Source organism: Myotis nattereri (assembly GCF_964212035.1).
Source record: "Myotis nattereri genome assembly, chromosome: 4".
Lineage (NCBI taxonomy): Eukaryota > Metazoa > Chordata > Mammalia > Chiroptera > Vespertilionidae > Myotis > Myotis nattereri.
In genome coordinates, this window is record NC_138079.1 from 12633687 (window position 1) to 12922044 (window position 288358).

At 42.3% G+C, this 288358-nt stretch overlaps 4 protein-coding genes across 6 annotated transcripts in view; 2 read left to right on the top strand and 2 right to left on the bottom strand.

The window, feature by feature from the left end:
* Nucleotides 1-36658: 36658 nt before the first annotated feature.
* ATPSCKMT (ATP synthase c subunit lysine N-methyltransferase) lies at nucleotides 36659-158300 on the bottom strand. 2 transcript variants are annotated; one of them, XM_081089419.1, is made up of 5 exons: nucleotides 158270-158289; nucleotides 153115-153404; nucleotides 151824-151961; nucleotides 150601-150651; nucleotides 36659-37040 (listed from the first exon to the last, which is right to left on the bottom strand). In XM_081089419.1, exons 1-5 carry the CDS (start codon nucleotides 158286-158288, stop codon nucleotides 36993-36995), a joined length of 546 nt encoding a protein of 181 aa, XP_080945545.1. In that variant the 5' UTR covers nucleotide 158289; the 3' UTR covers nucleotides 36659-36992. The 2 variants fall into 2 exon arrangements, with proteins under 2 accessions (XP_080945545.1, XP_080945544.1); XM_081089418.1 differs by lacking the exon at nucleotides 36659-37040 and adding an exon at nucleotides 142880-143103 and having other exon boundaries at nucleotides 158270-158300.
* Nucleotides 158301-158648: 348 nt separating this feature from the next.
* Nucleotides 158649-174132, top strand: CCT5 (chaperonin containing TCP1 subunit 5). The gene is made up of 11 exons (XM_081089420.1): nucleotides 158649-158825; nucleotides 161764-161824; nucleotides 164408-164572; nucleotides 165724-165922; nucleotides 167855-168047; nucleotides 168130-168279; nucleotides 170429-170548; nucleotides 171194-171379; nucleotides 171979-172116; nucleotides 172640-172820; nucleotides 173777-174132. Exons 1-11 carry the CDS (start codon nucleotides 158721-158723, stop codon nucleotides 173902-173904), a joined length of 1626 nt encoding a protein of 541 aa, XP_080945546.1. The 5' UTR covers nucleotides 158649-158720; the 3' UTR covers nucleotides 173905-174132.
* Nucleotides 174133-178887: 4755 nt separating this feature from the next.
* CMBL (carboxymethylenebutenolidase homolog) lies at nucleotides 178888-212454 on the bottom strand. Of its 2 annotated transcripts, none has more exons than XM_081089935.1 (6): nucleotides 212214-212454; nucleotides 186338-186571; nucleotides 183271-183378; nucleotides 182355-182497; nucleotides 180479-180570; nucleotides 178888-179820 (listed from the first exon to the last, which is right to left on the bottom strand). In XM_081089935.1, exons 2-6 carry the CDS (start codon nucleotides 186550-186552, stop codon nucleotides 179641-179643), a joined length of 738 nt encoding a protein of 245 aa, XP_080946061.1. In that variant the 5' UTR covers nucleotides 186553-186571; nucleotides 212214-212454; the 3' UTR covers nucleotides 178888-179640. The 2 variants fall into 2 exon arrangements, with proteins under 2 accessions (XP_080946061.1, XP_080946060.1); XM_081089934.1 differs by lacking the exon at nucleotides 212214-212454 and adding an exon at nucleotides 193496-193823.
* An 8791-nt stretch (nucleotides 212455-221245) lies between these two features.
* Nucleotides 221246-288358, top strand: part of MARCHF6 (membrane associated ring-CH-type finger 6) — a 71204-nt gene continuing 4091 nt past the window's right edge. The window contains exons 1-23 of the mRNA XM_081088710.1: nucleotides 221246-221355; nucleotides 238984-239080; nucleotides 239874-239947; nucleotides 243188-243331; nucleotides 247717-247789; nucleotides 249080-249248; nucleotides 252170-252359; nucleotides 254277-254338; nucleotides 255123-255155; nucleotides 256988-257039; nucleotides 264894-264952; nucleotides 266486-266566; nucleotides 266815-266883; nucleotides 266963-267037; nucleotides 268329-268463; nucleotides 270213-270332; nucleotides 271062-271162; nucleotides 272658-272795; nucleotides 273804-274008; nucleotides 276524-276593; nucleotides 280389-280570; nucleotides 282701-282835; nucleotides 285123-285212. Coding sequence (XP_080944836.1) covers nucleotides 221337-221355; nucleotides 238984-239080; nucleotides 239874-239947; nucleotides 243188-243331; nucleotides 247717-247789; nucleotides 249080-249248; nucleotides 252170-252359; nucleotides 254277-254338; nucleotides 255123-255155; nucleotides 256988-257039; nucleotides 264894-264952; nucleotides 266486-266566; nucleotides 266815-266883; nucleotides 266963-267037; nucleotides 268329-268463; nucleotides 270213-270332; nucleotides 271062-271162; nucleotides 272658-272795; nucleotides 273804-274008; nucleotides 276524-276593; nucleotides 280389-280570; nucleotides 282701-282835; nucleotides 285123-285212 — 2373 coding nt within the window. The 5' untranslated portion in view covers nucleotides 221246-221336. The remainder of the gene's footprint in view (nucleotides 221356-238983; nucleotides 239081-239873; nucleotides 239948-243187; nucleotides 243332-247716; nucleotides 247790-249079; nucleotides 249249-252169; nucleotides 252360-254276; nucleotides 254339-255122; nucleotides 255156-256987; nucleotides 257040-264893; nucleotides 264953-266485; nucleotides 266567-266814; nucleotides 266884-266962; nucleotides 267038-268328; nucleotides 268464-270212; nucleotides 270333-271061; nucleotides 271163-272657; nucleotides 272796-273803; nucleotides 274009-276523; nucleotides 276594-280388; nucleotides 280571-282700; nucleotides 282836-285122; nucleotides 285213-288358) is intronic.

A 288358-nucleotide genomic window follows, 5' to 3' on the forward strand; every position in this document is an offset into this window, starting at 1 on the left:
ATGTGTGTCACAAACCTTTAAAATGTGTTTTTCCTAGAACTGCGCTTCTAGAAATCGATCCTAAGGAAATATCAGAAAAGTGCAGAAGGACATATGTCAAGGATATTCATTGCAGTGGGGTTTACTATAGCAAAAAGGAAAAAGTTCTGAAAGCAACCTAAATGTCCAGCCATAGGTGATCAGTAAATAAATCATGATACAGCTGTATAATGGAAAACCACTGGAGTCGTTAAAGATGAGCCTAAAGGAATGCATCTGTGCAAAGGGGAAATGTTTATTACATGTTTTAAGTGAATGTTTGTTTTAGTTTTCTATCCCTGCTGTAACAAATTAGGACAAACTTAGTGGCTTAAAGCAGCACAAATGTATTGGCTTGTAGTTCTGAAGGTCAGAAGTTAAAATGGGTCTCACTGGGCTCAAATCAAAGATATCAGCAGGGCTGTGTTCCTTCTGGAAGCCCCAGGGTAGGTAGGTAGGTAGTTAGTTCGTTAGTTAGTTAGTTAGTTTTTGACACCTTGTCCAGCTTAGAAGTCATCTGCATTCCTTGGCTTATGGTCACGTGCTCCACCTTCAAAGCCAGGAGTATAGCATCTTCAAATCTCTCTGTGACTTTGACCCCTCCTTCTGTCATTACTTCTCTGACTCTGACCCTCCTGCCTCCCTCTTATAAGGCCCCTTGTAATAACCTTGGGCTCACCTGGATAATCCAGGATCATCTTCCATGCCAAGACCCTTACCCTAATCACACCTGTAAAGTTCCTTTCCCCATATAAGGTGACATATTCACATGTTCCAGGGATGAGGACATGGACATCTTTGGAGGGCCATTAGTCTGCATGCCACAAAATATCAATTTGCAAAGTGAAAACATACATAGGTAAGTGTGATTCCATTTTTCTGTGTGTTTTTTAAAGTACATATATATTAGCCATTGAGAAATTTTAACAAAAGAATGATGAGATTTTACATATGTACACAGGTGCACACACCCAAACACATGAGCTCACCACTTGGTTGTTAAATTGAAAGTACCCTGAAGTCCACTTGCCTGTCCCAATTGCCTGAAGCCCTTCTGATCTGACCTGCCGCCTCCCCTTGCACACTGGCTCTTCCTGCCTCCTCTGTGCCCTTTCAGCAGCTCCACTTCCCTGAGCTGCCACTGCCTACACTGAAACCTGAGAAATTCCACCAGGGCCCCAGGGGTGGCAGCTCCTCTCTGGGGTCTTGCTCTCTTCAGCACAGACTGCTCTCCTCTCAGATCCCACAAAACCATCTGAGGATTCCTTCAACTGCACCGCCTTGGGAGGGCAGGGCCCTGGCCTCCCTTTTCAGGATTCCACCAACGACTATGCCCCACCGCTTCCCAGGGCAGATGTTCTGATCTTTAAGGAGAGGAACTCTACTGGGATTGATTGGTGCCCTGAATCTTCTTCCTCATTGTCCTGACATCAATTCTCTGACACCAACTGGGTATCCTGTGATTCTATCCAATTCTGACACCTACTTCCCAGGGTGGCAGCCTCCACAGGTTAAAGGCCAAGTCCACCACAAGACCAGTCCCACTTTAGAAACAAGCAGCAAGTCTTGGGGGGTGCGGGGTGGTCATATGTACTTCCGAACAATTGGCTATTAATTCGGGGGTTCCTGGGACTCCCTCAAGTTCGATTATTCACTAGAACAAGTCAAGAAACTCACTGAGAACACTGCACTTACTAATACGGTTTACAGTTTTGTCATACAGGACATAACTCAGGAACAGCCAGATGTCAGGGATGTACAGGGAGAGGTCTGGGAGGGCCCAGACACAGAGCTCCCATGCCCTCTCCCCATGGAATCAGGGCAGATCACATCAATGTGCTCACCAAAATGGAAGCTCCTCCAACTTTGGGTTTCCAGAGTTTTATTGGCGTCTCATTATGTCATTGGCCACATGACTGTGCTATCTCCAGACCCTCTCTCCTCCTAGACCCCTGGTCTTTCTGGTACAGCCATCCCCTCTCTGATATTTCAGGGCCCACCTTTTGTTACTTCACTGGCATAAATTCAGGTATGGTTGAAAAGGGGTCGTTGTGAATAACAAAAGATACTCCTATCACTCAGGAAATTCCAAGGGTTTTGAAGTCCTGCACTAGAAACTGGGGACCTGACCAGGTGGCTTCTTTATTATACCACATTCAGTTTTTACAGCTCAAAGTTGGGAAAACACCCATCCACCTGCTTTTCTCTACTCACTGTTCTCAGCACCCATTTCCTGAGGGATTGACTGCAGAATGGCATAGATGCTCCAAAGGAGAATGGATAATGGAAGAGAAGAAACACACACAGTTCAGATTTACTCACATCATGCTGCCACCCAAGCATAAACTAGCTATATGTTCTTGGTTCCTGACCTTTCAAGCTCATGAGAGCTCCCCCTGGCGCAGTGATGACACATCTTAGATTTTGATTTATTTTTCTAGTGAGTCCCTGCAATATGGTGGGCACTAAGCAAGGCTCTAACATCGACAGGACATAGCAGACACAGTTCTGGGGTCTGGGGAGCTTATAGCTTAGCAGGTGAGAGGGACACCAAGCAATGAAGCAGTTAATTATGTCATCACGATGATGCAAGGAAAGAAAAGTACTGGATGCTGTGAGAGCAGATGGATGGGAGACCCAAACAGACTGCAGGGTTGAGAAAGGCTGAACGGGCAGCTAGCTACAGTCATCATCCACATCCCTCTCACTTTCTGAACAGGAACACCACCTCCAGGTGCATCTCATGCCTACTTCTCACTAATGAACATGCATGAACTGAATCATGGTGGCACATTACTGCAAACCACAGGCAACTTTACAACACCACTTACCAGCTGCACATCAGCCAATCCAAGCAGGGGAATTCTCACAGTGAGAGCTAAAACACGAGTAGGTGTCAGCAAGGTAAGAGTTTAGCGGGTAAAAATGGGAGGAAGATGATCCAAGAAGAGGAAATAATGCATGCAAGCTCTGAATTGGAGAGCCTTGGTTCAAGGAACTAAATGAGGGGTTTTATGAAGTACAGAGAAAAAGAGAGAAAGAGGATGAAGCTATAGGAGTAAACTGGGGCCAGCAATGGGGACCCTGTGGGTCAAAATTTTAGATTTTAACTTATGAAAAAGGGGAAGGGGCCATTACAGGGATTAATTGGGGACAACACAATCAAATTTATGCATTAAAAACTACTCTGTCTCATGTTGAGAATTGATTGAATGGAGATCAGAGGAATTTGGGGAAGCAACTTTGATTCCTGTTTCTATACAGTTCATATAAGATATGATTGTAACTTCACCCAAAGTGGTGATATGGAATTAGAGATAAATGGATGTATTAGGAAGCATAATCAATAGATCTAAGTAGTTGATTGACTGCTTAACTTTCTGGCTTGAGCTACTTAATGGTGCTTTGAACTAGTAAATAATAGTGAAAGATCCAATTAGGGGGCAGAAGGGTTGGAGAAAGATCAGGGTAGGGCATAAATGTACTTTTCCTAATATAGTCACAATTTCAAATACTCTATTCTCTTGTCTCCTTAAACTCTCAACATCTCTCAGAAAAATCTGCTACTTTGGTAAACAAACCACATTTCCAGATTTCCTTCGGTACAAAAGTATCCCCAAGTTTTCTTTTAACATACCAAGAACCTTTGGGATCCAAATATATGTTTACCAAATATGTAAGATATCCCCTGCCCCCTTACGTTTGAGAAGTGATATTAAACACTTTCCTAAAGCTTACATTCATTGCAAAATTTAGTAAATGACCATAATAAACACAAATAATCTATTTCTTTTAGGCAAAAATAAAAATTTTTTGGAAATCTCAACCTGGAGACAATTCTATCTTGGCAAAGACTAGATCCCTCAGAGACAATTATTACCACCTCCACCCCCACCCCACTCCATTTTCTATGTACAACCTTGATTAAATAATGGGAAACACTTGGATATAATGAGTCTTCTGCAATTGTCAACAGCCAAAGAACTTTACCCCTAGGTCCCTCCTACAACATGGCAGGTTGCCCTGCTGCACAGTGATTAATTCAGGGATATGGAGGTAATCTACAATCAAGTTCCAACAGACACATCTTAGTACTGCTTGTCATAACCAGAAAGGATGAAGCATACTGAAGTGGTTACTAACCAATTTTCATAATCAGAAAGCATTGTGCTATATTGGCCAAAACATTAGTCATGGGATTAGAATCCATCTTTTCTTGAATAGTCTAATCCTCTTAAAAATAGTTCAAAGTAATCAGGTTAGATTCACTGTAAATTTTCATAAACCCATCAGTCTTATGAAGGAGTTTCAGAAAAGGAAAGATCAAACAGTTTCTAAACTCCTTGATGCTGATGAAACATGGGGCAAAATAATGTCTTATGAAGCACTTACATAATTGATCTAAGCTAAAATATCCTAATAGAGGTAATGCATTTGCCATCACAAGTGGATTTGTTTTCTATAGTCTTCCATTGTGAAACAAATTCTGAGTGCTGGTTTTCTACAAAATGTGACAGTAACAGGGGGACATGGGGAAATATCTTCAATTTAAAATAGAAGCTCTTTTAGCAATGCTACTTAAGTATAAGATGACTAAACAGAGTGGCTGATTGTTTGTGACTGGTGAGCATAGTACCCATCTTCACGAGGAATGCCATCTTCACGAGCAAACTCAGTTCAAGCTTTTTAATGCATCCAGTTTGCTTTAGCAACTTCATTAAATCCACTCTCACTTCAAGTCTCCTAAGTCCCTTTTTACCATATTACCAAGGCCCAACACCACCTTTCTGCAGTTTGCTTGAGAAGCCAAGAATAGGGTTACAAAGGCACTCCTGTATGTTTCCACTTAAATTTAGTTCTTCTTTGAATCTATGTCATCCTGGAGCCTTAGTTTATGACCATACTATCCACAATCAATCCAGATTCATAACATCAAAAAATTGTAATAATCACCTCTAGCTTTATTCAAGTCACTGATAAAAATGTTGAAGGTTATAGTTTCTGGAAAAAAAATGTCCTTTTTCAGGTTCAAATTAACATATAATGGTATTGTTACCCAACTGGTTATTCTTCGATAGGTGTCCTTGCATTCATCCCAAAGTTTCCTAAAGTCTTCTCTGAAGCTGAACATACACACAAACACAGCAATGCATGGCTCATGAACTTACACTGGATGCAGGTGCTCACACAGGTTCTGATTCAAAATCCTCCACTGACTAACAACTCCGCAGACTTCACCCCACCTAAGCATGGGCTCTTGTGACTTCCCCTTCTTTGCCATGTATGCAGGAAAAGTCAATCGCCCTCTCAAAAGTGAAGAGCTACCTTCCAACATAATTGCATTCAAAATTCTTTCACAGTATTTTTTCAGAGTATTGGCATGATGGTTAATTTTATATCAACTTGGCCAGGCTCTGGTACCCAGATATGTGATCAAATATTACTTTGGATGTTTCTGTGAAGGTATTTTTGGGTGAAATTTACATTTAAATTGGTAAACTTTGAGTAAAGCAGATGGCCGCATCCAATCAGTTGGAAGCCTTAAAAGAATAAAAAATTGATCTCCCAAAACAAGAGGAATTCTGCCAGTAGACAGCCTTCAGACTGACCTGTAATATCAGCTCTTCCCCAGCAGTATCACAGTCTTTGAACTGCAACATTGGCTCTTTCCTGGCTCTCCAGCCTAATGGCCTTCAGGCTTGAACTACAGATTTTGGACTTGCCAATACATGCACATGAGCACACATACACACACACACACACACACACACACACACATCCTGGCCAACCCTGACTGATAAAAGTGCAAAAATTTCCTAATACAGTGCACAAAAACAAATGTATACCCATGGTTCATTCAGATTCATTATTAATGATATCTAATAGCCTTTTTATTCTCTTTAAGTGGCTCATGTCCACTGTTCCTTGGACTTCTCCTTTCAGGATCTATTTCACCTTATTTGTCCTTGAAGTCTTGGGTGAAGGAAAGTATATAAACATCTCACCTCAGCAATCCAGTTTTCTATTCTTCAGAAGATATGTACTGAATCATAGGTCAAACATACAGCCACTCTCTGGTGCAGAAGTCACAAGAACATTAATAACTCCTAGTGGAATTATGAGTCAGGCTTACTGACCAAAAAATTACATCAGGTAGAGAGGGAAGCCAGATTGAGAGTGATAGGAACTAGACTCACTCAGAGCAAGAGAATCCTGTGCTCAACCCCTGTGGGGCAGGAGACAGTCGTGCCGGATGTAGGCACCCCCAGCAACAGCCACTCTTCACTCATACACTGTGGCTATAACAATGATTTTTTAAACAACAAATGCTTTCTTAGGAAAGGTCTTGGTCTAATAAGATGCCACCATAAAGTAACAAAACCACAAAAGATCAGAGAAATACAGAATGAGAGATTACGCTGTGTAACACAGCCAACATGTCTTCCCATTTCAATTACTTGGGGCAATAGGAGACAGACAGAATATGGGTAATAAAAAGCCAACAGCAATCCAGAAATCTAATTTTAGAAAATGGTTCAAAGTCTCCCCATAATTTCCTTTACAAGAAGGATTGACAAGCGTTGCACTTGCAGAGAAGAAAGCTACAGAAACTGCCTGAGAAGACCAATTAGAACCCAGTCTCCCAGGAGAAAGGAGCCCGGGAAGTGATGTGGCCCTCCACTGTGCCAGCTACCCAGAGGTTTCCAGGGATTGGCTCCATCTGTCCTTGAGAGACTGATCTATAAATGACAGTGATGGTTTCTTAATTCACAACAAAAGAATTCTCTACTCACCATGATCCTTACCTCTCTGGTCAGTACATTCTCTCCTCTTTGCAAACTCCCACATGGACAGTCAACTATAAACAACAGATTGTTTGATGAGCATGTAGTCAGGACAAGAGAAGATGGGATAATTTAACGGATCGTGACGTCAAGTTGTAGGTATATAAAGAAACCTTTCAAAGAGACCAAAACATGGCTCTGCTACTCAGGACAACTTGCTCCTACAAACCGTGAAATTCATGCACCAAAATCGTCCTGCTCTCCACCTTTCATTCTCTGGCCCCATGTTGATGATCTCCATACCCTGAAAGAGAGAGCATATATTTTGTTGACCCTCCCCCCTTAGCCACACAAACTTACAGATACCTGAGTATTTTCTCTGCCTGTAGAATAAACCCCAAACTTCCTAACACAGCATGCAAGTTGTGTTAGGGCCTCACAAATTGGCCCTAGCTTATCGTTCCAGTCTCAACTCCATTCTCTCTCTACTTTCAATTCTAGTCATAGCAGACAATCTATTCCTTCTTAGATACTTCCGCCTCACTTTGAGAATGAAAGAAAATGTGATTTCAATTTGCACCTGCAAGCTGATAAGGGTTGGACCCAGTAACAATTTCAAAGCAGTTGTTTTTTATGAAGATGCTTTGTTGTACTTTTCCAATCATGAAGGTGAGCTCCAACCACCAGCTTGTAGAAGAGGATACTCATCATTTCTTAGTTCCACGTTCTCCTGGTTATGAAACACATTCTTATTCTGAGGTGGGGAGGTAGATTGGGGGGAAGGGGGGACAGAGGGGGGACCTGGGGAGTGTGGTACACACTGAACTAGTGCCAATGGTAGAGACTATAACTTTTCTCTTGACTTCCTGTAACCTTGCCAATTTAGGAACTTAAAGTGAGAACTGTGTATGTGAACACAGGTTATATTGAAAGGTATGGTAGGATAGAAATGGACAATGTTACAGAACTGTAACCTTTTGCTGGCAGTTTTCCTATAACCAATGAAAAGTTACTTCTTTAAAATTTTTAAAGCCTTAAATTTAATTGACAAAATTTAATGAATATGTGTAAGAGCAGCACAAACACTTGGAATTATTACCCAGAACAACTCGTACTTATCAATTTGTACAGAAAGACCAGCTCCCTCGAAACTACTCATTAAAGCTGAGAACTGGACTTTTAGTCATAATTATTTCTGGGAGACCAATCCTAGATGTCACTGGCTAATTAGGCTAATTGGAAGAAAAAAAATTGCACAAGATGTTCCTTCAATATATACATTAACTTGTTTTTATTTTCAGCTAAGGCTTTTATACCTAATTGTATTGATTTGTAGCTCCAAACAAATGAAAAATCATAAGGAAGAAAACATTTATAAAAGGAAATTCTAAAAGAAAAGAAAGATAAGGAAGAAGAAAAAGGTCAAAAGCGCTATAAAACCTAAAATATTGTTCTTTTGACAACCTGTTTTAAGATACTACAATCACTTGAAACTCACTACAAATATCATCTCAAACACTCTCAGGAACTGAGAACTGCATGTCCCAAATAATTGTCAACATGACATAGAGCTTTTGCTCTGCTATAAGGCAGCTCCCAGCTGACAAATGGGTTGTGCTCAAAAAGTTCTTTTGAAGTTAATTGTTCAGAACTCAGGCCAGCTCACAAAATAAAATTAACCCTAAACGTCCCCTGTTTTCATTTCCTTGGATGACAACAAAAAAACCACAAACTTAGTCTCCCAGTTCTGCAGATCGAGAGCCCAAGATCAAGGTGTCGGCAGGGTTGGTTCTATTGAGGCTGTGAGGGGCTCTTGTTCCAGACTTTTATCCTAGTTTCTGGCAGTTTACTGACAATCTTTTGCAGTTGATCTCTGCCTCCATCTTCACATGGGGTTCTCCATGGGTGTCCTAACTTCCCTTTTAATAGGACAACACTCATAGACTGTGACTTCCTCTTAACTAATCGCATTTACAAACTTATCTGCAGATAAAGTCACAGTCTGAGGGATTGGTATTCAACACATGAATCTGGAGGTGGCATAATTCAGCCCACAACACTCCCAAAGTGCCCTCTGAGTAGCATTGCCAATAGCACTGCTTCTCTCTAAGTTCATCTCCCCTTCAGTGGATGTTCATGGAAGTCAGTTGATGGTGAGGACAGTCTTGCCCACTTTGCCCACTTTCCAAATGGATTTCTCCAACTCTTTATTGCATCTAACCTTTCTCTCTTGCTGCAGTTAAGTCAAGCCCTGGGGAATAAGATGAAGGGTTGGTGCCCCCTCATTGCCCTGGTAGGACTTGGTCTTCCCAATCCATCTCCTCCAGGCAGTGTGTCCCATACAGGATATACAGATGCCTTAGTGGAGCTAGTCAGAGCAAACAGACTGTTCCCTACTTTCACCCTGGGGACATCTGGCTGCCTTCTGCTGGCCTTCCCTCCAGTCCATATGAACAGATTTGGTAAGTCCCCACTGCAGCTCTTGGGTCTACACTGATCTCCAGTGGAAAGGGTAAAGGAAACAAGATCAAAGACCACTGTGTCAATACATGCTACCTCATATGTCGGTCAACATTCTAAGTGAAGAATTAAAAATACAGAAGTTTCCAAGAGAATGTTTTCTTTTTTCCTCGCCTTCTCTACAACTGAGTTCTAATAGTTGTTTTGCTTGCACATATTTTTTCCAAGTAATTAAAAATGATGGCATAGAATGAAAATGGCCTAGAATCTCCGTGACAGAGAGGGTGCTTGCGTCTCTTGCTTAGTAAATGCTATCAGTTTCCTGGCGCTGCAGAAACCCAATTTACTAAAACCAGCAGAAAGCATTTATGTGATAAACCTACTGTACCATTTTCCCTTGGAAACATTTGTAAACTGCTCTATCAGGGATGGAGAATTTCTATTAAAAATATATCAACACCCTCATAAAGGCCATTTTCCCCTTGCAATTTATTCTGAGTAATAACATCTAAGCCACAAATTTGTTGACAATCAATTTTTGCTTCTTCTTGCAATTAGGTTGAAGAGTATCTGTTTCTTAAGGACAAAGGGTTCAAACACAAAATCACATCCCATGACCAGGTGCGATGCCACTGCACCTGTGGGGCTTCCTCTCTCGTGGTGCCACAGAGCTCCATACCAGCCATTGGCCCTGACCTGAGCCATGGCCAGGGCTCACTGTCCCAGTTGCATTACAATTCCTACACTGGTTTAATGGACTCCAAATCTGAGTAATATAAATAATGAACCTCAACCACATCATGAGAACTGTCTCCTGGATGTACATGTGTGAGAGAGTCACTTAGAAGCCGACGAGGGGCACCCTCTTGGCCACATTTGAAAGGCATGAGTGGGTGGTTTGAAGTAAAGAAAGCCCATGATTTGGATACCTGAGGCTGTTTCCCACCTCATTCTGGAAGGTTGCAGGGGTGGGCAGTTGTAATTATACTTTTTATCCTCCCACTTTTCCTTCCCCCCAACTTTCTCCAGTAACATAACCCTTTATGGGGAACTCTTTCCAATAGATGTATTTGAAACTGACCTCTCTCCCTGCTGTAGGGGAGGCGACATGACTCAGGCTTGGTCCATCTGAGAAACACAAGCCCCTGGCCATAGGGATTATTTCAGGGACAGATGCACACCTGGGACAGGAAAGGCAGCTCCCTTCCCCTACAGGGACTTTGCTGGAATTGTGTGAAAGGAGACACTCTCCATGGATTGCTAGATTCATCTCCAGGAAGACAGCAGCCCAGGTAGGCAGCCTAGGTAAGCCAGCAGCCTTCTCTGCCACCACATGCAGACCCCGCCTGAGAAGGAGGCAGCTCAGAGGCAAGCAGATTCAAAAGTTGGAGAGACAACATCCTGATGTCACTACCTTGGCCCCTCAAACCTATGGACCCCTGGACTTCCCTGATATAGGAAACCTATGTTAAAGTCATTTGAGTTGCATTTCCATCACTTACAGCCAAAAATATCCTAATAGAGACATGGAGTAGAAGCATAGCTTGTACCTAGGCACAAGAATACTCTTGTTTCTTCTACTCACAACATTTCTGACACCAAATATGGGGGTTTCACCCACCAAGCAATTCTGATACTAATTACTGGGAGTTAACACAATCCCATAGGTTGAGGGGTCAGAACACACAACTGCCCACTTCAGACACCAATATTTGCCCAGGTATTTCTGACAGACTGACTAACTATAAATGAAAGGGTCCCATGATCCCCTTCTTGGGTTCAATCGTTTGCTAGAACAGATCACAGAACTCAGGAGATCACTTTATTTATAAAGGACACAATAGAACAGCCAATGGAAGAGATGTGCGGGGTAAGACATGAAGGGGAGACAGGGAAGGGACGGCTGTACCCTCTCCAGGTGCACCACCCTCCCAGCACCTCCATGAGTTCACCAACCCAGAGGTTCAATCATGCAGCCATGATTTTAATCAAAGCATAGCCATAGGGAGTAGGGCTGAAAGTCCTAATCACAGGGTTGGCTCCTCTGGCAACGAGCCCCCATTCTCCAGGGTCACTTTATTAGCAAAAACTCAAGAGTGGATGAAGGGCTTTACTATAAGTAACAGATGACCCTCTCACCCCTACTGGGAAATCCCAAGGGTTTTAGGAGCTCTGTGCCAAGAACCAGGGACAAAGACCAAATATATATTTCTTACGCTGTCACAATATCACATAGGCATATCTTGTTTTATTTTTTTCAAGATGATACCTTTTAGAGCTTGGGTTGTCAGCTAAACTTTAATGCATGTGGTAAGTAAAAAAAAGATTTTATTTTTTTTCATATTTTGTTTATTTTTGTCTTGTTTTATTGGTGTTCTAAGAATGTTACAGAACACCGAGACAAGGAACAATTGAACACAAATTGTCTTAAAAGGCATTTTATAACCAAGTGTTACAGAGGTGAGCGTTCCCAGCAATGGTGTTGGTTACAGGACCATGTGCTCTTGTCTGGACATTTCTGTCCTTGGCACACAATGGCCTTCTCTGCTGTTGTCACCTGAGAGCCTGAAATCCCCGGAAAATCAAGAAGATGTTGACTCATCACCAGCACCTGACCTGTCCAGAGTAGGAACATGCCCCCTTCTCTCCCCCCACCACCAGAAGAACAGCAGTCCCCAACACATGAACCATGCTTGTGGGTTAACTGAAGGCTGGTTTCTCACAATACTGCTATTAATAAGATAATTGTTACATTTCTCTCTCTGACATGAATAATTTATTTGTGACAACTCTCCCTGAAATCTCATAAGAAAATACAACAACCCTTTCCATTTTATTTTAAGAAAGTTTTAGAAGTTTTGTTGTTAGTTTGGGGTTTTTTTAGAAGCAGCAAAAAATAAAGAGGAATCAAGTGTAGTGGGATATATTCATTTAACAAATGTGGATTCAGGGTCTCTTTCAGATGGCCCTGCCTGGAACCCCTTGGTGTCAGCACTCATTGAGCAACCTTGAATCCCTGTCTTTAATGAAGACCCCTTACCTCCCTTATCACCTGGAGATGGGCTCACTCGGAATACCTGGTGCAGATGCTGGTCCCCATGAGATCCCCAGCCAATGAACTGATATTCTCAAGGCTGGGATGGGGTGGGGTCCTACGACTCCCTCCCTCTCACCTATAGACTATGAGCAGAAGGGGAAATTGACACAAGGGACTGATGGCCAGAAGAGGATTCAGGGCATCAGCTCCTCACTGGGCCAGGGCTGCCCCAGAAAACAGGATGAGAGAACATGGCGTGATCTGAGGGTGCAATGAGGCTTTTCCCTCTCCATTCTAGGCCTTGAGACTCACCCACCCAGAGGGCTGCAGGCCCACAGGCCCACCCCAGACTCCCATCACTGCACAGGGGCAGAGCAAAAACAACAGACAGCACCTCCTCCTACGAGGCCCTGAGCAGTAGTGTTACTGATTGGAAACAAGAAGTAGGAGAAGTGGTAGCAGACCCTGCACCAGAGCCAGGAAATTTTCCCATACAAGCAGAGCCCTGAAGCCATGGCCCCACCCAATAGCACAGTCACAGACAATGGCTCTCCAGCTTCCCCATGGCTTAGGTAAGTTCATACATCAAATTGTCTGATTATAGAGACTCTATTCAAATTGCTTGACATGGCTATAACATTTTATTAAACACTAGAGGCCCGGTGCACAAAATTAGTGCACTGGGGGGTGGGGTCCCTCAGCCCAATCTGTGCCGTCTCACAGTCCAGGAGCCCTGTGATCTATCGGCCCACAGAGGGAGGCCCCACCCACCCACCATAGCGCCACAGGCCAGGTAGCCTGGGCCTTCTTCTGGGGGGGCGATCATGGGGTGATGGCTGGGGCCCCACCCGCCTTGGCTGGCCTGGCACCAGTGGGTGTTATAGCATGGTCATTCGGAGAGTTGTTCTGCTGTTTGACTGTTGGGTCAATTTGCATATTATGCTTTTATTATTATAGATAATATGCAAATACTGTTGTGTGTTCTACAAAGCTGAATAGAGACCCTGCCCTAGGGGTGCCTACAGTAAAACTCTGTCTTCTTTTTATTTCCCTTAGCTGAAATTAAGTGCATGGCCTAGAGAAACATAATTCTTTTTTTTTAATCCTCACCTGAGTATATGTTTTTTCATTGATTTGAAAGATAGAAGGAGAGAGAGAGAAACATCGATTGGTTGCCTCTCATATGCGCCCCTACCTGGGATCAAACTGCAACCTTTTGGTATACAGGATGATGCTCCAACCAACTGGGCCATCCAGCCAAGAGGAGAAACATAGTTCTTGAGAGTTACCATAATTTATCCATCTGGAGGTGATATTTTCACCTCCAAATGAAGAGTATAAAAAGAGTATTTCTTTACAATTAAGTAGAGCTGCATCAAATGATGGCAGATATGAGTCCACTTTCTCTAGAAAATTTTAAAGGAAGTCTTAATGAATGGCCACCAACTGGAACTAAAACTTGATTGATCAGTTATGGTGAGAAATAGGAATAAAGTAAGAGTACAGCACAAAAGTTCATGCCAAGAAGAAACCTAAAACTATTGACAAAAAGATAGGAAATGTAAAACATTTTCAATCAATACTGATTTGAGCATATGAATAAATATTTGGCTAATGCATTTTACCCGTTGTAATTTCGTTTTGAACTGCCATAAGATGCCATAAGACCACTGGGAATAAATTGGGGGGAAAGAGCCTAAATCAAAAAAAAATCATTTTTATGGCATTTGCACTGGAATTATTTCTAGAATAATGCAGTTTTACAGCTATAATTCAAACCAGGTTTTAGTCTATTGGTTTAACTGCAGCATATCTAAAATTTAGAAGTTTTTATAGCCCTCAATCCCACATAATGGTGGTTAAAAACCTTAGAGAAAATTCAATTATTGTAGAGAAGAGTTTTGTTCCTTTTTTTTCTTAAAGATGGACTTCATATGGAGACCTGCTTCCACATGTCTCACCCCACGTCTGTAAAAATGTAGTGGATCTAATCCAGAAGCACTATAGAGGGACATGCAGATTATTAAATATGTCTTATGAACATAGGAAAGAATTTTATTCTCTAAGAGACCAATTTTTGCTCAGGTAAAATATATCCTGATGCTGGCATAACTTTAAATATATCACATGACAAAGCAATTGCACAAATTTCTATAAGTACACGTGGCATCAGAAAGAATCCAGAAAGGCCTCCATAATGCTGAGGGCTAGAGGTCTCATGTTTCATCTTAAACTAGAAAAGAGAAAGTGCACTAGGTCTTTAAGGTGCTGGCACATCAGCTACCTGGCAGCTGTTTTGAGGGGCACCTGCTGCCCTAGGTGCACAGCTGATGCAGCGATAATGTAGTGCCCTTTTGTCTTCCTCTCCACCCACTGACTTAATTAAAGCCTTTTCTCCAAGCCATAACTTTCTCTTGAAGAGGGGCACAGTAGGAAATGGAGTGGATGGTGGGGTAAAGGGTGGAGTTCAAATTTAGACTTCAAATTTAGACAATACTTAATCCAAATCTCTCAGTTGGGTCCAAAAAAAATGAGGTCCAAAAAAATTAAGAGGCTTGCCCAAGATCAGAGAGCTAATTCTTGGTAACCTACCTAGAACCCAGCCTCCTGATTCCTGGTCTGTGGCAGCTTCTCCTACAAGGGGCCTCTCTCCTGGGAGTGATGACCCCTTATCACACCCATTTCTCCTCCAGGTCATAGATGTCTGTGAGTGGCTGAACTGGCAGGACTCACAAGAGGACCTGGCCATCATTTCTGAAGGTGGATCATGGGCTCGTGGGCTGCATTTGCACTCCGCTGTGGAGGAGATTTTTATTTGCAGATTCTGTTGAGAAGCAGGTTCAAGTGTGTTACATTTATTAATGTCTGTCTTGAGGCCTCTGCACACAGTGCTTTATCAATACACATGCATTATGCATCGCACCTGGTGTGTGACCTGGTGTGTCAAGAACCACGGGCTGCAGCAGCTCAGCAGATAGTTTCAGTGTTTGTGAACCTCCCAGACAATGACCTGTAGCCTTCAATTGCAGTCTTCCCATTCCTACAGTGTGACAGTACTAAATGGATTATTTCAAAACCAAATATTTAGGGAAGGATATATAAAATATACAACAGATTTGTTTAACCTATTAACAAAGTCAACTTCCTTCTTGGAGTTAGGATTTGGAGCACAAGGAATATACATTTATGCATATTAGTGTGTTGCCAAAAGCCTTGATTTCTTTCAAAACCATGAAGATTCCATTACCCTTGGCAAATTTTAGAAATTGTCTTTAAGGGAATCACTTGTTTGCAACTCTATCGAATGATGCTCTATCTTGTCTCTGTGTCTGTGTCTGTGTGTGTGTGTGTGTGTGTGTGTGTGTGTGTGTGTGTGGTGTGTAGTGTCTTTGTGTGTTTTGATTTAGTCTTATAGCTTCTCATATTCACTAATTATTTTTATTAGCTTAGTTTCATAAGTATTTAAAGAGATTTATAAAGTAAGTCAAATCTATTTTTATTTAAGTGGTGCTTTGTTTTTTCAGAACTAAATAATGGTTTTTTAAACTTACACTAGAAATTAGTATTAACAGTATAAATACAGAAATTGTATTAATAGTATAAAGGGGAGAGTAATAATAACAGAAATTTGTTTGCATTCCACTAAAATCATTATGTAAAATGAACTCTATCCCACCACCCATCTCTAGCAGAATACTATGAGCTAGACTAGAGCAATAGGACAGAGCTACCAATGATCCTGTGAGACTTCCACTGGCTTTGTCTTCTCCCCGCCCACCCGCCTCACCATAGTGGTAGTTTCCTTTCAGAATCTAAGAGCTGCCCTGTGGAATGATAATGGTGGCTGCTAGATGCAGATCCAGTTGCTATTACAGTCACTCTCACTCATGGCTACAGAATTGGGGCCTTGCTTCTCTACTTCTAGACAGCATTCTTTCTCCGTGGTCAGAAAATTTTGTCTGTGATGGCTCAGTATCTCAGATACATGGATCTGAAAAGGATAAATGAGCTTTTGAGTTCCTTGGTTCCCCTTTTTATACCCTTGATAGCATTTATTTCTAGTTCCTGGGATCAAGAAACTGATGAATTAACTTTATCAAATTGCTGGTGCTACAAAATGTATGGGAACCTGGCAATGGTGGGAACCTAATGACTATCCTATCAGGCTAGTCATCCCAGGAGGAGAGACTTTCATAAAGACAATATTAGGCATCAAACTTTGTCTTCTCTTTTGACTCCTAATCAGAAAGGGCTAAAACTTTGCCCACTGGACACAGTGCATGATGATTCAAGCTATACATTTTTTAAATATATTTTTATTGATTTCAGAGAGGAAAGGAGAAGGAGAGAGAGATAGAAACATCAATGATGAGAGAGAATCATTGATTGGCTGCCTCCTGCATGCCCCCCACTGAGGACTGAGCCCGGAACCCTCTCATGTGCCCTTGACTGAGTCGAACCCAGGACCCTTCAGTCTGCAGATCGATGCTCTATCCACTGAGCCAAACCGGCCAGGGCTCAAGCTATACATTTTTATTAATTATCTGCTGAGTACTATTGCTTCTCCAGAAGCCTGACCTAAAATTATTAAGAATAATATACACCATCATGAAATAGCACTGATGTCTGCTAAGTATTTGTTTAGGACATTTCCAAGATTTCGGGAAAAAATCTGCACCTTTATGATGAAGGCCCTTTAGGAGTCTTTTCCAGAAAAATATTTTCTCATTCTTAAGTGGCTGCCAGCACCCAGCTCTTTTCTCATTTTCCCTGTTGGAGACTTTAGGATGGGAAGAAGAATACTTCTATATCCTTGACAAAAACAGTTCTGAGAGTGAGTTGACTGAGACAGGTTGTAATTTCATACCATTGCTAAGGAGTCGCTAAGCAAATATTACAAACATAAAGGGGAAAACACTCATTCCCCTTCCAACAAAGGAAAACAAAAAGTTAGCTCCCTGTATGCGAGAAATAAAAGGAAGGCAGAATTATCCTCCCCATGCTTGTTTTCTAATAGGGTTTGCCTTTTTTGGTTTGGTTTCATTTCATTTTGTTTCAGATGAAAAAAAAAAAGGGGGGGGCGGAGTTCTGGTTAGAGGGAGGGCAAGGAGTACACTGAGTCCTGTCTTCCTTTGATAATGTTGTAGGCAGAGGCACAGGCCCACGGGAGCCTCTCAGGTAGGTAGGTAGGTGTGTGTGTGTGTAGGGGTGGGTGGGAGAGGGGCCACAATGGCCTGATCCTCATGCAAAGCCAAAGCAAGGAACCCTCTTAGGTTTTATAGTGAGAAGAAAAAGCAGTTTTCTCTCTGAACAGCAATACAAAATGAAAGACCTCTTACGTGTCCTTGAGGTCCTACCTGTGAAGATACAAAGATGTAAGAGATCCGGCCCCTACCTGCAGGAAACTACCATCCACTGGGACACACATAAGTTATTCCACACAGGAAAGCTAGGCAGTGACAGAGGCCAATACCCTCCACTACATGGCCATTGCCAAGTCACAGTCCTCTCACGGAGAATGCTTATCTTAACAGTAGAATAGCCAAAGAGTGTAGAGCCTGGAGACTTTGGGTTTCAAGTGTGTTTCAATAATATGGTTCTCACGTTGGAGAGCCCTGTGCTTCCATATTGTAGGCCACTAGCTGGGAAAATCTACCTTAAAGATTAACTATAACCGTTCCTTATCCTTAGTTGATCTCATACTATTTACCCAGCTGGCTTCTAACACTGAAGATCAAATTGATTTCCAAGCCTGAAGAGAAAATTCCTTTTGAACACTCTGGATTCTTACCTTGAGCTTCCCAAGTCAGATACTTAAGTTTCAGAAACACTTGGGGGGATGTTGAGATATTTCCATGTCTTCAAAGACCTTCTGGCAACTGGCTGTCCCCCTTCTGGCCACTTGATATTTTTCTCCACTGCAATCACAAGTGGGCCACTCCCATGGTAGACAAAACAACTAATTGAAAGGATAGCTTTCATTTGCCCCTTAGGAAAGTTCTAGAATTCACCAAATTCCATCAGTTCAATAAGAAGAAAAAAAAGCATATGTCATTACATAAATGAATCACCTCACAAAAACATGATACAGATGGACTATATTTCTCTGATAAATTTCCCCATCGTCTTACATTTTTCAAAGTTGAGAGAAGCCTTCATTAAATTTCTTCCCTTGTTCATTTAATTTGACCTGAAATTTAAATGCCATGGTTTTCTTAGGAACCATTGCATCCTGAAAGTTTTATGGCCAGTTTCCAACTACAAACTCAAGCTTATCTGTGAACATTGTCTTAAAATGGTATTGAAGTAGAACTTAGAAACTGAGGTCCTAGTGTTTTTATAATAAGGACTTATTAGCAAAGAAATGAAAAAGATAAGGAAATAAAGTTTTGAATGTGAAACTGAGTACACTGTTTCATATAAACCAGACCTTTGAAATGTGTTATGTAAGTAGCTGAGCATGCTGGTGTCTCTTGAAATTTGCTGAGAATAAATTTGAAATCACATTTCCATGGAAATAATTGCCTATCGTCCAGAGCAATGGTTCCTAGCTTTTTCAAAGATCCCTTTTGAATACCAAAAAATTTAGTGAGAACTCCTACATAATTGGAAAAATGCACAATATCCACAGAGAGAGAGAGCCACACATCCTTGCATTAATTCTGCAGTCCCCCAGGAGTCTGGGTCCTACCAGCTGGCTTCCATAGATGCTGTGTTGGAAAGCCACAAAATTACACAGAAAGGGCTGCTCTGTGCAAACATCTCAGGCGTGCTCACTGCTCCCATTAACACTTCACTATGTCTATGGTAGATCTGCCTGTAGCAGAAAACAAATGTTCTCCATTTTTTCTTTCAATTTTAATAAGTAGTTGTATTGATGTTTTACACCTCCTAAAGTTGCCTTTCTAGTATTCTCTAATTAAATCAAAAAACTGTTCACCACTTCTCAAGCACAGGGTGGCATTGTGAGGACCCAAAGAATTCATGAAGGACCTTTCTATATGCAAATAATAAATGTGATAACTTATCATTCTCACCATCGAATGATTATCCACATAAATCTTAACTGTGCCACTGAGAGCTGCGTTAAATCATCCTGCCGGTCCATTGCATTGTGGGTGATAAGCCAGGACTTCACATATTTAACCCGCTGCACTTTCACAGGAAATACACACCCCCATGAGTCTGCAAGAATCTCTGAAAGAAATCCAGGCCAAAAATGAACCACACCAACCCTCACCCTGCTCATGGGCATAAGAATGCAAAGTCACACTGCTTCCCGATTTCACAAAAGTTACCTCCACAATGAACGTTGGTCCTTTTGAGAAGAATTTTCTAATTTCCACACTCTCTAGGAGACCTTCCCCGTGATGGATAAGAAATTCTGTATGCTCTTGTTTAGAAAGTCATCTTTCCCAGCCTCTGGCCTGCCTCACAATCTATATGTTTTACATGTGCCTTTAGGTCACAGAATCTTAGACATTATTTGGGTGGCATAAATTCAGGGGATTCATAACCTTGGATGGGAGGGAAAATTACATCTTCATTTTCACTAACCTCTAACAGAAATTTAGCATTCCCTTCAAATGTGAGTGCAGGCAACAAACCATAGTCTCAGAGACTTTATGCCCAAGAGGAATCACAGGTATTTTCATATCACATTAAGGTTGTGCAGATATCTCAAAATATTTACTCTCATCACTATTTCAAAATTCAGGTAGCTGTTAGACTTGCCATGAGAGGCTTGAGCTTGCTTTTAATATGGTAATAAAGAAGGCTGCCTATTGCTAAGTCACCAATTATACGTGTGTGTGTGTGTGTGTGTGTGTGTATTTGGTAATTATATTTTAACAAAATTGGTTTTCTTTATAATCCTATGTATTTTATTTTATGCATTAAAAATGTGATTTGAAGAAATGGTCCACAATTCTCTTTAATATGCCACACACGGACAAATAACATGTATAAGGTACTCATTAACTAAAGTACCAAGCACTGTGTTAAGTGCTTTCCATATGTTAATTATCACAATGACCCTAATTACCCTCATTTTACTAATGGGGAAACTGAGCCTGAGAGTGTTAAGGGACTTTCAAGGTAATGTAAGTGCTAGAGCCAAGATTTAAATCAGGCAGTCAGACTCCTCTTAGCACCTTGATATCTACCTGTCTAGCCAGCTACCACCAGGCAGCATAGAGGCTGATGAGACTACTCCACATCATACTAAGCAGAGGTAATGAACAAAGCTTTAGTTTCCTCATCTTGTAAAGCAAGGACAGAAAAGACCTACCTTGAAGGGTTGAAAATTAAATTACATGTATAGTGTGAAGTGTGTCCACTGCATAAATTCCTAAAAATGGTAGTTTCTTAATTTTTCAGTTATTTTTATGAAGGTAGACACAAAATATGGACAAAGATAAAGCAGATGGTGAAAAACAATCTTTTGGGAGTCAGGAAATGAGCAGAAAACCATGGTCCAAGTGGAATAGAGGTCAAGCAATCCAAGTGACATTTGCAGTGACTTACCGAACACCTCCACCCCCATACGATTTAAAAGTATACCAATTGCCTCTTTTTCCCAAAAACTTGCCCCTGCTCATATATTTCCTTACCTGGCAAAAGTTGCTACATTCAACTTCTTGCACCATCTTTCTTGCCCCACTCATCAAATCTCACCCACAAACCCTGCCTACCTACCTCAGAAATATCTCTTACAATTCCAAATATAACTCAAGTATTGAATTTAATCCTTCTCAAAACTAGCACCAGATGACCAAAGAAAATCTATATCAATGCTAAAAAGTTGGAAATATTGAAAATAACATTCAAATGATATTCAAAAATTTTCCACACACTGTAGTGAAGTGAGACAGGCTAAAGAATAGGCTCCTCTGTCCCACAATGGCTAAATGCAAAGGGAACCCACCCGGGAAAAGTAGAAACAGGGGCAGGGAGACCCAGCTAAGCCCCACCAGCAACTCCCGGCTTGGAGAGCATAAGGGATATATGTATGTTTGCCTACCTCACTTCCTTCTTTGGGGGAACTTTACTCCCTCCACAGGAACCCCCAAATGTAGAACCTGCCACACCATAACCAGAGAGTTGAGTGTGTGACCAAATTTGGTCAAACAAACTTTCCTGGGAATTTAACCTTGAAAGAGACATGCAGGAAAAGAGAGTTTGACTTAAACCATAGGATTGATAGCCACACCCTAGAGAGGTAGTCCAGCTCTTATTTCTAAGATCTGCAGAACTGAAACACATCCTGTCCTGCCTGGGCCCGGTGGCTCTGTCTTCCACTGATTCTATAAAATATTCCAGTGTTTCTTGTATTGCTATGCTTCAAAACATATACATACACTACATATGTGCTTTTACATGGACCAATATTTCATAATCAAGGTTAAAGAATAAAAGAGCAGGACAGAGAACCAAGATGGTGGCATAGGTAAACACCGGAGAATGCTGCCTCGCACAACCACTTCAAAAATACAACTAAAAGATGGAACGAACATCACCCAGAACCACAGGAAGGCTGGCTGAGGGGAAATTCTTCAACTAGAAGGAAAGAAAACAGCATACCGAGACTCAGAGGAGGCACAGTGCAGAAAATACAAAGGTGCGGAGGTGCGCGCGGAGTGGGCTGGCGGCTGAGGGCATGGTTGTCGTTTTCAATCGGGAGGGAGTCTCAGGCTCTGAGCTCCAGTTCTGGGCAAGTCTCTAGGGACCCAGACTCAAACGGGAGAAGCGGGACTGTCTGGCATTGGTCGTAACTCGAGGGCAGCTTTCTCTCCGAGGTTTGCAGCAGTTGCTGGGACTCTGAGAGGCAGAGCCTCTGGGGACAGGACTGAGAGCAGCCATAACTGCTCCCTCCGCCCGCCCTGTAGATCTCCTGGGACCCGCCTTGCCCAAGCCCTGCACAGAGGCATTTGCCGGATAGCCTCAGGCAAAGGCTAGATTAGCACCTCCCCAGAGGACAGAAGTTTTCCCACTGCAGACACAGCTGATTCTCACAGTCAGTTGGCCTGGAGGTCAAATCCCCCACAGTAATACCAACAACAATCAAGGCTTAACTACAACAAGACTGCGCACAAAGACCACTAGGGGGTGCACCAAGAAAGCATAAAAAATGCAGAGACAAAGAAACAGGACAAAATTGTCAATGGAGGATATAGAGTTCAGAACCACACTTTTAAGGTCTTTCAATAATTTTCTAAAAACTGCCGATAAACTTAATGAGATCTACAAGAAAACTAGTGAGACCCTCGATGTTGTGATAAAGAACCAACTATAAATTAAGCATACACTGACTGAAATAAAGAATGTTATACAGACTCCCAACAGCAGACCAGAGGAGCACAAGAATCAAGTCAAACATTTGAAATGCGAAGAAGCAAAAAACACCCAACCGGAAAAGCAAAATGAAAAAAGAATCCAAAAATATGAAGATAGTGTAAGGAGCCTCTGGGACAGCTTCAAGCGTACCAACATCTGAATTATAGGGGTGCCAGAAGATGAGAGAGAGCAAGATATGGAAAACCTATTTGAAGAAATAATGACACAAAACTTCCCCCACCTGGTGAAAGAAATAGACTTACAACTCCAGGAAGTGCAGAGAACCCCAAACAAAAAGAATCCAAAGAGGACCACACCAAGACACATCATAATTAAAATGCCAAGAGCAAAAGACAAAGAGAGAATCTTAAAAGCAGCAAGAGAAAGAAACTCAGTTACCTACAAGGGAATACCCATACAACTGTCAGCTGATTTCTCAACAGAAACTTTGCATGCCAGAAGAGAGTGGCAAGAAATATTCAAAGTGATGAAGAGCAAGATCCTACAACCAAGATTACTTTATCTAGCAAAGCTATCATTCAGAAGTGAAGGCCAGATAAAGAGCTTCACAGATAAGGAAAAGCTAAAGGAGTTCATCACCACCAAACCAGTATTATATGAAATGCTTTAAGAAGAGGAAGAAGAAGAAAAAGGTAAAGATACAAATTATGAACGACAAATATGCATCTATCAACAAGTGAATCCAAGAAACAAGTGAATAAATAATCTGATGAACAGAATGAACTGGTGATTATAATAGAATCAGGGACATAGAAAGGGAATGGACTGACTATTCTTGGGGGGGGGGGGAAGGGGTGTGGGAGATGGGGGAAGAGACTGGACAAAAATCGTGCACCTATGGATGAGGACAGTGGGTGGGGAGTGACGGTGGAGGGTGGGGTGGGAACTGGGAGGAGGGGAGTTACGGGGGGAACAAATGTAATAATCTGAACAATAAAGATTTAATTTAAAAAAAAAGAATAAAAGAGCAAAAACAAAAGGGAATTCCTAAAAAATGTTTGTTTAAAGGCAGTGGGGTAGGACTTACTGCAGACTCAAATGAGAGGGATTAAGTATGTGCTAATTCTGCTAAGGAAAATAGAAAACATTAAAATGACTTGAGAGTTAAAGAAGTGTAAAATCGACCCAAATGGAGTGGATCAGTGGTTGAGCATCGACCTATGAACCAGGAGGTCATAGTTGGATTCCCAGTCAGGGCACATGCCCGGGTTGTAGGCTCAATCCCCAGTGTGGAACGTGCAAGAGGCAGCCAATCAATGATTCTCTCTCATCATTGATGTTTCTATCTCTCTTTCCCTCTCTCTTCCTCTTTGAAATCAATAAAAAAAAATATATTTTTTAAAAAGTGTAAAGTCTAACCAAGTTGGAAAGGAAGTTAATGACCACAATCTCAGTAAGGCTGGGGGCTTTGCTCAACTCACAGTTAATAATTGGTTAGAGTTAATTCAAACCCTTAGGACATTGGCTGTAAGACCATCCCATTAGAAGGGTGTGGTCTATAGGAGTTTCTAAAGTCCCCGGATGGATGACTATAAAAAGGCTCCATTTGTCCATCTGGAGCACAAGAAGACCTGAGCATCCAGAGCATGGATCCCAGGCAAAATTTCCTCAAAGAGAAGCAATATTTTTCTACTTAGATGGGGAACCCAACATACCTGGAACAGTATATCACTCAGCTCAGGCTGTCATAAGAAAATATCATAGGCTAGGTGTCGTAAACAACTGAAATTTATTTCTCACAGTTCTGGGGGGTGAAAGTCCAGGATCAAGCAGCCAACATCTGATTCTTGTGAAGTCCCCCTTCCTGTCTCACAGACAGTGCCCTCTCACTGCACCCTCACATGGACAGAGAGAGGAAGGAAGCTCTCAGCTGCCTCTTCTTACAAGGGCACCATTCCCATTATAGGGGCCCCACCCTTGTGATCCCATCTAAACCTAGTCATGTCCCAAGGCCTCACCTCCTAACACAATCACACTTCAATTAGAATGTCAATATATGAATTTGGGAGGTGGAGACATAACTCGATACATTAGCAAATGCTGAAACTACATTTTTGGTAGCATTTAACCCTTGGAACGTGTTAACATGTTATCATCTATTTTAAACTACTTTCACATATAAACATACAATGCATGATATGTTGGTTGAAGTTACATGTTAGGTACAGGCAGTGGCCTCATGGAGAACACCAGCCTGTGGTCAGCATTCTCACCAGCAAATCCACACACCAAGACATCTACAGCAAGAGCCGCAGCCACCCAAATCTCCACCAAGTCTGGCCTGTGGATAATGTCATCTCTCCCTCAATGAACCTTCTGTGCAATGTGGTCAGATCACCCACAAGATGGAGAACTAGGATGTCACTGGGCTCACAGACTTGCTAAGGAGTTTGTTTAATAACATCTGTAGTGGGGAGGGGAGGAGGACACAGTCTGGTTTGAGACTGCTTTCTCTATGACCTGCTTGAGCCATCACCATGCACCTCAAAGAACCCAAGAGTTTCTGACAATTGAATAGCCCACTTCCCAGCAGAAAGTTAGAATATCCATGCTTGTATGTTATACTGAGGAGCAACCTGTATGTGCTTGGTATTTGAATTGTTTTTGGATAATTTGGTCTATCAGAATGAGCGGATTAGCTTGGTGATTTCCTTTAAATGTGTGATTTATTTAGTCTTGGGATTTTAAGCTGAAAAGTTTAAGAGAATTTGGCTAGATTTGTAAACAGCATTGGGATGCTTAAGATAACTTGAGATTTACTATAACCATAAGTTTAATTTATCACATTAGCTATGGAGGAGAAATCAAATATATCATATTTATAAATGCAGTAAAAATGTTTAAAGGAATTTAATTAACCAAGTTGTAAGTGGGGCTGATTATTTAAGGCAGTTTTGTCTGTTCAACTGGAAAAAGCACCGTTAAATAGGATTGTTAAAATTCACTGGATTTATTTAAAAATAAGATTTATAATTGGGGCTTATAGACTTAAGAGAAACAATACTTTTACATTTTTTATTTGAATACATTGAATATTAATATAAAATCTCAAATAGAGATGTCATTCCTTTTAGGAGGAAAAAAAGCCACCTTAAAGACCAAAATAACTTAGATCAACAAATCAGAACTTATGACTCATTATTAAGTGAGATATTGTTCCCACAGAAGGAATCAACTTTCTAGGAATTATGTTGTCCAACTTTTTGATTATGCAACCCAAACAGTAAAACACTCTTGAGAATGTGTCTCTGATCTCTGCATATTTATTGCCACAACAAGGAGGGCACTGCAAGGCACTGCCTGGCTGCCCAGTAGCTGGGAGTGCTGTGGGCAGACAGCCCTTGGTGGTCAGTCTCTTCAGGGTGGCCTCAGCTGCACAGAGCTGCCTGGCTGACTGGACACCTCTCCTCAGAACAGCCCCCATGAAGAGACTTTCCCATGAAGGTGAATAAAGCCCTGGCCAGCTCTGGACAACTCTGAGGGGTCATCCTCGTCCCCGAGCTCCACATGGAGTCAGCTGAGGCCATCACTCAGTCTGCGTCACAGCTTGACCCGTCCCTCTGCCCGATCCTGCTTCCTCTCACATAGCCCAATGCCCAGGACTCTTCCAAATAAACATCCTGCAGGCTCAGCTCCTTCACAGAGTCTGCTTCCGGGAAGGCCAACCCGTAACACAAACTGTGTGCACAAGCCCCTCAGTCACTTTGTTAATCACAAGACAAATTTAATATCCTTGTGATTTTAATACAGGAAACAGGAGTGAGAACAGAATACTGGTGGGCCATAAAGAATGGACAATTGAGAGATTACTTACTATATGGTCTGTAACTTACAGGAAGATACTTCGTTAGAGGCTAGCTAGAGAATATGCTGTATTTCACTCTAAGACATTTTTGTCACATATTACCGTCTCTGACTTTGCTCCTGACCAGGCGGCAGTCCTTTCGTCATGGTCATTGCCTGAGCAATTTTTGGTCATTAGCACAGGGGGTGTTAGAAATATCTTTTTTATTAGTGAAGGGCATGATTTCAAGTTCTGTGAATTGGCTAGAAATATTTCCCAGACACCCCTGCCCAGGCATGAGCTGAGTACAAGAGTCTGGGCACCATGCTTATGACCCCACTAAGTCTTGCATTCCACGAAGTTGCTAAGGATTCCGGTTGTGTAGTCGTGACCTTCAGAGAGCCTAAGGACAGAAAACTGGGCCTTCCCTCAGCTTCCAGGACAGGCTTTGTGCTCCTTGCTAAACAGAGCTTGTTTGCTGCCTAAATTCATTCTGAGACTTGCTTTCATTGTCAGCACTTGGTAATGAGGTTGGAGGATGGGAACTGGAATCTTCACCCACCTCTGCTCTTAGGACGCAACCTACACCCACAGGAAGCAACAGACAACTGTGAAGACCCAACTGACCGTCTGCAGCTGGGAACCCATCCAGTTCCTGACCTCCCTTCAGCATCTTCACCCTCCCAAATCAAAGCCACTCCTAGCCACCCAGGGTGTACTCATTCAAGAACCACAACCCAAGTCATGAATCATCATAACGGTGAAAATCTCTCTCCTTGGCATAAATATATGACTAAAATAATACTGGCATAGGTTCAACTTTTGGAAATTCATTAAATTTTGCTCCAGGTAATTAGTTTATCTATTCTCTGAAAATGGCCCCAAACTTATCCATTTGGAGTCTCTATTACTAACATATAATGGTTGCTAAGCAACATCATGCATTGTTATTCCTTCCTCTAATTTAAAATTCTCAATTCGTTGTAAAGGTCTTCAGAGAGACGTTATTGTTCAGGATGGGCCAAGTACCATTTTTCACTGTAGCCCATTCAATTTAGAAAAGAAATTACAGTGTGCTGTTTAATCAACATAAAATGATTTGTATACAACATTTAACATCTTCTTGCAATGTAGCTGTCTTCTTTTACTAATCAGATCTACTTAATTTATTTTCACCTTTCCCAAGGAGATTTCCTTTCTCCTTCCATCCTTGCTCTTTCTTGTGTTCCCTCAACTTTCAAGCCAATTTATAGATACCCTTTAGCATGAGAACTGGGAGAACTGGAAAGAAAGACTTGAACACAGAAGATACACTCACATCATCCTGTAATTAGTCATCATGGGAAAGGAGCTTCAGTCTAATAGATCACTTTCCCAAAATTCCAACTTCATCAGAAAGAAGACACATTTAGCATAGAACTTTTCTGATATGAATGCTACAAAGCTAATCAATTATTTGTTCTAATAATAGTGTGGCTTAGCTTCAAGTGTTTGAGGAGAGTGTTGCTGAGGTGTCCTCTCAAAGGACAAAACGTCACATTTTTCCACTCACCCAACAATATTTCTTGATTTAAGATTAACTTTGTGGCAAAACTCATTGGAAAGGAAATACATTTTCACAAAACAGGCAATGGCATTTCTGCACAGGGACCCCCTCACTATATATTGAGTGTATTCACACATTGAGGGGATCAAAATAGATTAAAATAAATTCTCGCTTATCACTATTGCTTGGAATCTGGAGCAATCTAGAATAAAAACTCACACATTTAGGTTAATGGAAGAAAAAAAACTATAAAAGCAAATAAATGGGTGAAAATAAGTGGAATATTTTAAAGGAAATGTAATTTTGTTACTATAACAATATGGAGAAAATTTGATTTTCATAACAGTAAACACTTCTGGGACAGAAAAGATTGATTTTTGTTGGCTTAAAACCTTATTAAGCCTCTTGGGTGTGTGTGTGTGTGTGTGTGTGTGTGTGTGTGTGTGTGTGTTGAGAGAAAAATCCCCAGAGCGTATGTTCAAGTTACAAAAGAATAGATAGTCAATAAGTTACTGGGGTGGGGGTCAGCATATTTTTTGCTTTAGGCATTTGTTTTCATTATGGAGGCTGTGATGTTAGGGGCTCAGAGTATGGGCAGCCTGGAGGAAGAGCCCAGCCATCTACGAAAGGGTTTTAGCGAGGTTGGCTGTGGGTGTGGGGCCAGCACTCTATCCATAGAGAGGAAGTGTGGGTGCTGGTTAAGTGCGCACATTGGAACCAAAAACACCTGCATCCCAATCTCGGCTGTGCTGTATTTTAACCCTATGACTGTAGACTGGTCACACTTATCCTTCTGTGCCACAGGATTCCCATCTATTAAATGGGGATAGCAATACCTCAACATGTTGTTGTGAGCATTAAAGAGTTAATTCACAACAGAGCAGGCTTCCTGGGCTTCTTACCAGAGCAGTCACAAGGGCCTCATTGCTTAGAAGGCCCTACACTTGGTTTAATGCTCTGTTGTCATTATCTTGAAATAACTAATCATTTTTAAACAAAGGAGCCCAGTATTTTCATTTTGATCTGGGCCCCACAAATTCTGTAGCACTGACCCCTCATCAGTGCTAGCTGTTATCTCTATTGCTCTTCTCCTAAGCATACAATTTTAGGAAAATTCTCAGGATTCAAACATGAGTGAAGTTGGTATTTGGGGAAGGGAGAAGGAGGGACAGGGAGTTGATAGAGGAGTCAGCGTGGTGCCCAAAGTACTAATTCCTGCAGTATCCTGCCAACAGGGCAGGATGAGAACACAGGCTTCCCAGGAATATTCAGTTTATTTTATTTGGAGTTATTTCACTTTCAAGTTTGAATAGAACGTATATAGGCTGATATATAATGCTAATCAAAATGTCAGACATAAAAAGTTAAGAACCATATGATTTCACTGATATGTGGACTATAAAAATGAAAGCAACAAATGAACAAACAAGAAAAACAAGAACTCATAGACACAGACCACAGTATGGTGGTTACTAGAGAGAAGGGGGGTTGGGGTGTAGCAAAAGGTAAAGGGCAGCAAGTATATGGTGACTGAAGAAAATTTGACTGAGTGGTGGGCACACAATCAATATACAGATGATGTGCCATAGAACTGTACACATGAAACCTATGTAATCTTATTAACCAATGTCACCAAAAAATTTTTAATTAAAAAAAATAAACTATATAGGCTGATAAACGTACATTGATAGAGGTCTTTAAGAATCTAATTTAGTGAAGAACTGATAATACATGTGCAAGACGTCATTTGAAGGTGCATTATCTTTTTCAGTATTTTGAAGAACACTCTCCCAAAATTATTTGAATAGATTGAATATTAATATAAAATCTCAAATAGAGATGTCATTCCTTTTAGAAGGAAAAAAAGCCACCTTACAGACCAAAATAACTTAGATCAACAAATCAGAACTTATGACTCATTATTAAGTGAGATATTGTTCCCACAGAACAATATCTCACTGGGCCCCTGATGACTATGTGAGCACAGCTATCCACCTAACATGTTGGATATGAAGTATGAATGAAATAAACTCTGGTATTAAGTCACTAAGGTGTTAGGGTTGTTTCTTACTGCAGCAAAACCCAGCCTATCCCAACTAATACACTCAATCCATTTAATTACATTCCAGGTTTATCAAACTCAGACATAAAGCCAACCAAAAAGGCTTGCAGATGGCCTTTGACATATAGAGCTACCTTTAAGAATTAACAAGATTTCTAGTTTTCTCATAAGTGAGGAAGAGACAATACCATGCACTTTAAGATTACGGAAACTTAATTCAAAGAGAGTTGAATGTACAATAGCACTGGAGACTCTGCCAATTAATTTGGGACTGGAGGAACAAGGCTACCTAGGCACACTTTCTGTTTCTGTGGAGGGAAGTTTCCAGACAAGGTAGCATGGGCTCATTTGGTCATCATTCTCAGGGTCCAAGGCAAGATTACAATGTAGGCTCAAATGCTTTATGTCTAAATAGGTAAACATTATTCATGAAACCAACGAACTTTTAAATAAATTATTTTCTATGCTACTACTTTCTCAAATAAACCTTCAAATGACCTTGACAGGCCAATTCAAGTTTAAAATGTCTTTAATTTCTCAAAGTTCCTCATGTGTATGTGTGTGGACATCCCTGCCCTCACATCTACATCCCAACCTCTCCTTATTCTTGTAACCAAAATACAATCACCCTCAGGGCCTCGGGACATATGCACCAGGGGGTGGGCCACTCTCCACAGGACAAACCTGAGGAAGAGAGCAGTACAGGCCGGGAAAGGAGGGTCAAGGCTGTTTAAACAAAGAATTCCAGGGCCTTGATACCCAGTATGAGATCTACAAAGTGGTGGAAGGGTTAAAAGTGGCCACTACCCTTTTTTCCACATACTCCCTAACTGGTGCAAAGGGAAATGGCTGGAATGGGATTCAAGAAGGGGCTCTCAAAGCATGGGTTAAACATCACCCCTGAAATCTTGGTTACCCTTTGAGTCTGTGATGTCAAGTGTCAACTTAAATAAAATTGAACTCCATCTTCCTCCTACCACACAGCCACAAGTTTCAAATTATTATGACCTTCTGTATAAAGAAATCCAAATGATCCAGAGTCAATTTCATATCCCCAATGCCCTTCTCTAGTTCCTGTCCAACTGCCCCAGGCAGCAATCTCCCATTCCCACCCCTACCCCCGCCCACCAGCTCTGGTCCCTCAGGTTCCCACAAAGATTTCAGACTAGCTAGGCATGTACTCCCTATGATAAAATCTCAGCACCTTCTCTGGGAACAAATGAGTTAATTTATATTGCTGTGCTACAAAGATAAAAATATTGGAAATGTATCTATTATAAATATGAAGGTCACCATAAAAGAGAGAAAGAGAGAGAGATGTCATCATAGTAAATGGAGCCCATGAGTATTCTAAATATAGCCTTCGTCAGGACTTGTACTCATAGTCCAGGGACCTTTTAGAAAATAATTTTTCTCATGTTGCCCTTTGTATCTGACAAATATTGATTTGAGTTGTGTTTTGAATAACAATGAAATTAATGCTTCAGATAGGACTTTATTCTTAAAGTTAAACTAGTTAACACCTCAGAATGTTGAAAACACATTGGACTCACAATTCTGAGGTTGGGTCCTGCTGCTTTAGTAGCCATGTAAGTCTGGGGCAAACTCCCCAGCCTGTCTCTCTCTCCCCCACATTGTAAAGAATCATAGAAATTTGGGAATAAGAGATTTGGAAACCTCTTAGATAATCAAGTTCAATCCCCAAATTTCACATTTGGGAAAACTGGAAACTTGGAGCTGTTACATACTGTACCCAACATCACATTGATCACTGCAGAAAGGTTCAATGCAAACCGCTGTAGCTGGTGTGGGTGTGGTCACCTCTAGCGCCCATCTAGTTCTGAAAGTCAGTACTTTATGAGAAGATCAAACCATTTGATAAACTAGTATTTCAAATAGCACAATCATAGTTCTCGCTAAACGTTACAAAAAAAAATGATTTTGTGAAAAAAATCAAATATTTTCTATTAATTAGGCAATGAATAGATTAATAATTAGAATACTAATAAGAAAAAAAAACAGCTCTGGCTAGTGTGGCTCAGTTGGTTGGGTGCCTCATGCATCTAGAGCAGTGATGGCGAACCTTTTGAGCTCGGCGTGTCAGAATTTTGAAAAACCCTAACTCTGGTGCCATGTCACATATAGAAATCTTTTGATCTTTGCAACCATAGTAAAACAAAGATTTATATTTTTGATATTTATTTTATATATGTAAATGCCATGTAACAAAGAAAAATCAACCAAAAAAAATGAGTTTGTGTGTCACCTCTGACACACGTGTCATAGGTTCGCCATCACTGATCTAGAGGTTGATGGTTCAATTCCTGGTCAGGGCAACTGCCCTGGTTTCAGAACTTGATCCCCAGTAGGGGACATGCAAGAGGAAGCCAATCAATGTTACTCTCTCACACCAATGTTTCTCTGTTCTCCCTTCCTCTCTCTCTAAAAATCAATACACTATTCTAAAAAAGAAAAGAAAAAACTGAGACAACCAAAGAGAGAGCATGGAGAATTGGGTTCTGAGCCCTGCCCCAGAAGATTGCATAGTGGGCCAGGTTCCCCTGCAAGGGAGTGGAACTGAGAGGGGACTTAGTCTCACTGAAGCACTTAGGCTTTCTAGCTTGTGGTATTGAGAATCAGAAACTTGGATCTGCATAGCAGGTTCCTGGACCCACAGCTCATTGACAGCCTCTGTGCCATCCAGCTACAATTATGAGAAAGAGAATTTGATTGCTCACTCATTGGCCAACCGGGTTACCTCACCTTGGCCCAATCAGCAATATCCAGGGTATAGGGTCACTGAATTTAAAAAATAAAAAGGCTACCTAGGCACACTTTCTGTTTCTGTGGAGGGAAGTTTCCAGACAAGGTAGCATGGGCTCATTTGGTAGTCGGAACATGTCTGGCAGACACATATCCAAAACTAGGTAGTTGCCTAGGCAGGATTCTCTAGCAAACCAGTGATATTGTGGAAGGCTAGTCAGTATTCCAGTAAGGAGGGAGGCGTCCCTAAACACGAGCTGGTGCTGAAATGTGCAGATCACTGATGCTCCCTCTACATCAATCCCTGGTGGATATTACTAGCCATCACAATATCTTATTCTCTGCCCACTCTGGCCAGTGGAAGACTGCACATCTCAGGCCCTTGCATTTGAGGGCTGAGGAACCATAAGATTAACTTCTGGCCAATGAGTTGACTGAGGTAGCAAAGAGTCCCAGTCTCTCTTCCCCTGCTGTGGCCACCTAGAAGTCCATGTGTTCCAGATGGTCCAACCAAAAAATGGTGTAGCCTACATCATCCTGGGCCCCTGATGACTATGTGAGCACAGCCATCCACCTAACATGTTGGATATGAAGTATGAATGAAATAAACTCTGGTATTAAGTCACTAAGGTGTTAGGGTTGTTTCTTACTGCAGCAAAACCCAGCCTATCCCAACTAATACACTCAATCCATTTAATTACATTCCAGGTTTACCAAACTCAGACATAAAGCCAACCAAAAAGGCTTGCAGATGGCCTTTGACATATAGAGCTACCTTTAAGAATTAACAAGATTTCTAGTTCTCTCATAAGTGAGGAAGAGACAATACCATGCACTTTAAGATTATGGAAACTTAATTCAAAGAGAGTTGAATGTACAATAGCACTGGAGACTCTGCCAATTAATTTGGGACTGGAGGAACAAACCATGACTAATCAACCCAGAGCATGCAAGACCACTGCCTTGAACCTTCACAACGAGAAACATCATCACAGATCAATGGTCCGTGCAGCCCAGTAATTTGTCTCAGACAATGACACAAAATTGTGCCCCCACTTTTCTGCCCTAAACTGCATATTGTTGTAACCTAATTTCCTATAATTTTGTTTCCTGTCACTTTTTACCCTCAAACAACCTTATAATGGTGATAATTAGGAGCATTAGAGCAGACAGAAGTTTGTAAGGGGAAATTAGATCTGGTCAGTGTGTTGCCCTACCCAGTTAAGGTAATTACCTTGAAATTCAAATGCCGCAGCCAAAGTTCAGAGCATCCTATTCACAGCCAAGTCACGCCTAGTCATTGCCCATTGTGTTGCCCATTACTAATAAGTGTCATTATAGAAACAAACAAGCTGCCTCATCAGGCAAGGCAGGATTAAAAGGATGGGCTCTCTTTAATTCAAGTCCACACAAAACAAGACAGCCCACACACTTAGAACCCAACAGCTGTCTCAGTTTCACTGCTATCCTTGACCTTGGGGATTCTCCTTGAAACTCTCTATTCTTTTGTCCCAGAAACAGCACTGGTTCATTGTTCTCCGACTGTTGGGACCACTCCTTTTTGGTATCCTTAGTGGACCTGACTCCCCTACTTACCTTAATTGTTGGCATTCCTTGAGGGTCCATTCTCAGCCCACTGCTTTTCTTGTTGTATATGCTCTCCTTGACTGATCTTATGTACCTTCAAATACCAAACACAGACAATGATATCCAATCCCCTTCCCTGAACTCCCAACTCATAGACCTTCTGCCCCTGTCCACCTGGATATTCCATAGACACTGCCACATGTGCAAACTACGCTTGTCACTCTCTCCCAAACTCCTTCCTTGTTGATGTTCTCTATTTTGTACAGATGATGCAGTGGGTTGAATGGTATCCCCCCTCCCCCAAATATATGTCCATCTTGAACATCAGAATACAACCTTGTTTGGAATAAGGTCTTGGCAGATGTAGCTAAGTTAAGGACCTCAAGATGAGATCATCCTGAATTCAGAGGTAATCCCATCCTCTTTCCATCACTGATTAGCAACCTCAACTCCATCGGTAACTGTCATTCTCCTTTTCCATGTACCATATTTGCAGGTACCAGGGATTAGGACATGGGCATCTTGGGGGAGAGGACTATTATTCTGCCCACCGTGCGTGATCTGGATAAGGCACTGATGGGAGGTCTGAGGGGGAAGTCAGTCAGAATCAGTCAGTTCGGCAATTGCTGGCAGAACTCCAAATACCAGGAGGAAGTTTAAGAATCTAGAATGGCCTTCCAAGAGCAAAGCAGGGTGGCAGGCTCGGGAGACCCATGTTAACAGGTACATTATCATAGCAAAAGTGGAGGCCTAGGAATAAGCCAGGGGCCTGTCAGTGAGAGTAAGAGTGGAAACTCGGCCTCAAGAACAAGGTAAAGGACGTTTCCGGTGACTGGTGCAGGACCAGCGCATCACTGCCAACAAAGGTGACAGAATGTGGAGTCATCTGGGATTCTCAGGGGTCCTCAAGTCCCCCAACTTTGTAGTAAGGCAGATCACATCCTAAAGTTAGAAGGTGAGAGTTTTTTAGGAAACAGCCAGGGCATTCTGGTTAAAAGCCCCATATCCAGAAAGGCAGAACACTGTTGGAGTGTGAAATAACCAACAGGACAACAGGAGGAGGAGTGCGATTCAGGACGCTGACTGAGCCAGATGAGGAGATGAGCCAGTACCCCAGGGGCACAGGGAGAAGCCAGGAACAGATGGCAGCCGCTCAGCTGCCTCTCCGGCTTTGCTGAGTGAGCCTGCAGGCTGCCAGCCAAAGCCAGGAGGGTCCAGAAAATAGAGGGAAACTTTAGAGGGGAAAATAGAGGGAAACTATTGGGAGTGGCGGACAGAGAAGAATATGGACAGGGATCACAGTCATCCAATGGGAATTTGATTGCACTTCTGCTGTGCAGACAGTGAGATGAATGATCTCCGCTGACTCCCCAGAAAACCTGAAGCCAAAATGCCTTTCCCGTTAATGCATGCTCCAATCAGATTGGGCGGATGGGGGACAGGGGGGGTGGAGGCACACTTGAAAACATCAAGTCCTGCTTCAAGGTGGGCTTGATTGAAAACAGTCACCCCACAGGTGCTGTGTCACCAAGAAAGACAGAGTAAGGAATACGTAGGTCTTGGCATCAGAATTCTCACCTGCAGAAGTCAAATCAGCACAGGACATGAAAAGGAGCTCTTCCCAAGTTGGTTTCTTCTTTCTCTTAGATTCTATTTGATTTCCTAGGAGACCTGAGGGCATTGCTTTGTTTAAGATGCGGAAAGCCCAGCGGCCTGTGTTGTAATTACTTTTAGCCTTCGGCAGAAAAGCACCTTTGTCTTATTTCTCAAAAGTCAAAGGCAATCGATACATCCTACACTTTCTACCTCCTCTGGCTGATCGGAAGGTCAACTGGCAAGAAACTCACCACCATGGGGAGGGTGGAAATCCTTCGGACTACAGAAAGAGCAAACCCCATGCTGCCTTCCTCTGAGAAGTTATGAAAGGTAACCCAAGGGTACTGGCCAAGCTGGCAATGAGGTTCCAGGTTAACCTGGAAACGCAGGAGCTAGGACCCAGACGTGACTCACACACACACATTTCTGAGTTAGTAAATGCCTTTTCCTAGCCTGGGGCCCCACTATTAAAATGAATATATTAATTGGATCACAGCCAGCCCTTTTAACCAATAGTTTCCGATTTGCACTTTAATAAACTCCTGTCACGGTGACTAGTTAATGAAAATTAGAGCATTAAGACCCGACTCAAACATCACTCTCCCTCCCGCCCCTTCTCCCCCCCCCCACAGCCTCCCAAGGCTAGTTATCGACAGCCAACTTTACACGTCAAGCCTTTTATTTCAGAAAGCACATAGTTTGCCATGCAAGAGTTATTACTACAAAATGATTTTAAGTCTGATTAAAAGTTATGGCCCTGGTTAAGTCCAACATGGTATATACTATTTCCATATTACTGCTTCCGCAGAAAGTCGCAGCGCCTAGGTGTCCCCATCCAATAAAAGAGTGGTCCAGTGCAGAGAGATTTGAAAGCAGAACAGGTCACTGAGTGGCTTTGACACTTGTGAACAAACTGTCATTTTTGTGCAATCACCAGGTTTTAAAAAAAAAAAAAAAAGGTAGATGGAGCAGAAGGAGGTCACACGTGAGCATTAATTTCAAGAAATCGAACACAGGCTTTCATCTTGATTCAGTTGCCACTCCTCCTGTTTGGAGAAGAAAAACGTCAGGTCCAGAACCAACGGGAGCCCACAGCGTCCCCAGGCAAGTCTTCAAGGCACTATTTGGTGGGAAAGCCACCCCTGGGGGATCACTACCCAGTGCCCAGGTAGCATCGTATTCGTCCCCAACTGTTACCCCAAAACAGGGAAAAGGCAAGCTGGACACACCTCCCCAATGGTGTGCTTGGGACCCCAGTTAATTTAGGCCCACAGATTAGGCCCACAGGGATCTGTGCTAAAATTTTTCAGGTGACCGACTATGGTAATGCTGATGCGACTTAATAGGCTGATGAATTACCGCCTTCCACCTTGTCCAAAAGCCCTTCATCTCCCGTTCATCGTCTGCCTGATCTGGCCCCGGCCTCCCTAGCTAGCTTTATTTTTAGTAAACACCGATCTTCCAGCTGTCCTCCCACAAATGTCCACTCTTTGGCACGAGCCACTTTCCTAGAGGTCCATCCCTCACTGCACACCTCGCATTCTCCCCACTCCGTTCTCGGGATTACCAGGATGAGGCTGGGAGCTGCAGTTTGCAGGCTCTGCATCGGGAGACAGGCTCAGGCTCCGGCTCCAAATCGATTACCCTTGGGCAAGCAGGCCCCTCATGTCCCAGCTGCACTACGAGGCCAGGAGGGCAGGGGTGGAGACCAATTTAGGGAGTTAAGGGTGAGACAAGCATTTTTAATGAATTGGAATTGAAAGTATCTGAAATCATTGCAGGATCCTTAGTGAATACCATTTCCTCAAGCTTTTCCCCCAGTTGATACAACACCCACCCACACACACTTGCAGGATCACAATGTCAGTACAGGCCTCAAGGTGGGTTGTTCTTACAAAAAAATTGGAAAACAATGATCTAACCCAAAGGTCTCAAATCAGGTTTGATCTCACACTCCATCCTTGACAAAATTATTAAAAATTGAATTATATATATATATATATAGCATATTTATAAACATATTATTACATTTATGTATTTATTAGTTATATGCCTGTACTATCGTACTGTACATGATGTACTTTATAAACATATCCAGAAATAGTAATGAAAGCTTTTGTAAAACAATAAACAGAAATGTTACTTCTCATACTCCTGCCTGTCTCCACTCTGATAACCCTGGGTGTGTGTGGAGACCCTGCCCCCTCCGGCAGAGGTGACAGATCCTCCCCACGCCCTCACCTTTCAGAATTCCTCCTGTTCTCCACTATCACAAAATTAGCACTTAGAATATATGGTTCCTGCCCACACGTCCTTCAAAATCTGGTGAGGAAACTGACCAGATTTAACGGCAATGTAACACAGGATGAAAAGTGTTAGGCACAATGTGAGCAAGCATGGTGGCATCAGAGGAGAGGGCTAAGGAAGACGTCACCAAGACAGTGATGAGTGAGCTGGCGGCGGGGGGGTCACGCCAGGCTGCAAGGAGGAGGAATGACTCTAGACAGCAGAAGACAGCCTGTGTGGCTCTTCCTGCCCTTCACCATCACCTGGCACCTATTCCCTGAATTCTGCTCCCAGCGTCCGACTCAGAAGACCTGGGACAGGGCGGGCCCATCTTTTGCACACACTCCCGTCCCTTCCTTCTGGACCCCTGCAACAGGAGGGCAACAAGGCAGAAAGAGGCTTCTGTGGAGCGGCAGCATTGGCTAAAAGTGGGTTTAGAAACCCAAGATCTTCAGTGCATGGGATAGCCTACGTATAGGAGCCAGCAGGTGCAGGTCAGTCATGCAAAAGGAAAGCTTTTTACATTGATACACTCAAGTGGGAAAAGGCTTCACGACCCAGATACCCTTTGTAGAAAATGTTTGTTAATTGTTCCTCCATCCACCAACCATGCCTCCTGTCTCCCCCTTTTGGGAAATCTCCTCTCACACCTTCTGGGGTTCTCATGAGGCTCCAGGATGGAGGAGGGGACCGGTGCCTCAGGGAATCAGCAGCCTATTGCCTCCTCAAGCTACAGCAATGCTGGGGGTGGGAATCCACACAGAAAGTCAGAACTAAAGGTGAACAAGGTTCCTCGGCTGGAATTGCTCCTGGAGGGAGGCATTCTGTTTCCTTCCCCATCCCCCGCAACCTGGGATGAAGGGAGACTCTGGCTGGGAGGCCACTCAGTGCCTGGGGTGGGGGAGGGGCCTTTCTGGGACAGAATTCACACAGAAGAGGTAGAGCTGGAGGTAGAGCTTGTACCTGGAGAGGGCAGTGAGGACATTGGAACAAGTCTAGGAACCCAGTCCACCTTTTCCATTATATAAAAACAACGCTTCCCATTTTGCTTCCGCCAGTGAGAGTAGCACGTTTTGTTACTTGCAGAGACAACGGTACAACTGACAACCTCGTGCACATCCTAGACACACTATAAGGTTATTGCAGGCTCCTAGCTCCTCTAATGCCTATGCATGGGGTAGGCAATTGGCCAAGTTTTGTTAAGTAGACAGTTCTTTTCCAAAGCAGAAAGATACAAGTAACAACAGAAATTTTTATTTTTTCACAGAGCAATTGTGGACAGATGTCATACATCCTACATGCGCACATGTCAAAATAAAGCCACTTTCTTAAACATCTAAAAGAGAAATTATAAAGCATAAATGGCCAAAATGTATGTGATGTTGTAACACAATATGTATGATACATTCCAGTTATAAGATATTCCCCTTTTCCTTAATAATCTGATTATAGACTTTTTTGAGAATCTCTTTCAAAACCCAAGTGTGAAATCAAGATTAAAAGATCAATGAAATTGAGTTAAGTTCAGTTAAACATGCACCCATTCAACATAGTCAACTAGCAGAGGCAGCATGCCTCTATCCACCATGCCCCACATCAGGCTTAGGTCCATGAACCAGATGCGAGATACCTTACAAACTATGATGAATCCAGATCGATAACAAGAATAAGAGTGAAGTACAGTGGGTCCTCACTTAACATCATCAAAAGGTTCTTGGAAACTGTGGCTTTAAGCAAAACTATGTAAATTAAAATAAATTCTACCGTAGTCTAATTGATGTAAACAGGAGTTAAGTTCCTACAGCATGTTTCTGTTCACAAAACATTACCAACCTTCTAAATAAAGACCCAAAACACTTCTAATGTTAAACACTGAAAAATTAAAAAGTGAGCTATACATACATTTAAGAAAGATTAGTTTTTAAAAAGTAAGAGAATGATTTTCCAACCTGCTCATTCCAGTTCAGGGTCGCAGGTGACCAGAGCTGAGTGCCAGCAGCTTAGGGCACAAGGTGAAACGCACCCTGGAGAGGATGCCGTTCTGTCACAGGGCCACTCACCCCCACACTAACTCACTCAGACTGGGACAATGGAGATACCAGTTTACCTCATGTGGGCATATTTGGGATGTGGGAGGAAAACAGGGTCCTGGAGAAGCCCACACAGACGAGAGGGGGACATGAAAACTCCACACAGACAGTGCCTCCAGACAGAAATCAATTTTTTTCTCATCAATGTTATAATGAAACTAGAGGCCCGGTGCACAACATTTGTGCACTGGGGTGGTGGGAAGAGGTCCCTCAGCCCGGCCTGCGCCCTCTCATAGTCCGGGACCCCTTGGGAATGTTCGACTGCTGGTGTAGGCCTGCTCCCCACAGTCGGACATCCCCTGAGGCAGCGGTTCTCAACCTGTGGGTCATGACCCCTTCGGGGGTAGAATAACCCTTTCACAGGGGTCACCTAAGACCATTGGAAAACATATATAATTACATATTGTTTTGTGATTAATCACTATGCTTTAATTATGTTCAATTTGTAACAATGAAAATACAACCTGCATATCAGATATTTACATTACCATTCATAACAGTAATAAAATTACAGTTATGAAGTAGCAACGAAAATAATTTTATGGTTGGGGGTTACACAACATGAGGAACTGTATTAAAGTGTTGCGGCATTAGGAAGGTTGAGAACCACTGCCCTGAGGGGTCCTTAGCACTGCTGCAGAGGCAGGAGAGGTTCCCGCCACTGCTACTGTGCTGGCCAGCTGTAAGCCCAGCTTCTGGCTGAGCAGCACTCCCCTTGTGGGAGCACACTGACCACCAGGGGGCAGCTCCTGCATTGAGCATCTGCCCCTGATGGTCAGTGCGCATCATAGTGATCAGTTGGTCTGCCATTCAGTCAATTTGCATATTAGGGTTTTATTATATAGAATAACATTGACCAAAACAATAGTATTGGAGGACCCCCTCTACACCAAACTGTTCCAGGTGGTTTGTAGAAAGGAATTCTGTCCTATCTGTGAAATTAGCCTTCAAGTCCTTCAAGATCCTTTCCAACCTAAATTTTAATTACTATTAGAACTGTTTCTACTTTTTTGTAAGTTTTATAAAACTAAGGAAAATTATAACTAAAATGAATAAAAGTAAGAAACTCCTGATCTTGTCTAGGGGCAATTGTTATATTAGGATTCTTTGGTTGCAATTGACAGAAACCCACTTAGAAAAGTCTGGGGGGAAAGAGGAAGGCCCATTGGCTCACATTAAGCACATCGTCCTTGCCAAAGGTGGGGAGCGATGGAGCCAGGAACTCAAACAGTTTGAGGACTCTCTTTCCATCTTGTTCTCCACAAGTGGACTTTATTCTCTCAGAGAGCTGAGTCCTGAGGTTGAAAGCAGAGCTGCCAGCTACTCTGGACTCACATCTTCACAGTTTTGTGGCCAGAAAGAGAAAGACTGCATTTCCAGTCCAAGTCTCCTAGGGAAGAACATTGGCCAGCTTCGGTCAAATATAGGATGACCAACCACTCCATTTGCCTAGGACTGAGAAGGTTCCCTGGGACATGGAACTTTCAGTTTTGAAACTGGAAAAGTCTGAACAGACTAGAAAAGGTATAACCCTAGTTAAATACCACCTATCAACCAATTATTGTAGCTGGCAAGGTGAGTTACTAACACTAATTTAACTCAAGTGCCTACACTTTAATGGATCACCATTGCAGGGAGTTGGGACCCACACAGGACCCATACAAACCTGATGGTGAGATGAAAGAGTGACTTTCATCAAGAAGGGATGTCTCAGAAATGACCGCTAAAAGGTTACTGTAAGTTCGACAGCTGCCCCAATCTATTTCTATTATACATACTAATAATTTAGTTAAGTGATCCCTGAAACCATTCCAATTAAATAGGCTTACCTTGGAATTTCAATTATCTAAACTCACTAAAATGAGTCTTATTCCATTGTTGCTTCAATGTAACAAATGCTATCCTAGTGTAGGAGAAACTAAGATGGCGGCATAGGTAAACACCGGGAAATTGCTGCCTCCCACAACAACTTCAAAAATACAACGAAAAGACAAAATGGACATCATCCAGAAATACAGGAAGGCTGGCTGAGTGGAAATTCTACAACTAGAAGGAAAGAAAAGCACACTGAGAGCCAGAGGAGCTGCGGAAGTAAAGTGCAAAGGTACAGAGGCTCGCTCACGCAGAAAGGGGCTGGCACCTGAGGACGTGGCTGTCTTTTTGAATCGGGAGGGAGTCACAGCTCCCGACTGCTCTGAACTCCAGTTCCGGGAAGTCTCTGGGGACCCAGGACTCATACGGGGAGAAACTGGACTGTCTGGCAGCAGGCAGAACTCTGAACTTGAGGGCGGCTCTCCCTCAGAGGTGCTTGCAGCAATTATCAGGACACTGAAATGTGCAGCCCCTTAGGGCAGGGCTGAGGATCCTCCATAGCTGCTTGCTCCACCCTTTGATTCCTGAGACCCCACCTCACCCAGGTTGCGGCAGAGGCTTTTGCATATGAATGCCCTGGCCCTATGCAACCTGAAAATTACCTAACAAATTGCAGCTGGGCCAGACAAACCCAGAACTTCCAAGAGAAGGCCCAAGGCCCCACAGCAGCTTGCATTGCTTCACAGCTGGGCCTTATCAGGGCACCTCCAAACTCCAAAAAAGGAAGGGGAATCTGCAGTTCCCTTCATAGCTCCTGCTGGGTAACCTCAGGCAGAAGCTAAATTAGCACCTCCTTAGATCCAAGAGCCAGTGTACCCAGTTGTCAGAGGGGGACCATCCGGATTACAACTCCTCAGATCCATAAGGGACACACTCAGGGGGCAGACTCAGTGAGCACCAAAGCCCCACTGAAGCAAGTTTTTCCCCAGAAGGGTATCTTCAGCACAGAAGTTCTCCCACTGCAGACACAGCTGATTCTCACGGACAATTGGCCGGAGGTCAATTCCTCCCAGTGATACCTACAACAATCAAGGCATAACTACAACAAGACTGTGCACAAAGCCCACAAGGAGGTGCACGAAGAGTGTCCACCTCAGGTAACTGGGGAGGCTGAGCCACTGGGCCCTACAGGACACCTAGCACACAAAACCACTCTACCAACACAGGGAAGCATAAAAAATGCGGAGACAAAGAAACAGGTCACAAATGACAGAAATGGAGGAAAGCAAACGACTGGATATAGAGTTCAAAACCACGTTTATAAGGTTTTTCAAGAATTTTATGGAAACCGCCGATAAACTTAGTGAGACCCTGGAGGATATGAAAAAAGACCAACTAGAAATTAAGCATACACTGACTGAAATAAAGAATAATATACAGAGATCCAACAGCAGACAAGAGGATCCCAAGAATCAAGTCAAAGATTTGAAATACAAAGAAATAAAAAATACCCAACCGAAAAAGAAAAAAGAAAAAAGATTCCAAAAATATGAAGATAGCGTAAGGAGCCTCTGGGACAACTTCAAGCGAACCAACATCAGAATTATAGGGGTACCAGAAGAAGAGAGAGGGCAAGATATTGAAAACCTATTTGAAGAAATAATGACAGAAAACGTCCCCTACCTGGTGAAAGAAATAGACTTACAAGTCCAGGAAGCACAGAGAACCCCAAACAAAAGGAATCCAAAGAGGACCACACCGAGACACATCATAATTAAAATGCCAAGAGCAAAAGACAAAGAGAGAATCTTAAAAGCAGCAAGAGAAAGACAGTCAGTTACCTACAAGGGAGTACCCATATGACTGTCAGCTGATTTCTCAACAGAAACCATGCAGGCCAGAAGAGAGTGGCAAGAAATATTCAAAGTGATGAACAGCAAGAACCTACAACCAAGATTACTTTATCCAGCAAAGCTATAATTCAGAATAGAGGGTCAGATAAAGAGCTTCACAGATAAGAAAAAGCTAAAGGAGTTCATCACCACCAAACCAGCATTATATGAAATGCTGAAAGGTATTCTTTAAGAAGAGGAAGAAGAAAAAGGAACTCTTACCATTTGCCACAGCATGGATGGAACTGGAGAGCGGATAAATACCACATGATCTCACTCATTTGTGGAATATAATGAACAACATAAACTGATGAACAAGGACTGATCCAGAGACGGAGAGGCATTGATTGGACTGTCGGGCCTTGGAGGGAAGATAGGGGAGGGTGGGGGTAAAGGGGAAAGATCAACCAAAGGACTTATATGCAAGCATATAGGCCTAACCAATGGACACGGACAACGGGGGGGTGAGGGCATGACGGGGGGGGGGGGGGAGCGTGGGGTAGGGGGTAACGTGGGGATAAGGACACATATGTAATATCTTAATCAATAAAAAATATATTTAAAAAAATGCTATCCTAGTGAACCGAAATACTTAATATACAGCCTAAACCACTTCCAGATCCAAGAAACCTAATTCATTTCTTAGAAACTATCCCAGCAAGTACTACATTCATCACTTGTCATGTCTTCAAAACTACTATACTCTGTCAAAACATAACCCAGGGTTTGACGTGAAGCAGTCTGAAGCATTTATAACAATGTAATGTATGCATGCTGTCAAATTGCACATTTCACCTTCTAGCAATTTTCTTTTCTTGAGAACTTAGTTTCCCCTCCATGTGCTTTAGAATTGCTTAAATTCTTTAGCTCATTCTTTTCAGGAAATGGAATTAATATTTAAAAGTAGGAACAGTGTAATTTCAAGAATGTCTCCGTAATAACCAGAGTACCCAAAACATAAATTATCCTATCTTTTTGGTAGTCTGGTTTTCTTTACCAAGTCACGCAATCAAGACAAGCTGGAGAGAAGAAAAGGGGTGAACTATATATTAAATCTCCCAGGAAGACTTGGGTTTGTTGAACCAAGATGCAAAGACAACAAATGCAAACACACATGGACATTTCTAGGCTGCCTGCAGTTGCCTGTGCTTTTAAGAAAATAGATTCAGTAACACACGTGCAAAATAGCATAATATAAAGAAACACCCTGAGTTCTGAAGGCACAACTGTCCCACTCTTAGAATTTCTGCTCACTACCTTTGTCTCGGCTGCACAAACCACTTGAGTTTTCCAACTTGGAGGTGGTCACTCTGGGACCAATGTGGTCTCTAGGGACATCCTGACCGCTCTAGCACAAAGGACCTCTTTTTTTTCCTTAAATCAATTGATTCAAGTTTGATATTTCTCCAAAGGATCTTTAACAGAAAAATAAGAGTAAATAAATCAGTTGAAAATAGAAAAGAATAGACGTGGATATGTTTGCAGAGCAAGGATGCTTTGTTCTGAGATTACTAAAATAAGACAGGTCTTATTCCCTCCTGAGCAAAAGCAGGACCTCCTGTCATCAACTCTAGATGACTCGGAAAGTGAGCAAACTATTCACATGCTCATAAGAGACCCAAGTTCCACATGTCCCCTCATCCCAACTAATCAGGCTCCCAGCACCTTTGCAAAAATTGCACATCACCAAGTGTAATAGAAGCTGGAAGAGATGTTGGGAAAAAGTACATCCTGGAGCATGGACAGGAAGGTTTAGAAGAAATGGAAAGTCTTGGAAAGGAAGCCAAGGGGAGATACAGATGGTGCTCAGCATAAAGGAAGATCCCATGAAAGGGATCAGGGAGAACAGAAGAGGGACCCTCCAGCTGTGTAGAGGTGAGCACCCTCTGAGTCCACAGGCCCTGCTGCCCTAACTATGACTTTGCCCCCCAGTTAATAAACTATGGAGGACACCTTGAGCCATGAAATATACTTCCTAATTCTAAAACGACTAATTTTTTTGAGTCCTTGAAATTGAAAGTAAACTGAAACAGAACCAAAATGCAGAGAAAGGATTTATCACAAGTGAATTTGCAGCATAGCATTCTGAAGCCACATCCTTCAAGATTTAATTTAAGGACAAAAGAAATGACATATCAAAGTTAAACTTTACTTAGTACATTTATAGTGTATATTAATATGTGTACACTTATCTTAAGTTTGTTTATTTTGTGTTGTATGACCAGCAATTTTTTTCAGGTTTTCTTTTGTTTTGATAATGTAAGTAACTATGGTAATGATTGTTATAGGTTGAATAGCAGCCCTCCAAAATATAGCCACAACTTAATCCATGGAACTATGAAGGTTACCTTAACTGGAAAAAAATATATTTTGCAGAGATTATCAAGTTAAGGATCTTGAGATGGGAGATTAGCCTGAATTATCCAAGTGGGCCCAAAATATGTACTCACATGGATCCTTATAAGAGTGAGGCAGCAGGGGCTGGGGAGGGGGGGGGGCTTGGGGGGGGGGATTTGAAGGACATCTATAATACTGTCAACAATAAAATAAAATAAAATCAGGATAAAAATCTCTAAAATCAGTATTTATCTTATAATTAATGGCAATTCATATGTAAATTGGTTGGTCCAGTTTTTCAATGGAACATAAAATGCATCATACAATGACTGATTACCTTGGTTTATTTTTAATATATTTTTTATTGATTTCAGAGTGGAAGGGAGAGGGAGAGAGAGATAGAAACATCAATGATGAGAATCATTGATTGTTTGCCTCCTGCACACCCCCTACTGGAGATCCCGTAACCTGGCATGTGAACTTGACTGGAATGGAATCTGGGACCCTTCAGTCTGCAGGCCAACGCTCTATCCACTGAGCCAAATAGGCTAGGGCTGGATTACCTTAGTTTTAATAAAATAGACAACATACTTTATAGTTTTGAGCATTGACATGGCTTAGAGGCCCCCACTATCCGCATTTGTGACAATTTGAGCAACAAAAAAAAAGAGTATTGATTATAGTAGGTTGAAACACAATGAATCAGACACAGACAAAAGGGGGTGAGGGATGGGGGGATAGGGGAGCAATGGAGAGATAAGGACACATATGTAATACCTTAATCAATAAAGAAATTTAAAAAAGAAACACAATGAATCAATAAAAATAAATGAGTCCATAATGATACTAAGAAAGAGAGAGATCAAGAAAAATTCCTTATGTCACAATCTGTGGTAACTTACTTTGAAAATTGGTAATTAAAATGAAAGAAGGAAGCTTTTATCAATGCTTCCCAGCAAAATGGCATTTCAGAGCAGTCAATCCTCTGGAGGACTAAGGAAAGCTCTGCTTTACAGAGGAATGTCGGGTAACACTGAGAAGGAATAATAGAATAGGAAAGGCAGCATTTGCAAGCCCCCATGAAGCCATTGGCCCAAGGGAGGATGTTCAAATGATATTAAAACCACTGGGTATATGATTGATGGAAATTAGACAGTCAGATAATGTCAAAGTAGCCCCACACAGATTACTTACTAATTTCATGGACAAAAATTAATAATCTTACCATGGAGGAATCAAACTGTTGTATCATAACCTAGTGGCCAAACTCCCCAATGCTATTATGAGATATTATGTGCCCCATTGCAATATGAGGTCTACAATATCACCTACAATCATTTCTAATTTAAAATATCTATAAAATGAATTCATTAATCCTATAGAACTACCTGTAATTAAAAGGAAATAGAAGGGAGATGGGACCAAGTTAAATAACACCATGAGAGAGAAGTGGACATCTTGCAGGAAAGCTGGCCTGACCAGCTCAAAAAGTCAAGGCCATGAAAACAAACATGGAACTGGGCCTGAGGCTCAGGGATTCAACATCCAGATTCAGTGGGTGGTCCTGAGTTGGGGCCAGATTTGAGCAAACCAACTACAGTGGATATTTGGGAGACAATCAGAGAAACTTGAGTAAGGACTGGATATAAGATAAAATAAAAGTGTATGGACATGGAAAGAGGCAATTACTAACTGAAAAAAGCACCTCACTCCTTGGCATGGGTAGTATGATCTTATTTTAGAATAAGATCCATAGATATATCATATATTACACACACACATGTGCACATGCACACACACAAATGGAACAATATACCCTAAGGTATACAATAAAAGTGATCATCTCTGAATGATCTGAATAAGGTATTTTTATTTTCTTTTTCTTATTTATATGTATCTTCTAACTTCCTAAGATGCTCATTTACTGCATTGGTAATAATAAAAATCATATTTTAAATTAGAAAATAAAATCCACGCAGGACTTCTATTTTGGATACCCTGACCAACTCTCCCACTAACACAACTAAAAATGCTGGATAAACATAAAGACATCTTTTAAACATATTAATGAAATTACTAAAAAAAGAAAGAAAGAAAGAACTAAAGGCAAGAAGAAAGAGGAGGAGGAGGAAGAGGAGGAGGCATAAGAGAGGAGGAGAAGGGCCAGAGGAGACACTAAAATGAGACACTAAAAGAATTTAAAATGAATGTAGATTAGTAATGAGGGAAAATGGAATGAGGGAGAGAAAAGTAGGGAAAAGGGGAGAAACAAAAACCAAGAACAAAAGTGTATGGTAGATATTAACCCAAATATATGTTATGGAAATAATATAAGTGGAGTAAATATTCCAGTTTAAAGACAAAGATGGTCAAGTTGGATTAAAGCATCCAACTGCATATAGTTTACAAATGGCAACTTCATAATGCAAAGATACAGGAAGGTTCAAAAGAAAAGGATAGGAGATAGTTCAGAAAAATAGTAAGAAAGGAGAGTTGGTGTCACTGTATTAGGCATTTTATAGGTTAGGTGGATGATAGCTAATAGGTAGATCGATAGATACACATGCACAAATGTATATAGTACTGGATATGTAAACCTTAAGGCAAAAAATATTTTCTAAATATGGAGTTAAAGTAATAGTTTTAATTTGCCAGAAATACATAATAATTTGAAACTTGTATATGACTCATAAGAGACTCAAAATAGATAAAACCAAAATGACAGAACTATGGGAGAAAAATTCAAATCAACAATCATATACTCCTTTTAACAGTTGATAGATCAAATGGATATATAATTAACACTATAACCAATAAGATTTAGGGTATCATTTATTTAAGGCACTGCCACAAAAATAGAAAATGCATGTTCTTCTGAAGCATACACAAAAACATTTATAGCATTAACAATATATTGGACTACAAAGCAAATATGAACACATTTTAAAGGATTTGGATTGTACAGACCACTCTTCAATTGTTAGAAATTAACAATAGAAAAATGAAAAAATATTTCCTTTGTATAACCATGTAGTTGTGATTAATTTGGTTATACCAAAATAATGTGTTTGGGAGGAGGATTCTAACAGATGAATATGAGTGAAAAACCACCAACGGTCCAGTGACAAAAGAAATGTTTGCATCTGTGCGTAAGGGGTTAATTTGGACTTAACTGGATCGTTTCTATTTTGGGATGTGGGAAACCACGTATTCCTAAGCAATTCACAGGGTTTTCTGGTTCAACCCTGTGCTTTCCCAAGCCAAAACGTTCCTTCCCACGGTCCAGCGAGATAAAATACTTAGCACAGCTGACTTTTTAAAACGCCCTTGTGAGTTAGTTCTTTACTAGGACAAATAGGAAAAAATCACTAAATTTAGGTCTTTTTACTACATACTCAGGAACAAATCTAAGTACCAGCACCAGGAAAACACACAAGTTGGGCACATGGACTAAAACCATGTCTAAAACCATGCTAAAAGGAGGGAATTTGTAGCCAAACTATAATGTAACTTACTGATAAAGACTAACAAACTGCTCTATGGCAATTTTATATTTGACGTGATATTTAGTTCTCTTGGCTTTTATTTGAAAGACATTCTGGAGCTTAGAAAAGATGAGTATGAATTTAATGAGCAGTAATGGGAAAATTCCAAAATGCCATTTGAATGCAGAAGTGCTGCTGGAACCCTGTGGTTTAAAGACAAAGATGGTCAAATCTTTGTCTTTAAAGATTTAAAGTCAGACCCTTCGGGTTGTAACTAGACCCTTCCAGTTGTAACTAGAACTACGAATCATCATCCTAGACATGAGTTTTTTGGTCTGTTTCTATAGATTTATACAACGCTATAAGAGAAATGGTGAGCTCAGAGATCTCATCTACCTTCAACGATTTCATCTCCTGGTGAAGAGAGGTCAGAATCCCAGGCAATTATTAAAAGACTCCATGGTAGAATATTGAAGAAAAGAAAGGTGCACACCAAAGAAGACGTGAGAAGGTGACAAAAAAGGAATGGAAGGAATAGTGAATTTCAAAGTGATTTCAAGTGAAGCTGTTTATGTGGCTCATTGCTAGAACCAGACTACAAGTTAATCAGTGAATAATTAAGACTGAAAAGTCTTTTTGTTCCCAGTCTTATCTGAGCTACTTAGTTCATGAACAAAAGCAAAGGCGGAGTCAAGTCTTAAGGCTGTGCTCTCCCATTGTTTACACATCATGGTGCACAGGGAATGGTTATATGTCTGGCACACCTGGGGAGGCCACTGACCACCTGCACCAGCTGGGCCTGCCCTCCAGCCCAGGCCCTGCCCTTCACACACCCATGAGGAGATCAATATTGAGGCCACATATTGAGAAGCTTGACCTTAGGGCCCCAAATGTATAGCTGTGGGGCTCATGGAGACACCAGGCTCGTGCAATGTGTTTTGGGCCCAGCATTAAAATAAATAAATAAATATTTAAAAAATCTATGGTGATATTGTTATAAATTCCAAAAGATATGATGTGTTTATCATTTATACTATTATTTTATTATATGGAGGAAGACAGGGTGAACAAGGGAATTTTCAATACACATTAACAGGCAATTCAAAAAAGAAACATTAAAAAGCCAATAAGCATATGAAAAATGTGTCTAACCTCGTGAGGCATCAAAGAAATACACATTAGAACAAGAACAAGACAATTTTCCTATACACTAGGTAGGATTATTTAAATGATAACATACAATGAATTTTAGACCAACCATGGTGGGCGTATGACCTTTCTAAAGGAAAGGTTGGCATTATATAGCCAAAGGTTTTAAAAATTCACATTTTATTTTCAATGACAGTACTTATTATTTACTCCAATTCTTCTACATGCTTTTTGTATGTAAAAGATAATTCTTCCTGGTAAGTGCCAGAGCTGGGATTGGAACTCAGATCCCACAGCTCCAAAAATCAGGGACCTGCCAGATTCTCAGCCTCCCTCAAGAAGACAAATGGGTCCACAGAACTGCCAATAGAGACTTCAGATAAGGAACTTTCATTCAATGGGAAAATGGAATAGAAAATACTTTCATGGTAAATATTTGACCTGCAGAACACTCGAACCCAGATCATTCCCAGGCAAGTGAGGCAGTACATGGAGCATTTAAAAACCCAAGCACAGACAACTCAGACTATAGGAACACATTACCAATTCACATCAAAATCATGTACTTAGAAAGGTTATCTTTTTTTTACTTTTATTGAATTTATTGGTCAATAAAATTATTTAGGATTCAGGTATACAATTCTATATTACATCATCTGTATATTATATTGTGTGTTCACCACCCCAAGTCAAGTCTCCTCCCATCACCATTTATTGCCCCTTTACCCTCTTCTTCCTTTCCCCACTCCTTTTCCCTCTGGTAATCACCAAAGAGGGTTTTTTTGTGGGTTTTTTTTTTTTGTTTTTTTGCTTAATTCCTTCACCTTTTTCACCCAGCCCCCAAAGCCCTCTCCCCTCTGATAGCTGTCAGTCTGTTCTCTATATCTATGAATCTGTTTCTATTTTATTTTGCTCATTAGATTCCACATATAAGTGAAATCATATGGTACTTGTCTTCCTCTGACTGGCTTGTTTCACTTAGCATAATACTCTAGGAAGATTATCTTAACAAAAATTTCCTGACACTCACATGAATAAATGCATGCACACATCTGAATCGATTTAAGGATGCTTTCTCTAGAACTCTTTGCTAAAAAGAGTTTTAACTTGAGACACAAAGCATAAATTACTTTGCAGGCTCAAGCTTAAGCAATTTAGCATTATTTTGAAAGCCCTTGTCATGAAGGCAAACAGAAAACAAGCAGGGCTTTGCAGTATCTCAGCTTCCCGCTCCAGTTGGATGGACCCACTACTGTGGGATTTTACGAGGTGAGTTGCAAAGGTGGACAAGACAACTCCAATGTGAGCTGTCGTCTCAGAAATAATACATTTCGAAGTCAAGAGCCAGGCAAGTGGCAATGCTAATCAAGCAAGTGACAGCATTAATCTCCTTTGGCTCAGCTCAGAATGCGATATGCCACAGGTGACCCTGAGTCCTTCCCTCCCCTTCTCAAGCCATTAACCGAACATCACATTTCTTTCTGCTGCCAACACTGCGCCAACAGCAGCACAATTCCAGTGGGGGGAAGAACACACGTGATGAGAACAGCTTATTAACTCCATCTGGGAATGTCTGTGCTCATCTATGGCTAGTTCTAAGGTGGTCTCTTAATTGGCCAAAAGTCATGACGACATAGCCCGCACCCAATTATCCTACACACATTATAGGAGGCTGAACAGTTAAAAACATTAGGACGGAAACTTAAATTGTATGTTACAATGATCACAGAGAGGCTTATGCCAAAAGAAATTTCAGGAAGTGATTTAAATATGAATGAATTGTAAGAAAAATACACATGTTGCTCTTCTGTTGCAGTATCTCAACTATGGCAAGGTGCCACAAATGAACTAGAACTGAAGTGTGACAAGGTATCATATCTCTTGAAACCTGAACAAGCTCTGCCCTGATGGGATGTTTTAAAGAACAAACCAGATATGAATGTAAAAAGCAGTCTCCATAAACAAGAGTCCTATAGAGAACCTAGCAAACCCAAACCCAAGGGCTGTCATCATCCGTAAGAATGGGAAAATGTCCCTCAACTCTAATTTCCATCCCTTCAAGTTCCAAATGCCCCTAAATGTAAAGGCCAAAAGGCTGGCAATCTTCCTTTTAAAAGTTCTTTACTGTGTCATGCATATTCCCATGTGCCCTTCGATCCAGTTCATAAGAATCCAGTTTTTTCCCTGTGTTGTTTCCTTTGATGCTTTTACGGAGAACAGGAATGATGGTACAGAGAACATCAGCTTCACTTCTTCTCCAGCCCCGGCTCTTGTGAAGCACGGAGCCTGAATCCTCACTGCTCATTTTCCAGACCGGAAATGCATCCTCAATTCTCTTCTCCTCCCTGGAGCACATGTTTCTCAGGATGGTGCAGTGCTCTCCCCTCTGAATTCCAGGTTCTAGCAGAAGTCTCTGGGTCTATTCCCTTTGGGGAAGGGAGTTAGGGAGGAAATTACCTGGAACATACTCTCCCACACTCCTCCACTGTGAATAACTCCATGAGGCCACTGAACGCCCGGCCCAGGGTCAGAAAGCCAATCAGCAGGCTGGCAAGTGACCAGAGACAGAATCTCGGACACAAGGGACTTGGGAAAGATGCATAGTTCAAAAAGAACAGTAAGATGCAACTTAGAGTTGGAAATGTGTGGCTCAAAATATAACACCTGCTGTTTTCATAATACTTGCTATAAAATATAATTAACGTTTGACAAGATTTTCTGGCCTGTGAAACTATGATGTGAGATTTTAAAGGTTGAATATTGAATAATCCCCCAAAAGAGAGTTGGAATGGCCTAATAAGTGGAAGACAGGGGGAAGACCAGCATGCCTATGTCAGGGTGGGGATGGCCTTCCCTAGGCTCCTGGTAAGTGTATCCTGCAAGAAAACCCGAAGTACTCAAAGTAACATAGTAAGTCGCTCCTCTTAAAACTAAAGAGGCTAAGGAGAACATGAATTAAATAGCATTTCAATTAATACCTATGAGTAAAAGGGGTGATAAAATTGAATTATGACTGAATTATCATTATATTATTTATATATTAGTAACTTAAACTACTTTCACTTAAAAGTTTTCATTTCTAAGAATCACACTTTATATTAATTTGTGCCTAAGTGACTAAACGACCGAATGACTGAATGACCAGTTGACTGGTTGCTATGACGTGCACTGACCACCAGGGGGAAGACGCTCAATGCAGGAGCTGCCCCCTGGTGGTCAGTGCGCTCCCACAGCGGGAGTGCCGCTCAGCTGACTTACGGGCGCCAGATGCAGGCAGCAGAGGGGCTGGGATGAGCAGGAGTGGTGTGACGCCCAGTCCAGGCTCCTCCCTGGCAACCTGCTGCTTCGTGCACTACAGCAGCCCTCGGTGGATGACAGACTGCTAGTTTAGCGCCCCCCCCCCCTACCCCCCTCAAGGGTCCTGGATTGCGAGAGAGCTCAGGCCAGGCTGAGGGACCCCACCGGTGTATGAATCTGTGCATGGGGCCTCTAGTATAGATATATATTCACTGTTAAAGAGTAACCAGCTGATGTACTGTGTGTGAAGTTCTGTGTTCCACTTGAGATGTATCTGATGAAAAAAGGGTTCAACTGTATTTTAATAAAGTTAATTCACACAACTGGTGCTAATGATTGCTTTTGAGAGACTGAACATCTAAGCAGACAATGAGCAGATCATACACAGAAGTAGGTTTACAGTTGTGAGTATGCCAAACACAGAGCTTATTTTTGTACTGTTATTTATTAATCATTGCATTTTTATCCATATGAACAACTGTAAATCTATTTTGCCCTACCCTGTGTATAAAAGTAGAACTCTGACCCACAACTTGTAGCAACCAGCCCAGGAAACCAACCCATTATCTCTGCAATCAGCCCCAGAAGCCAGCCTACTCTCCATAAGTCAGACTTCTGGGAAGTCAGACCAGTGTCCCTAGTGGCAATCCAGGAAGCTAAACAATCACTTCTGTAGCAATTGGCCAAAAATGTTCAGGGCTTGATTAATTACTGATAGCGTCCCTAATTTTGCCTCCACTTCCACCTTGGGGACAACCAGAGAAAGCCAAATGTGCACCCCAATCAATCACATAGGACGCTCCGCTCCTAGTGAGTCCTCCTCCAGCTTCCTGGGCCAGCAGCCTCCCCTGTTCTCAGTGTAAAGCTTCCCCACCCGTCCGCCTGCCAGGAGTCTCTGCCAAACACAAACGAAAGGGCTGACTCCCTTGTAGCAAGTAAAGAGCACACAGGCTGTGCTCGCTCTCATTCGGATGGTATTCATATATCTCCACACTTTTATGGGCATTTCTGAAAAGAATTCTTATAAAAACAAGCAAGCCAGTGAAGCAAGGAAGGAGAGCGGGAGGTGACGTGTCACTCCAGCACCTGGACGTAAGAATCTTGTGTGGCGTCTTTTCTGCCACCTCATCTGAAAGGAAGACTTGAGTCTAAATCCATCCTGCACATGGTTATGTTTCTGAGGCCTTTTGTAAAGCAGTATTTCCACAGTATATAGATCTTATGGTCGAAACGAGAGTACTTTTCAACACACTTCCAAATGATACAATGAAAGATTTATAAAAGAAAGCTGGGCCAACAGAGAGCTCCCAAGTTGTCACAAAAATGAGAAATAGAAGAGTAGAGAAGACACCCTTACTCTACTTAGCTTATGGATTTCTTTTAAGCAATCTTGTAAGAGAAAATGAAAGTAATAATCTGGTGAAAGAAATAAAAAGAAAAGCCAGAAGCCAGATGTCAACAGCTCCACTTCTCACTGAATCTCGAGCCAGGTGTCTTCAGGCCCAGCTGTGGGGTTTTGATCTCTGCCCAGTAGATGCCCTGAGGTGACAGCACCCCCAGGAATGGAGGAATCATGAAACACTGGGGGGAAAGTGCTAAAGAAACAAAACCAAACTGATTTTCCTTCCCACCGGTTTCCTACTGGTGGAAGAAATATGTACACGAGTACAGGGAAACTCAGGCTCAGAAATTCGTGAAGCAAACAAAAAGCCCCTCAGAGCCCTTGTCAGTTTGGCTCAGTGGATAGAGCATCAGCCTGTGGACCGAAGGATCCCAGGTTGGATTCCGGTCAAGGGCATGTACCTCAGTTGCAGGCTCCTCCCCGACCGGGCCCTGGTGAGGGCTCATGCAGGAAGCAACCAATCGATGTGTTTCTCTCACATCAATATTTCTCTTTTCTTTCCCTCTCTCTTCCACTCTCTTTAAAAATCAATGGGAAAATATCTTTAGGTGAGGATTTAAAAAAACAAAAAAAAGCCCCTCAGAAGGGAAATTACAAAGAAGCTCGCACACTGTAGACCTTTGTGCCCCCTAAATCAGTTATCCCAGGAACACAAGTAGGTAAAAGCCAAGCACAGTTCCCACCGATATTCCGTGGGATCCAGTTCTGCTGAGAAGCGTGCTTTTCACTGCGCACCTCAAGCCTGTCTGCAATGATTACCTGAGAAGCAGAAAGGTGGCGTTTTAAGTTTCAGTGACACATTAATGAACAGGGCAATACTCTGGACAGATTTAGAGAAAGATCCACCACGTGAAGCCAAGACAGAACTCCTCCGATCCAAACGCCAGCCGCCTAACTGGTCTTGGCAGCCGCGGCGAGTGTCAGGGCTGCACTTCAGAGAGGCACATCCCCCGCAGGCCCCTCACAGACACCTAAGGTCACTACTTTGATTGTCCCTGGCAGGCGCTTGGCAGGCATCTCCTCTCAGAAGGTTCATGCCTTTGTCTTGGAGTCCAGAGTTAATAGGCTCCCTTAATTGCAGTCTCGGTTATAACTAGGTCTACCTTTTTCAAGCAATGCCTTCTTCCAGCTTAGTAACTCATCTCCCGGTTTGAGATGGAATAATGTCAAAGTGCAAAAATTCCAAGTACAAAGCTAGAACATGAAAGGAACTAGTTTTCCCGTGGAGTAGGATATTTATGGTGGTGAACATGTCCCCAGATGCATTCTATGGCATCTTTGGCCAATCCCCAGAGTGAGAGGAGAGGTGGGTGCTGGGCTCCTGGGTGGCTCTCCGAGGCCCCTGCCGGCTCCTCATGGTGGACGGGTCTCCTGCAGACCAGAAGGCTTGAGCAGTAACTAAGCTCAGGGTCTCCATTAGGGGTTGAATTGTTCCTCAAAAAATCATATGAGGCCCCACTGCTTCAAACTGTGATCTTACTTGGATCATTATAAATAGTCAAGATGATGTCATTAGGATGGGCCCTAACCCAACATGACTGGTGTCCTTATAAAATAGGGAAGTGGACACAGAGGCATGCGCACAGGGAGAACATGTGTGAAGATGAAGGCAGGCAGAGAAAGACAGCTGCTGCATGAAATCACTTGTCAATTTCTTTTTAGGTCAAACACAGAAAAGCGGTTGCCAGGGCTGGAGGGTGGAGGCAACAGGGAAAGGCTGGTTAAAAGATACAAACCTTACATTATAAGATGAGTAAGGTTTGAGGATCTAATGTATAATATGGTGACTATAGGTGGTAATACTGTATTGTATAATTGAATTTGCTAAGAACTTAAATGTTTTCACACACAAAAAAAAAAGTGATAGGTGTATAAATTATCTCAATGGGGGAATTCTTCCACAATGTATATCAAATGACCACATTGAAAAACTTTAAATATCCTACAATTTTACTTGCCAATTATACCTCAGTAAAGCTGCAAAAAGGACATAAACATTAAAAATTAAAGCAGAGTCCCTAGCCGGTTTGGCTGAGTGGATAGAGCATCAGCCCGCAGACTGAAGGATCCCGGATTCAATTCCAGCCAAGGGCACAGGCCCGGGTTGCAGGCTCAATCCCCAGTAGGGGGCATGCAGGAGGCAGACAATCAATGATTCTCTCGCATCACTGATGTTTCTATCTCTCCCATCCTCTCTGAAATCAATAAAGAAATATATTTTTCTAAAATTAAAGCAGAGGATGCATCTACTAGCTGAGGAACACCCAAGATTTCAAGCAAACCCCAGAAGCCAGGGGAGGGCGTGGAACACATTCTCCTTCATCTAGTTGGGAGGAGCCAGCTCTGCTGACACTCTGACCTCAGACTTCTGGCCTCCAAAACTCTAAGATGATGTCAGATAAAGAGCTTTACGGATAAGAAAAAGCTAAAGGAGTTCATCACCACCAAACCAGCATTATATGAAATGCTGAAAGGTATTCTTTAAGATGAGGAAGAAGAAAAAGGAACTCTTACCATTTGCCACAGCATGGATGGAACTGGAGAGCGGATAAATACCACATGATCTCACTCATTTGTGGAATATAATGAACAACATAAACTGATGAACAAGGACTGATCCAGAGACGGAGAGGCATTGATTGGACTGTCGGGCCTTGGAGGGAAGGTAGGGGAGGGTGGGGGTAAGGGGAAAGGATCAACCAAAGGACTTATATGCAAGCATATAGGCCTAACCAATGGACACGGACAACGGGGGGGTGAGGGCATGAGGGGGGGGGGGTAGAGGGTAACATGGGGACAAGGACACATATGTAATATCTTAATCAATAAAAAATATATTTAAAAAAAAACTCTAAGATGATACATTTCTGTTGTTTACACCTCCCAGTTTGTGGTACTTTTTTATATCAGCTCCAGGAACAAACACAGTCACCTTCTGTCATTCTTGTAAACATCACCTCAACTCCCAATAACCAGCCACACCACCTTCAGTACAAACCCTTGACCTGGTGTGAACACTGGGACTTTTCTTAAATTTCCAGCACATTCTTCTTTGGTCTACTCTGTCAACCCACCAGCTCTTCTTATATTCTGAAATCCCTCATTCCATATTCTAAAGCATTAACTTATATTCCAGTGAAGGTACTATCTAGTCACTGGAATGTAAAAAAAAAAAAAAACAAGTGATCCTGGACTATGATAGTTTCTTGACTTAACGGCATAGGTTGGAAAGCATTCCAATTAAGAAATCAAAAGGAAGAGCGGCAGAGAACAAGGAGGTGAAATTGAGCTGCCATCTGTTGATGGTTGTTCTAAAATCCAAGACGGTGGTTCTCAAAGTGTGGTCCCCCCCCACCCAGTGGCATCACCAGCAAATTCTCAGGCCTCCCCCAGACCTATTAAATCCAAGGGGGGGCAGCTAGTTCCTGTGTTGGAATAAGACTTCTAGGTGCTTCTGATGCCCACTGAAGTGTAAGAACCACTCTTATACTCAAAGCCAAATTCAGTTAGGAGTGACTGCACAGGAGCACTGTGTTGAGAAGGGTGCTGAAGCAGACTCTGAGCTCCAGTTTGAAAATAAGGAAAATCTCTTGGACAGGAAAGAGAAGGGGATGGCAGCTGGCAAGGCACCTAACTGCCACCCCATGAGTCTCCGGCTCGTAAACCATCACCACTCTGTCTTTCTTCACATCTATGATTCAAAATAGAAAATGTCCCAAATTTCTGAGGTGACTTGGACCCTACGTAGACTGATATAAAAATGAAAAGGAGAAATAAAAAAGCTGGTTTTCAGTTCTGAGACAAAACTCGAAATGTAAGGACTTGGCAGCAATGCTCTTTCTTCTACTGAATATTTATTTCCCCTTTTCTCTTCATGCCTTGCTTCTCTTTCAGGATGGCATTGTTTTGGTGATGGAATAAAAAAAATGGAGCGTGCGTCCCCTAATTCAGGGAAGCAAGTGATATACAAAATCTAAACTTATAAGGTAATTAAATTGGGAAAGTTATTGTCTGTACCGCATGTACAGGATAACGGATTCTCTTCATTTTTGAAAGGATTTACGAAAGAGTTCTTCAGAAGATTGTGTTCCTCTGAGCAATTTCATATCTGACTTGATTCATTTTAAAAATCGCCTACTGCTTCCTGTTGCCTTCCTGCCTGAACTCCTGGGGATCGGGGCTGCAGCCTGAGTACAGCCCACTGTCTCCCCGCTTCACTCCCTGCCCACGCCAGCTCCTCCCCATCCCAGGGTCCCACAGAGGCGCTCACCCTTAGTCCTAACGCCTCTCCTGCTGCCATGGATACCTTGCCTTCCTCCACACCGTGGTAACATCCTCCCTTCCTTTGGGCCCTGATGTGGCCCCTTTGCCTCCCAGCAGCCTCCCTTCCCCAACCTCTTCTCTGAACTTCCAGCTTCCCATGTCTGCCTTTACTTGCCCTAAAGTCCCATACTTTGTGCTATTCCACCGTTCCCTGGCCACTCCCGGGGAGAAGCATGTCCATCATGTCTCCCACAGCAGCACTATAGCATTTAGTAGATTCATTGCATGAAAGAATTCCTTGCTAGGAGACTGCAGCAAGTCAGTCTCTCTGCTATTGCTTCCACTATGGTTGCACGCATATCATGGGCTCCCATTAGAATGACTGGGTTTCTTACCTCTTCAGGGTCATTCTCAGCCTCAGGGAAGCACTCAGAGAGATATGGCTGCCAGATAATCTATGTGAACAGCTGGGGAGGCTGTGCGACATGTATAGACTGGAAAACTAGGAAATCTGATTTCTGTCACTCAGCGGCCCCTAATGAAGTGTGTGGCCTGGGGCACTGTGTTTCTGGCCTGCGCTTTGGCCATTGGATCTCTCTTGACATGCTGAAGAGTAATTCACCTGAGGACCAGATAAAGCGGCTTAGAGCATCAGCCAGCCTCAGCGTCCTCTGAAGAGTGCTATTAATCCTTTGCCCTGTCCTCCAAAGATATTCCTCTGATCCTTATATTTTCTAGTACAAATGGCAGGAAGCATCTTTATCTTATTTATAGCTCTAAATAAATTGGTATGAGCAACGACCAAATGTATTAATTTTATTTCCCAAGAAATATACCCCCAGAAAATGTCAAGGAAATGATCTTTGAAAAATGCACCTCCGAATGCAATATAAAATATTTAAAGGAATGATTATTCTACAGGCTCTTGTAAAAGTGAAGTCAGTGCTTTTAAAGGTAGAAAATGGACACGAGTTAAGAAAAACCCGCAAAGCCCCAGGGTTCTTCTTGATTTCCCTTTTACTTTCAGCATTGGGCCTTGAGTGAACGACCTCTAACAACTTAGATATTCAAAAACTGATGAGCAGTACTTAACAAAGTAAAACTCAAAGATGGTGAGAACTAAGCCAATTGTCAATGACTTGAATATTCACGACTATATCTGGGGCTTCCTAATGAGGTATCTCTTCAGGAGACTTTCAACGGGTTCTTCCCATCAACTAACCTTCCCCGAATCCTCCACAACTTAAGGAGGAGTTCCGTGTTAGCCTGTGGTAGTCAAACTAGCAAATCATGTGCTTAGCAAAAGGAACTCCAAAACAGAACATTATTATTTAGATCTCACCAGCAATCCATTCGATTGGCTGGGGAGTGACTACTCACACAGATGGACTCATTTAATACAACCCTGTAAGGCAGGTACAACTGTATCCCCATCCTAAGATAAAGAAACAGAAGCACAGAGAAGTCAAATAACTTGCTCAACAGCCACACAGGGTTTTGACCATTTAACAGGCTCAGAAGTCCATGCCACAGGGGGACACAGGCAACGATGTCACAGTCACACGTGCCGATTTCCAAATCCCATATCCTGAGCAGCAGCAGTACAGAGCAGAACATGTATATCGGTCTATTTCTGGGAAAATGCACCTCCCCTGTATGGATTGCTCTGAAAACAATCTTGAAAAAAAGAGCTTAGTTAGAGCTAAACGATGCTCGATGCCACACAGGAAAACCCAGAATTATTGGTGTGGCCTAACATTATAGGTTTTCGTGTTCATGGGGTCGAGTGTGGGTCGGCACTTCCCCATCCTATAGCAGTATATGCCATCTAAAACATGTCCAGCAAGGTTGGCCACAGTCAGGGGAGAGAAGACGAGTTGGGGCATGGGATGGTTTCATCAGTTCTGCCCACCTCCTCCCAGCCCCATGGCCTGTCTGCCTGCAGGGAAGTAAGTGGGAGCAGTCTCTTCCCTGGAAAGTAAGCAGCGCTGGATGTGATTCATTCGGACCGGCATGAAGCCCATGCCCCCAGCCAGCCGCCCTGCTTCCCATCCCCATTCACGCACCTGAACCCCCACAGAGATTCCTCCCTTGTAAGATTACAGGCTGCTTGGAATTCATGACACTCCAGGACTCTACACACCCCCTGGAAGGGATGCTATGTGGTTTTATCATTAATGCCATTTCAAGGTACTAGCATGTGGGAAGCAATTATGAAAATCTAGAAATCATTCCTGGCAAAAGGTCAAGTTTCGGGAGTCATAGGTGGGTAACGAAAGCCAAGAAGAGGCAGAATGAGAACAAAAATGAATATGAGCCCACATCAGAGTCAAGACAGAGAATGAGCTGATAAACTTGCAGTGGGGATAGACAGCCTTGTGAGTGCAGGGCAAGCCGGGTCTGGTAAAGAAGCATGAAGGGTCTGGAAGCACTGGGGAGATGGGGTTGCCTGGAGCATCACTAATGAGAATGCAATGCAGGGAGAAGGGGGTGTCTCTCACTGGGCCTCAGTTATGTGAGTTCAGCTCTAACTTCTCTGAATCCCAGCTCACTGAGCCTTGTCAGCCAGATCCACTCCTGTCTGAACTGGCCTCCATGAATTTGGCCCTTTGTTAGCCAAATGGAAAAAAATAATAGTAATCTGCCAGACCTTTTCTTTTAGCTGGTTCCTGAGTTGCTGGTTCTGTGCTGGGCCCCCAGTCCTGGCATCATCCACAACCCAACATGAGAGTGAGGTTTATCTTTTCCTTTTTCTTCTTTTAATTGCCTATTGTACAGTCCTTAAACTTGACCTTTCAAAAGATTTCCTTTCCTCAGTCTGTGATCTTGAATTTTTCTTAAGCCTCTTCAAGAAAGTGGTCTGCTTCCTGTTCTGCCTACTTACTGTAGATATTGAATAAAGCCTTGATTCTCAGCATGAGAACATTTATCCCAACAAATCGCGTTTTGAAAAAGGTTAAAGCAATTGAAAGAAGCCTTTTCCTTGATATCAAAGCTATAAACTTAGATGCTTTTTAAGCCAAAAGAAACCCACTATTAAAAAAAAAAAAAAAAAAGGCATTTCCTGAAAAGAAAAATGCCTGCTGCTTTTTGTGGCCCCGAAAATTATTAGTTCATGAGGTGACTCTCCCCATGAATAAACTCAATATGGATGGGGAAATAAATCATTTGACTGTCTACATTTCTCCTTTGTGACAGTCATCTTGTTGAAAAAGACCATTCTTTTTTATGCTAATGGAAGTGTCTGGCTAGATAAGACTTACATGTTATCCAAAATATATAGAAAGCTTCATCTCTTCAGTGCATTTTATTCTCTTTAGCCAATAATTTTCTGCAGAAGTGCTACAAAAATAGGTTACAGTATCCACATCTGCCTTCAGAGATATGACTATTGAGAAACCTTACTTGAGTTCACCTTCAAATGACCTTAACATTATCTTGGATTTTTCACTTCTTCATATGCTGTACCAATGAACTACCATCCATGCAGGGATGGCTATGACTTAACAACCACCTGTCCCAGGTTTATCATCTTTTTTCCAAGACTATATGCTCCAAACAAGCTATGTTACCTTTTTGTTTGGGAAATATGTCCATCAGACCTATATCCAGGTCTGGTATCAATCAGAATACTTTGGTATGATACCAGCCAGCAACCATTCTAAAGTGTCAGTGCCCATGCCATACCAGTTGTTAAATAGCTTGAGTAACTGCCCCATACCCCTCACTTCAGCTCATCCATCACCCATTTCCATAGAGGCTCTCTGCTCCCCTCTTCTTGCTCTGCTCCAGTCTGACTTCCATCTGCTATGGTCCATTTGAATTACATTTGTCAAAGATTATTCTGGATGTGTCAGTGAGGGTATTACTAAATGAGATTACCATTCGAATTGGTAGACTGACTATAGCAGATTGTCCTTCCTACTGTGGGTGGGTCTCATCCAATCAGTGGAAGATCTGAATAGAGGTAAAAGGCTGACCTTCCCTCAAATTAGGGAAGAAATCCTGCCACTTACCTGCCTTCAAGCTGGGACATTAGTCTGTTCCTGCCTCCAGACTCAAACTGAAATATCTGCTTTCACTGTGTCTTGAGCTTGCCAGCCTTCTGACTGAAACTTCACCATTGGCTCTCCTGAGCCTCCAGTTTACCAACTGCAGATCTTGGAACTTGTCAGCCTCCATAATCATGTGAGCCAATTCCTTATAACAAATCTCTTACTATATATACATACATTCTATTGGTTCTGTTTCTCCTAAGAACCCTGGCTAATGCAGTGCTATTGTACATGCTCTGTAAAGAAGAATTAAAACATTGCAGAATAATCTCCCCATCTGGAATTCATTACACTCTCATTTTCTAAAAATTCAACAAAGTCAACTGATCCATGAGCGGCTTGCTATGGGGTTCAGTGGTCACTCCCTTGGAATGCTGCTTTGTCTGATGCCTCAGGTCTGTAGACCTCCTGGCACATTCAGCACATAATCAGAGCTCATGGGGCCAACTTGCCCTTGACCCTCTGTAATGACACTTGACTTCTCTTAAATCCTAGATGCTTCTATGCTCTTTAAATAAATGATGATGATAATTAATATCAGCCTAAAAAACGAGGGTTAAAAATGAACCATTGATATTAAATATTTAGCAAATGCTATGTACGAAATGTAACTGTATTATTAGAGGAGTCCTGCCTTAAAATAAACACAATATGCCATTTCCTATGGTTAGAAAAACACTATTCTGTTTAGAAAATCACCCCATGTATACATGTAGTAAAAACGAATAGTAAAAAAATTGCCTCTTTCCCTCATTTATGTGCTCATGCTCAAATATACAATAAACAGGTAAGTCAAACAGAAGCCTTTTTTATGAGTCCAAACACATGGTCACTATAAGAAAAATGGGCCAAGAATTAAGTCCAAGAGAAAGTATTGAGATTAAAACAGAAAGCTCTCCTGCTAGGCAATGGGAGGATAGAAGTGGAAGAAAATAAAGAATGGGGCAGGATAAAAAACAAACAAACAAACAAACAAACCTCAGAACTCAAGGGACGCCAGCTGTTGTGGCTCAGTGGTTAAGCGTCAACCTATGAACCAGGAGGTCATGGTTCGATTTTCTGTCAGAGCTCATACCCAGGTTTCGGGTTTATTCCCCAATGTGGGGCATGCTGGAGGCAGCCAATCAATGATTCTCTCCCATCATTATTGTTTCTATCTTTCTCTCCCTTCCTCTCTGAAATCAATAAAAATATATATTTTTTTTAAAAAGAGGCAAATGGCAAGCTTGTGCTACAACACATTCCTACCCCCATTCATACATTTATATCCATGGTGAGTATTACTAGAGTAGTGGTTGCAATATAAAGCCTATGTAGAAATGGACACATAAAATCACAGGTCCCTAGGACCAAATGGTGATGATTGGCCATGGTTGGAACTAAAAAAATCTTTGACCAGTAAAAGAACTATTTTCTCCAATGCAACACGGAGGCCCACAAGTTCAGAAGCCAACAAATTGCCATTGCTGCCTGGGGATCACCTGTGTAAAACACCCACCCCTTCCCAGGGCTTCAACCCAAAACATCTGAGTGTCACAGATGTCATTAGCACCAGTCATTTCCCCCAGCCTGGTCCATCCCCAATAAGGTTACAATTCACTTTTGTGTCAAAATTTCCAAATGTCTTTTTCTTTTGTCCATTAACTATAAATGGAATGCTTGCCCCAGGTAAGATCCTGTGCACTCAAGGTATTTTAGTGCCAAAGATTTGACCCAAATCCCCAAAGACATTCCTCCATAGTAGAGATCCTAATAAGTTTTGATTGAGTGGATAATATTTGACAACAACCTGAAACTTGCCCATATCAATACCTCCATCACTGACAGCAAGAGACACATAGAAAGACAAGCGGGATTCATCTTGAATGACATATGGCAAAGATAGTGCATGGTCTGAAATTCCTCCTAGAGCCAGAGTGCTGTAAATTGTAAAGGAGCAGCCAAAGCCCTTTGGGCTTATTTTTCAAAATAAACATATAAAAGGCCCAGTCAGCATTGATGTTAGAAAAGACTAAAGATACTTAAACCTAAAGAAGAGCCTAATACAGCCTATTTTCCCTAAAATCTCCCATTTTTTTACCCATCTACACATTGTAGGTGGGTATGCAAATTTTCTAAAGCCATTTCTGTCTTTTCTCTCTAAGCTTTCAATTATATCACCCACAACACCAAATAGAGAGGAAATTTTAAGCAAATTTCTTAAATTCATGTAAAATAAATTTAGACCCAAAGGACTTACATGTTATCCAAAATATATAGAAATATGGATAATATTTGCAACTTAAGAATACATTAGGAGAACCAAGATGGTGGCATAGGCAAACACCTGTACTAGCCGACTCCCACAAACACATCAAAATTACTGCTGGAATACAGAACAGCCATCATCCAGAACTGCTGGAAAGCTGGCTGAATGGGAGTCCTACAACTAGAGAAGTAAAGAACAAAGCACAGTGGGACTGGTAGGAGGGAAGGAGGTGTGGAATGGCTGGTCCGACACCCATGTGTGCCACTTTTTTAATCAGGAGGGAAATCTTCTCTGCGGAGGCCACCCTGGGGAGCAACTGGTCCCAGCCCCACACCAGACCCCCCAGCCCAGGGTCTTAGAGCTGGGAAAAGAAGTCCCATAACTACAGGCTATAAAAACCTGTATGGATTGGGGCTCAGTGACACAGGCTGCTGGAGACCCAGCCGTTCCTCTTAAAAGGCCAACACATGAACTGAACTTACAAAGTCCTGCTTCCTCTGAGCTCCAGCACGAGGGTAAGTCTCTGGGGGACCCAGACACATACAAGGAGGAATTGGATTGTCTGGCATCAGGAAAGGAATGCGGGGGCGGCTTTCTCCCAGACAGAGATGCTCAAAGGGGTCATTGTTCCTAAGCTGGGACCTCCCAGGCATGGGGCTGACTGGTAGCCATTTCTGTTTGCTCCACCCTGGTGATTCCCTGAGACCCCACTTCACCCAATTTACAACTCCACTGAAGCTGTGTGCAGCAGCTTTTGCATAGCCTGTCCTTGCTCAGACTAAAATCTCTCAAACAAGCTGCAGCTGGGTCAGGAAGCCCCAACCCTATCGATAAAAGGCCCAAGACCCAGCACTAGCACCAACCTGCCTTGCTTCACATCTGGGCCTCATCTGGGCACTTCCAAACGAGATACATAGAGAAGGAATCTGCAGATCTCTCTGTAGCTCCTGCTGGTTGGCCCCAGGCAGTGGCTCACTTTGGACCTCCCTGGAGACCCAAGAGCCATTGTACCCAGTGGTCACTGTCAGACCATACCAGATTACAACTCTATACATCCATAAGCGCCACATTCAAGGGGCAGACTCAGTGAGCACCAAAGCCCCACTGAAGCAAGTCCTGCTCCATAGGTGTGTCTCCTGCACAGAAGCTCTCCCACTGTAGTCACACCTGGTCCTCACAGACAATTGGCCTCGAGGTCAATTCCTCCCAGTGACACCAATAGCAATCAAGTCTCAACTACATTGAGACTGTGCATATAGCCCACAAAGGGGTGCACCTAGAATTCCCGGATCAGGTGACTGGGGCAGTTGAGCCACTGGGCCCTATAGGACACCTTCTACACAAGGCCACTCTACCAACTCAAGGAGACATAGAAGCTCTACCCAATACATAGAAACAAACACAGGGAAGCAGCCAAAATGCAGAGACAAAGAAACATATCACAAATGAAAGAAATGGAAGAAAGTGAAATACTGGATATAAAGTTCAAAACCACGGTTATAAAGCTACTCAGGAATCTTCTAGAAACCTCCAAGGGACTTAGTGAGACTCTCAAGGATCTTAGTGATGATGCCAAAAAAAAAAAAAAATGGAAAAGGACCAGTCAGAAATTAAGCACACACTGGCTGAAATAAAGACTAATATACAGGGATTCAACAGTAGACTAGAGGACCCCAAGAATCAAATCAATGATTTAACATATGAGGAAGCAAAAAACACCCAACCAGAAAAGCAACAAGAAGAAAGAATCCAAAAATATGAAGATAGTGTAAGGACAACTCTGGGACAACTTCAAGTGTACCGACATCCACATTATGCAGGTGCCAGAAGAAGAGAGCAAGATATTGAAAACCTATTTGAAGAAATAATGACAGAAAAGTTTCCCTACCTGGTGAAATAAATAGACTTACAAGTCCAGGAAGCACAGAGAGTCCCAAACAAGAGGAACCCAAAGAGGACCACACCAAGACACATCATAATTAAAATGCCAAGGGCTAAAGACAAAGAGAGAATCTTAAAAGCAGCAAGAGAAAAGAAGTTAATTACCTACAATGGAGTTCCCATACAACTGTTAGCTGATTTCTCAACAGAAACTATGCAGGCCAGAAGGGAGTAACAAGAAATATTCAAAGTGATGAACAGCAAGGACCTACAACCAAGATAACTCTACCCAGCAAAGCTATCATTTAGAATTGAAGGTCAGATAAAGAGCTTCACAAACAAGAAAAAGCTAAAGGAGTTCATCACCACCAAACCAGTATTATATGAAAGGTTGAAGGGTTTTCTTTAAGAGAGGAAGAACAAGAAAAAGATAAAAAAATATGAACAACAAAATGGCAACAAACACGTACCTATCAACAATTGAATCTAAATATCAAATTAAACGAATTAGCAATCTAATGAACAGAATAAACTGGTGAATAAAATAGAATCAGAGCCATGGAAATGGAACAGACTGACAATTCTCAGAAGGAAGGGGGGGTGGGGCAGGAAGAGATTAAACAAAGATTTTATATGCATATATGCATTACCTATGGACACAGACAACAGGGTGGCCAAGGCCTGGGGTGGAGTGGGAACCGGGTGGAGAGGGCTATAGGTGTGGGGAGCCGGGGGGGGGGGGGGGGAACATCTGTAATAATCTCAAATAATGAAGATTTTTTTTAAAAAATACACACACATTAGATAGATGAGTGACATGGGTTTTTATCCCAACTTGTCCACTAAGGAGCTGTAGGCCTTGAGAAAGTCATTTCACCTCTAAGCCTTTGATTCCATTCTTGTAAAATGGGGTGCTATTCATGCACTAATGGCCCAGTTCTTTACCCCTCTTGTAGCCTCACCTTTTGCCAAGTAACTCGGTAATTCTCTCCCACTCTGATTCTAGACTCAGCCATGTGAACACAACTCAGTCCAAGGGAATACTCAGACAGTACAAGTATACACTAACAAATCCACACATTCCTGTCCCGAAGGAAACAAGTTACTAGGTTTAAATGCATTTTTAAAAACATGCAATTACTTACCAAACACATACTAAGTGTCTACCTGTGTCAAGCACTGTACACAATACAGAGGACTCAGTAATGAGCAAAACAGACATAGTCCCACCCTCTCAAATGTTACAGTCTGGTGGAATGGGAGTCTGCTCACCATCCAACTACTGAATGAGGAGGGAGGGGGACGGAAAGATGAAGTGATGATCATCCCCAAAATCTAGATCTTTCAAGTCTAGAATACAGTCATCATTTTACTCAGCCTATGTCATTCCACTTATTCCTCCCAAATTACTCTCCAGAATAGCTGCCCCAATCTACAGATTCACCCACACAACACAAAGAGTTCCCCACATTTAAGTCAATATTTGATATTTCCTAACTCTAGTTTTTGACATTTGGGTGGATCTGGATTTAATGCATTCCTCTGATTACTAATGAAATTGAGCATATCTCTCCATATGCTTACAAGTATTTTGCTTTCCCCTTTGCCATATTTCTATTGGTTTCCTGCCTTTTCCTATTGACTTACAGATGTTCCTTAAGTACTCTAGAAACTAATCATTCTTTGGTTGTGTGTCTTACAAATAACTCTCACCGTTTATAAATGCTGGCTATGGTCCCCAGGTATATGCTCATTGCTAGCCTCGATACTCCCCACCCTGAGGGGATGTTACACATGCCTGACCCATTGATAACAAGCTTGGCCATGTGACTTCTTCTGGCCAATAAATGTGAGCAGATGTGATATGTGACCTTTTCAAGCAGAAGTTTAGATTCATTGCTTAAACCACCATGTAATTTTAGGCAACTACGTTAGGGGCTGCAGGTATCGGAAAAGAGCAGACCCACAGTCAGCTCATAGTCACCCAAGCAGAAATAAACCTTTGTTACTGTAAGACACAAGTTTAATTGTTTGATTTTGGTTTTGGTTTTTATGGTAGAAGAGCTGAACAATTCAAAGACTGACACCAGAAGTGAGATGCCACCATAATAAAACACAAAATTTGTGCATGGTCCTTAGGATAGAGTGGCAAGTGGCAAGAAAACTGACAGTAAAGGACATTTAAAGGGGTTTTATGAAACAGAGAAGCATTAATAAAGCTATCACTTGTGATAACCTAGAAGGTAGAGAGTATAACTAACGAACTTGTGATTTTAGCAAAGTGGGAAAGCAAGTGTTGATAACATTGGGTATTTGATAATGGCTGTTTTTGACAAGGCACAATAAGAAGGAAATGAGCTCACAGAAGAAATAGCCATTTTGCAAGCAGAATTGAAAGAGAGTTTGGAGAGGCCATAAATTCCAGAATTTGCAGCTTAGAAAATAGAACTGTTTCTCATCACCAGCCATTAAAAGATAAAACTGAGAAGCCTTGAGCTACAGTGCTCAGTTAAGATGCACTCTTGGGGCAAATATGAAATCAGGTAGCCTGGTCAGTCCATTGTTAAAACTCCAATGGAGTATAAAAGAGGAGAGATCAAGTGTAGTAAGGGAACTAACACTTCACCCATCAGAGGAAGATGTACATAGAATGCCTAAAATCAGTTTAGAAATATGGAGGTGTAATTACTTTTTATTGCTGTGTAACAAATAACAACAAACTTAGTTGCCTACCAGTAAACCAACACACACTATCTCACAGTTTCCATGAGTCAGGTATACTGGCATGGGTTAGCTGAGCCCTCTGATCTGGTCATATCAGATTAAACCCAGGTATTATTTCCTCTGAGGCTTGGGGTCTTCTTCCAAACTCACTGGTTATTGTCCGAATTCAGTTATTTGTGGTTGTAGGACTGAGAACCTCAGCTCCAAGACCCAGTGTAGATTTAAGGTACTCTCATCTCTCTCTCTCTCTCTCTCTCTCTCTCTCTCAACTGTGTAAGGAAGTTATATGTTAATTACCTTGACTGTAGTAAATCATTTCACCATATATATGTATATCAAGTAAACATGTTGTACACCTTATATAGAAACAAAAATATATAAATTTTAAAAAGCAAAACAATGTGGTTAAAATAGATACATGGGAAGATTTTTCTCTGGACAAAGAAAGTTAGTTTATATTGATGAAAGCTACATCAAACATAATTTTTATCATAAACTGTGTCAGAAAAGGAAAAAGAAAGTGTTTCATTTTATTTTAAGAAGCTTGAACCACCTAAAATCAAGACGTGATCAAGATAATTGAAAACTAATTGCACAAGTATAGATGCAAAAATCCTAGCATATCAAATCTAGAAATACATCAAAATAATAACATGCCCAAACACAGATAGTTTGTAATAGGAATGTATAGATGGTTTATCACGAGAAATAAATTCTGGACATAAATTCATTATATTAATAGCCTAAGGGAGGAAAACTATTCTTCTCAATAGATGTTAGATGTAAAATCTTTTCTTATTTAAAAAAATCAGAAAAATAGGAATAGACCAATACTTCTTTAACATTTTAGATATCTTTTTTTTAACCAACAGTGTGATGTTTACTGTTAAAATATTAGAGTGGCATTTCTCAAATTGTGCTTTATAGACTATCAACCTCAGAAAATAAAAATTCTTTCTCTACTGTTGAAAGAATTCCATATTTCAACAAACACAGAAAATAATACAAGACATATCCCCACTTGGGAGATTCAAAATATACCTTACTGTATTAAATCTAGAAGAGTAGCAGAAATAGCAAATAAATTCTGAAAAAGTAGATACACAAAGCAGGTTATAAATATTCAGTATTAAAATATTGTGGTAATAGTAACTGAAAGAACAGACATAATAAAGCATTCCAAAAAGAGTAAATAAACTATTGCAGCATACGGTAAATATGCCATTTCAAAACAAATAACAAAGATCAGATTATTCGATAAAAGATACTGGGACAACTAGGAAAATATCTATCAGACCTCAACCTCATCTTTTACAAAAAGAAAATGCCTGAGGGCTTAGTTTTATGTCAAAAATAAAATCATAAAGGTTAAGAAAATATAGATGAACTTTAAGTGTGGACATGTAAGTCTATATCTCTCACCTTCCACTCCTAGAAATCATAAAAGCAACAAGAAGCTTTACCAAAACAACACAGAAACTCCATTCTCAGTGAAATTCGGAAAAAAGTGTAATCAATGGACTTTGAAGTTCATGTAAAGATTGACAAATGCAGCTGAAACTGAGCAGAACCACATGGAAGGAAGTAAAAAGAAAAACATACAGGGTTGAGAGAAGACACAGTGTTGCCAGGAATCACAAAATGCCCCCAGGAGGCACCTCCTATACCTGGTGGGTCCCTTGTAAACAGTGGTAGTTGTGAGAGGTGGGAGAGAGGCAGAGCCAGGAACAAAAGCCCTCCTTGATGGTGTCTGGCTGAAAGAAGCAGAGTAGGGTTGACATTACAAATTACACAAAAAGCCATGTTTCCAAGAAGTAGTCTGTCTTTGAAAAGCTGTCTTAGCCCCAATGTACCTCATCCCCACACAGGAACTACTTACCAGGTGGTCAAGGAAAATATGATCATTCAATGATGAATAATGAAAAAGGAGTCAGTGCAGCATTAATACAAAGATGACCTAGGAGATTATGGGAGAAAGAGAAACACGATGTGTCATAGATGAGGAAGGCTCACCAGGAAAAAACAGCACAGAGCAAGTAAAAACAATTAACTATTTCCCCATGAATTTTAGAATATGCAATTTGACCATTATCTCTATAAAGATGAGAAACACAGGATTCTAGGAAAGTTATAATCATTCAACAGAGCTGGTCTAAGAATAAATGAATACATATTGAAAGGATTGGAAATGAGTCTGATACTCTAGAAACTCACTAAGAAACATAAAGAATAATGAGAAAAATAAACTTTCTAAAACAAAATTAAAGGAAAGTGGTTGTGTGGGGTTTTTTTAATTATAGAGAAAAATGATAGATCTGGAAGACAAGTAAAGGGGATTCAACATACATGTAACTGGAGTCCCTGAAGAAACCCAAAGCAATGTAACTAAGAAAATATTTAATGACATAATTCATGAAATAAAAAAAGAAGAATGCAATACTGTGTACCAGGGGGGAAAGTTGCCATGAAATGACTAACATCAAGACTTAATCATAGCAAAGTTCCTGGACTTTAAAAAAAGAAAACATTTCCAGACAAAGAAATCAATCGTGTTTCAGATTTATCCACCATTAGACACCAAAGATAATGGAACAGCCTTTATAAAGTTTGCATGGTAAAAGTACAACCTGTCCTTCAAGTATAAAGGGTGCATTTGTGTTTAATTGAAAGAAATCAGGGTGTATTTTTACCAGGAGTCCTTGAGAAAGCTAGTAAAGGACAAACTTCAGCCAACCAAAAGATAACTCGGAAAACCACATGGCAAAGAACCTAGCAGTGAGCATCAGATATATGTAATGTAATATAAGACCAAAACAAATGTGTGGACTAGGGTCACAGAGCAGAAGTAGATGTATTCGCCATGACAATTCAGAAATGATATAAAAACAAACGTTGGCAGAAGAAAGGGACGAGAAAGTACAAGGCAGAGTAAGTTCACCAACTGCCTCATTTTTTAAAACCAAGAAGCAAAGGTCATTACAGCCAACACAGAGGGTGGTAGAAGTATAAACGTAGCTGCCTTGCAAGGATAAATACTATGACAGATGGGTATTACTGACTAACACTGGGTGTCAGGAGAGAGAAAGGGCACACACTGACTTTATCATTATTTTACTGAGAGGAACAATGTACACTGTGTAATAAATAGAAGGCTACGGGTGTTAATTTTATAAAAGTAACCATTAGAATAAAAGCACAAACTTTCCTAAACTTCGGGAAGATTTTCGAAGAAACAGTCCACCTGGTGGATGACTTTATATAAATGCATAAAATTAGAAACATAATGTAAAATAATATTAAGAGCAAAGCCACCAATAATAGAGGTAAATGCGCTTAACTGATCTATGATTAACAGGAGGGAACAGAAAAGGGAGGGAGGCGGGTGAGGGAAAGGTCAATGGCAAAGCAAAAACCACCTCTAAGCTGCACACACGAGCCATTCCAAAAACAAAATATTTCATAAAGGCTTTTCAGTCTTTATGAATAAAAGGCTTTCTAAACTCAAGTACCAAAAAAAAGGCAAGGGTTGTGACCACACAAGACAGACTGCAGACCACAAAGCATTTTTTAAAAAGACAAAAATGGGCACTTATATTCGGCTAAATGGTATAATTCCACAAAAGAGATACAACAGTTCTGAATTTCTGTGCCCTCCCTCTGCCCTTGATACATAAAGTGGACCAAAAATAAATTACAGAAAGACCTACACAGCATAATTAATAAAGTAGGCCTGGTTTATATATACACGCACACACATATGCCAAGAGTCACACACACTCACACACACACACCCTGAAAGAAAATATCTTCAGTTCAAGTGCTCGTGAAAGTGTCATAAAAATTGAACGCGGTGAGGCCAAAAGCAAATCTCCAGAAAGTAAAACAGGGCAGAAAAGTTTCCATGATCACACTGCCATAAAACTAGAAACTGAAACTGAAATCAAAACACAAAAAGGCCGGGGGGGGGGGGGGGGGCGGGGGGGGGGATGCCCTTAAATTATCCTTGAGTGAAAGAGAATAAACAAACAGAAATACAAAATGTCTAAGAAACAATAATGAAATGGTTACAGCAAGAACCCATAGGAAAAAGCTAAGCAAAGCTCAGCAGAAAACGTTTCCATTCTATTGATTAAAAAGAGAAGAAACACAGAGAATAAATGGAAATAAATGAATTAAGCTTCCAACTCATAAAACTGGGCAAGCACAAAGTAAACTCAAGGAAAGATACATGAAGAATTATAAGAAAAAGCAGAATTTAATAAGTTCACAGACAGAAAAAAAAACATTGAAAAATAAATCTGAAAGCTGGTTTTGCTCAAAGAAGGGTTTCTTTTGCGGAGTAACTTTTGACGGTAGTGGCTGGAGTTAAATGTCTGCACAATGTTAAATGGCCATGCAGAGTAGGAAGGGGGAAGAACATTTCAAATAGAAGGACTTGACTATTTATAAAAGTAAAAAAGAGAATTTCCCAAGGAAGAACCAGCATGGGTCAGAAAGACAAAGAGAGGAATGATTTGCTTTGGATAATAAAGTGGAGGAGCTTTGTAGAGACCCTGAAATGAGGGGATAGGGTTCTGAAGAAGAAAGAAAGCAGGAGACAAGAAAAGAGAAGGGAGGGAGGGAGGGAGGGAGGGAGGAAGGGAAGGAAGGAGGGAGGGAGGGAGGGAGGGAGGGAGGGAGGGAGGGAGGGAGGAAGGGAAGGAAGGAGGGAGGGAGGGAGGGAGGGAGGGAGGGAGGGAGGGAGGGAGGGAGGGAGGAAGGGAGGAAGGGAAGGAAGGAGGGAGGGAGGGGGGAGAAATAATAACATAACTGAGGAAGGTTAAGCCTCTGGGTGTGCCACTGTCATCTACATTTTGCACCCACTTTGTTGCCTGCTTGCTCTTTAGTCTTGGAGCACACCCTTTAGTAACCCCTTAACACAGGAAAGTAAATTATGTTCTGGCATGTCTGAAAATGTCTCTAAGTGTCCCTCAACCTTGACGGATATTTTCAGCATAGAATTCTAGTGTAATTCTAGTGTGAAATCACTTTCCCCCTGGATTTTCAAGGTATATTGTCCTATATGTCTTCATAACCTGCATTGATCAATTAAAAAATAAAGGATCAATGTTCACTAAAATGGATAGCTCTCCAAGGAACAATGTCGAATGAAAACTACAAGTCTAGGAGAAATTCATAAGGTGTGATACCTTTTATATCAAAAGAATCTAGAAGAGGATCTACCAGTGGCTCTCCTGGGGGCATAGGAGGGGCACTGGGATTGTGGGGGTCTAGTTTGTGTATTGCTTATGTATTTTTCAATTTATCTTATAAATACAACTTCCCCACTAATCCAAAAAAAGTTTGAATAAAAATTTTCTCTCACCAGAAACACAGTAAGTACACAATTCTATTTTCCTACAGCTTACCACGTTTATCACTTTTTTATTTAACTTTTTAATACAACTGGAATTGATTTAGTCATATGGTATGACTTGACATCCCACAATATTTTTTCCTATTACCTTACCGATTGTTCCCCCACCATTCATCGTATATTCTTTGCCGTCTCTACCAATTTAAAGTGCCTCCTGGAGGCATATATCCAGTTGAAAAATATGTGGTAGAGAACTCAGGTTTCCAGCCTGGTGATCATTCCACTACATCACCGAACAGTTTTTAAATTACTTTAGTTTTAGACGTTGTCTTTTTCTCAATTTTTAAAGTGTTTCACATTTCTAACTCACCATTTTGTTCTTGGATTTGACTCTAGTTAGATTTTATTCTCTGTTTGGGGGATCTTTTTCCAGGACATGGACAAGGGATGGAAGGAACATTGGGGTTCATTCATTTATTCATTCAGCAAACATTTCTTCAGCCCTCACTATGCCCCAGCTATCCTTCCCAGTGCTGGGGATATTAGGAGATGAGGGCAAAGACCTCCGTCTTACTTTTAAGTTTTGCCTTTTATTTCAAGCTATGTAGCCTTTTCTCCAAGTCTTTGCAGATTACTTATTCACTCCACCCACCCTATAACCACCATTCCATTGGCCAGTAGCTGACATTTCCTGCTCGTTGGTTTGGGATAATTGGTAGCTTTGACATTTATTAACTTTCCATTGGTTTTCTCCATTGTCCCAAAAAGCAACTTGCACCCAGAACTTGCAGAGACCAAAGCCTGCCCTGCTCCCATCATGGGAATGAATTTCACTGTGTAGAAGTGAGGGTACAAGCTGCTGGCACCTGAATGCTCAGCCTTTTTACCTCTGCCTCCGCTAAAAACAAAAGGGATCACCCACGAGATCTATTGTGCAGTTCGGGGGGCACTTGGAAACCTTTTCCAGGTACTTCTAATTTATTATACAAACTCCAGGGCTCCCGTACCACGTGGTTTCATGGAACTCTCTGTGGTGTTCTGGATCTATAAACCAATGAATAGATATTACATCTAACCACAGGAATCGTCTCCTCTGTGGTGAGTGTAGCATGGGCAACGGTCTTCGTTTAATAAGCCATTTAGATGCAGTAAGTGGCAGAAGGAAGGAGAGACACTCTTCATTGTAGGTTAACTGTTGCTTAGATGAACGAGGGCTAGGCTCGAGGGAAACTAAAGCACGAGGGTGTTTTGTGTTTGGATCCATGATAAATCTAAAAACACAAAGAACTGTATGTGGTCATCACCCTTTTTGAGAAGCAGGTGATCATTTTCCTTGACTTTGACTGTACAGTATACATTACTGCCTTACTAATGGATAGTGTTTGATACCAGGGTGCAGATTTTCTTCATAAAGATAATGATTTTGAACCTGAAGCAGCCCTCAAGAAGAGATCTTCCCAAGTAGGGTACCACCCTAGTGGCGTTTGGTAGCCATTTGCATAGAATACACCCAAAGCTGGAAAGGGCCCAGTGAAAAGGAGCTGCCCTCTTCAGCAGGCCCCCCGAATACCAAGCCGGCCCCCGAATACCAAGCCAGAAGGACAACCCAGGAAAGCAGAGGCTGCCTGGCATCTGCCTGATGTCCATCGTAACTCTTCACTGAAGGAGTGACACTTGGTACAGCCCTCACAGGGGAGTTTGTACATAAACTGTTTCAATCTTCCTTTTGAATCCAGATAATGAAACATCTGTGGTGAGAGAGAAGAGGGGAGGGAGAGAAGTGTGTGGGTTTCTCGACCTGATGTAACAAGAATTGGATGTTTAAATGTATTATTTAGAGTTCCACAGTTAAACGAAAGTGAGGTAGGGAAGGGGAGGCGGGGGAGGGTGTGGGCTGAATCCTCATCTCTCTCAGCAAGAAGCCTGTACAGCATTTGGAGCTGATAAAGCAAGAGGGAGCCCAGTAAGTGCTTTGTTTAGAGACTGGGAGATGACCCCCCGAAGACTGAAACACAGAAACGCTTCAAAGCAGTTTTGTTTGAGGAACTGACTGGGGTGAGTAGGGCAGAGCAAGGCACTGCTACTTTCATTTCATGCCCTTGGTATTATTTGGTTTCCTAATCCTATGCATACAATACTTTTTTATATACAAAAGGAGGGGGAGAGAGAGAGAGAGAGAGAGAGAGAGAGAGAGAGAGAGAGAGAGAGAGAGAGAGAGAGAGAGAGAAGGGATGAAAAAGAGGGAGAAAAGAAGGGAGGTAGGAAGGGGAAGAAAGGAGAAGAGGACATAGACTCCACCTCTTGGTAGAAGAGCCTGTGGGATGAGAGATATTATGGGGACCCATCTTTGGACAATACAATCTGCCATAAGACCTCCTCACAGGTCCCACATCCTCTCCTCCATCCTTGGGGATACAGAAACCTCGAAATCCTGGTGACTTGATCATACAAAGTAATTCACTGCTCCCTTTGCCTCTCCTGGCCAGGCCCTGGGAGACTCCCCCTTCGCACCAGAGCATTTCTCCTAGTAGCCAACACTGTTCACAGCCTGCAGGGCTTGAATCTAGGAATTACCGTGAAATACCCAGTCAAAGGATATCATCCATAAGATTGATTTTGAGCTACTCAGGCACAGAGAATTTGTTTCACCATAAGTTATGGCAGCCACATCTGCAAAACTGAACTAATACTTTACCCATAGTCAGGGGGCAAAAATATTTAGTGAGTGAATGGATAAATAAATGAATCAATCAAATATGGACTATCAGCCAAAACATGGAAATAATCTCATTACTAAGAACTGAGTGTTTTAATGTTATTCATTAAATAGATTCTGTCTGTATTTGTGATATATGTGTGCTTAAAATCCATGCAGAAAATGAGGATTTTAATTACAAAATGCTGAAATCATTAATAATTTAAAGATCATCATTCAGCATCCCTTTCTAAGTAACCAAGTCTGCTAAGTCCTAGACAAATCAGACAAGTACAAGGGCACAATCAAAGGGAAAGGAAAAAGGGGCCTAAGCCCAACCAACCAGAATGTATGAAGAGCACGGATGCTGTGGGAGAAGGGGAAGAACTGGGGGTCTCATGGGGACTATGACTCCCGGGTGATCCCAGTCTCTGCTGAGAGACCACGGCCCTCCCCAACATACAACCACCCCCATCTAGACAACCTCCCCCAGTGGCAAGGGCAGCCGAATTCTCCACCTTGATTCCTTTGTAGACTTTGCCTCCACCACCAGAGCAGCACCTCTCCTCAAGTTCCATCCACTAACTCAAACCCACCCTTGAGGACCCAGGCAAATGCCAATTCCCCCAAGAAGCAAAAGGGTACCATCACCCAGCCCAGTATTGATTCCGCCTTTTCTGTGCTCCTCCATTCTCTGTACTGTCTCTGCTACTATACTTCTCATAGTCTCTTATCTCTAAACAATCACAAAAGCCCAACATTCAGGATGCTTTGTGTCCTTGCCGGCTCCATTTCATCCACTCAGCAGTCCCATGAGGCACTGTGACTGTGTAGACTGTCATTTCACAGAACTGAGGCCAGAAAGTGAGTGGCTTGCTCCAGCCCATACAACCAATGCTTGAAATACAGACGAATTCTGGGGCACCCACTGGTCAGTGTGATGACCAATCATGAGGTCACCTGGAGTGAGGGGCGATGGCCTCAATAGGGAGGTCATAGTGGCACCTCCATGTCAGGACCAGTGGTGCATTATAGTTACAGCTGCCCGGTTACAGAGATGTGCAGATGATATGCCTTTAAATAGCAGAATATATAAAGAAATAAAGGGCCACAGATACCTTCTACTACTTCACAGAGATCCTTTAGTGAAGGCAAGATACTTACAACAGGAGTCAAATACAAAGAAGTTAGTTACACTTTACTTGCACCAAAACAATTAGTTTTCCATATTGGCTTGGCTTTTTTTAAGACAATTAATGGGCATTCAGTTATCCAAATACTTAAAAAATAAAAGACACACTCCATCTGTCCCTTCTAAGTAAAGTATATTTTAATCTGAGTATAAAAGAGAGTTGTTATATGCAGAGAGCTTCTGAATACAGGTATACAGAAATGTTTTCATTATTACATGACTTGGTGCCCGAAACAAGATAGATAAGATGGTATCTATTAAAACAGAACTCCAACCTTAGTCAAGGTTACTCTGCGAGCATGACAGAGTGGGACCAAGCAAGCCCCTTCCGTATTTTGTCTAAGCACAGACGTGTCTGCACACTTAAAACAGAATGTTCAAATCAGTTTAAAAGATTACAATGAATCTTTTCAATGGATTTTTATTCCATATATTTTAAATTGCATAACTGGTGGATGGAGTCTTTAAAATGAGTTTAAGTTTTATCAAATACATAAACTCAATTTCTGGAATTTATCATAAAATGGGATTTTTATGAATCTTTGCCAAACTTATCCATTAACATCTTAGACATAACTTTTCCTTCTTCCTATGATTTAATGATAAAAAGGTGTTCTTCAACTACAAGTAAAAACAGATAAAAAAGCTGGCTATATTATGTATTGAAAATAAATATGCCAAGATCAAAATTTATAAAAGTCATTGACAAATCTGAAGAAGTTAGACTTAAGAACAGAAACTCTAATGTTAATATTTGCAAAAAAACCTCGTATGTATATATAAACTTTTATTCCTTTTTCCTAGAAATATATTAATGGAATTTTTTAAGTATAAATCTGTAGCTTTTTCATTTTTTACTATAACATTTTTCATTTTTTTAAAACACTGTACTGAAAATTATTATATAGATAAAGTACAATAAAGAAAAATTTTCACTGTCACAAAAATGAGTTTCATGGTTTAGTAAGCACAGCCACTTTGTTGTACATATATTTGTGAAGTCTCAGCTAAGACAATATTAAAACAAGCTGAACTTAGAATCAAGCCTTCCGATAACCATATCACAATAGATTAATGAGATTTTTTAATAAAGCCTATTTTATCATATTGCTATCATTAAAATTTCTTCATATATTTTAATGACAGCAAAAAGAAAAGGCACAGAAAAGTTTAGTACTGTTATAAATAAAGAGAAATAAGTTATTTTAAACTATTGTATATTTTATCTATAGATCATTTTTAATTTCTACTTTCATATATATTTTTTATTATTTTTTAATTTTCATATACTTTACATATGTGTATTGTCAATGCCCTCCAGCCAAAAGCCACCAGAAATACACTTGTCATCGGACAAGTTTTGTTGGTTACGCATTGTGATGAGGGAAACCACCCGCAATGGGGAAATGAGAGGGGTGTGTCTGTTAAAGGGTGTTAGAAAGGACCTGTTATAGGATTTGTGCTTTGACTTGGTGATTTGGAGGAGGATCTAAAGGAGAGGTTCACTGTAGATTGGATGCTGTCAGGAAAGGGCAAGTCTATAGTTGGGCACCTCCATATATCTTATCTATGGGGAAGGCAACTAGACAAAGTTGTAATTGGTAAACTATCAACCACTTATTCTGACTGAGAAGGGCTGTTAGGTATTCTGTGGGTGGCACAGTGATCTTGTCTTTGTCTGTGCTTAGACATCATAAGGAAAGGGGCTTGCTTGGTCTCACTCTATCCTGCTCTCAGAGTAACCTTGACTGAGGTTGGTGTTCTGTGAGATTGTGTCCAACAGGAGAACAGCACACTTGGCTGAGTGCCACGCCACTTCCGGATGTCAGCATTGCTCTGCTTGCTTTCCTGGTATATTAACTCCATACTGTATATTAGTACAACAGTTCATGTTGGCGACTATAAAAAATAAATATACATATATTGCAGGTGCAGGCTCAACATATTTTTACTCGTGGGATACTTGATCAAAAATATTTGGAGACTAGCTTCACCAAATCTTGTTGAGAAATAACTATTTCTTGATTATCTTACCTAATAATAGACAAACATGTAAATTGACTGTCCCTCCGATATGCTCACCAGCCAATCAGGAGAGTATGCAAATTAACCCAACAAAGATGGTGGTTAATTTTCATACATAGGCGCCCAGCACCCTGGGTCCTAGGAACATCATCGGCACCCAGGTCACCCCTAGGTAGGCCCCATGTGGGCCCTGAGCAGTGTAGTAAGGGCCTGAGCCAGGGGGTTCCTGAGCAGGGGTGGAGCCAGCCATCAGAGCTGTGGGGGGCCCTGCACAAGCCTAAAGCCTTGGCCAGAGGCATTAGGCCTTGGCAGGGCAGAGCCAGCAATTGGAGGGGTCTGGGGGTCTCCTACCCAGGCCTGACACCTCTGGCCAAGGCATCAGGCCTGGGTGAGGGGCTGATCCGGTGATCTGAGGGTTCTGGGGGTCCCCTGCCCAGGCCTGATGCCTCGGCCAGAGGTGTCAGGCCTGGGCAAGGGGCCGATATGGCAATTTATGGGGGTCGATGCCTCTGGCTGAGGTGTCAGGCCTGGGCGGGGGGCCAAGCGGGCAATCAGTGTGAACTACAGAGGAAACACCTTTTCTGACCGCTCATTGGCTAAGCTCCCTGTATGCCACTGGTAATATTCTTAGTAACTTGGATAATAAGAATCCAAAAAGGTGATCTAGGGTTTTTCACCACACTCCTGGCGAAAAAAATGAAAGTCTGCTGCTGGAGGGCTAAAAAATGTCATATCCTGCCCTAGTCGGTTTGGCTCAATGGATAATGCCTCAGCCTGCCGACCGCAGGGTCTGGGTTCAATTCTGACCAAGGGCATGTACCTAGGTTGCAGGCTCCTCCCTGGTTGGGGCCCAGGTCAGGGCTCATGCAGGAGGCAACCAATCAAAGTGTTCCTCTCACTTTGATGCTTCTCTCTGTCTTTCCCTTTCTCTTCCACATTCTCTAAAAATCAATGGAAACATATCCTCAGGTGAGAATAAAAAAAAATAATAAAGAAATGTCATATCCTATGAAAGACACATCTTGAAAATGCCTAAAGAAAGTTGTCATTTTTCATAGTGAAGGGACTGGAGTCCATGTTGATAAAAAAAAACCTTGGTGGCTGCAGTGACTGGCAGTGGCTGCAGCAGCGGGGTGCTGGGGCTGGTGCCTTCCCCTGATCAGCCCAGTCGCCTCCCACAAAAGGAGGCCAGACTATGGCTTAGGCCCACTCCCCAAAGGGAGCAGGGAGCGGGCCTAAGCCATCACTAGGACATCCTCTGAGAGCTCCCAGTATGTGAGAGGGAACAGGCTGGGCTGAGGGACCCCCCCACCCCCAATGCACGAATTTCATGCACCAGGCCCCTAGTATATAAATAAGATACATTGGGCACTTACTCAACTTCATAATTTACATGACTTTATAGAAACCACTCTATTGAAATATAATTTACATACTATTGAGGTCATCATTCAAAGTGAACAAGTTTTCTACTTGCTCTTGGGTCAGTTTTGATTATTTATATTATCTTAGGAAGTTTTTTATATCAGCCACGTTCTTAATGTATTAGTACAGAGATATTCAACTCTTTTATAATTTTTAAAGGTCAAATGTATCTATAGCTATAGATCTTTTTTTGCTTTCCTCACAATATTTACTTATGCTTAATTTCTTTTTTCTTGATTATACATGCCAAAAGCTTGTCAACTTTATTAATCATTTCAAAGAACTTGCTTTTGGCTTTGTTGACTCTACTGGATTTCTGGATTTCACTTTCATTAATTTCTGCTCTTATCTTATTTCTGTCCTTCCACTTCCTTTGAATTTGGTTTGTTGTTCTTTTTTATTGTTTCTTACATTGAAAGCTCAACTACTTTCTTTTCAATCTTTCTTGTTTTTTAATAAATGCAATTCTGGCTCTAACTTTCACTTGGCTTTATCTCACAACTTTATATGTAGAACTTCTATAGTCATTTGTTTTTAAGTACTGTTAGTTCCATTTTTATTTTCTTATTGAAACATAAATTATTTAAAGGTATTATTAATTTCTCAATGTATGTGGGGAATATTCTGCCCCCTTTTTGTTGGTGGTTACTGTTTGTGGTGCATTGCACCCAAATAAGGACTCGATGACTTCAACCTTGGGAAATTACAAATATTTCCTTGTTGCCTAGGACATGATTAATTTTAAATATGTAATATTTTCTTACATATTTAAAAAGAACAACAATACTGAGTTGAACTTAGTTAGTTAACCTCTTCAAATCTTTGATGTTCTTTTTCATTATTCTCTCACTTGATCTGTCTGTCCATTTTTGAGAATTATATTTGATTCCTGTGGCTGCCATAACAAATTACTACAAACTTAGTAGCTTAAAGCAATAGATATTTATTCTATCACAGTTCTGGAGGCCAAAAGTCCAAAATCAAGGTGTCAGCAGGTCTACTCACCTTCCTGAGACCCTGGAGGATGCCTCTTCTAGGTCCTGCTGAATGCCCACATTCCTTGTCTTGAGACCGTATCACTCCAACTGCTTTCCATCTTCTTACCACCTTCTCCTCTGTGTATCTCAGCTCCCTCTGCTTCTCTCGACACTTGTGATGACATTGAGGGCCCACCTGGATAATCCAGGGTGATCTCATCTCCAGATTCCTAACTTAATTACACCTGCAAAGACTCTTTTTCCAAATAAGGCCATACTTAGTGTTTCCAGGAATGAGGACATGAACATATCCTTAGAGCCACCATTCAATCCACTACAGCAAGGGTGTGTTAAAAATCTCCTCAATTCTGGGTTTGTCAATTTCTCTTTATCATTCAAAGAAATCTTGCTGTAAATATTTCAAAGCTATGGTATTAGATGTATGCATTTTCAAAACTGTTATATCTCCTTAGTGCATTTTTACTTTCTATGAATATAAAATATCTGTCTCTGCCCTCCTTGATATGTTTCATCTTCAGTTCTAACTTACCTGTATGAACGTTGCTACATTATCTTTTTAAATTAGTTTTTAAACTTTCAGAGTCATTTTGTTTCAGCCTGATTTTATTTCATTTTTATACCATCACATCTAATAAATTTGGGCTTATCTCTGTCATTAAAACATTCTTTTTTCTCTTTACCCTGCTTTCTCTAGTATCTCTCAACCCTCTGTTCCTGAAATTTGACTTCTATTTACTCCTCTGCACAGCTGAAACTACAGCCTCAGGTGTTTTCAAGTTCAATTACAATTTCCAGGGTAGGTTTGGGTTATAGGAAAAATGCCATCGCTCCCCAAAGGGCACACATCATGTTTCTTGCAAGCATAGGTTCTGAGAGCTCTGTGAGTAACCAGTTACATTGTCATTTTGCCAGAACCACCATTACTTCTGGCCCCAACAATGAAACTTCTTGCTCGATAAGGTATTTCAAGTGAATTCACTATCTTAAAATTCATCTGTTCTCTTATTGAAAATAATAAAGAATTTAAAAGAATCCTGAAGACACAGCCAAAGAACCCACAGTGAGGGCAGCTGTGGAAGGTGCTCGGTCATAAGGGCAGCAAATGAAAGCTGAACAAACCCTGTCCTTTGAAACTGTTTTATCATCTACTGCCTCTTTTTAAACCAGGCTGTGGCAGAGTTGATTCTGAAAAGGACAGAGTCACATAAGGGGACCAGTGTGCTCAGAGAGAGCAGGGCCATGGAGGCCACGCTTGTGCATTTCTTCCCCACAGCAAGTATTCTTGGCTCCATTCAGCTGCAGCTGCTGAGCTGGTAAAATCCAAGGAAAGAAGGAACCCAGTGAATAAAGAAGACAGAAATGAAAGAAGAAAGCTCGGCCAAGAGGATCTCCTGATAAGGCAGAGGCATTAGAGAGAAAAGGAATTTGTAACCCGGAGAATACACTTAGCTGGGCTTTCTCACATGTCTACTATCTGAGTTAAAATCATCTGGGTTCAAATAAAAGAATGCTCTGTCCCAGTCATTATTCATGTGTGTTTTTTAAGGCGCAAATTCCAGCATAGGCAATTTTGGGGAGAACTGAACTATTTATTTACTGGAGTCTTGCTTATGACTGTTTTATCCAGGCAAGCAGAAAAAGATCCAACGCGCCCAGAAGCCGGGCTGCCTTCCTTCTGCGTGATTCTGAAGGGGGCTCTGCCTGACCCAAAATGAGTGCCGGTTATAAAATCTTGGCAAGGCCAAGGGCAGAGGCAGCGCCGCTGGGTGAGGGAAGCCATAAACTAGACAGAAAGACATCCTGGCCCCGTGCTTTCTCAGAACATCCCCTCGGGCCTGGGGTTTAAATCACATTATAAACCAGTTTCCACATCTGTAAATAGGTCACTGGGCATCCACGAATTCAGCACTGCGGGGAGGAAAACCTGCAAGGTGATTTAAGAACCAGCACAGGAAGTGCTGGGTTGGGACATAGTATCCCTCACCCGGACCCAGGGGCAGAGCCTCTGCCCACAGGGGATGCGGTGATTAAGGGCTGCAAGGAAGAGGACTCTTAGACAGCTCAGGATTTGTCAAGGTTCCCAGTTATCTGGGAAAACCTAGTGGACTGTCGATGGAATAACTCAAGGAGGCTGTCTGCAAACCTAGAGATGGACATTTTTACAAAGTGACAGAAAATATAGTGGAAATAGCTTATAGTTGTGTTTTCCTGGGTCAGAGCTAAGCCCTGGAGGATCAGGAATGGATACTCCCTGCACCAATGGACCACTCTTCTCACCCCAGCCCTGGGTTGTGGTGTGCGAAGGTGTGGTCGGTGTTGAGAAGGGAGTTCATATCCTATAAATGCGGTGATGAGTATCTACAGAGTTCAAGATATGGTTAGAAAGTGTGTTATTCTACCCATCCTATGTAATAAAAGCCTAATATGCTAAGTGTCCAAACGTTGGATGTTTGACTAGTCACTATGATGTGCACTGACCACCATGGGCAGATGCTCCAACCAGTAGGTTAGCTTGCTGCTGGGTCTGGACAAGATGGGCCAGACACGCCCTGGAGCCCTCCTGTGGTCCCTCCGCAGCCCCGATTGTGCATCGGTGGGGTCCCTCGGCCTGGCCTGCACCCTCTCACAATCCGGGACACCTTGGGGGATGTCGGGTTTCGGCCTGATCCCACAGGCCAGGCTGAGGGATGCCACCAGTGCACAAATCCATGCACCGGGCCTCTAGTATGCTATAAAATCAGGACATTCAACATGACCAGAAACATATGATCATTCACATTTTACTGCATTCTCTGGGTCAGACTTGCATTTGTGGCCACTAATGAGGAAGCATAGTAACCACCTTTGAGAGAGACCCTGGAAATCAGTGTGGATGGATAGACAGATGAATGGGTGGATGGGTTATGCACTGTAATAATATAACCAGGCTTCGGCAAACAGACTGGGGAACTGCAGAGGCAAGATGAGCTATATTGTTTCAGTACAAACAGGTTTCAAAAACTCGTGGAGTTATGAGTGAGAAGGTGGGAGCTGTGGAATTATCGGGGAATGGCGTCTTTGTCAATAAAGATAATGAAGAGATGGTTCCTAAACCTGAACAGGAAGAGATGGTGGCACCTGAAAAGAAAGAAGAACTTCACCTGCATTGATTAAAGAATAAATAAGTACATACATATCTCTTAGCACCCATCACTCTGAATCTTCATTGATAAATCATTGATAAATGCTTCAATGGGCCCATACATTTTATAACACATTTTTCAATCAAATTGTTAATATGGACAGGGGCCTCACAAAAGAATATTTACCCATTCTTCTGCACAACCTATGGGAGGCCCTGGTGAGTACCACAGTAAATACTGGTTGAGGAGGATAAGGAAAAAGAAAGTTATGGGCTGAAACATGAGAGTTAGGAGAAGCCAAGAATGTACATCGAAGGAAAAGGGAGAATGAGACATTAGGAATGAGATGGTAAAAATAAATAAATAAATAAATGATGGTATGCTTTGCATTTCAGAATAGTTATGTTGTCCTCGTGTTTCATATTCTGGATAGGAGAAAAGAAAATCAATTCTATTCTTGTCAGAAAATAAATACATTGAGATTTAGAAAGTATACTCATGGCTGGGACATTTTCTTTTCTAATAATATACCACTAACTTAGCCAACACAACCAATAGAGACATTAATATAGGTTTAAACAAGTGTATCACCTAGGCAGATCCCTAAATTTCTTTAATTTTACATTAGAATATAAAATCGCTCATTCTAATGGGTTAGTAAATGCATAGTCCTTCAGAAGTCCCATTGACAAAAATACCACAAATGCAGAGGGAAATATACTGTTATTTCTGCTCTAGCTGTTTCTCCACTTTCTAATAACAATAATGAACTTGAAGCATCGTATTTGCATACAGATAGGTCTAGATTCCTGTTTTGCTGAGGCTATACAGTTAAGCATGTCACTGATGTGCACTTCCCAGCCTCAAAACACAATTTAAGGACCACTTTATGGAGAGTCGAATTACAGTAATGTGCTTAAGCATTAGGGCTGTGGCTTTTCCAAAAATCGTTGGTGACAAAGGCAAAGTTCTATGGCACATAAGTCAATCACAAAGTTCTGAGCTGTTACAGCTCACTGATTGTGGTTGTTCTTTAAATTCCTTAATGTCCCAATCCATGCAATATTGCCACCCATTCAATTTCCCAAGCCTTGACTCTGTCCCTTCCTTCTACTTCTGTTCATGCTCTCTTATTTATAAAGGACTGCAGGGCCATGCACAGCACCAAGAATCAGTGCAGCCCTGGCCGGTTTTGCTCAGTGGACAGAGTATTGGCCTGAGGACTGAAGGGTCCCCGGTTCGATTCTGGTCAAGGACACATGCCCGGTTGGGGTCATGCAGGAGGCACCCAATCAATGATTCTCTCTCATCACTGATATTTCTATCTCTTTCTCCTTCTCCCTTCATCTCTGAAATCAATAAAAATATATTTTTTAAAAAAGAATCAGTGCAAATACAGTCTTGCACAGGCCCTACCTTCTAGCAGTTCAAAGTCTCCTAGGCCGACAAGAAGACAAAAAGGTGCAATACAACATGAATATTGGTGTGTTCCAATTGCCATGAAAACACAGAGAAAGGAACATTTGCCACTGCCCATTCAAACCAAGCCTTTGTGAATATACTTTAACAAGCAAAGAAATGGCGAAAAACAGCATCCCCAATAGATGTGAAAGCACAAAGATGGATTTAAAACAAAACAAACACACAAATGCACAACTTTCTCTGGAAATAGGGGCATGGTGGCAGGTGATATGGCTGGCTGACCATAAGACAGGAGAAGGGGCTGGGAAGTGAAGGGCAGATGACGAACATCCTTTCACATTAAGCAGGACTCCATCCTACAGGCAACTGAGGGCCACCAAAGGGGTTATATTGGTTTTGATGCTTGCTTGGTTGTTGGTGTTCTTATTGTTGTTTCTTTGCATAGCAGGAAGAAATAATAACAGGTGTACTCTGTAGAGAGGCAGTGTGGAGGAGGATGGTGATAGGATAGAAAAAAGAGCACACAGAGGCAAGGAGACTAGCTAACGGGCTATTGCTGTACTTCTGGACAAACCCCAAGTTTAGAGAGAATTCAATGGCAGGGAGGGCAGAGATCAGTGGAAGACTTTGAGTGATATTTACCAAGAGGATTCACCAAGGGTTTGGTGTCCACGTGGATGTGAGGAAGAAGAGAGTGACAAATGGCCACTTATATGTGGAATCTCATGGACAAAAAAGATCCAGAGACATTGAAGCATACAACAGACTGACATATTTCAGAGGGAAGTGGAGGGGAGAGGTGGCAGGAAGAGATTAACCAATGAACTTATATGCATATATGCATAGACCAAGGAGAGACAATAGTGCAGGGTAAGAGTGGGGTGAAGTGGGTCAATGGGGAGGGGGACTGCTATAATAATTTCAACAATAAAGATAAAATTTTTAAAAAGGCATGCTGAATACAATGGGGTATCTATAAGGGAAGGTGGCTTAGCCACCAGGAAGGCCCACAGGAGGCATTTACCTTGGGGATTTCTCCCTGGTCTGGGCCTGGCTTCTGGCTGGGCACCACAGATGCTCCATCTGTGCAGCATGTCAGAGGGTGTGGAGCTGAGATGCTGACTCATGCTAACAAAGCAATTCTGTAGAGAGGCGGTGTGGAGGGTGATTGTGAAAGAATAGAAAAGAAAGCAAAGAGCCCTAGCAGGTTTGGCTCAGTGGATAGAGTGTCAGCCTGTGGGCCCCTGGTTTGATTCCCGTTAAGGGCATGTGCCTGGGTTGTGGGCCAATCCCCAGTGAGGGGCATATAGAGAGGCAGCCAATCAATGATTCTCCCTCGTCATTGATGTTTCTATCTCTCTCTCTCACTTTCCCTTCTTCTCTGAAATCAATAAAAATATATTTTTTAAAAAAGAAAGAAAAGAGAGCAAACAGAGACAAAACTTACCAATTGTAAGAAATACAAATCTCCTGTTTAGAGTGGTCATTGCATTCTGTCTATAAGAAAACTGGGGAGAGGTTACCTGGTAAACAGGAAGTCAGCCCCCATGAGCTACGTGGTCTCCTGGGTAATATATACAGGCTGGTGGTTCAGTATGCCACACAGCCTGCAAGTCACACCATCCTGCCCTTCTACCTGGGCATACCTGAGGAGGCACGGTGAGCATTTGTCTTGCTATCAACTTTCCCTTTGTCCCCCTCCTGATGAGATCTCTATTCTCTCTCTGCTAAATCATACTCCCTAAATCTCATCTTCTCATTCCCGTCTCAAGAATCTTCCAAGCTCCCTAATACCAACAAAATGGAGCTCAAATGCTCTCGTGAGACTATCTGGGATCGGGCTATATGCCACCTTTCCAGACCCACCTCCTTCTGCACTGTCACATACACTTGATTCTTTACAGAAAACAGGCTTGCAACTTTGTCTCCTGCTCTCTCTGTAAGCCCTGAGTCCTCATTTCCGTGTACTAGTGATGACAGTTCACATCCGTTGAGCACCTTCTCTGCTCCAGATATTAAGATCTGAATACCTACATGTCCACCTAATCCTCATCTAGTGGATCTAATACTCAACACTAGGAAGCTGATACCATCAGCGGACCCATTTTACAGATAGGGAAACAGAGGTTTGAGGAATAAAGAAACTTTTCCAATGCCAAATAGCTATCAAGCAATGCTGCAGGTCTTTGAACCTAGCCCCAAGCCTGGAGTTTATATTCTCAAAGATTCTGCCTTCCCAAGGCACTTGCATGGTCTGTACTACAGATGTTTGTTAATATGTAAATAGTTTACATTTGTACTAAGAGAAAACATGGATTAGGATCTGAAAGCAAGACCCTAAAATAAATTTTTATTATTATAAAAACCAGACATTTTCCTTTATAGTAAAATTAGATCTTCGATATTGCTTGTCTAATTTTAAAACCCTTGTTTAATTTATTTTATGCCCCTCTCCTTGGAGATATAAGATGGCATTGCTTTTCAAACATTCTGTCTTTCAGACTGCTTCTCCTCCAGACCCCAAATTAGTCTGCATTGATTTTAATACAAAGCGATCCTCAGCTGTTGTATAGCATTGTATAGGAGTTAAATGTCTCCACTCCAAGTGTTCTTCTTGAGTGTACAAGTTGACTCTACCACAAAATTTCTGGGTGAACTTAGGCAAGTTAATTAACCTCTCTGACACATTTCTGCATCCATACTAACCATCCACCCTTCATTGGTGAGGTAGACAGATGACCAGGGTATGGAATGGCACAGAGTAGACAATACCAGCCATTACTAGTTTATACTATGTCCTAGAGACATTGGGAGAACATTCTATTTGTATTTACAATGAGATGTGAGGCTGTCTTTACTCAATTCTAGCTAAGAAACTCTTGGGGAAATTGTTGGAAAATAAATGAAATAAAAGCTCATGCTTGCTTGGACAGATGGCCCCTTTCTGTTCTCCACTGTGGCTCTCTGGGAGGAAGGTCTCCATTGTGCATCTGTGCCATTATAGCAGCATTGACTCATTGCTAAAAGAGAGGAAAGCTCAGAACTCTAAATTCTGAATCTTTCAGACAGTCCCACCATTTTCCAAACATCATGAAATATTTTAAAATCAATAAAAAATGGATCTGGCAGCAAAAGGCGATCATTCATACATTACCTGAAAACAATAAGGTGAAATACATGTCCCATTCACCTTTCAGGATTGTATGCATTACAGGTGAGGATTTATTTTTAGCTGACTTTCCTCTCTTTCTCTCTTTTTGCTCCAACTGTTAGTTGCAGAGGGTCAGAGAGAGTTCAGTGGTATAGAGAAAGTACTAACTGCTGAATGGCTCTGTCAGGTTCCTGTATTTAAGGAGACGGAATTGCATATTACAAGAAAATGATTGTTCAGCTACCTTTTCATTAACAATTTGTCTAAAAGGAGACAGACTTAACTGCTTCTATTGAAGTTGGGAAGCAACAAATTGAGTGTGTTCCATAAGGATTATGTCATACTTCAAGCATATGGTGAGCTCCAGACTCAAGATACCGCATTTGGAAATGGCGGTGGGTCCACTGTTGTTTGGTGGCTACTTAATTGAATAGCTATAAATACTACTAAAAAAGAGGGGGGACTGGTATTATCTGAACAAGAACCTCAAGTGAAATACTGCAATGATTTCTTTTTATATATGTGTTTGGTCAGTCTCTGACACATTAAAGAAATATTTATTTGGGGGTCCTATACTGAAGGCTGTCAAGGAAACATCAGTTACAAAATGTTGCTCAGGTGAGTTCCAGTAATGGGTTTCCATGTGAGAGCACAGAGAAGACATCCAAAGGTGAGGTGAGGAAACTTCTGGATGAGCCCAGGGTTCATGGAGAAGGAGGCTTCACCAAGGTTCATGCTTGCTTCTACATCTGTCCATAGAAAGTCCAGTCCTTCCCCATCATCACCCCATAATGTTCTACCTTTTTAACACACCAAATGATAGCATTAACTTGCATTGTCATAACCTACATGGCAAACAAGTCCACAACAGGTAATAGCCCAAAAACTTCAACCATGGATTCAAGGGGTCCAGAATTATTCCATTCTGTCTGGGAGACATATGTCCACCAGGAAATCCACTGTTGCTCAGTCATGAAGTATTATTCATTAATTCTCATTGTATATAAGGATCATGTGCTCAATGCCAAAATAGCTATGCTATTCTCCTTTCTAATAGAAAGAGATCACTCATTACTGTGAAGGGAAAAACATATACTGAAAAATACCTAATTCTTCATAGAACAAAGGAAAACCATGAGGCCACACTGGGCAGAACTGACCCCAAGTGTCAGCTGTGGGAGAAGCAGATCGTTGCTAAGAGAATGAAGAGGTGGTTTTCTAACCAATGTTTAAAGGTGGTATATTGATATGGCCATTGCGGAGATCATAAAGAAAGATACTAGAGCAGCTGTTCTCAACCCCTTTTCATAACAAATATTTTATAACTACCTCTTCACTATCTTGAAATAAAATTCAAATAAAATGTAAGTTAAAGCAAAACCCATTAGTATAATGGGCAACTATAAAAATAAAAGAAAATGCCCTAACCGGTTTGGCTCAGTGGATAGAGCATTGGCCTACAGACTGAAGGGTCCCAGGTTCGATTCCGGTCAAGGGCATGTACCTTGGTTGCGGGCACATCCCCAGTGGGGGGTGTGCAGGAGGCAGCTGATCAATGTTTCTCTCTCATCAATGTTTCTAACTCTCTATTCCCTCTCCTTTCTTCTCTGTAAAAAATCAATAAAATATATTTTTTTAAAAGAAAATAACAAGTTGATGAGGATGTAGAGAAGTTGGAAACCCTGAGCTCTGTTTGTGGGAATGTAAAATAGTGTGGAAAACAGTATGGAGGTTCCTCAAAAAAATATAAATAGAACTACCAGCAATTCCACTTCTGGGTATTTAACCAAAGGAATTGAAAGCAGGGTCTCTAAGAGATATCTGAGATTGAGGTCCTATGGCAAACGGGTATCCCCATGCTCATCACAGTATTATTTACAATAGCCAAAAGGTAGAAACAACCCAAGTGCCCATCAACAGATGAATAGATTGACAAAATGTGGTCTATACATATAATGGAATCTGGCTCAACTTAAAAGAAAAAGAAATCCAGTCACATGCTACAACTTAGATAACCCTTGAAGATATTATGCTAAGTGAAATAAACCACTCACAGAAAGACAAGTTCTGTACAATTCCACTTGTATGAGGCATCTAAAGTAGTCAAATTTATAGAAACAGAAACTAGAATGGTGGTTGCCAGGGATTGAGATAAGGTAAGAATAGGGAGTTGTTTAATGGATATAGAGTTTCAGATTTGTAAAATGGAAAAGTTCTGGAAATCTGCTTCACTACGATGTGAATATATACTTAACACTTCTTATTGTACACTTTAAAATTGTTAAAATGGTGGCTCGGTTGATTATAGTACACCAAAAGGCTGCGAGTTCAATTTCTGATCAGGGCACATCTACCTAGGTTTTGGGATCAATCCCCAGTCAGTGCGTGTATGGGAGGCAACCAACCAATGTTTCTCTATCACAGTCTCTCTCTCTCTCTCTCTCTCTCTCTCTCTCTCTCTCTCTCTCTCTCTCAATCTCTCTCTCTCTCAAACCTATAAAAACATATCCTTGGGTAAGGATTTTTAAAATGAAGAAAAACAAAAAGATATATATGTATCTTCTAACACAAACATAATTTAAAAAATAATCAACACAATGCCCTAACTGTAGTAAAAGGGGGAAAATAAATTTGTAATAAAACAGACATATATTGCAACACAGAAATGCTCAGAGAAGGCAACACTAGAGGATGCAATACAGTAGTCAGATGCTTATTGCTGTCCCTAGAAGAACATGACAGCCACAGAGGCAGATGGACAGAGGTGGCCTACCCTGGTAAGTCAACCAGAAGGCACTTCCCAACTCTCAGTAAAGTTCCAAGCAAAATGATTTACATGGTGACTGACTTCCTGAAAAATTTAAGGTACATGAAAACAGAATCTTTTCACCCACATGAAAGTCCAATGGGGCATTTGAAAGGCTGTCAGGACACTGGGCAATTCTTCAATGGGCAGTGCTGCCCCACCCATTGCTCCAGGCCATGCTCATTAAATGCTAGCAGAGCCCCCTGGTCATTGTCACAACCAAGCATGCCCCCTCCAATATCCATTATGTAGCACCCCAGGTAAATCACCTCTAGAGGATGCAGCGAGCACTGCCCAACTAAACCATGAGACCCTAAGAAATAAATCAAAGGGCTGGGCTCTTATTTGGAGTTCTGTCCCCTGTCGAGCAAACAGCTCAGGCCTCACCTACCAGACACTTGCCACAGTTCTCCAAACAAACAAACAAAGAGTTTCTTCTTGATAAAGCCAACTTAGGACAACATTTGGACTTCATGGTTTTAATTTCTTTGACACTCAATGTATGTCCTGCCCACATACATGTCCCTGAAATAGAGTTTTATTTTACTTAAGACTCTTAATCCTATGCCTGGAGCCGCCCATTCTATTTGGCACTGATCCTGGATTGAAGGCTAATGTCCATGCATTTTCACTTTGTGACTGGCATCTTTATTCTGCTGTGCTGAACTGTGCAACTGCCTGGAGGCTGAACAGAACTGTCACAGCTACAATGTCACAGCTACACAGCAACACCGGCCCACAGCACTGACTAGTGCTTAGAGGAAACAGAGACAAAGGGCCTAATGAGGAGTTGTCAAGGAGAAAATAATAGTCTAAGCGCCAATCAGACATTGGTTAAAATCTTAACCACACGCCCTATGCATAAGGAGAGGGACAATGGCCTCCCTTCCAGAGCTAAGACCGCATAGGAAGGATTTTAGAGGTTCCTATGCCAGCCTGTTCTCCCTGCACTCACGCATTCAACATACATTTACTGAGCACCAACAGTGTGCTGCTACTAACGCTAAGCACTTATTACTAAGATGAGACCCAGTCCCTACACCTAAGCAGCTCCAATTCAGGGTTCTGACTGCTGTGACAGAGGTGAATGCCACGTCATCGAGGGAAGAACAGAGAGGCGTTGACAGCAGTCAGTGAAAACTCCCCCAAAACAAAATGCCTGAGATCCTGAAATGATTGGGGCAAATGAGTTTCATATGCCTGGATGACCAACGACATTAAAAACTGTGGGCAAGTTTTGTGTCTAGACAGAGCTGAGCCTAGGAACTGTTAGCTGATATGCAATTTTCTACTTAGCAGGCAGGTACGCAGAATTCAATTTGGGGGTGATCTGTATTCTCTTCAGTTTCCACAATAGCATTCAAATGCAGGCAGGGACAGGGGAATTTATCTTCCTGCAAATTCACTCCCTAGGGGTCCGCTGGCTCTCAGCGGGTCTCAGTGCTAGGGAGGTGGTGGCAGAACAGACAACAGCAAGAAATTACAGGCACAATCGCCCTGCAGGAGCCGCTGGCTTCTGCCTGCTCCTGTAATTGCAGACCCAAAACCAATGCCTGGGAAGGAATAACTAGCCTGAAAAAAAAACATGCTTCTCCAGCTACCCATGGAGTTGGTCTTGCTCTAATCTACAGCAAAAATCTTCTCTAAAATATTTCCTTCAGCGAAAGCTTTTTACTATTTCATCGCATTCTATCGTTTCTAAAATTTGGAATGTGCTTTGCAGTTAAATTGTACATTTTAAATGGTAGGATTTTGTTTTCCGACTCACACACAAAAATCCTGTTATTAACTTGAGAATGTGTTTTACAATTAGTGATACCTTAGAATCCATGATTTAAAACATATGTCTATGAGACAACTAGAAACATAAAGCTGAGAGGCTAAGTGTTGCTTCACACACACAACTATGTCATCAAATATCTTTTGCTCGAATCTGAGCAACCCAGCAGTTCACCTTTTGGAATCCCCGGGGAGAGAGCCTTCTGGTAAGACCTACTTCACACCAAGCCCCTGCCAGCTAAGTCCTCTGGCCAAGCTCTCCTCAGGCAGCATGAACCAGCCTGTCATCAGTCTTAGGCGACAACTCAGAGACCAAGCTGAGACACAGGGGTGGAGTCAAACCCCTGAGCTCAGTCAGTGTCCAAGAACGGTGTGGCCCTGGCTTCTGAAGGGGCCAGAAGGGGTCGTGAATTAGGTCGGTGAAGGCTCGTGTTTGCCCCAGCATCCCTCCGGTGCTGCAGAAAGCTGGGCAGCCAAGCTTCGTGGACATCCAGGGAAAATGGCATGTTTCTTGAAATCAGTGACTGACAATGCTGCTTAAAGAGCAGGAACCCAGAGAACAAGTGTGATGGTGACCTGGTCCTGGGATAGAGCTCATTGGTGGGGAATCAGACAGGACGTGGTGGGATCACCTTGAACCTTTCAACCTCATGTTCACTCATCCTTCATGTTATTTAATCTCTTGGGCCCCAAAGTGGCTCACTAAGAAAGAATTGATAACAATGAACTATAGACACTTATTTTTAAAGTCTTCATCCAAGAACTAGATAGATTTTTTTTTTCTAACCCATCTAGGATTTCCATGATAAGCAGACTTACCTGGAACAAGGTTCGGAGAGCTTTAGGAAGTGCTGCAAACATTATCACTAGCGACAGACATAGGTAGTGAAAACTCCCCCAAAATAAAATGCCTGAGATCCTGAAATGATTGGAGACTTGAGAGCAGAGTCTGGGTGAATCCACTTAAGGAACCATCAGTAGCCAGAGCAGTGACACGGGAGAACCCAAAAGCATCCAGTCTCCGCGGGAGCTTGTTTGGGCAGGCATCTGTCTACACACCTACAGGAGCGAACTCCCCAGGTGGGAAATGCGAAGGGCAGCAAAACACAGACACTCTTGGGAAATGCAGTTTCACTGAAAACACACACACACACAGAAAAAGCCGAAGGAAAACAGAAGGCTAACGTGAGAGTCTGAAAAAAATGCATTGGTTCTCTGTTGTTTTGGGAAGTAAAAATTTGGGAGACAAAAATTCTCGACATTAAGTTTTACAAAGTTAGCGTACCATGGCAATATGAAAATATAAAAACCGCCACATGTGAGCACACCTGTGCATATTCATAGGAAAAGGTAGGGTTCCAGAATAATGAAAAGGCAGTAGCTTAGGTAGATGCTCCAAGGTCCTAGAGAATATGAGCTCCACAAGATGGAAGGACCCTGGGGTTGAAGGTCACCCACCAACGAGCAACCCCCAGTTGGGCCATCCCGAGAGTGAGAAACAGAAGCCTGTGTTCAGCCCCCCTACTTACAAGTGTCCATATTCAGCCACTAGCGTGACCTAGCGAACACGCAGCTCTGTCTCTATTAATACACAATCTTAATGACGTGTCCTAAGTTCTCTGAGCCTCAGGGTCCACATCTGATCTGTAAAATGAAACTAATAATCCTTCTTTACAGGTGTGTTGTAATTACATTGGCAAGGGGATGGAAATATAGACCTGACCCATTATAAGTCTTCAATAAAGGGTTGTGTTTATTTGCTTTTCTCCAAGGAATAGAGATTAATAGCCAGGAACTGCAATGAGGTCAATAAAATTTAACAGCATCACTAATAACTAGAAACAGATACAGGGGGGAAATAAAAGGGTTTAAGTATGGTTCTGTTGCATGTAACAGGAGGCATTGTTTTCCAGCTTAGAGCTCTTTTCCTTTGAACTGTTCTCAGTGTTAGGGCAATTTGGAACTGTACAGTGCAAGATGTGAGGTAGAAAAACAATTCTTGAGCCCTATTCCTCCTCTGCCTTTGGTTCACATGCTGATCTTATCCCATCAAACTGAGCACATCCTGAGAGTGCAGGCAGGAACTTTGTGGAAGGAAGGAACTTGAGTGGAAGCAATGAGTACCACTTCCAGGACTGGCCCTTGAAACATTGCATGTATGCCTCCACATTCTTTCTCCTCTTCCTGCCAATAACACAGTGGCCTTGAAAGCCATATGTTGGGAAGTGCAGAGTCACTGTCTGCCGAAATCCCTGAATGACCACATGGAGCAGAGCCACTAACCAAACTGAAGGGCTCCCCTGAGAAATGAAACAAAACTTTGACATGTGCAGCTTCTCTAGTGTGAGGTCTCTTCGTTACAGCAGCTAGTGTTACCATATCATACACAGACTAACCCATCTTTGTATTCCCAGTTCTACAACCGAGTGTGGCTGTGTTATTAATTGAATAAATCAAGTGCAACATCTACACCTGTGAAGCAGAGCTGCCCAGACTTGCTACCAGTTTAGGAAAAACAAAATAAAATATATACTCTTTATTATTAAGAAAAAGCATCATAGCCGAAACCGGTTTGGCTCAGTGGATAGAGCGTCGGCCTGCGGACTGAAGGACCCCAGGTTCGATTCCGGTCAGGGGCATGTGCCTGGGTTGCGGTGGGGGATGTGCAGAAGGCGGCTGGTCGATGTTTCTCTCTCATCGATGTTTCTGACTCTCTGTCTCTCTCCCTTCCTCTCTGTAAAAAATCAATAAAATATATTTAAAAAAAAAAAAGAAAGAAAAAGCATCATAAAGAAGTGAAAACACTGAAGTCCAACCAACTGTAGAGTACATGCAATCTAGAAAATATCCTCATACAAAGTAGACCACCGCGATTTCTCCCCTCAGCATTATTTCCCTTTAATCAAGGTACATAATTCCAGAAATCTTTACAAATCTCCCCTCCACCACTCAGTTCTAACTCATCCCCATTCAAGGTTTGTGCCTGACTGGCCAAAGTCAAATAGATTATTCCACATCCATAGCCATGGAGATTGATTTTTGGATGGTTTTGGGAGCTGGTCCAGACCACAAAGTCTAGCCAGGGTATCAAAACTGACTAGAATTGAAAGCATTCATCCAGTCCACTTCAGTATACTACTGAGACAGCAAACAGTGCCAAAAATATTCCTGAGTTTTTGGTTGCATGCATAAGAACAAGACACCCTGTGCATTCTTGATGTCCCATCCTAGAGGGATGTCAAAGTGGAGGACAATTTGGTCCTTCTAGTTTCCTCCCTGATGAGGTCTCCACTGAGCCCACCCATCAGAGATGGGAAGGAGATGGCTACAAGGGCCAGCAAGCTGTCTGACTTCTCCAATGAGTGCATAATTTAAATGATGCACTGGAGTCCAGAGTGGGTGAGGCCTTCTCCATGTGCCTCTTACCAAGTGCTATCATAACCAGTTTAACTCTAGGTGTGACCTAAGCTACTCAATCAGTAGAACTGGGGAAGAGGGAGCAGGGAGACAGAAATGCCCACAGGGGATTCTGACAACAACCCACTCTAGGTGAGCTCCAGGGATAAAAAGCAAAATGTTACCTCCCTAATTCTGTGCTTTATACTTTTGGTTTTCTCTGATAATAGGAAATAATGCCTGTTCATTATGAATTTTTAAAATTAAGTAAAAAGTCAGTGAAGTAGAAAGTGAAAAGCCTCCAAAATCTGCCCATACCAAAAACAAACAAAAAACAAGTAATAGATAGATGTATATCTTATAGAGCTTTCTTTATCTATAAAATATGTGATTTTTCTAATCAACCACTTAGCCACACTATCATTGTGCTTTAATCTTCTAGCAGTTATATGGGCTTATAATCTATTGAAAATGCAAATTAATTATTAGAATACATTTAAGGGTGGGTTGATTTTTTTTTATAATAAAAATGTTCTGGCTTCTGAAATTTCCTGGTTTTTGATGTGTGTATTTTTTTTCTTTTCTACCTACCTCCACCTGGAGCAAAATTCTCCCTGCTCTACACATAGTTTCCTAACTTCCCTTGGGTCAAAGCATACTCAGAAAATCGCTGAGGGAAGAGCAGCTGAAATGATGAAACCACTCTCAGCAGGAGAGCATCCAATCTAACACACACAACGAGCAAGACAGCTTTCTTCTGTGTGGTTGGTATTTATTTTTCTACTTCAGGTCATTTATCTGATCATATTTTCCTTTTCATTTGCAGTCAGCATATGAAAGAAGTTTGGGCTTCATAATTTAAGGAGCTTGAATTTTGGCATAACTATATTAGCCAAGATATTCTTGGGTTGAATCTTTCCCATAGCAATAAATATGGGGTGGGGGGAGGAAGAGGAATAAAAGTAGCCCAGCCAGGCTCAGTGGTTGAGTGTCGGTCGATCCATGCACCAAGACGTCACAGGTTTGATTTCCTGTTAGGGCACATGCCCCAGTTGCGGCTCCGTCCTCAGTAGGGGGCGTGCAGGAGGTAGCCGATCAATGTTTCTCTCATAGATGTTTCTATCTCTCTCTCCCTCTCCCATTCCCTCTCTCTAGAAATCAATAAAAACATATTTTTTAAAATCCTATATAATATAAGCCTAATATGCTAAGTATCTGGTCAGCCGGTCAGCCATTCAACCAATCAAAGCATAATATGCTAATGACATGCTAAGACCACTCAACTGCTCGCTATGATGTGCACTGACCACCAGGGGGCAGACAATCGACCGGTCAACAAGTCGCTATGATGTGCACTGACCACCATGGGGCAGATGCTCCAACTGGTAGGTTAGCTCGCTGCTGGGGTCTGGCCAATCGGGACTGAGTGAGACAAGCTGGACACGCCCTGGAGCATTCCCGCGGTCCTTTCCTGGCTGGCCAATCTCCCACATCCTTCCCCAGCCTTGATCGTGCACCAGTGGGGTCCCTTGGCCTGGCCTGTGCCCTCTCGCAATCTGGGACCCCTCGGGGGATGTCAGAGAGCCAGTTTTGGCCCAATCCCGCAGGCCAGTCCAAGGGACTCCACTGGTGCACAAATTCGTGCACCAGGCCTCTTGTAAATAAATAAATAAAAGTAAAGTGTTGCAGCATATTGTTTCTCATTCCATACTATTCCTGGTTTAACATATGACTTTTATGTCTTTAACATTTTTATCTTTGTGCAAATAGATGGAAAAACAGCTAATGTGGTACAAAATATAACTGTGAAATAAAAGCTCTAGGTAAAGAAATAAGAGGGAATAATCAGCTACAAAAATACCTCCCACGTTGAATAAAATAGTTAAGGTTTTAGTTGAACTATCAATTCTGAATATAATCACAGCCCAGTAGTTAGCAGATCACTCAGAAATGGATATTTTTAGTGTTCTGCTTTTCAAATTACAATGTGGAACTTTCGGCAATAAAGGGCAGTTTGTAGAAGTGAAAGTCATAAAATGGAGAATGTAAGACATCTAGCATGAACACAGGGAGTAGAGGGGAGGAGGAGTGGGGAGCATTAAATGGGAAGGCTGTCCCTACAACATTAGGAACAGCAGTGTCTCTGATCTGAAAGTGAACCATAAGGGGAGGTTAGATGAGTTGACTTTAAAAATAGAGTAAGTACTCTGAAATAAATCTGAGAAGAACATTATAGATGATGTCTGCTAAAATTAAAATCAGGGTTGCTAAATGGGAATTATCAATAGCCCATTGCTATGACAACAACTGTAACTTCAGGACTATTCACACTACCACAGAAAAGGTGATTGAAGCCCAGCTGGCATGGCTCAGTGGTTGAGCATTGACCTATGAACCAGGAGGTCACGGTTCGATTCCTGGTCAGGGCACATGCCCAAGTTGTGGGCTTGATCCCCAGTGTGGGGCGTGCAGGAGGCAGCAGATCAATGATTCTCTCTCATCATTGATGTTTTTCTCTCTCTCTCTCCTTCTCCCTTCCTCTCTGAAATCAATAAGAATACATTTTTTAAAATATATTTTATGGATTTTTTACAGCAATGAAGGGAGAGGGATAGAGAGTTAGAAACATCGATAAGAGAGGAACATCGATCAGCTGCCTCCTACATACCCCTCACTGGGATATGCCCGCAACCAAGGTACATGCCCTTGACTGGAATCGAACCCGGGACCCTTTGGTCCGCAGGCCAACACTCTATCCACTGAGCCAAACGGGTCAGGGCAAGAATACATTTTTAAAGTGATTAAATTCTCAAAGAAAAGTTCATAGAGTGATTATTTACTTAAATTTGATAAACATCATGTCTAAATGGCAATTCCTATGTTCCAAACCAAAAATCACAAAGCTGAGCTCAACACATCTCCCAACACAAACGGGGAGGTGGGGGGAGGGAAGAGGTGTTGGACCTCAGTGCACTGAGGACAGCTGAAGGTCCTGAGGGATCCTGAGCTGCAATCCTAACTTCCAAGGTGCTAAACAAACCTACCACTTGCTCCAGAAGGAAATACCACCTCTATCTACCAAGGCCCTTTGGTCTACAATCACCCTTAAAAAGATGGCCCAGAACTGTGGCCATCAGTGCCTCCTACAAGACATTCAGAAATACAAATGGTCATTCCAGTGACACAGACTTCTCTCCAAGAGGATCAGATTTCAGAAGGCAGTGGGGTAATAGCATTGAAGTGATTAAAAAAATAATAATAGCCTAGAATTGTGACACCTCAAGAGCAAGGGCAAAATAAAAATATTCTCAGATACATGTGACATCCATGATGGACTATGCAAATTCTGGGATATAATCATAAAAGAAATGAAATTTATGAACATCCACTTTCATCTCATTTTTGCTTTAAAACTACTAGTGGACAAGTTCCTCCTCTACGGCTGGATAAAGCTCAGTGCCATAAATGTACTGGTCACTGTTAGATTAAATATACTGTTAGAACCCTAAATCACAAAAGATCAATTCTGCATTTTATTTATTTTTTAAAATATATTTTTATTGATTTTTTTGCAGAGAGGAAGGGAGAGGGATAGAGAGATAGAAACATCGATAAGAGAGAAACACCAATCAGCTGCTTCCTGCACGCCCCCAACTGGGGATCGAGTCCGCAACCAAGGTACATGGAATTGAACCGGAATTGAACCTGGGGCCCTTCAGTCCGCGGGCTGATGCCCTATCCACTGAGCCAAACCAGTTAGGGCCAAGTCTGCATTTTAAATATCCATGCCCAAAGAAGCATCAAAATTCAAACCTTGATTCCAAGCTGAGGTTTCTCTACTTCCCCTGGTCAGGCTGTTGCACGTAAAGTACCGGCAGTCAGGAGAGGAGCTGCCATAGCCTCTCCTCTCTTCCCCCGCCTGTGCTTCTACTTCTGCTTGTGAGAGCCAGCTTCCGACCCCTACGGGTCAAGCAGGAGGGAAGAGAGGCAAGGAGAGCAGGAAAGCTCTTACTGACTAGTATGGGACGTGAGCTAGCATCAGTGCTCTAGGAATTCAAAAGTGTTTACGTCTGACTTTTTTAAATGTTTCTATTGATTTTAGAGAGAAAGGAAGGGAGAGGGGGAGAGAGAGAGAGAGAGAGAAACATAGATTGGCTGCTCCTATATATCCCCTACTGGGTAGGGATTGAGCTCGTAACCTGGGCATGTGCCCTGACCAGAATCAACCAGTGACCTCTTGGTGCATGGGATGATGCTCAACCAACTGAGCCACACCAGCCAGACACTTTATACCTGACTCTTTATCTCATGATGTATTGTGAACTGAATGTTTGTTTCCCCCGACACACATCACAAAAAAAAAAAAAATCATATGTTGAAATCCTAACCCCCAATGAGATGGGGCTTTTGGGAAGTGACTTGGTCATGAGGGATGAGTGCCATGAGAGAATAAAATAAGAAGATGTGAATCAGATTGTTGGAAGAAAAGTTCATAAACTCCAGTAAAAAGACAGGGACATCCCAGGAAAAGTGCCGGCACAATAGCAATATCTGCAGACAGTGACACGTGAAGGCTCCCAGTGAAATGGCCACATTCCTGCACATTCACCACACGGTCAACCAGCCCCATTAATGCACCAAGTCCTGATCACTTTTTTAATGCTCCACCTTTAAAAATGAACCACAGCCAAGGATCTCTAGACATATGAGAAAAGCCCCTCATCTGTACATAACCAATAACCACAAAATCTAAAGAGTGAAAATTAGGCAAGAAAAAGAAATAAAAGGCATCCAAGTCAGAAAGGAGGAGATAGCTGCACCCCCATGTTTATTGCAGCATTATTTACAATCGCCAATAATATAAAAACAACCTAACACACAACACACACACACACACACACACACACACACACACACACATATGGTTAATAGAGGCTTTAAAGTTTATTAATATAATGGAATGTTATTCAGCCATAGAAAAAGAAAGAAATCCTGCCATTTCCAACAATATTGTATATGGTGAATGGAAGGATGGTCAGACCTTGGAGGCATTACATTAAGTGAAGTAAGTCAGACAGAGAGACAAATGCCATTTGATTTCACTTATATATGGAATCTAATAAAGGCAAGCTCATAGAAACAGGAATACAATGATGGCTGTCAGCTGAGGGTAGGAGAAATGGGGAGATGTTGACCAAAGGACACAAATTTCCATTTATAAGGTGAATAGGTTCTGGGGATTTAATATAATCAACTATCGTTGATATTATATCATTGATAAAAGAATAAATCTTAAATGTTCTCACCACAAAAATAGGTAATTATGTGAGGTGATAGAGTGCTAATTAACACTATGGTGGTAATCATTTTGCAACATGAAAGTGTATCAAATTATCACACTATACACCTTAAACTTATGCAATGTTTCATGTCACTTATACCTCAATAAAGCTGGGGGAAACCTACAAAATCTCAGTAGTTTACCAAAACAAACACCTAAGGGTTATCTGAGAGGTTTAACCTTGTGGAGAGTTGGAATAAAAGTTGGGAGGAAAAGAGTTGGTTGAGAGTGTGGAAAGATCATGTCAAAGAGGTAAAGAAAGACCGAAATGAGAGAAGAAAAAATAATTTCTAATAGAAGGAACCAAAAAAATGCACTGAACAGTGCCTCTGAAGTACTGTAATATTCTGCAATACATTTTATCATAGAGAATTTTTCACACTCTTGTGATTTTCATAACTGCTCTGAGCTGAAATGCTTCGGATTTAAGTAAGCTTCGGTTTTGACAAACATGGAGTGGATCATACATGGATCTCAGCCAGGAGTCTTTAAACTTTGCTCTATGGGACCCTAGAGGAAGGAGGGTGGGGGTGTAGGAAGAAGAGGGGTGCAGCAGTTGAGGCATCTCTGCTTCCACAGTGTGGATTTATTTTATATTTTACCTCCTGGAATTCTGCAAATGATTTAATATGAACCAAGTTCAAAAGCCACATACCCAAGTGCTATGTTGGTGCCAGGCTGTCAGGAGAAACAGGAGCCACTTTGGGACACCTCCAAAGTTCATGGGCAGGTGCGATACAAGATACCAAGAGCCTCAAGGAGACAGGCTCACGAATTCACAAATTCTCGGAGGATAAGCAAATGCAAATTTGGAGCAAAGGTCCCGGTTGCAGGCTTGGCTCTTTCATTTCTCTCAATAATAACTCTGCCGCTTTAATTACAGGTTGTGGATGGTTATAGCAAGGAAGAGAGCAGAAAGGTTAGAAAGGTGCCTGTAGAGAGATGGAGGGCGGCAACCTATACAAAACTTTATCCAAATGTGCTCCTTGTACCTGGGCTTCCAATATTTCATCACCGACCCTAAAGATGCAAGCATGGAACTGGAGGCCAATGAAGTGTTCTATCCCAGTCTCCACAGCTATCCCTCTCCGCGGTATTCCAGGCAGGAACAACTACTTAATTTGCAGGACCAGTGCAAAATGAAAATGCAAGTTTCCTTATTCAAAAACTAGTAAGAATTTGACGACAGCAAGAGTAGAGCATTAACCAAGCACAGAGCCCTCCGAATCCAGGTACCTTGTACTGAGATCCAGGGGGCATGGCCCTGCAGCCAGCCCTCATTCCAGGCCAGAGGAAGACCCTACTAGTGAAGGGGAGAGTGATAGTCTGCTAAAAAAGTGCCAAGAGCAGTGGTTCTCAACCTTCTGGCCCTTTAAATACAGTTCCTCATGTTGTGACCCAACCATAAAATTATTTTCATTGCTACTTCATAACTGTAATGTTGCTACTGTTGTGAATCGTAATGTAAATATCTTATATGTAGGATGGTCTTAGGCGACCCCAATGAAAGGATCGTTCGACCGCCAAAGGGGTCACGACCCACAGGTTGAGAACCATTGGCCTAGAGACTGAGCCGCCTCCCTTTTATATGAATATGGTCAATCCTAGAACTTTGGTTTTCTTATCAAATAATTGCACAAAAATAGCAAGTAAATGTGAAGAATAAAAGTAACTAAAAGAAGCCACCTTTTCTCCTCCCATATTTCAGAAAAATAATCAAATCTCTGCTGCCTGCGCCCTACGGAGAACGTGCAGGGCAAGAGGAACAAAGTGGCCCAGCCTTTAGCTGTGAACCTTCCCTCTTACGAAAGCCACAGTCTCCCTTTAAAGGAATGCCAGGCACCTGTGAGAAACAGGCAGGTATTCTGGGAGGCGGAGGGTTTCTCCCCAAAGAAGTTCCTAAAATCCATGTAGGCTGTTGCCTGCTTAGACTAAAATGAAGGTCACTAGTTCACAACTACTTCTTTGTACATCCCCAAGGCTAGGTACATGTTTAACGATAACGGCACAGTGTACACATGAACATGAATCTTCGCCCTTTGCTCACAACCAATAGCAGAGAAGCCCTTTTGTTGATGCTGGGTCACAGGGGCCCAACTTCGCAGTGGCGGGAGCTCCAGTTCTGGGGTCAGAGAGATTCCCCTCTAGCCCAGTTCTACCGTTTTCAATCCTGTGACCTGAGCGAGTTGGTGGATTTTGTTGAGCCTCAGTTTCCTGACCTATAAAATGGGGATAAGAGCAGGTGAGGATTAAATGAAATGGTCCATGTAGAACTCACCCACAGCCCGGCACATCGGAAACAACTCACAAGGGCACTCCTTCTGATGTCGAGTTCTCAGGGTCGACTCGGGAGCAGAAGTCAAACACCAAGTATCCGGGGCCCTGGGGATGCTCCGTTCTGGCTCCAGGGGCTCTACTGAGAGTCCTGACTTGAAATTTGCCCCTGGTCCTCAGCCTCGCACCCAGCCCTAAAAAATGTTCAACAGGCTCTAGGCTCAGGCTGGACCTATGACAGCCTCGGCTCAGGCTCCCCTGCTCTGTCCTCTGCGGCTCCAGTCCTCCACCAGGCCAGACTTCCCAAAACACAACGCTGTTTCTTATCGCCTGGGCCTGGTATTGAGGGACTTCCATAGCAGACTCCCCTGTATTCCGGTGGGCCAACCTTACTTCTTCCTCTACTCCACATCCTCAACCTCCCTTCCACAGGCTGGTCACGCTCCCTGCTGCGAGCACACCAGGCGCTCCTGCCTCCAGCACTGCCCCACCGGGAAAGCCCTCCCCAGTCCTCTGCCTGCCCATCCGGACCCAGGACTGCTTGAACCAATGGGAGGCACGCTTGGAAATCATAACTTCTAGAAAGCATTGGAAAGAATGTAATTTAACCTAGAGCCCTCCGCTTTCCTTTAATTCATGTGGAAACTATTAAGTTGGATACCTAATACACTTCGTCATAACAAAATAAATTACAAAGAGATCAAAGATTTAAAATTTTAAAAACCTATCTATATTGTTGAGGAAAACTTGGACAAATTCCCTTATGTTCTCAAAGTAAGGAAGGCCCTTTTATGCATGACACGAAATTCAGAAGCTATAAATAAAAGATTTTTTATATCTGAATAAAGAGTATTAAAATTTTCTGTATGGCAAAAAACATAGCAGTACTGATATATGCTTGCAGCACTATGGCAAAGGGCTCCTATAAATCAATAAGAAAAAGTACAGCCACATAATATAAAATGGGCAAAGGACATAAACAGGCAGGTCATGGAGGGAATGGCTTTTAAAACTATGAAAAATACCCAATATCATCATTTGAAAATACAAATTACAAACTACAATTGAATATTATTTTCCATTATTAGTTTAGCAAAGATAAAATTTTTATGTGATCGTTGTGTTGGCAAAAGTATAAGGAGAGAGGCATTCTTATAAATACCCTTTTATCCTCATGGCTGGAGATGTAAACTGGTACAGCCTCTTTGAGCAGCAATTAAGCAGCAGTCAATTAAGATTTCAAGTTCACATGCCCACTGACCCCACGCTCCTCTGCTCATTGCCGCCCTGGGTTGTCTGCTATCAGCTCTTCACCACCACCCGCTTCTAACACCTCTGCATCACAGCAGAAAAGCAAGGTGCTCCATTCCCCAGAAGCCCCACCCCAGGTGACTCTGAGGTACTCCACCAAGGAGAAGCCTTTGCAGACCGGACGCAGAGAGGAGCCTCTGTTATTTTCCAAACACAGGTGGAGCCAGACACAAATATTAAGTTGGATACCTAACACACTTCATCATAACAAAATAAATTGCAAACAGATCAAAGAGAGAGGGATCGTTGCTCCTGGTGAGCTCTGGAGAGCCACCCACACTGCCCCACACCCAGGGCCTTGGTGAGAGCTTTGAGATTCCTGGAAACTACAGCGGGTTCCAGTGGGTTTGTGAGACCCACCCACTCAGGCGCTTCTGGCTGAGGTTCCATTGACTTCTTCCCTGATCTTCGCTGCCCAGGATCTGCCAAGGATGGTTAAGCCCTCACTCCCTTTACTAAACCTCTAACACCAGAACTACGTAGACTGGCTTCTGTCTTCCTGACAGACCCATCTGACACATTTACTAGTATCCTTGAGGAAATTATCCTATGAATATACTCACCCATATTTGAAACCGTGTATATACCCCTCAAAATTAATTGTTTCTAACAGCAAAAGATTGAAAATAACCTAAAAGTATAGCAATGGTGGACAATTAAAAATATTATGATACATGCATATGGCAGAGGTCCATTTCCCATTAAAAAAGCACAATGCTTCATGGATCCTTATGGACTGATATTCAAGGTGAAAAAAATATCCCAATTAGTTTATAGTGTATGCTAACATTTGAATAATAAAGTAATGTACAGAATATCACCGGGTATATACATAAGAAACTAGTGACCATGGGTACCCTTGAGGAAAAAATAGGGAATCTGAAATGGGAAGTAGAACTACACAACCCCAAGTATCCTTTTCATTCTTGAATATTCTATCATGTACAAATATTTATTTAAAAAAAACTACTGCCCTAACCGGTTTGGCTCAGTGGATAGAGCGTCGGCCTGTGGACTGCAAGGTCCCAGGTTCGATTCCAGTCAAGAGCATGTACCTTGGTTGTGGGCACATCCCCAGTAGGATGTGTGCAAGAGGCAGCTGATCGATGTTTCTCTCTCATCGATGTTTCTAACTCTCTATCCCTCTCCCTTCCTCTCTGTAAAAAATCAATAAAATGTATTTTTTTAAAAGAAAGAAACTACTAATTAATTAATAAGATATCATAATCATTATTAAATGCCAGAGAGGCATCAACAAACAAGACACCATGCTTTCTTCCCTTTTCCTCTTCCTGTTTTTAATTTCCTCCTGAAATTTAAAACAAATGAGAAATAGGAACTTGACCTTTTTTGTTAGCATACTTTGGTATAATGTCTATTTCACCTTTCTCAGAATTAATTTCCTACATCCATCTACATGCATTTAGAATATAAAGCTCTCTCCTTATACCCCAACAGATGAGGTAAAAATAGTATTGAGATTTAAAAGTTCCCTAGTGTTCATCTAATACAGGATTACTTAAAGTTCAAATCCATGCACTTTATCTTATAGCACAGACTACTGTCTTTTGGTTGATAAATTCTAGAGATTGATTTAACTGTTCTCTGATCTATCTAATTAAAAAAGAATAAAGAAGAGGAGGCACCCTGACTGCTTGAAAGTAAAAATCCACATTCTTTAAGTTGGCCACCACTCTCACCCTTATCTAGAAATTGGGAGTATGAATAGATGCCTTCCATTGAATGGTGACTATTTGAATTCCAATAACACTACTGAAACTGGGGTTCAATATAATTAGCCCCAAAAATTCCAGCTTCAAGTCACGATTCACCAAATACAGTTGCTATTTTAACTCCTCCATGAAACCTTTCATAACTACTCCAGCAAAAAGTTCCTTCTTCCTTCTTTATACCCCTGTAATATAGGGTGGGGCAAAAGCAGCTGTATAGTTGTGAGTATGTGAAGCGCAGTTTATTCTTTTAATATGTATTAATTATTGTATTATTTTCTATAAGAATAACTGTAAACCTACTTCTGTCCCACCCTGTATTATGTATAATTTCAGTTATTATTTTAGTGTCATAATAGCATAAAAATTGGCCATTCACCAATATGTTCAAATATATTTGGGTGCCCTTTTTAAAAATATTATTACTGCTATTATTAATTTCTAGACAGTGATAAAGAGAAACTTCCAGATACTTCCTAATATTTTCACATGAAGACCAATGGTTGCGTTTTACTGCCTCATATATAATGTCTCCTATCTTCCCAGTTACATGTGTCAATAATTCTCTTCTCCCCATTTTTGACTTGAGCAGTTTTGCGCTGTGTTTCTCTGCCTTCCAAAGTTTTGCAAGAGTCCCTACAGTGCTCATCACATCTTACTGCAGAGCCAATAGTATATGCAGCTTTGAGCCATTCCCGTAACTTGCATCCTAATCAAGTATTTCCTCCTGACACTGATTAATCTTTCTACAACTCGCTTCAGTGTCTCTTCCCTCACACTCACTCTGCTTTCCAGCCCTTAAGTTCTGCCTCCAGTGCCTTCCCTGATTACCCAGGTGAAATTGCAAGAGACAGAAATTACTTCCAAGAAGTTAAAGGAAAAGACATGTTACAAGGTATTATGGGTTGAATTCTGTCCCCAGCACCTGTAAATGTGACCTTATTTGGAAACAGGGTCTTTGCGGATGTGATCAAGTTAAGTTGATGTCATGAGGGGGAGCCCTAATCTAATATGACTGGTGTCCTTAAAACCAGAGAAGAGACACGGAAGAGGAGACACAGCGAGAAGACAAGGTGAAGAGACACAGGGAAAATGGCATGTCATGCCAGAGGCAGAAACTGGAGTTACGCATCTCCAAGTCAAGGAATTGCCGCTGTCACCAGAAGCTAGGAGAGAAGCGTGGAACAGATTCCCTCTCTCAAAGCCCTCAGGAGGACTCGGTCCTGACAATACCTTAACCTTGGGCTGCTGGCCTCCAGAACTTTGAGAGAATCAATTTCTGTTGTTCTAAGCCATCCAGTCTGTGGAACTTGGTTGCGGCAGCACCGGACACTAATACACAAAGGCCATTTCTCCCCCTCTACACACTTGCTTTATTCTTCCTTCTCTCACTGCAGATGTTTCAGAGGGGCAAGACCACTCTGTCAGCAACTCCAAGCTTTATCTCTTAAAACTTCTGCCACCTGAGAGAGACTGGCTCAACTCTAAGCCCTGGGTCAAAAATCCTGGGGAAGGGCCAGTTTGGGTCAAGAGCCCCCTTGTGGCAATCAGAGGAAGGGTCACACTGTACAAAATGACTGAGTAAGCAAATGTGGCAGAAGACAACTTCCAGAAGAAAGGAACAATGCTTTGATTTAGACTAAAATTCCACCTTCCCCCTCATATGCAATTCTTTCCAAGAGTTTCTTCAAGATTTACTTCTGTCCACACCTCTTACACACACACACACACACACCCTTCAGAATCTCTCTTTTCTTAAGTATTTTTGGAGAACAAACACCCAACCATACAACAGACAATTCATTCTATTCCGTAGAATATTTTAAACTAGCCTTACCTCCCTATTATAACAATGCACCAGACAACACTCTTAGAGCTTCTCAATGAGTTCTTGGAATTGCATGTGGTAAAAGTTCCTTGGAAATCGCATTATTCAGAAAGGCATGCAGCAGGTATTCCTCAGGTCACTATACAACTAGCCCTTGAATAACACTGCTTCATTCAACATCATTTCAATGTAACATTTCAATGCAACATCCATGGGAACTTAACTCTTTTTTATATTAGTTAGCCTGTGGTAAAACGGGGTTCGTATACATAATTTCACTGCAGTTCCAACAGCCTGTTGACAACGTTAAGTGAGGACTTACTGTATCTTGATTTTATAAACATTTACAATCTGTGGGTTGCCCATCCTGTTCCTGGTTTGTGGTTTACTTTTAAGCTAAACAAGATCTGAAGATTCATTGATGAGTCTGCTTTCTTGCTGTCAACTGTTCTTGCCCATCTGTTGCTGCACCAAGTGAACAGAACTGACATGGGTTTGAGGCCCAGGCTTGCTCTAATCCACGATTACATGTAACCCTTGCCTTGCTAGAGGCAACTGCGTGGTTTTAAGAGAATCCATTACCATTACTGACAAATCAACTTAAAACATGTTCTTCCAACATTGATTTAATAGCATCACCTTTGAATACAAAGGACAACTCAGTGTTTAATGGGCAACTCTACATCTTCATCTAAGAAAGGACAAACTCCAATATATTGGATTAATAGATCGTATTACACAAATTCTCTGAGAATTTTGGAAATTTTCCCTATCCTTATTATTGATTAGACCAGTCAAGATAAACGAGATTATGCCACAATAATAAACAGTTTCCAAACTCTCAAAGGCTGAAAAAATTATTTCCTGTGACTATTGTTGATTGGCTAGGACCCTGATCCATGTCATCTGCATTCAGGGACACAGTTTGACAGACACTCTACCATCTGAAACACCACAGATGCTGTGGCAGAGGGAAGGGGAGATGGCCAATTGTGCATTAGCTCTAAGGGATTCTGCCTAAAAGAAACACCTGTCACTTCTACTCACATTTCATTGGTCAAGTGAGCCACATGACCATGCCTATCTTCAAGGGCTCATGGATGTACAATCCTACCATGCTAGAATATTGGCAAACGTCTAAAGAGTCCTAATAATAACTGGAATCCAACTCTCTCTCGTTGCCAACTAATCCTCTTAGTCTTTTTCCCTTATTAACTCCCCAAAAGAGACAACTCAAATGTTCCATCCAGTCATGGGTCAAGTACCTCTGGGTGATGCACCTCTCTTCATCAGGAGGTGCATTTATCTGCTTAGGCTGGCATAAAAAATTACATAGACTGCCGAAACCGGTTTGGCTCAGTGGATAGAGCGTCAGCCTGTGGACTGAAGGGTCCCGGGTTAGATTCCGGTCAAGAGCATGTACCTGGGTTGCGGGCACATCCCCAATAGGAGATGTGCAGGAAGCAGCTGATCGATGTTTCTAACTCTCTATCCCTCTCCCTTCCTCTCTGTAAAAAAATCAATAAAATATATTTTTTTAAAAAAATTACATAGACTGGGTGGCTTAAACCACAGAAATTTATTTCACAAAGTTCTAGAGGCTGGAGGCTGGAGGCTGGACATCCAAAATCAAGGTGCCAGCAGGACTGGTTTCCCCTGAAGCCTCTCTCCTTGGCTTGTAGATGCCACCTTCTCACTTTATTCTCACATGGACTTTTCTCTGTGTGCATTCCTGGTGTCTCTTCCTCTTTCTATAAGAATACCAGTCCTTTTGCATCAGGGACCTCCCCTTATGACCTCATTTAGCTGTAATCACCTCTTTAAAGCCCCTATCTCCAAGTATAGTCTCACTGGAAGTTAAGGTTTCAATATTTAAATTTTGGGGACACAATTAGTCCATAATGGAGGTGACACACAATGACTAAATGGGGCTTGGATGTGTCTCCTCTTATTCTGGAAACTTACAAACTAATAAGCCAGTTATCTACCCCATAAACACCCAATTTAAAGGATGAAGGAAAATAGGAGTTATACATCAGCCACTAATCTTTGCAATTCTGAAATCCCCTAGACAAATACCATGAGGTCTATTCTGGGTGTGGGGGATATCAGTTCCTAAATACACTCTCTGTGAGAAGCCTCATTCTCCATAACCCTCCATGGCCCCTGGCTTCTTTTTACATTATGCTCTTTGACATTCTGATGTAGGCATCGGAGCATTAGCTTTGCTTGAGGGCTGCACAGCTTCCTGCCTTACATGTTTGGGGCCCAAGGGCCATTTTAAGTCTTTAATAGTTACAGTCTCATTTAGTTCAACCTAATGATTCTTTTGGACTACACCTCTTATAACAACTTAGGCTCTTATCCAGAGGTTCTCAACCTTCTGGCCCTTTAATACAGTTCCTCATGTTGTGACCCAACCATAAAATTATTTTCGTTGCTACTTCATAACTGTAATGTTGCTACTGTTATGAATTGTAATGTAAATATCTGATATGCAGGATGGTCTTAGGCGACCCCTGTGAAAGGGTCGTTCAACCGCCAAAGGGGCCGTGACCCACAGGTTGAGAACCACTGCTCTTATCTCTTTGATTCCAGAAAGCTCTACCTGGCACAGTCATACCCACAGCTACCTTTAAGACATCTTACTGATGCAACTTAGTCCTCGCAGAGGGTAATGATGGTGTGATAGCCAAGGAAATATAATCAGTTGAATGGTTTTTAACAGTAGGTAAAGAGGTCATGTCCTTTGCTGCAAGACTCAGATTTAACTTTTTTTATTACCATAAGGCTCTCTTGAATTTATTTTCTGCTGTTTAGAATCTAAAATCAGTCAGCCTTCCCAAAAGTTCAATGCCTCAAATTTCCCATTAACTCCTGCTTGGAGTCCAGCTAACTCTCTTCTGATCTTGTTTCTCATAATACCTTGTCAAATGCAGCCAACAGAAATCAACATACATCATTAATATTCTGTTTTCCTATCTCTTTCTCTAGAGCTACAAATTCATTAGGCCTTCCAAGTTACTGTGGGCAACAGTTTAACCAAATTTTTTGCCACTGCATAATATGGGTTGTCATCTTTCCAGACTGTATAACAATTTTTTCAACTGACTACAACTTGCTCTTCATTCCAATAACAAATTATAATTTTCTTGCTATGTCAGTACCCCACTCCTGGTAGCAAATTCTGTTATCAGTCACAATAAGCTGAATTATGCTACAATAAGAAACAACCCCACAATTTCATGGCTAGAAAAAAATAAATAATTATTTCTCTCTTATATGACATGTCCATTATTCATCAGCTGGTGGAGAGGCAAAGAGCAGGCTCTGCTCCATGTCATCTTCGCCAAAGAATATAGTCTGACAAAGACTCCACCCACCATCTGGAACTGTTATGACAGGAAGAAGTGAATGGAGTAATTAATGCATTAGATCTTAGAGACTTCTGCCCACATTTTGACCAAATCAAGTCACATGGCCATGCCTAACTTCAAGGGTTTAGGGAAGTCCAATCCTACCATGTGCCTGGAAAGAAGAATATCAAAATAATTGTAAACAGTCCTTATGATTATCACACTCATGATCAAGACACCTAAAATTAAGCTTCAATAAATTTCCCAAAAGACCACACCCAAAAAGAAGACACCAATTTTTGTTTGTGTTTCTATATGTGTGAGAACACCTTAGGACCTTTCCCCGGCTGATCTTCAAATTGCAAGTTCCATTGGATTTTAAGAGATGTTATGTGTGTGTGTGGGGGGGGAAACTGTGTGTTCCCAAAAAATTGAAAAAAAGATAAATAAAAAGGTTAACCAGTTTCTTCACTGCAGAACTTCTCAGGAGCATCTCAAGGAACTCGTGTACCATGAAATACACTTTGGGGAAAATGGCTTTCGTTTCTAAAAATATAATTCAGTAAACGGATTTATTCTGTGTTGTGTCTTAAGTTTTTGTTTCTCCGGTGAATTAACTCTAGGCTTGGTTATTTTAGAGGAAATGAGCCATGGAGTCCAAATAATTCCCTGTAACTAGAGAAGGGTATCTCTACGTTAGGGAACCAGCTCCAGCATGCCAAGGTTTCACCTACTGCACTTCCATGACTTAGTGAGGCATCTGACAGCTCATTTGGAAAGACTTGATATTTCATACAGATAATTATCCTATCACAGATTCTCTCTGCTCTCAACTTCTGACCATTAATCAGGCAAAGTTATGAAGTTGTTCCTCTTCTCTTCCACACAATGGTCAGGTTGCCCTTTTAGAAGTTCCTTTCGCATAAAGCAAGTGTGTAAAACCATAAAAGGCCAGAGAAACCATTTGATCTGGCCCTGCCAAGGTATTAGGGGTGAGTTAATTAAATGTTTGACCAAATATAGCAGGCTAATTTTTAAGTTGATAATATTGTAATGCCCTCGAATGATGTTATAAATATCCAAATGGCCCTTTTGGCAGAACAAAGTTTCCACACCCCTGTACTCTCTTGTCATTCATGTTAATTCAACTTCACTCATTTAACAATAGAAGAAAGCTACACCTAGATTCTATGACCTCATGGGCCTGACTCAAACTGAACCTGTGCAACCTCATTGATTCTGACCCAATCACTCCTGAAGATTTCTTTACTTTCGGCCACAGTATAACTTCCATACCCATTTATATCTAGTTCCCATTGTGTTTATGACTTCAGAAATGCAAGACTGATTTATCTCCTGATACCAAACTGCATTATGAACAATTTAATCTCTGATACACTCTCAAGAACGAGTGTCCTCTCGTCCTGCTCTCTTGCCTTATTTACTTGGAAGAACACTGGAAGCCCACTGGAGAAGGAGAAGGCGCCCTGGTTATGTCTTCTCTGGGAGTTGCAAACAAGACTCTATCAGCCCGCCAGCATATGCATGAGAATTACAATGTGAAGCAGAAGCTTCAGTGATCAGTGAACAGAACAAACCACAGCTGCTAGTTTAGTTCTGGCTCCAATCAGAAGCTGTGACTTATGCCATCTCCAAGGGCTGGTTAAAGCTCTGATTCATGCATGAGCTACCCAGTCCATATGGGTAGGCAACTCAGCCTGAGCTGAAACTTTCTATCAGAGTTTTATAGAACTCAGGAAAACAGTGCTTCTCAAACCAATCCATTGCCATTTTCTGATCATTGCTTGAAACCCATCATTTAAAGGCACACACTTTTAATCTCTAAAGATACAATCTGACTTGCTCATAAGTAAAATTTGTGGAGAGCTGCTAATAGTTATCTCCCAACCAACAGCCATCTCCATCTCTTTAAATGAAGGCATTAGTCTCTGGAAATCCCCATCCTGGCATTACTATACCCTCAGGAATAACTCATTAAGTCTATGCTTCTCAAACTTCCCCACTAACAGAGGACAATGAAAATGTCCAGAAGGGAAAATAGAAGAAATTTCTGAAGAGATGTAAAATTCCTTTGAAGAAGTTCCTACTTCACCTTTTAAATGTAAATAAATTTTGTGTTCTACTCCAGAGATTTCTATAATTATTCTAATCTAACAATAAATACTGATTGAAGTACTTGTATCGGTCAGGGTGTGGTCAGGAAACAGAAATCCATCCCATTATTTTAACAGAGAATTAAACATTAAAAGTTGATAACCAAGCACTGGTGACCTAAAAAAGAAGCAAACAGGGGACACTGAGGTTCAGAATGATCATAATTCAGAAAACAATTAACACACCAGGAATGGGGAACAAAGGTCCCCATAATAATCGAGGCTGGGATTATTAAACCCTCGAAGCAGAGGGAGGAGCCCCATAAAGAACTGAGGTTTCTAAGGAGGGGACATGAACCACCAGTGTGGGCACTTCTAAGGAGACCAATAACACTGGTTCTGGGCATGTGCAAAAATACTGCAGACTGAAAGCAATCATTGCTACAGGGACATGTGATGCTGCAAGGTAAGAACCTTCAGTGACAGGAAACAAACTGAAGAAGCTGGTCCCTCCTTCCTCCCCCAGCCTTGCAGCCACCCTGTAGCACTACCTCTCGGCAGAGTCTAAAAGGGAGCAGCTGCCAAAGCAGCCCAACACCACCATCCTGAACATGGAAGGATGAGGGGTGCTGCGCGACAACAGCTTCATCGTCACAGTACTTACTTTCCAATAATAGTTGTAGTCAAATTGATGCTAAGATGTACCATATTAATTCACTCAATGGCTTTATATACTTCTGCAAAACATGTTCAAGACTTGGCAATGTGTCAGCATTGGCTTTTACCTGCCTAGTGTGAGTGAATTTACCAGGGATTTCGCAAAGTCCAAGACACCTGCATTCCCATTCCAGTCCAGCCACTTTTTGTATGGCCTGGGGCACATCACTTCTCAGTTACCTCTCATCTAACATGAAGGAGGTGGATTCAATTTCCTTAAAGCCCATTCCAATTTTGTAATTACTAGAGATTATTATGGGAAAGGGCACCTTTTATTAGCATGGCTTTTGTGGAAAGAGGAATCCAAAACAATAAGATTTCTAAGATATTGTTGGACCTCCAGAAGTAACTTGAGGGTCCTGGGAGGAGGAGAGCCTTGGAGAAAGGAGATGAGGGAGGAGGAATGTAAGAGTGCTGAGGAGATAGACATCTGTAAGGGATGCTAGGAGAGAGCAGACAGCCGAGCAGGAGAGAGAGCCTGGCATTTCTGTGTCTCTGATTATTTGAATTTTTCTCAATGGTTCATCTTATGCTTTCTGGCTTGTGAAATGTAAGTTTTGTGTGCTCTATAATCCCATGTGGAAACAAGATAGGATGGGCACAAGTCCACTCAGGGGAATTAAGAGTCCAAGGTTGCACACTTAATCCTCTTTTCCCTACAAAAGTGGAGGGTGGGAGACCTGTCCATATTGCCATCTGGCACAAAGCATTTCTTGACATCACACCGCCTTCATATAGATGAAATACTTTGTGCTTTTTGGCAGAATGGTGTTGCTATTTCTTTCTTTCTTTTTTTTTTTTTTAATCCTCACCCGAGGATATTTTTCCATTGAATTTTGGAGACAGTGGAAGAGAGAGGGAAAGACAGAGAGAATTATCAATGTGGGAGAAACATACTAATAGGTTGCCTCTTGCATGTGCCCCAACCAGGGCCCAGGCTGGACAGGAGCCTGCAACCGAGGTACATGCCCTTGACTGGAATCGAACCCAGGACCCTTCGGTCATCCACAAGCCAATGCTCTAGCCACTGAGCCAAACCAGCTAGAGCTGGTGGTGCTACTTCAATGCAATGTAAATGGAACTCACTTCCTTGCAGAGGAAAGAAATGCTTGTAACTGGATCACAGAAAATCTAGGTGAGCACCAAAGGATAGGCAATGTTTGTGGCTAGTCCCTGTGTGTGTAGTGTTGATGTCAAATGCTTACAATTCCTCTATAACTCTCCCACGAATCTGGTTACAAATCACCTAGTAATTAAATATCCTCTTTGAGATATCATGGCTAATTTAATGAGGGCCAAACCCATCACAACAGATTTTTCATCTGAGCTGGTGGGGTTTTTTTTCATTGTTTCATTTTCAAAGATATTTTATTATGGCAAGATATTTGGTAATATTCTTTATTAGGCTGATAAGTTTTGAATTGCTTTTCATTTTATTATCACATTAGTTCCTTCTTAATGGTTTTACTAGAACTCGGAGGTCTCCCGAGTTTTAATAACCTCCCTTTTTTCAGCACTTATAGTCATGAAATTAATTGTATAAAATCATGATCCTTCACTGAATGTGTCACCCGGGCCAAAAGAAGAAAATTCAGCAGGAAGAATTAGACCTTGAAGAGTGATTGACGATTCATCCCACTGCAGATTTTTCACTATGAGACTTTCATTTGCTTCTCAGTAGCACAATTTCCTTTCTTTCTAAGAATGTCCTTCAGATTGAGGAATATTTTGCGATTCTCTGAACTGGGGTTATTAAAATTAAACTTTTTAGAGATCAGTTGACTTTTTAAAGTATATGAAAGACATGTTTTCATCCACTTAAGAATACTCTCTTTATGGTTGGCTTTGAGTTATATAGGTTTCAAGTGTACAATTCTATAATACATCATCTTTATATTGTATTGTGTGTTCACCACCCCAATAAATTCAATAAAAAATTTTTAAAAAACACAATCTAGTTTTTAAAAGAGGTAAAGATTTGAACAGACCCTTCACCAAAGAAGATACATGGGTAGCAAATAAGATTACAAGAAAATGTGCCACAAAATGCATAATGATACCCTAGTAAGAAACCAATACAAACCTATTAGAATGGGAAGGAGAAAAACTGAGAAAACCAGGTGCTGATTAGGATGCAGAGCAACTGGAACTGTTACACACCACAGGTGGGGATGCCAATGGCACAGACACAGTCTGGCCGTCTCCTATAGAGTTAACATACAAGCCAGCAACCCTACTCCTAGGGATTCACCCCAATTCAACAAAAATGTATGTTCTAAAAGAGAGCCTGTATACAAATGTTTATAGTGACTTTATTCATAATCATCAAAAACTGGGGGGAAATCCAAATGCTTTTCTACTGCTGAATGATAAAGCCAGTTATATTCATACAGCCCTACTCAGCAATGAACAGTAACAAATATGCAACCTGGATTATCTCAAATGCATCACACTACATGAGAGAAGCCAACTCAAAGGGTTACATTCTGCATGATTCCATTTACATGACACTCTGGAAAAGGCGAAACTATAGGGAAAGGAAACAGATCAGTGGTTGCCAGGGAGTACGGTAGGGAGAGGGGCTGACCACTGTGGGTAATGAGATTATTCTATATCTTGGTTGTATGGTCGATATGTAACTAGATGTATTATCAAAACAGCACTGTAAACTAAAAACGTTGACTTTTTCTGTATGCAAATTATACTCAAAATTTTCAAAGTGTATAGCTTTCATACTCTACCATTAACACCTTAAAACATTACATTAAACATTTCTGCATAGTGCTTATAGACAGTGTCATGATCAGCCTACACCTGGAAGATATTTCTCTTTTCTTAGGCCAGAATATTGGTTTTTCTGAACAAAGGACTGAAAACTGAAAGAAAAGTACATCAAGCCCACTTTGAAACTTCCTGCTATGATGGGGGAAAATTGTAAATAGTAAATCACTGTCCTTCATCATTTCCCTCCACATACAAATTGAACTGTAAAATTCTCTTTCTCATTTTAACTCCAGCAATAATTCATTTGATTCTGGGAAAGAATTCATCATGATCGGTCTGAATTATTTTCATCTTTGCTAGCAGTTTGCAGGACTTGACCAATAGTCATATGGATAATTTGAAATATTTGTTTGTTTATGTCAGTCTAAACATAATCCATTGTGTTTTGTAGCAATGTAATTCTTTATGCCTGAAGAAAAAAAAATCCGAAACAGTTTTAATGGAAATTCTCTTTATATAGGATCAAAATTCATGTCTTAAAAAACACTGAGCAAAAACCTGAACAAATAATCAGCAAACTACTGAAGACACAAAATACCGACATGTGAACCAAACCATGAAGCAGAATAAAATGTAAATCCATCACGTACTTATCTCATCTCAGAGAACTGCTGAGCACTCAAGCTTTTTCCTTCCCTTTGCCTAACTACTAAGTGGGTGGAAATGTTTTCCTTTCATTTACTGGAAACAAAAGTGATGCTGCATCAGCAGATAGGTTACAAAATAAAACACACAAAAACAAGATGACGCCTACTTAAATGTGAACAAAACAAAACAATCAGAGGCTTTATTAGGGCATGAATTTTGCAACCAAAAATTGTACTCAAAAAAATTAAAAAGTGGGAGGAAAGGGCCTAAAACCCCATCAAGGGCAGAAAGAGCACATGGCATAAGCAGGACCCCTGGGGCCCAGGATGCAAGAGAACCAGGACAGTGAAAAAACATGAAGGCCAATGTCGGAGGGAACAGGAGAGAAGTCAGCCCCGCTGAACTGATGAATGGAAAAAACCTACAAAATGGAAAATATTTTCTATTTAGTAGTGATCAATGTGAAATTCATTGATAAATGTGAAATTCATTGTTCTATATTTGAAATTCACCATTCCAAAAAAACTTAGTTTTTAATTGACATATTATAAATGCAAAGTTATTAGTAGAGAGAAATGTTCTCTCAACGAGTGATTATGCAAAGAGAAGACTTTTTCATTAAAAATTACAAACTTCAGCTCATTGACTCAGGAAGAAACCAGCACTGTGAGAATTTCATAGGCATAAAATGCAAAAGAAAGCTTTAAAAAAAAATAAAAGCAGAACAGATCGTAAAATGTATTCCAACCTGGGTTTTTTCATCCACAGAGAGACAGCTATGTCAGTTAACTGTGCTAAATATAAATCCAATCTCCAAGTATGTTAGGATAAACTATTCCCCAGAAAACTGAGAAAATATATAAATGAGACAGCCAAATTTTTACTGGGGGATGTTGGAGACATTGTGTAGAGCTGGAATGGTGCCAGAGAGCTACAGTGGTATGCAAACATTAGTGTAAGTCTTGAAAAGGTGAGGACGATCAATTCTGAAAACTAGACTAGAGAGTGTGACGTTACCTTGGGGGAGACTGGCCTAGAAGGTTCTGCAAGCCTGCAAAAAGGAAGCAGAGACTCTAGTAGTATGTGACGACATGGATGAACCGGGAGGACCCGGTCACAGAAGAAGTACTGCATGATCTCCCTTAAATGAGGAATCTAAAAAAAATCAGACTCATAAAAACACAAGGTAGAATAGTGGTTGCCAGGGGCTGGGGGAGGAGAAATAGGGAGTTGCTCTTCAATAGGTATAAAGCTTCAGTTGTGCAGGATGATTGAGTTCTAGAGATTGCTGAACAGTAAGTATAGCACTTGCCCTAGAGTTAACACTTTAGTATTGTATATTTCAAAATTTGTTAAGAGGGTGGATCTTAGGTTAAGTGTTCTTTCTACAAAAATCAATAACAAACAAAAGAACAGGAGGAAACTTTTGGAGGCGATGAATATGTTAATGACCCTGATTGTGGTGACCATTTCATGGGGGTATGCTATGTTCCAATTTATCAAATTGTATGTATGCATGGCAGTGGTTCTCAACCTTCTGGCCCTTTAAATACAGTTCCTCATGTTGTGACCCAACCATAAAATTATTTTCGTTGCTACTTCATAACTATAATGTTGCTACTGTTATGGATCATAATGTAAATATCTGATATGCAGGATGGTCTTAGGCGACCCCTGTGAAAGGGTCGTTCGACCCCCAAAGGGGTCGCGACCCACAGGCTGAGAACCACTGGTTTAGAGGGTGAGGAGGTCTCAGAGCTCCATCTTATCCAAAGTTTGTGGCTATTTTTTCAAACAGTGTGGACAAGGACACTGATGGCATGGTTATTAAAGTTGTGTGTGGCATAAAGTCTGCAGGGACAATCAATGAGGACCTCAAAGTCCCTTAAAAACCCACAGCAGTTGGCCAAATCTAACATAAAATTTATAAAGGAATGTATTTAAGGTTCTTCTCTTGCTTCATAAACTTAAAACTCACTTAGGTTTTAAAAAAAATAACTCCACTGATGTGGTTTATATTAGACTACAAGATGGGACAAATGACTTAGAAACATAAGTAAAAATTCCACGTGAGTCAAGAGTGGCTATGTCAGTCTTATTTGAAGGCAAGTTCAAGAGCCAGAAAGAGGGTTGTCTGTTCTCTTCTGCGCTGGTCAGACTACACCAGGGGGCTATGTCTCCAGAAAGATAATTTAAAACCCACTTTTGTAAAGAGAACAGTCAGCAGCCCAGGAGGGTTGGGTTATACGAAGAACTGTGAAAATGGAAGACTCATTGAGGACAATGAACTTCACATTTTGCAGTTCTATCAATAGAGAAAGCATTAGATTTGTTAAGGGTAGTCCCCAGCGGGTAAAATTAGAGCCAGTGGGTGGGAAGTGCTAGGGAGCCAGGTTTCTGCCAGGTATACACAAGGCATTTCCAACTGAGCTGTGCCTGGGCAAAGCGGGCTGCCTTAAGAGTTGGGAGTGAATTGGAAGTCCCTGAAGCACTCACACAGGGCTTCCTAACCACAAGGAAAGTGTTTCCCACTGGGACTGGGGTGGGAGAAGGTTGGTGGTTATTTAGAGTCAATATCCTAAAGATTCTATTCAGCATGTTTGGATATGTCACTTGCTGTTCTACCCCATGTGTCCTTCTTAGACAATATAAAAAGCAAAGGAGAAAGCTTCGTGGCTTTTAACTTGCTGTCACATTGGTGTTGGGCATAACCAGACCTAAAAGTTAGGGAAAAACTCGGAGAAGGCAAGAAAGGACAATGAGGGAGAAGGCCAGGGGGAAAGGGGTGGACATGACCTAGAGCTGCAGGGAAGGAAAAGGGTAGAGGGAAAGACATCGCCAGGGAAGCAGCGCTCTCCCAGAGCTGTTCCCCTCACCTCTCCATGCCAAGTCTATGGCCATGCCCCACTCACCGCCTCTCACTGCCTTTCTAACTGGGTTCTTTAAGCTGCTGACCTAAATATCACAAATCACGGGTTTCTTTCTTTCTATTTTATGATAAAGACATACATGGGGGAGGAATGGGGAAGATTGGAGGTAGAAAAATCAGGAACCAACAATATTTAACCAACACAAGTCATTGAAATTCAGTTCTCGATCTTCATAAAAGCTCTGAGTGTGGGTGGATTTGCCCTGATGATTTTCCAGTCTTATTTACCCATGTCCACAATCACAATAGCTCATCTCAATCCCACATCATGGCGGAGTAATCCTCTCTCCCGTATGTGCTCTGAGAAGTGACATCTCATATGTCAGTCACAACTAATCATCTACCTGTACATGTGAGCTATAAAATACTAACTTTCATTGAAATGTCAAATATAGTAAAAAGTGCAAAAAACACTTTGACAACAAGATGGCAGTGTAGGTAAATGCCTGTACTCTCGCCTCCCACAACCACATCACAATTACAACCAAAAGACAGAAAAACCATCACCCAGCACTGCTGGGAAGCTGGCTGAATGGAAGTCCTACAACTAGAGAAGTAAAGAAGAAAGCACACTGAGATGGCTAGGAGGTGCACAGGTGTGGAAAGGGCTGATCTGGGATCCACGTGGGCTGCTTTTTTAATCTGGCGGAAGAGCTCCCTGCGGAGGCCGCCCAGAGGAGCAAGGGGTCCCAGCACCACACCAGAAGCCCAGCCCAGGGTCCCAGAGCTGGGAAAAGAAGTCCCTGCGGGCAGTAAGACCTATAGGCTGTAAAAACCTGTGCAGATTGGGGCTCAGTGACACAGAGGCTGCTGGAGACCCGACTGTTCTTAAAAGGCCGGCACCACGAACTGAACTTACAAGGTCCCGCTTCCACGTAGCTCCAGCACCAGGGCAGGGCTCTGGAAGACACAGACACATATGAGGAGTAACTGGATTGTCTGGCATTGGGACAGGAACTCGAGAGGGTTAGGGAGGGGGGCTTTCTCCCAGACAGAGGTGCTCACAGGGGTCATTGTTCCTAAGCTGGGACCTCCCCGGTCAGAGGGCTGACTGGCAACCATTTATGTTTGCTCAACCCTTGTGATTCCCTAAGACCCCCACCTCAACCAATTTATAATCCCACCCAAGCTGTGTGCAGCAGCTTTTATATATGAACTAGGGGCCCAGTGCACAAATTTGTGCACCTTGAAAGGAACTGTGGGCCATGATGCTGCAGTGGGCATAGGGGTGGGCCTCAGCCCATCCTCTGTGCCCCTACCTAGCCCCTCCCACCTTGGCCCATGGTCCTCTATCTGCCGGCAGCCCCATTCCCGCTGCCCCACTCCCACACGCTGACGCCGCTGGTCCGGCTTGCACCCGCTGATGGTGCAGAATGATTGGGGCCAGTGCCAGCAGCAGGTGAGAGCTGCGGCTGCTGCCCTAATCACCCCTTAGGAATAGGAGGAGATAGAGAAGCCCTCAGGGGCTATCAGGGCAGCAGCCGCCGCTTGCACTCACTAACGGTGCCGAGCGATCAGGACTGGCGCCGGGTGCCAGCAGCAGGTGTGAGCAGCAGCTCCAGCGGCAGCTCCAGCACCGGCTGTGGATGTGAGTGGGACTGGTGCTGGCAGTGGGTGCAAGTGGAGATTCTGGTGCCAGCAGTGGATGCAAGCGGGGCTGTCACTAGCAGCGGGTGTGAGAGGCAGCTGCTGGCCCCCAGCAATGGGTAGAAGTGGGGCCAGCACCAGCAGCAGGTGCAAGCACCTGGCAGTACCATGGTGCACAGGAGCAAAGAATTTTCAGTAACCACAAAAGGCCCACCCTGATGACAGCGACCAGTGCCCCACCTTGGTCAGGAGCCCCCGCTCACCTGCTCTACTATCCCACCCTGGCGATGCCTGCCATGTTCTGCGCTCTTCCACCTGCTGCTGACGCCTGCCATGTTCCATGCACGCCCCCTGGTGGTCAGCGCACATCATAGTGACTGGTTGTTCAGTCATTTGGTCTATTTGCATATTAGGGTTTTATATATATAGATGGCTTGTCCTTGCTCAGGCTAAAATCTGTCAAACAAGCTGCAGCTGGGTCAGGGAGCCCCCACACATATCAATAAAAGGCCCAAGACCAAATACCACCACCAGCCTGTCTTGCTTCACAGCTGGGTCTCAACTGGGCACTTCCAAACCTGATACAAAGAGGAGGAATCTGCAGATCTCTATGTAGCTCCTGCTGGGTGGCCCCAGGCAGTGGCTAACTTTGCACTTCATTGGAGACCCAAGAGCCATTGTACCCAGTGGTCACTATCAGACCATACCAAATTACAACTCTACACATCCATAAGCGACACACTCAAAGGGTAGACTCAGTGAGCACCAAAACCCCACTGAAGCAAGTCCTGCTCTCCTGCACAGCAGCTTTATCACTGTAGTTGCAGCTGGTCCTCACAGCCAATTGGCCTGGATGTCAATTCCTCCCAGTGACACCAATAGCGATCAAGGCTCAACTATAACAAGACTATGCTCACAGCCCACAAAAGGGTACCACTAGAGCTCCCAGCTCAGATGACTGGGGAGGCTGAGCCACTGGGCCCTATAGAACATCTACTACACAAGGACACTCTACCAACTCAAGGAGACATAGCAGCTCTACCCAATATATATATATAAACAAACACATGGAAGAAGCCACAATGCAGAGACAAACATGTCACACAAAAAAGAAATGGAAGAAAGCAAACTACTGAATACAGAGTTCAAAACCACAGTTATAAGGTTACTCAAGAATCTTCTAGAAACCTCCAAAAAGATGGTAGGATGTGCAGGAGGCAGCCAATCAATGATTCTCACTCATCATTGAGGTTTCTATCTCTGTCTCTCTCTCCCTTCCTCTCTGAAGCCAATAAAAAATATATTTTTAGAAAAGAATAATATACAAGGATTCAACAGTAGAATAGAGGATTCTGAGAATGAAATCAATGATTTGAAATATGAGGAAGCAAAAAACACCCAACCGGAAAAGCAAAAAGAAGAAAGAATCCAAAAATATGAAGATACAGTAAGGAGCCTCTGGGACAACTTCAAGCATACCAACATTTGCATTATGGGGGTGCCAGAAAAAGAGAGAGAGCAAGATATTGAAAACCTATTTGAAGAAATAATGACAGAAAACTTGCCCTGCCTGGTGAAAGAAATAGACTTACAAGTCCAGGAAGCACAGAGAACCCCAAACAAGAGGAACCCAAAGAGGACCACACCAAGACACATCATAATTAAAATGCCAAGGGCTAAAGACAAAGAGAGAATCTTAAAAGCAGCAAGAGAAAAGAAGTTAGTTAACTACAAGGGAGTGCCCATACAACTGTCAGCTGATTTCTCAACAGAAACTATGCAGGCCAGAAGAGAGTAGCAAGAAATATTCAAAGTGATAAATAGCAAGGACCTACAACCAAAATAACTCTACCCAGCAAAGCTATCATTTAGAATTGAAGATCAGATAAAGAGCTTCACAGACAAGAAAAAGCTAAAGGCAATGGGGGCGGCGGGGGAGGAGGAGACATATGTAATACTTTCAACAATAAATAATTTAAATTTTTTAAAAAAGAAAAGAAAAAGCTAAAGGAGTTCATCACCACCAAACCAGTATTATATGAAATGTTGTCAAAACCAAGATGGCAGCATAGGTAAACACTGGAGTTAGCTGCCTCAAACAACCACTTCAAAAATACACCTAAAAGACGGAACGGACATTGCCCAGAACCACAGGAAGACTGGCTGAGGGAAAATTCTTCAACTAGAAGGAAAGAGAACAGCATATGAGACTCAGAGGAGGCGCAGTGTGGAAAATACAAAGGTGCGGAGGTACGCGCGGAGCGGGCTGGTGGCGGAGGGCGCCGTTGTCGTTTTCAATCGGGAGGGAGTCTCAGATTCTGAGCTCCAGTTCTGGGCGAGTCTCTAGGGACCCAGACTCAAATGGGAGAAGCGGGACTGTCTGGCATCGGTCGGAACGCGAGGGCAGCTTTCTCTCCGAGGTTTGCAGCGCTTGCTGGGACTCTGAGAGGCAGAGTCTCTGGGGACGGGACTGAGAGCAGCCATAACTGCTCCCTCGACCCGCTCTGTTGATCCCGTGCGACCCGCCCCGCCCAAGCCCTGCACAGAGCCATTTGCCAGATAGCCTCAGGCAAAGGCTATATTAGCACCTCCCTAGAGGACAGAAGTTTTCCCACTGCAGACACAGCTGATTCTCACAGCCAGTTGGCCTGGAGGTCAAATCCCCCTAGTATTAACTACAACAATCAAGGCTTAACTACAACAAGACTGTGCACAAAGACCACTAGGGGGTGCACCAAGAAAGCATAAAAAATGCGGAGACAAAGAAACAGGACAAAACTGTCAATGGAGGATATTGAGTTCAGAACCACACTTTTAAGGTCTCTCAAGAACTGTCTAGAAGCCGCCGATAAAGTTATTGAGATCTACAAGAAATCTAATGAGACCCTCGATGTTATGATAAAGAACCAACTAGAAATTAAGCATACACTGACTGAAATAAAGAATATTATACAGACTCCCAACAGCAGACCAGAGGAGCGCAAGAATCAAAGCAAAGATTTGAAATGCGAAGAAGCAAAAAACACCCAACCGGAAAAGCAAAATGAAAAAAGAATCCGAAAATACGAAGATAGTGTAAGGAGCCTCTGGAACAGCTTCAAGCGTACCAACATCAGAATTATAGGGGTGCCAGAAGATGAGAGAGAGCAAGATATTGAAAACCTATTTGAAGAAATAATGACAGAAAACTTCCCTACCTGGTGAAAGAAATAGACTTACGAGTCCAGGAAGCACAGAGAACCCCAAACAAGAGGAATCCAAAGAGGACCACACCAAGACACATCATAATTAAAATGCCAAGAGCAAAAGACAAAGAGAGAATCTTAAAAGCAGCAAGAGAAAGAAACTCGGTTACCTACAAGGGAATACCCATACGACTATCAGCTGATTTCTCAACAGAAACTTTGCAGGCCAGAAGGGAGTGGCAAGAAATATTCAAAGTGATGAATACCAAGAACCTACAACCAAGATTACTTTATCCAGCAAAGCTATCATTCAGAATTGAAGGTCAGATAAAGAGCTTCACAGATAAGGAAAAGCTAAAGGAGTTCATCACCACCAAACCAGTATTATACGAAATACTGAAAGGTATCCTTTAAGAAGAGGAAGAAGAAGAAAAAGGTAAAGATACTAATTATAAACAACAAATATGCATCTATCAGCAAGTGAATCTAAGAATCAAGTGAATAAATAATCTGATGAACAGAATGAACTGGCGATTATAATAGAATCAGGGACATAGAAAGGGAATGGACTCACTATTCTTGAGGGGGAAAAGGGTGTGGGAGATGCAGGAAGAGACTGGACAAAAATTGTGCACCTATAGATGAGGACAGTGGGGGGGTAAGGGCAGAGGGTGGGTTGGGAACTGGGTGGAGGGGAGCTATGGGGGGGGGGAAGAGGAACAAATGTAATAATCTGAACAATAAAGATTTAATTAAAAAAAAGGAAAAAAAAAGAAATGTTGAAGGGTATTCTTTAAGAAGAGGAAGAAGAAAAAAGAAAAAGATCAAAAATATGAACAACAAAATGGCAAAAAATATATACCTATCAACAATTGAATCGAAAAATCAAAATAAACGAATAAGGAATATAATGAACAGAATAATCTTGTGAATAAAATAGAATCAGAGGCATGGAAATGGAACAGAATGACAATTCTCAGAGGGTAGGGGTGTGGTGGGGTGGGAAGAGATTAAACAAAGATCTTATATGCATTACCTATGGACACAGGCAATAGGGTGGTGAAGGCCTGGGGAGGGGCGGGAACCAGGTGGAAGGGGGCAATGGGGAGAAAAAAGAAGGACATCTGTAATAATCTCAACAATAAAGATTAAATAAATAAATAAACATTAAACAATTGAGAAAAAATACTTTAAAATATATAATGAAAGCCTGGTCAGTGTGGCTCAGTGATTGAGCATTGACCTATGAACCAGGAGGTCGCAGTTTAATTCTTGGTCGGGCACATGCCCGGGTTGCAGGTTCAATTCCCAGTGTGTGGTGTGCAGGGGGCAGCCGATCAATGATTCTCTCTCATCACTGGTGTTTCTATCTCTCTCTCTCTCCCTCTCCCTTCCTCTCTGAAATCAATAAAAATATAAATAAATAAATAAATAAATAAATAAATAAATAAATAAATAAGTAAGTAAGTAAATAAATAAATAAATAATGAGAGATGCATTCCTCTCACCACACATCTCAATCCTCACTTTCCCTCCCTAGAGGCAAAGGCTATTACTGGTTTCTCATGTATTCACAGGTCATTTCTGGCAGGATATGCACAGTCCTGGGCTTGCAACAGGGTAGAAGGGCTCCAGTGCCCATCTGCATTCTGTGGATCCCCCAAACCAGCCTTCTCATGCTCTGTCATTTTATTACTATCCCCTCAGGGAGCACCACAGAGCTGCTTGTCTGAACTGTTCAAGTAATCTCCAGGTACCAGTAACTGTTCCCATCAATGCTGTGGTTCAAGGTTGCTCCCATTCTGAGTGAATTAGCCATCCTTTCCATAAAGCCAGTTATGCTTACGGTGCATTGTTGCAGAATATGTCACAGCAGAGCGTCTGTCTGGAAATCACACATGCACTGGCACGAGTCACTCTGCAGTCTTTTTCACAGCTGTTCCATACAGAGCCACCAAAATGTGCTTAACTAGCCTCGACTAATGCACATTGAGGCTCGGCCCATTTTTCACTTGTAAAGACAATTCTGTAAGATGTTCTTATGGACTGAATAGTCCTTCCAAAATTTCTATGTTGAAGCCCCAATCCCCAGTACCTTAGAATGTAACTGTATGTAGAGATGGGGCCTTTAAAGAGGTGATTAAGGTCAAATGGGGTCATATGGATGAGCCCCTAATCCAATAGGACTGGTGTCCTTATAAGAAGAGATTAGGACACAGAACTGCACAGAGGAAAGTCCATGTAGGGACATAGGGAGAAAGCAGTCATCTGCAAGCCAAGGAGAGAGGCCTCAGGAGAAACCAGACCTGCTGACACCTTGATCTTGGACCTCCAGCCTCCAGACTATGAGACTTAAATTTCTGTTGTTTAAGCCACACAATATGCAGTATTTTGCTATGGCAGCCTGAGCAAACTAACACAGATGTATACTTTAACAAACTGCTTATTTTTTCCCCATTGCCTTTCAGAGAGAGGAGAGAGAGAAGAGAGAGAGAGAGAGAGAGAGAGAGAGAGAGAGAGAGAGAGAGAAGGAAAGAAACATTGATGTGAGAGAAACACATCAATTGGTTGCCTCTGGCACACACCTCAACCAGAGGCAGGGAGCAAACCACAACCCAGGTATGTGCTCTTGACTGGCAATCGAACCTGCAACCCCTCAGTGTGCAGGCCAATGCCCTAACCACTCAGTAACACCTGCCAGGGATAACTGCTTATTTTCCAACATAGATCTTACGTTTTCCCTAACCTACCGTTAGGTAGGATAAACCTAAAAGACAGGTGGTAATTCAGTTCTGCTTGCTAGAAGATATGATTTCATCTACCCACTTCTGGGTTGGCAGAATAAAATCCTGGAAAATCTGTTGCCTTACTCTCCTCTCAGGCTGATGCTTCTAACTCGGAGACCACTCTGTGCCTACAAAAAAGAGTTACTCTGATTCAAAGAGGCATGGGACCCAAGCTTCAGAGTTATTCAGATGTTGCTAACATCTGCTCTAACTGGATAGATGGGATCAGGTCCAGAGCAGGAGAGCTTCCCCACAAATATCACATCTACACTGCAGAACTGATAGAAACATTAAAAATAATGTCTGTAAAAGACCTCCAACGTGATAGACAGTCAACACATGAGAACTAGCCTTATTATCATAGTTTCTGGACTATGCATTTCCACTCAGATTTAACACTTTCAGGCCAAGGGAAACTATGATGACCACAATTTGCCTTTCTGAACTGTCACAGATATGCCAGTTGGGTAGTTTGGACTGGGGTAAGGGCCAGGGGAAAACAAGCAATCTGACATTTCCCCATTACAAACCCATATCTTTCCGTCTCACTAAAATTAAAATTCATATTAAAGTGTTCCTTAACAAAATGCAAATGCCCTTGAAAATGGCAAATGTAATGTAACACTTAAATCAAAGATGAGTGGACCTGTGGGGAAAAGGCCATGTGAGCAAATGATAAAGGGTCCATAGAGGGGGAAACGGGGAGCAAAAAAGAGAAGATTGCAAAAAGAGTAGAAAGTTCACCTGCCTTACAACTTCGCTGACTGCCAGCTGTGCTCTACTGGCATTTAGCCTAATGCCTTTTGACACAATCTCTTCTTCAGCTGTCATGTTCCCCACCAACAACACTACAAAGCTAGCAAACCCCATACTAGTAAGATCTTTCCACTCAAATGTATCCACAAAGTTTGGGATATACATAAGGTTTATTAAATTATTCTGACATTAGCCCAATTGGCGTGGCTAGTGGTTGAGCATCGACCTATGAAGCAGAAGGTCATGGTTCAATTCCAGTCAGGGTACATGCCCAGGCTGTGGGCTCCATCCCCAGTATGGGGCATGCAGGAGGCAGCTAATCAATGATTGGCTCTCATTAGTAATGTTTCTACCTCTCTCTCCCTCTCCCTCCTCTCTGAAATCAGTAAAACTATTTTTTCATTCTGACATTAGGATTCATTCTTTTTTTTTCTTAAATATATTTTTATTGATTATATTGACCTCAGAGAGGAAGGGAGAGAGAGATGGAAATATCAATGATGAAAAAGAATCATTGATTGGCTGCCTCCTGCATGCCTTCTACTGGGGATTGAGCCCACAATCCAGGCATGTGCCCTGACTGGGGAATCAAACCATTACCTCCTGGTTCATAGGTCAATGCTCAACCACTAAGCCACATGGGTCGGGCAGGATTCATTCTTATAAAAAAACTAGAGGCCCAGTGCATGAAATTTGTGCATGGGGGGTGTCTCTCAGCCCAGCCTGCACCCTCTCCAATCTGGGACCCCTCAGGGGATGTGCAACTGCCAGTTTAGGCCCGATCCCTGCAATGCAGGACTGCTGGCTCCTAACCGCTCACCTGTCTGCCTGCCTGATCACCCCTAACCCCTCTGCCTGCCTGCCTGATTGTCCTTAACCCCTCTGCCTGCCTGCCTGATTGCCCCTAACCACCTCTGCCTGCCTGCCTGATGCCCCTAACTGCCTCTGCCTCTGCCTCAGCCCCTGCCATAGCTTTGTCCAGAAGAACATCCAGAAGACGTCTGGTCTATCTGGTCTAATTAGCATATTACCCTTTTATTAGTACTGATAATTTTGTGCTCTAGCTGGTTTGGCTCACTGGATAGAGCATCAGCCTGCAGACTAAAGAGTGGCAGGTTCAATTCCAGTCAAGGGCACATGCCTGGGTTTCGGGCTTGATCCCCAGTAGAGGGTGTGCAAGAGGCAGCCAATCAATGATTCTCTCTCATCATTGATGTTTCTATATCTCTCTCTCCTTTCCTCTCTGAAATCAATAAAAATATATTTTAAAAATAATAATTTTGCTACCCAATTTTTTACACAACAATATTAGAGAAGAAAACTAGCTTGATTACTCCCTACCATCCTTGAATTAAACCTACTGATCGAGGTATTGTTATTTGTTTGGTTTGGTTTTTTGGAAATTGATTATCTGATATGACAAGAAGACCAAAGATGAACCAGTGAATAACTGCCATGGTCAAGAACTCAGAGACTCTCTCTCTTGCTCTGCCATCCTCTGCAGGCCTGCAAGATCTCACTTGGTTGTGGCCAGATGATTCCATAACTTCAGGAGTCACATGATTCAGGACTTCCTTATATTCAACCTCCCATCAGTGGGAGAAGGAAAAATTTCCATTCTTTCTCCTCTTAGTTTTTCTGAATGACCAGATGGCTACCTTCTTGCTGTGTTCCTCATATGGTCCTTTTCTCCGTGTACTATATGTGCCCCTAGTTGAGCTATTGTTTTAGCAATCCTCCTTAGATACCGTTCACACCATAATATTAAATTAGAAAAAATAAGACATTAAATTTCCCTTACCTATAAAAGTTATGTGATTTTTTTCATGTTCAATTTTCATCAGTCCATTAGGTCACAAGTGTGCCCATTCCAATATAACTATGCCATCATTACAGGAACACTTCACTCTAAAGGAAGAAGCTGTTCTGCCTAAGAGACTCTCAGATGACTGAAGTTTTCTATCTGAGCACAGGAACTGTGTTGTGTGATTTAGATGGAGATTTCCCTACGTTTATATAAATATCCATTTTTCCATTTAAATATACAGCCCACACTATCTTTGGGGATAATAAGTTCCTTGTGTTGAATACCTGTTATGACAAGTAATATTTGCATATGTCATAAAATAACCTATTTCCTAAATGGAGTTCTTCAAGGAACATGACACTGAACACAATGTGATGTGGAGGCGGGCTGAGATATTCTAGGGACAGTGACAGCTCTGCTCCTGCTGCCCTGGTCCTTTGGTCCTGCTGGCAGTGGGTGAGGGTGGGCCCCTGGCAGGGTCCCACCCCCCAGGACTGGCCTGCTCTCTGGACTGAACCCTGACCCAGAGAGAAACCTGATTGCTATTCTCTTGTCTCTCACAGCCCTCCAAGTTCCTCTGACCTCAGCTTCGTGACCTTAACTTCCACCCAGACGTCCCCAACCTTCCTGTTCCCCAATTTAAATTCTCAAGATGGACTCGTCACCTCCTCTCTATGGCCTGCCTTTGGCTCAGATGCCCAACCCAGGCCCCACCAACTGAAGAGGAGTCAGGGAGCTCTGGGTGGGACAGTGTCACTTAGAAAGGGATGAGGCATATTTCTCCCAGGGCTTTAAGAACAGTCCCTGGTTCTAATCAGTACTGGGGCTTCTCTCTAGCAAAGCCCTCTGGGGCTTTATATATTCCAACTTTCTTCTCCGAGCATTCACCCCTCTTCGCTGGAGTTTAGATACAGCTTGTCTTCATTCATCGGCTTCCCCAGCGTTCCGACGACACCTCGGAAATGTGGGATCAGTTCCAGACCACCGCGATAAAGTCTCCCAATAAAGTGAGTCGTCACCTTTTTGCTGGTCGAGGGTCTTGCCTTCAAATTGTAAAAAACACATCTGTGAAGCACAACCAATCGAAGTGCAATAAAACAAGGGGTGCCTGTGCTTTGCTTTGCAGTTTCAGAGTCAGCAGCGGCCACAGCTTCCTCCTGTGCGGGGGATGCTACGTTCTGTTGGAGTCAAACACTTTACTGCTGAAGACAACTCTGATGCCTCCCAGACTCAGAGGTCGGCTGAAAGGACGCAGGCAGGCGGGCCTGCTCGGGTGGGAAAGCTCAGGTCATTTAGGACTCTGCACCTGCTTGCAGACGGATCCCTTCTACAACATCCCCACCAAGTGGCTGCCCAGCCTCTGCTCCAGCATCTCCAGGAAGGAGCTCACCATGCTGAGGCAATGCATCCTAACTTTAAATGACTTGATTAAGACTGCACTTAAGATTGAGCTTAAACTGCGTGTCCCTTTAGCACAGCGGTTCTCAACCTTCTGGCCCTTTAAATACAGTTCCTCATGTTGTGACCCAACCATAAAATTATTTTCGTTGCTACTTCATAACTGTAATGTTGCTACTGTTATGAATTGTAATGTAAATATTTGATATGCAGGACCCTGTGAAAGGGTCGTTTGACTACCAAAGGGGTCGCGACCCAAAGGTTGAGAACCGCTGCTTTAGCACCCACCCAATGGCAGAGTTTACACCCAGAGCCGGTCAGAGCAGGTCTAATTGCAGGGAAGCAGGTGAGTGTAGTATACCCTGTGCTCCAGTGTGAATGGGACTGAGCAAGGTGACAACCCTCCTTATTTCAAAAAAAGAAAATGAAGACAGTGCCTCCTCCCTGAGGATGGGAACAGGGCACACGGTCATGCTCATGATCCACTGTTCTGCTTGGCAACCCTCCGACTACTGGAAAGCATCTGTCCTGACTCCTTCAATCATTCTCTCCTCCAGGCAAACATCCACAGCCTCTTTAACTGTGCCTCTTAGGGTATGATTTCAGGGCCTTTACCACCTAGAATTCATTTCTGCTATCATGGCTTCATCCATTCCTTTATTCCTAGTTTCTTATATCATCCATGTTAGCTGAGCCAGGATGGGGTGGCAAAGTGGAGACCCTCCCAGAAAGGCTTTCCTTGTGAGCACAGTGCCAACCGCACCCCCACCTCAGCCAACCAGCCCCAGCATCACATCAGGGGGCAGGTACCCGCCCTGCTCAGCCAGCCCATGGGAGAGTCCTCACGGAGCTTGGCTCCCTTCCACTGCCTTTCCTAGTGCCGGCCCAGGAGGTGCTGGCTGGAGCCAGGACAAGTCTGGGTAGCGCTGGGTGTGACTCTTCTGCATTACCAGCTTCTGTCAGCTTGGCTGCTATGACAGAGCACCACAGACTGGGGGGCTTAAACAACATTTATTTCTCACAGTCGGGGGGCTGACAAGTCCACCCAGACGTCCCTAATCTTCCTGTTCCCCAATTTAAATTCTCAACATGGACTCCTCCTCTCTATGGCCTGCCTTTGGCTCAGATGCCCAACCCAGGCCCCACCAACTGAAGAGGAGTCAGGGAGCTCTGGGTGGGACAGTGTCACTTAGAAGGGGATGAGGCATCGTTATGGACATATTGGCACTGGCAGATTCAGTGTCAGAAAGAACCCGCTTTCCGTATCAATGACCAGCTTCTCCCTGTGTCATCCCTGCAATGGAAGAGGTGAGGGAGGGCTCTGGGGTCTCTATAAAGGTACTAATCCCTTGATAAGGGGTCTGCCCTCATGACCTAATCACCCAAAGGCCCCACCTCCTAATACTATCACACTGGAAGGTGAGGATTTCAATGTACAAGTTTTTTGGGACACTTAACACACAGTCCACACAGTTTCCCTACTTGGCAACCCTACCTGCCGAGGACAGTCTGAACGTAGCTTCTTCCCCTCCTCTTCCTACTTCCTTACTAATCCTGAGAATCATCTCTCCCCATCAAACTCCCTGGGTGCAGGGAAACAGCTGAGGCCCTGCCGTTCCTCACCCCTGCCCACATCTCCAAGAACAGGATGCCCTCCAGGGATGACTGTGCCAGCTGTGAAGGCCAGGTCCTCTTGACGTGGTACAATTCCCCAAACACCACTCGGGAGCTACTCTGGGACATTAACTTCCAAATGTCCCAACCCCCAGAGCTCTCCATGATTCAAACACTCCAGATGCACCTCTGACCCGGCCAACAGGTGCTATCTCTCTAGTGCTCTCCGGGCAGGGAGCGTGGGCTCACAGGGGCCTCGGCCAACGCAGCCTCACACCCTCCTACCACTGCACGGGGCAAATAACACAACACCCAAGTCAAAGAAGCTTTAAAACAACATGTTTATTATGCAACTTAACAAGATGTCTTAAAGTCGCAGACTCCAGGTCAGTCCAGGAACTCAGTGGCATCGTCACAGACACAATGTCTTTCCGTCTTTCTGCACCACCAGCCTCAGCTCCTTGGCTTCCACCTGCACTTTCCCCTGTGGTTGCAAAGTGGCTGCTACTGCTCCGGGTGTTACTGCTCACTCCTCAAGCAGCTCCTTCTATCAGCAACAAAACCTTTCCCAAAGCTCCCGGCAGATGTCCCTCAAACCTCACTGGCAGGAACTGGGTCACATGCCCATCACCCACTCTGATGCCCAAGAGATGGGACCAAACAACCGACAGGGCCCGCCGTCCCTGAATACACTGGTGCCTGACGCCTGAAATCTGGGGATTCAGTTACTAAGGAAGAGGGAGCAGTGTCTGCACATCTCCTTTGGCAGGCCCGCTGGCATCCCCTGCTCCAGGACAAGTGGCCTGGGTCAGAGGCCTGTAGACTTTGCCACTGTGGCCCAGATGACATCAACGTGTTAATGAAGAGCTAGGCACACTGTGGCCCCAACAGCAAAGGACACCACACGACAAAGCTAGGTGCTTCTTGTCTGTCTGTTGAAAGTTACTAGTAAGTAGACTCCTGTAGTCTACACAGCAATGACTTAGAGGTCTTCCCTGGAATGCACTAAGCTGGGCCCAAGCTAGGAAACTGAGGTTGTAACACAAGCTTAGAAGACTTCTGGACCTGAGAACATCTATGTCTTTATAGCAGGTCTTTCAGACCTTTGGCTACTGGAGAAAGTACTTTGGTAGAGTGGTACCTGGATATGTGGTTTAAATGTCAGAAATCTTCCATTTTTTCTATTCTGTTTGGTTATAACTTGATATGGTGTACACCGGTCACTCAGCAATGGTAAACAGTGTATGTAGAAGAATCTCATTTCTTACATCTTTTAAACTTGGTTTCACGTGCACATGGGGAGCTAAGCATTTCAAGGAATCTGAATGCCAGTCTGGCCGAGGGTCTCCTGAGGCCCACCTAGCACACCTAGGTTGCGATCCTGGAGCCATGGTTTTGGAGAAAGACACATTCAGATGGAATGAGCTCAAGTCATTGACCTGAGTGTGTCTGGACCCTGCAGGTCTCTGTTCACATGGCTCCTGTCAGGCTGCATCAGCCCGAAGCTTATTTCTACTTTTGCTTGTTTGTTTTTTAACTTTATATTTTACCAGATTAGTATTTATCCCTCATTTCAATCTGCACAGATATTTTTGAACCCTATTCTTTCCATTTTTATTTATTTTTAAATCTTTATTGTTGAGAGTATTACAGGTGCCCCCCCTTTTTCCCTCCATTACTCCCCTCCACCGGCTCCCACCCCAGGTCTTCACCACCCTATTGTCTGTGTCCATAGGTAATCCATGTATGTATATAAGATCTTTGGTTAATCTCTTCTCACCCCTCCCACCCCCTTCCCTCTGAGATTAGTCAATCTGTTCCATGTTTCTATGCCTCTGAATCTACTTTATTCATCAGTTTGTTTTTGAACCCTATTTTTGACATCAAACATGGTAGCTGTCATTCCCTATCCTGTGCCATGTGCAAAATTTGACCAATGTCCTTAACCTAGTAACTGATAAAAAATTCAAACCAGCCAGTCAGGGAAGCTACAATAACCTCTACAGGAAAAACCTTATTGAACAGTTCTTACTTAAACACACAATTTTAAGAAATAGTTAAAGATCTTGCAGATTCCGTGAATCACAATAATTCTATGAAACGGTCTGTTGTGCTTTGAGGCTGCAGGATCAAGCATCATCTAATTCTTGGGAAACTGAAGGAGAAACCCCAAAAGTGGCAAATTATACACAACTCTGAATATAACCTATGCCTCTCCTTCTATCACCAGGAATACGTCGGGCTCTGCCTACCACCCTGTCCTGGCAATGAGCTACAATGCATCCCTCTCCAAGGGTGCCCAGCCAAGTTACAGGGCTGACCACCATGGCAGAGAATTGGTTCTCCATTAGGAAATCAGGGCCTAGTGGAAAAGGAAGAGATGGTGGCAGCCAAAACACTGACAGATGTCCACACTATCCCATCCCCTCACACACAACACACACAGTTGCTTCCTGTACTATCACCCTGCTATTTCTTTGCAAGAACTTCTCACACTCTAACATTCATTCACCTATTTCTTTGTCTCCCCCTTCCAGAATATAAATTCCATAAGATTAGAGGCTTTGTCTGTCCATTCACCATTGAATTGGAAAAGCTGATTACACAGTAGGCACTCAATAACATTTACTGAATGAATTAATTAGTCCCTAGTTGCTTCTCATTTAAATCAAAATTATCAAATTTTTCACATTTTTATCAGTTTAGTAAAAGACACAAACCTTCTCACTTTATCAGATCTCTAAGACAGTTTGGTACTTAGGTTACAAGCTGTATGGCTGGGAGTTCAATTATTTTCTGTGATGAGCAGGGATTAGCTGAGCCATCATTCGATATTAATTTTTCAGATATATGAAACCTGTCTACTCAAATTCAAAGATTTTCCTTAACTTGTCTTTATCTAAATCGGTCAAGTCTCTTCTCATAAATGAGAAATATTAAATAAATGGCTGCTCTCATAAAATAAAGAAGTGACTAACAGAAATAATCTACACCTTCTGTGAATAAGCTTTTCATTAGCATCTAAATTAATAATAAATACTATGTACAGACCAAAGACTTTATGCCATGAGTTTTACAAATTGGGCCTCCTGTTCAGTACATCATTATACCAACTAGAGGCCCGATGCACAAAATTATGCTGCCTCTGCCTCAGCCCCCACCCGCTGCAGCTTTGTCCAGAAGGAAGGACGCCCAGAAGGACGTCCAGTCTAATTAGCATATTACGCTTTTATTATTATAGACTAGAGGCCCAGTGCACAAAAATTTGTGCACTGGTGGGGGGGGGGGATGTCCCTCAGCCCGACCTGTGCCCTCTCACAGTCTGGGACCCCTCGGGAGATAACCACCTGCTGGCTTAGGCCCACTCCCGGGTGGCAGATGGCAGGCCTGATCCTGCGGTGCCTGCCCCGCCTCCCCGGGTCACAGATGGCAGGCCTGGATGGCGGCAGGGTGGGCGGCTGATCACATTGCCCCGCCCCACTGTCCTGGGTTGCACACGGGAGGCCCGGATGGCAGCGGACGGGCAGCGGATTGCACTGTCCTGCCCCGCCTGCAGTATGCAAATTTAGCATCCATCTTTGTTGAGTTAATTTGCATACTCCTGATTGGTTGATGGGCATAGCGAAGGTACGGTCAATTAGCATCTTTGTCTTTTATTAGTGTAGATGACAAGGATACTCAGGAAACCAAGACTGAGAGTCTAAGCCACTGTCCAAGGCCTCCTGCTGAGGGTCCAGCAAGGATCTGAACCCAGGTCCGCTCCCTCCGAAGCTCATGATCATTATTTTACTATTAAATCATTGCCAACCACTCCACTGCATCATGTATCTTTTCTGAACACCCTATTTCATCAACTCTGAGATCTATCAATGGTAGTTGACTAGGTACAATGCTGTCATTACAGCTATAAAACACCATCTGTTGGAAGAAACCTCTCAATTTCAGAAACATTAAAATATGTATACACATACATATACATCTTAGAGTCAATAAAATACAGTCATCTACTAGCCTAGAAACAAAATATTCCTAATAAATATTATAAAATATAAATGTCTCTCTAAATCCCTTATAAAATTAATTTTGTCATGATGTATAAAGAAGAAAGACAAATCTTGAGTACGAGTAAAGTTATAGGAAACTGCAAACATTTACTAATACGTACCTCTTTAAAATTGTTTTCTCTCATCTGTGGCATTAAATCATATTCTTTATCATGTGAAGAGCTATCCATATCTTTCCCACCCATCAACATCTATCACTTATCCATATTTTCACACATCTAAGTGCATGAAAAGCTATAAGCACATTTTTTAAAATATACCATGAAAGGGAACTTTAAATCTACCTGCTATTCTTAACTTGTTTGTTTTCTCTAAAAAGTAAGGGAAGTAACAATAATTTCTCATGCCATGCCAAACAAAAATATACTCTTTGCTAAACACACAGCTATAAGTCTCTATAAAATCAAAGACCACCAACACTACAGAAAAAGACTCTCAATAAATTTTATATTCGAATGACCGACTGGAAATGCATCAATCTTCAGGGCCTCTTCTCACTCCCTTTAAACATACTCATGTCATAAACCCACACAGTGTCTATCCCCTCTCCGGTGACCTGGGCGGGGGTCCAGTGTGGGAAAGGGAACCGGCAAGCGATGACTCTAGCATCACTCTCAAGTTCAAGTTCAAGTTTCTTCTCCAACTGCAGCATCTGTGGAGAACGGCAGTCACTATTGATTCTCAAATGTCCTTTTGTATTTGAGTCCCTGAAAATACCTGTGCAAAAACTTCTAATTGCAATAAAGACCACTTCAGGGCAGAAGTACATTATCAAACAATCCATCAAAAAACAGAAGTCGCATTGACAACAGTTATAAAGACATCTTCTAGTATCAATTATGAAATATGTCATTTTTAGCAGATATGTATCATAGATTTCTCGTTTTCTAACTAAAATCATGATGTGGCAATCATTAAAATGAGAAGTAGATTTAAATTATTTATCTAAACATTTCAATCTACTCTGTCTCAACCATTTAACATATTTTTCCACATTTTTAACAACTTACCATTGACATTGTCTTAGAATTATAATTGGCAATATTTTTTCTTTCTCAATAGCAAAAATGCATCTTAAAATCAATAGCATCTAGATTCAAGGAAATATAGAATGATAAGACTATAAAAATACATACTCTACCAACTTGAAATATAATAGCTTATAGTTTTAAAAATATACTGATAATTGATTTTTTGATAGTCAACATAACAAATAAACTGTAAAATTCTCTTTTCATCTTACGGTACTGCCAATCTACCTGTAGAGAATGCATTTTACTGTTTGCTAAAAATAATAACATTGTAATTATATCAGCAAATTAGCAATCACTTAAAGTTTATCTTCAGGTCCTAAAAACAGATTACCACCTTCACCTCCTGAGAATATTTTTTCACTCTCCTTTTTATTTTGAAATAATTTCAAATTTACAGAGAAGTTGCAAGAAAAATTTGTCACATTTGCTTTACCAGATTTGCCCTCTTCCCCTCTCCATAAACATGTTTTCTAATTGGAGAATAGGTTGCATACAACATGCTCCTTTATTCCTTGACTAGAAGCCCAAAGCACAAAATTCGTGCACAGATGCGATCCTTAGGCCTGGCCAGCCATCGAAGCATGAGCACCTGGCTTGGAAGGGCAGGTTCCAGCTGACCTCTGGGCCCTAGGCAGGCCCTAGGCAGCACCTGGGTCCTGGGGCCCCCCCACACGCCCCGCCTCCACCTGAGTCACGGCGCCTGAGTTCACAGGCAGAGATGCGGTGAGCGCAGCGTGGGCCTCTGGGCTGCCCAGTGGTGCCACACGAAGCTGGGCGGGCAGCGCACTCTCTCCCAGTCGGCCTCCCTGACCAGCTCCTGCATGAACCCATGGGGAACCCACCCAGCCCCTGCGGTCCCAGCAGCTGCGGCCCAGCTCACCAGAAGACACCACACGGGTGCGGGGCGCCCGGCACCTGAGCGCAGGGGCTTCCCGGAGCAAGCCCTGGCATCCCAAAGGAGGGTAGCAGGGGGAGTGAGAGAGAGCTCAGCAGACACCCCACATTCTCACTGTACCTTTGTCCCCATCACCTTTGCCCCCAGGTAGCCGGCGAGAGGTCGCAGCGCATTGCTGACGCCCGCCATGTTCCGCACCACACCCTGATGGTCAGTGCACATTACAGTGAGCGGTCAAACTCCTAGTCGAGGGGACAATTTGCATATTAGGCTTTTATTATATAGGATAGTACAATGTTTTCTAAGAAAATATTTTCTAAAAAATACCCCCCGGCATAGGTACCACGTTCAGAAAATTTAGCATTATACTCCAATAAAATAATTCCAATAGTAACATTCCAATTTTGTCAAATGTCTCAACTTGGACTTTCCCCCAGTTTGGGATTCCACATTGCATTTAGCTGTAATGTTTCTTTGTCTCTTTTATTTATTTATTTAAATATATTTTTATTGATTTCAGAGAGGAAGAGAGATAGAAACATCAATGATGAGAGAATAATTGATCGGCTGCCTCATGCACGCCCCCTACTGGGGATCAAGCCTGCAACCTGGGCATGTGCCCTTGACCAGAATTGAACCTGGGACCCTTCAGTCCACAGGCCAACACTCTATCCACTGAGCCAAACCGGCTAGGGCTCCTTGTCTCTTTTAATCTGAACAGCCCCTCCATGTTTCTTTGCATCTCATGACAATAACATCCTTTACACCAGGGGTCCTCAAACTTTTTAAACAGGGGGCCAGTTCACTGTCCCTCAGACCGTTGGAGGGCCGGACTATAGTTTAAAAAAAAACTATGAACAAATTCCTATGCACACTGCACATATCTTATTTTGAAGTAAAAAACAGAACGAGAACAAATGCAATATCTGTATTTGCATGTGGCCCGCGGGCCGTAGTTTGAGGACCCCTGCTTTACAACATGGGCCAGTTATTTTCCCAGGGCCTCCAAGTTCCTCTGACGTTTGCTCGTGATGACTCAGCCTGGGAGTGCTTGGCAATGACCCATAAGTGGGGCTGTGAACATCTCAGGGCCCCACAGTCAGATGAGATGCCCAGGGGGTCCTCCTGCTTTGAGGGTGGTGGTCACCACTCAGTTGAGATGGTATCTGGTGTCTCCAGAGTGTGGTCACCACTTTGCCTTTATAATGAATAATTTGTGGGGAAATACCTTGAGCGGACGTACATACCCTATTATTCATCAAGGTGACCCCCCACAAGATGTACTATTCACTGATGATTCTGGCCTGAGTCAACGTTTGCTATAATGGTTGCAAAGTATGGATTTGCTAATCCCATCATTTCTTCTAGATGAAATTGTACTTTCTACTGCAAGAAACAACTTTCCCTTCTCTCTTTCTACCTAGCTCACTATCACTGTAGGATGAACCAGATTACTTCATTCAATGGGTGATAATCCACTACCATCCCATTTATGCTAGTGCTCAAATCATCCCAGGTTGGCTGCTCTTTCCTTTGGACATGCCCCCATCAAATATCTTGAGCACTTCCTTACATTCGGGCTCAACAAAAATGTGCTGAGCCCTGGCCTTTTGTATCTTCCCTTCCTCAGCCCCGGGATCAGCCATTTCTCAAACATTCCTGGTTCCTCTGAGTGGGAAATGGTATTTAGAAATCAAGTTCTAAAGTAAGTAGAGACAAAAAAATTGACAGTACTTCTACGAAGGTTTTATACCTTTAAGAAGTAGCTTGGAAAAACTCCTCTACATGATGTACTAGTATGGCTACGTGAGCCAGAATTTAATTCTTCATTAGCATCAATACCAAGATAACAAAGAATAAGTTCCATTAAGGATGAAATATTTCTATTCTTTTAACAGCCAGGAAAAGATGAGTTTATAAAAAAAAAAAAAAAAAAAGTTTTGTTCCTTGAGGGAAAAATTAAATAAGCAAAGAATCTTTTTCCAAAATATCAGGGGTTTCTTATGGTAATTTTGTTCATAAAAAGGATAATTGTAAATGTATTCGCATTATCATTATTCTTTTCTCTTTTATTTCCAAATGTCATATGCTAAGTCAAGATAAACCTAAAAATGAAAGGGAGCTATTTCAATCATAAGAAATTAACTGACTAAATTACACATAAATATGCAACAAATCAGGGTCTTGATATCACACACAAAAAGAAGCTGTGATATGTCATGTATGTCTAATGGAATTCAAACTTATTCATACAATTATAGGTTTCAAAGTGACACGAACTCATCATATTCTATTCTAATTACATCTTCAAAACTTTAAACATAAATTGAAACCAGCGCAAAGGCATATCAGACAAATTAGCATGGCCACAGGCAGCTAGGAACCCCTTCATCACCCCTCTTCCCTAAGGCACTGGCTTCACTTGCCTTCCAGGTAACAGCCCTGCCCACCCTCACTTCCAACCTCCCAGCCCCTGCTCTCCAATCCTTTGCTGAGCGCCCCTCATCAGTCAGAGGCCAGGGCTCAGGCCTTGGAGGGCTCTTCCCCTTCATGAGTGACCTCAGCCACTCCTCTGCTTCAACTCCCTCTGGGCGCTGGTGCCTAAAAACCTGATCTCCAGCCCTCTCTCCTGAGCCGCGGACCCCTCTATCCACCACTACCAACCTGAAATTCCCACACACATCTCACACATCACATGCCAGCCGGAATTCCTGATCTTCCAAGCCACTCCTCCTGCACTTTTCCCAGCTCACTAATGGCAACTTCCAGTTGCTCAGGCCAAACACCTGGGAGCCGACCTTGACTGCTCTTTCTCACCCAGGGCAGCCTGTGATCCTTTTCAGCCCCAGTCCACTTCGATCCTCCATGCCTCTGCTCAAACCCACGACCACTACCGCCTTACAAGGGCCCAGGGTCCTTCCCATCCCAGCTCTACTTTTTCTGACCTCACCTCTCCCCAGCTCCCCTCACTCACCCTGCCCCTGCCACACCCGCCTCCCTGAAGCTCCTGAAACCCAACAGGCACACACATCCCTTCCTTAAAGCTTCCTTAAAGTGGCTGTTCCTGTTTGAAATGCTATTCCCTTCTTCCGGACAGACACACAGCTCCCACGCTCACCTCCAATATCCCCCTTTTCAGCAACACTGTCTCTGCCCCATCCCTCTCCTGCTTTAGCTTGCCCCACAGCACATATCCCCTCTCTTGCTCGATATATTTTATATAAGCATCCCGATCTCTGCCTCCCCACTAGCATATTAGCACCTGGGGCAGGGATGTGTTTCTCCTTTATTCACTAAGGTATTCCAAGTGGGCCCTGAATAAATATTGGTCAAATAAATGAATGAAGAATAAATAATTCAATCATGAATGGTTTTTCTTCATCAGAACATGCTGATAAAATTTTCATTCATCAATTCAAAACAGGATTCACAACTAAAATTAAATTAGTCATTCTTTGAAGTTATGAAATTGAATAGCCCACTGGAGGAAGTGTACTTAATGGGTATTTATACCATATTTATTCATTCATTTAACAAATACTTCCGGTGGGGTGATTGCCCTCTGCTGGGTGCTGCCATGCTGGAGGTCCAGCAGCGAAGACAAGCCAGCCTTCATTCTCGAGCTGGTAGTACAGTGCCCACTGCAAACGCTGCCAACACCATCACATGGGAAATGTGCAATGACTCACGTAAGGAGAGGGGAACAGGCACTACGAGTGAAAAACAGAGGACACTGGAGCTTGTGCCATGGGGCCATCAGGGACCATTCTCAGTGGAAAAGCCACTGGACCATGAGTGGTCAACAGGTGTTCACCAACTAGGCCCTGAGCTGGGGGACTGGAATCAGAGGAAGGACACAGCCCCACACACAGCAAAGCCCAGGGCCTGAGAGGAAAACGGGCTTGACACAGGCAGCTGAGGGAAGCAGGGGCCACTCAAGCCAGGCCTCGGGGCCATGCGGAGGGTTTAGGCCTTATCCTCACCGCTTTTAAGCAGCAGGAAGCCACAGAAGGGTTTTAAACAAGGACACACATGATCTGTTCCACATTTTCAAAAGATTCTCTTGGTGGATAAGCTAGTCTTAAATGTGGGAATTTACAACCTACTACAGGATTTACCAGGTCCAGTGGGATTCCTCACTCCCATAATTCAGACACACACCAGTGTTGAAATGTTAGGGCACCGCTAATTTCGAGCTACGACTGCAAAGAGCTGTTGGGAATAATCAGTTCGCTATCAGAAGCAAGGTGAGGATTTATAATGCTAGGGTTTCTATTTCTGAAGTTCCCTAAGGGTCCTCCTGGCTCCCTCATGACCTGTGTGTGCTTCAGCTGCCCCGGGAAACATTTCATGCCACACTGGCTGCGCCGAGCCACCAGGGCATGACCAGAATACTGACCAGTGCTCAGGGAAGGGAAATGCATTTTAATAGAAGAGTGAATGATAAGGCCCAGATAGATAAAAGGACTTTTCAGGACTCACAGGACTCACCTCACTGAGGGCAGACCTGGCCCCTGGATCCCCAGCCAACGCTCTCCCTCCCCGCTCACATCCTCCACGTAAGCAAAGTTTGATAATGGCGGAAAGCGGGGCCCTCCACTCCTGAAATTGGGCTTCCAGGCCAACAGATGCCACCTGGGCCCTCTGCACCTGTGACTGCTCCACCTGCATGAGAACCTGCTAGGTGGCTGAGTCTGCCATTCCAGGAGTGTGGGCGCTGCCTGCATTTCAGCTGCTCCCAATTTTTTTGGCAACAGTGCAATACTACAAGTTCCTTACTTAAGAATGTCTCTGTGTACAGAAAGGACAATAATTGCAGAAGCATCCATCAAAATAATAGGACTCTTATTTCCTCTGGGTGAACAGCTCCAAAAACTGACCATACTTCAAATAAGTCAGAGAAGCTCAAGGAGTCGGACCCCACAGTTTATGTGGCGACAGTGACTACCAAAGGCCACTGCTGCCCCCCACAGGGACACAGCGGCTGTGGCTTCATAAGTCCACATCTCAGGCCATCATCCAGCCTCTCCACACTGCGTGGAAGCCGAATAAATATCAATTTCTATTTTTGGAAAGCTTGGATTTCAAATTAAAGTTATTTGCCTCCAAATGCTAATTATTCTGACGGAATAATTAGTAAATATCAAATTCCATAGCAATCCTATGGTCCTGAGTAGTTTTTGGTTTGCTTTGTTTTTAATGGCCAAGGATCATACCCTCTACCTCTTTTCATTTCTATAACAAACCTGTAGACACCCAGGTTTCAGCTATATGTAGGCTTGCCGAAAATTACAAACATATAGAATTCTGTTACTTTCAAGAATATATAACAAAACCCTTCTAAATTGACTTGCAAAAATAAAAGAAAATGGCAAAAAAAAAAAAAGAAAAGAAAAGAAAATGGCATTGCACTGAAGAGTCTAGTGGTGAGGATAAATTTCTTAAGCATTAAAACTTCTTGTACAACAACTAAGATGTGAATTAAAAAAAAAAAAAAAAAACACCAAAAGAAAAAAAATTTTCCCGTTCTTTTAACTGAAAACCATATCAGTTTTATAGTGTATTTCAGGAAACATCCAATTTCGCCAAGACTATTATGGCTACAATTACAGACTTTGAAAAGTGAACCGGGATTTCTTTCCATGGTCTGTAAACCAACAATTACAACAAACGCATCCCATTCTGGTCATCTTTCCAAAGGCTAAATTTAGGACCACTTTCAGTGCAATGCTGCGGTACTTTCACTTTGGAAAGTAGATAATCAAAGCTCAGAACGAATCAGTCATCTGAGGTCAATTAAAACTAGTCAGCGCTCATCTGCCCTGAAAATCGTCTGAGTGCAAAATCAGAGGGGTGATCAATTCAAAGGGAACATCCCATTAACTTTCCCGAGTGATTTCAGCTGGATGGAAGTGAGCGATCGTGAAAATCTCCAGCCACATTAGACACTGCGCGCTCATAAAGCAGTTTTCAGACTGGAATTTTTAGGGCTTAGATGGATAATTGAGATTTTATCGGAAGCAAGAGTTTAAAGATAACACTGAATCTTTGATGATTAACCTTTTACCAATAAACTGAAACCCCGTGTCCCCTCAGACTACCTGGGAGGCAGTCATCTTGCATTTGGGTGAGCAGGCCATAGAGAGGTGGTCTGTCACAGCTGTAAGGGCCTTCATGACCTAAAACAAAACATACAAGGGACTGGAGAGGGCATACTCACCATCTGAGGCACCCCAAAAATAACGACATTTGAGTACTGCGAAAAAGTAACCTAAAAGAGAGGAAACGATTCATAGATTAATTTTTAAAAGCCAAACACCCAGCTTAACTTTTGTTTCCAGATGAGTAGCAACTTTACATTTCACCAAATAATAGGTTTTCACAGAGTGGCCCCTTTTAGATTTCACAAAGGAAAAAATACCATGTGCACACGTTTGTGCATTTTAGTTCAATCCATCAGCTTTCCAAATGCTTCCCCATAAGTCATCTCATCCTCACAGCAACTCCACGAAGGGCCTGCCCCAGGGGTCATCTGTCATCCGTCAGAAACACCAATGACTCACCAATGACCAGCTGGTGGCTGAGCCAGCTGGCCCTGGGCCATCTGTGGCCCTGGTCCACACTTTCCTACTCTACTCTACACCAAAGTAGCTTTGCAAGAACTCAAGGGATCTCAGACTACTGGTTTTTTATGTTGAACCATCCTTAAAATTCTAGTCCCAATCCTCTTCTCTAAAATACTAAGTAAAAAATGCAATAAAGTGGTCTTTAGTTGAAAAGCTAGAGGGAAAAGTGCTTTGCCAGTCAAAATTCTTATTGCCCTATAAAAGTCTTATTTACTCTACCGAGAGATCATTTATGTATATATGGTATAAAAAATGCAAGCAAAAACTCAAGTAAATTTTTATAGGCTACTGATGACACCATTACAAAGGAAAATTCTTATTCAAGAAAAAGCATTTTATGGAGCATTCCTAAAGCAAAATTACAGGGCAATTTTTTTAGAGTACAAATAAACTTTGAAGTATCTTGCACTTTATGAAGACCAGGATGGTCCATAGCAGCACAGTTGGTAGATTCTTTCTTTTCTTTGCACCTGTCTCTGCCTCTCTACACACACACACACAACATACACATACACACACAACATACACACACACACGAAAGTCTCTCATTTACCAAGAACAATATTAATCAGTGAGTGCCTATGTTACAATTTATAAGATTTCCAAATGAGATTTTAAAAATCTTAAACCTTAAGCTTATACTCTAAAGTAGTCAATTTGCAAACCTATCCATTTATAAGGTGTTCATATTTCATTATGCTAAAGTACACCTGTATTTTATTTCTTTTTCTTTTATACATTTTTCAGTTTGCAATAGTAATTATGAATTAGAAAGTTTCGGTTTGAGTTTCCTAGTACTGCTCTCTGCCTTACATACCTTCCACAAATCTGAAATATGAAATTTGGCCAAGTGCTGTACCCCTTCTCGCCATGCACGGTATCTGGAGTACCAAACTAGCCATGGGTTTAATTCATAGCCAACAGCTGTGAATCCTTCCTTTGCTGCTGCTATCACCTGCAGAAAGAGGCCGGTATTTATTCAAGATAAAAAGAAAAACATCCCGTGGACACGGACAATAGGGAGGTAAAGACCTGAGGGAATGGGAAGGGGCTGGACAGAGGTGGGTAGAGAGGGGGATGGGAAATGGGAGACAGTGTAATACTGTCAAATAAAAATACATACATTATAAAAACAAATAAAAAAGAAAAGCAACTTACCTGGGAAAATGATATGAATATTTCCTATTTATGGTCTATAATCATAAAAAACCAATCAAAAGGCACCTCCTTTGTTCAAGACACCATTTAAAGACACACCATTTTCTGAGAAACCAAAAAGATACTATTCGCACATGCAAAGCATTCAAACCTGGATTTTAAAATGTCCTCCTGATTAACATATATATCTCATTTCTTACAAACACAAGGCACTTTCTAACCTCTTACTGCTTATTCCTGGTCACCACGATGAAACTGCAGGGCCTACGTGGTCAGGGGCTAGCGAAAGCATCATGGCCTGCTCGTCTCCACACTAAATGTTTCCAGAAGACCAGCCTTGACTACTACTACCTCACTTTTCAGCTCATCATTGTCCATGGAGGAACTTGATTTGGGACACCTGTTTGCCAATCAGTGGCCTTGAGTAAGTTAAACAGCTTCCCATGGGGGTGGAGGGGTGGAAGGATGAAGGGGTGGAGGGGGGAGATTGAGGTCACTAAAAGGCTGATCTTTCCCTTTCAAAAAGTGGGGGTTATTGTAACTCTATGTTACCCCATAAGAACTATACACGTGTAAGTATAGATAAGTGTAGAAGCAAACATTTATAGTGCAAAATGTAAAACAGTGAAACTCCATGCTTCTTCTAGTTATGCCACCTCTATTGGCCCATTTCTTAACAGGCACTTTCATAATTACCAATTATTGGTTATTTTTTACTTGGCATATCTACAGAGCACTTTCTCCTTTAAAAAAAAAAAATTAAACCTGAGAAAATTACATTCCAAATTCATGCTGGAGGGTTTGATAGTTCAGCCAAACAAACACAAAATGAAACGACCACTTTACTAAAATGTCAGGTTTAGCAAGTTTTGCATAAACCTCATAAGAAATGTGAAAGAGAATATTAACAATTCTGACGCCAAACCTTAAAACATCTTAGCATAACTCACAATCCGACCATCGCCACTGCCAATGTCCACCAGAGGTCCTCTTCTGCTTTGCAACATTTTCACAACATTTTCGATCTGCTTTGTAGTTGCGGGTACAAAAGGCAAGCAAATTTTTCGGAGGGCCGGTGTTATAAATGGAGTGGCCACAGCATACACAGCCACCAGTGTCCCACCAACAATCCCAGTAATTAAGAAGCCCCAACTGTTCTTCTTCAAACCATTGGCTTCAAGACTTGTAGGAAGAACATATCCTGGCTGACCTTCTTCTTTAAGTGTTTCCAGGGGTGTACCTAGATGGAGAGCAAGCAGTAAGTGATGAGCAAGCAGTAGCTGCTATTATTATTCTCAATACCATCATGGGGGAGAGGGGGATCAGTAATTTTTAACAACTTTCTTGAGATATAGTTCATCTATATATATAAAAGGCTAAGTATCTGCCCTTCCCTCCGACTGGTAGCTATGACACACACTGACCACCAGGGGGTAGACGCTCAATGCAGGAGCTGCCATGATGCACACTGGCCATTTAAAAATAAACAGCACCGTGGACCTGGCACTGACAAACCAACACTCAGCTTCCCCGAAGTGGGGCACAGGCTCTGCCACCACCCCAGAGTGACATTCCACCAAATTGCAGCCAATGCTGCCAAGACCCCATGGTGCAAAATGCGGCCCACAGCCCAGCCCAACCTGGGAATGGTCGCTGTGGGCACCAGGTAATGATGTCACATAGCAACCTCCAGCTTCCTCTCCCTAGCGACTAGCCTCCTTGGAGTTTCTTTAGCCCAAGACCCCGACTTGCTTTATAGCCAGGTGCAAACATTTTATAGTTTGACCAAATGTTTGTGAAGCATTTTCATGTGCCTCATCTCATTTGGTCCTCACAGAAGTCCTGGAGTAGGTAGATAGGAGACTCTGTAGAATCCTATTTTCTTTTCATTAGCTGGAAAACAGAGATTTAGAAAGTTTAGAAACTTGACCCAACTGAAAAGAAGTAAGAAATGGTGGAACTTGAAAATGACTTCAGGTTTTCTCACTGTGCAGAATATAGTCAAACACTGCTGTAGTTAAAAATTTTACCCTTTGTTCTCCCTGCTGATCTACAATAATAATCTGATAATAATCTGCTTCGTGTTGATATTTACTGCTGTGCTGCTGACAATTACCTGAAAGAGAAGTTGGGGTGCTTCACTGGGCTGGAAAAAGTTTAGCTAAATCAGAAAGCAGGTCTAATTAAGCAAGTTTGTTCTATATCTATAAAAGGCTAAGTTGACTCACACATGCACAATACATATAAAGCTCTTGCTGGCGCCAATTGCATGCGTGTGTTTTGATCTGTCATTGTTGATCATGAATTTAGTTGGCACTTCTATTATAGAGAAAGGGTGAATAGTGATATTAAAATATTTTTTCTAATTAATTTCCTTTCAATGTGCACGAATCCGTGCATGGGGACACTAGTATACCATATAATTTAATGTGTACAATTCAAAGATTTTCAGTGTATTTATAGATATGTCACAGTCAATTTTAGAACATTTTCAATGCCTCAAGAAACCCCTTAACCTTTAATCACCACCCCTCTATCCTCCCCCTCACTCCCTAGCCCTAAGAAACCACTAATCTACTTTCTGTCTCTAGAGTCCTATTCTGGGCTTTCATAGGCGTGAAATCATATAGTGTGTGGTCTTTTGTGACGGGCCTCTTTCACTTAGCATGTTTTTAAGATTCATCTAGGTTCTACCATGTATCAGCACTTTATTCCTTTTTATAGACAAACTAGGCCTGGCCTGCACCCTCTCGCAATCCGGGACCCCTTGGGGTAAGTCGGACTGCCAGTTTCGGCCCAATCCCCACAGGCCAGGCCGAGGGACCACACCGGTGCACGAATCCATGCACCGGGCCTCTAGTATGTATATAAAATTCTTCCCGCCCTACCCCCAACCCCCTTCCCTTGTATGTATAGACTAAGACTACATTTTGCTTATCCATTTGTCCATTAATGGACAGTTTCTCTAGTCAGCATAAGCCAGAAGACAGTCCATTAGACAACCCAAGTTCTAATTCACCTGTGTAGATTTATACCCTTCAATTTAATTAGCAAAAGATATAAAGAGCTCCAGTTGAGACATACACGGGCAGGTTGTTAAGAGATGCTATAAGATGTAGAAAATGCTGTGGGAAAATAGGGGAAGGTGGAGGAAAGATCGATTCCAATGATGGAACCGGAAGATGTTGACAGAGAGAATTCGAGCGGTGCATGAGGCTGATGGAAAAAGGATATTAGCAAGAGAAGGAAGCCTCGGAACTAAGGCATAAAAGTGGGGAGCCATTGGCTAGGAGTGGCAGATAGCATGGGAAGGCAAACGTGAGACCTTGACGGCAGGCTAAATGTGTGTTTTACTCTTGTGGCCTGGGATGAAAGTTTTTTAGCAAAGTCACTACACTATCTGTGTCTTTAAGAAAGGCAACAACGGCAGCAGTGTATCTCTTGATGAACTCACTGAATTTCCTGTCACAAGTTTTTGCGCCTACGAGTCTATTAATAGAAACTTGTATGAGTTTTTGAAGTTACTGTGTAAATCCAATATATAGCTACACTGTTACTTCCACTCAAAAAATATTTTTACTTTTATCAGTGAAAACAGTCCCTGAAGATTCAAAACAAAAATCAAGATCATCTCTACAAATTTCAGGTCCTTTCAATGGAACATGTTTAGTCCTAAGATTACTTATTATGATATAAATAGATGACAAAGACTTCTACACTCAGCCATTCCATTAGATAAGAGCTATGGTGGCCACTGGCTGTTTTTGTTGAGCACTTGGAGGGAATCAGTCCTTGAAAGTAAAGAATTCGCCCAGCCGGCGTGGCTCAGGGGTTGAACACTGACCTGGGGAGGTCACGATTCAGTCAGGGCACATGCCCGGATGCAGACTCAATCCCTGTGCAGGGCGTGCAGGGGGCAGTCAATCAATGATTCTCTCTCATTGTTGATGTTTCTCTCTCCCTCTCCCTACCTATCTAAATCAACTAAAAATATTTTTTTAAAATGGCAATCTCCAGATGAGCCGAAGAGATAAAACATTTTTTTAAAAAAAGAAGAAAGTAACGATCTCAAAGAGATGAACTTCGGTGTCCCCACACTTGCCTAGTTACTGATTTCTGATAATGAGTGAAAAAAATGTCCAGGGACAGATCTGGGTCACTTAACGGTAGAGGTAGTGACTTACATGCACAAAGAAAAAGGTAGACAGGGTTCTCATCTAAGTTCAAGCAAAAGGGAAAGGGCCAGAAAACAAGGACAAGCCTGTTTGGAATTGTGATTTGCCACATGTGTTTAAACTGGAGTTTATATTTTAATGTCACAGTATTTGAGGCCTGTTGTATACTTACATTCACATACCAGTTGAAAAACTATAGCATATACTTCATGTCCCTCTAACATATTTTTTTGGTCCTTAAGAAGCCTTTCTTATACTGCTTTAACGTCATTTGTATCCTTCGGTTATACAGCACCTAATGATACAAGGAAAAACCTCTTTTCCCCCAATGTTTTAACAGGAAATAGGAATTGCAGAATTCACCATTTTGAATAAAAAAATGTTTTGTCTTGGCCAAGTTAAAGGGAACTGAGACCTGACTCCAAAAATCTAAAATGCCCTTGGATCATCACTGTCTTGAGAATACGTGAGCCATGCATTAGGGGAGGTTAAATGATCGCCAACCCTCCAGTGACAAAGCCAGTTCTCCACTTTCAGGCTAGGATTACTCATGTATAACTAGCTCATTCATTAATTTCAGCATCTGAGTATCTGATAAAGACTAGGACTCATACAACAGGGGTAAGTCCGTGTTCTTTGGCAGTTGGGGTGCAGGGAGGCTGGAACCCCGTAACAAATGGTCCATAACATACACTGAGTGGCCAGATTATTATGACCACCCCGTCAGTACTTCGTTGGGCCACCTTTTGCCTTCAATACTGCGGCGATTCTTCTTGGCATTGACTCCACGAGATGCTGAAAGGGGATGCAAGGAATCTGACACCATGCCTGATGAATAGCACTGTCCAGTTCTGTGAGAGTTGACGGTTGTGGAACCAGCTGCCTGATGGCTCTTTCAGCTTTGTCCCATAAGTGCTCAATTGGATTGAGATCTGGTGATTGTGGGGGCCACCTAAGCAAGGTGAAGCCTCCCTCATGTTCTTGAAACCACTCCTGCACAATCCGAGCACCGTCGCGTGGCGCATTGTCTTGTTGGAAGAAGCCATCTCCACTGGGATACGCCATCAACACGATAGGATGAACCTGATCAGCAACGATACTTAGGCATGTTGTGCTATTCAGACGTTTATACTGATCTGGCCCTCTAGCAACTTCAGCGCGAAATTATAGCTAATTTGCCTACAAACGTCAGGTGGTCATAATAATCTGGCCACTCAGTGTATTTAGCCATGACCAGTGCTCTAAAGAGACCGCAGTGTAAGGGATGCAGAGGACCGGGTACCACTTAGCTAGGGCTGCCAGGAGAGCGCTTTCCGAGGCAGCAGCCGCAGGGCTTCCGAGCGGGACCCTGAGCGCAAGGCTGTGCCATTTTGCTTACTAGCCAGTTGTGTGACGTAGGGCAAGTCACTGGCCCATTTTCACAAAACGGGCAAACACTCAAGCAGAGCTTGCTAAGATCCAGGCACTGTTCTCCCCGAGTCCGTGTAGCAGCTGTGTAAGGTAGGTACTACAATGTTACTGCCATTTTTGCAGACAAGGAAACTGAGGCAGAGAGCGGATTAAAATTACTGCCCCAGAGACACAGCCAGTCTAAAGGCAGGACTGCGATTCCCAGCCAGACAGTGTGACCCCAGTACCGCTGTCACATTAAGATCGTGCCCAGCACTGCGTGACTTATTCGCCTTAAGGCGCGGGGGGACAGTTCCTGGCAGCTAGATACCAGCAAAGGCACCCGCAGCCCCGGCTCCCGGGCAGGCCCCGAAGGAAGGAGGGACACGGAGGGCCTGATTGGAAACTGTGCCCCCAACAACAGCTGCTCCCACTGCCGCGGTGCTGGGGGGAGGAGACCCCCGCGACCGACCATGAGCCCCACCGCGCGCCTGCATCTACGCCAGCTCCCAAGGAGCCCGCCAAGCCCGGCCAACCTCACCTCCTCCTCCTCCTTCCATCGCGAGATTTCCGGCAGTGAAGCAAAAAACCCGGAAGTGGATTATACCATCTTGAAGTCGGGGTAGGAGGGAGGGAGGGGAAAAATGCTCTAAGTAAATGGGTTCCTTTTTGGGGTCCACCACCAGAAACTCTCCGTTGTATAACTTCACGAAATTACTAATTTCTGCCTACTCTCGACTTGTGGGTTCCCAAGTTCCCGTCTGTGACATCGGACCTCCCCCCCACAGCTTCCCAGATGATAGACATTTCCGAAGGCCGCCGGTTCCAGAAAGTACTGTCTGGCATGAAACTAGTCTCAAGTGAAAAATAAGTCTCACGCAGGCCGCTCTGCGCATGCGCGAGCTGTTGAGCCCGCCCGCGAGCGGAAGGTGCGTTCTGGGTTCCGGAGTGGTCTCCGCCGGTTGTGGGGAAGTCGCCCCAGCTGCAGAACCATGGCGTCCTTCGGGACTCTCGCCTTCGATGAATATGGGCGCCCTTTCCTCATCATCAAGGATCAGGACCGCAAGACTCGTCTTATGGGACTGGAGGCTCTCAAGGTAACGGGACCGGGACACACGGACGCTGGGATGAAGGAAGTGGCCGAACCCTGGTCTCTGCGCCTGCGCCAGCCGAGGAGCGGTCTGCCATGTGCTTCGGGGAAAGGCCAGGGGGATCCCTCGCGTGTGCAGCCCCGCACCCCGCTCCTAGGATTTGAGGGAGGCCGTGTAGGTCTTAGGGGTTAGGGGGAGCTGCAGGCGCCTTTCCGAGCTGGGTGGGGCAGCTCTAGTTTCCGGGCGGGGTGCCCGCGTCTCGCTGGTCCCTTCCGCCCCGCGGCCTGGCGGCCCCGTGTTTTTTTCGTCGTAAGATGCAGAGAAAGTGTTCTCAGGTCACCTGGACGTATTCTCAGACCCTGAGGCCTCATCTTCAGCCAGTGTGCCTGCAACAGCCCTAAAGGCGTAGTCATTTACAAAGCATTTCAATTTTTTTATTATTATTATTTTTATGCATGGCGTTTTTCTGCAGGCAGTGTCGTAAAAAATTTCAATGTAGTAGACCCTTAAGGAAGAAAATGCTGCCTTAATAGTTGGAAATGGACACCAGGAACCAACATACAAGGCGGTGTGTGAGCAGTCTCACCAGTTCCTGGAGGGGATGCAGATACAAGTTGGAGGGTTTGATAGAGGTGGCTTCTGACCAGCGATGGAGCCGTGTTTTAAATGAAATTGAGCCAGCATTTTGGAAAAGGGGAGCGAGTTAAAGCAAAGACCTGGGCAGGAAATGGCATGGCGCTGTAGGGGGAGAGCGCACAATCCACTTTAAGTTACACTTGTTTCCAAAGATGGGGGCCCTTGCACGCCCCACTGTTACCCCGTGGGGAGGAAGGGGTTCCGAGCAGCGGTAGAACTTGAGTAGAACTGTACCTGGGGAGGTCGAGTTTGGGCCGGACTGAAGGGAGTGAGAGAGACCAGGGGAGTCAAATACTCCTTCGCAGGAGTCCAGGTGAGGGCGGGTCACCTGAGCAGACATTGCAAGTGCAGAGAAAAGGGGAGCCTTGAGAGGGCACTGACTGCAGAGATTCGTGTAAAGGGAAGTAATCCACGTGTAGACGTCAGCGTGTGGAGTAGACCTCGCCACCGGGTCTGGGGTGCCCCTGTTCACGGAATGTGGTGGGCTTTTGCTTAATTAAGAAACAGTACAGTTCTTCCACAGGCTCTTGGTTTGCCTTAGGACAAGTTACACGGCCTCTCTGAACCTCTCTCGGTGCGGGTAAGACGCCTCTATCAAGCAGAGAATGAGAATTCAATGGGATAACCTCAGGAGTGACCACAGTGTTTGATCATCTGCCCCTGTGTTAACTAAGTTCATTATTTCATGTCATCCTCACACTCTGAGAAAGGTGTTATTTTATAGAATTGGAAATAGCAGTTAAGTAATTGCCGAAGGTCACAGAGCTAGTGAAGAACCGGGCCCTGGTTGAAGCCCACTTCTGTCTAACTCCAAAACCAGGGGTCCAGACTTGGGTTCTCAGCCTTGGCACTGCAACATTTGGGGCCAGGTTATTTGTTGTGGTGGGATTGGTCCTTTGTGGGATGTTTAGCATCATCCCTGGATGACCTCTCTCTACCTACTGCCAGTAATAGCCTCCTCCCCGTTTTTTAAAAAATATATTTTTATTTCAGAGAGGAAGGGAGCGATAGAAACATCAGTGATGAGAGAGAATCATTGATCATCTGCCTCTTGCACACCTCCCTAGGGATCAAGCCTACAACCCAGGCATGTGCCCTGACCGACAATTGAACTGTGACCTCCATAGGTCAATGCTCAACCACTGAACCACACCAGCCAGGCCCCTTCCCCAGTTTTGACAATCAAAAATGTCTTCAGGGATTGCCACATGTTTCCTGGGGAATGAAATCTCCCCTGCTTTAGGGACTACCTCCCTACAATTATTATCCTTTAAAAATTCCATTATATAGACACTCAAGAGGCCTAGTGCATGAAATTCGTGCACGGGTAGGGTCCCTAGCGGCTGCCAGCTGGGGCCTCCCTTCGCACCCGCCTTGGTCTGGCACCGCCCGCTCTCCTGCTCCACCATCCCGCCATGGTCCCACTCATCGGGTCTGGCAATGCCTCCACTGCTGCCCACTGCCAGCGCAACCCCCTGATGGTCAGCGCATGTTGAGCTCTCCCCTGTAGGGACAATTTGCATATAAGCCTTTTATTATATAGGATAAGTCAAAGTATATTTGTAAGAATTACATTTTCACAAATCTAATGAACTTTGTGTCTTGTTATCTGCCAGATGGGGTAACCAAGGAAGGAAGGCCTCACAGAACCATGTGCATTTGAATTGCTTTAAAAATTGGTCAGGTTTTTGGTAGCTAGTGAGAAGGCCATAGTCCAGGAGTCAGGGGACATGTTTGGGGGAACAGGCATAGACAATCCTCACTGGAAGGAAACTAGGTCTCAGATTTGGTAGTGGGGAGGCTCTGAAAAGCTGAAGCTTTTAGCCCTTCATGTTGGGGCAGAGGGCGCTTAAGGTTTGGGGACTGACAGAGAAATGGATGGCTTAGGTGGATGTAGGATGAATCTGCAAGATAGAAGGTGAGATACGAGACCCTGGATTTCTGTAGGGTGCTACGGATCTGGGTTTGGTTGTAACAGCAAGAATAGAAAGGAAACCAGACATGGAGGGACAGTGGACCTAATTATGTGTGGAAATAGGAATAGGTGATTTTAAGCTTCCATTTTTCAGTATTGATACCCTTGGCAGGTAACAGCAAGGATGACTCTTCTTATATAGCTTGTATGTTGGCTAGACCATTTGAGAGAAGAGTGTTTCTGCAGTAAACCATCATGTGCTGTATGTTTATGGCTAGACTCACATGAAGTTAGCATTGCGAAGTGTTCTTATGATCAGTCATCAGCTGTATGCTTTGAACTATTAAAATCATATGTAACTTGAATATTTGCTTTTTTTTCTGTTTCATTTAGTCTCATATAATGGCAGCAAAGGCTGTAGCAAATACAATGAGAACATCACTTGGACCAAATGGTAAGAGACTGATATTCTGAGTTTAACAAAACTTTTAAATCAGAAACTAAACAATAAAACCACTTGACAGAAGAGGGGAATGGAGGGGGCTGTGCTACTCCCCTAATACAGCCAAACTCTTGGTGTATTTCATACTCTAAACATGGTGATAGTCATAATGCATGTACCATTTTAGGTCTGATTTTTTTTTTTTTTCCACATAACATTATTTTATTACCCTTTTCCAAATCATGTGCATGTGTTACATGCACTTGAGTCAGCTCTGATCCCTAGCGACCCTATGAATAGAGTCATGTACACAGTGTCCTGTCCTCACCTGCCCTGCTCGGCTCCTATAGACTCATGCCTGTGGCTTTTATGGACTCTGCCCACCTCATGTTCGGTCTTTCTTTTTTCCTGCTGCCTTCTATTTTACCCAGCATTATTATCTTTTCCAAAGAAATCTGCTTTCTGATGACATGCCCATAGTAGGACAGCTGCAGCTTTGCCCTTTTTGCCTCCAGTGGTCTATTTCAGGCTTAATTTGCCAAGATAAGCAAAATCTTTAACAATTTTATCACCAGTTGTATGCTTTGAACCAGGGGTCCTCAAATTGCGGCCCGCCGAAAACATTTGTTTTTTTACTTCAAAATAAGATATGTGCAGTGTGCATAGGAATTTGTTCATAGTTTTTTTTTTAAACTATAGTCCGGCCCTCCAAACGTCTGAAGGACAGTGAACTGGCCCCCTGTTTAGAAAGTTTGAGGACCCCTGCTGAACTATTAAAATGATATGTAACTTGAATGTTTGCTTTTTTCTGTTTCATTTAATACCATATAATGGCAGCAAAAGATGGCAGCTTTGACTTATAATCCTGCAGGACCCCAATGTCTTCATTGTCTGTTAAAGTTGTACGTTTCTTCTCTGGTCATGATTTTTGTCTTCTGGATGTTCAGATGCAGCCCTGCTTTGGCACTTTCTGCCAGTAAGATGGTGTCATTTGCATATCTTAAGTTAACAATATTTCTTCCACCAATTTTCAGTCCTCCCTCTAAATCTAGCTCAAATTAAACATATAGGGTGGTAAAATGCACCCTCTCTTGCTGGGGTCCAACCCCAGCGGGTCCAGGGGTCCCCAAAGGTGTAGACGGAGTCGGCGAAGAAGGAATGACACGGAGACAGCGTTCAGTTGATCAGCAGCCTAGCCAGGATCTCCAGCCAAGTTCTGGTCTGGATCTCCAGCGAAGTTCTGTTTAGGATCTCCAGCCAGGTTCTGTGTCCATGGTCTCTTGCTAGGTTCTCCAGCCAGGTTCTAGTCAGGTTCTCTTGCCAATTTCTGTAGTCAGGTTCAGTCCAGGATCTTTTGCCATGTTCTCTCCAGCGAAGTTCTTCTGTCTCTAGAGAACGTTCTGTGTAGGTTCTGTGCCTAGCTTCTGTCTCCCTTGGTTCTGTCTTCTTACATCTGTATTTATACCAGTTGATTACAATCCTATCAATCTCTATTTCAAAGGTTAGGGCGTTTCTTATCTCCATTCCAGGGAGTAAAGATTATGTAGCTTAAGCATGATTGTTTGTAGTTAAAGTGATTAATTACCCACCTGGCACTTAGTTAAGAGGTTTTATTCCCTCCCTAACTTCAGGGGAAAATCTCTACCTGGGGAAACAACCTTTCTCAGAGACCTTGGTTAAAACACATAGTGCCAAGAAGGTGAGCAAACATATTAAGAACAGTATGCCATATATGCCAGGTCCCTTGAAACAGCAAGCATGGACCGGCTCCCGGCACTCTCTGACACCTTTGCCCATAGGAAACCATATGTCTCTCCACATTCTGTCCTGACAGCAGCTTCCTGATCATAATACCAGATAATCGAGTGCTGAGGCACGCCCATTTCTTTCAGAACGACCCATGGCTTTTCATGATCCACATAATCAAGGCTTTAGTTAGTCTATAGAGCATAGAGTAACCTTCTGAAATTCTTTGGAGCACGCCAGTATTCAGCGAATGCTCACAATTGGATCTCAAGTGCTTGTTTTCTGAATCCAGCTGGACACCCAGCTTTTCAGGCTCCATATAGGGTAGAAGCCTTTGCTACATCACCTTGAGGATGACTTTTCTTGTGTGGGAAGTTAGAGCGGTGGTCTTGTAGTTACTGCACTTCTTGGCATCTCCTTTCTTGAAGACTAGGATGTATATTGAGTGCTTCTAGTTGGTAGACTATTGTTTTTGAGTTGACATATTATTGTTAGCATCAATGGAAAAAATATTCTTGGGTGAGGATTAAAAAAAAAAAGAATGAGGGGGGAAAATGCCGGAGTGGGCCATTGACTTCTGCTGCACAGTGTGTGGGGTCCTACAGGATTACAAATCAAAGCTGTCATCTTTTGTGATACTACATTTAGTGATGCTTCATAATTTTTCTGCCTAAATCTCTGGTTTTAGATTGCTTGCAACACTTTATTTTGTATTGGCCGATCTAAAATCTCTTTATGTATGTTGAATATTTATGATAAATTCCTAGATAGGACCTGGGTCAAGACTTGTTCTTTATAGGCTGCATTCTCTCTTCCCCCAAAGCCATCTAAACACACCTGTCTTTTTAGGGCTCGATAAAATGATGGTGGATAAAGATGGTGATGTGACTGTAACTAACGATGGTGCCACCATTTTGAGTATGATGGATGTTGATCACCAGATTGCCAAGTTGATGGTTGAGCTGGCCAAATCACAGGATGATGAAATTGGAGACGGAACCACCGGAGTAGTTGGTAAGAAAGGGCAAAATATCTTTTCTCATTTAAGAGGTGTTATTTAGAATCACATGGCTAACATGCCTATCCAGAATGTTTACTTTGAATCAAATTATGAGGAGATGAACAAATTCAAGTTGAAGGACACCCTACAAAACAAGTGTCCCAGATGTTCCAAAACTAATCAGTATCATGAAAGAACAAGAGGGGGAAGGTAGTTGGATTAAAGAGAAATGGCAACCAACTGTAATGCATAAAACTTGATCAGATGCCAGATTTTATTTAAGCCGTGATGGATGTTGGGAAATTTGGGGGAATTATGTGTCACAACATAGTATTTTATTTTTTTCAGTGTTAAATTTCCTGAGTGACAGGTACATTGCATTGATGTAGAAAATGCCCTGGTCCTTAGCTGTGTGTTCAAACACTTGGGGGTGACGTGCTATGGTTTCAACACTTCTCGGAGTTGAACAGGAAAAGAGTGCCTATACAGAGAAAACAAATGTGTGTCACAAAATGTTATTAATAAGTAGTGTTCATTTTACTGTTCTCGCATTTTCTGAAGTTCTGAAATGTTAAAAACTTGGGGAAGATTAAAGAGGTGTTTTTAATGTTACCTTTTCTGCACATAGAATTTTAATTTATTTATTCAGAAATCTTAATTGGGTATCAGACACTGTTCTACATGTGCTTAGAGTGCATGAATTTCACAGAATGGACATCCCTGGCCCAGGAAACACAAGAGTTTTTCCCCTTATAAAAATGTTTCCACATTACATTCTCTAGTTACATTCTTTACATCATTGATAGTTGAACATCCATCTATAATGGGAGACCTGTTAGACCATTGCTAGAACTGAAACAAGAAACTCTCTTTTTTAAAATAGATTAGATCAGCGGTTCTCAACCTGTGGGTCTCCACCCCTTTGGCGGTCGAACGACCCTTTCACAGGGGTCGCCTAAGACCATCCTGCATGTCAGATATTTACATTATGATTTGTAACAGTAACAACATTACAGTTATGAAGTAGCAACGAAAATAATTTTATGGTTGAGTCACAACATGAGGAACTATATTTAAAGGGCCAGAAGATTGAGAACCACTGGATTGAGTTCCAGGGCAAAGTGTTAACGTTTCCTGAGCCAGTTGTGCATTATCTTGTCTGCAGTCTTGGCTGGTGCCTTGTTGGAAGAAGCCGAGCAGTTGCTGGACCGCGGCATACACCCCATCAGGATCGCTGATGGCTACGAGCAAGCCGCCCGCATTGCTATCGACTACCTGGACGAGATCAGCGATAGCGTCCTTGTTGACGTGCAGTACACTGAGCCCCTGATTCAGACTGCGAAAACCACGCTGGGCTCCAAAGTGTACGTTCTCGCTGTTACGGGCGGCAAAGTTTGTACCTAAAGTCAATAGGAAAGGACCTTGGTGGCTTCATATTGATGAGTTTTTTTCTGTTCCTATTGTTGTTTTGGTTTTGCTTTGTTTTTAATGTGGGTGTAGACATACTCAACATAAAGCAAAATATAGTTTCATGGTTATCTTTTTAAATGATGGAAGATTTCAGATACCATTTCAATTACTGGATTTCCCTTGTGGTTTTTCCAGAGTTAAAAGTAATTTATTGAGCAGTCTATTAAAATGTTTCAAAGCTTTCAAAAAAAGGTAACATTCCCCCACCTGTAACCAGTGTTGCAGTGGAAAATTCTGCAAGGTAGGCCCTAGGCCAGTGATGGCGAACCTTTTGAGCTCGGCGTGTCAGCATTTGGAAAAACCCTAACTTAACTCTGGTGCCGTGTCACATATAGAAATTTTTTGATATTTGCAACCATGGTAAAACAAAGACTTATATTTTATTTTATATATTTAAATGCCATTTAACAAAGAAAAATCAACCAAAAAAATGAGTTCGCGTGTCATAGGTTCACCATCACTGCCCTAGGCCAAGCATGTCAAACTCAAAGGCTAACATGGGCCAAATAAGGTTTAAATTTATGTGGGCCACAAAAAACAAAAGCTCAATTTTCATTGAAAGGTAGGTTTATTTCGATAAGAGACATGCTGAATACAAAGGGCTGAAATAAGTGAGTAATCGTTAACATAATAGAACATTTTAATAAAAATTAATATTTTTCTCTTGAGCATTAACTTACCAGACACTGAGTAACTGCACAAATTAAAGAGTAATGCAAATAAACCTATTTTTCTTGTTCTCTGAAAGCAAAATATTTCCTGTTGCGCACATCAAACAAGTCAGTACAAGACTAATGACGTGGCAATCGGCTGCTAAAATATTCGCTGCTAGTGCTGGTGAAGAGAAATGGTGCACCTGCGCATAAGGCGCGTAAGGGAAATGAATGCAACGCGATTATAGTCATCAGTCATTAGCGAACGTAATTCGTTATTAATAATTATAACAGGGTGTTGTAAAAATTAAGTTACAAAATTTTTATTAAAACATTTTTTACACGCTGTTATATTGGTTGGGTCGCAAAAATACTCATTGTGGGCCACGAGTTTGACATGCTTGCCCTAGCCAGTTTGGCTCAGTGGGTGGAGCGTCTGCCTGTGGACTGAAGGGTACCAGGCTTGATTCCAGTCAAGGGCATATGCCCGGATTGTGGGCTCGATCCCCAGTGGGGGGCATGCAGGAGGCAACTGATCAATGATTCTCTGTCATTGATGTTTCTATCTCTCCCTCTCCCTTTCTCTCTGAAATAAATAAAAACATACAGTTTTGTTTTTAAAAAGAAAGAAAAATTCTGCAAGATAGGATACCACACTAATTCACTTCCCAGTAAGTGTTACACCTCATTCAGATAAGATTGGCTTTTCCTGGGTGATTTCTTTTCTTTCTGATTCTGTTTTAGACTTATAAAATATTAATAGTATTCTTAAAAAGTAACAGTCTTAGGAAAGTCTGTTCTTTTCATACTTCAGTAGTCTCTTGTGTACATTCATGTAGGAGGAAATACTAAATTTTAGAGTTAGTGAAAATAAAGATGTAAATTTTTTTTCCATCCAAGTTTCCGGTTCCCTTTGGATCCGAGGTTAAGAATCCCTATTACCCCCTTCCCCCCCCGCCCCCCCAAAAAAAAAAAGAGTCCCTGTTCCAGACTGTTGACAGTACGGGTTCTGATGGCATTCCTTTCTGAAACTCTGAGCATCATTTTATAAACTATGTTTGAGTTGCAATGTATTAACTTGTATTTGAGTTACCATATTACATTATATGGTCTACTTTGGTTTCAGTAACTGTTAAGTGGAAATGAATGGCTCGTTTTGCATATTTCCATTAGGGTTAACAGCTGTCACCGACAAATGGCTGAGATTGCCGTGGATGCTATTCTCACTGTGGCCGATATGCAGCGCAGAGACGTTGACTTTGAGCTCATCAAAGTAGAAGGCAAAGTGGGCGGGAGATTGGAGGACACTAAACTTATTAAGGGCGTGATTGTGGACAAGGATTTCAGTCACCCACAGATGCCAAAAGTAAGTCATTGCCTTTCACAGCCTCATCAGGCTTTTTTTAATTCTTAAAGCCACCAACAGATGATTCTGTTCTTCCCCGTAGGAAGTACAAGATGCTCGGATTGCAATTCTCACATGTCCATTTGAACCACCAAAACCAAAGACGAAGCATAAGCTGGATGTGACCTCTGTGGAAGACTATAAAGCCCTTCAGAAATATGAAAAGGAGAAGTTTGAAGAGATGATTAAGCAAGTAAGTCTCCCCATAGCTCTTAGTGACGGTTCAGCTCCTGAAGGATGCAGTTAGGCAATTGTAGGTAATAAGGTGTGTAGCATTACCCTGTACTAGCTTGATACTTTATTATGTGGCTATAAATAACATTAACAGCATAGGCCCCCTCTTCATTTTAAATTCTAAAAGTTAAAATATTCACAAGGAGAACAAATCAAAGTGATAAGGGGTAAAGACGTCTGATTTTGTCTTAAAATGGTCATGTGTCTAGGGTACCAGAAAGAGTAGACTCAGTTACGTTGAGCTGTACTTGCTCTCGGACACATTTAACTAGTAAGTTCGAAGTTTAGACAATTTTACCACATACTTGAGACCTCTAAATATAGCTCTTAGACAAAGGAGTTCCTGGGTACCTGGAAATTAAACCCAAATGCAGTCATAGAAATCCCAGCTCTTTGCTTATATAAGTCAGAGCATTATTTTATAAATACAGTGGGGCCTTGACTTACGAGTTTAATTCGTTCCGAGACCGAGCTCGTTAACTCAAATTACTCTGTCAACTCAATGCAAAAAAATCGGCCGAGAGACAGCTGGTATCTCAAAAAACTCGTTAGTCGGGACACTCGTAAGTCAAGGACCCATTGTATCTTCCCCTTTTGGCTGTTACTTTTCTTTTTTTGGTTGTTACTGTTTTGCATGTGTGTGCTCTGTGGCATAGTAGTCTTCTTTGGGACTCTGTCCTTGGCAGTTTAAAACAGCAGAACTCAGAGATAGGTGAACATGGACATTATCATAGCAAGCAAAACATTGTGTTTGGTTTTTTTTAGTGGGTATTGTATTCATTTAGTCCCTCGTGGTATATTTCTGCATGCCTACTTTAAATCAGGCCCTGAGATACAGAACTGAACAAAGCAGAGCTCTTGCTCTTAACACGTTAAGCGCCCAGCCTGTTTTGTCTTCTGGATGGAAAGTATAGTGTCAGTCACCGGTGACTGACATGGGCCTTAAAGTGTTAAGGTGCAGAATAAGGGGAAAGTGGGAGGGGCTCTGTGACAGACACTGGCATGTGAAGAGAACGTTAGAACTGAGGTTGGAGCTGGAGCGTGCTGGCAGGAGTTTGTAAATACAGGTCCCTTACCTGGGTGGTCACGGGAATGCTGGCCAAGATGCAGTGGAGGAAAAGCGTGGGAACTGAGGCCAAAGGAGTTGGGTGGACTGTGTTGGTAGATGTGTAGGTGCCAGAAATGATAATGGGAGTAGTGAGGGGGCCAGATGCTATCGTTTTAAAGAATGAGAGGGAGTGACTCAAGAGAAATGGGGTGGCAGTGAGGAGCAAGAAGGGTCCCTCTCCTATTTTGAGCACATGGAAGAAAAAATAGCCAGTTGAGTAGGAGTGCAGGGGACAGCCAAGGTTTGTTCACAGCAAGAATGTAATGGAAAAATTGCAACAAGGAATTTTCTGTTAATGCACTGAGTTCCAGAGAGTTGGAGAAGGAAGGAGAGGTGGAGAGCCAGGTGCAGTGGATGATCTGGGAGTCTTGTGTGAGGACAGAAGTGAAATGGAGGCTGTGGCTATGGCCCAGTTATCGCAGGTGATCACTAAGGGAGGGAGGGACAGTCGGCTGTAATCATGTGGCCTTGGGCCGAATCATGAGCCATTTGCGAAGGGCGGAGGATCTTGTTAGAAGCAGGATCATCTTTGCTGGTCTCTAAATAGGTCTATCCATGAATCCACAAAGGATAGCCCACTTAGGTGAGAAAAGCAAGTTGCAGAGCAATGTATGTATCTAAAATGTTCTGTTGAAACACACGAGTGAATGAAACTGCTTCATAGGTTTTTGTGACAGAGCAGAGCTGTTACCCTTGATTTCCTGGGAGCTATCAGGGTATTTAGCTTTGTTGACTCTTATTTTGCTTCACTATAACAATTGAGTTCAGTATGAATTGCTGATTTTTAAAGCATAGTTTAAAAGTGAGGTGGTTCCCATTGACATGTTCGTTATTTAGGATATGGAGCTGACCGAAAGTAGTCGTATGTTTCCTTTTCTGTGCTTTATTTCAGTCTACCCACCTAACCCAACTATGCATCTCACCTTTTTTAACCTTTTTTCAAACATTAAAGCACAAAGAATACTTTTTCTTAATATGATTGTGGCATGTCTTTTCTCAGATTAAAGAAACTGGCGCTAACCTAGCTATTTGCCAATGGGGCTTTGATGATGAAGCGAATCATTTACTTCTTCAGAACGACTTGCCTGCGGTTCGTTGGGTTGGAGGACCTGAAATCGAGGTAGGGAAGCTCTGTGGAAAGAGACATCTGAACTTAGGGCCGCACCTTACAATGCCTTTATGTATCTTGGGGCTGCTTTGATAGCACTTATCTTAAATTACCAAATCATGCTAAGGCTTTATAGATTAGAGGAGGATGGGCTGGGAGAGAGAAAAGTACTAGGATCTTTTTTATGGTTTTACTAATAGTGCCATCTATTCTGGTATTCTGTGACATATGCTTTCCATAGAACATCTTATTTGGCTCTCAAGGGTGGTCTTACCCACTCTGTGTCAGCCGAATCCCAACAGCCATCCTAGACATGGTCTGTACCTGGACAGCATGGCTTCATTGGTCCTCGCTGCAGCCCAGTTTGCAGAGGGATGGCTGTGCAGGGCTCTGATTCAGAGGCACAGTCAGGAGATGGGGTCAAGAACTGTGGGGACTGGGCAGGGTGACAGAACCAAACCAAGACACTCGGCTCTTCGGAGCTTTGTTCATTTATCAAGGTGTTTGGGGGGGTTGAACTTGAATTTTTTTAGCCAGAATGGGGCAGCAATTCTAGTGAACAAGGTCATAGGTCGTGTTCAGTTCATTTGTGACCAGTTGTGAAAGTTTTTTGTGGACCAACATGTCTTCCTTCTCTTCCCGACCCACCCCAATTAGTTGATTGCCATTGCAACAGGAGGGCGGATCGTTCCCCGCTTCTCAGAGCTCACAGCTGAGAAGCTGGGCTTTGCTGGGATTGTAAAAGAGATCTCATTTGGGACAACTAAAGACAAGATGCTGGTCATCGAGCAGTGTAAGAACTCCAGAGCTGTAACCATTTTCATCAGAGGAGGAAATAAGATGGTAAGAATTCAGTTATTCTACATATTTTGCAGTTTTGATGTATGGTTTGGCTTTGCCTATAACGTATTAACAGAGACACACTTACCATAAGTAAAACAGGATCATTTTTCTCAAAAAAATGACATATTGTGGTATTAATTTTATGAAGACTGTGTTCCATTGTCTGTTCTACAAGGCACATTTGCTTTTCTTCAGTCCCTTGGGTAGAAATAGGAAACCTAGGTAAATAATCTTTGATGATCTCTCCATTTTCCTACAGTGGATTTTTAGTGCATCATAATGGATGACGCATTGTGAGGTTTTTCTTTGTCGGTTTTGTTTTGTGTGACCCCTTATCTTGGTTGTATGTCTTGGAATGAGTCACTGGCTACCTGTTTCATGTGTTTTGACTACATTATAGGGAGAGGAAGTAAAAATAGAAACCATCTGATAACAGATATTCCGGCAGGCTCTCTGCATTTGTTTTAACCAAGCTGGTTTTAATGGGGGAGATATGAATATTTTTAGCAAGCACTTACATTAAACCAGAGGTGCCAGGTATTTGGCTCTAAAATGAATAAATCGAGACCACATTAATTTAGGCAGAACTGTTTCCTTAGATCATCGAGGAAGCAAAGCGATCCCTTCACGATGCCTTGTGTGTCATCCGGAACCTCATCCGTGATAATCGTGTGGTGTATGGTGGAGGCGCTGCTGAAATCGCTTGTGCTTTAGCAGTTAGCCAAGCAGCAGATAAGGTAAAATGCACATGGGGGCTAATGAGGGACTAAGACGGTTCTGGTATATGAGGCAGCCATGCTTCGAAGCAACCGGGTGCTAGACTGAACGTAAACAAGAACATTGGCGGTTTAATAAGTGTTCGATCTGAGTATATTCTCATGCCTGTGTAGGCAAATTCAGTTACCATCAACTAGCATTTCTCAGCTTCATTCAGTCATTCCAGCCTTGCCAACTACTATTTTGTATAAATCTCTACACTTAATGTTATTTGAAATTCAAAGTTAATTACATAATGCAAACAAATCAGTAAGAGCTGATTCTCAGGCTTCTCTTGCATGTATACCTTCTTCATCCTTGTTCTGTGGTGACATTTTGATATTTGGTAGATTAAAAGTAGTCAAGATAGCCTGTGCTTAGAATTCTTTGCTTGTTTATGGTTTGGTTTTTTTTTTTTTATAGTATGTAATTATGTTTCTAAATTGCTCCAGGGGGTGTTTTTGCCAAGCACGCTTACCCTTACCGTAACCCTGTACCCTCTAGTGCCCAACCTTGGAGCAGTATGCCATGCGAGCATTCGCCGATGCCCTGGAAGTCATCCCCATGGCCCTTGCTGAGAACAGTGGCATGAACCCCATCCAGACGATGTCTGAGGTCCGAGCCAGACAAGTGAAGGATAAGAACCCTGCTCTTGGGATTGACTGTATGCACAAGGGTACAAACGGTGAGGAGTTGTTACGCCTGTGTGCGGGGCTGTGTTTTAATTTAAATTGAGTAGTTCCATCCTGCATGGCTATATAGTATGTAATGCTTACTGTGAGGTTATCGCAGCTTTTGTAAGACTTAAACACACTTGAGATATACAGGTCCTGAATTTCAGATACTTGATTTGATTGCAACTACAATGTGGTATTTATACCAGAGATCGCTTCCAATTTCATCTGTTTTTAGAAAATAATTCTTGCTTTTTTTACACAAATGTCTGTCAAAGTGCTTTGGTTCTGGGTCTTTCATAAAACAGCCCTGAAACTGACTTAATTTACAGCTTATTCTGTGCTTGTATCGCATAAATTACGGGGTGTTTTATAAATGGGATGTACCGTGGCCACGTGAACAGTTTACTTGCTGAAAGGTAGTGTAACGTGTGCTTGTTGAAACAGTGGTCACCCCGGTTTTTGTACTGCTGTGTTTGCTGTGTCTGGAGTTGTGCAGAACTGGACAGTTTATGTTTTCACTTAGAAATGTTTAGATATGTTTTGCTCTTCATGTCAAAGCCCAAGGATGTTATAACAGCAACAACTGTTAGACATTTAATTTTTTTTTATTTGAATCCTTGGTTGTGCTTAAATTTACCATTTCTAGGTCTTATAATTATCTTACACTTCAAGTACAGTCAGATTTCACTTATTTCGGGTTTACTAAGTTATATAGTGTTGGATGCTCTGTGGGGTGAGATGTCACTGAAAGGTTTCACTTTTTAGTCACCTAGCATTTTATCTTAAATTCTAGAATGGTTCAAATTCTAGAATGTCCTGGGCAGTAATGAAATTTATTCCTCAGAATTTAACTTGCTTCCAAATTTGTAATTCCTGCCTTTTAGTCTGATTTCATTAATCAAAACAAGTTTTCAAAATTAAATGTCTGCTATTTTAGGATAACCAACTTATTTGTATTTTTCAGATATGAAGCAACAACATGTCATAGAAACCTTGATTGGCAAAAAGCAACAGATCTCTCTTGCAACACAAATGGTTAGAATGATTTTGAAGATTGATGATATCCGTAAGCCTGGAGAATCTGAAGAATAAAAAATTTTAAAATAAAATGTAGTAACAACCACCACTGCTACAATTAAATAAAAGGGTGTCTTATGTATCTACGGTTATTTATTTTGTTCTTTTTAGACACTGTAGATGCTATAATAAAACTAGTTGTTTGGTAACCATAGTTTCACTTGTTTAAAGGTATGTAATTGTAGCAACACTTTCTCACAAGCCTTTGTATTCGTTATATTAAAGGAATCTCTTTAAAAACCACCTTTATCTTCTGCTCTTGAAGTTTTGTTTTGTTATTCTTTTAAGATGTATCTTTATTGATTTCAGAGAAGGAGGGAGAGAAAGAGAGAAACAATGATGAGAGAGAATCATTGATTGGCTGCCTCCTGCATATCCTCTACTGGGGATCAAGCCCGAAACCTGGGCATGTGCCCTTGACCAGAATCAAACCTGGAACCCTTCAGTCCACAGGTTGACGCTCTAGCCACTGAGCCAAACCAGCTAGGGCTGCTCTTGAAGTTTAAAAAGCATTCACTATAATCAAATATTGCTTTCATTCAAGGAGTTATTTTTAATAAGCTCTAGGAACTATTTTAACAACTTAAACATTAGGATTGTTCTCAAGATTTAACATTGAGAGGAGTATGGGCTTGATCCTCTTAAGTGTATTTAAATGCTTAAGTGTATTTAAATGCTGCACCTACCTCAATGGGTGGATCTTTTGATACTAGAGATCTGTCATAGGTGGGTGTTTCTACCACAAAATGATGGGCTATCTTAAGTGCTATTAAGTTACATTGATACAATCTAGGATATTACAGTGCTCATGAGACGAGCACTGAAAGTTTAATCTTCACTTAATCCCTATTGCTTTATTCTAGTTCTTGGCCACCCTGAACGCAAGCCATTTTGTGTGGGGAGAAGGCCACTTGGGCACAGCACCTGCAGATACCTAGAACAGTGAAGGAGAACCGATTTGAAGTTATCAGGGCAGAACAAGTGGAGGGTAGAGTGAATTCTAGAAAATAAGGGAGAAATGGATCCAGTGGGAGGAAATGCCTTGGCAATTGCCATGAATGGTAGATTATTGGCTTAATTCTGTACTGAGATAACACTGCCCACTGCAGCAGTGGCTGCCATTACCACAGGCCACACAGTAGCCCGTTCTGAAGACTTGAGTTCAGTTGTCTCAATTCTCATCCTGTGAAAGAGATGCATTTCTTTTATTCACAGGTGGGATTTAATCACTTGCTAGACATCTCGTGGCCTATAAATTGTAGAGCCAGGTCAAATCCAGACGGTCTAAGTTCTCTCATCCCCTATGCTATTTTGCTTGTGTGTGTTTCTGTATTTTCTAAAGTACTGTTTCTTACAGAGAATCAAAATAAAGTTTACTCATGTGCTACTGTTAGGAAGTTAGACATGAGCGGCTGGGGTGGGGCCTGCTCTGGGGTCCTGAACAAGGTTCAAACCAACATTGCCTTCCCACTGCCTCTCTGGGCGGCCCAGCAGCCAGCAGACCACCAGTAGGCAGGTTCTGAACCAGCTGGTTCGTGGCACGAGCTCAGGAAAACAACATGACCTCATTTGGACCTTACTAGGGTCCTGGACTAATTATAATAAAATTGTATTGCAGTTTTTACACACACCTGTGGGTTTTTCTGTATGCATTATGGATAAGGGCATGCACTGAAGAAATACATAACCTTTTTCTGTCAATCATCCTTGAATGCAAATGACAGTCTCTACCTAGATAATCCCTTTAAAGCATATAACCCAGGAGTTCGGGGCCATTTCTCTCAAATGTCCCACTCCTTACTTGGAGTGTATCTTCAGTAAATCCCACTTTGCTTTACTTTCATTTCGTTAAAATCTTTGTGTTGACAAGAATAATTGAAGTCCCAGCTGGTAACCCCAATTGGTAAAACCACTAGGGGTAGGGGTTTGCTGATAAGACGTCAAATTTCCTAAAATCAGGAAATTATTCTTCCTGACTCAAGTATCAGGGTCACCTTCTGTGAACCTGGACACTGACCAGCCTGAACCATTGGAGTCACGGTGTTTTCTCTGTTAATGCATTGGTTGTTTTTGTGTTTTTGCATTAGTGGTTTTGCTAAACAACTATACTGTGGATTTCAGAATAAATGCTAATATATCTTATAATTTTAGAATGTCTATGGAACTAGACAATTGAGTATTTCATCATACAATGGGTTGTGAAGTCACACTGCTAAAATTTGCGCTACTACATGCTGGGTACCACATCAGGTTGCAACTATTCTGAGAGCAAGTTCTCATCAGACATAGCCCTGCTTAGAGCAGTGACTGGTAGTCCTGATGAGCTGATTTACAAGGACTGATTCCAGCCTGCAGAGGGAGAGCAGCTTGCTTTGGACCAGAGCCTGGCATGAAGGGGTTCGTGGTTGTGAGAAGAGCCACTAAATCACTCTTCCCTTCTGAAAATGAACCTCAAAAATGTCCCTGGTGCTTTTTGTGATTGAAAGAAGAATGTACGTGGCCTATGAATCGGAAACCATGTAGAGAGAGAGTTTCACAGCTGTTTACTTAAAAGCCCTTCTTCAAGGCAGCGTTACTTTATCTTCAGATCCCAAATCACTTGTCAAGTTTCACACCCCTTGTACTTTAGATGACCTCCATCTCATCCCATGTGTGTCAAGAGCAACTAAAGGAACATGACCCCAGGGTGGATTTATTTAATGTTTGTCAAATAGTCTGGTGGTTATTGACACTCAAAAGTGCAAATGCCGCCCAGCTGGCCAGTGTGGCTCAATGGTTGAGCGTCAATCCCCAGCATGGGACCACCGATCATGCATGTTTTTCATCCATGTTTCTATATCCCTCTCTCTAAAGCCAGTTTTAAAAACTTAAAAAGCACAATGCCTCTGGAAGGGCTGAGAGACTAGTCTGTTGCCTGTGACTGAATTTCTTTAATCCTTTTGTGCCTTTCTCTGTTCTTGTGAAGTAGCTCCACCAAAGGATTGAGAGTTCAGGATTGAGGGCAATGGCAGAAATTAAATAACAAATTATGAAATTGTTTGTAAGCACGAAGAACTATTAATCCATTTCAAGTGATCTTGCAGGCACCCTTGCAAGATGGGGCCATGTAAATCACTAGAAAAGAGGGTACCAAAGACAGCTGGCTACTTAGGAAATGAGCAGGGTCAGCAAAAGCAGGGAGGACCTGACAGCAATAGTAAGTGTGAAACGTTTGTTGTGTCCTGAGTGCTGTTGTTTGTTCTATAGGTATTAACAGTGGTTTTCAAAGTAGTCCATAGGCTCCTTGGGCTCCCGGACCCTTTCAAGGGGCTATGAGGGCGAAAGTATTTCCATGCCAAGTTTATTTGCCTTGTTCACTGTATGGACGTTAGCACTGACCGTACAAAGGCAATGGAGGATAAAACTGCTTTCATGTTAACGTGAGTGGCCAGTAGCACCAAATCGTACCAGTTAGTAGTCATGTTCTTCACCCCCACATACTAGAAAAAAAAAAGCCATTTTCACCAAAGGATGGCCTTGGTCAAGCGATACAGCTTACCAAGTCATCAGCTCTCAGCCCTTGAGTGCACGGCTTTTCAGTGTTCTGCGACGTAAGCATGTAGAGATCCATGCAGTGAGTGTGGCGGTTGTCTCAGCTGACCTAGGCCTTTGTGGAACACCAGTTGTACTTCAAAGAATGACTAATGAACTGGTTACTCAGACTTGGCTATATAACAGACATTTTCTCAAAAAATGAATATAGTGAGCCTTCACTTCAATAGAGCAACTATCTTAGCTCAGTTAGTCTACTGAACTAATCGGCACAGACTGAGGGCTTAAACAATAAACATTACTCACTTCCAGTTCTGGAGGCTGGAAGTTCAAGATCAGGGAGCTGGCAGATGCAGGGTCTGGTGAGGGCCTGCTTACCAGTTTGTGCACAGCCCTACTCGCTGCACCTCACATGGCCCAGACAGGGAGAGAGCTCTCAGTGATGGTCTCCCCTCAACCTTTTTTTTTACCTTTTGAAATTCCTGTGATTTTCATGGAAGCTCTAGTTGTCTTCGTGCATCCCCGGTTCCTCTATCTCCTCCTCTCTGAAGGATGTTTAGTCCCCACCCTAACCCAAGGCAAGGTACGCTGGTAATACTTGCATTATTCCCTGCCCGGGTTACCTCTGAGCTGGCCTCAGATACTTAGTTCACTGTGTCCATCTAATGGCTCTGGACTCCCTCCTCTCCATTCCCCGGCCTGGGGCCAAGCCACTCACTGCTCCCTTTTCCCTCCCTCTCCAAAGAGGCCCATCTGTCACTCCTGCTGCTGTCACAGCTGGGAATCTGCAGCCCCACCCAGCAGTGAAAGAGACGGAGTGGCTGTGGCTCCCTGAGGCTACAGGGCTCCTTGCTCCCCACCTTCCACAGGTTTCCCTCCAGGAGCCCCAGGGCTGACAAGGAATGGTCCCAAGTTGGCCCTGGCACATGGGGACGAAATACCCCCACCCTCCACCCAGGACCCAAGCAAACCCCCTTCCCATCCTCCCACCCAGAGAAGGGAGCCTCCTGAGGGCCCAGGCCTGTGTGGGCTGGAAAGGAAGCAGCCCTTCTGGTGTCTGCAGGCCGAGAGGGTCCCGTGGGAGGACAGCTCCCTGGTCTAGGCTTGGTTAGTTTGCCAAGTAACCAAATTCTCAGCAGGAACTGGAAAGACCAACGGCAGAGCTGTCACAGGGGGGTAACAGGATTACAGAAAGTCAACGGGAGGTGGAGGGCCTTCACTAGTGTTGGTGAGCACTGCCCCATACGGTTCCCACTGGCCACATGCGGCTACGGAATGCCCAACGTGTGGCAGGGCTACTGAGAAGCTGAATGTTTTATTTGATTTCATTTTAATTCTGATTGAATGCATGAGTGGTTTTTGATACAGCCCCAAACCCTGGGGCCCAAAAATGCCTGGGAGACAGCTGGATGGTAACTCCAATCCATCATTTTTTAATTAGCTTCTAGAAAAAAAGCCACAAATTCAAAAACTCAAAAGTTTATTAGCTTGATATAATTAGGTCCATGGACCCCTATTTTAATCTCTGGTTCTCATAGTGCAAGATATGAAGGTGAAATTATTTGTATTAAGACAAAGGTAAACATCTAATTAAGTTGGGCTTTTATCTACCTGAGTTTATAGTTCATGCTTCCATGGCTTTGCAACATCAGTCATTTTAAAAGATGTCCTCCACTGGAGAACAGAAAGTTACACCTGAGCTGCCAGCTGGTTCAGAATAGCACCAGGATTTTTCTAATTTTAAGATATTACTCTACCAATCAAATTCTTCAGGTACTAACCTATTTTTAAAATTTTTATTTAGGTACATATTTTTTAATATATTTTTATTGATTTCAGACAGGAAGGAAGAGGGAGGGAGAGAGAAACATCAATTATGAGAGAGAATCATCGACTGGCTGCCTCCTGCACGCCCCCTGCTGGGGATCAAGCCCGCAATCTGGCCATGTGCCCTTGACCAGAATCGAACCCTGGGCCCTTGAGTCTGCAGGCTGACACTCTATCCACTGAGCAAAACCAACCAGGGCTATTTTAGGTACATGTTAAAAAATTATTTCATACATTAACATTTCCTACTGAATCTGTGTTTCAGGTGAAGTAATGAATTTCAGGATTCCTTGATTTATTTTATACAAAGTAGAAATTAAATAAAATGATTAAATATTTCAAAGCCAATTTCCAGACAAACACTATCATGAGAAAAGTTTGCATTGGCCACTGCTAAATGTACTTGCTCAGCCATTCGAGTAAATTCCTTCTTGCCTCATCAATATAGGGCTTATCTTCAGGTGAACAATCTTCTCTCTTTCGATGCACAAACCCATGAGTTTGCCCGGAAAATGTTTTAATTTGATACTCCACTTTGCAGTGTTCTTTCAACTTTTGGGTCAGCGAAGAGACCTGGTATGCAAAGATTTTCACGATGAAATGTTATTTCCTAATCTCTAAATCTCCTCATAAAAGAAATTCAGCATCAATGCTTTAAATTGAGTTCCATAGCCATAATGAATTTTTTACTTTTAATGTTATAACCAACACACTCCTTACCTTTGGCAAAGGAGAGAATTCGGGGCAATATAAAAACAATACAACATCAACTATTTTAAACTGTATAATTTAACTTATTCAAGTATATATAACATACAATATTCAACATATTTAATATAAATTTCAATATATTCAAGTATAAACTATTTGAAATATGTATTAATATAAAGTATTGCTTATGAATAATAACAATAATTTCCAAATGACTGCTTTTGAACCACATTTTCATCTGTGTTTCCCTTACCAACTCCAGGATTGCACATGTGGGGACAGGAGGCAGGGCCTCATCTATGCCTGGTAACCAGGACACGCCAAGAGCACTTTGGGGAGGGTTGAAATCACCCTGTACATCCCCAATGAAACCCAACTTTAAAACTAATGTTAAAAATGAAAACTTTTTGAAAACTTAATGTTGAAAAATATTTGGAGCAACCAATGAACATTTTGGTATGTTTCCCCCAAATGTCAAATCGTGTTATTAAATATGCAAAGAGAAAAGATGCCAACTTACCTGATCAAGAGGAATCACAGCATCGTTTTCTGCAAAAATGAACAATGTGGGGTTCTTCAAACTGTGCACGTCATCAGAATCCTTGACGATGCCTGCAGGATGGGGACAGGAACACAAGGTATGATTTTCATCCATGCACCTGCCACAGAAAACTACATGGGTTTGGTTTGATTTTTCAAAATAAAATATATTTTCTTTTCTTAAGCAATTCCACAGAAGTAGGCTGCCCTATAAAATTAGTCTCAACAAGGAGCTTATCTAGTGGGAATTTATGACCAAGGAGCAGGGTGGGAGCCATGGATGGAAAACTATGAGGAGCCCGGCCGGCTTGGCTCAGTGGTTGAGTGTCAACCTATGAACCAGGAGGCCACTGGTTCGATTCCCAGTCAGGGCACATGCCCGGGTTGCAGGCTCGATCCCCAGTGGAGGTCGTGCAGGAGGCAGCTGATCAATGATTCTCTCTCATCAGTGACGTTTCAATCTCCCTCTCCCCCTCTCGCTTCCTCTCTGAAATCAATAAAACTATATTTAAAAAGAAAACTAAGAGGAAATATCGGGGGAAGCGGGGAAGGACATAGAATCCAGACAGCTTGGCAGGATTCCTGCGGAAGGCAGGCCAGGGGACAAGATACAGAGGATGGGGGGAGAGGGGGAGGGGCCAGGGGAGGGGGGGCAAGGGAGGGATGAGGAATTTGATCAGGTATTAAAGGTGAAGGATACTCCCTAAACTGACCCAGTAAGCCAAGGACAGCGTTGAAGGTCTGAGCCTACTCAAAAAGGAATAGAGGAGCCTGACTCGAGTTTGGTCAAGGAGAGTCCTAGTCAGTAGGAGGGAGAAAATAATGGCTGGCTTTTCCTCCCATTTCCTGGTGGCAGCAAAGCGAAGCTACGTAACCTAGATAGCCTTCCCTCACCTGTAAGTCCTCTCTAGGAGTCAGAGAGCCACAGGACAGATGGCCACGCTCCCCGCCCCACCGCACGCATGGCTGGACAGCGATTTGATGACCTGCCCCTCCACAGCTCCTGCACTGTGCAACAGAGGCCAGAAGAGGGTGCCAGAGAGCTGTTCACACAGGAGCACCTTTCGCTAATTGGCACAAAGGGACTGCATGTTCTAACAACCCCGGTGACAACTGAAAATTTACTCCTTTCATGTAAAATAAATACTTAAAGGGATTTTTTAATGCTAAAACTAAGCAAAAATACTACAGTGAGGAACATTAAGACAAATGAGAATCATTAATATAACTATATGATATATATTATGAAAGAAGGACAAATTTTCTTTTCTTTTTCTTTTTTTAACCATTTTTTATGGTCTGACTGCTTCTATATTGTGAACTTAGTGTGCCATTTCTATACACAGAAAGAATGTTCTTATCAGTGTTATGATACCTTTGGTTTGTTTGGGCTGACATGTTTATGTTGCTATTTACATTTCAGAGTAAGGAAAACCTACTCTGAAATGTAAACCTTCTTTATAGAGTGTGTATGTGTGTTTCGGGAGGAGGGGGCAGTTGAGAATAATTTTTGTCTTAGAAACATCTTTTCTAAATATCCCTGATGAAAATATTGCTTAGTATTAACCATTATCACAGAAACAAATGTTATCCCCTTTGTCTCAAGTGAAGAAACAGAGACGTCAGGTGACTCTCCCAAAGCAACACTTTTGGGACCCAGGTGTCCCTACTCCCAGTGACATCCTCTGGTTACTGCAGTACAAACCTTCACCTGGACTTTCAGACTTTTAAAGCCAATTTCATAACCACTGGGTTTTGTGTTACACCTGGGACCCTTAGCTTGGGAAGAGGCTCATGGCATGGTCACCCACGAATTCTCCTCTGTTCACTGTGTAAACTGTACAAGGCAGATTTACCGTACACGGACACCCCTGCCCTGAATTCTGGGTATTTCATCATCACGTGATGGACAGCAATTCCTCCCCAGCAGAATCCCACGACGCCAATTTTCTGGGCGTGACACTGTTGTTTCAGATACCTCAAGACAGCCTCCACCTCTCTGGAACAGAAAGAAAAGTTATTCATGAGTCAAGAGGTATTTTGTGAGGCCCTGGGAAGGGCACTGGGCAGGTAACAGAGGTTTATCTGCAGCTCTTCCTTGAGGTTCTGAGATTCTTACTTTCTGAGCTGCCTCCTCACCCCCTCCTGCCCAGTGACGAGTGACGCCTCTCTTGGCAAGTCTCCCTGCCAAGCCCAGCTCCTCCAACCACCTGACAGGGCTGCAGGCAGGCTCTTTTCAAAGACCAGCAAATCCCACCAGCTCACTGCCCAGCTGAAAGCTGAGTGACAGCCTTCCCCAGCCTCAGCGTAAAGGCCAAAGGCCACAGCATGGCTCTAAGACCTGACCCCAAGATCTGTTCCTGCCCAGCACCCCAGGCTCCTCTCCTCTCAACAGGCACCAGTCACAACTGGGCAGCTCCCCAAACTCTCTGACTTGGCACATTGACTTCCCCTGCCTAACCCACTCTGTATCCAAAGAGTAGAGAAAGATTTGGAAAGCCACCAGGACCACGTAAGCCATGAGGGGGACTAAGGGCAGTAGCCCTTGCTTTGCAAACAGTTCATTTGCAAATTGGTTATTTGGAACAACTCAGAAGGCATTTTCAGCTAGAAGCAATGCACTTAATTTGAGGGTCATGGCCATCCAAGTCCTACTGGGAGGGAGGGAAGGTATCTGGACAGTGAAGCCAGACTCACCTCTCCCTCAAGACTCTGCTCTCCTGGGTTCCCTGGGGGACACCACAAACACAGCCACCCCCGCCGATTACTTACTTATCGATCTTTCTGGCATTCCTTGTTTTCAACCACTCTGGAAAAGTGGACCAGTCCCCAGAGGGGTGCCATGGCTCCTGCCCTACAAAGAAGTCTGGAACGATGGTTCTGTAAATTAGGGACAGTAATTGATCTTAGTTTCTGTTGCTGTTGGGACTCAGTGTTTGCCTACATTCATTAAGAAATGTGCTACGTTGGCGATTCTCACTCAAAGGAAAAGAGAAGTCACGGCCACAAGGGCCAACTTTGATCACAGCAAAGAGGCCAACTGGCACTAGGCCAAACCATCTCGGATTTCACAACCGAAGGGGCACGGCCTCTGGCAGCCTGTTTATAGCCCAGCCCATCTAAAGTGACCAGGCGACTCAGCAGGGCACACACCCCAGGAGATATTGCCGCGAAGGACAAGGGGACCCACCAGCAAGGGGCTGGAGTAGGGTGGGCCCCTCCTGTCCCCAAACCCCTCAGCTGGCCTTTCACATTAGCCTCAGGGCAGAAGGGCACACCTGGTTAGCATGTCCAGTCACTATGACCAAGCAATTTTCCCTAGCTCCACCCAGCATGCCAGCAGGGCACAGTTTCCTGCCGGATGGTGTAGTCTAATGAGGGTCCTAAAAGGGGCCACGGCGAACAGCCAGCTTGCCCGAGTCCATGTTGATTGTAGGGGAGGAAAACATTTCCCTCCTTCCCTTCTAGGTTCTTTGGCTGGTCTGATAATTATCTATATTAATAAAAGGGTAATACGCTAATTAGACCAGACATCTTCCAGACGACCTTCCACACGTCCTTCTGGGACAAAGCCATGGTGGTGGGGTCGAGGCAGAGGTAGTTAGGGGCGATCAGGTGGGCAGGGGAGAGCAATTAGGAGCCAGCGGTCCCGGATTGCAAGAGGGATATCCCACTGCTAGTTTAGGCCCAATCCCTCTAGTATTGACATAAGACAGACAAACAGGTGAAAAACAAATCCGATTTTGTGGATGAAAAAAGGGGTTCTATGGAAAGTAACCTCGCAGGGTCATCTGATCATAAATTCCTTAACTGGGCAGCTGGTGGTGGGTAGTTATGTCCCAGGCATATACTTTTTTAGTAAAAGGTTTTTGTTTGCCTTAAGCAAGCCCGGTCCATAGTTTCTGGGCATCTAGGTTAACACATCATTGAAATAAGCATAACCACCCTCAGAAGAGCACATACTCTTGTTAACTCTCCTGTAATTCAATCCCCACCTTCCTTCTCCCACCTCCGTGTAATCTTCCATGCTTTCCCTCCTTAATTCCGAAATGTGCCGTTTACTGCTTCCTGTTATTCTCGGGAGCATGGGAGATCTTGCTCCCTGGCACATGTCTTCAGTTTGGCTTAAATAAACTCTTATAAAAACGTTCTCCAGGTTTGAACATTACTTATGTCAACAATTTCACAAGTACGGGCGCCTCATAAAAATATGAGACCTAAAGGCAGTCAGTCAGACAATTGAAGCTATATGCGCCCCTGTGCTAAGGACCCGGATAGGGCTTCAAAGGGAAGATTAAGTCACAGGACAATAAAAGACCAGAGGGTTGGTATTTAGAAGTCTGTCCTGCCCACAGGTAGGTCATTCAGGCAAAAGTTATCTCTGGTAATAGCGCTCTTTCTGGGTCAGGCCCCCTGTCTAAACTCTTTTAGGTAAGTAAGGGAGGGGTAAACGTTTTTCTTGAGTCTGCTGGGCTTGAGCGCCTTCAGCTCCAAGCAATGCCCGTGCCAAGCAGCAATCATCTAGCAATGCCCAGGCCCATGTTCTCCATCTGAGAAACAGACTGCACTCAGCCCCGCCCGACCTCAGAGGATTACTTTGAGAGGAAAATGAGTTGTACACGTGTGAAGGGCTGTGTAAATCACAGGCGTCTGGACTCTTTATCTCAACCAAAGCAACCGCCTGAAACAACAGAAGCCGCAGCCCCATTTGATCAGTTGCTGGGGGCTGGGTGACCTGAGGCACCTACTCGGGGAAATGAGAACAATGAGGAGGGGTCGTGGGGAGGACAGCAGCCCTTCCCAGCCTGCACGCGGGGCTGGCTGAGCCAGAGGCCATCAGGGCTGGCTGCCCTTTGTTTTATTGCCCGGCGTGCCGCTGGGATGTTAAATTGCCTCATCTTTAAAATAAACTGGAGGATATTAAAAAGTGAAAAATCACGTGAACCCTCTTTTTAGTCAACACTAAATCTGCATCGCACAGCAGGGGGGCTGCTTCCTTTAAATCGGGTTCTTTTCATAGGAAAACCTGGAAAGTGCACCCTTCGATTTCCAGCTTCTCTTTTGGAGAAAACAAAGGGAATGGGGTGCTCCGAACTCAGGGCTTGCTGGGGTTCACGCGTTCTGAAGCTGGAGAGGAAGGAGTGGTTCCTCTCCTCCTCCAGGCGGCACTGTAGCTGTTACCTACACCAGGGCAGGTGGCAGCATTCGCCATGCGACCCGACAAAGGCAGAACCTTTGGGAGACAGTGAGGTCTCACTGGGCCAGTGCTGGAACCCAGTCTAATTCAGACGGGTCATGATAGTCCGAGGCTGACATGCTCCAAGGGCCAAGTAATGGGTCGTCTCGGAGCTAGTGAGGTCTGCCCAAGGACACATGTCCTGTGCCTGTGCCCTGCAGGGCCCCACCCTGAGGGCATCCCCAGGAAGACCTGAAGCCCGGGGATTCGGCGGCCTCTGGTGGACAGCAGGTGGGTGTTTTAAGTTTCATAGGACATTTCCCATGTACCCGCACCCCAGAGAGATAAGGAAGTAGATAATGTAAATTAGGGACTGGATAAGAGAAGGTGAGGAGATTAGCCAAAGAACAGATATGCATAACCTGTGGACACAGGCAATAGTGTGGTGATGGCCAGAGGGAAGGGGGGCGGGGGGAGGGCGCTGGGTGGAGGTGGGCAAAAGAGTGGGGAAAGGGGACATCTGTACTAGTGTCAGCAAAAGAAATAGTTTTTTACAAAAAGAATATAGTCAGGGATTTGGGGGTTGTTTTTGTTTTCCCTGAAAGGAACGCAACATAGATCACAGAAATGGATTTTATCAAAGAAATATAATTTTATACGCACGTGTATCCATTTCCCGAGATCATGTCAGCCATATATCTGGTATTGGGCATCTCCCAACCGAATATATCTTGAATGACAATCACGGCTTTGCCAGCGTCAACGGGGGATCTGGTGACATAAGCCTTGATATGCTCCACTTGAACTTCACGCCCCATCCCTCCATACTCCATCTTATGGCCAATGTCACAGGGACAAGGATGAGCTTCGTTAGCCATTGGAGATATTTAAGTCGGGCTGCAGAGAGATTTTGAACAGTAAATAAACTACAATCAAGATTAATTTTAACTCTACTCGTAGTATACTCATGCAAGAAATGAGTGCTGGTATTTGGTCCATCTGAAGACATCACAGGAAACAACTTTATATTAGCTTAACATATTCTCATATACCTTTAATATGTGTAATATCTATTAGGCACACCTTTAATATCTGTTTTCTGAAAGAAAAGAAAAAAAACAGTATTGGCTGCTGGTCTGGCAACACCTCAGGTTGGAGCTAATAAGACTCGGTTCACATTGCAAACACTGGAAATACCAGAGTGAGTGTAACCAGCAAACAAGAACACGACACGGTGGAGCTCACAGGAAGAAGGGAACAGCACCAGGTGAGGGTGCGGGAGCAGATGCTGCCTGGGAGCCCGCGAGGCTGGAGACAGGCCAGCCCGGGACCGCCCTAACCCAGTCTGGATTCTGGGTCCAGTCGGGCGTTGGGAACCCATGAGATGGGATTTGTAGCTGAGACCTCTCCACGCAACATCAGAGCCTCAAGGGTTCAGAGTTAGTGGGATAAATAAGAAACTACAGCAAAGGAAAACTGTGGAATGTGTGAGGAAGCCTAGGAGGTTATAAAAAGAAACCAGCACCCCAACTTACAAGATCCTTTGTTTCAAGTAGGAAAACCTGGCTGAGTAATGAACATAACTGGCCCTGGGCATCTGGCAGAGGCAAAAGCAAATCTATTTTATAGCCAGACTTTCACAATCCAGGCGGAAAATGCTGCCCATGGAAAAGGAACTCACTATAAAGCGCCACATGGGAGGAAGCGCTCCAAATAAACAATAATCAGGAGAAATTATGGTGATAGCGTGGGGAGGAATGAGGACAGGACCTACCTAGCAAGCTTCACCAAACAAACTGAAAGCAGGAGAGGAGAGGAAAGAAAAACTGAACCTATCCACTGCAATGGGAGAAAGAATGTGGCTGAAATAGATCCAAATAAATAGAAATAGATTAAACTCACTGTATGAGACAGATTCTCAAAATGAATTTTTAAATGTCAAGGTACCATCGGAAAGGAGAACATGGAAACACTGAACCCAAAGATGTCCCTACAGATGCAATGACCAGAGGTCTGGCATTTGCTTCAGAATAGCCCAGCGGATGGTGGCAGTGGGAGGGAGCGTGTCCCTGTGTCACAGTGTTGGAACCGGGTGGTAAGTTCAGAAGCATCCTTTATACTAGTCCAGGGGTGGGCAAACTTTTTGACTCGAGGGCCACAATGGGTTCTTAAACTGGACCGGAGGGCTGGAACAAAAGCATGGATGGAGTGTTTGTGTGAACTAATATAAATTCAAAGTAAACATCATTACATAAAAGGGTACGGTCTTTTTTTTTTTTTTTTTTTAGTTTTATTCATTTCAAACAGGCTGGATCCGGCCCGCGGGCCGTAGTTTGCCCATGGCTGTACTGGTCTGTCTACTTTTATTTTTTATACATTTTAATTGAATTTTAGAGAGAAAGGAAGGGAGAGGGATAGAGAGATAAAAACATCGATAAGAGAGGAAATCATCAATTGGCTGCCTCCTGCATGGCCCCCACTGGGGATCAAGCCCACAACCCAGACATGTGCCCTGACTGAGAATCAAACTGGTGACCTCTTGGCTCCTGGGTCAACGCTCACCTGCTGAGCCACATCAGCCAGGCTCTACTTTGATATATGCTTAATATTTTCCTCAACAACAACAAAAATATTAACTTTTATTGAAATTTTAAAAACGATAAGATAAACATAGCAAGAAGGTGAGATATGGACTAAGATAACATATCACTCTTAAAGCAGATTTTGTATCTAGATAAAATATATGAAGAATTCTTATAAATCAAGAAGAAAAAGACAACATCAACAGAAAAATGCTCCAAAGATATTGAGTGGGCCATTCACAAAAGGGAACACCTGAATGATATGAAAAGATAATCAAGGTCACTAGTATTTAAGAAAATTATACAAAGAACATCAATGACATACCATTTTACGTCATCTTGAAGATTGTCAATAAGTGCGTTAACACTAAGAGATGGTGTCCAGGGAATATAAGCTGATACAAACTCTAAACTTATGTATGTCAAGGTCTAGCAATGATGAAGACACCCTGCAACCCAGAAATCCCACCACTTGGTATATTCCCTAGAGAGATTCACGTGTGTGTGTGTGTGTGTGTGTGTGTGTGTGTGTACCCATGCATGCATGCAGTGGGTGGTATGGAAGTACACTGTTGGTAGCACAGATATGATGGCAAAAATTGGAAGCAACTAATTGACCATGAGGAGAAGAATGGGATAAACTGTGATTCGTTCATTGTTGTGGTTTGAATTCTATCCCCCCAAAAGGATAGGTCAAGTCCTGACCCCAGGACCTGTGAGTGGGACCTTATTCATTAACAGGGTTTCACAGAGGGTAATCGAATTAGGATGAGGTCGTCCTGGTCAGGGTGGTGCTCACCTAATTACTGACTGGTGTCCTTGCCAGAAGGGGGAAATGTGGGTATAGAGACAGACACACAGCAGAGAAGGAGTGATGCATCCGCAAACCAAGGACCCTAGGGATGGCCACTCAACCCCAGAAACTGGGAGACAGGCAAGGAGGCATTCTCCTTTAAAGGTCTGAAGAAGAGCGTGGTCCAACCAACACCATCGTTTAGGACTTCAGGCCTCCACAACTGAATAAGTTTTTGAGAGAATAAATTTCTGTTGTCTTAGGTCACCCAGTTTATGGCAACCCTAGGGCACAAAAAAACTCATAAAAGGAATACTGCATAGCAGTTCAATGAACAAACTATACATATCAATATGATAAATCTCAAAAACATAATGCTATAACAATGACGATAGCTTTTTTAATGCTAATACTAAAACCCCCAAATAATACATATATTATTAATAAATATAGGGTTTTAACGTATAACTCAAGAGAATGAAGCACATCACCATTAGAGAGTGGTTATTGGTGGGGAAAGGAGATTATTGTCTTTAATTGTGTTTGTTGTATTTTATTTCCTTAAAAAGTTTTGATTTGAAATACATAAGAAAAAAAGATAATGTTTTTTAAAAATCTGGGTCACGTGAATATGGGTGCAGCTATGTTACATCATGTACTTTGCAGAACATTCTACATGTTCATAACTAGAAATAACATAATTTTAAGGAAAGAGAAATTAAGAGCTAGCCATTTGATCACAGGAAATTTGATTTTATTTTGTATGGTTTTTGTTCATAAGCTACATTATAAAATGATGATTCGTAAGAGAAGTCAGAACAATCCGGTATCCGTAGCAGTGCATTTTATGTCCACTGCACTGTTGTTGGGAGCTGATTCCTTGGGCTGATTCCTTACCTGGGCTGTCCTGAGGGCGAGGAGACCACGTAAAATCCTGATCCTTCCAAATTAGCCTTGAATCTGAGTATTTTAACTTTATCGTCAGTTGATATCCACTCTCCAGAAGAAGTGTTTACAGCCAGGAGACCCACTCTCTGGGCTGATCCTGCAAGGTTATTCTCCTGCAGAAAGGGGAGGTGCCAGGACAGGAGTGGGTGCGCTGTGTGTGGAAGTCTGGGCTCCTGCCAGACTCTTCACGTGGCACAGCAGCCTGTGTGAACAGGGCCAAGGTCACAGTGGGCAGGGCGGTTTCTACAGACTGTACCCCATCGTGGGGTGAGAGTCTTAGGGAACATGCCCTTGACTATCCACTCACTCTAAAGAAATTTTATATATGCATAGACCTTTCAAGATTATGGCTCTTTCCCCCCAAAAGACACATTTGTTAAAAGGTAATTTTTTTAAAAAACAAAAAAGGAAAACCATAGATATAAGATGAATACATTAAAGATTTTATTTTACACATATGACAGGAGGGAATGAGATAGGTGTTATATAACTGGTTCAAAGGACAAAGGAAAAAGAACACAAATTTATATGTCATAATGGAGGATTGAGATGAATTGCAAGTGGAGACAAAACAGATTTTCCACTGGAGGGGAAGAAGCCAATTAAATCTCTATCAGATAGGACCGAATTTACAAGTCTATCAGTTACCCACGACTTTCAAAGAGTTGCAATCTCATTCAAATACAATGAACAGGGCTAGAACCAGACAGCCCAGAAGGGTGTGCTGTGGACAGTGAGTACTTTTCCATTGAAACCGTTTTTTCTATATGACCTTAGAGGGTCATTCATTGTGAGTGGTAAGGCTTCAGTTTCCTCCTAGAAAGGATGGGCTGTGGGTCTGACATGGATGATGGGGTCCTCAGAAAATGTGTGTCCAGAAAGGCTTTTCTGTATCATGGCAGCTGGGCTTGGCAACACATCCTGCCACCCTTGAGACCAGCTCTTTGGTCCCCACTGGGGAAGCCTCTAGAAGCCAGGGGCCTCTTTATGGCATCAGGGCTGGCCAAGATGTGCTCCTGCAGAGGACACCCTAATGGGCACACTCATTGGCAATGCCACACTGAATTCACCACTAAAGCCCGTGGTCCCTCACATAACATTCATGCAAGATGCCACATCTGTGCGAATGACTGCCAAGCCCACTCCCCTCCACACGGATGGTCCCTTGATAAAGAGTCTCTCCTTGACCAAACTCCTCTGAGCCCTCTTCTCCATTAGGCCCTGACTTTTGGGCTTCCAAGTCCATCTCTGCATTGCCCAGTTTTAGTAAGAATCCTGCTAAGTCAGTTTATCAGAATGCCCCACCCTCCATATCTGATCCTGACCCGCCCCCTCTGCCATCCCCCAGGTGATGTCTAATGCCCTTGGCTTTGTCTTCTGCCAAAATCCTGTCAAGTCAGTTAGCAGGATTCCCCGAACCCTCATGCTTCGTTAGTAGTTTTCCATCCACTGACCCCTACTCAGATCCTTCACTACAAATCCCCACTTTTCCTTGTATACAGAGCGGAGCCCAATCTCTCCTACTGCAAAATCCCATTGCACTGGCCCATACGCCTGTCTCGGTGGCCCTGAATAGGGTCTGCCCTGTTCTTTAACAAGTGTCATGAATGAGTAATCTTCTCCTGCACAGCCTCCAGCTCTGCTTCACACAGCAAGTGCCTCCACAAATTACAAGCCCATGGCGATCACTGGTGCGCACTGGATCTGCAAATCCCAAGAGACTGCCATTCTCCTATCTGAAGGTTACATTCCTCAGGCAGTCCTCTACTCCATCTAAATTTGTCCTTCTTGACTTCTTTTTTAAAAAATATTTTAAAATTGATTTCAGAGAGGAAGAGGGGGAGGGGGGGGAGAGAGATGGAAACATCAATGATGAGAGAGACTCATTGATCGGCTGCCTCCTGCATGCACCACGCTGGGGATGGAGCCCGCAACCCGGGCATGTGCTCTGACTGGGAATCCAACAGGGACCTCCTGGATCTTAGGTGGACGCTCAACCACTGAGCCATGCCGGCCGGGCTTGACTCCTTTTTTTAACCAGTTATAATATCTTCCTGGTCCTCTCTTTAATAAATTAAACAGAACCGTTAACACGTGCTCATTTTTATATCTGTGGGAGAGTCATGACTTGACCTTTCGCGGAAAATTCTGTCTTCTAACACTATAATTGAACAACATTCCCTTTTTCTCGCCGGAAGTCAGAAAGGCGAGAAATGGGTCTAACGCGTGGTGAGCAAGTGTGGTTTTCCTGCTTTCACACCCCCCAGCCCCAGGATTTAAATAACTCGGAAGTCATACTTCCCAACGCAGTCAAGATCTCCGCCAGGAATGGAGAAAACAGGTTTTGACGAGCGAAGGAGATTGGCGGAGATGGGGCTGTAACATGCAAAGAAGTATAGGAATACATTTCTGGAAGCTTCGGAGATTTAGAAATAGAAACCATCTGCAAGTTCCTCCGCAAAAGCAACACTGAAAGATAATACGGGAGGGGCGGTGGCTAGCGGGGAATGGAAGGCTGGGCGCTTTTCCTTTCCCTGGGTAAACACTGTGGGAACGTGCCTGGAAACCGATTTGCGATCCTGCAGGGGAAGGCAGGCCCCTGCCCCTCCTTAGACGAGTCTGTGAACGCCAGCTCCCCCGAGGATGATTTGACAGCAGTCGAACTCGTGTTTTCTCTCGGTGCGTGCTCAGACAGCATCAAGGAGAAAGCTGGGCGCGGTGCGCGCGCGCTGGCCTGGGAGCGCGCCAGGGCGCAGCTGCCTTTGACCTTTCCTTGGGCGCTTTCAGACCTAGATAGGATTTCCCCCGGATACTCGCAGGGCTCCCTTCTGACCACCTCGTTATACATGGTCTTTTGAAAGCAACAGGCGGCATTTTCCATCAGCAAGAAACCTAAATGGCAGTACCCGCTGTTGGCAAGGCCTGGGCAAGGCGACACTTCTGCCTCCCGACCCACGGCGGTGGGTGTGGACTGCGCACTCCTGCTTGGCAGCACGTACCCAGCAGCCAGCGCGTCGCACTCGTAGACCCAGCACCTCCTCCCTGGATAGCCACCCTTTTAAAAATACCGCCAAATGTGGCCAACGATCTGGATGCAAATCTGCTCATTTCCCCCCGTAAGAGTAGTAAAAACTAGACAACCCAAATGTTTCACTGGGGGGAAATCGTTACAGAGAGTATTTAATGGCACGAAGGAAAGGCTTCTAACAAGCCTTTGGGGGGAAAACGAACACTGTGTTTCTACACAGTACGATTTCAACTATTTTCCAAATGCGTGGCCAAACAATACAGTAAACTATGCCCACCCAGGTGGAACGGCGAGGGCTGCTGTTCTGCGGTAACAATGTACTGCTTCGATGAAAGTGGGCTTTTGAAAATGGGCTTGCCGGGCTCAATACCTGTGCACATGGCAAAGCCCTCCTGTGCCTTGTGCCAACACCCCGTTGAGTTAGTGGAGCTGAGATCCGGCGCGTTTCTACGACCGGGGAGCGCACGTACCTCGTCGCCGCCAGCAAACTGTCTACCGCGCGGAGGAGGCGAGACCCGGAGGGGGCAACGCCACAGCCCCGCTGAGCCCGGAGCCACGGTCACCGGGGAGCCGAGTGGGAGGCGCCTTCTTCCCGGGCGGAAGTGGACGCGGTGACCGAGGGCGCCGGGAACCCTTTGGGCCAGTGGCTGCCCCAGGAAGAAGGGGAGGCGGGCTGTGGGAGGGGTGGAGAGGCCCTCGGCCGGGTGAGGGAGGTGAGAAGGGAGGAGGAGGAGGAGAGGGAGGGAGGGAGGGAGGCTTGGAGGAGGAGGACAACCCGCCTGTGAAATTTACAAGTGTGCCTGGCTCCTAAGACCTGGAACTTCTTTGTTGTAAATCAAAATTAGGCTATTCTTAAAAATGAATTACTGCCTATTCCTACTGGCCCTCCCCCACCGCACCCCCACTCCATTTTTTTTTTCTGGTCAGCTGATCAGAAAAGGTTGTTGATACTTGTCTTTGTAAGAAACGTCCAAACCTGTAGAGAATTTTTATGAGTTTATTTGAGCCAAACTGAGGACAATTGCTGAGAAACCAAATCTCAGGGGATTGAGAAAATGCTCTAGAATGGCAGTTTTGCAGCTTGTGTTGTGTGTTAGAATAAAAGGAGGCGACATTAGGAGGGTTACATAAAATTTATTGGTGGTAGATTAAGGGTTGGGAGAAAAGCAAACCAGACAGATCTCTAGGATTAGATTTAAAAAAAAAATGGTGCCACTTTGATGGGTACAGGATTAACTAATAACATTGAGAACACATAGGATGGTATGTGGGCAACAAAACGAGGGTGTGGGTTTCTGTGTCATACTCTGGCGCTGGCAGTTGTGGGGTCTGGAAAAGAAGATAATTCTGACATTTCAAAGGTATGTTATCTTAGATGCACAAAGACAATAGACAGGCTCACTTAAGGTAAAGATTGATTTGTCAAGGAAGCGATAGGCCGAGGAATGACTGCCATGACCCAGTTTTGTTAGGAATTTATGATCACAGCATTCTACGTGGCTACTTTCAGTCTCTGCGTGCTTGTTTGTTTTTGAAGAAAGATGATAAAAATTACAACATTATATGGCGAACTATAGCTGAACGGCATTGTGATTCTAAGACGCAGAATGAGAACAAACGTTAGAAACAATACATTGGGAATCCAATTGAATTCAACAAGGTATTTTTGTGCAAGATATTTTGTTAGGTACTTCTGTGATACAAAGATGAGGAAGACAAAGTCAGTTTCGAGTATGTACAAGCTGTGGATGTAGAAAGGGTATAATAACCGAGAAAATTAAAAGCAAAGCAAAATCCAATGAATGCCATAGGAAAGCTATAAATAGCAAGCACTGGAAAAAATAGAGGAGGGAGCAATCACACTGCTCCAGTGGAGAGAAGGTGGATCAGGATCAGGAAGGGGTTCAAGGAGAATGTGTCACCAGCAGGTGAAAGATGAGCAAGTTTTGAAGAGACAATGATTGGAGAAGAGGGATATACTAGTATTCTAACTGGAGGTACTAGTAATAGTATGAACAAAAAGCATAATGAAGGCGAGATGAGTGGTCCAGCTTGGCTGGTTTTAAGGAACAGTTAAAGCCGTTTGAGATGCTTGTACAGACCTCAGTAAGCAATGGAGAGGCACTGGTAGATTGTATGTAGAGTGTGACACAAAGCTACACTCGAATATGGCAGGAAGGTGCAGGACTGAATAAAAGGAGGGCAGTAGGTCATTTAAAGAAATCAAACTTCTTTAGCAGTGTATCAATAAGTGAGCAGTTGATGTCATTCCAAACAGACATCCTGGTATTCCTGTTGGTATTCCTCAGGATTCTAACTCAGTTTCTTCTCTTTTTTATCCCTAAGTGATCTCATTGACTCCTCCCGCTCCCGCTTTTTTAATTTATTCTTTTTTTTTTTTTTGCTTGTTTATCTCTCTCTCTTTTTACTTTTCTTGGTGTTTCCTTTCTTTCTTTCTTTTTCTCAAGACTTAGTGAACTTTCCACCTATTGATCATTCCAAAATACGTGGCTTCTGCTGAGATTTCTCTCTGAGTTGTTTTTGTTTGTTTTGTCTCTAAGAGTTAAGGACTTTTTATTTATTGTTTATTTTTCTTTCTTTTTTCCCTCTTTATTGAATTGATTGGGGTAACACTAGTTAACAAATTGGTCATCAGTTTGGCTGAAATAAACTCTCTACAGGTTTGGACATTCTTACAGGATCATGTGTTATCTTGCAGTTGATGAACCTTGCTTTCACATGTCTAGTAAACTGAGGTTTCTTAAGATAGAGTCTACGAGTATTCTCCTGTCTAAACACCAGAGCTCATTGAGCGGATGACTCCTGCCCCATCAATTTCTGCTTACCCCAAGACATGTCCTTTCTGTTTGGATTCCGTTTCTAGAAAATAAAATGGAGGATTAAACAAGATTTGGTTCTCAAACTTTAGCATGCATCAGAGTCCCCTGGAGGTCTTGTTAAATCGCAGAGCACTGGGCCTCAACCACAGAGCCTCTGGCTCAGGACGCCCAGGTGGACCCCAGGAAATTACAAGCCCAACAAGATAGGTGATGACCCTGATGCTCCTGGTCCAAGGACCACACTTTGAGAACCACTAGACCACAATCACAGTGACTGGCAGACTCCCTTGGCTGATCATCAGAATCACCTAGGGCAGTGGTCGGCAAACTGCAGCCCCTTGAGTGTGGCTCTTCCACAAAATACCACGTGCGGGCATGCACGTACAGTGCAACTGAAACTTCGTGGCCACACTCAAGGGGCCAAAGAGCCGCATGTGGCTCACGAGCCGCAGTTTGCCAACCACTGACCTAGGGAACTTATAAAATTCAGATGTCGTGGGCTCAGACCTTCGGAACTATAATCTTCAGGTGTGGCACTGGGGAATCTGTGTTTCAGAAGGGCTCCCCAGATGACTCTTATGATGGACCGAGTTTAGAAACTAATTGAACTAGAAAATCTGTACAGGTCATGTCAGTGTCAAACTTCCATGATTTCGTTTTGGTTCAGCTGAAGGAGGGCAGGTACAACTGTCAGGATGGAATATTCCTAGTGGCTTGCTCAAACTGGAAATATACCAGGAAAGGGAATTCTGGGGAAAATATCTCAGTCTAGCCAAGTGGGTGCATCACCAAACCATCACACCATGATGGGTACTCTCCAGTCCTCCTCACTGCAGAAGTGTTATCTTGCTAGATGTACATAGATTTACTATCAAACAGACCCCTTCACACCCCATTCAGAAACATCAGCAAACAAATTATTTTACTGCCTTCAGATTTTTCCACAATAATTTTTTTTTACATCTGAATAATTCAAAGAAATCACAAGAGTGTTATCACCCAGAGCAAACTGAGAACCGGGAAAAAATCCTTGTTTCTATCCTAAAATGCACAAACTGCCTGCTTGCAACACCCAGAATGGCAGTTTTTCAGCTTCGCCTATTTTAATTCCAAACTCCTCTGGAAAATTTATTACATAAGTTAATATTTAACCCAGGCCCAAAAAAATAAAAAATGAAAAGAATTAAAAGTTACATTCTTATAAAAACTCAGAGTAAATGAACACTGGGATTTCATGGAGTTCCTTAATAAATTAAAGAGCGATGACTCGGCAGTCACAGCTGGTTATCCCTCCAAAGTTGTTTTCCTTTTTATTATGAAATAAAGAACTAAATTCCAGGGTCTGGATGAGCCCAAGCTGAATTAACAAACAGGGCAAAGGCAAAGTTAAACAAAACCGCTGACTCTGCTAAAACCTTGTGATTAACACTGATCTTGAAGGCAAGGTCAGGAAAAGTATTTCATGGAACTGCTTTTCCCAAGAAATTTTGGATCAAAATCAGAAAAAGTGCTGGTGTGTTTCAGAACATCTCAAAATACCTGAAGGAGGACTTACTCCACTTCGTCTGTTACCATTTACGGGGTGATGGTGCTGACTCAGCCTTCCACCCCTTGAATGCAGCGGCAGGCAGCCAGCAGGGAAAGCAAGCACTGAGTCTTATGTGGAGGGCAGGTATTGCTGGTGACGGCAGGTCAGAGGCTGGGTCCAAAAGAAAGTACCTGGTGTCTAGACGATTCTTGAGCCAATAAGCCATCACTTCCAGACAGACAGAAAGCCTAAATTAGCTAATTTCTATTATGATGAAAATTTACAAATATAAAAGTAGAGAGAAGTGTAAACTCCAATATACCCGAGATTTAAATATAATTATTGTTAATAGTTTGCTAAATTTGCTTCATTGATTTCTTTTTTTGCTGGAGCATGTAATTATAGACAACATGACATTTTGCCCATGAGTAATTTGTGGTAGTCAGCCTTCCAGATGACACATAACACTCCCTGCCTCTGGGAATCCACACCCTTCTCACATTGTACCAGGCCTGGTCTGTGTGGCCAGTAGAATCCAGAAATAGTGATGGTATGTCTCTTCTGGTATTAGATTGTAAAAGACACTGTGGCTTCCATCTTACATTCTCATTTTCTCTCTTCTCTCTCTCTCTCTCTCTCTCTCTCTCTCTCTCCCATCATCATCATCATCATCATCATCGCTTCCCCTGGGGAAAGTGGCTGCCATGTCATGAGCACCACCATGAAGGCCCATGGGGCAAAGAAAGCCTCTGACCTACAGCCATGTCCTGGGCCATCACAGACACAGACCCTCCAGCCCCAGTCAGGTCTCACATGACTGCACCCCCAGCCATCTGACATGTAACCTTGATGGGAACCGCCTGAGAGACACCGGGCCAGAACCACCTGGCTGAGTCACTCTCAGATTCCTCACCCTCAGAAACTGTGCAAGATAATAATTTCAATTGCTTTAAGCTACTAAACGTTGGGCTACATTGTGACACGGCAATAGATAGTTCATAGACATTTTAATGCCTGCAAGTGGGGTGCTCTGTGACAAAACCCCTAAAATGTGGGAATGGCTTTGAAACGGGGCAGAGTCTCCACTGAGAGTGTGAAAGCGTGAAGTGCCTTGAAGAAAATATTAACAACAGAGTCCACGACGTCTTTAAAGATTCAGGTAAGAGCTTGCAGGAAAGCGAGGCAAATGCTATTAAGAACTGAAGGAGCCCTAACCGGTTTGGCTCAGTGGATGGAGCGTCAGCCTGTGGACTCAAGGGTCCCAGGTTCGATTCCGGTCAAGGGCATGTACCTTGGTTGCAGGCACATACCCAGTGGGGAGTGTGCAGGAGGCAGCTGATCGATGTTTCTCTCTCATCGATGTTTCTGACTCTCTCTCTACCCCTCTCCCTTCCTCTCTGTAAAAAAATCAATAAAATATATTTTTTAAAAAAATAAAAATAAAAAAAATAAAAAAAGAACTGAAGGAGGGGGATCCTGGTAATGCTGTTGCCTGCAGCTATGTGGGCAGAAGAAAACGTATCGAAGGCACTGGTGATCTGGTTAAGGAGATTTTGAAACAGTGTGTTGAAAGTGCTGCCTAGTTTCTTCTAATTGCTTACAGAGGAGAGAGATAAATCAAAGGAAGGGCTGTTGAGAGAAAAAGAACTAGGACTGGATGGGTTTCAAAATTCTCAGCCTTTACAGATGGCAAATTATGCTAGAATTAAGGAATGGCTTCCAAGCAAAAATCAAATTTAGGGCTCCGCCAGAAATAACTACAAACCACAGATAAACCCTGGAGTGTGCCTGTAAAACCATTTTTAAAAGATTCAGAAAGATATAAGGTAGTATACCAGAATACTGCTCAGACAAAAGTTCCTCTAAAGCTTTGGTTCTCAACCTTCTGGCCCTTTAAATACAGTTCCTCATGTTGTGACCCAACCATAAAATTATTTTCGTTGCTACTTCATAACTTTAGTGTTGCTATTGTTATGAATCCTAATGTAAATATTGATATACAGGATGGTCTTAGGTGACCCCTGTGAAAGGGTTGATCAACTGCCAAAGGGGTCATGACCCACAGGTTGAGACCCGCTGCCTGAGTCTAAAGAGATCAGAGGTGTGCCTCACCACCATTATTTGAACGTTTGCTTTTTCCCAAATCCATACGTTGAAATCCTAATCCCCAGAGTGATGGCTTTAGGAAGTGGGGACTTTGAGAGGCGATTAGGTCATGAGGATGGAGCCCCTCTGAATGAGATTAGAGTTCTCATAAAAGAACCCCAGAGAGCTCCCTCTCCCCTTCTACCATGTGAGGATACAAAAAGTCTGCAACCCAGAGAGGGTCCTCCCCAGACTATGCCGGCACTCTGATCTCAGACTTCCAGCCTCGGGAACTATGAGAAACACATTTCTGTTGCTTATTAAGTACCCAGCCTGTGGTATTTTGTTATAGCAGCCCAAACTGGCTAAGGCACCCCCAGACCCTCTCAATCAAAGGATGGTGTTCCTGGAAAGCTTAGTTTTCTTATCCCTCAGTTCTTTGCAGAAGCCCTGCATGGAGAGAGGCTTATTTCAGAAAGAATTGTGGGCATTGCCTTTGTCTAATGGAGTGGATCCCAATAAGATTCACAGAAGATTTTAAGAGAATTATATGTACAGAATCATGATCAACTTGAACTGAAAGGGACAGGGATAGTATCAAATTAAAAGAGGCCTTTGGACCCTCACAATTCTACTGACAGAAAGTAGACTGAGAATATCACTCAACTGCAAACACATGATACCTTTAATGAAAAAGGATGGATGACTCACAGGGAAGAACCAAGAGCCCAGAGAGCAGAGCCTGGAGCCTTGGAGTGTAGTGTCTCAAGCCTGAGACAAGGGTTTACATGGACCTGGGTAGATTCTAGAATCTATATGGACCAGCAACTTCTTCATGGCTCTCGTTTTCTCCGTATTTAAGCAACGGGGTCTAGAATGGTTATTCTATGTCTGTCCCATTATATGTTCAGTGGGAGAAGGTGTTATAGATTGAATGTGTGTGTCACCTCAAAATTCATAAGTTGAAGCCCTAACCTCCCAACATATTTGGTATTTGGAGATGGAGCCTCTAGGGGTAATTAAGTTTAGATGAGGCCATGAAGGTGGGGTCTTCATCATGGGATTACTACCCTTATAAGGAGAGACCAGAGAGCTAGCTGTCTCTTTGCCTCGTTAGGATATATCAAATACGCAGCCATTTCCAAGCCAGAAAGTGAGTCCTCACCAGAATCTGACCATGGACTTCCAGCCTCCAGCACTGTGAGAAATAAATGTCTGTTGTTTAAGCCCTCGAGTCTATGACATTTTGTTATTGCAGCTCAAGCTGACTAATACAGAGGGGTGGTGGGAGAAGACAACTTGTCAAGAAGAACTATACTGTAGAAACTATATTTAAGGAAATATGATTACACGTGGACCTGATTTAGATTATGAGATTCTGGACATTGAGCAGATGCTATAATAGATTGAGACTTCTGCGGACTCTGGAAGAGGTGTCTTGTTTATCCTCACCGAGGACACCTTTCCATTGATTTTTTGAGAGAGTGGAAGGGAGAGGGAGAGATAGAGAGAGAAACATCGATGTGAGAGAGACACATCGATTGGTTGCCTCTCACACATGCCCCAATCAGGGCAGGGAATAGAACCTGCAACCAAAGTACGTACCCTTGACTGGATTGAACCCTGGACCCATCAGTCCTCGGGCTGACATTCTAACCACTGAGCAAAACCAGCTAGGATGCGGTTGACTGTATTTTGCATGTGGGAAGTACGTGGGTCATTGGTGGGCTGTGGTAGTATGCAAGTTAGCTTACTTTGATTCCCACCTCCTGGTATCACACTCTATGTAGTCTTCCCCCACAATTGCACCATAGTTCATCTGTATGACCAATAGCATACAGAGGAAGTGTTGGTAGGTCACTCCTGATATTAACTTACTAGTGGCCTGGTGCACGAATTCATGCACATTGAAAGGAAATTAATTAGAAGAAATATGTTAATATTGCTATTTGTCCTTTCTCTATAATAGAAGTGTCAACCAAATTCACAATCGACAATGACAGATCGAAACACACGTGCAATTGGTGCCAGCAAGAGCTTTATATGTATTGCGCATGTGTGAGTCAACTTAGCCTTTTATAGATATAGAATAAACTTGCTTAATTAGACCTGCTTTCTGATTTAGCTAAACTTTTTCCAGCCCAGTGAAGCACCCCAACTTCTCTTTCAGGTAATTGTCAGTAACACAGCAGTAAATATCAACACGAAGCAGATTATTATTGTAGATCATACTGGGAGAATAACTGCAGCAGTATTTGACTATATTCTATGCAGTGAGAAAACCTCAAGTCATTTTCAAGTTCCACCATTTCTTACTTCTTTTCAGTCGGGTCAAGTTTCTAAACTTTCTAAATCTCCATTTTGTGGCTAATGAAAAGAAAATAGGATTCCACCGAGTCTCCTATCTACCTATTCCAGGACTTCTGTGAGGATCAAATGAGATGAGACATGTGAAAATGCTTCACAGACATTTGGTTAAGGTATAAAATGTTTCCACCTGGCTATAAAGCAAGTTGTGTTCCTGGGCTGAAGAAACTGCAAGGAGGCTAGTCGCTAGGGAGAGGAAACCAGGCGTTGCTACGTGACATCATTACCCAGACAGAGGGAAGGACACTTAGTGTATTAGCCTTTTACATACATAGATTTTTGTAAGTGTGGCTTACCTCCCTCTCTCTTGCTCTCTACCTCTCTCCCTCTCTCTGTCACATCACTTGTTTTAGGAAAAGTCAGCAGGCCTCTGAAGAACTGAGGCTTCGCCCTAACCGGTTTGGCTCAGTGGATAGAGCGTCGGCCTGCAGCCTCAAGGGTTCCAGGTTCGATTCCAGTCAAGGGCATGTACCTTGGTTGCGGGCACATCCCCAGTAGGGAGTGTGCAGGTGGCAGCTGATCGATGTGTCTCGATCATTGATGTTTCTAACTCTCTTTCCCTCTCCCTTCCTCTCTGTAAAAAATCAATAAAATATATTAAAAAAAGAAAAATAAGAACTGAGGCTTCTGGCCCAAGGCAGCAAAGAATGCAGGCTTCTTTCCAACAGCGATGTGCCTAGGTCGTCTTGGACACAGATCCTCCAGCTCCAGTCGTGGTTCAGATCCGGACAGTGTGCTCCTGAGATCCTGAGCCACACCACCTGGCTAAGCCACGCCCAGATTCCTAACTCTCAGAAGCTGTAAAAAATACCAAGAAACTTTTAAAGTCACTGGGTATCAACCATGTGATCCTGGGGCCTTGCCGACCCTGGAAACACGGTCCCTCCAGGCCTAGACAATTCCAGAGAGAGAGCACGCGCTTTCATAGACAAACCTGCTAATCCAGAGCCCATACCCCAACCACTTCCTTGCTCGGACTCTCACAGAGCTCTCACACTCTGGGCCACTGTCTGCCTGCATTAATCACCCCCAGGACGTCTGGCAGACTAGAGACAGCCCCTGTGTCCCAGAGCCACTGAAATCATTCAGACCAGCCAATCCTAAGCTTGCTTACCCTGCCTCACCTGTTCCTCCCTGTGGAAACCACATTAAAGACTCTTGCCCACATTTCTCCCTGACTCTCTCTGCCTCTGAATTGATTTTGGCTTCCCATGTAACCCACCTGTAGCATGGTGTGGCCCCTTTTCTTGGGATGTGTGAATATGATAAACTCTCTTTTTAATGGCAGGCATCTTCTGATCTGTTGAACTTGCCATACCTAAATAATAATAAAGTCTGCATTTAAAATACTTTCAGTGATTTAGGATACTTTGTTACACAATACCAGATAATTAATACAGTAAATATATATATATATATATACCTTTCCTGCATACCACTAATGCCATCTTCTCACCTAAAAAGCCCTTTCCTTTTTTTTTTAAATCGTCATCCTAGAATATTGTTTCCACTGATTTTTAGAGAGAGTAGATGGGAGGGAGGAAGGAGAGAGAAAGAAACATCGACATGAGAACAACACATCAAGCAGGGCCGGGAATTGAACCCTCAAGCCTTGGGTCCAAAGGCCGATGCTCTCACCACTGAGAACCAGCCAGGGCAATAATCCTTGCTTAATAGCATTAATACCTAGGACACCTTATAAATGTTCTCCGTCTCCCCGAACATGTCTTTACAACTGGTTTGTTGGAGAACAGGGCCCAAATAAGGCCCACAAATTGCACTTGATAAAATTTTCAAGTCTCTTTTCAAAGTAGAATTTTAATTTTTTAAAATAAATTTGTATTGATTTCAGAGAGGAAGGGAGGTAGAAACATCAATGATGAGAGAGAATCATTGATCAGCCTCCTGCACGCCCTCTACTGGGGATGGAGCCCGCAACCCAGGCATGTGCCCTGTTAGGGAATGGAACCTGGGACCCTTCAGTCCACAGGCCGACACTCTATCCATTGAGCAATACCGGCTAGGGATCAAAGTAGAATTCTTAAAAAGACAAAACCTGAGTCTCCCATAACATAAAGGAACTAGGTATCAAATATTTCACTAACTCACAAATGAGGGAAGCAGTAGGTTGGCTAATTGGTTGAAAGAAACTTTGAGAAACTAAGGATACACAGGCGTTGGAAAATAACTGCTAAGTTAGATTAGAAAAAAAGCCTGGTTAATAACCTCCAAGGCAATAAACCTGATCATCAAAATGTTCTTTTTCTTTTTTAAATTCAAAATGTTTTTGATTGTTGCTACCAGAGAGAAATCATTTGCATCTCTACCAGACAAAATTAATCTCAATTGCTCTGAGAACCATTGACATCACTGTCATGTTGTACGTGTCATCCTCTTCTCTCACAGAATTGCAAAACATCTTAATTAATCTTAAATAGCCTGAAGCAAAGCTGCACCCCCCGGGGCGTTAGTGCCCCAGCAGGATATTGAAAGGACAGGACATTGGGTCATCCGCTTCTATTTCCAAGTCTGGAGAGTTTATTTTTTCTTATCGCTCTTCTCATCTAAAAATTGAGTCATTGTCTTATAGAAAGGCCCACATTCTGACTTGATGTGCTTGCTTTAATCAAATGTGATTTTTTAAACCAATATCTAGTTGCTAAGAATAACACCATGTTATTAAATGGATGAAATGATTTGCGTCAATAGGATTTTTTTTTTAATTTATTGCTTAAAGTATTACAAAGGGTATTACATATGTGTCCATTTTATCCCCCCGCCCTAGACAGTCCCCTAGCCTCCCCTATCCCCCAATGTCTTATGTCCACCGGTTATGCTTATATGCATGCATACAAGTCCTTTAGTTGATCTCTTACCCCCCTACCTCCTGCTCCCCAACCCTCCCCGGCCTTCCCGCTGCAGTTTGACAATCTGTTTGAGGCAGCTCTGCCTCTGTATCTATTACTGTTCAAAAGTTTATAATGGTCTCTATTATCCATGAATGAGTGAGATCATGTGGTATTTTTCCTTCATTGACTGGCTTATTTCACTTAGCATAATGCTCTCCAGTTCCATCCATGACGTTGCAAATGGTAAGAGTTCCTTCCTTTTTAGAGCAGCATAGTATTCCATCGTGTAGATGTACCACAGTTTTCTAATCCATTCATCTACTGATGGGCACTTAGGCTGTTTCCAGATCTTAGCTATGGTGAATTGTGCTGCTATGAACATAGGGGTGCATATATCCTTTCTGATTGGTGTTTCTGGTTTCTTGGGATATATTCCTAGAAGTGGGATCACAGGGTCAAATGGGAGTTCCATTTTCAGTTTTTTAAGGAAACTCCATACTGTCTTCCATAGTGGCTGCACCAGTCTGCATTCCCACCAGCAGTGCACAAGTGTTCCTTTTTTCCACATCCTCTCCAGCACTTGTCGTTTGTTGATTTGTTGATGATAGCCAGTCTGACAGGTGTGAGATGGTACCTCATTGTTGTTTTGATTTGCATCTCTCGGATGATTAGTGAGTTTGAGCATTTGAGCAATGTTTTCATATGTCTCTTGGCTTTCTGAATGTCCTCTTTTGAAAGGTGTCTATTTAGGTCCTTTGCCCATTTTTTGATTGGATTGTTTATCTTCCTTTTGTTGAGTTGTATGAGTTCCCTATAAATTTTGGAGATTAGGCCCTTATCAGATATGACATTGGCAAATATGTTTTCCCACACAGTGGGTTTTCTCGTTGTTTTGTTGATGGTTTCTTTTGCTGTGCAGAAGCTTTTTATTTTGATGTAGTCCCATTTGTTCATTTTCTCTTTAGTTTCAAGTGCCCTAGGAGCTGTATCAGTGAAGAAATTGCTTCGGCATATGTCTGAGATTTTGTTGCCTTTGAATTCTTCTAGAATTTTTATGGTTTCCTGTCGTACATTTAAGTCCTTTATCCATTTTGAGTTTATTTTTGTGTATGGTGTAAGTTGGTGATCTAGTTTCATTTTCTTGCATATATCTGTCCAATTTTCCCAACACCATTTATTAAAGAGACTATCTTGGCTCCATTGTATGTTCTTGCCTCCTTTGTCAAATATTAATTGAGCATATTGGTTCGGGCCGATTTCTGGGCTCTCTATTCTATTCCATTGATCTATATGCCTGTCAATAGGATTTATTAAATCATGATGGGATGTTGCAATAATGTTTTACTAATTTATGCATTTTCATCACTAACCATAAATTCTAACACATAGGATTTCCTGTGGGTACACTCTCGGGAAGGGTGTGGGCTTGCCTTGGAAGGCATAACCCTGAGGTTTTCATTTGGTTGTTGACCTAAGACACAATTCACCTCTCCTGCTCCTCCAGGAGTCCTTCCATGTCTAACAGACACAGGTTTCCTGGTGGTTTTCTTTGAAGCCGTGGGCTTTGAAACCATGTGAGGGGCTCTCCTTGCCCACCAAGGCAGGACTGCTGTCAGCTCACTGGAGAATGAGTGAACAGGGGGCCTTGGGGACAGGTTCAGGGGGTTAGCCTGGGACAAGCTCCCCTGGTTGCAAGTCTCTTGAAGGCCCTTAGAGTTTAGGAGGTGGACGCCTGTGGGGGGAAAGAGGGGGAAGGCGCGGATGCGCTCCTAGGAGGGAGAGCACACGGTAACCTCAATTTAATAACCAATAAGAGAATAAGGATTTAGGACTTGTAACTTTCACATATTGTAAATTAAATGTAAAGCCAAAATAAACATCTGACAGTTTTTCTGTACCCAAAACCACCCTCAAGGATGCCAAAACACATTATCAACAAATCCATGCAATTTCTAGCTACCAACATATTGAGTACTTTCTAAGGTCAAACCAAAAATGCATCAAATTAAAACAAAATTTATTTGTATCTCGCCACCTTCAGATCATGTGTAAAATAGGTCTGTTCCAAGCTACCACTTTAGTCTATTTTAATCTATTATATGGATTTGATCTTACTTTGTCTTGAGTTGTCACAATTTGTGGGACATATCAAATCATGTTTTTTTACAAAAGATATTTATCTAATAAAAGTGATAACGCAAAGGAAATGCTCATTTAATCTCCCCCAAAACTACTAGAATAAGCACTTTAAATAAATGTCAAAGTATCATAAATGATGGCTTAATATGTCTGCTGATAAAGTAGTTTTGAAATAAACAGCATATAGTTTTTTTTATTAAAATGAGACATTTATAGTAGCTCTATTCATAATTGCCTCAAACTAGAAACAACCCAAACATCTTTCAATGAGTGAATGGATAAACAAATGGTGATACATGCATACAATGGAATACTACTCAGATATAAAAAGGAACACATTACTTATACACCCCCAGACATGGATGGGTGACGGAAAGAAGCCAGTCTTAAAAAGATACTCTATATGACCCAATTTATATGAACTTCTGGAAAGGCAAGACTAATGGGTACCAGGGACTGGGGGCGTGACAGAGGGTTTCAGAATACAAGGCACAGGAGGGAGTTTCTGGGGGGATGAAAGGTTCTTGATCCTGATTGTGGTGGTGGATACACATATTTCCACATATGCTGAAATACACAGAATTGTGCACTGAAGTAAAAAAATTTACAGTATGGAAATGTAAATTTTTTAAAATACAGTGGGGCCTTGACTTACGAGTTAAATTCATTCCGTGACAGAGCTCGTAACTCAAATTACTCGTATGTCAAATCAATTTTCACCATTACAATGAATTGAATGCTGGGCTGATGTTATGGCGTCCACTGTGATGTTCGCTGCGCCACCTAGCGGTGGGGTATCTGAAGCTGGCTCGTAACCCGAATTTTAGCTCGCAACTCAAAGCAAAATATCGGTCTAGAGACGGCTCGTATCTCGAAAAACTCATTAGTCGGGACACTCATAAGTCAAGGCCCCACTGTGTATTTTTCTTGATTTCAGAGTGGAAGGGTGAGGGAAAGAAATAGAAACATCAATGATAAGAATCACTGATCCACTGCCACTGGGAACTGAGCCCGGAACTCGGGCATGTGCTCTGATTGGGAATCGAACCTGTGACCTCTTGATTCTTGGGTTGATGTTCAACCACTGAGCCATGCCGGCGGGGCAGAAATTTAAAATATATAAATAACAGCATCAAAAGTCTAAATAGTAATTTCTTAACTCATCCTTTTTCTCACGGTATCCGTTGCCCAGTATTCCTGAGAGCAGAGGAATACATTGTTATCAATTCCTTAATTTCAAGAGAGCCCATAAAAGGTGTATTGTTCAGTCATGTGTTTTTTGTTTTTTTTTTTTGTTTTTTTCGATAAAAGAGCAAAGAAAAGGACAAATCCTGATATTGGGGGATAAGTTTTAATTTAAAATCTCAAAAAGGAAGAGGTCATGATGTCAGGAAGAGAGCGTGTTGTATACCCGTGCGGAGAGAGCTGCTGGGAGGGAAGCAGTAGCCTGGAAAGGGTGCAGAAAGGAAAGCACAGTTTTGTTTATTCAAAGCCAAATGCAAAGGAGGACAGATTCAAACTTCTGTGAGTTAGAAGTAAGCAAAGCACCGATAAGGACAAAATGAGAAGCAATCAGTGAACTCACTTATCAATTTCTTTTTCTTTCACCCTCACTAGCTCTTAGTCTGAATAATAAAATGCCTCAGTTTTGTGTTGTTTTTAAATGGCTAAACATGATTATACTTTGGCATTCAAATTTAAACTCGCAGACTTTCTTCTTTTCGTCAAATCTTTTTTATGTTTCTATTAAATTTAGAGAGAGGGGAATGGAGAGGGAGAAAGAAACATGAATGTGAGAAACATTGATCAGCTGCCTCCTGCACACATCATACTGGGGATCAAGCCCACAACCCTGGCTTGTGCCCTGACCAGGAATTGAACTGGTGACCTTTTGATTCATGGGACGATGTTCAACCAACACAGCCACTCCCGCTGGGCTCACAGACGTTCTTGAACAACTCCACTTTCTTTATTTCAAAGGTGAAAACACTACCTTACTGTTCTGAAAAGTGTGAAAATACCTGTTTTTAGAGATGAGGTCAGTTTTTATAGTAAAAACTGTTACCATTTAGGATACCATTTGTATTTGTTATCTACTGTAGCATCAAAAATGACCCTAAAATTTAGTGGCCTAAAGCAACATCATATTGTTTCTCAAGTTTCTGTGGGTCTCCCCTGGCTCTGAGAGCTGGTGGGAATGCTGAGGCTGGAAGTCTTAGATGGCTTCATCCACTTGTCTGGAGCCTTGGTCTGGCTGTCCACTGGGCTTCCCTTCCACCTGGTCTCTGGGTGCTCCAGGAGATTAAAAGTGGAATTTATAATACCACTTAAGGCCTTGTCTTGGAGGTTGCACAATGCCACTTCTGCTGCATTCCATTGGCCAAATCAAGCCCAGAGTCAAGGAGTGGAGAAATAGCTGAACCTCTTGATTTAGGGAGGAGCAGCAAAGTCACCTTGCAAGGGAGTGAGGACTCGGGGACACCATTCGCTGGGGAGCCACAACTTTAACAATGCACCGCGCTATTATTAGTGATGTTTACTGCTCATATAAACATTAATTAAATTAGCTCTTGGCTCTGAAACTGCAAACAATAAAATGAGGCTAAAGATACATTTTGGTTCAGAAGCTCATAATCATTCCAGCTTTGATATAATTAATCCTTGTTTTAAAACTATCGGAAACCACTTGTAGATGAATCAGAGCAATCTGACCCTGTGGAGTTTATGGGGAGTTTAACCATTAGTGAAGAGAAAAGTAATATGGAATCCATTAGCTATTTTAAAATGCTCTATTGTTATCTAACTCTATGTCAACTCCCTCTGGTTTCCTGATGTCTAAACATTTCACAATGTTGTACAATTATGAAAGGATCCAATTCCCAAGAAGATGTGGGCAAACCTGAACATAAATTTGAACTGGAGCTGGAAGCCTGGCAGGTCCCTGGAGCAGAAGGTACAAAGGCCAGGCTAACAACCCTTGTGCACACAGCTCAGACTTGGCCCTCTGCCACCGCAGGATGCCAAACCTGCCACACCGCGGCAGTGCAGAGGGCACTCAGGCAATGCCGATGGGGACCAGGGCCATGCAGACATCTGACCACATCTGTCATCTGGGCTCATTCCAAGAACTCCCTGGCAAGAACGTGGCTGCAGGTTCAATCCACACTCCCTGGCATGGAAGCCAGGCCTCCGTTTACCCTCCTGGGCCTGTCTCCCTCACTCCCATCCCCCTCTTTTCACCGCAGCCATCCCCCTCAGTTCACCAAGCACTTTCCCGGGGCTGGGCTTTACCCCCTGCTGTTCCCTGCTCCTTGCTGCAGAGCCTCTCAGAGGTGGAGGTAAATATTATTTCAGCTGTAAAGCCGTGCTCCCCCTGACACTCTCACCAGAGCCCCCACTCCAACCAGCCACCACTGGGTGTTCCTGTGGACTTCTCTGTGTGTACAGCCTCTGGAATGGTGATAGCTGGGAGTTGGGATGTCCGTCTCCCTTCTCCCCGGGAGGAGAACGTCCTCCCTGGATCCAGCCCTCCCTGAGCCCTATCTACTCTTCTCAATACAGTGAGCAATTGCTCCCAGAAGTCTCCAGAGAGTAGGCTGTCTGTAGAGATGGTTCTTGGTCAGCACCTGGGTTGCAGATCCATTCCATTGCTTTTTGAATGGCCCCACCCTCCTCTTTCCAAAATACCTAAAATTAGGTCTTTGATGGTTCCTTAAAATGTTAGGCTTAGCGTTACTATAAAACTTAGTGATTCCACTCCCAAGTATATAGCCAAGAGAATTGAAAACATATGTCCACACAAATATTTACACATGAATATTCATGGCTGCATTATTCAAAATATCCAAAAAAGTGGATACAACCCAAATGTCCATCAGCTAACGAGTGGAGAAACAAAATGTGTTATATCCGAACAATGGAATATTATTAGTGATAAAAAAAGAAAGAAAGAAATGAAGTACCGATACATGCTACAGCATAGATAAACTGGGGAGGCATTTTGCGAAGTGAAAGAAGGCAGCCACAGAATATCACATTATGTGATTTCCTTTAGGGGCGGTGGGTGAGGAGGAAGTGGGCAATGGCTTGATTTTACAGAGGCAAACGGCCCAAAATTCCCTGTGGTGATGACTGCACAGCCTCGTGAATATACTAAACCATTGAATTACACACTAAGTGGACGAATGCTATGATATGCGAGTTACAGCTCAATAAAGCGGTTAAAAAATAAATGTCCTTTGAGCACTGTCAATGGGTATCTAGAGGTCCATACATCGAATATCATTTCTGTTCTAGGTGCAAGAAAAAAACGCCTAGGAAACCGCTTCCAGCGCTTGGTCTTGCCTTCTCTTCAAGCCTCCATTTCCCTCTCCTCTCCTTCCCCTTGCGAACCGGGTGGGTGGAGTTTTGGGGGTCCCAGGAGGTGGTGGGGAGCCCCTGGCCCCACGTGCCAGGGAAGGCTGCCCCGAGGTCGTGCCACCTGCGGTCAGGGCGGGTCCCCCGGCGACCCTGAGAGATGCACCCCAGAGGCCCCAGAAGATCCTGAAACCAACCCTAAGGGAACCCCCAGACCAGAGAGGGCTTTTCAGAGGCAGAGGGTGGCGGCCACCGGCCTGCTCAGCCACCGGGCACGCGGCACCTGGATCCTGTCCCTCCGGAATCGCCGGGGGGAGGGGGGAGGCGGGAGGGGGGAGGGGACAGGAGGGAGGGACCAAGACGGGGGTGTCCTTGGGTAGGCGCGATGCCCCTCAGGGGCCGCTGAGGTTGGGGGTGAAGGAGGGCGGGGAGGGAAACGGGGAGCGCCAACACGCGGTGCCGAGTCAGCGGAATCCGTCCGACTCTCCCGGCGAGGCCTGGCTCGGAACCAAAGGGGTGGCGGGGAGCAGGAGGCTTGAGAAACGGCAGTGCTGTTGTTTGGGAGGAAAGCAAATACGAGTGTCCGAGCAGCAGGGGTTCGGGGGTCGCGGAGAAAGCAGAAACGGGGCGGCCAAGAGCTAGTGTGAGAGGCGGGGGCGCGGCGGGATCACGAGGGACCCCGCCCCACGGGGTGGGCGAGGTGGGCAGGGCAGGCTGGGGGTGCACCGAGCAGCGGGTGGGTGCGAAGGGAGACAGCGGTGTAGATGTGTAGACGCTGCGTGCATGAGATGCTCCGAGAGGGGTTCAATACCAACAGCACCCAGTGCCTGCAATCCTTCTACTCGAACGGAAACCGCGCCCCGGCGCCCCACGGTGTCCTGGTTTTGCCTCTAAAAATCGTGCCAGCTGCAGGAATCGCAGGGACAGGCAAATAGGGGACATCTTGCCCCTTCCCAGTCCCGAGCCATTCTCTCACCTGCCCCTCCTCCGCCCCCCCCCCCCCACACACACCCTCACGACTTGCCTTTGGGGCTGTCTTGGGCCACCTGGTCACAAGTTGCTCCCTCTGCTGCCCTCCAGCCAAAGTGGCAGGGGTGCTCTCCAGAGCTGGGGGAGTTGCAGGGATGAGCAAGAGGGCAGCTGTTCTAGGCCATCTTTCTTACCGCTTTTTAAAAGTTGATTTCAAAGAGGAAGGGAGAGAGACAGAAACATCCATGATGAGAAAACAATTGATCGCTGCCTCCTGCATGCCTCACACTGGGCACAACCAGGGCATGTGACCCGACCAGGATTCCAACTGTGACCTCCTGGCTCATAGGTCGAGGCTCAGCCACTGAGCCACGCGGGGCAGGGCGTGTGATCACTTTTTTTACTGCCAGAATATTTTATGTTCATTATGTACAAAATACATTGTGAGAGAACTGATGGCACTCCAAAGATGTCCACTTATAGTCCCCAGAACTTATACATCTTACACGGCAAAAAAAAAAAAAAAAAAAAAAAAAAGTGCAGGGAGGCGTGCTGCGTGTGTAGCTGGGAAGAACAATGAGGGTATCTCCACGGCTGTGGTGATGAGTGAAATAAATCAGACACAAAGGCCCTTACTGCCTGATTCTATTCAGATGAGGTTCAAAAGGCCCTTACTGCCTGATTCTATTCAGATGAGGTTCAAAAGGCCCTTACTGCCTGATTCTATTCAGATGAGGTTCAAAAGGCCCTTACTGCCTGATTCTATTCAGATGAGGTTCAAAAGCAGAACAAATTGAGGGCAATGGAAGACACAGTCATGTCTGTGGGGGTGGGTACTGAGCGGGGAGGACCGGAGGGAAGTCTGTGTGGTCCTGAGTGCTGTTACAATTTACAAAGAATTGCACGTAGGCTTTGTGCACTTTGACAGCATGTGTTAATCCTACATTTTAAAAGCTTTAGGCCGCCCCCACCCCCAACCCCCGCCCCCACCTTGGCGCTGCAGCACTGAGATTGCGACCATGTTAACAAGCCTTTCACGCAGATTCAATGGAGATTCGATTTACGTTGTTTGTTATTTCGTTGCTAAGCAACACAGTCTAAGCTGCACAACCAAGTGACGCCAACCATTAGCAGTTAATGTGGGGGATGTGCTAAGCCAAGGATCCGAGAGCTACCTACGTGGATAGTCCCCAGCCCAAACCCCTTTACGCTCGGGAGGGGTGGGGGTAGAGGTGGGAAGCGGTGAGGGTAGAGGTGGGAGGAGGTGAGGGTAGAAGTGGGAGGAGGTGGGCGTGGGTGTTGAGCAGCAGGGACCAGCAGCAGGCCTCTCCCTGACGTGGGCTGGCTGCAGTGAGCCACTCTCCCAGCCGCCTGCTGCATCTATCCCTATGGCAACTGCTCCCCAGTACTGGGGCTAAAATGAGGCTCTGTGGGTGTCACGGCAGTGATTGGAGATCTCACCTGCCGTGGAACACAGTGGTCTGATGAGGAAATTGATGAGTCACTGCAGGAAAAAGCTGATGCTTGTTGGGCAAAGTCATTCCTGTCCAAATAGGGCAGATTTGAGGAAGGGAGGCCCAGAGTGATGAAGGTTACCTGAAGGGCAGGGGTGGGCAGGGCACTATAGAAAGATCTAAGGACCAGTGAAAACTAAAACGATGTTGAAATAAAGACCACCCAAATGAGACAAGCAAAGTCTGTTTACTCAGTGCTTGCTGTACAAAAGGAGTAAGCCACCCTCTCCTGTTTGGCAGAGGCTCAAAGGTAGGCAAAGGAGTGGGGAAGGCTTCACAGTGGAAAAAGGAGCGCCTTCAAATGTACTGCGTGGTGGCTGTTGGCCTGGGGAAGCTAAAGGCAGCTGACTAGAATGGGAGGGGCCTTCTATGTGATTGGTTAGGGGAGCACATTTGTCTTTCTCCAGTTGGTCCTAAATTGGAAGCCAAGTCAAAAGTAAAGGAAGCTGACAGTTAAGTGCTGGCCATCCTGGGCCAGTTGCTACAGAGGTTGTGGTCTGGCTTTCTGGGCTGGTTACAGCAGGCTGTGGGTCAGAGTTCTGTTGTCATATGGTCTGGCCATTGTTCATTTGCATATATATTTTTAAAATATGTTTTTACTTACTTCAGAGAGGAAGGGAGAGGGAGGGAGAGAAAAACATCAATGATGACAGAGAATCATTGGCTGCATCCTGCACGCGCCCTAATGGGGATCGAGCACACAACCCAGGCATGTGCCCTTAACTGGAATCGAACCTGGGACCCCTTAGTCCACAGACTGATGCTCTATCCACTGAGCAAAACCAGCCAGGGCCATTTGCATGTTCAGTCTCTCAATGACTAGCTTGAGGTTATATAGATTAAGGGAGTGGTCTCCATGGTCTTACTAACAAGGGGGTTAGGCACTGTGCAGGGTAGGAACACAATTGTGTCTCCCTACCCTCCAAGAAGTGGGACATGGAGCATCACACAGGGGAAAGTAAGGGGGAAAGTTTAAACACCCATCTAAACTCAGAAACACAGGGAGCAGGGGCACCTTTGATGGAAATTCAGAGTTTCTCCTGTGAGCCTTTTCCTCTTCAGCTGCTACTCATCTGAGTGCTGAGTGTTGAATGAGTTGCTTCCTATCAAGTTCTTCAGATAGGGGCGGGCCAGTGGGGAGACTGGCAGCTCCTCTAGAACTCTGTGTTTGGGGTGAGGGAGGAGCAGTTCTCTAAAAAAGAGGCAGATAATGTTGCCAGGAGGAAGAGAGATGGAGGACTTCACAAATATAACACGTATGTGTATTCATGGACTTACCATTTGTTGTCCAGAAAGCCTATAAAATCCAGAAGTTATAGTTAGACTTTGAAGTTCCATCTAAGCAGTTACAGTAGTAATAAGTATGTGGGTTCCCCAAGTGAGGTTGTTAAAAGGATCCTTTCCCAGTGGAATTAGGCAGAAGTCCCTAATTCATTACTAATGTTCTTTGGGGATAGGGATCAGATCTTTCACTTGCTTGACCTGCATATCTTCCAGGTTTAAGATAGCATATTCAACAGAATAAGCCCTAAATAAATGTCTGATGATAATGAAGACATACAAGAGGATAGCACAAGAAATTCAGCTTCAGAGCTTAATGGTTTTCATCAATACAGGAGTGAGAGGTGCCAGATAATCCCTGAAGGTTCCTTTGGGATCCATGCATCTAAGATAAAACCTCCAAGGAAGAGCTTCCTTTAGGGCAACTACACAATGTCAGGTTAGAAACCAAAATATCAGATGGAAATGTATATTTTAAGAGACTCAACAGTAAGAGAGACATGCCCTTGAGGCCCAGGAGCTGTCGAAAGTGTGGCCGAGGGGATTGAAACTGGAGATGCGGCCACAGCCTCGGGAGCCAGCAAGTCAATGTGGAAGTCTAAATTGGTGGTGAACGCAACTTCCCTGTGGCCGCTGTGACACATTATCACAAACTTGGTGGCTTTACAAGGCAGTTTATTCTCTCACAGTTCTGGGGATGAGAAGTCTGAAGTCAAGGTGTGGGCAGGGCCCCATTGCCTACAAAAGGCCTAAGGAGAATCCTCCTTTGCTTCCTCAGCTTTCGTTGGCTGCCATCTCTGCCCCTGTCTGCACGTGGCCTTCTCCTCTGTGTCTCAGTCTCCCTTTGCCTCTCTTATTAGGACAACAGTCATTGGATTTATGGTCTATCTGGCTAATGCAGGATGATTTCCTCATCACAAGATCATTAATCACATCAGCAAAGACCATTAAACATTTTTTTTTTACAAAAATGTTTTTGAGCCAAATACAGGATATACCTGGAAGCAAGATCTTGACAGACTTAAGATAAATTTTTTTAAATAATAATAATAAGGTAACATTCACAGGTTTTAGGAACTAGGGCAGGGGCATATCTTTTGGAAGGGGGCCACCATGCAGCCCCTTACACCGTATCTCAAAGGCAAGAACATTAAGAAATCCACTCCTAAAAATGCTTGTTTATGGTCTCAGAGTTCCCATGAGGTTCTGAGGCTGAGCCCATGAGCTCTCATGGGTCAGCCCGGCTTCCACTCTCAGAGGATGGGATTCATTGCCAGCCTGTTGTGACCTGGCTTTACCTGGGAAATCCAACATAGTTCAAGAAATTCCTAAGCTACTGGATCCTCTAGACCTGGAGGTCCCATGGTCAATTTAGATGCTTTTCTACTTCCAAGGGTGGACCTGTTGGTTCATTTATCCTTGGGGTCCATGGGGCTTGCATGGTTCAGCATTTTGTGGTGTGCATATTTAGGCACCCCAGCTAAGTGAGATGGCCTCTTAGAGAAACAGACACCAGTGGTGACTATATTCCCCTCTTATACTCAACACATTTTTATAGATTAAAGGCACCCAGAAATCTTATAGTAGAGAAACCTAGTATTTCCCAACTTGCCTGCAACCCTTTGCAGCTCATAAATCACACTTTGCTTGGAAAGGGAGACCTCTGAAAGGGAAATGTATGGCATATGTCTCATTGTTTTCTTTGGGTTGGCAGAATGAGGAAATGTCAGACTATGCCTCTTTCTGACCCAATTTGCAGCCCCAGGGCTGGTGCCAACAGCGAATTCTAATGGGGTCTGGTCCCTGGTAGGGACCTGCTCACTGGCTGATGTTCAGCAGCAGTTCTGTGAAACTGTTGAAAAGTCATGAGTTCCTATTAAAATATGGGCTCACAGTAAGAAGTTGAGAGTTTAATGGCAGTGTTAAGAGGGTAGCTGCTAATAGTGAGATTTATCAGTTGGAAGCCTAGAGTAGGACAGACCTGTTCTTTTAATTCTGATTCTTCTTCTACTTGTATGGCCAAGAGCTAGTTACTTATCAGCTGTGAGTCTCGAATTCCTCACCTGTGAAACTGGTATAATATTTATCTCACAGGATTGCCATTGATGTTCATTGGACATAATTATTGTTGTTCTTAGTTTGTTATTGTGATAGGTAGTGCTCAAAAAATTATACCCTCTTGTTCATTTTATTGCTATATGAAACCCAGCATTACTCTTGTATCCTCATGACAAAGTAAACACACACACACACACACACACACACACACACACACACGAGGCTGGAACATGTGTATGCTATACCTTTAAGTTTCTCTTTTGAGCAAAGTAAAATTTTTTTCAGGTTGAAATTCTGTACCAGTTCTAACATTGGTTTTATTGGATAAAATGTGGCAAATAAACATATTTCTATATGTAATATTGGTATTCTTGTTTGAAAACAATGAGAATTCTAACAACTAGTGGCCCAGTGCACGGATTCGTGTACATCGAAAGGAAAATAATTGGAAGAAATGTTTTTTTTGTTTTTTTTTTTTCTCCCTCCCTTCCTCCCCCCCCCCCCCCCCGGAAGAAATGTTTTAATATTGCTATTTGCCCTTTCTCTCGCAGCACCTGGGAGCCGGGCAGTGGCCCCGCCCCCTGCAGCCACCGCTGGTCCCTGTCTGGGGGTTAACCACTTTGGCCTGGTGCTGCCTGCTCACCTGCTCCACCCGTCCCACCGCGGTCCCACTCTCATCGGGACCCATTGGGCCGGCAGCACCTCCACTGCCGCCTGCTGTCAGTGCCACGTCGCTGACGCCTGCCATGTTCCACACCACCCCCTGGTGGTCAGCACACGTCATAGCGAGCGGTCAAACTGTCGATCTCCCCGTGGAACTCCCGGTTGAATGACCACCTGAGGGGACAATTTGCATATTAATTATATAGGATGGGCAACTATTGTTTTGTCCTCCCCTTTTCATGGGATATGTTTTTTCTCAGCTTCCATAATGTAGTTCCATGGCAGTGTCCATTCTCTTACAGATCCTAGTTCTTTGGCAAAATCATTTGATTCAGGGATGGGCACCTCACTGAACCAATTAAGTGTCCTTCCCTGGGAATTTTACTTTTAAAATCCTCATCGGAGGATATGTTTTTATTGATTTTAGAGAGAAAGAGAGAGAGAGAGAAACATCAACGTGAGAGAGAAACATCAATCAGTTGCCTCCTGTACACACCCTGATTTCAGATTGAACTGGAAACCTGGGTATGTGCCCTGACTGGGAATCCAACCCACAACCTTTCAGTGTACAGGACGACACTCCAACCAACTGAGCCACACCAGCCAGGGCTCCTGGGAATTTTTAACTGGGACAAGAGATTATCACTCTCAGCCTGTCTAACGGTGAGGCTGAAGATGTGACCTTGAGAGCTATCAGTGGTCTTTTCTCCAGCCACATGGAGGGAGCTAGTCTGGTAGCATGAAGCTAATGTGCAGAGAGAAGCAGAGTTTCAGAATGGGGGGAGAGAGAAGTCCTGGGGTCCAGTGGACCACTTCTTTTGGGACAGTTTATTCATTCCTCCCTTTTGTCTACCAGTTAGTTGGGCTCCTTTCAATGGCAACCAAGAGAGCTGTGACCGACTTCTGAATCTCAAAGGGATGTTGTGAAGGCCAGTTCTTGGCACACAGCAGGGACTCAACAAATGTTGGTTTAGTATTCTTGTATTTGACCACCAAATGAAGAAAAGATTGGGGCAATTTTCAATTCTAGAGGTAACTTTCCTTTGAGCATCACTAAGTTAGACACCTAAAGACTAAAGGAAGGAGCCCTCCACCGCCCACCACATACACACACAATCCTAACTGGGTTCTGCTCCTGGAGGTTCACATACCTGCCTTGAAATGCTAGTACTTCCTTCAGTAAATCCTACAGTCCATCTTTCCCTCAGAGTCCTTTCCCCCATGCTGTCCAACATCTGAGACTTGGTCTGGTGGCCCTCAGCTGTGTGCCTTTGACCTGAGGTGAGAGAGAGGTGCTCTGCCACAGACTTTACAGGGTTGTAAGCTCTCATGGGTGGGGCAGGGGAGGCGGGGGGGAGGGGGGGGCTCAAGTTGGGGTTGGGTGTGGGGGATGAGGGTTGGAGACAGCCTCCTTCAAATTCAACACAAAAGGGTTAAATGTGCTCATTTCTCAAGGTCAGTCATTGAAAACAGTGAGTCTTCATTATTGTGTCAAGAACTTGCTTTCCTGTCGTGGCTAACATTAGTCAAATCAGTGACATTAGACTTCGAGGGCTGCTCTCATTTTGGAGGACTCCATTTCATTACCTTTATTCTAAGTCTTGCTCTGATAGATGAGGCTTGGGAGAGGGGCCTTCCCAATTGCTTCGCTCACACAGATGGGAAAAATGTTTGCTAGCATTCTTGGATCTATCTGCATATTGTTTAAAATATTTTTTTTGTTGGGGTTAGAGACATCTTTGCTTTTCTACTCAGGCAATTCTATGGTGGTGGCCTTTCTAATCTGCATTTTCTTTTTTCCCAATCCTCACCTGAGGATATGTTTATTGACTTTAGAGAGGTGAAGGGGGAGAGAGAGAAAGAAACATTGATGTGAGGAAGATCGATCCCTCTTCCCATACACACCCCGAACCGAGATCAAATCCACAACCTAGGTATGTGCCCTGACCAGGAATCGAACCCACAACCTTTCTGTGTACAGGATGATACTCCAACCGAGCCACACCGGCCAGGGCTATAATCTGTATTTTCTAAATAGTTTTCCACTTAGAGAAAAAGCCAAGATCACAAGGAAAGGCAGTGTAATGATGGAGGCAGAGCTCAACCTTTCATCCGGCTGAAGCAATTTAGCTCTGGCCAAGTAAGCGTCCATAACTCAGTACGTATATCAAGCCCTGGCCACAGCTGAACCTATTTCTTTCAGGTTCACGTTTCAATCCCCAGCCTACGTGGTTTATAGGCGTGGTCCTTCCAACCCAAGCAGAAGCCTCCCTGGGTGGAATCTTGGTAAGGTTAGTGCTTGTCTTACTGTCAGCGATATTTTAGCACTTCCTCTTACATTTCAGAGATATTTCAGTACAGGGAAATTCGGTGTACTGCAATAATTAAAAAAAAATGATTTTAGAGAGAGGAGATAGAGAAACATCGATTTGCTGTTCTACTTATTTATGCTTTCATTGGTTGGTTCTTGTACGTGCCCTACCCAGGACTGAGTCTGCAACCTTGGTGTATGGGACCATGCTCCAACCAGCTGAGCTACCTGGCCAGGGACACAGTATTAAAAAAAAAAAAAAAAAAAAAAAGCAGTACCGGACAATTTAGTCAGGGGCATTGACCTCTTCCCCCCTTAGATTGTCAAATAAAAAAAAAATGACAACAGCCGTATGGTGTGAATGAATAAAAAATACACCTATTTTTTGGATCAGATTGGCAAAAAACCTATTTTTTGGTGTGCCGCGGAATTTTAGTCATCAGTTTACGTGTGCCATGAGATCAGAGAGGTTGAAAATCGCTGTTTTAGTGCTTCCTCAAAAGGAGCATCAGAACTGCCCAGGTTCGGAAAAAAAAAAAAAAGCACCTTCCTGGGCCCAGAATCTCCGAGGGGGTGGGGGCGCGGGGTGGCAGGAGGGTGCAGAATCCTTATTTTCACAAGCACCCAAGTAACTCTTTTTTTCTTTTCAAATATATTTTTATTGAATTCAGAGAGGAAGGGAAGGGGGGGGGGGGAGAGAGAAACATCACTGATGAGAGAGTATCACTGACCGGCTGTCTCCCGCAGGCCCCCAGCCCAGACCCCCCTCCGGCCCCCCCCACGGGACCTCCTGGTTCAGAGGTGGACACTCAACCAGCGAGCAACAGCAGCCGGGCCGAACCGGGGAATTCTCAGGCGCCCCAGGGACGGCCCACGCCGCGCTCCCCCTTCGCGTTCTCTGTCGCCTCCCCAGGGGCCACCAGTTCAGTTCCCTCCTAGTTACAGCCCCACGGCCCCGCACCACGCTCGGGACAAGGCACCCGCGTCCCTGATCAGGAACTCTGGCCCGGCCAGTATCCGCCCCCTTCGCCCCAGGGTCCCCTCCGGAAGTGACGGCCCCCGTCGTTGGGAGAGGCCCCGCCCCTTCCGGCCGTCGCCCCGCCCAGGCCTCGCCCCTCGGGCCTCCCAGCCCCTCCCCCTCCCGCTCTCGCCCGCTTTCTGTCAGCCTCTCCCTCTCCCTCTCCCCGACACTCCTTCCTCTCGCTTCCTCGCTCGCACCTGAGCACACGCACCTGCCCGGGCCGGCTCCGCTCTCTCCTCTCTCCTCCCCGCCCTCCCCGCCCCAGACGGAAGGCTCGGGCCTCCGCCGCGGGAGCCTCGCGGCTGCGTCACCGCCGCCCCGCCAGACAAGATGGACACCGCCGAGGAAGGTAAGTCGCGGCGTCCGCGCCCTTGCACCGGCGCCCGGGTTCCGCCGGCCCGCACCCGGTCCGCGGCGCTCGAGGAGTGCGGCGGGGCGCCTCCCCTCGGGCGGGGGCGCGCGGGGCCCGCGGCGGGGCCGGCGCCCGAGCCGTTGGCCCGCGGAGCAGTGGGCGCGAGGGGCGGTGGGCCGCGGCGGCGGGGGAAGGTGACCCCTCGGCGCCCCCCGCCGTTTCCCGCCCGCGCGCGGAAGTCCGGACGCTGCGGGGCCGGGGGCGTCTGGGCTGCGGGACCGAGGCTGGTCCGCCTCCCCGCCCCCTGCCTCCCGCCAGGCCCCGGGCGGCGGGGACGCGGCGGCGGCGGCTCCGAGTGTGGGGGCGTTTCCCACGCCCTCCCCTCCCTCGGTTTTGTCTTTCTTTCCTGTCGTGGTGCCCATCGCTGTGCCGGCCCTGCCTCCCTCGCGACAAAACTTCTTTGTTGCCTCTGAAACTTGGCGAAAAACACCCCGCCAGGTGACGGCCGAGTGGCGTGAACTCCACTGACCCCGGTTTAAAACCCTTGCCCTCCGCCCGCCGGTCCCCGTCGAGTTTGTTTACAAAAACGAGGAAGAGGAAGGCCCCGCGAGCGAGGCCGTTCGGGGAGCCCGGCTCGTTAGGGTGGTTTTGTTTTGCGGCGGTTTGTCCGGTGTTTAGCCCCTGACAGCAGGGCCCGGGCTCGGCGTGCGCGTGTTTGGGCTGTGACGGCCTCGGAACGAGCTGAGCTTTGTACACGGAATACCTAGGCAGACACATCCGGTGATGGAAACGCGTTTGTTTACCCGGAGGCCGAATATCGTAGGTTCTTTTTAAGCAGTTTTATATATATATTTTCAAAAGAGTCGGTCAATTTAGAAAATGTCTAGAGGAAATGCCTCAATTACCCTGTTTCTTGATGTTTTGGTTGTGGGTGACGATGCACTTATGTTTTGGGCATACGTATGTGGGGACATGAGGAACAGCTTTCCACCTGATGAACCGCGATCTCGGTGGTTTTAGGTGAAGATCTGGGAGCGCTGTCACGGCATGGAATCGGGAGCGATACAGAGTTTGACATTGTCTGAGTATGTCACGAGTTGCTAGAACTCGACTCACCTTCCTTTAAAGAAGCCTTTCCTTTGATAATCAGCGAGGACCTCCTCTGTGGTAACATTGCATGTGACAGCGCGGTTTGCAGAGCACACTCGCAGGCACTCACACTTGATCTTCACAGGAGCTATGTGGGGGAGGTAGGCATTCTCCTTTATAGACGGGGAAATCCGGGCTTGGGTATTTTAATAGGGTTTTCAAGTTGCACACCCAGGAAGAGACAGATTTGAAGCCTAGATATTCTGATTATAGAGTTTTCCTTTTATCAGGCCTTAGGTGTTTGATAGAACTTTATTTTGTATTTGCTTTATGGAACCGCCAGTCATTAAGTGAAAATGAATTTTAATACTTCTCTTGCCTACTTTTGTGAAATTTTAAAATTGAAATTTTCAAAATGAATTTTAACTGAACTTGGAAAAAACACTGGAAGGAAAGAATGTCATGGTAAAAATGCTAGTCAAGGTGCAAAAGACTTGCAAACAACTGTTCTATTTGCTAAATAAAATACAGATGATTTCTTATATTAAGAAAATGGATTGGGTTCTTACCTGATTACAAAAGAAATCGTCGTTTAGTAGATTTGGAAAATGTGGCTAAACAAAGAAAATTTTAAAATATTTTAATCTGTCACCCCTTATTAAAACACTGATGATGATGTTTACTTTTCTATTTTTAATATGTTAATCTGAACAAAGAGAATAAGAATGCTACTAAAATATCAACCTTGCAAACAGTGTAACTCTTCTCTTTTAAAAATAGCATTTGCTTGCCTCTAGTGGCACCATATATGATGTTATAGTGCTCAGAATGTTTTGTATTTATAGTAAGCAATACTGAATTCTGTTAGAAAATTGATTATTTGCCAAATGGATTTTGCCCTTTCATATTATTTACTAGATTTTAGAGATCTCAAAAGTGTTTAGTGTGTTAAATTTTATGTTTGTAAAATCAACAGGTTTATAACCTATTTTCATAATACAGAGGATGGGTGAGTCATTCTTATGTTTGTATGAGTGCAGATGTATTACATAAACTGTTATCCAAAATCACATCTTTAAACTTTAGAGCTGGGGGAGACTAGATATGCAGCTTCCTCATTTTAGGATTAGGAGTCTGATCCTGCAGTGCAAGGTGGGGGTGGGGGGGAATCTTCTTTCTTTCTTCCTTTTCTTTCTTTCCTTCCTTCCTTCCTTCCTTCCTTCCTTCCTTCCTTCCTTCCTTCCTTCCTTCCTTCTTCCTTCCTTCCTTCCTTCCTTCCTTTTCTTATTTGTTTAAATTGGTTTCACAGAGGGAAAGGGAGAGGGAGAGAGATAGAAACATCAATGATGAGAGAGAATCATTGATCTGCTGTCTCTTGCATGCCCCTCACTGGGAATGGAGCCTGAAACCCCTGCATGTTCCCTGACAGGGAATGAAGAGAGACCACCTTGTTCATAGGTTGACCCTTAACTACTGAACCACACCTGCCGGGCAGGAAAAAGCACCACACTATTGGGATAGATGTTGCAAGCTAGTATTGATGTATCTAACTCTCATATGGTAGACTGCTCTCATTTCAGCCCAGTGGTACATAGAACTGATTTTTTTTTTTCATTTTGCTAAATTATTCCTTATGCTAGCAGAACATAAAAAACAATCTTATCAGTGTTTTTTTTTTTTTTTAACTGCCAAAGCAATTGTTCTTTTTTTAAACCCTCACCTGAGGATATTTTTCCATATTTTTTAGAGAGAATGAAGGGGAGGAAGGAGGAGGAGAGAGAGAGAAATGTCGATGAGAGAAAGAAACATTGATTGGTTGCTTCTGTTTACACCCAGACAGTGGATTGAACTGAGGTAGTGCTTGACTGGGAATTGTACCTGGAACCCTTTGATTCTCTAACTACTGAGAAAAATCGGCCAGGGCCAAAGCAGTTGTTCTTCATGCGTTATGAAACAGTCATTGGGGAGGTATGAAGCTGAAGTGTATTGCGATTGGTCCTGTTCTGTATTTGCTTTGGGAAAACTTGAGGTGACTTGGATGAGTTAAGTGGATAAGTTGTCAGAACCAGATAGCTAGTTATTGTCTCTCTAGAACAGGGGTCCTCAAACTTTTTAAACAGGGGGCCAGTTCACTGTCCCTCAGCCCGTTGGAGGGCCGGACTATAGTTTAAAAAAAAACTATGAACAAATTCCTATGCACACTGCACATACCTTATTTTGAAGTAAAAAAACAAAACGGGAACAAATACAGTATTTAAAATGAAGAACAAGTAAAGTTAAATCCACAAACTTAACCAGTATTTCAATGGGAACTATGGGCCTGCTTTTGGCTAATGAGATGATCAATGTCCGGTTTCATATTTGTCACTGCTAGTCGTAACAAGTGATGCAAGTGTGCATCAGTTAGTCTAGATCTGGTTGGAGATTTCAGATGTTTCATTCTGGAAAAAGGCTCTCCTAACTTCAAAGAAAAAGGCTCTCCTAATTTCAAAAAAAAAAAAGCTCTCCTAACTTGAAAAAAAAAGGCCCTACTAACTGCAAAATAAAAAAAAAAGATAGACCCCCTAACTTCAAAAAAAAAAAAAAAAATCCTAACTTGTTCTTACCTCGGTCCTCAGGCAGCAGCAGGCTCTGCACAGGCAAGCTCGTGACTCGTCTGATCACACCCGAGACTGAGAGGAGGAGTGGAGAGACAGAGAAGGAGGGGAGTCGGAGAGTGCGAGTGCAGCGCACATTCCACACGTGTGCACTGCGTGCCGGGAGGAGTTGGCTGCTAAGCAACAGGCAGCAGCGGCAAAAACACCCAGCAGGCGGGAAAAATGTTTTCGGCGGTGCCCCGTGGGCGGTAGTTTGAGAACCCCTGGTCTTGAGTTTTAAAAGTCAAGGGCACGTACCTGGGTTGTAGGTTCCATTCCTGCCCTGGTTGGGGCATGTGTGGGAGGCAACCAATTGATGTGTCTCTCTCACATCCGATGTTTCCCTCCCTCCCTCCCCCCCCACCCCCCCACCCCGAAAAAAAAAAAAAAAAAGCAATAGAAAACATATCCTCTGGTGAGGATTAACAAAAAGAAATTCATTGATTTCTAGTGTAGTTTCATCAGCTGTGAATAAGAAGACAGAAGTTCAGTTTCAGACATTGTATTAGTTTGCAAGTGTTGCCATAACAAAGTACCACAGACTGGGTGGGCTTAAGTAGCAGAAGTTAATTTTCTTACAGTTCTGGAGGCTAGAAGTTTGAGATTAAGGAATAAGCAGGAGACCCAGTGATTTCACTTCTGGAAATATATCCTAAAAAATCTGAAACACTAATTCAAAAGTATATATGCCACCGCTATGTTCATTGCTGCGTTATTTACAACAGAGGCCCAGTGCATGAAATTCGTGCTCCTGGGGGGGGGGGCAGTGTCTCTCAGCCTAGCCTGTACCCTCTCCAATCTGTAACCCCTCAGGGGATGTCTGACTGCTGGTTTAGGCCCGATTCCTGTGGGTTCAGGCCTAAACCTGCAGTCGGATATCCCTCTCACAATCTGGGACTGCTGGCTCCTAACCGCTCGCCTGCCTGCCTGCCTGATTGCCCCTAACTGCTTTCCTGCTAGCCTGATTGATGTCTAACTGCTCCCCTGTCGGCCTGATCACAACTGCCCTCCCCTGCCTCAGGGACCAGCCTCCTCCGTGCTGCGGGGAGCCACGGGACCCCCAGGCCTCACAGTGCGGAGCGGCCACTGGGCCCTGCCTCTGCTGTGTGTGCAGCCATCTTGTGACGGCTATCTTGTGATGACATTAGGGCGTGATGGGTGAGGGCTTGACGCCACCTAGGCTATTATTAGTATAGATAGCCAAAATTTGGAAGCAGTCTAAGAGCTCATCAGTAACTAAATGAATAAAAGCTGTGGCACATTTATACAATGGAAAATGTTATTTAAAAATTAATTGGCTTAAATTTGAAAAGAAGGAAATTTTACCTTTAGGGACAGCATGGGTGGACCTGGAGAGTGAAATAAGCCAGAGAAAGGCAATACCATATGGTTTCATGTATGTATGCAATCTAGTGAACAAAATAAACTAGCAAACAGATTCTTAGGTACAGAAAACAGAATGACAGTTGTCTGAAGGAGAGGATGGTTGGGAGGCTGGGTGAAAAAGGTGAAGGGATTAAGTAAAATAAAACAAAGCCCCACATAGACACAGAATAGTATGGTGATTTTCAGAGGGGAAGGGGGGTGGGGGGAATGTAGAAGAGGATAAGGGGGAATAAATGGTGATGGAAGGAGGCTTGACTTGGGTGTGAACACACAATACAGTATATAGAAGATGTATTATAGAATTGTACACCTGAAGCCTATATAATTTTATTAACCAATGTCACCCCAATAAATTCAATAAAAAATAAATAAAAAACAGAAAATGGTATAGCAGGATTGGGTTCTTCTGAAACTCCTTTTCTTGGCTTGCAGACTTTTTGTGTTTTCCCTGTCTTCACATGGTTTTCCTTCTGTGTGTGTATGTGTCCTAATCTCCTCTTTTTATAAAGGCACCAATCATATTGGGTCAGGACCCATCCTAATGACCTCATTTTAAAACTTAATTACCTCTCTTAAAGACCTTGTTTTCAAATACACAGTCATTCTGAGGTATCAGGGGGTCAGGATTTCAACATAATGAATTTTTGTAGTGGTGGGAGAAACAACACAGTTCAGTCTAGACCTGGCAGCCACTGATCTGTTTGTGTAGTTTTTCCTCTTCCAGAATGTCATAAGTGGAACCGTACAGTATGTAGCTCTTTTAGACTGGCTTCTTTTACTTAACAAAATGCTTTTGAGATTTATTCACATTGTTGCATGTATCAGTAGTTCATTCCTTTTTATTGCTTAGTGTTTTCTTATAGGGATGTGCCACAGTTTGTTTACCCATTCCCTAGGTGTAGAATGTTTGGGCCCTTTGTTTCCAGAATACACTGTATTCATACAGACTTTTGTGTTAACATACATTTTCATTTTACTAGGCTAAATACCTAGGAATAGGATTGCTGGTTCCTATGCTAAGAGTATGTTGTGTTGCCGAAACCGGTTTGGCTCAGTGGATGGAGCGTCGGCCTGCGGACTGAAAGGTCCCAGGTTCGATTCCGGTCAAGGGCATGTACCAGGGTTGCGGGCACATCCCCAGTAGGAGATGTGCAGGAGGCCGCTGATCGATGTTTCTCTCTCATCGATGTTTCTGACTCTCTATCTCTCTCCTTTCCTCTCTGTAAAAAATCAATAAAATGTATTTAAAAAAAAAAAAGAGTATGTTGTGGTTTTTTTTGTCATTTTAATAGGTATATAGTGTTACTTACTATGATTAAAAGATTTTTATTGTGGTAAAATATACATAAGATTTACTATTTGAACCATTTTAAGTGTATAATTCAATGACATTAAATACAGTCATGTTGTGCAGCCATCGCCATTTTATTGTGATTTAATTTGCATTTCCTTAATGACTAAAGCAATTTTTCATTTCTGTACCTTTTGGTAAAGTATCTATTCAAATGTTTTTCTGATTTTTTTGGGGGGGGGTGGGGAAGGACTTTTCTTCTTAAGACCTCAATTAGTAAGCTGGACAAAAGACTTTAAAAGATAATTCACAAAGAGAGAATTTAGTAAAATGCGAAACTGTCCAGCTTCATTAGTGATAAAACTGCTTTTTTAAAAAAAAACCCTCACCCTAGCCGGGCAGGTGTGGCTCAGCTGTTGAGCATCGACCCAGTAACCAATAGGTTGCAAGTTTGATTCCAGTTCCTGTCAGGGCGGTTTGTGAACTCAATCCGCAATAGGGGCCATGCAAGAGGCAGCCGATCCATGATTCTCTCTCATCATTTATGTTTCTATCTCTCCCTCTCCCTCTCAAAATAAAATTAAAAACATAAAAAATCCTCACCTGAAGGGAGATATATATATATGTGTGTGTGTGTGTGTGTGTGTGTGTGTATTTTAATTGATTTAGGAGAGACAGGAAGCGGTGAGAGAAACATCTTTGTGAGAGTGAAACATCAATTGGTTGCCTCCTGTACCTGCCTTGACCAGGATTGAACCTTTTGGTGTATGGAAATATCAACTAACTGAACCATCCAACAAGGGTGAAAAAAACTGCTTTTTAATTAGCTGCTGTATTACCTAGTTATTTTTATTCTTATTTCAATAGTGCAATGTTTTTGGGGAAATAAAATAAAGTTGGAGTAGATAGTAAAAATATAAAGAATATTGACACTAAATTGTGGGGGGAAAATTCAAGTAAACTCGATCACATAAAGTGGAAAGGAGCACTCTTTGGATTGGGGGTTAGGTTTAAATCCTCATTCACTAACATGATTGATAATTTAGTTGGGTCTCAGTAATTGAAATAGAGTTAACTAATCTAAGTCTACTCTTAACTCAATCTTGGCTTATAGAGGTGATGTTAGGACCACATTTTTTCTTCTTTTTTGGTGGTGTTTGGATGGGGTACAGCAGCAGTTATTGTCTGAAGATTTTCTGCTAGGTGGCCCCTTTCCTGGTCCTTTGGCTAGAGAGAGCAGGCTTTTTTGGGGGGGATATTTTCTGTCTGCTCTCATCGATGTTTCTAGAATAGAAACACTAGCTTTTTCCACCTCCACCATCAGTCCAGGATATATGATGCAAAACACAAACACAGAGAACTAATTGGCACTGGGTCTCCAGCTCCCTTGCTGGTCTGCCTTCTCTTTACCTTTTTGAGTCTTCTTATGTTTGTTTTATTTATAACTAGAGGCTTGGTGCATGGAATTTGTGCATGGGTAGGGAAACCTAGGCCTGGCTGGCAATCAGGGCCAATCTGTGGGACGAACGGCGGGGTGATCTGGGGGGCCCCTGCTGACACCTGCCTTGGCTGGTCTGGCGCCGCCCGCTCGCCGGCCCTGCCCCCCACTGCTGGCGCCGGTTGCCTCCCTCTCTGGGGTGATGGGCGGGGCGATGGGGGGGGGGCCCTGCTGGCACTTACCTTGGCTGGCCTGGGGCCTGTGGGCTGGGGGCAGCTCCTGTGTTGAGCGTCTGTCCCCTGGTGGTCAGTGCACATCATAAATGACCAGTTGTTCCACCACTGTTTAGTCGATTTGCATATTAGGCTTTTATTATATAGGATATCCTGGGTTTTTAGCTGTACCTGGCAGGGAGAATAGGAAGAAGTACGTCTTTCATTTTGTTCTGGAGCCTTCAGTGCTCTCTCTTGTAGTCTTTACTGCCTCCTTCCCCTAGAGGTATCCACTATTCTGACTTCTAATGATATATGTTAGTCTTTCCTGTTTTTGAACTTTTTAAATGTGGATTTGTATAGTAGTTATTCTTTGTATGATAAATCCAAATTGTTGTTTGTTGTTTTAGTTGGTTTATTCTCATGCCATATAGTATTGTGTGAATGGTAGTTTCCACTTCGGAGGTATTGTGAATAGTGCTGCTATGAACAATCTCGTACATGTTTTTGAACATAACTATATAGGAAACTATTGATTTTAAAAGTAAGATAGTAAAATAATACACAATATATACTATAGATATTACACATGTAAAATAAGGAAAGGACTTCTTTTTCCCAACCCTGACCCACCAAAGGTAGCAATAGTTTTTATGTATCTTCCAAAATAGATGTTTAGTTCTGCATATTTATGCCTTGTTTCAGATTTTTCTTCTGGAACTTGGAATGGCAGGAAGAGCTTCCCTTCCTTCTAGACTACACACAGATTAGCGAAAGAAATTCAGCTCGGGGTATAGAGCAAAAGCAGGTGCAGCCTCTTTTCAGCAGCCTTTCCTAGCCTCCAGTTCCCTAATAAGGTGTGGAAATGCCCATGACACAGTCTAAGCAGGGCTCAGGGCCTGCTAAACAGCCGCATGTTTGCCTTACAAGTATTATAGCTAGGGCTTAGCACTATTCTATTTGATTTACACCAACAATCTTTGCCTTTCCATTTAGGGGAATATTTATATATAAAGTGCTCTTGAACAAAACTCAGTCACAACATGTGGGGAAAAAACAGTCGATACTGCCAAAGAGATTTGTGATATTGTTCTTTAGAACAAATTCCATATTCGAGACACTTAGATTAAATGATTTTAAATTAGAATTGGGTTGTTGGTTGTGCAGAAATAGTCTTTTAGGAATGTTGAGACAGGTATTATTTAAACCTGATTCTGCTTTCTTCCCTGATGAAGATATAGCCAGTGAAAATTTTTATTACATTTTAAAAAACATGACCAGTGAAATAAGAAAATTCCTAACATGAATTTTCAAAATTGTGTGTGTTATATAAATCAAATGCTCAGCCCTCTTGCTAAAGAACTTCATTGATAAAATTGGACTTGGTAATGTTAGTAAAATAAGAGTTCAGCTGTGATATTTGCAGATTGCATACTTAACGTTTGCTTATTTTAAAAAAAGGTTTTATGTAAAATTTCTTAAACTTACAAAATAGACTAATTTAATAAACCTTCATATAACCAGCATGTAGATTCAACAGAGTCAAGCATATGTCTGATAATTCTTTCATCTCACCGTTCTCTCCCTCCTCCCCTCCGACTGGATTATTTTAAAGCAAATCTCAGATACGCTATCTTTTCATCTGTAAATACATATATATTCTAAGAAATAACTTCTTAAACATGTAATCACAATACCACTATTATACTGCTTATTGTCTTTATCCTCCAAGTTTTAAAATGACTCAGTGTTGTTATTAGTTGATGATTACTGAATTCTGTAGCAGTTCCTTCTAGCTTAGGATATAGATATAGCCTACTAGGGATGTATGATTGGTCAGATTACTGTTTTAAAGTCTCTAGAATAATTCCCTTCTGTGGTTAAGTGCCGGGAGCCGGTCCATGCTTGCTGTTTCAAGACACCTGGCATATATGGCGTACTGTTCTTAATATGTTTGCTCACCTTCTTGGCACTATGTGTTTTAACCAAGGTCTCTGAGAAAGGTTGTTTCCCCAGGTAGGGATTTTCCCCTGAAGTTAGGGAGGGAATAAAACCTCTTAACTAAGTGCCAGGCAGGTAATTAATCACTTTAACTATGAACAATCATGCTTAAGCTACATAATCTTTACTCCCTGGAATGGAGATAAGAAACGCCCTAACCTTTGTAATAGAAATTGACAGGATTAAAATCAACTGGGATAAATACGGATGTAACAAGACAATAAACAGCAGAACCTCTCTGGAGATCGAGACCAGAACTTGGCTGGAGATCCTGGCTGGAGATCCTGGCTAGGCTGCTGATCAACTGAACACTGTCTCCATGTCCTTCCTTCTTCGCTGACTCCATCTACGCCTTTGGGAACCCCTGGACCCGCTGGGAATGGACCCCGGCATCTGGCGCCCGAACAGGGACCCCTAGAGATTGATAGGATTGAATCAACTGGTATAAATACAGATGTAACAAGACAGCAAGAGACAGAGAGAGAGACAGAACCTAGGCACAGAACCTACACAGAACGTTCTCTAGAGACAGAAGAACTTTGCTGGAGAGAACATGGCAGAAGATCCTGGACTGAACCTGACTACAGAAATTGGCAAGAGAACCTGACTAGAACCTGGTGACTGAACTGGCTGGAGAACCTGGACAGAACCTGGCTGGAGAACCTAGCGAGGGAACATGGCTACTGAACCTGGCTGGAGAACCTAGCGAGGGAACGTGGCCACAGAACCTGGCTGGAGATCCTAACCAGAACTTCGCTGGAGATCCAGAGCAGAACCTCTCTGGAGATCGAGACCAGAACTTGGCTGGAGATCCTGGCTAGGCTGCTTATCAACTGAACGCTGTCTCTGTGTTATTCCTTCTTCGCCGACTCCGTCCACACCTTTGGGGACCCCTGGACCTGCTGGGGTTGGACTCCGGCATCTGGCGCCCGAACAGGGACCCCTAGGTAAGCCCCACTCTCGGGATGGATAGGACTCCACCGTAGGAAGAGGGTGGATAGTCTTCGCTGACTCCGTCCACACCTTTGGGAACCCATGGAACAGGATTCCCCTAGGTAAGCCGCCCCCCCCCCCCCCATTGAGAACCCCCACATTCGGGACGGATAGGACTCCACCAGGGTACTTCAGTCCCCCCCTATAGAGGATAAGTAGGGTAAGAAGGTGTATAGTACAGAACTTAGATTGAGAAGATGTGCCATACTGAGTCCAAAGAAAGAAGACTCTGTATTGATCTTTAGATTAAGAAGATGTGCCATACTGAGTCTAAAGAAAAAAGACTCTGTATTGATCTTTTAACACATATGCTTGCTAGCAGAGGAGTTAAGGTTACTCCCAGTCAGATGGAACATTTTATACAAGAAATACGTCCATGCTTTTCTGAGGAAGGAAAGGTGCCAGAAAGGTAAATGTAGAGGCATGGGAGAAGGTAGGCCCAAGGAGCCTTATCCTTAACCCCACTGCATCCTTTCCACCCTCGGGAAAGTGCAGGATTGGCAAGCTCTCCCTGGGGTGATAGATCAGGACTCAGGTAATAGCGGAAAGCGCCAATCCTACTCTGAAAATGGATACAAGAGATCATTTCAGGTTTTTCTTTTTAATGCCTGCTTTTAAAAAATAAAAAAGGGGGAATTTGCCGGGAGCCGGTCCATCCTTGCTGTTTCAAGGGACCTGGCATATATGGCATACTGTTCTTAAAATGTTTGCTCACCTTCTTGGCACTATGTGTTTTAACCAAGGTCTCTGAGAAAGGTTGTTTCCCCAGGCAGGGATTTTCCCCTGAAGTTAGGGAGGGAATAAAACCTCTTAACTAAGTGCCAGGCGGGTAATTAATCACTTTAACTATGAACAATCATGCTTAAGCTACATAATCTTTACTCCCTGGAATGGAGATAAGAAACGCCCTAACCTTTGTAATAGAGATTGATAGGATTGAATCAACTGGTATAAATACAGATGTAACAAGACAGCAAGAGACAGAGAGAGAGACAGAACCTAGGCACAGAACCTGCACAGAACGTTCTCTAGAGACAGAAGAACTTCGCTGGAGAGAACATGGCAAAAGATCCTGGACAGAAACTGGCCTCAGAACCTAGAGACAGAACCTAGTGAGAGAACATGGCAAAAGATCCTGGACTGAACCTGACTACAGAAATTGGCAAGAGAACCTGACTAGAACCTGGTGACTGAACCTGGCTGGAGAACCTGGACAGAACCTGGCTGGAGAACCTAGCAAGGGAACTTGGCTACAGAACCTGGCTGGAGAACCTGGAGAACCTGGCTGGAAAACCTAGCAAGAGACCATGGACACAGAACCTGGCTGGAGATCCTAAGCAGAACATCTCTGGAGTTCCAGACCAGAACTTGGCTGGAGATCCTGGCTAGGCTGCTGATCAACTGAACGCTGTCTCCGTGTCATTCCTTCTGCGCCGACTCCGTCCACACCTTTGGGGACCCCTGGACCTGCTGGGGCTGGACCCCGGCAGTTAAGCTTGATATGCATAGTTTGTTTTTATTTAGGGGTTGCCTATTTTCCATTTTGATATAATTTTGTTTTATAATTATGTAAAAGACTAGAGGCCTGGTGCACGAAAATTGTGTACTCCGGGTGGGGTTGCGGGCAGGGTCCCTCAGCCCAGCCTGCGCCCTCTCGCAGTCTGGGAGTCCTTGGGGGACATCCTTAGCGCTGCCATGGAGGTGGGAGAGGCTTCTTCACTGACCACTGGGGGCAGCTCCTGCGTTGAGCGTCTGCCCCCTGGTGGTCAGTGCACGTCATAGCGACTGGTTGTTCTGCCATTTGGTCATTTGCATGTTAGCCTTTTATTATATAGGATTTCCGTGGTTCTAAAGCAAGGTGATTTAGATGTCTAATGTTCTCTTATTTTTCCTTTTATAGGCTCAGTGGAGGTTTATGAAGTCCCTGACAAAATAATGAAAAATTTGTGTATGTGTGTATTTTGAGAGAATCATAGTTATTCTCTCATTTTTTCCCAAAGGTTTCAAGGGCAAAAAAATATTGGAACCACTGCTATAGAGCGGTGGTTCTTGAACTTTTTTGGTTTCAGGATTTCTTTATATTCTTAAAAACATTAAGACTAAGAACGTTTCTTTTCCATATAAGAAAATAAAACAAAAAATTGGAAATGTTTATTAATTTATTTAACATATCATGTGTTAATATAAACTTTTTTTCATGAAAATAACTATTCTAAACCCAACATATTGGTGAGAAGAGTGGGTTTGTTTTATACTTGTAAATCTATTAAATGTCTGGTTTAATGGGAGGCAGGTGAATTTTTTTTTCATCTATGACTTCATTCAATCAGTTGTCTCATGTAGCATCTGGACTACTCCACTGTACATTGGCAAGACAATGACAGTAAAAGACAGACTGTTAAAATATCTTACTGTTAAAATGAAAATAGTTTTGACCTTGCAGAGGCTGTGTGAGTCCCAGTGCTCTACGCTGGACTCAAGCAGTGTCTGGGGGCTTGATTTAGATTTATTGTGTTTGCTTATTCAGAAGGATTGAGTCTTCTGAAAAATTGGTGTCTCCTCTTATTCAGGTGTGTTCCTCAGTCCCCTTAAGTGGAGACTCAGAGTCTCCACCCTCTTCCCTCCAAGCTGGCCATTGATGGTCCTTGCCACAATTCCTTCCAACCTCCTGGGGCTGGATTGCCCTCATGGGGGCTAGTCCACATTAGAGGAGGAGCCCACCAGAATATGGTTCACACCCATGTGGATATTGCTCTTAGTATAGTCCTTGCATCCTGCTGGCTGTAGTGTGCCAACAAGGATAATCCCTGCTCTGTTCCAATCCATTGATGCATTTGTGGTCATTTACCGTGTTTATGGAGGGCTATGTGGCGACTCAAATTCCAGTGACCACAGTGTCCTGCTGGCTTCCTTTGCACTGTGCTCTGCCTACAGGACACCCCTTGCTACACTGTCACTGCAGTGCTCTACTTCCTACATCCACAGTTGCCTGAGAGCTGGCTGGAGAAACAGGACAAGGGAACCACTTGGCCCCATGTTTGACTGGCTCACCCACATTTGCACCCACCCCACCCTATATTGCCAATCTTGTAGTAGTAGCCTGGGCCTATCGCTGAAGTTAACCCCTGGGCATCCAAGTACTGTGACTGGTTGGGTCATATTGAGAATGGCTTTGAGTGCATGTTCTGCTTCCATCTGGATAACTGATAATTCCAGACCTAATCCAAGCCCACAGGCACCAGCAGCTCTGGTGATGGAGCGTCCCATGGTCCTATCAGCTACTTCAGATGGAAGTTTGTAGTGCCTTATGGTGATCGGGAATTCAGTTTCGGTTCCATAGAGGGAGCCTAATAATCAACTATCCCAATCAAGGAGGGTCAGCAGATGTGCAAATTACAGTGGTGGAAAACAATACTGGACTCCTTTGATATCCTGTAATTGGAATGAGTCCATTTTAAATCTTTGTTTAAAAAATATATTTTTATTGATTTCAGAGAGGGAGGGAGAGGAAGAGAGAGATAGAAACATCAGTGATAAGAGAGTCATTGATTGGCTGCCTCCTGCACGCCCCACACTGGGGATCGAGCCCACAACCTGGGAATATGCCCTGATTGGGACTCGAAATGTGACCTTTTGGTTCATAGGTCTAAGCTCAACCACTGAGCCACACCGGCCAGGCCACTTGAAATCTTTTAAGGAGGAACAGTAAATCTGGTGCTGGCAGCTGGGGTAATTCCGGCTTCAGTGCAGGGTATTGAATTTGGTGCAGTTAAATTGCCAAGCTTGGGTTGCTGGCACGGGTCCGTGGCTGAGGAGCCTTGGTCCCATCCACACTCCCTGCCTCCGCTCTCCTGGCTCTTAGCAGTTTCCCGGTGTTCAAGTGTGTTCTTGGAGAAAATTAGAGTGCTCAAAGCAGGGCGCGAGCTGCCTGGACGCTGCCGCTAGGTATCCTGGAATGGGAGCATGGTTCTGTTTTTGGTTTTTTTAAAATATACTTTATTGATTTTTTACAGAGAGGAAGGGAGAGGAATAGGGAGTTAGAAACATCCATCAGCTGCCTCCTGCACACCCCATACTGGGGATGTGCCCGCAACCAAAGTACATGCCCTTGACCAGAATCGAACTTGGGTCTCCACAGTCCACAGGCCAACGCTCTAGCCACTGAGCCAAACTGGTCAGGGCCATGGTTCTGTTTTTTGTGTCGGAACTTTGCGGAGGCTGATTAGATGGAATGCCTAGGGTGTTTGTTCCTATTGCACCACTGAAGTTCAAAGTCTTACTGCAGGACAGACCAGCGTGAAAGTTTTTTGCCAAGAATACTTTAAATAACAAGGATGCAGGTGAAAGAAAGTAGGAGGTTTGAAGAGGTACAGATCTCAGGTAGTTCTGACTATAAACGATGCAAACTGCCAGCATTATTCCTGTGATCCGCTGGCAGCTTCCAAGAAACCAAAGCCCATCAGGTGTTGGTAGCTAGAGGTCTGGTTCCAAAGGTGAGCTGAAAGGCACCACAATGGAGTCTGCTATTTGACTTAGTCTAGACAACCCTACTGACTCCGGCAGGGACAGGATTACCATGGGTGGCAATGTGTGGCATTTCATTTGCAGAGTGATTTGGCTCGCATATTGATAACCGAAGGAACTTGTGTGCTAACTATTTAGGTTATGTCGAGTGCTCAGTATCCCTCAACTTTGACAAGTGGTGTTCCAGCCAATGCCAGCGGCCCTTTAAATCCATTAGTGATGTGCTTGGATTGCAGTTATTCTGCATTAAGGAGTTCCCTGTGCGAGTAGATCAAAAGGTTGCGTTAAATTCCTGTCCCTTGTACACGCTGCCTGTTGCCCCTCAGATTGCCCACTTGGGGTTGGCACTTGACCCCAGCAGATCCTAGAGAAGATGATTGTTGCAACCAGGTTTTGGTTGGTGATCCTGCAGGAGGAGCATTGAGGAGTGAGTGAGAGCTTGATGGATCTGTTGTGATTCCTTCTGTGTGATTACTTCTCCCTATGTACACTGGGGCCTTGACTTACGAGTGTCCCGACTAGTTTTTTGAGATACCAGCTGTCTGTCGGCCGATTTTTTGCATTGAGTTGATAGAGTAATTTGAGTTAACGAGCTCCTTAACGAGCTCAGTCTCTGAACGAATTAAACTAGCCCCACTGTATCAGGTAATGGAGAAGAAGAGATGTCTCCTCGCCAGGGTGGTCCAATGTTCCCAAGAGATACTTGGGGTGATGGTTGGGAGGGTGAGGGATGACCTGCTGCTCTGTAACTGCGGCCAGTAGCCCTGTGTCCCTGTGGCTGCTTACGGTGGCCTCTGGCTCGCCTCTCCCTGGCCTGCCATCTTGGTCTTGGGGTATTCCTCCCTTACCCGCAACCGCATGTGCTCACCGGTGTCTTTCTCTCCACCTCTGGTAGAGTGGGGTAAAGCTAAAGGGAAGTCCCTGCTGCCACTGTTATTACTATGTTAAGTCCTTAGATATAGAGTGTAAACTGTTGATTTTATTTTGACTTTTAGTTTTATGGTGTTAGATCCTTTTTATATTCTTTTTTGTTGTTGTTGTCGATGACACTATTACAGATGTCCTCCATCCTCCCCCACCTCCTTTGCCTACCTCCGTCCAGCCCCCACCACCCCTCCCCTGACCTTCACCACTCTGTTGTCTATGTGCATGGCCTATGTGTTTATGTTCTTTAGCTACTCTCTTCACCTTCTTTTATCCAGTCCACTCCAAACTCCCTCCCCTTTGATCTCTGTGGACTTAACTTTCAATTGTTAGGACACTGATGGTGACTAGATATTGCATATTTCTACTTAGCATTTATTAAAAATTAGCAGTTTTAAATAAAAACTGTTACTTTTAAGTTTGATATACTCACAGAGCGAAGGAACAATTGACCTTCTTACATGTTAGGGAATTTTTAAGATTTTATATATATCTATACTATATCTATATATCTATATCTATATCTACATCTACATATATATATATATTTTTTCTAATCACACTTTTTTGGTTTTCCATGCTGTTGATTAATGTTTTACTAAGTGATAGGTTCTTGATTTAGCATGCAGTATTTTATTGTATTTTTAAATATATATTTTATTGATTTTTTTACAGAGAGGAAGGGAGAGGGATAGAGAGATAGAAACATCAATGAGAGAGAAACATTGATCAGCTGCCTCCTGCACACCTCCTACTGGGGATGTGCCCGCAACCAAGGTACATGCCCTTGACCGGAATCGAACCTGGGACCTTTCAGTCCGCAGGCCGACACTCTATCCACTGAGCCAAACCGGTTAGGGCAGCATGCAGTATTTTAATTTTTGGTGCTCTATTTAAAAAATATGGCTTTATTGATTTCAGATAGAGGAAGGGAGAGGGATAGAGGGATAGAAACATCAGTAATGAGAGAGAATCATTGATCTGCTAACTCGGGCATGTGTGCTGACCAGGAATTGAATCGTGATATCCTGGTTCATAGATTGACACTCAACCGCTGAGCCATACCTGCCGGGCATACTATTTTTTTAAATTATAACTAAAGATAACTCAAGTTTTCCTTTTTATTAACAGACATATGTAGAGTGTGTCGGTCAGAAGGAACACCTGAGAAACCTCTTTATCATCCTTGTGTATGTACTGGCAGTATTAAGTTTATCCATCAAGAATGGTGAGTAATCCTTGTAGAAAATCTTGTCTGAGCTTCAGTTTTGTCATCATATATAAGGGGGATTGTTTGAATGAACTTTCCTATAATTAGTTATTTAAAATTTTTTTTTGTTGTGAAAATTTGGAAATTACCCATATTCCTTACTGCTATGCTATGTAATTTGGAATATTTCTTTCCAGGTATATGTGAGACCTGTTTATTTCTACCATGGAGGGCTTATTTTGTTCGTTGGAAGTATTAAGGTTTTCTAGTTTTGTCTGGCATGGTAATAGCTTACTTTATGAAATACTTTGTGCCAGGTAGTGCTCAGTGCTTTTCTCATTTAAGCCTTACAACAAAACCATGAGGTGGAGTTATTGTTACTATGCAGATGAAGAAATGGAAGCATAGAAAGGTTAACTAACTAGTTCTTTGTCACATAGCCAGGAAGTTAGTGACAGACCAGGATTCAGACCTAGCCCTCAGGATGACAGTATTATGATACCAGTATTAAAACTGGTGTTGATGTTTGGAGATTTTCTTATAATCAGTTAGCTTTGAGGATATTACAATTTAAATTAATCTAACCATTTTAATAGTAGGTATACATATTGGTTTATCTTTACTGTTACTGTTCTCTACCGTAGAAGGCATCTGTTATTAAAAGTTTGGAATATTTTAAATTTGAAATTGTCAAAATTGTAAAAGCTTCATGAAATGTAGCGTTTTAATAAAACAGAACATTAGTTTTTAATGAAACATTAAAGTTTCCTTGTTATAAATACTATACTTATGAGTGTATTTGTAATTGCAGCTTAGTTCAGTGGCTGAAACACAGTCGAAAAGAATACTGTGAATTATGCAAGCACAGATTTGCTTTCACACCAAGTAAGTTCTTTTAGAAGTTTTCACTGCATTTTTGGGTAGTAACTGGCCACATGAAAGTGTTTAATGATTATTTTCAATTAGTTTTTCTTTGATAGTAATGGGAAGTATTGCTATAGTATTTTAGAAAATACTTTAAAAAATACATGGCTGCTTTTAACACATGGGAGATATTGATTTAATTTGTGTTGTATTTCTTTTTTATTGTTTTTATTTTTTTTTTAAATTATGGACAAGTTCAAATGTTTGCAAAGGTGTAATGAGTCCACGTGTACCCATCAATCAGTTTGACCCATTTTCAAGTCATGGTCTTTACATGGCATTAATTGTGTTAAAGCAAATGCCATTATTTATAATTTCACCAGTACACATTTTAGTATCTCTAAAAAGTAAGGATTCCTTTAAAAAAAACACATAATTATAATAACAGTCACTCAGCAGAATTAATAATGACGCCTTGATTTTATCAACTATCATATCACTGTTCAAATTTGTGATATCTTTTGAGTTAAAAGTATATAGGTTGGAATAATAATGATAATAAAAACAAAGTTTTAACTTGCTTTTTAAAATGTGTTCTTAAGCTCAGTATTTTCTAAGCCTGTAGTAAATATTTTGCAAGTCTTTAAAATTTCAATTACATTTTATAATTCTGTACCAGTTGATTGATATTTAATATTGTTCATTGTAAACAATTAGAGCAGCGGTCACCAACCTTTCAGACCTCACAGACCACTGGCTGGCGACTGCTGAATTTTAGACTATACTGGCAAATTATCAAGGATATAAAGCATGATTTTTATTCTGGGATCCTAGTACATTGCCCTCCTCCCCCAAAGGTTTTTTTGTGTTTTAAGTTTTTTGTTTTTAAGTATCTTGAGCTGCTGAGTATAAATGCTGTGAATTAGTGTTAGTTTTAATTCATTGGTTGATTCTTGTGTGTGCCCTGATCAGGGATTGAATCTGAAACCTTGGCATATTGGTTGGATGCTCTAACCCAGTGGTCGGCAAACCACGGCTCACGAGCCACATGCGGCTCTTTGGCCCCTTGAGTGTGGCTCTTCCACAAAATACCACGTGCGGGTGTGCACATACAGTGCGATTGAAACTTTGTGGCCCATGTGCAGAAGTCGGTTTTTGGCCTGGGCGAGTCTATTTTGAAGAAGTGGCGTTAGAAGAAGTGGGGGTACGTTTGCTGAGGTCGACCCCTCAGATTGAGGACGTTTTTAGCAAAGGCCAGCTTAGGAGTACCCAAATTAAGTTAATAACAATTTACCTACCTATATAGTTTAAGTTTAAAAAATTTGGCTCTCAAAAGAAATTTCAATCGTTGTACTGCTGATATTTGGCTCTGTTGACTAATAAGTTTGCCGACCACTGCTCTAACCAACTAAGCTATCCAGCCAGGGCCAGAGTACAATTTATTAAAGTCATTACGGTTTCACTTTTGGAGCTTTATATTCATTACCATCAAAATGTTAATTCTGTTGTTTCATAGTCTTTAAGTTTTTGTAGGGCATAAAAATTCAACAGCTTAGCTATAGTAAACTGTAAGACTAAATAATTAAATATCTTTATAAAGTTTGATTAGAAATACTTGTGAGCTTTTTTACTTTGAGGCACATAAATTTTAATTTTCATTTGACAGATGCTGTATTCTTTATCTTTCTCAAAAACTTTTTTTACTGGTTTAATGACTTGTTATGTATCAAATATCAAATATCTTAAAGTAAGGATCTTTGTGGGTGTGTTGTAAAAAGTTGCTATTTGTTAATTATTTCTTAATGTTTGTAGATGGGAACAGTTTTGTTATAGTGCTCTCATAAATTTTAGATATTTAAAAAAAAACTTTATATATATCATAATTCTTGTTTTGGCCTCACTGGAGAAAGAGGCAATCTATTTCTGTGTTCTTTTGAAGATACCTGTGGTAGAGCAGTGGTTTACATTGGAAATCTTTCTAAAGCGTGGCACAACCTCTTCCTCTGAGTGTATTGAACAACATGTTACAGAAAGTTGGGAAGACTTTAATTTACCATTTGCAGTGTTAACTATTGTGCTAAAATTGAGAAATGGTTGGCTAACAAATGCCAGTTGTCTGTTTGCTTTACACAAAATGGACCTGCAGATTGTTATGCCTTTTTTTGAATGTTTTTATTGATTTTTTTAGAGAGCGAGGAAGAGAGAGGGAGATAGAAACATAGCTCTGCTGCCTCTTGCACTTCCCCTATTGGGATTGAGCTTGCAACCTGAGCGTATACCCTGACTGGGAATCGAATTAGTGACCTCTTGGTGCATGGGATGACGCTCAGTTCACTTAGCCACACTGCCAGGGGCCAGGTTGTTGTGCCTTTTTAGTACTATTTCTAAGGCTTGTGTTTGGAAGGAGGGTTTATTCTTTTTTTTTTTTTTTTATATATTTTTATTGATTTTAGAGAGGAAGGCAGAGGGATAGAGAGATAGAAACAAACATCAATGATGAGAGAGAATAATTGATCGACTGCCTTCTGCACACCCCCTACTGGGGATCAAGCCTGCAGCCCAGGCATGTGCCCTTGGCCGGAATCAAACCTGGGACCCTTCAGTCCGCAGGATGACTCTCTATCCACTCAGCCAAACTGGCTCGGGCAGGAGGGTTTATTCTTTTTTTTTTTTTTTTTTTTAATGTATTTTATTGATTTTTTACAGAGAGGAAGGGAGAGAGATAGAGAGTTAGAAACATCGATGAGAGAGAAACATCGATCAGCTGCCTCCTGCACATCTCCCACTGGGGATATGCCCGCAACCCAGGTACATGCCCTTGACCGGAATCGAACCTGGGACCCTTCAGTCTGCAGGCCGAGGCTCTATCCACTGAGCCAAACCGGTTTCGGCAGGAGGGTTTATTCTTGATGAAGTCACTAGTTTCACCTTTTTCTCCTGTTTGCTTTATCTGATCTTTTATAATCTGGGAAGCCAGATAATCATATTGTTTGAATGATGTGTAAATTAGCTTTTCATGAAGTTCATGGCTGTGAATGAGAGATGAAGGCTTCTCTTGAATCTTTTTTTCTGCTCAGAGGTCTTTTTGTTGGCTTCTTAAATGTGCTATTATTATAAGTATTTGATTCATTTTTTATAGGAAAAATATTTGTATAATAGAAATGTTGAAAGTTAAGATAACTTTACATGCCTGTTTTATATTTATGAATCAGTCTATTTTTCAGTGTTCATGAAATTATATATAATTTTTTTCTGTAATAGTTTATTCCCCAGATATGCCTTCACGGCTTCCAATCCAAGACATATTTGCTGGACTGGTTACAAGTATTGGCACTGCAATACGATATTGGTTTCATTATACACTTGTGGCCTTTGCATGGTTGGGAGTTGTTCCTCTCACAGCATGTGAGTATTCATTCCTCTGTGGTTGGAGTTAATTAAACACTGCATAACTATTTAATATTATAGAGTAATATTAGATTATATTTTTGTTCGAATGATATGTAATTATTTGATATTATTATTTCATATATTAGTAAAGCCTCAGGAAACAGTTCACTTGAATTAAGAAGTATTTTTAACCACATCAGTTTCTTGAATGAATGTGGGAAAGAAAAATACAGCATACAGAGTCTAATTAATAATGAAAATTCGGAGAACCAAGATGGCGGCATAGGTTAACGCCGGAGTTTGCTGCCTTGAACAACTACTTCAAAAGTGAAACCAAAAAACGGAAGGGACATCACCCAGAACCACAGGAACACTGGCTGAGTGGAAGTCCTACAACTAGGAGGAAAGAGAAACGCATACGGACACTCAGAGGAGGCACAGTGCTGAAGTCAAATTCTGAGGTGCGGAGTGCGCGGAGCGGGCTGGCGGCGGAGGGCGCAGTTGGCGTTTTCAATCGGGAGGGAGTCGCAGACTCTGAGCTCCAGATCCGGGCGAGTCTTTAGGGACCCAGACTCAAACGGGAGAAGCGGGACTGTCTGGCTTCGGTCAGAGCGAGTGCAGCTTTCTCTCCGAGGTTTGCAGCCATTGCTGGGACTCAGAGAGGCAGAGCCCCTGGGGACAGGACTGAGAGCCGCCATCACTGCTCTCTCCGGCCCACCCTGTTGATCCTGTGCGACCCGCCCCGCCCAAGCCCTGCACAGAGGCATTTGCCGGATAGCCTCAGGCAAAGGCTAGATTAGCACCTCCCTAGAGGACAGAAGTTCTCTCACTGCAGACACAGCTGATTCTCATAGCCACTTGGCCTGGAGGTCAAACCCTCCCTGGCATTAGCTACAGCAATCAAGGTTTATAAGACTGCGCACAAAGACCACTAGGGGGTGCACCAAGGAAGCATAACAAAATGCGGAGACAAAGAAACAGGACAAAATTGTCAATGGAAGATATAGAGTTCAGAACCACACTTTTAAGGTCTCTCAAGAACTGTTTAGAAGCCGCCGATAAACTTAATGAGATCTACAAGAAAACTAATGAGACCCTCGATCGTATATTGGGGAACCACCTAGAAATTAAGCATACACGGACTGAAATAACGAATATTATACAGACTCCCGACAGCAGACCAGAGGAGCGCAAGAATCAAGTCAATGATTTGAAATGCGAGGAAGCAAAAAACACCCAACCGGAAAAGCAAAATGAAAAAAGAATCCAAAAATGCAAGGATAGTGTAAGGAGCCTCTGGGACAGCTTCAAGCGTACCAACATCAGAATTATAGGGGTGCCAGAAGATGAGAGAGAGCAAGATATTGAAAACCTATTTGAAGAAATAATGACAGAAAACTTCCCCCACCTGGTGAAAGAAATGGACTTACAGGTCCAAGAAGCGCGGAGAACCCCAAACAAAAGGAATCCAAAGAGGACCACACCAAGACACATCATAATTAAAATGCCAAGAGCAAAAGACAAAGAGAGAATCTTAAAAACAGCAAGAGAAAGAAACTCAGTTACCTACAAGGGAATACCCATACGACTGTCAGCTGATTTCTCAACAGAAACTTTGCAGGCCAGAAGGGAGTGGCAAGAAATATTCAAAGTGATGAATACTAAGAACCTACAACCAAGATTACTTTATCCAGCAAAGCTATCATTCAGAATTGAAGGTCAGATAAAGTGCTTCACAGATAAGGAAAAGCTAAAGGAGTTCATCACCACCAAACCAGGATTATATGAAATGCTGAAAAGTATCCTTTAAGAAGAGGAAGAGGAAGAAAAAGGTAAAGATACAAATTATGAACAACAAATATGCATCTACCAACAAGTGAATCTAAGAATCAAGTGAATAAATAATCTGATGAACAGAATGAACTGTTGATTATAATAGAATCAGGGACATAGAAAGGGAATGGACTGACTGTTCTTGTGGGGGAAAGGGGTGTGGGAGATGCGGGAAGAGACTGGACAAAAATCGTGCACCTATGGATGAGGACAGTGGGTGGGGAGTGAGGGCAGAGGGTGGGGTGGGAACTGGGAGGAGGGGAGTTATGGGGGGGAAAAAAGAGGAACAAATGTAATAATCTGAACAATAAAGATTTAATTAAAAGAAAAAAAGAAAAATAAATAAATAAATAAATAAATTAAAAAAAAAAAAAAAAAAGAAAATTCATGAGAGAATTGAAAAAGCAAAGTCAATCCATAGTTGGAAGAAACTTGAATTTTATTTCTGGGAGTTAGTTAGAGCCTTCAAAGATTGTAAAAGATGGGTTCTCTTGAGATTCCCGTCCCCCCTCCTTCTTTTAAAAGTCACTCACATATCAAATGATCCTGAATAATTAGGAGGCTTTCTTTCAAATACAGGAGGCTTTCAGTGAGGTTGGTATACTAACTCTTAATTGATACTTTTTGAGTTCTTCATTGTTCTTAAAGACATGGAGGGGGGTATATGGTGCCAGATTATATAAATACAATTTTTTTGCAATCTTGAATGCAAACAAGATTTTTGAATAAATATAATTCGTATTCTCATGTCTTATTAAAATAAGATAAACTTACTCATTTATGAAAATGAATATCTTGGGAGATATACCACATAGCAGAGTAAGTACTGTAGAAGTGTGAATGAATTAGTGAACTAGAAGATTGAGCAAGGAGTTCTATAGGATGTAACTCAAAAAGACAAGATGTTGAAAGTATGAGAAAAGTGAGAGATGGAGGCTACATCAAGTTTTCTAGTACCTGTCTAATAAGTAGTTCCAGAAGGTAAAAAGATGATGGAAGAGGACATGATAGACATCTTGTAGATTGAAAGAGAGAGAGCTGACCATGATAGAAGGAGACTCAAAAACCTAAATATATTCTAAAGTTTTCCAATTCTGAGCAGGGTGTTGTATAGATGTAACGCTTGCAGGTTATCCTACAAAGTAATGAAAATCAGACTAATGCCACACTTAAAATCAGCAAATATTTTGCTGAAGCTAGAAGACAGCAGCAACTTGAAATTGAATGCTAGAAGGCAAATTTCAAAGTTTGACAACATTTTTGAACCTAAAACCTACCCATAAATTATCAGATGGAAGGGCAATATACAGACATTTCAATAGATGCAAGGACTGAGAAAGTTTATTGCCTCAGACTATTTATGGAAAATGTGTTTGCGACTATTCCTGCATAAAATGAGCAAGGAATCAAAGAGAAAGTTGTGAGCTATAGAGAAAAGAAGAAAGTAGGTCTTACAGCTAAATCGTAATTGTTAATCTACAGTAATTTTTAGGTAACAGCCTAGACCTAAAATTCTGGATGATCTTAACAGGGAAGAAATTGTGAGGGGAGGATAGAAATGGGCGCTTTTTAAGTTGTTTGTTATATTTGTGGGAGATTATAGATATGCTACATGTAGATAGGAAAATATAGTGTAACTATACATTAAAATACAGGGTGACCAAATAGAGTGTAGGACTAGATTGTTACCTGATTAACAGCAGAGGAGCCACTGCTGTTCATGGCATTGGAGCATGTACTCCATTGAAAACTTCTAATTTCAAAAATGTGTACTCCCCAAACTGATACCCTTTAATTTCATGAGCAGACTCAATGAATTTTAGAATTCTAGGTTAAAAAAATTCTCCATTATGTAATTTTGGAGATATCTTTACTTTAGATTCTTTTCCTCTTTCAGATATCTAAGCTCATTCAATAAAAACAAGCAAGTGTGAATCTAGAATCTAAACTTTAAACATTTTTGAGTAACTTTTACTCTTCATTATCACTATTTTTATGCTTGACTAGTAAAAATTTTAAAAAGTTGATTGATTTTTAGAGGGAGAGAGAAAAAAAATCGATCTGTTTTCCCACCCTTTTATGCATTCATTGGTTGATTCCTGTATGTGCCCTGACCTGGGATTGAACCCAGAGCCTTGACTCATTGGGATGATGCTACACAGCCAGGGCCTTGACCATTTTAAAACAGTTTAATATTTTTTTAAAATATATTTTATTGATTTTTTACAGAGAGGAAGGGAGAGAGACAGAGAGTTAGAAACATCGATGAGAGAGAAACATCGATCAGCTGCCTCCTGCACACCTCCTACTGGGGATGCGCCCGCAACCAAGGTACATGCCCTTGACCAGAATCGAACCTGGGACCCTTCAGTCCGCAGGCCGACGCTCTATCCACTGAGCCAAACCGGCTACAGCAACAGTTTAATATTTTGAGACTCATCCTTGCAAAGACTAAATGTGTATTTTAGTGGCATTCATGGTATTCCACTTGACCTCTGTTTAATTGAACAGCTGTGAGATTGATGATGAGAATTGTAACTATGTGCCCTTGTGTCCTCTTTTGGTAGGCCGCATCTACAAGTGCTTGTTTACTGGCTCCGTGAGCTCACTACTGACACTGCCACTGGACATGCTATCCACGTGAGTATGAACCTTGTGACAGTGGAAGGCTGCATAATGGTGTTAGTTTTTCCCCACAAGTTTTTATTTTTTTTTTAATCCTTAATCAAGGACATGTTCTTTGATTTTTAGAGAGAGAGGCAGGGAGAGAGAGAGAAAGAGAAAGAGAGATTGATGTGAGAGGGAAACATTGATTGGTTGCCTCCTACATGTGGTTCAGGATCAAACCTGCAACCTAGGTATATGCCCTGACCGGGAATCGAACCCTTGACCTTTTATTTATTTATTTAATTTAATTTTTTTTGAACCCTTGACCTTTTAGCGTACGGGATGATGTTCCAGCTGAACCACACTGGCCAGGGCTGCTCCACATAATTATTTTTTTTACAATTTGAGTTTTTCAGTTTCAAGGACAAATAATAATTTTAACAGTTATAGCTACAGTAGAAGCAGCTGACATGTATATATACATATGTGCTGTTTTAAAACATACCTGTCTTAAAAAGAACTGTTTTGTAATGGTGGGACAGCTTGTTAAATAGGCTGTTGTGCATTGTGCGATATATATGATTATGTTCGCATGCTGAAAGTTCATTTAAATGTTTTTTGCAATATAGACATTTGAATTCAAATTTATTTTTAAAATATTTCTTGTGATTATTAGTGTCTGAACGCTAAAAAACGTCTTCACTATAGTTGTTTTACTGTATCTTAATTTGATATTAACACATTGTTTGCGGGTAGTTTTTATCGTGCGCTAACAGGTGGCGCGGGCCATTTTTGCTAATTTTTTGCGCAAATGGCAACGTTCAGTAAAATTACGATAACTTTAGTTTACGTATTTATACGTTACCCGCATTCTACCGCTAGTCTATAAAAAACGTATTAATACGTGTCCCGCGCTCTACTAAACTGGTAGAATGTATAAATATGTAAAACGTGTAAACACGTTTCCCACATACAATGTGTTAAACATTGTAATTGAATTTTCTTGGGAAAGACATATTAGATGTGTTTTACTTATTACTGATGTCAGAATTAGAAATGTTATATATTATTAACTATATCAAAATCATTAGAGTATTAAGCCTGCAAAAAATTATACTTATATGTGCTAAATCTTCTTTTGTGCCAAGCTGCCCTTAGTAATGATTTTTGAGGAGCTGATTTTCACCCAGAAAATTATGAGTTTTCTGGCTGTTTTTTCCTGATATTTTAGTATAAGATGGACTATTGTTATCTTGAGTTTCTTTGGTTTCCTTAGGTGTTCTTCGGAGTAATTCCATATAATTTTTTTTTTTTTTTAACTAGGGACAACTTATTGGCGGATTGTTTACAGGGTTGTTTTGTGGTGACGTGCACATTGTGTGCGTTCATCAGCCTGGTGTGGTTGCGAGAGCAGATTGTCCACGGGGGAGCGCCGATTTGGCTGGATCATGCTGTTCCACCCTTCAATGCTGCTGGACACCACCAAAATGAGGTAACTCCCCACTTCCTCCAATTCTTTTTATTGGGACAGGACATGAGAGTTGTCATCACCCTCTAAGACCCAACCTCATTGACTCCCATGTCCCTCACTGCAAAGCAGAGTAGTGAAAAGGGGTGGGAGAAGATTAAGGGAGATGTGAAAAAAATCAAAAGAATGCTGCTGTGACTTGGCCTCAATTTTCTAGCAAGATTGGGAGCAATATTGGGGGCATACTAAAGTGCTCTTTCATTGCTTTTGCTTGGGTCCCCTGCATAATGCTGGAAGTTAAGGTACAGACTTCTTGTACATGCTTCTGACATGCTGGGTAACATTAAGGAAGTGACTTACCTTCTTTGCTCATCAGTTTCTTTGTATGCAAAATGCCTCCTCTTTGCTGCTGCTAGCAGGAACGTTACCAAAAGTAGAAACGTTGGACCACTATAACAATGGTGTGCCATTTTACTTTTTGTTAATCAGAGGATACATGCTTAGATGTAAGAGCATTTGCTAGAATTATTAAGAAGAGAGGACATAAATTATTTTTAGTATTTTGCCTGCTGAGAAATTATGGGGCTGAAAATGTAAAAAATATTAGCTACTTACATATGAAAACAATTCACACTTCATAAAATTTTGTTATGAAAAAATTGAGTGTAAGATACTCAAAGTGTAAATTAATAACTTAATTTTTCATGTAATGACCTACTTTTGTCAGTTTGCAGATTGATTTAATCAAAGTTGCCACATATTTTTCACTGCAGAATTGAGTGCAATTTCTCCCTTGAAAACCACACATAAAAAAAAATGGGACTATAAAGAAACAACACTGTTCTTACCTACCTTTAATACTTTTATCATTATACCTTATATTTTGAAGCATTTGAAGCTTTTAATAGGGTTCTTTTTTTAAAAACTTTTTTATCCTCACAGGATATATTTTTCCATTGATTTTTATTTATTTATTTATTTTTATTTTTTTTAAGATATCAAAGGATGAATATGTTTAATTTATTATATATACACATATGTGTGTGTACTGGGGTCCAACCCCAGCAGGTCCAGGGGTCCCCAGAGGTGTGGATGGAGTTGGCGAAGAAGGAATGACACGGAGACAGCGTTCAGTTGATCAGCAGCCTAGCCAGGATCTCTAGCCAGGATCTCCAGCCAAGTTCTGGTTAGGTTCTCCAGCCAGGTTCTGTGGCTCAGTTCTTCAGCCAGGTTCTGTGTAGGATCTCCAGCCAAGTTCTGTCTAGGTTCTCCAGCCAGGTTCTGTAGCCATGTTCTCTCGCTAGGTTCTCCAGCCAGGTTCTCCAGGTTCTCCAGCCAGGTTTGGTTGCCATGTTCTGTCTAGGTTCTCCAGCCAATTTCTGTAGCCAGGTTTTGTCCAGGATCTTTTGCCATGTTCTCTCGCTAGGTTCTGTCTCTAGGTTCTGTCTCCATTGACTTTTAGAGAGAGTGGAAGGAAATGAAGAGGGAGAGGATGAAAGGTGGGGGGGGGGGGAGAGAGAGAGAGAGAAAGAAAGAAACATTGATTGGTTGCCTCCCACATGTAGGAACCTGCAACTGAGGTACATGCCCTTACCCTTGACCGAATCAAACCAGCGAACCTTCCTTCCCAGGGCTGATGCTCTAACCACTGACCAAGTCGGCCGGGGCTAATGTAGTTCTCTTTTAGTCTTTATTAACCCCAAGGGAGTTGAGTGTTTTAATTAACTGCAGTTATGTCTTTGATTGGTAGGTTGTTGCACTCAGGAAGAGCCAGAGAAAGATGCATGTGGGGACTGATAAAATATATATGGACAGGCTTACCTACAGGGCAGAAATTAGCTATGTTTTCCTTAAGTGTTTAACTGATAACTGAGAATTAAGTTTTATATCTGTATGTGTATAAACAAATAAATAGATGCATAAATAAATATATTTTTATTCCTGAGGGGTCATTAAAGACTGGAGTCATGTCTTTTAAAGTAGGATTATGTATGGAATGATGTATTCAAGATAGCCATATTGTTAACCCATCCTATCTAATAAAAGACAAAAAGGGTAGCCGAAACCGGTTTGGCTCAGTGGATAGAGCGTCGGTCTGTGGACTGAGAGGTCCCAGTTTCGATTCCGGTCAGGGGCATGTACCTGGGTTGCGGGCACATCCCCATTGGGAGATGTGCAGGAGGCAGCTGATCGATGTTTCTCTCTCATCGATGTTTCTGACTCTCTATCTCTTTCCCTTCCTCTCTGTAAAAAATCAATAAAAAATATATTTAAAAAAAAAAAAGACAAAAAGGGTATTTGACCGTACCTTTGTACGCTTCCCATTGGCTAATCAGGGTGATATGCAAATTAACGGCCAACAAAGATGGTGGTTAATTTGCATAAGTAGGCACAAGCGGTGGAGCAAAGCCAGATGTTCTGGAAGCCAGCCGGGTAGTGAGGCCTCACAGCCGCAGGATCAGCGGAGCCACGAGGCCTCACGCCCATGCCCCCGGGATCAGTGGAGCCGTGAGGCCTCACACCCCGGGATCAGCGGAGCTGCGAGGCCTCACGGCTGGGGTGGGGGCTCTGGCCGGAGCCCAGCCAGAGGGAAGGCCTGGGTCCCGGGTGCCAGAGGAAAACTGGTACCAGCAGACAATGGAAGAGAAGGCCTATTGCACGAATCTCTTCGTGCAACAGGCCTCTAGTTATCTGTAATGCTTTATGAAATGATAATCCTTAAATTATACTGAATGAATATATACACTGTGAAGTGAATTTATGTCCTTATATACCAAATTGATCCAAATAAGATACATTTGACTTTGAGGGGTGCGTTTTGGAATTTCAATACTTTTGAGCCTCTTGGTTATTTATTTATTTATTTTAGAAGAAAGAGCTTGATTTGGAAATAGAGCAAAACTGAGGTAAATTAGCTAAATGTCTGCGCTCTTCTGTCATTTTAGGCTCCAGCGGGAGGAAATGGGGCTGAAAATGTTGCTCCTGACCAGCCTGCCAACCCACCAGCCGAGAACGCAGTGGTGGGGGAAAACCCGGATGCCCAGGATGATCAGGCGGAAGAAGAGGAGGAGGAGAACGAGGAGGAAGATGAGGCAGGCGGGGAAGATGCAGCGGATGCCAACAATGGGGCCCAGGGTAATGGCTGCTCATTTGTCCTTATCACCTCTTCTCCACCATGAGTCCATTCCCAACTTGCCTTGGGGGAGGACTAGTGTTTTCAAAATTTAGTGGGTTTAAAATTATATTTTTAACCTGTTTTTACTTTATTTTGGCAAACTTGCATGTATGGATATACATATGCATACATTTTTTTCTGTGAAACGGCACATTTTGTGTTTTAAAATCCTACTTTACGCAGGACTTTAGTAGGATGGATAGGAAGAAATTATTTGTAAGTTGGTGTAGATCCTAGTTTGTTTTTTTTTAAAGGAATTTGATAAAGATTTATCTTTTTTTTTTTTTTTTGGCCATTCTTTTGAACCAGTACTTTTAATATCAAAGAAAAATTCTTGCAGTGTGCACTGTAGACCAGATGCAATCCAGAGAAACCAGTTTCTGTTTTTAAAAAATTTTTATTTATTGATTTTAGAGAGAGGGAGAGCAAAGAAGGGAGATAGAGGGAGAGGAGGGAGGGAGGGAGGGAGGGAGAGAGAGAGGAGAGAGAGAGAGAGAGAGAGAGAGAAACATCGATTTGTTCTACTTATTTATGCTTTTGTTGATTGCTTCTTGTATTTGCCCTGACTGGGAATCAAACCCACAACCTTGGTTTATCGGGACAATGATCTAACCCAGGGGTCCTCAGACTTTTTAAACAGGGGGCCAGTTCACTGTCCCTCAGACCGTTGTAGGGCCAGACTATAGTTTAAAAAAAACTATGAACAAATTCCTATGCACACTGCACATATCTTATTTTGAAGTAAAAAAACAAAACGGGAACAAATACAATATTTGTACTTGCATGTGGCCTGCGGGCCGTAGTTTGAGGATCCCTGATCTAACCAACTTGAGCTACCCAGCCAGGGCTCCATTTCTCCTTTTCTAGCATGTAACTTTGCAATGTAAAAGAAGATCCGAGACTGAGCCTTCCAAGTCAGCTGTCAGTAGCTCAGCGCCTCCCTTTCTTTCTTCCCACCCAGAGTTTTCTTGTCAGGTGCTGCACTGCCTCTGGGTCCATTTGACATCGTTAATATTTGAGTGTCTCCTGTGTGCCAGGCACTCAAAACATCAGGGCTCTGCCTTCATGGAGTTTCTGGTCTAGTGAAGAATACCCAAGTGAGCAACTTTATTACACATTGTGATAAACATTGTGTAGGTTGTTCTGAGGATGCTTTTGGAGAGAGACTTATTTAAACAAGATGCCCCCGTAGCTCAGAGTAAGGGCTATTTGAGCTACTATCTGAAGGATGAGAAGCGAGTTGTGTAATGGGGCCTTTGCCAGGGAGAGGCGAGTATCTGTTCAAAGACTCTGAGGATGCAGTCTACTGCTTCCCTAGTGCTGGCCACCATTTCTGTCTCAGTCTAATGCAATAGCTCCTAACTGGTCTTCCTTCTTGCTCCATTCTTGCTCCACGTAGTATTTGGGTTGCTCTCCGGCCTTTAAAAATCTTTCAGTGGTTTTTCCATGATACTGAAGAACAAAATAAAATCTAGGCTTCACATTTCTTTTGTATGATCTGATCCCTCTCTGCCTTTCATACTGTATCTTCCACTGCTTCCTCATCCAGAGAATTATAGTCGTCTGGCTTTCTTACTCTCCTCACTTCCACTGGAGTTATTCCTGCTTCAGAACTGTTGAATTCCTTTCTATCACATAACCCTTTTTCTTTCCTTCCTAGTACTTTCCACATACTAGCACCACCTTATTTATTTTATGTTGTATTTATGTATATGGGTTCTTATTTATTGCCTAATAAGTAAATACTCATTGGAAACATTTTAAATGTGGTTTAGCTTCTCAACAATAGTTTACAAAACACCAAATTAAAAGGGCGCATTTTATTATTTATAGTTCAAGTTACGTCAGTAATCTTTGAACTGCAATTTTATTTCTAGATGACATGAACTGGAATGCTTTAGAATGGGACAGAGCTGCAGAAGAGCTTACATGGGAAAGAGTGAGTAAGACTTCTATCAAACATCAGTGTTTTAATTCTGTAGTTATGTTTGATTTAAAACTTTAATAGATCTTTAATTTCTAGAGAAAATTAAGTGATGTTTTGTTTGTACTGAAAATGATAACTTTTTCTGTCTTATGGTTTTTAAAACAAACCTTGCTCTACTTAGGGAATGTTTAGTCTGAAATTGTGGACTTTCAAAAAATGAAGTAACAATTTAAAATTTAAGTATTATTCTGATGCTTCAGTTGACAATATAGTTGTATCATGAAGTCTTGACTGACTCCATAGCTAATGTAAGGATGAACCCAAGATGGATTTTTTTTTTACTTCAAAACCATGATTTGGAATAAAAGGAAACCCAAAATACAAAACTCCCATACACAGGAGTTTTTTATTCTCTGAAAATGATACGCTATATCGGAAAGTAGTGGGTATCGATTATGTTTAAAGATATTGAAAGGGCCCTAGCTGGTTTGGTTCAGTGGATAGAGTGTCGGCCTGTGGACTGTAGGGTCTCGGGTTCGATTTCAGTCAAGGGCACATGCCTGGGTTGTGGGCTTGATCTCCAGTAGGGGACATGTGGGAGGCAGTCGATCAATGACTCTATCTCATCATTGATGTTTCTAGCTCTCTTCCCCTCTCCCTTCCTCTCTAAAATCAGTAAAAAAAAAAATGTTTTTTAAAAAAATAAAGATATTGAAAGGAAAATGAGCCTTTTTAATAAATAGAATTAAAAAAAACTTTTTTATCTTGAATTAATGCCTATTATTATTCATTTTAGATGCTAGGACTTGATGGATCACTAGTTTTTCTAGTAAGTAAAGCTAACATTTTTTTTTTCAAACAAAAGTATCTTTATTCATAACTCTAACATTTTTTAAATAATAGAATTGTGACTTAATTATTTGTCTCAGTGATTCAGTTGAGGTAGTAATACTGAGGGATGCACCTGGTGGTAATTCACAGATTAGAGAGAATATGATGTTACCAAGCTTCTATTCAGAGTTTGATCCAATCAGTGTAGAACAGCGGTCTCAACCTGTGGGTCGTGACCCCTTTGGAGGTCAAACGACCCTTTCACAGGGGTTGCCTAAGACCATCGGAAAACACATATATAATTACGTACTGTTTTTGTGATTAATCACTATGCTTTAATTATGTTCAATTTGTAACAATGAAAATACATCCTGCATATCAGATATTTACATTATGATTCATAATAGTAGCAAAATTACAGTTATGAAGTAGCAATGAAAATAATTTTATGGTTGGGGGTCACCACAACATGAGGAACTGTATTAAAGGGTCACGGCATTAGGAAGGTTGAGAACCACTGGTATTGAAGGTATTATTTGACTACATACTCATTTACCTCTCTTACCTCATCAGTCCCTCACAGATGAGTCCCAGAAATTAGGCAGTGTTGTTGACAAAAGTGCATTCTAATTATTGGAAAAAATAATTTATAGGATAACTTCAGTCATGGAAAGATATTTTTAGTATCTACCATGTGCCATCCATTGTAATAGTTACTGTGAGGTTCAGAGATGAATGAAATAGGACCCCTCTTCTCAAAGATGTTTTATAGTTAGTAGAAATTAACATGTGAATAAGAAACTTTAGAGGTACTACATGGTTAAGACTCAGTTACAGAAGGTGTTTATCAGAGGTACAGAAGAGGCCTTGGTTAGGTGTTTCTTACTGGAGTTTGTCAGCAGGGAATTTTTAAATAAGATAATTTAGAGGTTTAGGCACAGAAGATATAGGGAATAAGGACAGTTTGGGAGCCCTAAAAGCAGAAAAGCTGAAAAAATTCAAGTGATATAAGCTGACATGGTGAATAGGAATGTAGTAGTCATCTCTTAGACAAATTAATCACCCTTTATGCCCCTTGGATTGTAGCAGATTGGGATATTCTTTCCTGATGGGAATGTCTTTCTAAGAAAAAAATTTGAAAGTGTATGCCCTGTTTGGAAGGATCATTTAACTTGATGGGGGAGGAGGTGGTGGGCCTAGACAAATAAGCTTGGTCTTTCTAGTGTCAGCAAGGAGTGTAACGAAAGTAGAGGTGTCTGGCTGGAGATGATAGCAGTCATCTTGGAGGTGATAATACATAACTGTGGAAGTAGATCATTGGCCAAGTGAGAATGAGTATACTGAGGCATGAGCAAAGAAAGACAGGACACCATAGGGAGAAAAGGAACCAGAGAAGATAAAATGACCTTACAGAAGTCTTGAGAACAAAATGGACAGTGAAAGAAGCACTGTATTTTTCCATTAATATGTTGTTGGGAATTAATGTGGTTTTCTAATTTTTCCCCATTTGGAATTTTTCAGTGTCATTTGATTTAATGCAGCCTGGAAGTTATTTATGAGAATCTGTGTAGTTTGTAGTGAATTATTAATTTCTGAAGAGGAAATGTTTATAGAGTAACTTCTTTGATTTTTTTCCTACATGTAATATAATGAACTTGAGTTTTATTAGATTTATGAGCTATCTAATGAAAAACTTAAAGTTGTACATAATTTTTAGAATGAACTCTCAACTATAGAGGGAACATTTCAGTCTTATAATTGAATAAGTGGAGTAGTCTTTATATGTCAAGTAGGAATTGAATATGTTTTATTAATGTTCTTTTCCTTTAGGAACATGTCTTCTGGGTGGTGTCTTTAAACACACTGTTCATTCTTGTTTTTGGTAAGTGATGTTTATGCTTTTGTTTATTGTATTATGGTAGTTTAGTTTTCTAGGAGCCTTCTTATTTAGGTTTTTGTTTTATTTTTAAACAGGAATATATAAAATAGTTTTATTTTTATTTTTATTTATTTATTTTTTAAAATCTTTATTGTTCAGATTATTACATTTGTTCCTCTTTTTTCCCCCCCATAACTCCCCTCCTCCCAATTCCCACCCCACCCTCCGCCCTCACTCCCCACCCACTGTCCTCATCCATAGGTGCACGATTTTTGTCCAGTCTCTTCCCACATCCCCCACACTCCCTTCCCCCCCAAGAATAGTCAGTCCATTCCCTTTCTGTGTCCCTGATTCTATTATAATCACCAGTTCATTCTGTTCATCAGATTATTTATTCACTTGATTCTTAGATTCACTTGTTGATAGATGCGTATTTGTTGTTCATAATTTGTATCTTTACCTTTTTCTTCTTCTTCCTCTTCTTAAAGGATACCTTTCAGCATTTCATATAATACTGGTTTGGTGGTGATGAACTCCTTTAGCTTTTCCTTATCTGTGAAGGTCTTTATCTGACCTTCAATTCTGAATGATAGCTTTACTGGATAAAGTAATCTTGGTTGTAGGTTCTTGGTATTCATCACTTTGAATATTTCTTGCCACTCCCTTCTGGCCTGCAAAGTTTCTGTTGAGAAATCAGCTGACAGTCGTATGGGTACTCCCTTGTAGGTAACCGAGTTTCTTTCTCTTGCTGCTTTTAAGATTCTCTCTTTGTCTTTTCCTCTTGGCATTTTAATTATGATGTGTCTTGGTGTGGTCCTCTTTGGATTCCTTTTGTTTGGGGTTCTCTGCGCTTCCTGGACTTGTAAGTCTATTTCTTTCACCAGGTAGGGGACGTTTTCTGTCATTATTTCTTCAAATAGGTTTTCAATATCTTGGTCTCTCTCATCTTCTGGCACCCCTATAATTCGGATGTTGGTACGCTTGAAGCTGTCCCAGAGTCTCCTTACACTATCTTCGTATTTTTGGGTTCTTTTTTCATTTTGCTTTTCCGGTTGGGTGTTTTTTGCTTCTTCCCATTTCAGATCTTTGACTTGATTCTTGTGCTCCTCTGGTCTGCTTTTGGGAGTCTGTATAATATTCTTTATTTCAGTCAGTGTATGCTTAATTTCTAGTTGGTCCTTTATCACAACATCGAGGGTCTCATTAGATTTCTTGAGGCTCTCACCATATTTATCGGCGGTCTCACCAGTCTTTTCGAGGGCCTTACTAAATTTATCGGCTTCTCGACAGTTCTTGAGAGACCTTAAAAGTGTGGTTTTGAACTCTATATCCGCATTTTGCTTTCCTCCATTTCTGTCATTTGTGTCCTGTTTCTTTGTCTCCGCATTTTTTATGCTTTCTTGGTGCACCCCCTAGTGGTCTTTGTACGCAGTCTTGTAGTTAAGCCTTGATTGTTGTAGGTAACACTGGGGGAGATTTGACCTCCAGGCCAACTGACTGTGAGAATCAGCTGTGTCTGCAGTGGGAGAACTTCTGTCCTCTAGGGAGGTGCTAATCTAGCCTTTGCCTGAGGCTATCCAGCAAATGCCTCAAGGCTTGGGCAGGGCGGCTCCCAGGGGATCAACAGGGTGGGCCGAGTGAGCAGTTATGGCTGCTCTCAGTCCTGTCCCCAGAGGCTCTGCCTCTCAGTGTCCCAGCAACCGCTGCAAGTAAGAGAAAGCTGCCCTCGAGTTCCAACCGATGCCAGACAGTCCCGCTTCTCCTGTTTGAGTCTGGGTCCCCAGAGACTCGCCCGGAACTGGAGTCTGAGACTCCCTCCTGATTGAAACAGACAACCGGGCCCTCAGCCGCCAGCCTGCTCCGCACGCATCTCCGCACCTTTGCATTTTACTTCCGCACCGCACCTCCTCTGAGTCTTGGTATGCTTTTCTCTTTCCTTCTAGTTGTAGAATTTCCCCTCAGCCAGCCTTCCTGTGGTTCTGGGTGATGTCCGTTCCGTCTTTTAGTTGTATTTTTGAAGTGGTTGTGCGAGGCAGCAATCTCTGGTGTTTACCTATGCCGCCATCTTGGTTTCCCCAGGAATATATAAAATAGTTTTAGATAGTAATCTGTATAGGAATCCTGTAAAGATACCTTCTTTCCTAAGCAATAGTGACTTCAATAACCTGTAGTTGCCTGCTATCTCTGCTTCAGTTGGGCATTTCTGTCTCTTTGTAGAAGTTAATTTTACTAGTAGACTGACTTGAGAATATACAATATTCTACCTCTGGAATTAACTTTTTGCTAATTATTTGTGTGCGCTTCCCTATGGCAGAAGATCTTTTTGCCATCTGTCAAGGCTTTATCAGAGACCCTGCTTCGGAGTTGTCACCGGAGATGGATGTAGGCTTGAGGGAAGACAGTGACCCTTCCCCAAATGTGAATTCCCCTTAGAACCAGATTCTGGTAAATGCAAAATCACTTTCAAGACACTATCACAACTATAGCTGTGAGGGTTCTGTGGCAACACAAACGAATCCCTCCCATTGGGTGTAATTAGAGAAAGGAAGGCAGGGCTGAGGAAGTGCAGTTGATAGGTTTTTCTGCTTTGGGAAAGATAAGGTAAATTGAATCAAGTAAACCAAGACCTTAGAATTCAATTCCTGCATATCTCAAAAGAGAGAAAGTAGAGTTTGATAAAATCAGTTTATTGCTGGGCTGGGCTATGATTTGTGTCTTGTAGAGAGACCTTAGAGCAGCGGTTGCCAACTGGTGGTCTTTGGGCCACTGGTGGTCCGTGAGGTCTGAAAGGTTGGCAACCGCTCCCTTAGAGTACAGATCTCTCCATAGGGGTGATCTTTGAGAAATTCCTTCCTTTAATGCATGTGAGTTACCCTTTAGTTCTACTGAGGAGGGAAGGTTACATTGAATTCCAAGTTATTTCCTTTGTGTTGTGGACCACCTTGTGACCTAGAAGGCAGTTCTCTTCAATAGGAAAGAAGCCATGTGGTCAAAAAGACACTGAACATGGCCCTGGCCAATGTGGCTCAGTTGGTTGGATGTCATCTTGTGTATTAAAAGGTCACCGGTTTGATTCCTGGTCAGGGCACATGCCCAGGTTGTGGGCCTGATCCCCAGTAGGGGGCATGCAGGAGGCAGCTGATCAGTGATCGATGTTTGGCTCTCACATTGATGTTTCTCTCCTTCTATTTTTTTCTCTTTAAAAAAATCAATAAAAAAGACACTGAATATGTAAATTGAGGATGAGACAAAATTAATTTCTGAGTATTAGCAAAAAGAAATAAAATTATTGGTAACTTTTTGAAATAAATATCTTGATTAAAAAGATGGCACAAATTAACAGGAAGCTCATTTTTTGTTGTTTCCCCTTGCATATGAGGGTAAAAAATATGTCTGCAGATTATTCTGCATTATTTTTTTTATATGTAAAATTATATTCACTTTTTGGGTATAATGAACTCATGGATTTGTATATATTCAGTGTGCTTCCACCAGAATGTGAAACTGTTTTGATCTTGACCAAGTTCTTTTTTAAAAAAAAACTATTTTTTAATTTTCTTTATAGATTAAGGTATTACATATGTGTCCTTATCCCCCCCTTGCCCCATCCCACCTCTGCTCATGCCCTCACTCCCCTGGTGTCTGTGTCCATTGGTTATGCTTATATGCATGCATACAAGTCCTTTGGTTGATTTCCCCCCCTTACCCCCACCCTCCCCTACCTTCCCTCTTGAGGTTTGATGGTCTGATCGATGCTTCTCTGTCTCTGGATCTGTTTTTGTTCATCAATTTATGTTGTCCATTATATTCCACAGATGAGTGAGATCATGTGATATTTATCTTTCTCTGATTGGCTTACTTCACTTAGCATAATGCTCTCCAAGTCCATCATGCTGTTGCAAATGGTAGGAGTTCCTTCCTTTTTATAGCAGTGTGGTATTCCATTGTGTACCACAGTTTTTTAATCCACTCATCTGCTGATGGTCACTTAGGCTGTTTCCAAATCTTAGCTATTGTAAATTGTGCTGCTATGAACATAGGAGTGCATATATCCTTTCTGATTGGTGTTTTTAGTTTCTTGGGATATCAAGTTTTATTTGAGAGAAAATGATCTCTAGAATTTAGTCTTTGCTCTTGTAAGAAAAACTTAATGCTAAGTTAATGTTTGAAGAAACAAGTCATCTTTTAACCTGAATTAGAGAAATAAGAAATCTTATTTATATAAAGGAAATAGCATCTAAGTAAATATTTTTCTAATCCAATCTCCTAAGCTTATATAAGTTCATATGAAAAAAATTTGTCTTAGTACACTTACATAACATACTTAGGATCTCTTGAAATGAAGTAAATTTTCTTCTTTTTAGGAATACACTTTTCCTTTTAGGTGAACACAGTTGTCATTGGGATTAAGCACAAATGTTTTTTTTCCTACTGCAATTTTCCTCTGGCATTTTTTGACTCTTGTCATCATGTAATTTGCAGAAATATAACCTTACAGCACTGCTGTCTTTAGTAGAGTGTAGTGATCCTGAGAAACTGACCTTAATTTCAGGATACCTATCTAGTAGTTGCTTCAGAATAGGATAGAAATTGATTATTACAATTAATGCTCAGGCTAGTATTTACATATACAAATAGAGTTGAAACCTGAAAGTTTGCCTTTGTCAGGGACCTTCTTGAGTCAGAGTTGGGTGTGAGAACAAATTAGAACAAATTCTGCATATGTATTTTTTCTTATCATTTAACAGTTTCATGTGCTTTATAACATATATAATATTAGTAAAATAATGCACATGTCTACTTTGCAAATAAATTCTAAATAGATCTTATACCAGTAAATACATTTCTACCCATAGAATACTTGATCAAAACTGTTTGGTGGCCAGATTCCTATAGATTCACTCTAACTTTTGTGTTAATGATTGAGTTCCCTTCCCCCCTTCTCTAATCTATGCTGTTCATTTTTTTAGCATAAGTAAAAGATAATTACATTTTATTATTAAGAACAAATTAAAATTTTATTAATATGGCAAGAAAAGCTTGAAGAAAAGAGATTGTAAGAATTGTCACTCTGGCCCTAGCTGGTTTGGCTCAGGGAACAGAATGTCAGCTTGCGGACTAAAAAGTCCCGGGTTCATTTCCACTCAAGGGCACATGCCTGGGTTGCAGGCTCACTCCCCAGTAGGGGGTGTGCAGTTGATGATTCTTTCTCATCATTGATGTTTCTCTCTCCCCCTCTCCCGTCCTGTCTGAAATTAATAAAAATATGTGCATGAGGAGGCAGCCAATCGATGTTGAGTTTTCTTTCTCACCAATGTTTCTATCTCTTCCTCTCCCTTCTCTCTCTAAAAATTAATAAAAACATTTTAAAATTCTTATTATGAAATAATTAAGGATATTTTCTTATTTAACTATAATGTCATTATCACACCTTAGAGCAGTGATGGCGAACCTTTTGAGCGCGGCATGTCAGTATTTTGAAAAACCCTAACTTAATTCTGGTGCCGTGTCACATGTAGAAATTTTTTGATATTTGCAACCATAGTAAAACAAAGACATATTTTTGGTATTTATTTTATATATATAAATGCCATTTAACAAAGAAAAATCAACAAAAAAATGAGTTTGCGTGTCACCTCTGACACGCGTGTTGTAGGTTCGCCATCACTGCCTTAGAGAATCACCAGTACTTAATATTTCTTAGTAATCCAGTAAATTAAAAGTTTCTAGATTGTTAGTCCTTAAATGCCATTTTATAGTTGGCTTGTTTGAATGAGGATTCAGATAAGGTCTAGACCAGCCGTGGGCAAACTACGGCCCGTGGGCCAGATCCGGCCCGTTTGAAATGAATAAAACTATTGAAATAAAAGACCGTACCCTTTTATGTAATGATGTTTACTTTGAATTTATATTAGTTCACACAAACACTCCATCCATGCTTTTGTTCCGGCCCTCCGGTCTAGTTTAAGAACCCATTGTGGCCCTTGAGTCAAAAAGTTTGCCCACCCCTGGTCTAGACATTACTTTTGGTTATTAATCCTTTTGATCTAGAATATTCTTCCGCTCAGTCCCTTTTTTTGCCATTGATTTGTTGAAGAGACTTGGATCAGCTTTCCTATGAGTGCCTCATGCTCCCTGATAATGTCTGCTACTTTGTTTCTTTGTTTCCAAAGGCCTGATTAGATTCAGGTTCAATGTGTTTGGGACAAATCCTTCACTGGTTGTGTTTTGCCTAGTAATCCTATATAATAAAACGGTAATATGCAAATTGACCATCACTCCAACACACAAGATGGCTGCCCCCATGTGGACACAAGATGGCCATCAGGGGAGGGCAGTTGTGGGCGATCAGGCCAGCGGGGGAGGACAGAGGGGAGGGACCAGGCCAGCAGGGGAGGGCAGTTGGGGGGGACCAGGCCAGCAGGGGAGGGCAGTTGGGGGGGATCAGGCCAGCAGGTTAGGGTAGTTAAGGGCAATTGGGCTGGCAGGGGAGCAGTTAGGCATCGATCAGGCTGGCAGGGGAGTGGTTAGGGGGTGATCAGGCTGGCAGGCAGAAGTGGTTAGGGGCAATCAGGCCAGGCAGGCAGGTGAGCGGTTGGGAGCCAGCAGTCCTGGATTATGAGAGGGATGTCCGACTGCCCAGTGGGATCGGGCCTAAATGGGGCAGTCAGACATTTCTCAAGTTTTCCCAGATTGGAGAGGGTGCAGGCTGGGCTGAGGGACAACCCCCCCCCCCCCCCCCCCCCCGCATGAATTTCATGCACCAGGCTTCTAGTACAACATATCTGAAAATGGATGATGTCTGGTTCTCCACCTTTCCAATTGGTTCAGATGATAGCATCTTGAGGGGGTGGTATTTTAGTATCATACAAATATCTAGCATTTCATCAGCATTTCACCTAATGATTTCATTATCCCTTGATGATACTTGCCTGAAATAATTTGTCATTACAAAATGATTCTTTTCAAATTGTCATTTTTTACATTTATTGACTGGATTTTCTATAAAGAAGAACTTATCAGCTAGAGCTATTTAGTTAACCTGAACTTGTTTGTTCAGAAGCGGCAGGACAGATGTGCAGGTCTTTTCCTTTATTGGTTTTCGGGGTAAGGAATTGATGAGCCCACTATTTCCATTGGTGATAAAAGTGTTTTCTGTGATGTTGCTTTTTTTCCTTTTGTTTTTGATTTTGGCCTACCACTTTTTGAGTATAATGAACTCATGGATTTGTATATATTCAGCGTGTTTCCACCAGTTTGGGTCATTATTCTTTTTGATGCTCATATCTTCCCTTTTATTAGAAATTTAATCTGTACAGTTTTGGAGGTCAAAATTAATTATTAATTTATTTTTAATCATCACTCAAGGATATTTTCCCATTGATTTTAGAAAGAGTGGAAGAGAGAGGGAAAGACAGAAATATAGATGTGAGAGAAACACATCAATTGGTTGCCTCCTGCACGTAGCCCCTGGGCCTGGGCCTGGGCCTGGGCCAGGGAGGAGCCTGAAACCGAGGTACGTGCCCTTGCCTGGAATCGAACCCGGGACTTTTAGGTCCGCAGGCTGACGCTTTATGCACTGAGTCAAACCTGCCAAGGTGGTACTCATATCTTTTCATTGGCCCATGAGACCCTCTTCACAATGGTTCTCAGGTCCTTTTGCCATTAGTCTGTTAGACCTTGATTACTTTGTTGTTGTCTGGTTACAGAGAATGTCCCAAGAAATACATTTTTGGCCTCAGTTCTGGTATGTTCCAATACTTTAAAAATCCCTGGTTCCTTTCATTGGGAGATGGTACTAGGAGTGCTCATTGTTTTAATTTTGACGTTTTCATTGAGTTTTTTCTTCCCTTTTAGCATTTTGCCCTTACCACATTGGTCATTTCTCCCTTGTTGGTTTGGGATTTGAAGAACATGTGAGTATAATACTTTTGCAAACTTAGTTTTATTGATCTCCTCCCCAAATTTGATATTTGTTGAGTAATTAATAATGTTGTAGAGTTACTTCATTTCTCAATCTGCCTTGTAAAAAATAATAGTTATCCAACACCAGCTTGTTCTTCTCTTTAAAAACTGATAGTGAGTAGTGTAAGACACAGTAGGTTATCTTGCCAGCTAAGAAGATATGCTCTGAAATCCCATGGTGCACTGTGTTCCCTCCTGTTGGGTGGGCCAGTGGCATACTATGGGAAAATGTTTTTGCAGGCTGATTTATGATTCGTTTTAATGAACCTTGTACTCTTTTCTTCCTTTTCACCAGATGCCCCCTGGTGCATTTAGAAAAGTAACAATATGTCAATCGATTAAAAAATGATTAGTCGATCTTAGAATGGTGTGCTGTAGAGTTTTTTAAAGAATTTGCTTTAATTTTGACATTTTATCATTGTCGGAGGACAGATACATTTGGATGGACAGCTACTACTGTTTTGGGGGGCAGAAAGATTTAGTTTTTTAAGGAAGAGCTGACAGATCTGGATACTCTGTTCAGTTTGTGTATGTGAATCCTGAGAGAGCACATTTTGAAGGGTTTTGAAAGGCCAAAGAGATGTGTTTGCTTGTTTGTTTGTTTTTTAAGTTTATTTTTATTGTTGAAAGTATTACAGATGTCCCTTCCCCTTCCCCCCTTAACCCTTTCCATTCCTCCCCCATGGTTACCCCCCTTCCTCTAGGCCTTCACCTCACTATTGTCTATGTCCATGGGTTATGCATATATACATATAAGTTCTTTGGTTAATCTCCCCGCCTCCCCCCCCCCCCCCACCACCACCCGCCTTCCCTCTGAGATTTGTCAGTCTGTGCCATGCTTCTATATCTCTGGATCTATTTTGTTCATCAGTAGAGATGTGTTTCAATATTTGATACAGCTCTCCAAATTTTCAATAGTTGAATGCAAGAACTTGAAAAGTTAGGATAAATTCTTTGATAAATTTTGACTTTCCAAACTATCACCGCTTGCTATCTGGAACTCAGCAATAAAAGTAATGGGCAGTATTTGTCATTATTTAAAACTCTTGTTCTATATGTTGAGAATGAGACAGATTTGGAGAGCAGTCACTTCTAGTGGTAGGAAATGAGGTGGCTGGGATGCACTGGACAGGTGGACAGCTTGAGCTCAGCATTTAGCAAGTCTACTTCAGAATGGAGTAGAGTGCAGACTATTGCATTACAACTTTTTCCTTATTTTTGTAAAATTTAATTCACTCTATTTTATTTTGTCTGCTGGAATAAAGTTGCTCTAATTTTTTCCCCTCATCCTTTCATAGTATATAACATTCAGTGGGAGAATCTGGTTTAAAGATGTCATCCAAAGGGGATTTTATGGTTTTCTAGTTGTAAATTGCCTATTTCCAGTTCACTTACAGTCTATTTCAATTGTTTAATACATTGTTAAACTGGGGTGGAGGCCATGTGGTACAATTAAAGTTTATTTATTTTTTTCTTATTTCTAGGTCCAAGCATCTCATTTTGAAGGCCTAATCACAACTATAGTTGGGTATATACTTTTAGCAATAACACTGATAGTTTTTCATGTATCCTTTAATGAACCAACTTGGGTGTTTAATATATTCATACCAAAGAGATGTATGTTCCTGTTACTGACAAAGCTATTTCTCTCCCCTTGTCCTCTTAGTAAAAGTTACAGGCATTTGTATTGAGGATAAGGGCAGACAAAATGTGAAATAAGTTCATCTGCCAAATAATATTAAGTGTTGCCTAAATTATTATGAGTTTTATTGCACCTTGAAATGCTCAGTTTTTCCTTGACTAGATGCTATAGGGCTTGGCAACTCTTGTTAAATTTCATAGGTCTCGTCGTTTGCTGGGAGTCTGCTATATTGTTGTTAAGGTAATTCTTCTTATAAGTTAAAAGTGGAAATGATTTCTCCCCGTTTAGGTGATATTGATGACATTTATTTTTGCTTAAGGTCTCTTTGCTAGTGGTGGTAGAAATTGGAGTATTCCCTCTCATTTGTGGCTGGTGGCTGGATATCTGTTCCCTGGTGAGTTTATTATTCATTATCATACAAACTAATAATTTAAAGGCTCCAGAAAAGACATCTTTAGAATAGGTTTCTTTTAAAGGAAAGTCAGTATTTGATGATAATTTGCTTTTTTTCTGAGAATATATCAGTGTGGAGTCTTAATGTTGCTAATTTTTCCTGATTTTTTTGTTGAGACTTCATGCAGATTTCTGATGTCAGAGTATTTTGATTGGAACCTTTCTAATCAGTGAAGAATTTTCTTTTTTTTTTTTAATATATTTTATTGATTTTTTACAGGGAGGAAGGGAGAGGGATAGAGAGTTAGAATCGATGAGAGAGAAACATCGATCAGCTGCCTCCTGCTCACCTCCTACTGGGGATGTGCCCACAACCAAGGTACATGCCCTTGACCGGAATTGAACCTGGGACCTTTCAGTCTGCAGGCTGACGCTCTTTCCACTGAGCCAAACTGGTTAGGGCAAGAATTTTCTTAGTGGCTTTACTCTTCTAAATTTTATGATAATGCCAAGACATTATGTGCATAAAAAAAGCAATCTGAGAAGATGGTCTTTGTTACTACCATTTCATAAGTTCAACCCTAACCATTTGTTTTAACTAAGATGCTCATTTTTTATTATTATAATCTCTTCTTAAAATATTTATATTTTTTAATTTTTAGAGAGAGGAAGGGAGAGGGATAGAAAGATAGAAACATCGATGAGTGAGGAACATCATTGATTGGCTGCCTCCTGCACACTGCCTACTGGGGATTGAGCTTGCAACTTGGGCGCATGCCCTGACCACTGGGAATCGAACCATGACCTCCTGGTTCATGGGTCAACTACTGAGCCATACCAGCCGGGTGTTTATTACAATCTTTAATGGCTGTCGGTGATAATCAGTTTTTTCCTTTTCAAAAATACTTTATATTATATGTGGAAAAGCTACCTTTGATTCTGAGATAACATTTTCTCTCATACTTTTCTATTAAAATTTGTCATGAATGCAGATCTATAACCAAGAAAAGGTTTTATGTTAACCTAAAATGGTTCTTTTTACTTACTAATTGACTTATTAGTCTTGCTGATTATATTTAAAAATTTAAAGTGTCATACATCTTTGAAATAGTATTTAACCTTATATCATTTATATTTCTATGACACCATGAAATGGTATTAAGAGAACTATAGTCCTGGAACATCATAACCTATATGCATAGTGATTTTTATTCACTTCCTAGAAGATGGAGATACTAATTTGGCAAATGTAGGTGCTACAACTCTTACTTACCTGTTCTCTTTTGATTTAGGAAATGTTTGATGCTACTCTGAAAGATAGAGAACTGAGCTTTCAATCAGCTCCAGGCACTACCATGTTTCTGCACTGGCTAGTGGGAATGGTATACGTGTTCTACTTTGCTTCCTTCATTCTTTTACTGAGAGAGGTAAGGTCTACAGGGAGGTGCTGATGCTATATATCCATGAAAAGGACTTTTGTTTAGCCACAGTTGTGCCTCAAAGGTTATTATGATTTCCTAACTAAATAATTTTCTCTATTTTAATATAAAAGGAAGAAAGTGAAAGCAATTGCTTTAGACTGTTTTCAGTCATTTGCTTTAAAAATTGACGTTTTAGTATTTCTGTCTATAATTAGTTTTGAGTTTGAACGGTACGTAGACTGAGGGGAAAAAAATTAAATAAGAGCACTTATTTTACATGTAGCCATCTTCTAATACAAATCCTTGGACTTTTATATGATCTGTGCCTATCTTGGACTTCATTCAAGGAAATGTAATGCTGGAAATACCTAAAGGTTATGGTCTTGCAGGATTAAATATGTAAAATGGCCTTGAAGTAGGCACCTTAAGTGTAGAATTAGGGTGAGGGTCCTTTATTATTCCAGTTCACTTGCCAAATGGGTACCTTACTAATCCTATTTTTGGAATACAGTCTTTACAATTTGAAGACAATGGCAGTGGGGTCAGTATTTGATTAGTATACATCTCATGCTCCATCATTCTGGTGCAATAGGAAGTATAAAACTGATGCATGTACTTGCCACTGCATCCTTTCCCTCAGTATTACTGCATAGTCACTCTGTGTTAGTTTGCTATTTGCTGGTGTATTAATAAGTGAGAAACAAAGACATGATCCCCATTCTCCTTGATTTTGCATCCTGGGAAGGAATACAATCGTTGAACAAGTCAGCTTAGTCCGGTGATGGAGATGTGTACCACTGAAGGACCAGGCCAACTAATTCAGTGTTAATGGAATCCAAAAGCATGGAGGCTTAATGCTATTCTGGTACTTTGCTGTTTGAGTGTTTTGAGGAGTTAGGGAGAGGATTGGAGGCCAACATGTTCCCCTGAGTCATATAGTGTTAAGTTCAATAAATTCTTCTCAGGAAGGGTAAGACTGAAATTAGATCTTCTACTTAGGACATTTATAAATTACAACCTAATTCTTTCTTTTTTATAAAAATAATATTTTATTGATTTTTTACAGAGAGGAAGGGAGAGGGATAGAGAGTTAGAAACATCAATGAGAGAGAAACATTGATCAGCTGCCTCCTACACACCCCCTACTGGGGATGTGCCCGCAACCAAGGTACATGCCCTTGACCGGAATCGAACCTGGGACCCTTCTGTCCGCAGGCTGATGCTCTATCCACTGAGCCAAACCGGTTAGGGCACAACCTAATTCTTTCACCAGATCATACAATATAGTGACAATTTTCATTTTTTTAAAGATTTGATTTGAGAGAGAGGGATAGAGAGAAACATCAATTTATTGTTCCACTTATGCATTCATTGGTTGATTCTTGTATGTGCCCTGACCGGGGATTGAACCTGAAACTTGGTGTATTGGGGAGATGTTCTAACCAACTGAGCTACTTACTTAACCAGGGCCAACAATTTTCAAAACAATATTTCTCATTTAAGAGATCTAGATATGACAAACTGTCCATTAATACATTATTTATCATTAAGTGATTAAAAGCATCAAAGGATATCAGTCACAGGATAGTTTTCATAAAGATTCTGATTTAGGAACTTATTTTCCCAGGAAAGCCATATATGAATTTTCTGGGGCCCATTTTTTTCACAAACTTATTTTTCTGTTAATGTTTTAGCTCATATGCAGAGCCCTGAAGACATTAGTAAGTATTTATAGCATTTAAAATATATTTGTAGGTACTTCGACCTGGTGTCTTGTGGTTTCTAAGGAATTTGAACGATCCAGATTTTAATCCAGTACAAGAAATGATCCATTTGCCCATTTATAGGCATCTCCGAAGATTTATTTTGTCAGTGGTAAGTATACCTTTATATTGTTTTTGAAGTAAATTGTACTACCCTTTAGATTTTTGGTCAGAGGTACTAGTATAGTAGATTGAGTAACTTACGTTTAAGCCTGTGGAACTTAGTTGTTAAGTAGGAGTTTTATTGGTTACTTTGACAAAGTAAATAACATGTCTACTAAAACAAATGCCTTCTATTACTTTAGCAGTATAGTTGAATGCCAAATTATGAGTTTCTAAATTACAATTAATTTGCATTAAATCAATGGAGACTTATTTATAGCTTCTAAATTAAACTCAACAGAGGATCTCATAGTTTCTTCCCCACCTAGAAGAGAAAATTACCTAGTTAAATCTAAATTTTTCTAAAATAAAATTCTAATAATAATGTGCTCTTTGGAAACTTTTGTAGCCATTAATATGGGTCATGTCTTATAATGATTACAGGTGATTTATTATTCCAATCCTTCATTGTTAGGTTCCAGCTCTCCTTACATACCATGCAGTGATTATCCTTTGTGGCTCCTGTTTGAGCCCTTGTGTCCTAGAGAGAGAAGAGGAATAGCCATCTCAGGAATGCATTCTTTATACAGAATGATCTAAGTATAGTGCGTTGAGTGAGAACACTTTGGGCCCTGGGTGGAATAGACTTTGGCTGCATATTGGTTGAATATGTTCAGAAGTCAGCCTGTGTCTCACGGGAGTGGTTTGAAATGGTGTCATGCTCTTTTTCTTACTGCAGATTGTCTTTGGCTCCATTGTCCTTCTGATGCTTTGGCTTCCTATACGTATAATTAAGAGTCTGCTGCCTAATTTTCTGCCATACAATGTCATGCTCTACAGGTAAGTTTTTGAAATTCAGAAGCTTTTCTAATTTAGCTCTGTTGGGGATTTGATATTAAGAGTACATACATTTAAAACATATATTTCTTACCAGAGCATTACTAAGGTAATTACAAAGAGCCATTTTTCTGCACATGGAGTTTGCTTTTGTTCAGCATTTAAATGTTTGCTATATCTAAGGAGAGTGGGTTAGTAGCATTATCTTTGTATGAAAAGCACTTCATAAGGAATGTAGCCATAGTTGCACATTTAATTATGGATTAAAAATAGGATGTAAAGCTTATAGATGGAAAATCTTCAATTTATAAACTGAAGTCACCTGGAACCTAGTCTCTCATTCCTCCTACATTGTTTACATTACCCCTTCAGTCACCTAAAGCAGAAATCTGCCTGGCAAATTATTTCTTTCTCAGTTTTGCTTTTAATTACCCTTTAAATCTTGTCATTTCTAATTCTTTAAGATCTTATCTATTCCAACTCCATGTACCACTTACTACTTTAGTTTAGACCTTCCTCCTGTTCTCCATTTATAATCTACTAGAGGCCCAGTGCATGAATTCATGACCATTGAAAGGAAATTAATTAGAGGAAATATTTTAGAGACTGTGGAGGGACCGCGGGAGATTGGCTCCAGGGCATGTCTGGCCTGTCTCCCCAGTCCCGATTGGGCCAATCGGGGGGACTGAGGGAGGGCTCCAGGGTGTGTCTGCCCCAGTCCCGATCAGCCAGACCCCACTGGCAAGCTAACCTACCGGTTAGAGCGTCTACCTCTGGTGGTCAGTGTGTGTGTTATAGTGACTGGTTGAACAGTCGAACGAATGGTTGGACAAAGCATATTAGGCTTTTATTAATAGGATTCTTAACACCCCTCCTCCCTTCCTCTATAATCTACATGATAATATCCTGGTCAGGATGATGTAGGGGGGAGCCAAGGCATTCAAGAAGGTGTGTTCAGCCCTGGCTGGTATGGCTCGGTTGAGCTAGTCCTATGCACCCATTCAGTACTAAGGTCAGGGCATGTGATACTGAAGTCAGGGCTTATGCCTGGGATGCATACTCAATCCCCAGTAGGGGGCATGCAGGAGGCAGCTGATCAATGTTTCTCTCTCACATCAATGTTTTTCTCTCTTCCTCTCCCTTCCCCTCTCTCTCTCAAAAAAAAAAAAATCAATAAAAACATATTGTAAAAAATGTTGTGTTGAGTAATGAGTGATCAGTCATATAATCTGCAACTAATATAGCATGTGAGGTAAGGACTAAGACCTCACCATCAGATTTAACCACACGAAGGTCATTGGTAGCATTTGTAAGGAAGTTTTGTGGAGTTTGAGGGGAAGCCTTGCTGGCCTTGAGAAAGAATGGAGGAGAGGCAATAAAGACTAGAGTAGGTTCATTCAACTCTTTAAGGAGTCATCTCTTTAAATGTTTAATATGATATAGTTATAATGGAAAATAGAGCTCACATTATGATTATGGCTCTTTGTAATTACCTTAGTGATGCTCCGGTGAGTGAACTGTCCCTTGAGCTGCTTCTGCTTCAGGTTGTCTTGCCAGCGTTACTTGAACAGGGACACACACGGCAGTGGCTGAAGGGGCTTGTGCGAGCATGGACCGTTACTGCTGGATACTTGCTGTAAGTACAGGCAGATGACTCGTAGGCATATTATATATCGATTAATGACCTTTCTTAAAAAGTACGTTTCATGTCTCACTCAGGAAAAATTAGTTTTAAAAAGAGATAATTTAGTGATATCTGCAGGTATATATAATACTTCTAAAATTTTTTAATGACCAAATAATTTAAATCATTGTGCATTATTTTATGGAGCATGTATGCATATTCTTATTCTCTTATAGAAATTTGCTGCTGGCCCAGGTTCATTTAATACATAGGGTAAAAAAAATTTTTTTTAGTGCATTAAAAACAAATCAACATACCCTTATTTTAAAAGTCTTAACCTGATGTGAGCTCTTCTCAGATTTAGGTTTTTGGTCATTTATTTAGTCAGCATTGTTGCATTTATTTTGTTAAAGCTTTATATGTTATGTACTTATTTAAAAGTTGAATCTTTGTGATTGAAACCATTTTTTTTTTTTCCAGAAAATATATGGCATTCTATTGATACCTTAATGTGGCATATGTATTTGGCTATATGTGATCATTTATCTTTTTCTAACTGCCCTGTGCTTTGCCTTGAGCCGCCTCCTCCTAACTCATTTTTGCCTTAAATAATCTGGATTGGAGGTTTTAGTTGAGAATACATGTCATGACACAGACAGTAGCCATCTATAGAGAGGAAAAGAAGTTGTTCTTTTCCTTAAGATGTTCACATAGAGTATCTTGTGTATTGTACTTTTATTTTTTCCCCAGTTACTGATTTCTTCTCAGATACTGGCTGAAGAAAACAAAATAAATTTAATTTATGGGATATTCTGTATACTAATTAACATGAAATTTGGAAAGGTTTAATTTAAAGTGGGCACCAACATTTAGACCAAATTGAGGTGATAGTACTGTGTACAGATTCTGCTTGTACATTTTCTACCCTAGATAATAATTAGTATTAAGAAAGTAAATCTCGTGTCTGCTATTTACTCTGATCCTGAAGTGAGAATTGTTACTGATGTAATTTTTCCATAGGGATCTTCATTCTTATTTATTGGGAGACCAGGAAGAAAATGAGAACAGTGCAAACCAACAAGTTAACAATAACCAGCATGCTCGAAATAACAACGCTATTCCTGTGGTGGGTGAAGGCCTGCATGCAGCCCACCAAGCCATACTCCAGCAGGGAGGGCCTGTTGGCTTTCAGCCTTATCGCCGGCCTTTAAATTTTCCACTCAGGGTAGGTACTGTACAGATTTAACCAAAAGTCAAGGTTTTTTCAAATTTCTATTGAGAAATTTTGGTGCTGTTGTTGATATTAGCATGTGGTTATTTACACATGTGTGTCCTGATAAGAACTCATGCTTTAGTCCATTCATTATGTAACATGTTAATGTCAGGTAGGTTTATCAAATTTTAGAGATGGGTATAGAATTGGGATTCCATGTGCTCTTGCTTCATGCTGTTTGAAAGTAATTAAGTAAAAGACTCTAGAGCAAATAAGAAATTAACATTATTGATACATTTCAACTATGTATCAGGAACTAAAATGGATAGTTTAATATTTTTCTCCCATTTAATTCTAGCCCATATACTTAAAGGCCTGAGTTTACATTTGATGAAACTGAAGACCAGATTAGTTAAGGAAGAGACATTTGGTCTGAGTGAGATATTTCCCCAAAGTCACCCAAAGTGTCCTTGACAAGGGTTACCAGTGTTGTTAAATCCTATGATCAGGGTCTTGGTCCTAATCTCACTTGCTATATTAGTAGCATGTTACATCATTGGTCACTCCTTGTTGGAGTGACCAGGAATAAAAGTACTTTCACAAAGAACTTTTTGGGAAGGTGTTCAGGAATCTTTATTGAAGTGATGCCTGAACTAAGTCTTCAAAGCTAGGAGGCCAGGCACAGTGAAAGATGGAAAGGAGGAAGGGCATTCTGGGCAGGTGTCAGGACAAGAGGCAGGTGAGACTTGATAGGTTTGAAACTCCAGGAAATTATATGTATCAAGAAGATGGGGTGTATGTAGGCAAGTCATGAGAGATGAGGGGAAGCCCAGAGAGATGAAGGGAAGCCTGGAGAGATTGAGGGGATGAAGCTGGGAGAGATGAGGCTCTTGGAATGACAAAAAGTACTTTCTGGCCTAGATCAGAGAGATATATTAATGGGTTTCTCAAGCAGTGAAAGCTGACTAAGCCTTACAGTGTCCTCTTGGGAGTGTTCTTACCTGTGTGTTTCAGTCTTCCCACCCGAGCTCTGCCAGCTGGGCTGGGGAAGGCTTGTGCCCAGTCTGGTAGAAGGCAAGCAGCAGTCATTACCTTTCTGCCCAGGGAGTCATGTGCCATCTTTATCATCTCAGTACAGGAGCCAGTAGCTGCACATAGCTATTTACATTTAAATTTAATTAAAAGTGAATACAGTTTGTAAAAATGTGGGATGATAGTTTTGTTAATTATCTCAATGATGGAAATTCCCTCACAATGTAATGTATCAAATCATATGGTACACTTTAAATATATTATAATTTCTTAATAAAACATGTTTTTATTGATTTCAGAGATGTGGGGGGAGGGGGGGAGAGAGAGAGACATCAATAATGAGAGAGAATCATTGATTGGCTGCCTCCTGCACACCTCACACTGGGGATGGAGGCTGCGATTTGGCATGTGCCCTGACCGGGAATTGAACTGGGACCTCCTGGTTCATAGGTCAGTGCTCAACCATTGAGCAGTGCTGGCTGGGGAATATATTACAATTTTATTTGTCCATTATACCACCATAAAGCTGAAAAAAAGAAAAAAAATACTTTTTTTTGGTAGGCAACACACACACACACAGTAAATATAATTTAAAATTCTATTACTCGTGCAAATTGACCCCATGTTAGGTGCTCAGTGGCTACAGGTGCCAGTGGCTCCTTTGTTGGGCAGCACAGTACTGTTAGAAGCTTTCCCTTCATAAATAGTTGTTTTTGAGAATTTGATTTTTAAAAAGTGAATATTTTTACTTTTAATTAATTGTGAGGGAAAATTTAAGTTGATTATATTTTTTATGCTCTCCAATAAAAAAATATATTTACCTGTTACTTGCTGATATAGCTGATTATGTGAAAATGGACATTTATTTTCCTTTTGGCTGAAATTATAGGTAATTTTATTTAAAATTAAAATTTTCTTTTTGTTAAACGGGAGGAACCCTGGAAATACCAATTCAGACCACTTCTTTTTTTTTTTTTTTTTGGATTATGAAATATATTCAATTTTGCTTCTGATTTTTTTAAGAACTAAAAAGCAAAGATGATTCTGTCTTCAGAACCCTGGCCCTGATTATCAACATGTTAGTGAAACTAGATAACAGGGCTGAGGGCTGGGCCACACACAGGGCTGGATGCCTTTGGGGGAACGACACCTGGACCTTGGATTGGCCAGGTGGAGGGTGCCCAGAAGGGTCAAAGGCTCCCAAAGCAATGATATGGAACTAAATCACCGTAGGTGATCCCTGGCCTTTCAGGCATACCCCACATGGGGATCTTCTTGGCCCAAGACTAGACCAGGACTGGGGACTGGACTACTAGTGGAGACAGACCAATGACAAAGCCCCTCAGGAGTGCTGGCAAGAAACTGGTCTGGGGTGAATCGGGCGTTGCAGACCACTTCTTTTTATTGGAGGAATTGTGTTGATTCTTTGAAGGGTGTCATAAAATGCATGTAGCTCATATGAACCATTTATGCACTCTCATGTTTTGCCTTGCAGATATTTTTGTTGATTGTCTTCATGTGCATAACCTTACTGATTGCCAGCCTCATCTGCCTTACTCTTCCAGGTATGAACTTATCCTAGCTCTCTACTAATTTTATTTGTCCACTTGAAAAGGTGCTGTGTTTTAAAGGGGTATATCTTGCTGAGATGTGACCATTCATCAGATATAAAATTGAAATAGTTTTCCCTTCATTTCTGATTGAATATGGGATATTGATCTATTTAGGGTTCTCCATCTTATCAGACTCCTTTGTATTGGAGCACAGTGGTACAAAGTCAGGATATAATTTGTGATTCATTTTTGGAGGTCAAGTACGTGTAGCCACTCGGTTTTCATGGACTTGTCTTATTACTGTGGGTTTTCAAAAAGTCAGCTGTGTGACTTAAGTCATTTTTTTCAAGCCTTTTGCTGTTAATTACGTTTACTCTCATTATGTAGTTATCTTTTCAGTCCACTGCATGCTCTTGATAGAGACCTTTATGAAGCCAGACTGTTAACTTTTTTATCGTCTGGTATTCACAAATACTCAACTTTAAATTTCAGTTAAAAAAAATTTCTTAATCTTATAAGAAGCTGTGGATGCATATAAATAGTTTGTCATCTTCTCTGGAAGTCAAGGGTATATGGGGTGGGGCCCCAAATCTAGTGACAGAAAGTGGCAGGAACACTTGCTGTCCCCACCCTCCCAGTTAGTGTTTATAGAGAACCAGAAAATTCCAGATTGTACTGATATTGTGTTAGCCACTTAAATAATCATTAAGTGGAAGATAATGTTGAGCTCTTGTAAAGCATATACATGTGTACTGAGTTAGTATCTTTTTTAAAAAATATATTTTATTGATTTTTTTTACAGAGAGGAAAGGAGAGGGATAGAGAGTTAGAAACATTGACGAGAGAGAAACATTGATCAGCTGCCTCCTGCACACTCCCCACTGGGGATGTGCCCGCAACCAAGGTACATGCCCTTGACTGGAATCGAACCTGGGACCCTTGAGTCCGAGGGCCGACGCTCCATCCACTAAGCCAAACCGGTTAGGGCCTGAGTTAGTATCTTGATTATAACACTAACTCAGTATAATTTTGTAAATCAAATTTGTGTTAGTAAGTACTTGAGTTTTCCCATGAGTGCTAAGGCCATGAAGGAGCAACTAGAAAATTTTACTTACACACACACACACACACACACACTCTCTCTCTCTCTCTCTCTTTCTCTCTCATCTGTAGGAATTGTGATTTACCTTAAACTGGTAAAAATAAAGATTTTTCCTTTTCTTTTTTTTAAAAATTATATTTTATTGACTTTTTACAGAGAGGAAGGGAGAGAGACAGAGAGTTAGAAACATCGATGAGAGAGAAACATCGATCAGCTGCCTCCTGCACACCCCCTACTGGGGATGTGCCCGCAACCAAGGTACATGCCCTTGACTGGAATTGAACCTGGGACCTTTCAGTCCGCAGGCTGATGCTCCATCCACTGAGCCAAACCGGTTAGGACCGTTTTCTTTTTATGTATTTATTTTTTAATCCTCACCCAAGGATATTTTCCACCGATTTTTAGAGAGAGATGAGAGAGGGAAAGACAGAAATATCGATGTGAGAGAAACACATTAATTGATTGCCTCTTGCATGAGCCCGACTAGGGCCCTGGCCAGGGAGGAGCCTGCAACCTATGTACCTGCTCTTGACTGGAATAAAACCCACAGGCCGACGCTCTATCCACTGAGCCAAACTGTCTAGGGCGAGATTTTTCTTTTTTTACTGTTTCTGCATAATAATTTTCCACCTTTAGAACTTTGCTCTTTAAGCTCACTACTCATCACAGTTGTTAAAATGACAAAGTTTAACTAATTATTGGGTGTAATGTAAACATAATGCTGAGAAAACTTAGTTTTTGAACTTTGAACGATTTACATTTATCATTTTTATGCTTCATTTTCACATTTTTTATCAGAGATATTAAGAAAAAGTTAGCAAGAGGGAAACCTAGTTTTAGTACTTGAATTTGGCAATAAAAGTACTTTTAATTTCATTAAAGATTGTTAACAAAATATTTCCCTGTTAATCCAGTCCCGTCATCTAGTGGAAAAAATGCAGTTTTGTTTAATCGTAGAAATGCTTAGTGTCATAGTACACATTTAAGGTGGTGAGGATGCTATTTCCCCCATAGATTACTTTTCTGTAGCTGCAATTTAATTGATGGTAACTACAACCTAAAACCTAACCCTGTCCTCTCAAAAACACTTGCTCAGGAGTTTATGAAGCATGGAATAGAAAGTGGCCTTTATATTTTTAAAAAACAAAATGAAAATAACCCTGTAGTAGAAATATATATATAGACATTTTTATAGAATTATCAATGATTATTATATCTTTAAGTTAACATGCAAATGTGTTCATGTTATGTAACATTTATAGGTATTTGTCTTTAAAAATGAAATTATCTTTCACCCAAACCATTTGTAAGGCTGCAAAGAAGTGTGTTTATCAGCATTATGTCCTGTAAGACTTGACAGTTGAGCTGGTTTAGTTTGATTGGAAACTGCGGTTTCAGTGGTCAAGAGATGTAGACATGAGTTCAAATTCAGCCTCTACCCTTATGTGAGCTTGGTTGGGCAAGCTTCTATTGCTGAGCCTAGTTCCTTAGTCTTCAGAATGGAAGTAGTAGCTATGTTGAGGGATTGTAAGAAGGATTAATGATAGTACATGGAAATTGCTCAAGACAACCACTAGCTCCTTTTAGAATTCAAAAATAACAGATAGCCAAAACCGGTTTGGCTCAGTGGATAGAGCGTCGGCCTGCGGACTGAAGGGTCCCGGGTTCGGTTCCGGTCAGGGGCATGTGCCTGGGTTGCGGGCATATCCCCAGTGGGGGGTGTGCGGGAGGCAGCTGATCAATGTTTCTCTCTCATCGATGTTTCTGACTCTCTATCTCTCTCCCTTCCTCTCTGTAAAAAATCAATAAAATATATTTAAAAAAAAATAAAAAAAAATAACAGATAGTTTTACATTAAGGAGAAATCAGTTTATAGAAAAATGCATTGTAAATTTGGGTCTTGCTGTTCTCTCTAGCCTTATTAAGAAGTAACAATGTAAAGAACATTACTAAATAAATGATCTTGCTTGAGAGTTAGGTTTATTTTGTGAGTACATTGTAGAATTTATTTATGATAACTGTATCTGAGGCTATTCCTTAGACCAGCGGTCCCCAACCGGTGGTCCGTGAAGTCTTGAAAGGTTGGCGACCGGTGCCTAATACAACTTTCAAATCTGTTTCCTAAGTTCCCAGTATATTTAGATCCTAATTTTTCCCAAGAAAATTAAGATGACATTCTTTGGTTATTATGTTTCAAATGTTATTGTGCCCACTTACTAAAATAAACTTAGTTTTCTGTCTAGACAGTCATTTGAAATAAAATTGTTCTAAATTATTTGTAATGCTTCTAAATATTAAAAGTATTGACAGCACAAGTAATAGAAAATAAATTCTCTAACTTTTGTCTTAAGTGCATAATGATTTCATTTTGTGATAAAAACAGTGAAAACAACAACCCCCTTAAGCTTTTTCAGTCCCGAAAGCACAAGTAATTGGCATGGCAAGTCAGAATGCATGTCACAGGAGAGGTCGTCTCCGTGATTAGCTGTGTCTTGGTTGTGTTTTAATCAGATCATTGTGTTCTTCAGATGTGAGGTTTTTTGTTTTGTTTGTTTGCTTTTAATGAGGACAGTAATATAACAAAACGTATTATCTTTTGACTAATTACTTAAAATGATTGAAAATACCAATAAAATACATTAACATTAAGATGGTAGTTCTCTTTTTGTAGCCAATGTCTTATTTATCAGCCTTTCTATTTTCAGTATTTGCCGGCCGCTGGTTAATGTCGTTTTGGACAGGGTCTGCCAAAATCCATGAGCTTTACACAGCTGCTTGTGGTCTCTATGTTTGCTGGCTGACCATAAGGGCAGTGACCGTGCTGGTGGCCTGGATGCCCCAAGGACGAAGAGTGATCTTCCAGAAGGTTAAAGAGTGGTCCCTTATGGTAGGTTTTTCTAATAAAGACTGATCTAATAGGAATAATGGATATTTTTCACTTATTTTAAAAATTTCTTTTCACCTTTGTTTCTTCATTATCCTGATAGCATCAAGAGAGTTATTTTTTGAATTAAAAGGGATAGTCCTTTTAAGATAGTAGCTTTCTAGTTCATTCTAAGAACCACAGCCAAATGTATTTGAGAGGTAAAAGAAAATCATGTTATTAAGTGATCCAGTAAGGCTCTTGAGTAAATAATAGAATTAGAAAGTTTAATTTGGAGATTGATTATTTTTTAAGGAAAAAGGTATTCTGTAGAATTTGAAATAAATCTGAGTAGAAATTTTCTTTAATCGTATTTTTTTCTAAAATTTGATTTTTTTGATCTATTTGAATATGTAAAGTCTTGACTTCAGGATTGAGTCAGTTTTTCAGATAAATTCATTTCCTTTACACAATATATGGCTAATTCAAGAATGTCTTGGCCAATGTGAAAATGTAGTAAATAATGGAAATTTTTCCTCTCAATAAAGAACTTAATTGCCACAAAGATGGGGGAAAATGTCACTGTAAGATAATGGTCCAAGTATGGCAATTTATTGATTGTAATGTTGGCCATGCCTGGTATAATATGTTTAGGTAACTGCTTATGCCTTTTCATTTGTATAACCAACTCTTGTTTTGATCTGATTTATATTTTGGTTTCAGTGAAAGTTTAATACCCATTGAATATTAATGTTGAAAGAAAAGAATAAGAGATTCATTATATATTATGAGTGAAGGGATTTAATTGCTATTTAATCCATAAGATAATGAGACACTTAACTATATTTACTAGTAAAATATAAAAACCACCTAATTCTAGTTTTCATTTGATATTCTTTTAAATCATTAATTTGCCATTTAAAGGAGCAAGTACTGCATCTTTAAGCACACCATATTACCACTGTACTCACAGAGGCTGTCTTAAGAAAAGGGAGGTCATCAGACATTAATGCCACTTTTTAAAGACTGATTCCTTTGTCAGGATTTCATAGTGGCTCTTTCATCCTATCTCTTCTTTTCTCTTTGTGTATACTTTTTTTTTTTTCATTTTACCACTTTGTCCAAATTCTAGAGCTGCGTTGTCTAATATAGTAGCCATGTGGCTAATGGCTACTGTACTGGACAATACAGATGTAGGACATTTCTATTATAGTAAGTTCTATTGGACCACACTGTTGCAGATGGAGCCACTTTGATCTGCTTGATTAATTACTTTAATTAGGACTATGCCGAGCCCTTTTCCTATACCAATCCACCTCAGGAGTCATAGGTCAGCTTGTGGGTGGGTTACCATTGGATCAGAGGCCTGGAGCAATCAGTAGTTTTTCTTAGACAAACAAAAGCCTACTACTAAGAATGAGATGGAGGAAAAACAGCACAGCCACCTAGTTAATATCCTCCTGTATAATAAAAGCCTAATATATTAAGTGTCCGGTCGTCTGTTCAACCAATCAAAGCGTAATATGCTAATGATATGCTAAGGCCGCTCAGCTGCTCGCTATGGTGTGCACTGACCGCCAGGGGGCAGACAGTCGACCAATCAACCAGTTTCTATGACATGCACTGACAACCAGTGGGCAGATGCTCCGACAGGTAGGTTAGCTTGCTGCTGGGGCCTGGCCAATCAGGACTGAGTGAGATGAGCTGGATACGCCCTGGAGCCCTCCCGCAGTCCCTCCCCAGCCCAGATCGTGCACTGGTAGGGTCCTTTGGCCTGGCTTGCACCCTCTTGTAATCTGGGACCCCTCAGGGGATGCCGGAGAGCTGGTTTTGGCCCGATCCTGCAGGCCAGGCCGAAGGAACCCACTGGTGCACAAATTTGTGCACCAGGCCTCTAGTATGTGATAAAAATGAAATTTCTATAATTTTGTAGTAACAAAACATAGTAATATAATGTTTTCATTATAGCTTGAGCTTTTATAGTTATACAAATCTCATTTAAATATGTAGCATACAGTATGTGTAAGTTTAAGGCAATGTATTCATTCTGTTAGACATAAGGGCAAAGAAGAAAAACTTTTAGATGGAATGAAGAGCTTGGCTAAAAGTCAGAAAGACTTTCATTAATGACATGGCCTTTTGCTTTCCTAATAGATAATGAAGACTTTGATAGTTGCGGTGCTGCTGGCTGGAGTTGTCCCACTCCTTCTAGGACTCCTGTTTGAGCTGGTTATTGTTGCCCCCCTGAGGGTTCCCTTGGATCAGACTCCCCTTTTTTACCCATGGCAGGTAAGTGTGTGTCTTTTGTACATGATATTTCTATACAGATTTGTCATGAGACAAATCCTTAATTTTTAAGTGATTTTAAGCATTTGTTTAGAAAGACTCCTTAACAGATAGTATGCCTCCTAGTATTAAACAAGATGCAGCATTGAAAATAATAAGGCAGGTCAATATCCAGGAGCTGGCTTGGCATTATGAGCTAGGACTTGGTGTTCTGTTAGGCATCAACAATTTACAGAATGTCAGCATTACATAAGGTCACTTTGACCATGATGGATCAAGACAAAACAAGACCCTGCTGTAATCATGTCTGAACAGAGGTAAAACATGAATATTGTCCAAACCACAAAAATAACCAATATCCCCAGTCCCAGCAAACATCATTGACTGCCTGCTGCTTCATTACCAATACAGTTTTATCCTCAGCCTGTTCCTCAGTCTGATTTATTAAGATACCCAATTATAGATCCTCTGCTTTCTAATAACATCTGCCACAGAGCAAGGCCCTGCTTCCTTAAATCCTTCCACATCAACTCATATAAGCTGAAATCCTGTATCAGGCCCTTCCTAACACGCTGTTATTAAGCATTTCCAGTTCCCCATTCTGTGTTCTCCCTCACCTCAGTGAGTAGTAAATGCAACTTGTTCATTTACATGTGTGTTCTCGTGATCTTGATAGTACCCAACATCGTTGCCTTGGAGAATTATTTGAAAGTATCCAATTTCAAGAATGATTATATATTGTGACCCAGCAGTTTCCCTCTTCAGAATCTGCTGCAAAGAAACATTTACACATGTGAGTGTAGAAGGAGGCAAGAACAAGGCTTTTTCTGCTATTATATCATTTTTATAATGTCAAAAAAAAAAAAAAAAAAGAAGCAACCCAGATGTCCATTAATAGAGTGACTTAATAAAATGTAGTAAATTTTTACTTTGGAATTCATTGTAGCAGTTAAAAGAGTGAAGTAGAGCCGGCTGGCGTGGCTCAGTGGTTGAGCGTCATCCTATGAACCAGGAGGTCACGGGTTTGCTTCCCAGTCAGGGCACATGCCTGGGTTTCAGGCTCGATCCCCAGTGTAGGATGTGCCAGAGGCAGCTAGTCAATGATTCTCATCACTGATGTCCCATCTCTCTCTCCCTCTCCCTTCCTTTCTGAAATCATTAAAAATATTTTTTAAAAAAAGAAGAAGCAGACCCGTCTGTTTTGATATAGGTATCTCACAGATGGCTTTTGAAAAATTTTAATTTTTTTTTTTTTTATTATGTATTGAGTTTAGAAAGAGGGGCAGGGAGGGAGGAAGGGGGAGAGGGAGAGGGAGAGGGAGAAAGGGATAGATAGAGAGAGAGAGAGAGAGAGAGAGAGAGAGAGAGAGAGAGAGAGAGAGATTGATTTATGTATTAATTGGTTGATTTGTATTTGTGCCCTGGCTGGGTCAAACCTACAACCTTGATGTGTCAGGATGATGCTCTAACCAACTGAGCTATCCGGCAGGGCTCAGATACGTTTTTGAATAAGGGAAAAACCCAAGTTGTACACAGACATGTGCAGCATGTTGTCCTTAATATTAAAACCCTGAACTTTGAAAACAGAACAACTTGCTTTTTTTTCATTTTTGATTGTAAGCTCCTTGCCTTTCCTGCATCAAGTGGCTGCTGATTGGTGGGAGGCTGAGGAATGCAGCAGAGGAACTAGTGTGGTGTATTCTGCTGTGGGAAAACACTGAAAAGCAGTGGGTCTTGAAAGAGCTTGAACCTCAGTGAACTGTGGACCTCCTCAATGAGGCATCTCCCACGGGGAGAGGAGCCTGGGGTGGCAGCGGAGGTTCTAGTAACACTTCAGTAGAGCTGTGAAGGCACCAAGCTAGAAGCTGTCTGGGAGCCTTTGGGGGGGTTTCTCTAGGCCAAACATGGCTCTACATGTTGACATAATCAGCTCAGTTAAAGCCAATAAAACAGCCTAAGAATGGTTTGATGAAATAAAATCATGGCACTATTTTATTTATTTGCTCCTTGAAATCTCCATTAATGTTATACCTTCCCTACTTCTCTTGGGAAAATAAAGTAGATTTCTGAAAGATACAAGAATGATTTTGATAGGAATGTTATACTTGAGTCATTGAGGAAAAGAATTCCTATATTTTCCAGCATATGTTAGTCTTCTGTAAAACTCTTACTCATCCTGCAGGACTTCTGTTTTGAAATGAAATAATTAAGAAAATTATATAGCCTCTGTGTTAGGTTTGCTGCTAATAAGAACAGCAAAAATATGTTAAATGTTTTTTTATTAACCTAGGACTGGGCACTTGGAGTCCTGCATGCCAAAATTATTGCAGCTATAACATTGATGGGTCCCCAGTGGTGGTTGAAAACTGTGATTGAGCAGGTAAGCAAACTCATTTTTCAGAAAAAGATTGGGAGTAATCATGATTATGTTTAGTGAATGGGACTCCTTTTTCTTTTTTCACCTTTTCTGAGTTTTCTACATTTTCTTTAATGAGCATATAACTCTTTTTTAAAAAGAAGTCATTTGCTCTTTCATCATCATGAATTTTCATCATCCACTGTTAAGACTTCTCTTATCTAAAGGTTAACTAGGCTTAAAGTACCTAGAACCTTATCCAGAGTAAAGCCAAAATTTAGCACATGTGCTTTTTTTCAGGGCAGGAGTTCTGATGGAGGCTTGTTCAGTTTTCTAAGCCTGTAGTAGGGAAAAAGCTATTGTGCAAGGCAACAAATAAAAGGCAGAAAAAATAATAAATTACAAAATTAGAGCTGTTTGGGAATATTCTAGCTATGTAGCCCCTAAGAGTATTATGGAACCATCAGATAATAAGGTGATTGTGGTGATAAAACCTTGAAAAAGAGATTGTGCTTCTGTATTCTGATAAGACTAGGAAATATGCAATTCATTTTAGGAAGATTTCTATTCAAAATAGCCAACATAACAGATTTGATGCTTATTTAAATTTTAGTTATCTAGAAAATGTTCTTGTGGACAAAACTCTTATCCAGTGCTCAATAAATAAGGTGTTAACAATTCTGTAGCAATAAAGGTGCACCAACTTTATATATATAGGAAATAAAGGGCAGTCGTTTCCAGCTCAGTCTGCACAAGAAAATGGTAAAAAAAAAAAAAAATCCCTATACCTGGAGATTTGTGGGGGTGAGGAGAGCCAGGGAATTACTGTGTGTTTGCATGTATCACTTAAGTGTGGGCTTACTCTGTAAGTGCTCTAAAGTGAGCTGGATTGTGTACTGCATGGCAGCATACCCATTTATGGTAGGAGTGCTGGCCACTCTACTCTGGTGTCTCCAGGTAAGACTTCTTTGCCCTTGCAAAGGAGTATGGAGAATAAGGGTTTAATCACCGCTGGAGGCTATGAAGCACTGTTGATCTTTGTAATATTTTCTCTCTGATGCTTTCTTTTCTCATACATAGGTGTAAGTTTAAAATGGTTGAGAAACACTAGGATGCCTTACAACATGAGTGTAAATGCATTTGGGTTAACCAGGTTTCTTTGGGATTAGAAGCTACCTCTAGGAGGTTAATCCAGTTTGCCATTCTTTCTGGCCCTCTCCTGAGGGGTGGAGTGTGACTGTGGGCAAGGTGAGGTTGAAGTGCTAGGGAAAAACAGAAACATCACTCTAGCCATTTTGTCCTCTGCATGCCATCTTTGTTTCCCATTATTCCCAAGGTTTTCCCTCTTTCATCCATTTTTTCCTCTGCAGTACTATTCAGTAGAACTTTCTGGGTAAGATTATGGAAATGCTCTAGAAATTTTTGAATTAAAAAATATTTACTGTAGAATAATTTTATATTACATTTTTACATAAAGTATCTTTGGTTTGTTAAAATTTGATTTATACAAGCTTTTCAGAAACATGTTCTTTATCATGGTTTTTATATATATACTAGAGGCCCGGTGCACAAAAATTTGTGCACTCGGTGGGGGGGATCCCTCAGCCCAGCCTGTGCCCTCTCGCAGTCTGGGACCCCTCGGGGGATGACCACTTGCTGGCTTAGGCCTGCTCCCCGGGGGATTGGGCCTAAGATAGCAATCAGACATCCCTCTGGCAGCCCGGCAGCCCTTGAGGGATGTCCACTTGCCAGCGGGTAGCAGACCTAAGCTGCAGTCAGACATCCTTAGCGCTGCTGAGGAGGCAGGAGAGGCTCCCACCACCACTGCTGTACTGGCAGCCATCAGCCTGGCTTGTGGCTGAGCAGAGCTCTCCCATGTGGGTGCGACTGACCACCAGAGGGGCAGCTCCTGCATTGAGCGTCTGCCCCCTGTGGTCAGTGTGTGTCATAGTGTCCAGTCATTCCCAGTCTCTCTGATGTTAGGGTCAGTTTGCATATTACCCTTTTACTATATAGGATAGAAGCCTGGTGTATGGGTGGGGACTGGCTGGTTTGCCTTGAAAGGTGTCCCGGATCAGGGTGGGGGTCCCGCTTGGGTGCCTGGCCAGCCTGGGTGAGGGGCTGAGGGCCGTTTTCAGGCTGGTGGGCGACTGAAGCTCCCAGCCTCTCCTTTTATTCTTTTTCTTTTTATTCTGGGATTTATTTACCTTCTATAATTGAAACTCTGTTGCTGTCACTGGCGCTCCCAGCTCTGAGGCCGCGGCCCACTGAAAGCAGGTGTCTGAGGTTTGTTTAGATTCTGTAATTGAAACATTGTTGCTTCCGTAGCTCAGAGCTGGGCCGCAACAGGCGGGGAACCTTGGCTTCCTCCATCACTGGGGCAAGCAAGCCTCCTGTTTGCTTCAGCTGCGTGGCTGCCGCCGCCATCTTTGTTCGCAGTTAATTTGCATTTCACCCTGATTAGCCAATGGGAAGCGTAGCGGAGGTACGGTTAATTACCCTTTTTGTCTTTTATTAGATAGGAGATATATATATATATATATATATATATATATATATATATATATATAAATATTTATATATAAATAAATAAATAAAAGCCTAAGCGACCATTATGACTGGTCAGGCAAACAACCGGCCACTATGATGTGCACTGACCACCAGGGGCCAGAAGCTCAATGCAGGAGCTGCCCCCTGGTGGTCAGGGTGCTCCCAAAGCCAACCTCCCATGGCCGGCCAACCTCCCCCATCCCCTCCCGGTCGGGCCAGGCTGAGGGACCCCACGCATGCATGAATTCGTGCACCAGGCCTCTAGTATTCAGATAAAATAAATGTAATCTTAAATGGTAACAAATGACTTATGGAGTTACTTGAAGTTAATATGGTCTTAAACTAATATTATTGGTTGCCATCTGGTATTGTCCAGATCAAAGCTAGCGTAGTTATGATTCTAGATTAGTGTCTTATTATTTCGTATCTTAGCAGAGTTAATTGCAAAGTATAAGGAGGTAAATGCATTTCTTTAAAAACTTGTGGGTACCACACTTATGTTTGTGTCCCAGAATTTGCCTTGACTTTGGAAAAATAATCAGTTTGAATCCTTTGGGGCTCGTAGATTCAACTCCCTGCAGCATGGATTCAGTAGAGATTACTCTGTAAATTTGGAGGAA

What these genes read in the sequence shown, in the direction of transcription:
- CMBL (XM_081089935.1), bottom strand. Translation starts at nt 186,552, where the DNA reads ATGGCTAACGAAGCTCATCCTTGTCCCTGTGACATTGGCCATAAGATG. An exon ending in AATGCCAGAAAGATCGATAA is followed by an intron (nt 182,498 to 183,270) that starts GTAAGTAATCGG and finishes TTTCTGTTCCAG; the next exon opens with AGAGGTGGAGGCTGTCTTGA. An exon ending in GGCAGGGGTGTCCGTGTACG is followed by an intron (nt 180,571 to 182,354) that starts GTAAATCTGCCT and finishes CCCATCCTGCAG; the next exon opens with GCATCGTCAAGGATTCTGAT.
- CCT5 (XM_081089420.1), top strand. Translation starts at nt 158,721, where the DNA reads ATGGCGTCCTTCGGGACTCTCGCCTTCGATGAATATGGGCGCCCTTTC. An exon ending in TTGAAGAGATGATTAAGCAA is followed by an intron (nt 168,280 to 170,428) that starts GTAAGTCTCCCC and finishes GTCTTTTCTCAG; the next exon opens with ATTAAAGAAACTGGCGCTAA. An exon ending in TTAGCCAAGCAGCAGATAAG is followed by an intron (nt 172,117 to 172,639) that starts GTAAAATGCACA and finishes TGTACCCTCTAG; the next exon opens with TGCCCAACCTTGGAGCAGTA.
- ATPSCKMT (XM_081089418.1), bottom strand. An exon ending in GCAGTGGCGATGGTCGGATT is followed by an intron (nt 151,962 to 153,114) that starts GTGAGTTATGCT and finishes CTCTTTCTGCAG; the next exon opens with GTGATAGCAGCAGCAAAGGA. An exon ending in ATATTTCAGATTTGTGGAAG is followed by an intron (nt 150,652 to 151,823) that starts GTATGTAAGGCA and finishes CCTCTCTTTTAG; the next exon opens with GTTACTTTTTCGCAGTACTC.